The sequence below is a fragment of the Mercenaria mercenaria genome, chromosome 5, assembly GCF_021730395.1.
Source record: "Mercenaria mercenaria strain notata chromosome 5, MADL_Memer_1, whole genome shotgun sequence".
Lineage (NCBI taxonomy): Eukaryota > Metazoa > Mollusca > Bivalvia > Venerida > Veneridae > Mercenaria > Mercenaria mercenaria.
Window position 1 is genome coordinate 40,910,544 of NC_069365.1, and position 255,344 is coordinate 41,165,887.

Genomic DNA, 255,344 nt, shown 5'->3' on the forward strand with positions numbered 1-255,344 from the left:
GTGGTATAACATATGTCCGTGTCTGTTTTGGTTTTGCTGGTAACCCGGACAAACCGCAATGCTTCCACAGCAAGTGTATTTTCAAATAGTTTGAAAACCATTCCAAGCGGCTGTTCCTTGATGTACGACCAACTAGTTGTCACCGCTGCATTCTCTTTGATATCTAAGATCATTTTTGTAGGATTTTCGCTCAGAAAATGGCGTATTTCTTGACAGATCGCCGAACTCGAAAACTGTCCGTTCTAAAATCCAAAAGCTCTCACAGAAAGCACTATTTTAAATCGGGATTTTCTCGTTCCTTTTGTTGAATGCAATGCCGCAATTAACGCAGGTAATGTTTTTCCCTACCAACGCAATACTTTGTAAAGCTTACTGCACGTGGATAGTGACATTATCAAGCTCAAAAACATGCTCTCAAAGCCAGTTACTTTATACCAATGCTGTCACATCAAGCATAAATCTTTAGCTGACAGTTTAACCACTTTCTACTGTTAATTTTGCCAAGAAGATAAAGCAAAATGATTCTTATTTGACTTACAGTTCTTTCCCAATTGGATTTCACATGAATTTAGTTGTATCGAGACTGATTGCCCGATATTTACGCATATTTAAGTCGTGTTTTCATTCGTTTATGCTTAAAAATGTGTAGAAGATCTATATTGATCTAGTACAATTTCTACAGAAATACGTTTTTAGGAAAGACCTGTTGAGCCAACGGCATTATTTTAAAGTATACATGTATCATGTCCCGACGCCGACAAGGCTTGTCGTTTCATTGGACATGATTTATCAAAAATTAATCACGAGTTTTTGGAATAATGATATCACGAGGTGCATGTTTTAATAAACATGTTTTAGTACATTTTTATCAAATGGCTAAAACGCGAAATTAAGACATTGTGATCACGTTGGCCACATACTACTTAACGAATAACAGAAATTAATAAGATGGATATTGCTTCGGAAACGATATCAAATATTTCGCAAGTCACATTTTTTTTATTTTACTACATCGTAAAATAGCTGGCTTTGTCAATAATAGTTTAAAGCAAAAAGCAAAAAAAAAAAGTTGCAAGGCTACCTATCATTAGCTTTAATCAGGCGACGACCTAACAGAAAGTAAATTCACCTCGCAAATCAATCAAACATGGAAATATAATGTTTTCTTCACATAAATATTTGGGAGAAAAATGATATTCTCGAATTTAAGAGTTTAACATTGCGCTAATACATATCCTTATTAATCCTTATTGATTTTGGCAATCTAACCAAACAATTCGACAGAAAAAAAACAGACAAAACGCGTGCGCAACAGCTTTAATACATGTTGGGCTAGCAATTTCGTGTCACATCTTTGCACAGAAAAAAGAGTGTAAAAACTGCAGTCAGTAAATTAGCTGTTTTATAAACGAGGACTGTCGGGGATCATTATAATACCGGGTTTCCTAGCGACTTATAAAAACGTTTCGGAAGAGGCTAGTGCTTTCACAAATATATAGAAATTCCTGTCTATGGATGGCGATGATATTCATGTTACTGCAGTGGTATTCAATCATACAAAGGCACTACGTCGCCACCGGATAATAAAATGGGTACATGCGAATCACGACGATTCTGTGCAATTGTTTTACTACATTGTATTTGTATGAGCGAAGAAAAATTCGACTAGTTTTAGGAAAAAGGGATGTTTATACAAAGAATTTGTTCTCAATTCAAGCACGTTTTTGTTTCAGCTTCGTTTTCATTTCTGGAACTCTCGTTAGCTGCATTGCATTCTATTTCTTTTCCATGTTCAGTTTTGGTGCGTATGCGAAACAGTCATTATTTTAAAGTAAATGATAATCATGATAAGCGTGCCTGTTAAGTTAACATATAAATAAACAAAATGATATGATATGGTAACACAGAGGACTCGATCCTATAACAACGAGATGGATCAATACATGTGATATTAATTATGATGTTAATTGATAAATGTATTTTATTGGTTTTTCAATGATTATCGTTATTTAGGTTCACACACCGAAAATTAATAACGGAAATCTATGGAATATTCATGAGTTCTTGATCAATGCATTATAAACGCCATGTGCCAGTTGGATATATGGCGGGAAAATAGAAGAATCAATCGGTCTCCACGGATTTTATCGACATCTTACACAAGTGCAAGATACAGTAAATAATTGGTGGCACGATTCCATAAGAATCATTTTGCTTTATCTTCTTGGCAAAATTAACAGTAGAAAGTGGTGAAACTGTCAGCTAAAGATTTATGCTTGATGTTACAGCATTGGTATAAAGTAACTGGCTTTGAGAGCATGTTTTTGAGCTACCCACATTTGCTTGAAAATGTCACTATCCACGTGCAGTAAACTTAACAAAGTATTGCGTTGGTAGGGAAAAACGTTACCTGCGTTAATTGCGGCATTGCATTCAACGAGAGGAACCAGAAAATCGCGATTTGAAATAGTGCTTTCTGTGAAAGCTTTGGACTTTAGAACGGACATTTTCGAGTTCGGCGATCTATCCAGAAATACGCCATTTTCTGAGCGAAAATCCTACCAAAATGGTCTTAGATATCAAAGAGATCGCAGATGTGACAACTAGTTGGTCGTATATCAAGGAACAGCCGCTTGGGTTTGGTTTTCAAACCATTTGAAAATACACTTGCTGTGGAAGCATTGCGGTTTGTCCGGGTTATCAGCAAAATTAAAGCAGACACGGACATATGTTATATCACCGGAGGTACGCATTGATACAAGGACTTGCACCAGCTATGTGTCATTTCACAAAAATATATCTTTAAAAAATTTACCTGAAAAAAATTTACGAATTCTGCTTGGCGTAACACCCCAGTTGAAACGTCACAAGCCACGTGATTGTGCACCGTACAAGTTGACCGCCAGAGATGAGTGACGTTATTTTGATGTCATTTTACTCTGTGTTATCGCGATAAAACCCGTTATATGTACTTTACTTTAAGTAGTAACAACATTGCATAGAACAAATTATGTAACACAGGGCCCAGTTGTTCGAAACTTTAACAGACTGTTAAACTAACCTTCGGTTAAATTTTGATTGAAAACATTTGTCTTTGTGAGAAACACTGGTATGATGTTTTGATTTTACTGTAAAGACAAATTATGTGACCCATTTGTTCGAAACTTCAACAGGCGATTAAGCTAACTGTCGATTAACTTTTATATTTCAACATTTTAAAAGACTTAGAAAAACAAAGTTATTGTTAAGGATTATGAGCGCTTAAATGTCACATAACTTGAGGTGGGCATTAAGCGTGGATGAATGAAGTCATACTTGACGTCATTTTACTCTGCGTCGTCGCGATACAAAATTGTTTACGTCGATATTTTATGTTGTAATCGTTATTGTGTTGAGGTATATAATGAACAATGAATTTAACGGCAATGACGTTCCTTACGTGGTTTTAAGCACTCCTAAACCTATTGGTGTTGGCACTCGGGCTGTTTCCTCGAGCAATAAAGGTTTAGTCGCAATAATAGCCTCTTCAGGTCGGCCACTGCCGATTAATATATTAATATATATATATAATGTATATTAACTTCGTTATTTTATATGATTAACTGATTAAAACAGTCGAGTAATCACCAGTCGAGTGGTGTTTATTTATACAATAAAAAACTCATTGGTTTAGTCGTGCCAATAACATTTCAGGCCCGCCATTGTCGTTTTATAAGTGTATAGTAATAGGAAAGCAATATTGATTATTGTTCAATCTTTTATATGTATACTAGTATGTACTGAAATCAGTGAGACTGTCTTTAAGTTACAATTTTATCAGTTGCAGGTGCAAATGCTACAGGAATTTTCGATTTTCATTGCGGCGAAAAGGTGGACTTCGTTGCTCTAAATATAGCATCATATTTCTTGAAAGCCTCAGTGTATGAACAAGGCACGTACAGACCTAACAGCAGTTGTACAGTGGCTTTCAAGACAAGACCATCTGATGAATTAACAATACAAATAAAGGTAATTTATTTGTCAAATGATGGATGGATGACGGACGGACAAAAGAAACCACAGTAGCTAATCTGAACAATATTCAATTTATAAATGTAGAAAGAAAATGAATAACTTTCAGATGATTATTAAAGAAGAGTCAATACAGAATGTATAGGCCTACTTAAGTGAAAATAGATATGAATATTCATATTGAAATGAGAATAATATAAATTGCCTTTATTTCCGGTAAAGAAACATAGACAGTCTGGTTTAACAGATTTGAGGATAAGCTTAAAAGACAAAATAAGTCGAATAATGAGAAAATAGATGAATTACTTCAAAATATACAGGACGTACAGACAGTATTAGACTTTGTTTATGGTCAATTGTCCCAGCATGTCAAATCTAAATACTTGATATTAGCCTCATAACTATGTTATAACTGACCGGAATCATGTGCAAGATAAATTAATAGAAAAGTATATTTTAATCTTAAAAATGATATCATATACATGTATATTTCTCTATGGAGTATACCTTTCTTGTGGCACTGTCGAATATACAACGAGTGTAAAAACGGGTCCATAGATATTATTCGATAACCGTCCATTTTATATCGTTTAATTATGCACATCTTGTGTTAAAGAAGTACAACAACAGATAATCGTGCCAGTTTCGTGTAAGTGTATAAAACCGTGGCGGCATTTTGCCTTTCGGTGATATTCATTTTTAAGGTGGTATCACGTTTTGAATTTCCGATGAATGACAAAAAAAATATTCAGTTCATTCCAAAATTCGTCATGTTATGATTCAGCCAAATAGTTTCCTTTTCTCACCAGAAAATAACAATCCTTGTATCTTAATACCGAGGTTTGGTGCCTTTATTACAGATAAAAAACTAAAACAATAGAAATTCTTACGTGACTTCAGTGGGCTCAGCAATTTCAAGCACAAATATTGATGTGGAATGTAAAGTGAGTTACACACTACAATCATCATACCAATATATTTACGAAAAAAATGAATATGCAGAATGGAGAGATAAAAATAATTTTGACAGATCGTGAAAACTAATGACAAATTTTGACAGGTATATGATAACTCATGGACTAATTAAAATTTTGCTGTTATTTCTACCTTCCAGTTTGATTGCTCTTCTATATTGTAGCTTACAACTCATAAATTAAAACAATAAAAGAATTTATTACATACTCATTTGTAATATCCTTTAAGTTCAAATGAAACTTGAAACGTCAATATTTTTCCATATTAATGTTCAAATTTAATATCGGGTGTGTGACGTCATTTGTGACGTCAGTTTCATGTATGCCATCGCGTATAAAAGTTCTTAAACGACGATATTTTCAGTTTTACTCAGGCTAAAGAACAAATTTATATCATTTATATAATAGTTATAAGTATAAATGAGTATGTAATAAAAATGTTATTACATTTGCATCGAGAAATATGCACTCGTTCTTTCGCGGAATAATATTGCGCTCCAGTAAAGTCGCGCATTATTTCCGCTACAGAACTCGTGCATATGTCTCGATACAAATCTAATAACCTGTAAATAGTGTTACCTTACTGTCGTTTTGTCTATCCAGATCACGTAAGAATTCCTATTGTTTAAATCATTTGTCACTAATTAGAGCAACTCACAGTGTTGCAAAAATACAAAACACATCCCATATTTTTACATAGATATTAAGGATTTATCTAATGGAAACACAATTTTAATACCAATTGTGTATTGCAATACTGCTAAAATATCTTAGCCGTGACGTGTCCTCAAAAATCACAACTCACACAAGGGGCAGGACGTGAAGTGGTTGCACACTTGGGTCAAGCGAGCGAAATGGTTGCAAACTTACAAAATGGCGGATATTTTCTGAAATCATCGCGTGTTCGCTTGTTTTTTTTATCAGGTAAGTGGGTTTCTATGGTATTTTGAACTCTATGGATATGTGCATGCATCAGTTCTATGTCTACGTCACACTCGGTTTTGCGTTTCAGGGTTGTAGATTTCGAATTCTCGAAGTTATTGAATGGTCATGTTCATGTTTTGATATTTGAATTTCGTCGTTTCTTGCCGTTTTTTCTATTCTAATGATCAAACTAGCCTGTTTTGGGGCCCTTAAACGAGACAAAACAACTAATTGTGAAGAATTCTATAAACGTTTGGCTCTGCATGTTTTCGGGATAGTGCTATACCCAAATAAATCTTGTTCAAGCTCTTTTTTGTTGCAAACTGGTACTTCAAGCAGTTTCTGTTGCAAACGTTTTCTGAAAAATAGTGTCCAACTATCAGAGAATGTTAATTGTGCAACTCGTGTACATTTCTTTTCTGTTTAGGGTCGTACATTTTTATAGCATCAAATGGCTCTTTGATATTTTAATATAACTGTTGATAAAAAAAAACCTTATCATGTTTTCATGAAACCTGGTAGGATTAGGGTTAGTGTTCATACATAATTTTAACATCTTCCCTGTTTATAAATTCAGCTGTCTAGATTGCAAGCAGAAATAAAATTAAACTTTCGGAGACATTGTCTATAGGTAAATTTTGTCTTTTGGATCTTGTCCATATATACACGCTATACAGACAACGACTTTAACATGCAGTTGTTTTCTTTCAGATCTTTTCAGGTCTAGATGCTATGAACATCAGACGCTATTATGACCCGAGAGTATGAACATGAATCTTCATTAGTTGAACAAACTACGCTAACACGTATATCAGAAATAACCGTTAGGTAAGTGTTATTGTTATCAAAGACAATTTATAAATTTTGTAAGCCTATTCTTATTTTCTAATTCTATTCTGAACCAACAATTTTAGCAACCTGAAGTCAGATACATTTTTTGCGTACACACAAGCAATGTTGGTTACCAACCAGTAATGAAAAGTAAATTAATTGCAGTGCCATAATACAGAAGACATATAAATATTGCTACAGAAATGAATGGCAAGGACAAACATAAATGCCGTTTACTTGCAAAATTTTATTTTAACTGTTAGAAACAAAACAAAAGCGTCAAGTGCAACAGTGTATAATGTTGAATGTTCAGTTCTTTATATTATATATTGTTAATTTTGCATTACATTGCAATATATTACACAAATTACCAGTGTTACTTTTTATTGCAGAGACCACGAGTTTAACCGAAGGAAAGGAAGCATACCAAAGTATGGAACATTAAGAAAATTGAATGATATATCAAGAGGTGTTCGACCAGTTAAGTCACATTACAGAGTTGACGAGTCCACTAAGACTATATTTTGAGCAACCTCACAAATTAAAATACAGCGCAACAGTTCCGCTGTATACAGTTGATTGAAATTGATAAACTATAACAAGAAAATGTTCGGCTGCGATTAAATCCGTCTTCTCTGAAAATGAACAAACATAATTATGATGTTTTCTGTTGATTGCCACCACAAATTTAAATGCCAACTCTACTGTTTTCAATTCTGCCTTAATAAAGTTGCTTGTGTCCAAGATTACATCTTTTTGGATACCGTGCAAAATGATGGGAGCTACATTCATGTTTCAGCAGATGTTACACTGTAACATAGATGAGTTAAAAATTTTATCTCAGTTTTACTCATTGTACATCGTCCATGTGTTTTAGTGTTAGTATCGAATTATTTATTGTTTTGGTACATAGTAGTATAACTTATAAGATATTCAAAGACGACGATTTATGTTTCAGAAACAAAATATGAACTATGCCGCATGTCCGTAAAGGGGTATTTTACATGTATCTTATATCCAACACTCAATAGTCTTGTTTCGTATTATGATCATGTTATATCGACACAAGACTGCGCAGGTGGATAAACAACTACTATAACTTCTAACGAGCATCATAATCATATCTTAAGACTGGGATATATTTTTGTACATTTAATCTAGAAATGAAACATAACGTATGCATTTATGTCATTATATTATTACATCTTTGTTGTATATAAATGTGTTGTGTTTTTTTTTCTATCAAAACTACCTGTACTAATATTTTACGAAAAACAGTTTTTATGAACAAATCATGTATCCTGGTAGTTTCTTGTTTCATGTGACGACAAATGCGTTGAAGCACAGATCGTGAACGGGATTTCTTTTCGCAAATACCACATTCCAGAGGAGAATTCCCATCGCTATCTCAGTCTTGCGTTTTTGCCTGAAAAATTGAACAAGGAATTGTAGATTTCAGATCGATTGAAATTAGAACTTAAGTTTGCTATATATTAGTTCCATTATAATATTTCTTTTATGTAAAATATCTTTAAGAAATTTTCTGTCAATTATAAATACAGGTCAATGGAGATGGAAACTTAGAATTTGGACTAAGAATTGAGACGAGAACTTATCAGGTTACCCGGTTTGCATTAAGTAATTTCTTGGGCAAGATACACACAAGGCTAGTGCACACCATAGCAAAACATCGACCATATTATTTCACTGATCTTCCAAAATCACAAAAAGCTAAAAATAAGTCTCTGTTTTGTGCCCAAACGTCGTTATACGTGATTAGAAATGAAATTACGCGCTATCTGCAGCAACTTTGAAAGATTTATGATTTGCCTCTTCAATCAGTTGCACAATAAACATTCTCTGAGAGTTGGACACTATTTTAAAAAAAAATGTTTGCAACAGAAATTGCTTGAAGTACAAGTTTGCAACAAAAACTAGCTTGAACAAGATTTATTTGGTTATAGCACAATCCCGAAAACATGCAGAGCCAAACATTGATAGAATTCGTCACAGTTAGTTGTTTTGTTTAAGGGCCCCAAAACAGGCTAGTTGATCATTAGAATGTTAAAAAAGGCAGGAAACGACGCAATTCAAATTTCAAAACATGGATATGACCATTTTATAACTTCAATAACTTTGAGAATTCGAAATCTACAACCCTGAAACGCAAAACCGAGGGTGACGTAGACATAGAACTGATGCATGCATATATCCATAGAGTTCAAAATACCATAGAAACCCACCTACCTAATAAAAAAACAAACGAACACGCGATGATTTCAGAAAATATCCGCCATTTTGTAAGTTTGCAATCATTTCGCTCGCTTGAACCGAGTGTGCAACCACTTCACGTCCTGCCCCTTGATGTGTAACAGGATTCCGTTATCATTGTCTATACAATGTATGTGCCATTTTCACTGTCTTCAAAATGAATGATGATACTGTTCAAAATTAGGTCAAATCCACAGACCTTTCAACATCGGTTATATTGAACAATAGCGTAATAAACGGGCCGCTTACTAGCTTTTACAACCACATCGGTAGCCTAGTGGTAGAGCGCCAGCTTCGACTGCTGGAGGTCGTGGGTTCGTTGGCCGCGTCATACCAAAGACGTAAAAATGGTACTAGTGACTTCCCCGCTTGGCGCTCAGCATTAAGAAGATAATGATAGTTTGGGGAAAGAGGTAGAACTACCAGTCCAGGAGGTTTTAACTACAATTATCATAATGCAAACATCTATTTTTAGCATTTTATGACTTTAAGTTTTTAAAAACATAAAACCGCTTTCCAAAAAGTTTCAATAACAAAATTAGTAAATGGTGTAAACACTAATCAAGGCATAAGGAGTGTGGCACCTTGAATAACACCGTTTAACTTTTATCAGGAAATAGCTTTTAGCAGAAATTGCTACTCTCCTTTTATGAAGTAAGTGATTGCTTTTATCGCCTTAAGTGTTTTAGGCTTCTGTTTGCTGTTTAGTTATTAATTTTTAAGTCTTTCCTTTAAAAGGCTAACGCAGAAATAATTAAATATACTAATATATCTCAACGTATCTGCATAAACTAAATAACTTGACCAGATCTACCGTCTAACACTGATTTTAATATTTACATTTTAAGATTGGATTCATCCGTCATTACTTTTAAGTTCTGGACTAATTTTGTAGTTGTGAATTTAAACTTTAGTCATCTTACATTAGTAACAATAACTGTGTCTCACACTACTGGAATCACCAGTTTTATTTTATAACATTAGAAAAAAAAACATTTTGTTGGTATACTTGAATAAGCAGTCTTATTCATTGTCTATATTTTAAGGAAGAAAACTTCAGAAAAAAATGTTGCTGTCAATTTGTGTTCTTCAACTGGACTTACCTAACAAACACAGTTACGTTTTCTGTTATTTTCTGAATGCTGAGTGTTGAAAGTCGGTGCACTGACCATAGCGAATACTCCGACCAAAAATTCAGCAAACATTCGCTTTCATTTTCCATAAATCTTTGCTTTATTGAAGGACTTTAACAAATAAGTTTTAAAAGTTATGGTATTATCTATTGTCTAATTCTTTATCATCAGAGTACTTATTAATTCCGTGAGTTTTGGTTTTATGACTGAGAATGCTTTTCAATGATATATTTTTGGCCTTATATTGTGTAAAATATACAAATTTGAAGAGGTGGGACAATATTGTAGTCATTCCAATACAAAATTTGATTATACCAGGCATACATATATTTTGTTACTACGTTTCTGATAAAAGTTATTTTACTGCAGATATTGATGCAATATTCTAACATTGAAGACTGTGCAAAATGCGGCTGTGATTGGTTAGATGTCAAAGATGGTCAAGGAGCCCAGACAACATACGTAACGGGTAAGATATTATATTTCATCTTAAATGAAATAGGTTAATGCACTGGTTATGCTTCCAGTAAGATTCAAGTCTGTGAATGTCCGGAGAAAGATGTCCGGCGGAAAAAACAGCGGCGTAGTTTAAATACATGTACTAAAATTTCTTCAAATAGAAATACTAGTAATGCTGACGAAATACAGCTGAAAGTAACAGAGAAATCTTACATTACATCTGCATATACAAGTATTCTTATTTTGCGTATATATTGCACTGTATATTAAACAGAATTGTATGCTGATGAAGTGAATATCCATTTTCATGGACTTGACCAGAGGCCGATAGGCCGAGTAGTCTAGTACAATAATAGAGAAAAGATACTGAACCGTGCGATAGGGTATATACAAGAATTTATTACAGTTTGTCATTTAGGTTATATTGAGCAAAAAACGGGCGAATGACATCTTGTCAACATTGGGGAATTTTTTTATAAACAAACGTTCACCCCAATGTAACGGTGCTATTTTTATGCCCCCGAAGGGAGGCATATAGTTTTTGAACCGTCTGTCGGTCTGTCGGTCTGTCTGTCCGCAATTTTCGTGTCCGGTCCATATCTTTGTCATCGATGGATGGATTTTCAAATAACTTGGCATGAATGTGTACCACAGTAAGACGACGTGTCGCGCGCAAGACCCAGGCCCGTAGCTCAAAGGTCAAGGTCACACTTAGACATTAAAGGATAGTGCATTGATGGGCGTATCCGGTCCATATCTTTGTCATCGTTGGATGGATTTTCAAATAACTTGGCATGAATGTGTACCACAGTAAGACGACGTGTCGTGCGCAAGACCCAGGTCCGTAGCTCAAAGTTCAAGGTCACACTTAGACGTTAAAGGATAGTGCATTGATGGGCGTGTCCGGTCCATATCTTTGTCATCGATGGATGGATTTTCAAATAACTTGGCATGAATGTGTACCATAGTAAGACGACGTGTCGCGCGCAAGACCCAGGTCCGTAGCTCAAAGGTTAAGGTCACACTTAGACGTTAAAGGATAGTGCATTGATGGGCGTGTCCGGTCCATATCTTTGTCATCGATGGATGGATTTCCAAATAACTTGGCATGAATGTGTACCACAGTAAGACGACTTGTCTCGCGCAAGACCCAGGTCCGTAGCTCAAAGGTCAAGGTCACACTTAGACATTAAAGGTCATTTTTCATGATAGTGCATTGATGGGCGTGTCCGGTCCATATCATTGTCATTTATGCATGGATTTTCAAATGACTACGCATGAATGTGTGACACAGTAAGACGACGTGTTGCGCGCAAGACCCAGCTCCGTAGGTCAAAGGTCCTAAACTCTAACATCGGCCATAACTATTCATTCAAAGTGCCATCGGGGGCATGTGTCATCGTATGGAGACAGCTCTTGTTTATTGAATAATATCCTGTGTACATATGCTCTAAAAGCATTTAATAGAACTTGCGTCTTTTCGACGTTTCATGCATTTTTTTATCAATAATTTTGTTTCAGGTTGTCATCATTTCTACAAAATAAGTGATATTGCAAATAAAAACAACAACTTTATCAGCTATTAAGTAATCAGCTGAATTGAAATAGGAATAAAAACATCTTGTATTCTGATGGCAGCCATTCTGAAAACACACACACACACACACACACACATACATGTAAACGCAACCAATCGGGGATGTAAGCTATAAACCTACCAACTGGGAACTTCTTTATTACTGTAGCTACAGTTATCATGTTTTCAAATCAACTCTTATTCTTATGATCTTAAAATTATCCGAGGCTTTAGATTAAAGCTATCTTCAATTGTTAAGCAATGGGATTTTTCACATTCAGAGCGGGGAAATTTTGTGTTAAACCAACTGAGGTGAATGTGTAACAAACCGGGTGTTTGTGTATAGACGAAATGTGGAATTGTGTGTTTCAACAAAACGGGGAGTTAGTGTAAAGACTAAATGAGGTACAAGCGTATAACTAACCGGGTACGTGTGTAAAGTTGAAACGAGGAACTAGCTATTAAAATGGTGAATGTGGAAGCTCCTGTTACATATCATATATATGAGAAAAGACAACCGAGGGACTTAACTTGATTTGATGGGGTTTACGCCATTTTAAACACTATTTCAGTTATGTCAGGTGGGCAGTTTACCCAACAATCGTTCCTGGACAGATCAAGTACTAGTGCTCAAGCTGTTATATTTCTTACATAAAGAGACCCGGTCGGTAGCAAGGATTGAACCCATGCCCCTTAATCAGTGAGTACTTACGAGTGATTTTAAGTCAGCGATTCTAACCAACCGAAAACAGAGGCAGTCAGACAATAGAGAATGTTCTATATTCTGTATGTAGGTACATGTAGCACGTCAATCATTCGACATTCAATCAAAAATTGTCTATGTCAAAGGTTAACATTAAAAAATTACCTTTTATGACAAGGCATAGAACAATCGAAGAACAAACCAGACTCATGATGCAGAGACATGATAAAGCACAAAACAGTATCTGGTTTTATCAGTTGTGTGCTTAAATCACTTTCCATTGTCTACAGCAACTTTTGAACTTCGATATTTTAAGATTCTTTCACTGGTTGTAGGTGCAGATAGGAATATCCGGCCTCGAGGGTAACTGTTTAGGCGGTAACGAGGCTCTCTGCCGAGTTACCGCCTAAACAGTTACCCGAGAGCCGGATATTTCCATCTGCACCTATAACCAGTGGTAGAATCTTTTTCTTGCATACCGGTTTCAAGAAATAATAATAAAAATAAAATCAATTGAACAGCTTTCTTTTTTAGAACTATTTCTTATGGCAGTATATTTAAACAAAGCGCGGGAAACCACGTCCGTAAACAGGAAAGACGTCATGACGTTTCAAAACGAACAACAATGTTTAGTTCCGGTTTTGTTTTACCAGTTGCAGCGTAACGTTATGAATTTTTGATAAAATAACGTGATTTGAATCGAGAAATATACTATCAGGAACCAATAGGAACTGTCAAGGTATTGAATTTTCATTCCGTTTTTTAAATAGAATATAAATTACTACACAAATCTTTTACAAATATGTAGTTCTTATACGTCATTTACAACACGAGAGCCATTTTACACCACCCCGGGGTGTAAGATGGACTTTTCCAGTACCGGTAAAGATACCGGAAATCCCCGTCTGGTTTGCAAGAATAAGTAATATTGTATGTTTAGTTCCTTCTTTATGTTTTAACTAAAACAATTAATTAGGCATTCATAAATCTCAGGGCGGATACAGGATTTGGTGTAAGGGTTGCAAAATATTTGTAGTAGAACAACTATGAGGGTCCGTGGGCATGTCCCCATCTCCCCCTCCCCACCCCACCCCACCGGAACATTTTGAAAACAATAGATCCATCTGGTGCATTCTTGGCATTCTGAGGTGCATTTTTTTTGGTATTGAAAAAGGACAGGTTTTATGATAAAATCAACCCAAATAACATGCTACGTATAGTCCATGTTTTAATGACTCGTCAGACTTATTCTTGCTTAAGTATCCAGGAATGGAATTTCTAAGCCCGATTTCTGAGGATTTTTATGGGGAGGGGTTACTAAAGTTTATTAACGTAAAATAAAAAGCTCGTGAAAATATCAGTTTGTGATGCTCACTTATGACATAAAATTGATATTTCACTGAAACAAACAAATATCCTCTATTTATAGGAGCTCATGCAAACTTGTCGGACTTTTATTGTGCGAGCGTAGCGAGCAAGAAAAAAAATGCATTGTTTTACCCAAACAAAAGACAAATTGCCTATGCGAGCATAGCGAGCGAGAAAAAATGCATATTTATATTTTCACCCAGAACAAATGATGAATTACCTATGGAAGCGTAGCGAGCGAGAAAAAATTCCCCAATCCCTGGATCCACCCTTGAATCTGTGCTAAGCAGACAGTTTATTTTTCCTGCAATTCTACTCGTTCAAAAGACAGAATTAACAGTCAAACAAATAACACAGACAACTTATTTGGATAATCTCCCAATCGGCGTAATATTCAGTATATTTTTCAGTTGTTGTGTTCCTACATTTAAACTGTGTATTATTATATATACATTGTATACATTATCATGATTTAAACTATAGTACCGTTTGCTATTTAATTATGATAAGTTTCAAAAAGATAAGGCATTACAAAAATGACGTTCCCAGAGTAGGATATCAACGCATGACTCAGGCTTGAGACGAAAACAATTATAGTAGTAGGTAAATAATTTGAATAAGATAGAACTGAGGCAAACACATGACTCTAAATCAGGAAGAATGACAGAAACAAAGCATTTATTTTTATTTGCGCTTTTCTCTCCGATAACAGGTTAACGAAAACTTGATTTTCTTAGAAAAAAGAATTTTGCGCTTATTGAAATGCAAAGTAAAATTTTAGGTTCGATATGCGGAAACAGGAAATAAAAATCGGGGAATCTTAATTCAAACTCCGCAATGACTCGCAGTCCCTGACTTTTGCATGAAAATCGTTATTTCTTGCCCGGGAAAATAGCAATCAATATTAAAAAAAGACTTAAACAAAGTTTACAGCATTTCCAATCATATTTATTGTGTTTCCAAACTATTTTCCCGTATAAAGGTTTGGTTTTATCTTCTTTTCTTTTAGAAAACCAGACTTCAGTAAAACGTTGACTTTACATAGTTAATCTTTCAAAATTTGTGAAGGTCGTGTGTTCGAATCCCACACTCGGAAAGTCATTTTCCCAATTTTGTGACGATTTTTCCTTTAGAAACTGAACATGATTTAATTGCAAACAAAACTATCTTGAGTTTCGATCACGAAAATGTATATAAAGTAAAACGTTACAAAGGTAGGAGAATGAAAACTGAAGCAACAGCTGAATTTACCGCAAAGTTTATCAGTACTCTTTCAAAACAAAGTACATGCAGAAACGGAATGCTCGTGTAAAAATCGTTCTGATCAAGGAAGATTAAAATGAAATCAGTCATAGGAATTTTAAATTCATGATATTGTTGTTTTAATAAAAACATTTAAATCGTAAGTATTTTTATGATTATTTATTTGCGTTTCCCTCAATGCTATTAATACCAGTAAATCATACGTATGCCACTGTCAAAACTAAAGAAAAATATACTTGCACCCATAATAAATACTGCGTTAATGTGTCACCAAATAGGGAAATGTCTTATTTTGTGTCGGTCAGTTACATGAGTGAACTATGAAAAAACAATATATGTAACAACGAATAATATCGTTATGTATTTTAAAGCTTTATATTCAATAAAATCCTTCAATCGCAATAAAGTTTCTCTGTTTTCAAGTTTCAATCAAACGATTAGTACATGTATAATAAGTTGTGAATTCATACGATGCGTTACATATTGTATTTTCTAATACCTCGGGAACGCATCTGTAGAATACTGTGATTGTTTCTATTTCATCAGCACTGTCAGTTCAATCATCAATAATTTTCGTTCTTTATTTCCCCAAAATACCACATAAAATGCTACCGCAATAAACGCACGGTGTGATATATCGCTGAATGAACAAAACTGATAAGTAAGTGAGTGAGGTCGTTCCCACCCCGTCCAACAACAAAATTTCTTAAAACGTTGTTTTGATCAAAATGAACTTCTACGGACCTGAAATTGAAGAAAATATCATGCGCAGATATAATTGTATGTCATACTCATACTTATTGTAGAATGATAAGAATGTCAATGACAGAAAAAAACTCCTTTTAGTTAATGAGCATATGCATTGTAAAAATTACCCTTGGTATGTCAGTAATGCACTGAGACTTTGAGCTTTCAAACTTTACACGTCAATGGTTTTTGTGTAACAACTTAATAACTTTTATAATGCTAAAAGCGACAGTTTATAAAGATAAGACGCTTATTAAAATATAGCAAATTCATGATATAAGTTTTAAAATAGTGTGCTTCAGGTTGCAGAATATGGGGACAATTTTTCTGTAGGATATATCTGTTCGTTATGTGAACATCAAATTTTTTTTTTTTTTTTTTATTATTTTTTTTTTTTTTTTTTTTTTGCATGATAATTGTTTTGCTGTGATTCCCATGTGTTTAATTGATGTCTCACGGTTTCTATATTTTTTGCCAAATGATCCTAAACCCGTGCAGCCGCAGCATTATCATTTTATTTGAACCGTCGTAAACTACAATTATTTCGGACATGTACAACACACTTTATAGCCTATGCTTTGTTGAAACATTTTTCTATCATGAATTTCTAGACTTGGCGATCGCTAAACAAAAATCACACAAAAATAGCATGGAATTCCCGTGTTAAGGTAAATGCACGAGTTAGCTATGATCTAGGCTTTAGAATTTCCAAGTGTTTAAACAGTTTTAAGAATGTATTGGAGTCAGATCCTTGTGTCATTTTCTTCGATGTGTAGTAGATAAAATCAATCAGATAATGTACTAATGTTCAATCTGACTAAAGTACATCTCCTATTACGCTACGCATAGGATCTGAAAACGACCTATTCATTGCCTCGTTCTGACGGCCCTTTCACTAGCCAATCAGAGCCTAGTTTACAACATCTTGCAAATCTACCTGTAGCATTGACTTTTGATATTTACAATTCTTATGTTGTAATGTATCAGATAGCCGGTTAGCTCAGTCGGTAGGCCACTTGCTTTGTAAGCGAGGGGTCCCGGGTTCGAAATCCTGGAATAACTGTATATTTTCTTACTCTTTGACAATCGAACAAGTCGTCTGATTGGATAACATAAGAATGCAATAATGGAAATCAAAAATCAGAGACGATGTGATGTCGTTTAATCTTCGTTTAGAGATCAACACTTATCAGATTGTACTAATGTTATGATTAATGTGGTCTCTAAATTTGACAAATACTTAATAAAATAAAACTGTATTAAACTATTTCGGCTTTGTAGTATTCACTACTCTTCAACATACGTAGATAATTGCGTAACAAGTTGACAGCTGCATATACATGTATAAACATCGTAGGAGGTAACGACATAACAAATGCTGTTTCAAATGCAGGACAGGTTTTTGAGAGGTATTAGTATCGTTTTTACTTTTGGGACATTTTTACATCATAGATTTCAACACATTGCGATTGCTGAACAAAATCAGCGCGAAAATAGCATGAAAATCTTGTGTTAAGATAATTGCATGAGTTAGCTACTGTATGATATAGGTTTTATTATTTTCACGTGTTCTTAATCAGTATTTTAAACGTACTGGAGTCAGATCCTCATATGCATTTCTTTGATGTGTAGTAAATAATATCAATAAGTTAGTGTACAAATGTTGTTGTTCTTTTTTTTACAAATAACGAAACTGTATTAAAATTCTCTGGCTTTGCCGCTGTATTACTGTTAAATTTACATAGGTAATTGCATTATGAGCTGAATATATGAACATCTTTGGAGGCAATACTACATTTATTTTTTCAAATGCAGCACGGTAATTCAAAAGGAATTAGTATATTTCAGCACCGCGCCTGAAGTTGAAAGTGATTATATGAGCCGTGCCATGAGAAAACCAACATAGTGGGTTTGCGACCAGCATGGATCCAGACCAGCCTGCGCAGTCTGGTCAGGATTCATGCTGTTCGCTTTCAAAGCCTATTGCAAGTAGAGAAACCTTTAGCGAACAGCATGGATCCTCGGGATCCATGTTGGTCGCAAACCCACTATGTTGGTTTTCCCATGGCGCGGCTCATATTATATATAGAATTTATATTTTGAGTAGTGTTCCTGTGAATTATAATATTCTCAGTTTAACATAAGTATTGTCAAATCAAGTCATTAACATAGAAATAAAAGCGCATAACACAATAAGCCGGAAAAGATATGCGGTAACATAAATATATTATACTGTCTTTGTGAACGTAAAAAGATATTTAATTGGTAGTTGATGAATTAATCAACATAGTCTTTTCACTCATAAGCTTAGAATAATGAGTGAAATCCATAAGTTTAAATTAATGGTGCAAAATCAAATTTCAACCTTGCGATATTAATATTGTATCCCGCCAGAAAATACAGCTCAAATTTCGAGGTATGACTAATTTGAAGGTCAGGAATAACGTGGTATTGTTAAAATGAACTGGGGAATTCCCCGGTTCGAGGCGTATCCCCAGTACGTTGGTGTGTATTCATACGAAATTACCCAGTTGGCAGCGTTTACAAACTCAGACACACACGCACACACACACATGCACACACACGCACACGCACACGCACACGCACACACACACACACACACACACAAATGCCCAAGGGTCACGAAGCGAAAACCGTCGTACATTGTGTATGTTTCATCCAAATAACAACATCAAAGCAATAGAACCTTGAATTAACCCCACTACAAGGTTCCTCGCTATTCCTTTCAAAGAAAACAAAACTTAAATTTGACGATGGCGGTCATTTTGAATTTTCTTTAAAAATCACCGCAGATGGCAAGTTGTCGTTCGGAGGATTCCCATTAATTGAATCCTAAAGAACAGGAAACTTCAAAAATACCAAGTTCAGTTTAAGTTCTTCTGGACTAGAGGTGGGTATCACCTTGATCAAGTCCAGTTACATTGTTTATAAGAAATAATGTTTACATGTCTGACCAGCGTTCGACCAATGGTATAAGCGGAATTTACGAGTCATAAAATAATTACAAATACATCCAACCCGCCATTTGCTATTTTGGCAATATCGCAGTATTGAAATTCTGTTTTGAAATTAAGTATACATTTAGAACAACCTGATGTTAATATCATATCAAGATGTCAAAGATATGGAAAGACGAAAAGATATTGTGATGCTTGGCATTACCATGCTTGTTTTCCTTATTAATATTATGTGGCACGGTATTGCAGAACTCATTAGAAAATTAACTTTTCTATTTAATAGTCTAAATAAGTAATTTCTAATCCTTTCCATTTACAGTGTATAGGGTATTAACTTATTACACTTACAATAAATGGGAAATACAGTTTACACCTGCCTCTTGTTGAAATTGCATTGATTATTTGTGTAAATTTAACTCTTCCTACTTACAGTACATGTATTTATGCTTTCCAGGTTGAATATTCAGGTCACCGGAGTTATTAATTTCATAAGAGTACCTTCAGTAATTTTTCAGATATTGGCAGAACTACAAATTGGGAATTAACTGTTTTGATCTGTATACATTCATAATTGCCACAATTGTACATATAAAATATTGCAAACGCTGTACGCAGTTTGATTTTGTTGCAGGAATTGGTGATAGAATATGCGGTGTTTGGCAAAGGCCAGACTCAGTCTTTACTACAGCAGGCAATACTTTAACCCTGACGTTTATGAGCGACAACGGAGATCAGATGAGTGGTTTTGAACTTCTGATCAAAACAAAGCCAAATGGTATGTTGAACTTGACAAAGTCTGCATGTTTGGAAGGGGATCAACATTATTTTAATCGAGCACATTTATCAAATGTAGAAGGTCGTGCTCCATAAACAAAATGCATAATTTCTGGAGTTATTTTTAAAAACATGTATGATTGAAAACAAAACACAAGTTTTTTTCCTTTTCAGCGGTTTGAAATAATGGTTTATCAAACGTATAGTAAACAACTTGTTTTCCTGAAAACTAACTTTTGTGCAACGTGCATTAGATAAGTATGAAAAAAAATCACAATTCAATACCTATTTAAGATATTTTTTTTATTATTTTCATATAAAGAGGTCAGTTCTGATTCTTCCAAAGAAAGACATCTTTGTGTGTATCTATTGCTCGCCTAATGCATTAGAGAACGTTTCTAAACATTTAACAGACTGCATGCGTATTTTTAAGATTATTAGTGCCAACAAGCGGACCTCATTTAAATATATCACTTGATTGTTTTTACTTCTTTTTAGCTCATATGAGCGCAATAATCTGTGAGGGCCCGTTGCCTGTCGTCCGCCGTTGTGTGTCATGCTTCGTCGTCAACAATTGTACTGTTAACACTCTAGGGGTCACAGTATTAGTTCAATCGTAATAAAACTTGATCAGAATGTTTCATTCGACAAATCTCGCAAGAGTTTGAAACTAAACTAGGTTATCCGAGATAAAAAAAAAACTAGGTCATTAGATCAAATAATAAAAAATGCTAATACTCTAGAGACCACATTTTCTACCTGACCTTCTTAAAATAATGCCAGTCTGTTTTTCTGCGTAAGGTCGGAATCAAGTAAGTTGAGATAAAAAGATAGGTTATTAGGTTATAGCAAAGAAAAACTTTGTTAACACACGAGAGACCAAATGTTCTACCTGGTCTTCATCAGACGTGTAATGACTGTCATTATGAAATCTAAGTTTAGTTCAAAACCGGATCAATTGAAATCACAAACTAGATCATTAGGTCAATACATTTTAAAATTTGTTAACATTCTACAAAATTTACATAAACCATGGGCTGAATTTTTTAATAAAATCTAGGTCAAATTGGAAGATACTAGATTATCTGGGGTAAGAAATAGGCCAGGTGAGCGATGCAGGGTCTTTATGACCCTCTTGTTTATGACTACTAACTAATGAAAGTATTTTCTTCACTTCAAAACAATTTGCATGAATCATGTGCTGTGCCGCTAGCAAGATTATTATGTCAAATATACTCTATTTATAATGTGGCTTTCTATATGTTTTAAAGAACTGAAGGACTCAATCCTTGTGGGTTGCAATCAGGATAACTGGGATATCAAGATAAACATGACACTGCTGCATGATCTCTACCCTACTGTCAAAACAACTGACATCTATCTAGGTGAAAACAGATGCACTGGTTCTGAAACAACAGGTGTTCTGAGATTTCAACAGGGTTTGAGTGAATGCCTTACTAATCAGAAAGTGAGTTTAAGTTAGAAATATGTTTTATTTATCATTATTTGCATTTATCATAATATTATCCTTTATACATTTTTCCTTTAATTACTTTAATTATTCGTAATAACCATCTCTACACTTAGCATCGTCCAACATAAATGTACAGAGCTTACATAGCTATTAGTTTATTATCATGGCCTCTATTTTTGGGGGAAAGCCAAACTGTAATTACTTTTACCGTTCTGTATGTCCGTCTGCCTATCTGTCCTTGTTCGGACACCTTATTGATTATATTTGAACTTGGCACATGAGCTTATCACACCATTGCTGAGTGTAATGTACATAACTCGTCATCCTGTCCTTTAAGCAAAAGGTCAGGATGGCCAAAAGGTTCTTAGCAATTGTACTTTCTTTTCTAGGCCATACATGCGTCATCCTTATACCAATGTTTTAACTAAAGTCAGAATAATCATTTTAACACAAATTTGAGATGCGACGAATGTGTGACCTTCTTTATCTTCAAAGTTCCGAGGGACAAAGGGGCTCTAGAAACGTAACTTTCTTGTTCGGGCTATATTATCATCCATTCTTTCCCTAACCTGATTTTATTTAAATATGTGATAATATTGTGGTCTGCAAGTACAGTGTTATCTTCAAAGTCTTAAGAGTCAAATTGGTCAAAGTTAGTGTACTTGCTTGTCTGGTCTTTACTTTTGTAACCTATATCTTTGAAGAATAGACAATGCGGTATCAGTTGGGAGCTTTGACTTCCTCTTGAGACCTTATGGGGCGGGAGGTATGGGGTATCAAAAGGGCCTTAGTAAGAGCAATTATTGTTTGGGCTTAATTGTATTTCCATATTTATTCCGGACCATATCGACAAAACGGTATTAAGATAGGGTTTTTTTAAACACAACGAAAAAGACCGAAGCCATCAGTTTGTGCGAGCAATCATAATTTAATTGCAATTGCTTTGGCAAGCTGAAAACCAATATCGTTTTAAGCTACCGAAAGGAATTTCATCTCTGCGACTTTTGAATCCTTCGTCATGGACTTGTTTATAATGGACGACTTCTATGTTCTGATGAATACGGTACATCATGAATTTTGTACAATTTGTAACAGTAATACGAAGTTTTAAAGTAACTGAAAAAATCCTCTCCAATTTCTATATGATTTTAGTTAAACATCAAATATATTATTATTATTATTATTATACCAGATTTATATAGCGCCCTTTTCATGATCAATTTCACGTTCAAAGGCGCTTTACATAGTTCAAATGCAACCACACAGGGCGCATAATTCATTCTCTACTAGTACAGACACAGAGCGATCTGACCAGAGGGACAGAGTAAGACAAAGCCCCCACGACAGAGAGATCAGAAATCAGATACAGGCTTGTCCGGCTAACTTAGCCTAGCTCGTTGCGAATAGACAGCCTGGTTCTTTAACGTGCCCAGTGTATAGCACTGATACACGCAAGGATTGCCTGGGTTCCTGACCAGTACACCTCTAGTTGGGTGGGAAACACTGAAAAGCGTTTCTGAAAATCCCCGAGAAGCTGCCAAGGATCGAATCCCCCGACCTCAGGATTGGAAGGCCAGTGTGCAAACCACTGAGCTATCCGTCCACAAATATAGAATATAATTTGAACGAAAATTTTTCTTTATTTAGGTTACATGATAATTACTCAGCTCCTTTATTTCATATAAACAATTTAATCTGTGTATCTCATTTTTCAGTACTCTAGAGCATTTCAGTGAAACAAAAACATATATAGCCATATATATATTTAGCAATTACGCGTATGTAGACATTTTCTCAATGAATAGCACTTAAACCTGCAAAATCACAATGAAAACGGTCTAGATCCTTTCTAATTTGTACAATAAGCTTATTAATAAAGCAAAATCAAAAATAAAACTGCCGCTCATAATACCTTATTTCATCAACAACATGGATCTACGCTTTGGAAACACTGAGAAGTCACTTCCTACCTGATGTAAACAGTCCTGCAGAGGCGTGATCTGACCAAAGAAAAAATCTGACGACATTAAAATTGAATTACATAATAAAATCAAAAAATCCAATACACTAAGACCAACAGATTTAGTATAAATTAAAGCGTTGCCCTATCAGAGGAGGCGAAACCAAACCAGATCTATTTGATTTTAAAGGGAAAAAATGTTTATTTGATTTTGTTAGAAAAATAAAATCGCCTAAATTGCAATTTCATTAGTAAGCCGAGATCCAACTATTGCAATATATAAACCCAAAGAGACTCTTTCTAAATGAAATTTGTTTCTATTTTGCGTAACTACTCGATGGTATACCGATATTATGTATTACACAGATCTTTCAGTCTCAGTTATCTTGATCATAACAAACGGGCCGCTGATTAGCTTTTACAAAAAGCTAACCTTGTGATGCATTGAGGGGCCTCCGTGGCCGAGTGGTTAAGGTCGCTGACTTCAAATCACTTGCCCCTCATCGATGTGGGTTCGAGCCTCACTCGGGGCGTTGAATTCTTCATGTGAGGAAGCCATCCAGCTGGCTTACGGAAGGTCGGTGGTTCTACCCAGGTGCCTAGTCGTGATGAAATAGTGCACGGAGGGGCACCTTGGGTCTTCCTCCACCATCATAGCTGGACAGTCGCCATATGACCTATAAGTGTGTCGGTGCGACATTAAACCCAACAAAAATAAAAAATTGTGATGCATTGCATTGTTAACTATAGCTTGATCAGTACAATCTGAATTGGAGCATGTTCTTCATTCTTACAGGACATGAACGACTTGCAAGTTTATGCCAACGAACTTATTGCTGTTGAACGTAATCCTCAGTTTGCATTCATCATCAAACGTTATATTTGGAAATTGGAAGTAGAATGCGACTTAACAGCGAACGGTTCAGTTTCTGGTAAAATTGTTTTGAATCATATATTCTAGAAATAATAATTAAGAAATTGTCGTTGCCAAAATTCCATTCTAATTTTGTAAATTTAAGTTATATACTGCAAATGCGCGGCAGTGTACCTGGATTAGCTTGTACGTTTTGAGGTTCACGTTTCCTTCTAAGAATGTGGATTTTCTTTTAAGTTTAGCATAAAAAAGAATGAAGGCTTGATGCGATTTTCAATAGATAAAGTACGCGTCATACTTGTATCGAAATTTCAATTCCGTACCCGCAGTACATTGCTAGACCATAAATATGCACAACAATATTTCTATTTAGCCATTTTACAAGATCATTTATTTGAACTTCTGATGATTACATTTGTACTCAATCCTATTTACTGAGCAATAGTTTCACTGCATGTAAATTTTAAATAAATTCTTCTTTTAGACTAAACGATACAATAATAACAAAGAAACCTCAAAAATTGCATTTTTCTGATTTTTATAGAAATTGAAAAATATATCTTTGAGCTTATTAAAGTGACAATTAGCTTTTAATTGAAAGTGACCTAAGAAATTAAATTATTTGATAGCTAAAAAAATTCAGCTCAAAGCTGTTTATATCCTGACTAAAACGAATTCCGTATGGATCGTGCCAGGAGCCTGTCACGCTATAATTTCATCAAATGAAATGCCATGTTACATTTTACTTAAAAAGATTCTAATTCATTTTTCTTTTAATCTGACATAAAATAAACCATGTAACAAATTATGAGCACAAGTTATACACACATGTTTCAAATAGGTACCGCTGTCTGCAATATTTTGTCCGCCATTACAGTTGTGACCTGATCAGGGTACTCTTCAGTTTGAAAACAAATAGGCCGTATAGAATTGTTATTTATTGATCTTTTCTGTGAATTTAAACCTTTTAAGGTATGTTTTTCATGAACTTTGTTGAAAATGATTATATTTATAATTTATAATAATTAAATTCATAAATATACAAAATGTTGATCTTGATTTTTGTTATTAACTTTGCATGACGTCATCAGTTTCTCACGAGAGTCAGTGCGCAGATGTTGCGCTTCGTGACTGATTAGGAAACCAAATGGGGTAACGCCATAACTTAATGGACGCGACCATCAGAAAATAAAAATAGCATCTCATAAATATATTGTGTTCAACACGATGTTTTGTTTCCACAAGCGAACACTTGTAACCATTACGGCAAAATTCTGGGCAATGCTGATTGAAACCTACCATAACTTCACATAAAAGATTAAAAGTCAAAATAAAACCTAACTGAAACAAAATATTGCATTGCAGTGTCTTCATTTGTTTAAATTTTATCAAATTTTGGTGAAATAAATAGAAAAATAGTGAAAAACACTAGAAGATTTGTTCAGTGCATAATTATATAGGTTAATTAATGTATTTATATGTATGCATGATGTGTCCATTCAGCATATTCTACTTAGGCAACAAAGTTGTCAGTTCTTTTTCCGACCAGTAGATAACGTGTGATGAATAAATTGTATAGCTGCATACGATTCATAGTAATAATCCAAATATTGTTGCGTTTTAGAATTATCTTAAACGATTCTCTCTTGTTTTTTTTAACTTTAAATAATTGAAATTTGAAACTAAAGACGATCACTTACATAATTTCTTCGACTCTGTAAACACATCGGCCACCTGCATGTTTGTTTTATTTTTTCAGCTGGTGGATTCAAAGACGAGGTTGTCACTGGACATACATCATATGGTCAAGAACAAAAGTTGAATATCTCATTCTATCTGGATCCGAGCTTTAATAACAAAGTCCATGGGAATCCCCTTAATGCATCTGCTGGGGCTCATATCTACCTGAAGGTGTTTACAAGTATCAAAGACTGGACCATAACAATGAAACTTAAAACGTGCTATGTCATACCGTCTTTACATGCACCTGAGAATATGAAATACTACTTGATCAAGAATGGGTAACATGCTCTTTTTGAAATATATAATGTGTATAACAAAAATTCGTAAAAATCTAAAGTGCGAAAATAAGTATTTAAAACTCACATGCAGGTGCCGCAAACAAGTTAAACTTGGTTCATATTGAATGAAATGTGATGACTAGAAATGTATATAAGTACTAGAATAAGAAGCTTTACTAAGAATTGTAAACGACGTTGTATCAACTGTAGCAGTCTTAATCTTCCAGACAATGCGAAAATCATAAAATTAATGACATGTCACTCAGCTTTTCGCGGAACTTGTGTTTGCCTCACAGCCAACGCTGTGTCTTGGTTGGTTTGTTGACTGGCTGGCTCACTAACTGACGGACGGATGGTTGGATTGGTTGATGCATTGGTTTGTTGGTTTGTTTGACTGACTGATTGACTGATAGATAGATTGATTTATTTGTTTTACTTTTTTGTTTAAGATTTATAATAAAGTTCATTTCATGTCCATGTTCGGATAGGGAATGTCGTATATCATTTGTCCATTTCAGATGTGAGGCTGATACCAACACACACATTCTTTCCCAGACAGGACATGAGACACAATTGGTATTCGATTACTTTGAGTACACCGAAAATAAGAACGGCATCTACGTCATCTGTGAGGGCCTCATATGCTCACCAACGGACACATCAGTAGAATGTAAAATATCGTGTATTCCAAATACATAGGCCTCACGTGTGTTGAAACTGAAGTAGAATATTGTTTTTAACCTAGAAGAGCATATGGATACACGAAAAGTACTTTTTGTTTCCGCGTACATTATTCTGGTTACTTTCTTTTAAATAAATTGTATAGTCAGAGTATACATCAGATTTTATTCTTTTTATTTTAAAGTCATTATGATTTAGGCGTATTGCTATGTATACAGGTCGTGTGGATATGTGTTTGTTTAAACGTCTGAGTGGATATGTGTGTGTGTTTAAAAGTCTGAGTGGATATGTGTGTGGTTAAATGTTTGCGTGTATGTGAATGAACCTGTTCTCTCACCCGTGAGGTCAATATTATTCCGGTGGCAATGGCTAAACACATGTAGAGGGAAAAGAGATAAACCCCGGAATGGATTGAACCAAAGGAGAACACTCATTTTGTACTTCTGTATGGTAAACAGTTTTCATTCGGTATTAAGCTAGTAGCTAATAATGTTTCCATTATCAACATTATTTCAAAGACTGATCAGTTATTTAAAAAAGACATGCCGTATTTCATGACAAAATCAAAAATACTGTCGGCTTAAACCACTGAGGCAAGTCTTTCCGCTTGTTATCGAAAGAAATAGTTTATTTATATTTTTAAAAATGCCGACAGTTATTCGGTGTTCACATTAAATAATATTTTAACTGGGCAGAACGTGAATTGGATGCACACTTACTACAAGCGAGCGAAATGGTTGCAAACTTACAAAATGGCGGATATTTGCCAAAACTACCGCACATTCGCATTTTTTTATCAGGTAAGTGGGTTTGTATGGTATTTTGAACTCTACGGATATGTGCATGCATCATTTCTATGTCTACATCACAATCGGTTTTGCGTTTTAGCGTCGTAGATTTTGAATGGACAGAGTTATCGAAGGTATGAAATGGTGATGTCCGGGTTCTGATATTTGAACGACGTCGTTTCTTGCCGGTTTTTTTTTCTTCTTTAAATCTTTAGATCAAGCTTGCCTGTATTGGGACCCTTAAACGAGACAAAACAACTAATTGTGAATAATTTTATAAAAAGGTTGGTTTTGCATGTTTCATAGATGATTCTATACAGTACCCAAAAAATATTTTGTTCAAGCTCTTTTTCGTTACAAACTTGTTATCAACTTGAAAATTAGTGTCCAACTCTCGGAGAATGTTGTTGGTGCTTGTGGACATTGGACATGACCATTTTATACCTAATTCGAAATCTACGACGCTTAAACGCAAAACCGAGAGTGACATAGATATAGAACTGATGCATGCTTATCTGTTAAAAAAAAAACAAGCGAACGTAGAACAACAAGCGAACGTGTGATGATTTTAGCAAATATACGCCATTTTGTAAGTTTGCAACTGGTTCGCTCGCTTGATGTAAGTTTGCAACCACTTCACGTTCTGCCCTTTGTACGTACACAATTAGACCTTAATTAAGCCTTGTTTGTTATACTTAAAATACTTTGATATAGATTGTTTGTCACTCTTATTTAGACTTGATATATTATACAGTTTCAGTTTTACTCTTTTCTATCGTATGATTTACTTTTCTATGTTACAACTTCAATAAATAAGCAGGACTCATCTTTCAGTGTTGTCGTTTCTACGTTTGTTGTGGCGTCTTCTAAAACAATCTTAATTTAACACTCTTTTTGAATGCATCAGTATAGATTTTAACGTCAAGTCGCCATGTTATTTTTCATTTGCATACTAGTAAACATGTTACGTGACGTCATTTTTCAAAAACAAATATTGCACATTTTGTTAACTAACCGGTGCAAGAGTGTGTGTATTACCTCTCGTGAATAGCATCAATCAAACCAAGCCAACTACTACTTTGCTTGCTTGTATTCTATGCTTCAGGTAAAAGAGTGCTTTAACACGATGGGCGGTCAAACGTCGGGCGTAATAATTTCACGAGTGAAATTATTTGTACGACGGCTTTCAGCCCGAGTGAAATTATTTGTACGACGTATTACCGCCTGAGTGTATAAATAGTGTTAAAACACGGTTTTGCTATAGAATATCTTAAAAACCAGTTAACGTCCTAGTAGCATGCATTAAAACCATGACAGCAGCTATATTTTATTCATTTTGAATAATGCATGTATTGCACATGATTATATGTGTTTTGGATATCCGAAGGCTTTTTTTCCAAACAAAATATACAAGGTATGTTAATTTTCGGACACCTACATACTTTACACGCACGCCTAATAGCCTCCTAGACATTATCCGGGCATTTAACGAGAATGTGATCACCGGTTGCCGTTTCTTGTGATATGGACATACAGAGTTGATTTTCTCAGTATAGATTGTTTAAACTATCACAAGAACAGTCTTAAGTGCCATGCAGAGGGCGATATGCAGATTCGAACGCGGGTCCTCGTGTGTGAAAATCATTATTTTTATTGATGATCTTCCAATAGCTACAGCTGCCAGTTAGCCAAAAGCAACATAATTAACTATTCAATTTGTATCGGCAACTTAAGAGACATTTACAGAGAATGAATTTAAGGAGGTGAAGCGTGTGGGATGTTGAACAGGTTTAAAAGGCTGTGAAAATATAATTTGACTGCATTTCTCATTCCTGTAAAATCATAAAATTTCTGATTAAAGGGTTGTTAACTCTGTCAATTTTGGTTGTAAACCGCTTTACTTTTTATTTTGACATTTGAAAATCGAAAATGAAATGCTATCATTTTTTGCAGAAAATTGCCAGACTGTGATGCATTAAAATGAAAATATGTGCCATGCAAACTGCAAAAAAATCTTCTTCGAATATTTGCGATGCTCCGATTTCTGTGTGGTTATACGTCTTATGGAATTCAATATGATAACTTGAGTTTTATAGGACATGCATTTGCTTCGATTTTATTTTCAGTGTAGAAATAAAAGCCATCATATTTGTGAAAATATTCATCAACATATTTGTGAAAATATTCATGTCAGACAAAAAAAAAAACGCTCTGATCATGGTATAATATGACATTCTCTTTTGTTGTTATTAATCTTGTACTACATGGAAAACTCAAAGCGATTGACCTGCAGAGTGTTTGCCAAATTACATATTTGGTTTTAGCTGAAAAACGTTATACAACCAATGAACAAGCAACAGAAATCATTTTGAATTTTAACAGTGCTTAAATAACAAGATAAATAGAAACCAGAACACTGGAGGGGGAATTCTTCTTTGCGCATGGGCACCGGAAGGCGATAGTACGATGATGATAACGCGACAGTACGATGGTGATAACGCGACAGCACGATGATGATAACGCGACAATATGTTTTCATCATCGTGCTATCGAGTATCGCGTTTCAGATGAAGGCGATGGCCCTAACGGAATTCCATATGAGATATCATGCAGTACACAGTGCACAGTTCACAGTAACTGTTTTTAAATAAAATGATTGTGACAGGAAAGGCCGTACCGGCGACAGCAACCATCAAAACAAATCAACACCCTTTACAATATTTACAAATTTATTTACATAAGATGATTATTAACAATGAATAGATATGAAAAGAAAAAAAACTGATTATAAGAAAGAAAAAAAAAGAAAGTTCAGTATCTCTAGATACAAAAGTTCTTATAGTCCATTCTAATCTGACGTGACACAGGTCTTTTATGTAATTGTGAACTTTAAGTAGCACAAACAAAACATATCTCAAAATCCAGTCCCTTTAAACCGTGAATACGTTGATTCCGTATTGGCTCCCTATGGTGGTAGGTGATTGCATCCCTGAGCTGACTTCAGAGGATAACAAAAATCATCGTCTTTGCGGTTTACGGCACAACCATGGGACGAAAGCTCTGCGCTGGGAATATCACATCCAGGCGAGTGAAGACAAGTGAACCTCGGGCATTGTACTTCCGGGTTATGACATCACCAGGTAAAATCGTCTGGCGGAAGAAGCTAAAATATATAACATATGGTAAGCACCATAGCAAAACAAATAAGTCAGGGCATAAAACTGCTCCTTTGGGTACACCATACCTCCGTAGGCTCCCATAAATAATACGTGCTACTTATTCAAAACATATGTGCTACTAAGTTCAAACGTCACATGATTAAAATACGTCACTTATTACTTCCATATTACAAAGATTACTTACTTAAAAGACTAAAGTTAAAGTATGAAATGATATGAAAAGTATATGAGGAAACATTATAGATACGGACTTGATAAACTGCAGCTATTATTTACAACTACAAATTAACAAAATTCAATGTAAATCAAACGTTATATGATAGTTGGCATCCATATAATATCTAATGCCATACACTAAAACGGACATTGTATGTGTATGCAATAGACTGTCACACAATTACAAATTACAATAATATATTACATACACAGTACTAGACTTGCCATATAGATTTATACATAACAATACAATGCAGTAATGGCGTTCCATAATTAACAAAATGTTTGACATAAGTTTTTGAAACAGTGCTTTACAATTATCATGTTACAAATTTCAGTACAAATTTAACATCTTATATAAATGAAACATTTTAGATTCCTCTTTCGAAATAATTTACAAAAGTCTGAAAAATTTAATAAATCATCCTGACATACCGAAACTAGCTAAAATCATATGCCGAAAAGTAAATGTTACAGAATTCTGTAGAATGAACAAATATTTACCAAATAAAAATCGTAATGCAAAAATCATACAAAAATCTAACAAATAAATTTCTTACCTCGATCGAGCATAAATTTCTAGCAAGAAAATAATTCAGACATAGATTCGTCTATAAAGTCGTAAGGTGGTGTGCGCAAGGCATATCTAGTCCAGTCTATTTAAAGGATAATGTCCCGCCAAATACTAAATTTCATGGGATTCACGGCTAAGCCGTGAGCTCCGACTATTGTCATTTTCACGGGATTCACGATATAGCCGGGAAATCTAACTACTTTGGCGCGAATTTAAATAGACAATTTGAGGCCCATTATAGTGGTTTTGGGGATAAAAACATAAATTACTGAAGTTTATAAAATATCAACTTTCTTATTACTGAACAGAATTTAATGAAATTTACATGGAAATTTAAGTTATGAATACAGAAAAACATGAGAGGTATTTCATGCGTGAAATCTGACATTTACCTCAATAACTCAAAAATTTACAAAAAGATGATGCAATACCTGCATTTACAATACAGATAAAATAAGGCCCGTATGTCAATTTGTGACAATGATTTTATTCAAAAGTTTGGAAATGAATTACTATGGGTAAAAATTTTTGCATTTCAGGATGGTTTCATGGTTAGTTTCATGTTCTTATTAAAACTGATTAGTTCTAGCGGCTTGAAAAAGATTTCGAAACACATCTTGTTATTTTCGTACATTTATTCTTAAATTAATTTTGAATTCTTGATATAAGTCTTGATATAATAATAACAATGAAAATGTGTAGAGTCGGTATCAGTTAGGAATATGGATTTTTTGTGCACAAGAATGAATTATGGTATTATGAATACTGTATCATTATCATGTATGCGTCAACGGGCATTATAACAGGCACGGGCAGGCACGGGCAGACACGGGCAGACACGTGGTTATAAAACCACCAACCACCCGTAAGCAAGATAAATGAATCACTCATACAAAGAAAAAATCTACACCACAAACGAGATTTCGAACCCACAGCGGCAAGGGGGGAGTGATCCGACGCCAGTGCCGTTAACCACTCGCCGATTGAGGCGCCATGTATGAGAGGATATACAGATTAATCGCTGTATTCCAGTAATCATCTGCGCTCTACTTTCAAAATGCAGAACTAAAGTGCAATTTTCGAACAATTCAACCGTGCACGTTCAAAATGAATTTTTAAAATCTAAAAATGAAGTTTATGATTTGTTCAAATGCTTTTTCAGTAACAGTACATGCTCATTGTTATGTGGGGTTCGCACTTATGAGCACTTAAAACTCGCTTTAATAAGATATCTCACCAAGTTGGAATGTTACATGTGATCATTAAACAATACAAGAGCTGTCCGTAAGACAGCCAAGCTCGACTATTCAAAATATTACCCAAAAAGGTTAAAGGCCTAGATTTTGGCAGTGGGCCAAGGGATTTCTGTCTTCACCAGCACAGTTGCGGGCTAATGACCAACACAGTATGGTTCCAATAAACAAGGGTCAATGTTTATTGGAGAGTCAGTCTACCTTACAAGTGTATCAATTAGTGAGAAGGGGAAACAATGTAATTTATTTTAAATTGATATATAATTGATAATTTTTAAAGTTGTACTATTTGTTGATCAAACACAATAATAAGATAATCAGAAACTTATTTTCACAATAATGAAATAATGATAAACTTACTTAAAGAAATGTGCAAGTTTTTATTTTTTCAAAGTCTGTCTGGAGAATAGTGATATTTCAGAAAAATGTGACTTTCACTCATCTAAAGCTTGCAGAATACTGTAAATAACATTTGTCTAAAAACTGAAAACAGTATGTGCATTTCAAAATTACAAAGCAAAGCATGAAAAAAAAGTCACTTTTGGCAACATAATGAAAATGAAAATTCAGTATGGAACACAATAATTTGAAGTTCAAATAATGTTGATTACATGAATACAAGAAACCCAGTTTCCAATTAGAAAAATATTTTGTCAGCACAAAGAACTCATGAAGTTTTCACTATACTTGTGTTTTATTATCAATATTATTTTCAATATTATTACTGTATCTTTAATCATCCTTTATGTAATATAATAATAATAATAATAACAATGATAATAATTATTATTATTTATTTTTTATCTTTATTATTATTATTATCATTATTATAACATTAAAGTAATAGTTATTATCATCTATATAATATCAAAATAATAATTAATATTATTATCATTCCACATTCACTAAAGAAAAATTAATTTCTTTCAACTCCACTGCACACATCTTCATGGTCTGGAGGTCCCTGCTGTGTTAATTGCCCTCTAATCAGTTACGGTTACATAATCGCTGATAAGCAGCAGATAAGATGGGAGTTGTATATTGGATTTGCGGGGGGGGGGGGGGGGGGACACTTATATAGTAGTGAATCTAGGCCTTTAAATTTCAAAAGAGTTTTAAGTTCAAAAGGGGGAATTATTTGACCAAAATGCATATCAGTTATGGGACTTGCTGCTATCAACTAGTTTTATAACCCCGAAGGCACATGTGAAGTTCCAATTCAATATCTGCATTAGTTTTGGAGATAGAAACTTGCATGTAAAACTTTAACCAGAACTTTCAAAGCCCAAAAGGGGGCATAATTTGCCCAAAATACATGCCAGAGTTATGGGACTTGATCCAGTGAGGTTAGTAATTGATCTAGAAAAAGAAAAAATAAGTTTCAAATCTATATGCCTTTTAGTAATAGCTGTATGTACTTGCACGCAAAACTTTAACCAGAATTTGCTAAGTCCAAAAGGGGACATAATTTGGCCAAAATGAAGGTCAGAGTTATAGGACTTGCTGCTATCAACTAGTTTTATAACCCCGAAGACACATGTGAAGTTTCAAATCAATATCTGCATTAGTTTTAGAGATAATAACTTGCATGTAAAACTTTAACCAAAATTTTCTAAGTCTAAAAGGGGGCATAATTTGCTCAAAATACATGTCAGAGTTATGGGTCTTGACCCAGTGAGGTTGGTAATTGATCTAGAAAAAGAAAAAATAAGTTTCAAATCTATATGCCTTTTAGAAATAGCTGTATGTACTTGCACGCAAAACTTTAACCAGAATTTTCTAAGTCCAAAAGGGGGCATAATTTGGCCAAAATGAAAGTCAGAGTTATGGGACTTGCTGCTATCAACTAGTTTTATAACCCCGAAGACACACGTGAAGTTTCAAATCAATATCTGCATTAGTTTTGGAGATAGTAACTTGCATGTAAAACTTTAACCAAAATTTTCTAAGTCATAAGGGGGCATAATTTGCTCAAAATACATGTCAGAGTTATGGGACTTGACCCAGAGAGGTTGGTAATTGACCTAGAAAAAGAAAAAATAAGTTTCAAAGCTATATGCCTTTAATTGATGGCTGTATGTACTTGCATGCAAAAACTTAACCAAGGTGTGACGCCGACGCCGACGCCGACGCCAGGGTGAGAAGAATAGCTAGACTATTCTTCGAATAGTCGAGCTAATAATAAATTGTTAAGCCAGGGAAACTTATGACAAAATGACCAAAATATCCCTGAAAAAAAATCAATATAGACAGGTTTGTAAAGTTTCTGATCCAGATTTGCCAATTTTTACTAAGAAACGTTCGATTTTAGAATGTTTGTAAGTATTTGAACTTGTGAGCACTAAACTGCCAGAATCGAAAATGGTAATGCTGTCAGCTAAAACAAAGGTACACCTTGAATGTTTGCATAATTATGCTATTGGGTTAGTATTACTGATGTTCCGATTGTCGCCGATTTTCGATTAATCTTCGCCAAAGTTTCAAAGTCGGCGATATCGATTCTGACCAAAAAGAATCGATTCTAGTCGCTGATTTTGTTAAAAAAATAAAATCCCGCTTTCAGGACTTTTTCAGATACTTCTTGCTGTTTAGCTTAAATACTTTTGCTCTTTTATAATTTTTGGGTTAGTACTTCAAAATATCTGCTCTTTAAAATGGAGAACGCTGTCAGGCCAGCTGTCATGATAGTAACAATAATAAAAAATTTGTTGCCCTTGCAGTAAAAAATCAGACGCCTTGAAATATTTTGGGTTCTGCATGAAGCCTGAATGCCGGGGGTTTGCTCCTTTTAAGGAAATTCTTGATACTACTAGAGCTGTTTGCAAAATATGCGTTAAAGCGTACATTAACGAAGGTACCCCACTCACTTTTTTTTCTAGTTGGAAATAATTTTCAGATTTTATTTGGCATGTTTTTATTATTCCTTCAACACAAAATAGTGGATTTACTTAAAAAAAGATGATAACTAATTCCAGACCTGCCAGCAATGTCCCCAGCATATATTCTTTGTCAAATTTGGCAGTGCATCTAGCATGACTTGAATCCCAGGACTTGAGTCATAGAGAAAAGATGAATTCTAGTTACTTTTGCATTTGGTCCAATAGTTCCTCCCAGATCGCAGTTTGGACTTATTTGTTCGAACCTTTGAACAGCCGGTTAAGCTATTGGTTGGTTAACTTTTAAGGCTATATGTCGACATTTTAGAAGAATTTGAAAAACAAATCGTTGAGTTAAGGACTGCCTTTATAGTAAAATAAAAAAATCCTGTCAAGACAAATATTTTGAATCAAGATCTAACCAGCAGGTAGGTTAACAGCCGGTTAAAGATTCGAACAACTGGACCATAATTGCCCAACAGTTGCTTAAGGCTGTACAGTACAGCAGCTGTGTCATAGAATTCTTCATAAAAAGTAATAAAAGTAGTCATACAATAATCTGAAAGTCTTGAGAAAGGTTTGCTATTACTACAATATTTCAACATTACAAAAGTGTGTATTGATCTTTCGGTTCCGATTCTTTCGATTAATCAAATCGGAGAGAGATCAGAATCGGACCGATTAATCGATTCCGCTTCAGCTGTCCGATTGCCATCACTAGTTAGTATAAAATCTCGTGTCACCAGTAATATAGATGGGCAACCCCACCATAAGATTGATACATATGTTAGTGAGAGGCCAATATAGTGTAAGATACACAAGTTGCTCCAGTTCTAGAAGCATGTCGGCGTGAAGTTAGCAGCAGAGCAGTAAAAGCAGTAAAACTGTTATCTCTGCTATACCGTTATATAGCAGTAACAGCAGTAATACAGCTACCACTGCAGGAACGTTCATGATAACAATTACTGCTCTTATTGTTGTTAGTTTTCGCAGTAACAACAGTATTACTGGGACAACTATCAGAGGAAACAACAGTAGTTGGAAATTGTACGATATGCAATATAAAATGAATTTTAGCAAATGTTCAGATCTGTAAAACATAAATAGGTTTTTTTTGTTGTTTTTTTTTCCTGTTTCAGGAAATGGGACCGAACCCCTCTTTAATACTGTTGTAATTCACAACGTTCAGGAGGGTTTAAGGATGCATTGCACGATGCCGTTATATAGTTGGTATACTGATCTAAAAGAGACTACATATTACATTGCCGACTGGTTTTCAGGATACCGACGGCAAACGTCAAAGAAGGCCTCATTACGAAACTGGAACATGTTTTGGTGCTTAAACGCTGCTGTATTCAGCGCCAAAACCGTATGAACGTGAGCCCAGATTTGATCACCTTTGGAGATACAATATAGAATTAGTTTAAACCATGTTTTTGTCCGAAGCGACATATTTGAACCATGCATGATTTGGTCCGCTTAGGTCATCGTCGAGGACTTAAAGCAATTTGAGCCGCACCATGAGAAAACCAACATAGTACGTTTTCCACCAGCATGGATTCAGACCAGTCTGCGCATCCGCGCAGTCTGGTCAGGTTCTGTGTTGCTCGCTAACGGTTTCTCTAATTGCAATAGGCTTTGAAGCGAACAGCATGGATCCTGACCAGACTGCGCAGGCTGGTCTGGATCTATGCTGGTCGCAAATGCACTATGTTGGTTTTCTCATGGTGCTGCACATTTATGCAGTATGTATCAACGAAGGATCTTACCAGTAAAATATTTTTATGCGATGTTAGTTTGATAATTGCTTTTGATATTTGTACTTTCGTCCACTAGTTTAGCATCAATGCAAAAAAATGTTTGAGAAATAACTTAGAATATCCACAGAACTGTGCATGAAATTGACCAGAAACTGAACTACAGTGCACTTGAATTGTTGTTTAAAGTTTAAAGCATAAATGCTGTATCTTTCGCATTATCTAAAGACTTGAACATCTATCCACCTTGTAAATGTTGATGAACATTATTGTTTTTATGTTTACAAGCGTCCTGCCGTCAGTAGAGACATTTTAATTATGTTCTACACACGACTTGGTAACTCATACGTATGACTTTGTATCTCATATGTATGACAAAGTATTCCATGTGTATGACTTAATAACTCACACGTACAAGTTTTTTTTGACTAACAAATTATCAACTCATACGTGTGACTTAACATCTCATACGCAAGACTTACTAACTCATACGTATGAATTAGCATCTCATACATAATTATGAATTACTAACTCATAAATATGACTTAGTACCAATGCGAGTGAGCTAATATATTATATGTACGAGTTACTCACAAATATGTACAACTTCATAACTCATACGTATGTCTTAATAACTAATATGTATGACATTTCTTACTAACTCAAACATACGACTAAGTAACTCATATGTATGACTTTCTAACTTTCTAATACGTATGACTTATTATCTCACACATATGACATAGTATCTCATATGTAGGACTACGTATCTTATACATACGGCTTACTTGCTCATATGTATAACTTATTAACTCACATGACTTAGTATCATAAACGTATGACTTCCTAACTCACCCGTATAAGTATGTTTCTCATATGACTGATTTAAATCTCTTACATACAACTTAGTATCTAATACGTACGACTAAGTATCTGACACCTACGACATGCATAAATGTCTAAATTTTAATGTCTTATCAGATATCTTATGACTCATATTGAAAATAGTCAATTTCCCCCCACATTTGGCAAGATATGTTTTATTCATATTCATTTACTTTCAATTCATTTGACCTTGGCTCGAAACAAAATAAAGCAGTAAATAAGAACCAAAATGCGTCAAAACTTCTTTAAACGTCAGCATATTGAATAGAAGTTCCGTCGGCAACGTATAATTAGCTATTTATTGAACAAACATCCAAGCAATCTACGTGGTTCAATGCATCTGCAAATGGTGTGAATTATATCAGTAACCTAATAATTATATTCCATTTTCTGACACATAAAAATGCCCAAAATTACGAAGCCGGTTCTTCGTTGACTTTTGAATTCGCATATAGTTATAATGGAATAGGAAGCAAGAATTAAACATTAAACACATTGTATTGAACATTTATGCTTCAGATTTGGACATTTAAACATTACCTTGTTGGTTTTCTTTATCCGGTTTCGACTTACTTGCGTTGCTAAATACGAAATTCATGGCAAAATTATGTTAAATACATAAATGTAGATTTTAAATTGAATGTATACTATTTTTCAAATTGAAACTAAAGTTCTTATAATATGACATACAAACTATGATCATCTTAGTTTTTTATAAATTGATCTACCATATATGGTAAAACCCTATTCTTGAAAGAACAAAGACGTCGTTGTGCCCAAAATGGTTGCAGTTTCACTAACGAGTTAAATTAAAGTGACTACATACTTTTGTTTGTTTTCATATTTCAGTCAGTGCCAGTGTTAATGTATTATCAAAATTTCTGTAAATAGAAATGTTGCATGAAAAATATAGTCCGCGTTGCATTTTCTGTAAAGAAACGTCTAATCCAAAACAACCTTTGTCGCACAAGCATCTGTTCTGTTGGAGTATACTTAAGAACAAGAAAAACACGCATGTGAGATCTTTCTTTTTTAATATTCGTTCAAACAATTGGTGGGTTAGGTTGTGTAAGCGTTACATTGCACAAAACATACATAAAACGAGAGAAAGCAAAGTCTGACATGGTCCTTGTCGCAGATGGACCGCAGAAAACAATAGATATTCCAAGTATGATTCCTAAAACCAGCATAATTACATATAGGTGGCGCTCTACAAATGCGTTTAAACGGTCAAACACGGTTATTCTCCGTCCCCTCCTAGGAAATATTCTTCTACCATCATCTGAAAAAAAGTTCAAACGTTAGTTCTTCAAACGGACTTGTTCACACATATTTGGTAAACATAAAATAACACTAAAATCTTAACCAATAAAGGTCGTAGCATAAACTGCCATATTACGGAATTTGTTAATATAGCGAAAACTTTAATATGAAAATGAAAACGCTATGTGTAGCATATTTATTCACCATATAGTTCTTGGGTACTATTTAACGCATTATTACAAAGTTGAAATACGTTATGTGCTTTTAATGAGCTTTTGTATGTACTCGTTTGCAATTTTGTATACATTTTTATGAGAAGAAATTAAGGTTTTAACAGTCCTGTGTTTTTTAGGGGTTTTTTTTAATTTTTTTTTTTTGTTATTTTCTTTTTTAGCAAGTCTTCGGCCTCCACACAAATTAAACAGTCCGATGTATTGTATATCCAGTTGGTCAATTACATAGCCAAATTTAGTCTTTATATTTACATTTTCGTTTTGTTTTCTCTAACAATCGAAGCTAATTGAGCGTTTTGACCTGTAGAATGTTGCTTAAACGTACCTTGTCCTTCCTTTCCACTGAAATATTCCAGCAATCTTTTAAAATGTTTGTTTACGGTTGCCATGAAACCAGACGAACCAAGGTCGCTAGTTTTCTCATCAAACAATCTGTAAAATAAAGAAAATTGACTATTTATTGAATATTTGTTTTTCTTAGATATTTACACATCCACGTTTTTTGACCAGCAACGTACCTCCATGAAACTTTTCCAAGGAATTCAGTGCTTCCGAGTGGTTAAGGTCACTGGCTGTTTGAAACCCTGCTTAGGGTCCCTGCAAAGATCATAGGTGGGCCGGTGGTCTATTGATAACACGCTTGACTGCCAATCCAGAGGTCCGGGGTTCGAATCCCGGTCCAGGAACTGGAAATTTCTGAGATGCTCTTGAGTGTCTCCCACCTGACTTAGAGGCATGTACTGGTTCTTCCCAGGAAAGATGGCTTCGTGTGTATCGGTGCTATACACCGGGCACGTTAAAGAACCAGACTGTCTATTCGCAAAGAGCAAAGAGCTAGGCTAAGTTCGCCGGACAGGCCTGTATCTCTCTCTGTTCTCTCAGTCTGTTCTGGGGGCTTTATCTCACTCTGTCCCTCTGGTCAGATCGCTGTGTCTGTACTAGTAGAGGATGAATTTCGCGCCCTGTGTGGCTGCGTTTTCTATATGTAGAGCGCCTTTGAACGTGGTGTTTATTATGAAAAGGGCGCTATATAAATCTGGTATAATAATAATAATAATAATAATAATAATCATCATCATCTTTAATGTAGGAAGTCGTCCAGCTGGCTAACGGAACGTTTGTGGCATTTTCTAAATGCCACCTCGTGCTTGAAATAATACCCGAGTGACACATGAAAGTCGCCATATGACTTATAATTTTGAGGGTGTGACATTATCTACTCCACCCACTTCCATAAGAATGAATAAAATGAAGAATTCCTATTTCTGAGATAGTAAATATAATAAATGCGTAACACTGCATTCTGTATAATGCGCGTCAGTGGCATAGCAGAACACGGTGAGAGGCATAAGCTGCCGACAATTAGATCTTTAAAGAGAACAAATTTCAAAGGACCAGCATATATAAATATCGTAATGTTAACCAATGACTTATTAAGCAAACTATTTGCATAAATACAATCTCAAAAGATACCTTTCCCTGCAGAAGGCGAAATTTTCTTTCAGAATTGTTAGCCCATCCAGTACTGTTCTCATTTCGTCCATATAATCGCTATCACGTGACCGTGCTCCTTGTTCAAAGAAGGCGCCATGCAGACGACCGATGAGTTCCTCTATGTGGTCCCTAAACTCATTCCTGTCCAAATTGCTGCATAAGGACAACTGAAAAAAATGGATTGGCCTAATGACAACTTTTGAGAAAAGGGATGGAATAAATAGAATAAAACATATCTTCTGAATTTTTGTTTCGTATGAATTCCCATAGGCAGCATTCTTAGCCAAAACAGACGTTCAACCACAAAGAAAAAATGGCAGACCTATGCAAGAACGCACGGACATATACAGTCGGATTGTGGATTTTCAATACAACTGGAAGAGGAGCACCCTAAGCACCTACATGCGCATGATTTCAGGCATGGACGCTAACTCGGATATAGTCACTGAGCTTCTACAAGGCAAACTGTGCACCCCCTACAATTCAATATAGCCGAAAGTCAAATATTTCTTTTAGTACTGTATAAAAGCGTCAGATATCATTTCGAATGAAATATGTTCACAAGTTACCAAACTTTATATTATTAAAGTATGATTATGAATTCATGAATATGTAGAAAATATAATGTAAATATGCAACCATGAAAGAAACTGAGTTTGTTCTTCTGTGATCATTTGACTTTCTGTGCTTGCTATTTAAATAAATTTGAATAGAAATAAACAGAAAACATAAACCCATTAATCTGTTTATAAAATTATCTAAGTTATAACGCACTTTTACTAACCAGTGTTTCTATTCTGTTAAGAAACATATATTTCGCCTCGTTGATGATCGTTTCTGGAGGGATGTCATCTTTTGGTAACGCGTTAGTGGAAATAGTTCTCTCGATGTCTTCATACAGCCGATGAATATTGGCAGATAAAGCTGAAATGTATCAGAAGGTAGCCGAAACAATTTATATAACTTTGACTGTGATTCATTGCAGACCTGGAGCGCCAATGTAAAATACAGATTTATACCGAATTCAAGCGATTTGAATGATAAGTATCTTAAATGTATATATTTTGTAACCATGGTAATCTTAACCCTAACCTTTAGTCAGCATAGTATACATATTATACACTAAATGCGTGCAGACATGCACATTATTTGCGTATTTTACCGTGCGCTCCAATAGATAATCACTTCCGGACATGCGCAGAAGACCGCTCCAGCTCTGCAATGAGCAACATCAGACCCGTACGTTATGACAATCGTTAATTTTGTGCAATAATGTTTTCTCGTATATTCCGGCATCCTTCGACCAGAACGCGGAGAATACGAAATCTGACGGGAAATGCCGACGATTGTCATTAAGGGTCACATAACATAGAGGATAATTGTTGGTTTCGGTGTAATATCACGTTATAATTTCACCGAGTGGGCACCAAAAGTGATATTTTCACGAGTGGCGCAGCCACGAGTGAAAATAACAACTTTTGGTGTTCACGAGTGAAATTACCGTGATATTACATCCATACCAACAATTTTTCTGTTTATTTTATGTCTAAAACTCTACTGTTGTTGTGTTTGTTTCAATAAAATGTCGAAATTTGCGGGAAATTTTATCAGGAAGCATCGCAAAGATGACGTCATTTTAACGACGTCATCGTCATATTGTTTCCGGCTTTCAGTACGCTCGGTAAACTTTTTGACGTTAATCCGGGTATCAGATTTGATAATTTTCACTGAGTGGCCAGTGAGTTTATCAGGATATAATTCACCGTTATATTTCGATAAACCACCGAAAAACATAAAATAAATACAGTTAATTATGTAATTTACAAGTCGTAAATACCTCCTCAACACATGTATTTAAAATTTACCTGGGTCCACTCTTATTACAGGGATTTCTTTTGAAGAATACAATTAAGCAGTAAAATTAAATTCTGTGTAAGATTTTTCATAAATACAAAACATTCCTTTTACGTTTTTAAGTTGACATGGGTCTTTTAAAATTATGCGTATAATGATTATATATGGATATGCCAGATAAGAAGAAATTATTTATAGTCTCTGTCACAAGGCCGATCGTGTAAATAACAATAGTATAGCTGTTTCATTGAGATGAAACAGTACTTTGATGTATGAAAAACTAAAGCACTCACCTATCCATATTTCCCTTTGAAACTCGTCTTCTAAAGTTTGTACTGCACTATTCGTGTTATCTTCTTTCTCGTCTGCTTCGTTGTTTTGAACAGTTTCAGTTTTTATTTTGTCGGTGTCAATGTGAAATGAACGCTCGTCTGTGTTCCGTTTGTGCTCTATTGAACTTTCTAAGTGTACTTCTATCTGGCTTGACTGCTCATTTCTATTGATCCCTATGTGCTCCCTAAAAATCTCTGTTTGAATACCTGTGCTGGATCTTGTCTGAATTTCTGAACTATTGAAATCGGCTGTATTGTCTTCTTCGCGGTGTTTTATTTCTTTTCGTTTAAAGACATAATTGTGCTGGGTTTCAGCACTCTGTTTAGGTTTTTCTGCATGGATGGTGTCTTCGTCGTTATCTTTTTTAATGTCTACATCTACCTTGTGGATTTTCTTTGTGATTGTTTTAAACATTTCTTGTCCCTCTGAGTTCAGGTTAACCTGACTGCTGTTCTCGTATTCTCTAATTTCTTTTGTTTCTCGCGTGACCGTATCCTTTTGGTGGCCGTCAGCACGTTGAGTTTGATGTGTGATATGTTTTTCTGCCTGACTTTTTGCTTCATTTCCAATTACTAAAGGCGAATTCTCCTTTTCAGTCTGTGTCAGCATTTGTTTCTCTTGTGTGATGTCTGCCTGACAACATTTATTATCAACTGGAAAGATTCTCTGCCTGATCACTTTGAAAATTAGAAGTTCTTCTTCAGTGCGATTTGCCCGGTTGTCATCATCGTAATTCTTAATTTCTCTTATTTCATGTTGTTTAATTGTGTTTTTTGTGAATGTATTACTTTCAGAGCCACCAGGATGTGTTAACTGATGCATCTGATGATTAACAAGTTCTTCAAATCTTGATTGGTTTTCTTCTTTCGATTTAAAACCAATTACGTCTTGTTGGTGATCTTTATCTTTCATGGACCGCTCCTTTCCTTTATCTGATCCATTTGTATAGAGGCTTAGGGCGAATTCTTCCCGTGTATCTTCAGAAGAACTGGGACCGGCAGTGTCTATCCTATGGGGATTCCTTGATACCCACATTCTTTTGTCGGTGTCACTGTTCTGTACTTTATCAAGACAGTAACTTTCCTTGTTTCGATTTGATCTAGACCGATACCTTTTACCATGTTGAAACAAATCAAGTTGTTTGGTTTCTTTTTTGCGACAACTTGCACAATATTCTTCACTCTTGGCGATTTCGTTTAGACCGACTGGAGAAAAACGCTCAGTTTTGTCATTCGGTGTAGAATGAGCTAGCGGTTGCTGGTTCATATCACCTGACGAATCGAACAAGAATGTGGAACTTCCACTCGACAGTGTCGGGCTTCTAGAGGGAACACTATTATCAGAAAGTGCATATTGTGTGAAATTTCTGCGCTCTTCAGGAAAACCCTGCTTCTGAACGGGATCAGCTGACGTTTTAAATTCGATTTCTTTAGCAGGTATTCGATATTTGCCAAGGTCCTTTCTTGTGTTTGTCTCAATTTTGTCATTAAAGGCTGTTGGCGTCTTTTGTGTTATACTAACAGGGGGGTTCTCTACGTAGCATTCTATTGCTGGTGTAGCATATTTCCCACGTAACGGTTTTCTAGGGGATAGTGACTCTTTGAACTTTTCCATCTTCGGTGAAACAGGACTTTCTGAACCTCTTCTTATGGCTGTGTGATCGCTTAAATGACTTTTTTCCAGTATAGGACTTTCTGTTCCGCTTCTTCTTGACGATGTAGGACAGATTCCTCGCTGTCTTTCAACTTTAGGACCTCTTACTGCCATTGTTCGACTGACTGTCTGATTTCTTGCCAAATTAGGAATTTCCGCACTTATTCTTGTCGCTTTAGAAGTGACTGTACGATTTCTAGCCACTTCAGAACTTTCTGTGTCCCTTCCTGTCGACGTAGGACTGACTGCTTGATTTCTTGCCAAATCAGGACGTTTTGCATTTCGTTTTTCCAAATTAGGACTTTCTGCACCTATTCTTGTTGATTTAAGACTGATTGCACGATTTCCCGCCAATTCATGATTTTCTGTAGCTCGTCTGGCAAGTGTAGGACTGACTGTTTGATTTCTTGCCAAATCAGAACTTTTTGTATCAGTTTTTACCAATGCTGACGTTTCAAATTCGATTTCTTTAGCAGGTATTTGATATTTACTAAGGTCCTTTCTTGAATTATTTTGCAGATGACCTGATGTTTTGGATTCGCTTTCTTCAGCATGTATTCGATATAGGCCTATGTCTTTTCTGGATTTATTCTGCAGATAAGATGATATTTTGTTTCCACTTCCATCGGCAGATTTACAAAATAGACAGACTGCTCTCGCATTTTCTGCGGAAGATTCTTCTGGCGATTGTGTTGGGCTACTAAATACTGGTCTTTTAACAGTATCGCGAGTTTCAGAAGGTTGGTCATCAGAAACTGGGGAAACAAGAGACTGAAATTCTGTTTGAGGTTCAGGTTTTCGTGGCTCTTGATATGATTGGCTGAAATCAGTGTTTACATCGATAGGCTGATAATCTTTTTCTTTGCGATTATATTTTACTCTAGTTTGAGTATGATGAGACACAGTTGGATATTCCTTAACGGCTAAAGCCAGTTTGTTAGTTATGTTATCATTATACGGTTCTTTAAATCTGTCTGTCTCCATCATGACTATGTCTGTGGTAGGATTTGTATTGCTATGCTGTTTAGGTACTGACGTAAACCTGCTCTGTATCATTTGCTCTCTTGTGTTTGTCCCATGTTTGTCATTCAAGGCTGGTGGCGTCTTTTGTTTTATACTTCTAACTGATTTAAAAGAATCGGCTGTTTCAGTGGGGTCCTCTACATAGTATTCTATTGCTGGTGTAGCATATTTCTCACGTAATGGTTTTCTAGGGGATAATGACTCTTTGATCTTTTCCATCTTCGGTGAAACACTTCTGTTATAGACTTCCAATCTGTCTACCATCTTTTGCAGTCTTCTTTCTACAGGACTTTTAACCGAAGTTGGTCTTAAAGCAAAATCATCAGCTGCATCTGTATAACTTTGTCCCAAATATTCCTTCCATACTGGAGATCTGCTGCTTCTTTTAGGTGATATTCCATTTGAAGAGAAATTACCAGCTCCATTTATATGACCATGTCCCAAATGTTCCTTCCATACTGGAGATCTGCTGTTTCTTTTAGGTGGTATTCCATTTGAGGGAAAATTATTAACTCCATCTATCTGACCATGCCCCAAGTATTCCTTCCATACTGGAGATTTGGTATTTCTTTTAGGTGATATTCCATTTGAAGAATAGTCATAAGTCAGTTCTTCGTCTTTAAAGTTGTTTCTAAATGACATCGGACTTCTACCATCATGTACGCCTGATCTGTCTATTGCAATATCTTCCCTAGGCAGTAAAGGACTTTTAGGGATATTTCTTGTTGATGTTGGATTTTCAACGCTGTTTCGTCCCATCTTAAGATGTTCTACACCACTTCTTGCCAGCATGATACTTTCTGCCTTGCTTCCTGACAATGTAGAATTTTCTGCACGTTTTCTTTCAGATAAATGCCGTTTTGCACCTCCGCTTGTAAATCTGGACTTTGTCTCATCAATTCTTGCTGAAACAGGACTTTCTATACCTCCTGTTGCCGAAGTAAGGCTTTCTATAGCATTTGTTGCCAATTTAGGACTTTCTACAGCACCTTTTGCCAATGCAGGACTTTCTGCACCACCTCTTGCCAATGTAGGACTATCTACACAATTTCCTCTGGCTGTTGAACTTTCCGGACCTCGTCTTTCCAATGTAAGGTTATCTATATCACTTCTTGCCATTGAATAACTTTTTATAACATTCCTTGTCGGTGTTATACTTGCTGCATCACTTTTTGCGAATGCCGTACTTTCTACATAGGTTCTTGTCGATCTTGGACTTTCTGCACCCCTTTTTGCAGTTGCAGGACTGTTCGCACGATATCTTGCCAATTCTGAATTTTCTGCAATTTTTCTCTGCAATTTAGGACTTCCTGTATCTCTGCTTGATAATGTAGGACTTTCACTTCCACTTCTCGCCAAAATGGGACTATCTGTACCTCTTTCTGCGAAAATATAATTTTCTTCATATCTGCTTGCCAATGTAGGACTGACTGCATACTTTCTGTCTAACTCAGGACTTTCTGTACCTCTTCTTTTCGATGTAGGACTCTTTGAACGACTTCTTGACAATATGGGACTTTCTGTGTCTCTTCTTAACAGCATAGGACTATCTGAACTTTTTCTCTCAAAATTAGATCTTTCCATACTTCTTACTGCCAATGTAGGACTCATTGCATTGTTTCCTGCCAACTCACTTCTTCTTGCTGATGTAGGAGTGATTGCACGATATCTTGCCAGATCTTGGCTATTTACACCTCTGCTTGTCAACGTAGGACTTATTGATCGATTTCTTGCTAATTCAGGACTTCCTGAACCTCTTCTTAAGGCTGTGTGATTGTTTAAACGACTTTTTTCCAGTATAGGACTTTCTGTTCCGCTTCTTCTTGACGATGTAGGACTGATTCTTCGCTGTTTTTCAGCTTCAGGACTTTTCACACCTCTTCCTGCCGTTGTTTGACTGACTGCCTGACTTCTTGCCAAATTAGGACTTTCAGCATCTATTCTTGCCGCTTTAGAAGTGACTGTACGATTTCTAGCTACTTCATAACTTTCTGTGGCCCTTCCTGTCGACGTAGGACTGACTGCTTGATTTTTTGCCAAATCAGGACTTTTTGCATTTCGTTTTCCCAAATTAGGACTTTCTGCACCTATTCTTGTTGATTTAGGACTGGTTGCACGATTTTTCGCCAATTCAGGACTTTCTGTAGCTCGTCTGGCAAGTGTAGGGCTGACTGCTTGATTTCTTGCCAAATCAGGACTTTTTGCGTTTCGTCTTTCCAAATTAGGACTTTCTGCACCTAGTCTTGCTGGTGTAGGACTGATTGCACGATTTCTCGCCACTTTAGGACTTTCTGTAGCTCGTCTGGCAAGTGTAGGGCTGACTGCTTGATTTCTTACCAAATAATGACTTTTTGTATCTGTTTTTACCAATGTAGGACTTTCAACACCTCTTTTTGTCGATGTAGTACTGACTGCTTGATCGCTTAACATTTTAGAATTCTCTGTACTTATTCTTTCAACAATAAAATTTCGTGTAGTACTTTCTAGAACACGTCTTTCAGATAAAGGAGCTTTGGCACGATTGCTAGTTACAATAGGACTTTCTGCATGTTTTCTTTCCGATGTTGGACTTTTCGTATCACTTTTTGTTACTGCTGCTCTTTCTACACTGATTCTTCCAAGACTTGATGAAGTTGGATTTTCTGAAAGAATTCTTGCCAATGGTGGGCTTCTTACTTCAACATTTTGGGTCGATGATGAGCTTCTATTTGTTCCACTAAACGGCGGACTTTGAGCACCAGTTCTAATCGATAATGGGCTTCTAGTATTATATCTTTTGGGTGGTGAACTTACCCCACTACTTAGGCCCAGTGGCGGGCTTCTAGCATCGTATCTATTGGAAACTGGACTTGATCCACTTCTTCGGTCAAATGCCAGGCCTCTAGTTTCATACGTACTGGGTGATTGACTTGCTCTACTACTTCGGCCCAATGCTGGACTTCTGGCGTCATATCTGTTGACTGGACGTCCTCCATCACTTTGGGTTGATGGTGATCTTTTAGCACCGTTTCTAATGTGTAACGGACTCGATGTGCCATTTTCAGACGACGATGAAGCTGAAGCACTGTTTTGACTTCGGGGACTATCATTTTCTAAAACAGGACGTACAGTAATAGTAATAGCAGATGAAGGACTTCGTGCATACCTTTTTGTCAATATTGGACTCCTAGTATCGGTTGTATCGTTTGTAGTCAAAGTACGGTCTGAGGTACGCTTAATAGTGAGTAGAGGAATTCCAGCGGGATGTGCAGTGAACTCGGGTCGCCCGTTCATGTTTTCGGACGATTCAAGATTCTTGTCTACACCTGTACGGATTTCATCAGAGAGTGGTACGACAGCTTTTGATGCATTTACACTATTACTTGAATTGGAAAACTTATCATTTTCACCACTTAATCGATGTATCACCTTCTCCCCATTAGACATATTTTGATATCCTATCTTATTGATTTCATCGGCGTCTTGGTCTCTTGCTGACTTTGCCCATTCATTGTGTTCGATTTTTCTATATTGTCGTATTTTGATTCTAGTAATTTCAGGTGTTTTTATAACCTTTCTTTCACTTTCTAAGTCAGCTTGGTCGGAGATATCTACCTTTTCGCTGCCTATGGCAGGAATATCGATTTCGGTATTACCTATTCGTCTTATTTCTCTACTTGAGATATTAACAGATACATTTCTATTAGGGTCCCTTGTGCTGTCTATTAGACGATCTATTTGGGAGGAGACTAATTTTGAGTATCTATTTTGTAAAGAATATTTTAGTTTGTCCAAATTCCTCTCTACTGCATCTATGGTTTCTTCCATAAGCCTCCCTTCTACCAGCGCATTGTCTGGAAAACAACAATTTTGGATAACTTGTTAAAGGGAAAAAACAATAACACACTCTACTGTTTGGCCCACCTACGTCGAACAGGTTTTTTTTTTCGTGAACTTGCAATACTCGGATAACTGTACTTGTGATGGGATCTTCTTAATGTAAGATAATACCTTTAATTATTTTTATTTTATGGCCAAAAATATATTTTGCCATTATAAACATTAGGCGAAATCACAATGTCAAAACATTTTTACGAAATGTTTGCATAGAAATGTTGCTTCTATGCTAACAAAGATATAATAAATAAAGTCAAAATTTACAATGGAAAATGCCACATCCATTTAGTCTTTTGACAAAAAATTTAAATGAGATCAAGATACTTTGAAAATTAAAAAAGTTCTTATTACTACTCTCGCACAACTTTAGAATGACATATATAGTGTCAATAGTATTGTCTTATATCTAACCCTTATCATGCTGGACACGATTGATTCTGCCTTTGCGACCATTGTAGATCATGACCAGCCTGCACATCTGTGCAGTCTGATCATGATCTGCTCTGTTCGCCATTCAGTCAGTATCTTTTGGTAAGCACCCCTTTTAACAGTTAATGGTACTGTTCAAATTGAAAGATGGACAAATTCATTATAGAAATTTAGGAGGGTAAGGGTTAAAGAGAAATAAGGGAAAACCTTGTTACAGAAAAGGTGGACCAAGCAGTTATTAAATTCAATTTGAATCAATTAAATTAAACCCTTTATTACTTTATTAATGTTCACAAGCTCAAATATTTCAACATTCTAAATGTTTGAAGTGATATTTAGCCTTTCAGAAACACATGGTTCGTATAAACGTATCGCGTATAGTATCTTCCTGTAAAAGAAAAGGTACAACACAATACTGAAGAATCATTTAGTGCGTACGTACCCAAGAACTCGATGACTTTTAATAACATACAGAACGGTCATAGAGTTCTATTGCTAACGAAACAATTAAACAGAAGCAGTGTCTAACAAATAATTTAATACATTTAAGATACAATAAAATGAGCTAAACATGACGTCTTCAGAAAAAGACTACTTAACTTAAATGCGTCTGTAGGACACAGGGTGTGACCCCATTGGTACATCTGTCACAAATAAGGGCCAATAATTGAAATGTTTGCAGTCTTAAGGGGGTATAGCCTCAACAAACATTTTATATAAAGGATTTATTATTCTAGGCCATATATTTTTGAGCTATGAGCATCACAAACAAAAAATCCACTATTTTTGCTATTTCAAGGGTCGTAATTCTGTAATTAGCGCTAAAATCTCAAGAAGAATGCAAAGAGTGCAAGGTCACATCATGATAAAACTCGTGCAAGGTTTCATGAATTTACATCAAATACTTTTTGAGTTAGGCATGTCATCAGGTGGAAATGGGCATTTTATACTATCTAAGGGGCCTTAACTTTGGATATAGGGGGTGGCGCCAGAAGAAAAATAGGAGGTGCACAAGTTAATATCATGATCATGATAAAGATTCTTGCAAGTTTTCATCAATTTATATGAAATACTTTTTGAGCTTGGCGGGTCACAAGGTGAACTGTGCATTATTTTACCATTTCAGGGGCCATAACTCTGGAAACAGGGGGCGGAGCCAGACGAGAAATAGAAGGTGCGCAAGTTTATATCATGATAAAGACTCATGCAAGGTTTCATCAATTTATGTCAAATACTTTTTTGAGCTATGCGCGTCATAAACTTTTTTCGGACGGACGCACGGACAAGACCAAATCTGTATGCCCCACCACTCATAGTTTGGACACAAAAGTGAGTACTCTGAAAGTGACTAGTGGCACGAACTTATTGACGTGAGTTTTTTTGCCAGATATTCTTAGAAATACTCATGAGTTCTGCACATCGTCTTGATGAGGTGAGCATTTGACCCAAGTTTCATGAAAATCCTTCAAGGGGTTTAGGAGATACAGAGCGGACAAAAATGGATGGCTCAACCCTTTGACCTTGAGTTGTGACCTTGACATTGAGCCGACATGGCTGACTCATCAGTTCTGCACATTGTCTTGATAAGTTGATCATTTGGCCCAAGTTTCACGAAAATCCGTCTAGGGGTTTAAGTTATGTAGCGGACACAATTGTTACGAATGGACGGACGGACGGAAGGGCGAACGGGCGGAGACCATTCCTATAACCCCAACCACTCGTGGCGGGAGATTTATAATGCAGAAAATTTACATTCTTCTTGCATTTTCACCAATATCTAACTTTTGTTTTCAGCCACTTTATCATTTTTCAGTGTCGTATATACATTCCACAAACTTGGCGGAAATGAACATGTTGAAAGATTTCACCTAAACTGTGTGAGAGCAGCTTCAAATAAAGCAATTTTATTGATTTAGCTGGAACATTTGTACATTGACGAATCCTTGTCTTCTGATTTTGTATTCGTATGCGTATCAACGTGCAGTCAGCCCCGATTCAGGGCCGCCGGGCCCGTGCCCCCCTCCCCTCCCAGATTAGTGGAAGTACCTATACTCAATCAAGATGCACCTCTATTTTGGCAAAATAATATTTTCCAAAATTTAGACCAAGAAACGCACCAGAAGCCAACCATTTCATACCTGTATTGCATAATTACCCTCCCCCCCACCCCCACCCACTCAATTACCTAAATATTTAGACCTAAAATGCCTGTATTTCAAACATTTCTAGGATGAAACCCCCCCCCCCCCCCCTCCACCTCCCTCCTCAAATGAGGGAAGTACTCCCACCAGTAAATACACCAGAAGCCACCATTTCATACCTGTATTTTTTAAAAAAATCCAGTGGGGAGACCCCTCTAATCCCCCTAAAATGGGCAGAGGCCCCATCAAATAAGCGCTATGTTCACCGGCGGTGACGTCTTCGTCCTAGACTGGTGCATGCCCCCATCCCACTCCCCCCACCCCAGTCAAATATTTCTGGATTCGGGCCTGGCATTAATGTCTAATCAGAAGTAATATTCGATAACTTTTTTTATTTCACAACGAAACGCGTGTGAGAACTTATTTTCTAAGTTTTCTAACCATTTACTATACGACTATCATGGTTGACAAAAAGTTTTGTTTTTTTTTCTAAATATTTGGTGTTGAAAGAAAAGTCAAAACAAAAAGAAAAATGTTTACTTAAGAATACTTTCAATTCTTTGGTGTTCATGCCTAGTAAATCGTGCCTTCAAGTCAATATATGAACATTAATAACAGAAAATTATTTATTTGCCGAAGTAGTAAAATAGTCCGACTCTACTTTTTTGAAGTCTACTGTTGTTGTTTTTTTTCATTAACAATAAAAAAAAATGTTGAGAATTTTTTTATAAATGTGTTATTGTCAACATATTTCTGATTTCCAGCGTAATTCTACTTTCTTGTGAAGTTCATTTTAAGAATCTTAAGCAAATAAACAAACAAACATGATATATAAAAGGCTAACAGCATGGTAATATTAAAAAATATCAACAACAACAACAACAACAACATATTCAACAAACTGTACATAACATATGCCTTTGATTAAAGAACAGTGTACATTAGTATATAAACATAGATACTTCGAAGTCCATGCCAAGTTCTGTACTATTGGTGTTGTTGTAAGGATATGCAGATTCATAAAGCTTTAAGGAGTACTGAATAAAAGTATTTTATTTAAAAAATCATTGTCTGGATTCTAAGCTGTATGAAAGAGCCTATAAATCTATCAAAGATTTCGATGAAGTAATTTGTTAACCTAGTGCAATTTTGATTAAGTATCATTTAGAAAACTGAAAATAGTTTTTACTGGAAAACTAAAAGTTGTTATAGTATTTTAAATAAGGAAAAATATATCATAAAAAAAATAAGAATGAAGTTTTGTAAATTATAGTTTTAGTATGGGGATAAAAACGTAACAGATTAGCAGTAGGCCTAAGAAAACAATACATCATTGACAACACATTTGATCTAAAGAATTAAAATTTAAGCAAAATTAAAAACTATCCTAGTCGTTTCTTAACACCTGAACAATCAAACTTAATGCTTTAGCTAGCTATTATTATTAATTTCTGGTTTTAAGTGTACTAAATATATATTTGATAATAGGTCACTGACGTTTCCCTAAAAACACATTAATGGTCATATAAAATAAAGATATTTTATTAACATATTATAAAAATATTTATTAACGCATTTACCAGACATGACAAGGGTCTCTTTTTCTATGAATGGTGTCTTAGTGGATGCTAGAAGAAAGTTTTGATCACAAGAAATAATCAATCAAATAACACTACCATGCACTCCAAGGCGTCAAAAACTGCAGTTAATGGATGTTTTACAAAATGCTTACCTAGCCCATGGTGGTGATTTGCCTCCTGTGAAAATGGCATCACTCCATTGTAATCAATGCACTTTTCGTATTTTTGGTTTAATTCATTTTGAAATAACAAATTAGTTCGTGTGTTGAATGTGTTGCCCTTGGTCTAACAAAATGTCGTCTTGGTAACAACTGTTGACGACGTCATCAGACTGTGTGACGTCGCTCATTTAGACTGGACGTCGGGGTTTACTCGACGTCGGTGAATTAGTGCAGAATGCGACGAAATGCAATATTTAGAGTTGTTCTTTTTTAAGAGTTCTGCGATGAATAGATTCTAATATTTTTTTCCGAGGCATCTTGCCCACAAGGCGTTCAACGTCTGACTGGTACAGCCCATAACTTATAGTAAGTAATGCTTTCTTTTTGAAATACCCTGGTTTAGTGGGAAGTGTCTAGGAACTTGTACCTGATTCCGCCGGCGGTGTCTATCTTTCTGCCCCTGCTTGATATGATGTAGAAAAAAAATGTATCAATTGAAGCTGCCAGTTAAGGGGAAGCCAATGTCATTACGGTAATACTGTGGAAAAGAACCGTTTAAAGCAGTCAGTACGAAACACCCGGGCATCGATCCCTGACAACTTTATGATTTTAGGAAATCAGGCAAGTTTATCGTTCAGTGGACACGGTTAAAATTCTGATTTCTGAAAGACTTAATGATAGAATTCTTCTTCCGGTATCGATGCAGGGCCAAATGACCGACATTGTCGCATTTGAGAAATAAAAAAAAATATTTTGTATTCATACACTTAGTCATACGGTAAGAAAATGTGAAGCCAGACCGTGACTTGAACTTGAGGCTTGGAATACCGTTCCAATGCTCGGCTGACAGAGTCGACACGGGTCCCAATGGGCCACGAGTCTTATACACATTCCCCCTCCATCTACATCTACGGTGTAGTGCCCAACAATCAATTCTGATTATGAATGGGAGGCACTTAGGTGCAAGGACAAAGAACTACAATTACTAAGATTAAACACGTAGATGTAGATTAGATGGTTACAGTTGCAAGCCTCTCAGTGAATAGAATCAAACTGGGACTGAACTGTATTCATATGATATGTATGGGGAGACCATTCCAGGAACGAATTGTTCTTGGAAAAAAGAATTAGAATGGTATTGCGTATGAGATTGTGGGATCAAGTAATTCAGTTTCCTTGTATAGACGTGAGATGGTTATGGTGAACTGCAATAAGACTGTACTTTATTTTAAAAAATATAGTAAGGGAAGTTTTGATGCGGCATTGTTCAAGGGATTGACAGTTGAGATCTTTAAGCATTTAGGTGACACCGCTTGTTTGACCATAGTTACTTCATACGTATCGAGCTGCAGAATGTTGTACTCGTTCAATTTTGTATTTTTGCCAAGGGTGCCATATAGTAGAGCAGTATTCAAGCTGTGGGCGGACATAGGTGTTGTAAGCTGTTTCTTTTACTTTTCTGTTGTTTGTTTTGACATTTCTTTTGATGAATCTAAGTGGATTATTTGCTTTTCAAATTTGTGTAATGTTATCGATATGTTTTGACCAACTGAGATATTTACTTAGTGTGGCGCCCACTGGGTATTTAGCAGCTTCTGTAGTTTTTAGTGCTATATTATGGAGTGTATAATTGTAGATAATAGGTTTTTTTCTTTCGAGTAATCCTCAATACCTCAAACTTATTTGGATTGACATATAGTAGACTGAACTATAATAGACCTCTCCTTTACCCATGGTGATCATTCGAATATGTCATTGTAGAGTATCGAGCTTATGAATCAATTTATGCACGGGTACTAAACAGTGCCTGCGGTACTGCCTGTGTCGACGAGGAATGAAATGAAGGTACTTCGCTGTTTAAAAACTGGCTTGTGACAAACGTGATCGGTGCATGTCAAACTAAAGTCTTCTTTCATCAAGGGACAATACCCTGTATTTACCGTTGATAAGACAAATTAGATATGCGAGTTTCTCCCCTTATCTACCCGTAAGGAATACGTAAAGAATACTACGGAATACTTCAAGCAAGGCAGAGACTCTTATCAGCTAACAGAATATAACTCGGACATTTTGGGCAGAGTGGCTAAAATGCAATTTTAGCCGTTTTTAAATGCAAATGGAAGCAAGATGCTATTGAATTACTTTAAATATTTTTATATCATCATTCTCTTTGTTTGTTATACTTTCACGTCATAACAGTGATAAAATTTGTTTCAGAGGAGAAACAGTATTAAATGTCCTTTAAAATTAGCGAAAGACGTGGTTTGCTTGCATTTTATATAGGTTACATAGGGAAATACTATGGTTGATTTCAAATGAAATTGGAAGCAAGAAGAAATAGTGTTACAGTAATAAAAAATACACCAGTGGAAAGATAAGAAAATGAATTTTATGGTAGGAACAGTGATAAATTTAAATATCAAAGCAGGAAATAAGAATGATCAAAACAAAATTTAATCCTTCTATATTTCAATGTAAATCAGAGGTCTGTCTGATATCAGAAAATCTCTGCGGCGGCTGTTCTCGCACCCCGCTGTGGATAGCTTGATAAGACGCCTAAGAAGAAAAAAGTTTGGTATGGAGTGATTTTTTTTTTCATTTGTGTCATTTTCTTACTGTATGGAGCATTGTTTCAAAAATCGGTGAGTATATTTGAATTTTAGTTCTTGTTTTTATAAAGTGAAACTAAATTGATAGAAAATCTTGCTTCTGAAAAATAATGAAAGAAAAAAAAAAAAAAGATTTAGCAGAGCGAGGTTTCGATCCTCGGACCTCTGGGTTATGGGCCCAGCACGCTTCCACTGCGCCACTCTGCTCTTCTGCCGTACAGTGAAGTTTTCAAAATTTATAAACCAATCACAATGATTGGTCAAATTATGGTAGTGAATTGTAGAAATTATGGTAGTTATCTGGCCAAAGATTGGTCAAGATTACCACAATTCCTACCACAATTTATATGAACAAATCGGTGATGGGAGCGCCACTCTGCTCTTCTGGCGCTAGGGTGTTATTCAAAAGTTATAAACTAATCACATTTAAAATTCGCCCTCATTAAAACTCGCCCTGTGATTTGAACTTGTTTTTAGGGTAGCGATATACGTGTAGAATAAATGATATGATATGAAACAGGAACATTTGTGGCACATCTGGCATTATCTTTGAACTGTCCAATTTACATCAGTGTTTCAATAGTAAACTTTTGTTCAATAGAAAAGGTAACATACTTATTATTTGGTCCGAAACTATTTAGGTGCGATAAATATTGAAGAGTATATACTCCACGAAATTTTATTCATCATTTCGAAAAAAGTAAGTTATTGGTTATTTATACGACACTGGCAAACAACGGTAAATGAGATTATTAATAGCAAAATTCATATATTTATTTTCAAGTGGAAATGTTGTGTTTTATCTGTTTGTTCCGAGGTAACGAAACGAAATTTCTAGATCTTACTTTATGTCGGGTGGGTGGGATGGACTGACATGACTGATCAATACAAAAGAATCTAGCATAAAACTGTTGTTCTTGTCACCTTTCTGGGCCTGGAGTCTTTTTAACAAGACAGAAAACGTGTTCATAGAGAGATTTTCTTGCTCACGTTGTGTTAAAACACATTTAAGGAGCATCATTTTAAGGTTTTCACTATGGAAGTGTCTAGTCGTCCGGTAACCGGACGCCTAGCCTGCGTTCTAGTCGTCCGGTTACCGGATGGCTAGCAAATCCTCAGGGAATTTTCTAGTCGTCCGGTAATTGATTTCTTAATGAATAAGTAATGATTTTATATAGTTTTAAATGTTATTTACTTAAAATATCAATACTTATCTGATTTTTCAGTCGTTCAAACGCAAGAGATCGTGTTTGTTTTCAAATCCGTTGATATTCTATTTTTAGAAATGATAAAACACTGATCGCCGAATGTCCGTATGCTATTTTGTAAAAAGTGATGTTTTTTCTAACGGCCTAAACTTTAATTATTAAAACACAAATTTCTATATATTTTTTGAAGAATGGAAAACTTTAAAAAAAAATTAATTCGTTAATTTTGACTATAATTATTTAAAAAAAATGGATTAATTATGAACGCTTAACTACTGTTTTTCTTAAAGTTTTGAACATCACGCTGCCGCTTTTGAAATTAGATGTCATTTAAAACAGTTATTCATTAAAAATATTTGAATACTAAAATATGAAAATTTGAAAGTACTTCAAAACTGTTATAATTTTGAAAATCCAGTGAAAAAGTTGTTAAAATTTAAAAATTCTGATCCCATAAAAGCCTTCAGATAAACAGATTTTAATGACGTCACGTCGATCTCGCCATTATTGAGTTCGGCAAATTTCCATTTTATAGGCTGAACAATGCAGTGATTTATTGTAAATGTTTCTAGTATGTATTTACACAAAATTTTGTTTGCAGATAGTATCGATATCTTAAGTAAATGACATTAAAACTATATAAAAGTCATGTCTTATTCATTAGGAAATCAATTACCGGACGACTAGAAAATCCCCTGAGGATTTGCTAGGCGTCCGGTTACCGGACGACTAGAACGCAGGCTAGGCGTCCGGTTACCGGACGGCTAGACACTTCCTTTCTCTAAGGAAGTGTCGAGGGGTACGGATCCGTACCCCTAAACACTTCCTTTCTCTAAAACTGACTCGGTTATTTTAACTGTTGGAGTGTTACAGATTTGATTCAAACTTAAAATAGTTGTCCGGCATTATCATTCACGTCATAAAACACAAGGACCATAACTCTAGCACCAGTTGTGACAGGATGGTCGAACCGGGGACAGAAACTATACAAACAATTTAACACCCATTTACAGAATAGAAAAAAAAACTAAATAGAAGAAAAGAAAAAGCTGAGCTCAATGCCTTAAAGAAAAGATGTTTGATTCACAGATTACTACATGTAATACAATGTCATAGTGATGATTTTACAGATGTTTCAGTTTCACTTTAAACTTAGAGTAGCACTATTAATGTTGAACACTATTCAATATACTGTCCCATCAAATCACGAAGAAGTTGACCCCATTCTGGCTCCAATATAAATATCCAGTGTTTGTATCCCTGAGCTATATCAGTCGTTAACAAAGGTCAGCAGCTTGGGGGTTAAGGCACAACCATGGGACGTAGACTCTCAGCGCTGGGAATCACATCCAGGCAAGTTAAGTAAAGCACGGGTACCGGGTATATTACTTCCGGGTCATGACATCACTAGGAAAATGTCGTCTGGTGGAAGAAGTTAAAATATATAACATATGGTAAGCACAATAGCAAATACAAATAAAAGCACAAAACTGCTGTGTTGGGTACACCATACTTCTGCATGCTCCCATAAATAATACATGTTAGTTATACATTTAGTATACATGCTACTAAGTTCATAAGTCACTTATCATAATTGGACAATTTAAGGCCCGTTATTGTGGTTTTGGGGATAAAAACATAAATTACTGAAGTTTAAAAATATTAACTTCTTTATTACAGAACCAAATTTAATGAAAATTTACATGGAAATGTAAGTTATCGAATACAGAAAAACATGCGTAAAATCTGACGTTTACAAAAACATGATGCAATACCTGTCTTTATACTACAGATACTTTTGAGGCCCGTATGTCAGTTTCATGAATTATCTCCCCTTTTTACTTAGAATTTCAGGTTAAAGTTGTGGTGCACTTTCACTCTATCTCGGTCATTACTAAATGGATTTGATTCAAACTTAAAGTAGAGTGGTGGAACCTATGCTCGCGGTATTTTGCACATATATAATCTATTTAAGAAGCAAGAAAAACTTGCCATTTCAGGGCACTTGTTTGGCCATTTTTGGGGCCGAATATGGGTACCATTCCCCTCCTAAAATAATGTGTTTTTTTCCCCTTTCTCAGAAGAAAATTCCCCTGATGATAGGTTGTTTCACACAAATAGATTTTAACTCTTTCTTTTAATATTATATAGTGCCTCCAAGGAAGATTACTGTTGCAATATAGTCACATCAGTTAGAAATGATTGAAAACAGTATTAATAAGTGTGAAAAGTAGTTATAAATACATGGCTTAAACTTCCCCTTTTCATCTTAAAATGTCGGAAAATTCCCCTTCCTGAGGGTATGGGTACCTGTCCTCAAAAGTTGTCTAGTGCCCTGCATTTCGATTTGCCTATGCAAAAATATAAAGTTATCCTCATTTTATCGATACATATTGTTGATGTGCGTCATCACGTGACTTAGTCGTCTAGTGAGCTATCGACATGGCATTCGTGAAAAGGTGAAATTTCGCTCCGAAGGGAACCTATGCTGGCGGTATGTTATATTTATTAAACTAAAGCCGAGAAAAAAAACAAAAGGCTAAAAATGAACAAACAAGTATATGCGAGTATAAAATTTAGAACATTACACATTTATTATGTGAAAACAAAAGAAATGAGCATGACATTTTAATGGTATATGTATATATTTCTCTCACAAATGGAGTACTGGTAAACATTGTTTTGGCAGTAATCTGTTTTGTTTTATATGTTAAATATTACTCTTTAAACTTCATTTTAAAGAATAATAATTGTGTTTTTATCAGACTAATTCAAAATTAGAAATTTCCTGAAATATGTATATAATTCCGCCATTTTGTGCTATGTGTCAAATTTGAAAGTTGGGTGAGGGTGATTCATGAAAGTTCATTACAATTCGTCATTGGATTTTACACATTTTTGTTTTATAAATGTTGTTCTTGAATATATTTCAAATCTAAATTTGATGCATGATGTCTAACTTCCTAACTTTTACTAGGTGATTTTGGCGTATTTATTTGAGAATTGTGCTACGAAAACTGACTGCGTAAAATGTATCGACTCCGGTATATGTCACATAAGCCGCACAAGCGGCTATCGCTACGTTTGTTGTAAAGGCATATGATCACTGGTCGGTGTTGAACATAGCATGATAAAAATTTTCATCTGTGCTTCAGCAGACAGCGTATTTATCAAGATACCGCGAGCATAGGAATACCGCCAGCATAGGTTCCACCACTCTAGTTGTTACACATCACCACCCACATCATATGACACAAGATGCATCACTCTTGCAGGGCTCGACACTATCACTGAATTATGGTCCCCATGCTGAAATATACAATTTAATGTTTGAAATATTTGAGTCTTAATCTCTCTTTACAATTTTCAACACAACATTAGCTATTCCTTCATCGGACAGTTGGCCAAAACACTTATGACTGGCCAGCTTCTTAGCACCATTTTCATGAATTTTGCCCTTTTTGCTTAGAATTATACTAATTTAATGTTTTGATAACTTTATCTTTATCTCTCTTATTACTTAATTCTTCAGACACAAACATAAGCTATTACCTTCATCCACATTGGAGTCATTAAACACTCTATTGACTGCTCCAGCTTCCTTAGATATGTCCATTTTCGCTATCCAGTATCGAAATAGTCGAGCGCACTGTCTCATTTGACAGCTCTTGTTTATCATCAATTAAGATGAGTAAGAAGGCGGGTTTTTTTTTGTCTTTTATAGAGGAAGGAGTTTGTCTTTATTTCATGGAAGTCTATCGAGTATTTACAAAGTTACGACAAAAAAAACTGACATGTAGCAAGCCGTTTTGTTTAAGAATCAGGCTCCATGCCTTACCTTCTGGTCACGTAGGTTCCCCACAGTAATATTGGATGTTCATCAAAGTTTCTCAGGAGCAAGAGCTACATGTAAAGATAATGGTCCTCCTCAGGTGTGCCACTTAGGACCATTTAAGCCTGTTGTAGTAGGGGTCTGAATCACATTTAATGATAGCCCTACTTTATATCTGGCAAATTACTTAGAACATTTGGAGTGGAGGATGTAATTTTGCCAAGGAATTTTGATGTGTGATATTTTTGTTTTTTAACAGCAAATATGAAAGAGTAGACAGACAAGCTGTAAGTCTTTCTTCTTCATCTGTTTATTTAGACATAACTGACAGCTAACTACAGTACCTTGATCATTACATTATGTTTCATAAATTGTTATATGGCATAATTCATGGTGAGGTAGTGCTGTTTTTAATTCTTAGTTGTGTCCCTTGGTATGCTGAACTGTCATAAACTTAATAATCCTTCAAACTGGAGATAATGTGAGTTCAATCCCAGAGCACAGTGAATGGTATGTGAGTATTTAAATAGACAGAAGACAGTGTGTTTAATGTTATGACATCTAATCCATCCACCTCTGATCATGTATAAAAGTTGTAAGTTACTTAAGACAGAACAAGTCAGTACTGTTACAGAATTCAGGGACAACAGTAAGGTTACCAAACTGTTACTTGTAACTGAAATACAGTTGAAAAAGATCTTGTATAACCAACACACAGAAACCTGAACATGCTAGCAAATACACCAGTTAGCGTAAACATAATGTAAGATTGGGAACTGAAAAGGGGCCTCCACAACTGAATTGTTTTAACTGCTGTCTTAAGAACAGTTGCTCCTCAAGGTTGTGGGTTCAAGCTTCATGTTACAAGTATCAGAATCTGATATTTTAGCTTAAAAAATGACTTTTACTTCTGTGTGCTTCTTAAAGCTTCATACTGATTTGCAAAAAGAAATCGGTTATTAAATTATTATGGTATGCAAATATAAACGCAAAATGAAGACAAAAGAATATTACTTTTGTTACGGTCGCTTATGCATAGCCTGTACGTTTAAAGGCTATCTCTGAAAACTGCATCAGGGAGTCGACACTCTTTAGCTCAGTGCATATAGCATTTTACTAGCACCAGAGCAACAGGGGTTCAAGTCTTGCCAGAGGCAGTTGGGATTTTTCGTCATAAAAATGCTATGCTCTTTGAATGAGTTTAAAATCACACTTACTCAGTTATAGGTTATACGGGGAATTTCCAGCTTAAGTATTTTCATGGTGTAGGAAGACCCCAGGTGCCCCTGTAAGCAATTATTTAAGGCACAAGCAGGCATCTGGGTAGAATCACTTGTAATTCATTGACCAAAATAATGTATGACATCTTCCAATTAATAGTGCACCATAACATCCCATTATGTTTGATTTTTTAAAAGCAAATTTACTTAAAAAATACCATTGCAAACTGAAAGATTATGTCATAAACATGAGAAATATGAAGTTTAAAAAACACAATAATTCTTTTTTTTGAAGATTTTGGAGTTTTTATATTTGCGTTGCTAATGTCATTTTTTGACGGAAAATTTGACGGACTTTGGTGACATTAGCAACAAGTAAAATTTGAATAAACATCAAAGTACAAAGCATTGTACAAAAATGTCTTAACAGATATATGTAACAATATAAAGTGCACAAAGCTTTTGCTATTAAATACTGAAATAATTTTGGGAAGTAAGACTTTCGTATGTTCTATTTCATTGCTAATGTCATTTTTTGACGGACTCGTGTGTTGCTAATGTCATTATTTGACGGATCTTTTTTGTTGCTATTATGTCATTCTTGACAGACTCTTGTGTTGCTTATGATATTTTGGAAGTTTGTATCAAATAAAACCATAAATGAAGTCTCTATATGGCTGCAAAAGCCAAAATAGCCAATTTTGGACCTTTAAGGGGCCATAACTCTGGAACCCATGAAGGAATCTGGCAAAAATCTGGTTCAAGCAAGGAACCAAGATCTTGTGGTGATACACATCATCTTTATTGACCTGAATGGGGGGAGTGGTATTCCTGGTTATCATGTTAGGGACAAGTAGCCAATTAGCTTCTTTAATTAGTTAGAGCCGTATAAATGCACTTTATGTTTAGGTCACAGGGCTATGTACATACAACTGTTCAAATATACTAGATAAGTAAATATTTGAGGATCCAGTTATATTTGGACTCTTGACATGAATTTCGACTGAAGCTCGCCACTTTTGAACCCTATTTGATTTATTTCGAAATATTAAGTCAGCTATGTGATTAGTGCTTTTCAGAAAACCTAATTTTATCTTATCTGTCGTTTTACTGTACAAATGTAGGTGGGCCATTTGACATCTATCATTTATTGTCAGTTTTCAGCTGATTTAAAGGGAAGTCATGGGTCTAGGGTCACCCTCTCTCAGTGCTACTTTGCACAGTATGCCTAATTCGTTCTTACCTGCCCTGGCACCTGGTTGGCGAAGTAGATATAAACACAGTGAACTGCCACTTGCTGGAGTATTGACTGCTCAAGCACTAGAGTTGACCAGCTGTTCATGTGGTCCCTACCAGTTTTCCTTAAATATTCTGTTTATTTGGCTAGGTCGAAACCCTGGATAATTTGAGATTGCGACCAAGTGGTTGAAGTGACTGATGTTTTGTTGTAAGCAAAAGAAATTTATATTCAATAGTTATTGTATGTTGATGAGGGGAATACCCAAGTTTATTATATACCTATATAAATTCTGGAAAAAAATTGGCTTGTATTTCACAAGTAAATATGAACAGGCAGAAAAAAATTCCATATTGCACCTATTGTACTGTATGTTGCCGGACTACTTTCATTAATATGCATGACCTGACACAGTTCGATAAATAGCGCACATATGAAATTTGAAAACTAAGTTCCATTTTAACATAGATAAACATTGAAGATTTCATTCAATAACAGAACAGCAAACAAAAAGGTGGAGGTATATAATAAAAGGGTCAGTATAACAGTAGCTAGATCTTCGGCTCTCGTGGATTTTGCAAGGTCGGATCACACTCAGCACTTGCACGCCTTGTGAGATCCGATCTGGCAAAAATCCACTCTAGCCGAATAGATCGAGATGCTATTATAATTAATAACCCTGTGTTATGGACCTGACTAAGGTCATATTCACCTTGGTCGATCCTTAGACTTTGATAATGGCCAATTTTATCATGCAATAACTGTTTTATTTTATGTCTTCATTTACTGCGGTTAATATCTCACAAGAAAAAACCGTTTACAGATAATATACAATTTTATTGTAATGTAATGAGACTGCTGATTGGATTACGCCTTAGTTAATAGAAACCAGTAATGTCTGGCTGGTGTTCTATGTTATTGACCAATGAGATAAGCAGAATTTACAAGTCATAAAATAAAAGTATATAACTTTACTCTTATTATTACTAAGTCTTATACTATGCTATACTAATCTTGAAGTTAATGTAGAAGGAACTATTTCTTCATGCTAGATGATATATCGCTGTATTGTTGACATCTTTTCAGTGTTGTAAATCAGATTTGTTACATAATCTGGCAGACAGATTTTTTTAGCTGTTTTTATGCCCCCGAAGGGAGGCATATCAGTTTTCAACTGTCCGTCCGTTCGTTAGTTCCTTCATCACAACATTAACTTTTTGCATGAAGGCACTTTACTCGCAAACCACTGTACCCAGGACCTTCAAACTTCACATGCTGATAGTACTTATTGAGTACACGACCCCTTCTGACTTTGGGGTCACCAGGTCAAAGGTCAAGATCACCCACCAGGTCAAAGGTCAAGGCGATGTGGGGGCATTTGTCACCATTAGTGACAGCTCTTGTTAGTATCTAAAATTCAGCCTCTTTCCCATCTGGAGAAAGTGTGGTTCTTCCAACTCCCCACCCCCCATTTTTTGCTCTATATTTTCCAGCCGAAACTGTTAGTACACATATTTAAACATTTCACATTTAAACCATATTTTTTTAAAGCATATTAAGGCAATGAGCTTTTAAGTCCTTTTCTTCTAGAGGGAAATATATTTATGATAAATTGTTTCATGTATGATTTGACAGACCATGACACCATTCCACCAGAACTGAAAAAAAAGACACTAGCAAGAGAGGGTACTTTAATGATTGTTACGTTATAGACCAAAAAGGGGAAAATACTTTCCCAATCAAACATTTTGCATGTAACTTTTACCGAACCTGTGCTAAACATAGCATCCTGCACCAAACTTTCCTGACTGCCTTGGCTGGTTTTAATAGTGTCCTTCCTTACCTTATGTAGGGAAAAAATATTTAAAATTTGAAAAGTGATGATTTCATTTTGTCGTAGTTTTTGCCATTATTGCATTACAAATGCACTTCATGTCCCGGTGCTCGATATCGTTTGACTCATCTTGAAAAAAGAAAAAAATCTGTTTTTAGAACATGATAATATGATACAGTAGTCAGTTTATGTTGATTATGCATTGAAACTTCTTGATGATGGTGTTAATTTCAGAAAATGCTGTATTAGCTTGACCTAGATAATAGATGAAATTAAATACGACCATGAACATGCTCTAGATAATTGTCCTAGATATTATACAGTGACATACCCGTAGCTTTTCTATTTGAAATTTTTAGTCAGCTTTTTTTCAGCATCTTGTGATTGTCACAAAAGTTTTGCAAGAAAGCAGGTTTCTCAAGAACTACCTGACCTGATGCTTTACATAATTATGCCGTTAGCATCGTATCATGACCTTGTAGGACAAGTGACATATTTCTGCCAAATGTACCAAGTTAACTCAGACAAATTGGTGCAAGATTTATATGTGAGCAAACTTCTCAGAAACTACTAGACCAAATGCTTTAAAACTTCTCAAAATATTTTTTTTTGCATTATGAAATTACTTTAAAGGGCAAGCTACATAATACTAACATTTATTTTGAGAGAGTTATGTGCTTTTAAGCTCACCCAAACTATGTTCAGGGTGAACTATTAGTATTGGTGGCGTACATCATCCTGCGTCAACATTTTTACTTAAATATCCTTGCCTTTGAAACTAAAGGTCAGAATTACAATTAAAACTTAGCCAGTAGCATCCTGGCAGGGACCACTTTCAGATTTATTCAAATGGTTCAGCTTAGCCCCTTTTAAGGGCTGCCAGAGTTACAAATAGAAAAATAACTTCTCATGAACCACTTGATGGATCTCCACCAAACTTGGTCTGAAGCATCCTTGTAAGGTCGTTCAAAATGTTCCACTTGGCCCCTTTTCTTAGGATAAATGCTACACAAACTTTTAGTTCCTTTATGCATAGTTTTGACTGTGCCAAAGGTCACAACTTAGATCTTACTGAGTCACATCCAGAACAAATTCCTAGATGCATGACTTCACATGCTTTTTAGCTCGACTATTCGAAGACTAAGTAGAGCTATCCTACTCACCACGTCATCAGCTTCACACTTTGGTTAAGTTTTTAGTACCAGTCCACATTTTGACAAAACCTTTTGAGTTAAAGTTTTGAAACTTTCAACACTTGTGTACCATCACCATGTCCAGTTTTAGGCAAGAGTACATAACTCCATCTAGGATTTTGGCTGAATTATGGCCCCTTTTAACTTACAAATCTTGGTTAATTTTTTCGTACTAGTTCATATTTTGTGTAAACTGTTTGACATATGGCTTTGAAACTTTTATCACTTGTTTATTATAACAGTCTCTATCTGTAGGCTAAAGTACATAACTCCGTCGTCTGTTTTGGCTGAATTATGGCCCCTTTTGGATTGGAAATGGTACAATTTTCGTACAAGTGTCAAATTTGTCAAAACTATTTGGCTTGTGGCTTTGAAACTTTGAACACTTGTGTATCATCATAATTCCCATCTGTAGGCAAGAGAACTTAACTCTGTCAAGTATTTTGGCTGAATTAATGGCCCTTTTTGGACTTGGAAATCAGTTAAATTTTTCAGACCAATCCATATTTTGCCTAATCTGTTTGTCATATGGCTTTGAAACTTTGACCACTTGTTTACCATCAAAGTCTACATATGTAGGCAATACTACATAACTAGGAAAAGGACTTTAGCTCAGTTATGGCCCTTTTTTGACATAAAGTTTCGCATGCCATTCCATATTTTGTCTAAACTGTTTGATATATGGTTTTGAAACTTTGAACACTTGCTTACCATCATGGTCACACATTGCCATGTAGTGCAAGACTTATCCAAATCCACAAAATTAATACAGGTACAATGTTTGTCTCATCTATTTTTCTTCTTTTGTCTGAAAATATCTGGTTAGATTTTGACCCCATACTTCCATCAATTCTTCGAACAGTCGAGTGTGCTGTCAAGAGACAGCTCTTGTTGTTCTTCTTCTGAGTACAGGTCTGGAGTTTGGTAGACTCTAATGTTGACCTCATCCTATCTGAATGGACATGCTGAATGGTATTCCTACAATAATTGGTCACTCTGGGGCATATATTTTTAGCTCACCTGAGCAATGCTGCTCAGGTGAGTTTTTCTGATCGCTCAATGTCCGGCGTCAGTCGTCTGTCTGTCGTCCGTCTGTCGTCTGTCGTCCGTCAACATTTAGCTTGTGTATGCGATAAAGGCTGTATGTTTCAACTGATCTTCGTGAAATTTGGTCAGAATGACATCCTTGATGAAATCTAGGCCGAATTCGAAAATGGGTCATCTGAGGTCAAAAACTAGGTCACTAGGTCAAATCAAGGAAAAAACCTTGTGTATGCGATAGAGGCTGTATTTTTCAATTGATCTTCATGAATTTTGTCAGAATGATAAACTTGATGAAATCTAGGCTGAGTTCGAAAATTGGTCATCTTGGGTCAGAAACTAGGTCACTAGGTCAAATCAAAGGAAAACCTTGTGTATGCGATAGAAGCTGTATTTTTCAATTGAGCTTCATGAATTTTTAGCTCGACTATTCATAGAATAGTGAGCTATTGCACTCGCCCATGCGTCGGCGTCCGCGTCGGCGTTGGCGTCCGCGTCCGCGTCCCGATTTTGGTTAAGGTTTTGTATGTAAGCTGGTATCTCAGTAACCACTTGTGGGAATGGATTGAAACTTCACACACTTATTCACTGTGACAAACTGACTTACATTGCACAGGTTCCATAACTCTATTTTGCTTTTTTACAAAATTATGCCCCTTTTTCGACTTAGAAATTTTTGGTTAAGGTTTTGTATGTAAGCTGGTAACTCAGTAACCACTTGTGGGAATGGATTGAAACTTCACACACTTATTCACTGTGATGAACTGATCTACATTGCACAGGTTCCATAACTCTATTTTGCTTTTTTACAAAATTATGCCCCTTTTTCGACTTAGAAATTTTTGGTTAAGGTTTTGTATGTAAGCTGGTATCTCAGTTACTTACAATGGGAATGGATTGAAACTTAACATACTTGTTCACTATCATGATCTGACATGCACTAAGCAAGTCCATAACTCTACTCTCTTTTTTTTCAAAATTATGCCCCTTTTTCGACTTAGCAGTTTTTGGTTAAATTTTTGTATGTAATCTGATATCTCAGTATCCACTAATTAGAATGGATTGAAACTTCACACACTTGTTCACTGTCATGATCTAACATGCACTGTGAAGGTCCCATAACTCTACTTGGCATTTTTACAAAATTATGCCCCTTTGACTTAGCAGTTTTTTGTGAAGTTTTTGTATGTAAGCTGGTATCTCAGTATCCACAAATTGGAAAGGATTGAAACTTCACACACTTGTTCACTGTCATGATATGACATGCAGTACAGAGGTTCAATACCTCTACTTTGCATTTTACAAAATTATGCCCCTTTTTCAACTTTTGTATTCATTCAATTGACAAGGCTGTTGAATAGTCGAGCGTTGCTGTCCTCCGACAGCTCTTGTTGTCAGAACGATAACCCTGATGAAATCTAGGCCGAGTTCGAAAATGGGTCATCTGGGGTCAAAAACTAGGTCACTAGGTCAAATCAAAGAAAAACCTTGTGTATGCTGTAGAAGCTGTATTTTTCAATTGATCTTCCTGAAAATTGGTCAGAATGATTACCTTGATGAAATATAGGCCGAGTTCGAAAATGGGTCATCTTGGATCAAAAACTAGGTCACTAGGTCAAATCAAGGAAAAACCTTGTGTATGCAATAGAAGCTGTATTTTTCAATTGATCTTCATGAAAATTGGTCAGAATGATTACCTTGATGAAATCTAGGCTGAGTTCGAAAATGGATCATCTGGGATCAAAAACTAGGTCACTAGGTCAAATCAAGGAAAAACCTTGTGTATGTGATAGAGGCTGTATTTTTCAATTGATCTTCATGAATTATGTTCAGAATAATTGCCATGATGAAATCTAGGTCAAGTTTGAATATGGATCATCTGGGTTCAAAAACTAGGTCACTAGGTCAAATCAGAGAAAAGCCTTGTGTATGGATAGAGGCTGTATTTTTCTATTGATCTTCATGAAATTTGGTCAGAATGATTGCCGTGATAAAATCTAGGTCCAGTTTGAATGTGGATCATCTGGGGTCAAAAACTAGGTCACTAGGTCAAATCAAAGAAAAAACAATGTGTATGCGATAGAGGCTGTATTTTTCAGTTGATCATGAAATTTGGTCAGAATAATTGCCTTGATGAAATCTAGGCTGAGTTCGAAAATGGGTCATTTTGGGTCAAAAACTAGGTCACTAGGTCAAATCAAAGAAAAACATTGTGTATGCGATAGAGGCTGTAATTTTCAAATAAACTTCATGAAATTTGGTCAGAATGACTGCCTTGATGAAATTTAGGTGGAGTTCGAATATGGGTCATCTTGGGTCAAAATCTAGGTCACTAGGTCATATCAAAGAAAATACTTGTTTAGACTTAGAGACCACATTTTTGGTCCAATCCTAATGAAAATTGGCCAGAATATTTGTTTCCATGAAATCACGAGGTCAAACATGTTTACACTGTTATGGTGTGTTTCTCAGGTGAGCGACCTAGGGCCATCTTGGCCCTCTTGTTTGAAATGTTGACAACACAGATTCAGACATATGAACAGACAGGATACAAAAATCTGCAACAAAATGTGATAGGTCAATGACCTTTCTAACCAGGGTAGAACTATTGTCCTGATTATGTTACATTTTGCACGGTTCACTGCACATTATCGGACATTTGATTGTCACTGATGGTCAACAGATAGCGTTGATGTCAGTTTCATGGCTGACAGGCATATTTCTATCTTTTGTTATTTTTTGTAACATTTTGCTAAATTTTCAAGATTTTTGAATTACCCTCCACCAACTCTTCAGTCTCCAGGACTGATTTTGTATAATTATTGTTTAAGGTTTTATGAAATGTAATTGAACAAGCATTCCAATTGTTGTATGGAAAGTTAATGCCAACAAACAGAGTAGTGGTCCCAAGCCTGGAAAATAATGTCCAGTGTAACTATAATTTACCAGTAATAAGATATGTTAGAAAGTTAAACTTTGATGCAGGTAAAAAGATTTGAATTAAGAGATGACAAATTGTCAGTAAAATTATGAACAATTTTATTTTCAGAATCTAGACTTACAAAGGTTGTTTGGAAAATAAGTGGAGAATAGATGGCCACGGGGTGTTAGGATAAAAAGGTACAGTTAGTAGGTAAGCAATGCAAGTTTCATATGGCCAAGAGTGTTGCTGGTTTGACAACACACTGGTATGGGCTGCACTGTGCTACTGCACATTTTGGGCATATCTGAGCTACCTTATACGGGCATTAAAATAAACTGGAGTATGTCTTAAATGCAATCGTGCCATATATATATATTGTTATGCCACCCCCTTCGAAGAAGGTAGGGTATATTGTTTTGCAGATGTCAGTTGGTCAGTATGTCGGTCGGTCGGTCCATAGACCAATTGGTTTCCGGATGATAACAAAAGAACATTTGGGCCTAGGATCATGAAAGTTGATAGGGAGGTTAATCATGACCAGCAGATGACCCCTATTGATTTTGAGGTCAGTAGCTCAAAGGTCAAGGTCACAGTGAGCTTGAACAATTAAACGGTTTCCAGATGATAACTCAAGAACACTTGGGCCTAGGATTGATAGGGAGGTTGGCCAAAGATCACGAAACTTAATAGGGAGGATGGTCATGACCAGCAGATGACCCCTATTGATTTTGAGGTCAGTAGGTCAAAAGTCAATTTACTGAATGCATCAAGGGGGGCATTTCATGTTTGACGAGCTCTTGTTCTGATAAAGTATGATGCTAATTCAACATATGAATGAACCTCAGATTTAAAGGTTTGTTTTGATAATAATAATATAGACATTTAACTAATGCGTAGAGTACCAATAACATGTTTCCCCATTGCGTGGATACAAAAAAAACACAATTGTATTGAACATATTTTAAAACATTCCCATCTTGTTTTAAATGTTTAAAAATGTGATAAAATATGAATGACCTAATCAAGTTTAAAGGTTCATTTGGCACAAATTAATGTCATGGGGTCTTGAGAAACAAGATTATTCACACAAATGCTTTAATTTGAGAAAATTACTCCTTTCTTACCAAGTCGCGAATAAAAAAACCCACCCTAGGCAGTTTACATATTGACAGGTCTTTTGAGCATTATCTGTAATACAAATAAATGTAGATCTTTGTACCATAAAATCGTATTGTGTACAAGGTATACTGTGACTGTTTAGTGAATGAAAAACTTGTAATAGCCTATTTCGATGAATTATTTATAAATTGCTGTGATAAAGATACTCAGGAAGTCAGCGGAAGTCTCAGGTGCACTTCTATTCTAATTTAAAGAATACGTAATGAGCAGCTCTTTGAAGTAAGAAAAAATTATTAAGGAAAAATGAAATTTACATTTACTTCTCAAAGTCAACATTTTGCATTATAAGTAAAAAATTAATGAATATTTCAGTTGTATAAATTTCATTTATGTTCTAGTGCAGTACTGTATTGCTGTAAATGGGTCGGTGTCAACACCCCTCCTCCCACTCCTTGTCCAGCGCCACCCCTTTCAGCTGTTGGGTGGGGCCAATTAGTATACAGGTATTATTAATCATGGAAAATTAGTAAACAACATTTTTATCCAATCTAAGGATTGGTTTTGGTTGTAGCATTTTGAAATAAGTCATACACGTAGGCATTAGTTAGTGAGTGACTACACATTATATTTATCATATTCAAGGTCTGACAAAGGGAAAGACGGCAGTCAATGTCAGCTGATCGATTAGATATTAAATAACTGCTATAAATAATGCACTTTCATGAGCTAGCAGAATAAAAATTGATTATTTGCATGCTTGTGGTTGCAATAAATGTGAATTGAAATGATTCTAAGTTGTGAAAATAAAAAATAAAATAAAGTAATGGTAAAATTTTTAAAGTCCACAGGAATATTTACACATTTGCAGAATGAAAAAAATCAGTAACAGTTTAATAATAAAATTACAATTATTAAGCTTTTTTTAAACAGAAGTTAGTTTTTAAAAAAATTGAACTGACGGCAATAATAATGGGGTCATATTACATTCTGTACTACTTTGGAATGCGTGCCCTAGTTCGTAAATTAATCCTATTACCAGACTGTTATTTATTGTCTCATAATCGCATATAAATATTCAACACCCCTAAGAATGCTTACGAAATAATGTAACTTGTTATTATCGATATCAAATTCTATATTTAAACACATATAGCTACTTTATTCCTCAAAGTTGTTTGACAAATTTTGTACTTTTTACCTGTTTTAACTTACAATTTTACATAAAATTAATGTTTAAAAGTTTACATTTGTGATTTTGCATATTAAAATCTGTAAAAGTTTACATTTATTTAACTCTACTTAAGTGCTTGTTACTTCGCAGGTACAATAAACGCTATTTGTGATAAGTAGTAACTTGCATGGGAAAATTTTTTATTTACTTAATATAGGACGATTTAATTTATCGTTTATCTAGGAGAAAAAATGGGTGTTAAAAAGCCTGGTCAATTTTTGACGATGGTGGAATGTAAACCAAAGGAGTAGTGGTGCGTTGATGCGTTAATCGGTTGTGAAATTTACAATATAACAAGGTCTTGACGTTCACTGTCTACATATCTACCTGTATGGGAAAGATGGATTTTGTAGTTAGTTTAAAGTGATATTGAAAATTATAGATATTTAAATTTGTGATTTGTTTTGATATATTTTAAAGAGGAAGAAGAATGAGTTGGCTTAGATCAAAATCGTATTCTCTGAAGGTAAAAAGATTTATTTCACATTTTTTCTGCAAATTTTTTTTTGAAAATTAAAGATTTTTTTTGCTAGTGGCTGCATATACTATCAAATACATTCAAACTATACAGTACAAATATTGTTTTAGATTATAACTGTGTAACAATTTTGAAATTTTAACTACTTAAACTTACAGGCTGTTCTTACTTCAGTTTAATGAATTAGATGATGCACCAAATAATTATTTATTTCAAAATGAATGGGTGCAATTTAGTTTTTATATAGTTTATTTAGGTCTGCAAAGCAATGTGTAATTTCACAGACTCCCTGATAAAACCAGGTCTTAACAGATGAAATATTAGGTAATCAAACCCTGTGACTACCTATTTTTCATTCATGTAAAATGAATGTTAAGAAGTAATAAAGTGTTTTGTATGCTTTAATGATTTCTTTAGTACATTTTGGTTCTTCTGGATCTACGGTATATGAAGATCCTTTGGAAGCATAGAACACAACCAACCAAGCAGGTTCAGGAGGTTCCATGGCCAAGTGGTTGGTTGTCGACTTTGAAGTTCTTGCTCCTCACCTCTGTTGGTTTGTGTCCTTCCAGGGCCAATATTTATTTTAAGTAAGGCATTCAGTTGCTCTCAGAAAGTGGGTGGTTCGACTCGGATGCCAGTCTGTGTTTGAAGTCCAGAGGGGCTGGCACCTTGGATCTTCTTCCACCATTTGAGGTGGAACCTAAGTTTTAAACCCAACTAAACAATTTTATTGGATTGAAATTATGCAACAGATGCTTTTACTTAAAGGCGTGGTCACACTACACGTAGTTAATCGTAGTAAGGAATGATCGTAGTTGATCGTACTAAGCGTAGTTACACGTAGATAATCGTAGTCAAACGTAGTAATGATCGTAGTTCGAACTTACGATTTGTCCGTAGTAAGCAAATAATTTTTCGACATGTTCAAAATCTGAGTACGATTAACTACGATGTTTTGACCTACTGTGACCGTAGTTTGATCGTAGTTGATCTTAGTTAACGTACTTGATCGTACTTAAACAAAAAGTGTTAACGTTTTTGATCGATGTAAGTACAAACAAAGATATGGTAACGTAGATGCGTTACATCATAAACTTTACGTATATAAAATTAGTTCAATTCTATATTGATAAAATCGGTTATTGTATCAATACTATAAAAATTAAATAGAATTTTTTGGTTTTTATGCATATAACAAGTTTTGGATGGCAAAAATGTATGAATCGCGCTAGAATCAACTGTTCATTTACCTGAAGAACCGGGAATAATCCATTTTTTTCTGCATTTTTAAATTATAGTTTTTTTGCTAGTAGCAATCTATCGTAAAAATTGCGCTATATTAAATATTGTTTAATTTAAAAATTCATTTTTCGGCCATTCTGTTTAATATAATCGTTTTTTCCTTGGGCATTAATGAAGCTTAGAATGATGCGTCATCGTAACTTACTTTGCAAAATGATGGCATGTTAAGCTATTCCGTCTGCGCAGGGCAACCACACGCTCTTCCTGTAGCTCAAAAATAGTTGAATCGAATGTGTCCATTTGTTCGTACTTCATGTAAATAATGTTAGAAGTATAAACGTGTTGTAGCTTAATGTTACCTAGTACATTTGTTCTCTGATCTACGTATGAAACTTTGGGAGATAAATAACTTCACGAGTATGAAGTAGTTGTTGACTTCCCAACTACTTAGATTTCCTTATTTTTATTTTAAACTAGTTGAGCTACTCAACCTAGTGTTCCGTCGTATTACTCGTCATGATTTAACGTTTAAAATGGACTACGACCATTAGGTGCCGTTGAAGTTAATGAACCATTGCTTATATCAGTAGATGCTAGACAAGCTTACTGTCACTGAGTGGCTTTTTTTTTAATTTCTGACATTTGCAGCCTCACCAGTTTGACCGTCACAATATGAAACCAATTGTATGCGTTAGATTAGTTTGACCACATTAGAATTGCCAGCTGCTCTTTATTGTTATTAACAATATTATGTACTTGGTTTGTAACCATCAAAGTCATAGTGTTTGTCATTGTAGAAACCAGTGCTTAGAATTTTACTTGCATAAATTCCCAATTGTATCTATTAGCTCATCTATTTTGAAAAAATGATGATTATGTCATCCTGGCGGTTGTTGGCGTCGGCGCGGTGTCGGCGTCGGTTGCTGTTAAGTTTTATTAGTCAGCTTTCTCCTAACTTCAAGCTATGCTTTGAATTGGATACTTGTTCACCATCATAGCTGACTCGTATAGCAAAACAACTCCATCTGCTTTTGCAAGATTTATGGCCTTTGTACTTAGAATATCAGATTCTTGGTAAGTTTTATGTTAGGTCGTTTTCTCCTAACTTCAAGCTTGCTTTGAAACTTGAATCTTGTTCACCATCATAAGCGCCTGTACATCAAGAACTAACTCATCTTGCTTTTTGCAAGAATTATTGCCATTTGACTTAGAAATCAGTTTTCTTGTTAAGTTTCTGTTAGTCAGCTTTATCCTAACTATCAAGCATTCTTTAAAATTGCAACATGTTCACATCATAACTGACCTGTCAGCAAGAAACATAATCACGCTTTTTGCAGATTTATGCCCCTTTTGCTTAGAAATACAGATTTTGGTAGTTATGTGTAGGTCAATTTCTCTTAACTATCAAAGCTATGCTTTAACTTGCACTTTGTTCACCATATAAGCTGACCTGTACAGCAACAACATAACTCATCCGCTTTTTGCAATAATATTGCCTTTTGGATTAGCAATCATTTCTTGGTTGAATATTATGTTTAGTCACTTTTCTCATAACTATCAAAGCTGTTGCTTTAAAACTTGCAAGTTTTCACCATCTAAGTGACATGTACATCAGAACATAACTCTATCTGCTTTTGCAAGAGTGTGCTTTAGATAAGAATTGGTAGACAATATTTCTTTAAAAAATATCAGATGAGGTAGCACCCGCAAGGCGTGCTTTGTCATTTTAATTTGCACTTGTTTGTAATATTGTTTACAAGTGCAGTACAGTTTCCTGAGATAGAGCCTGTCTTAATTAAAATAAAATCTGCATCCACTCAGCATGTTCTTAGATTGATAACTTCGCACTATTAATTGTTGACTAAAGTCATTTGAATTGTCATTTTTCTACTTCATCAGTTTAATATAGATTTCGTTTTATACTTTACATATTTTGCTATTCATAGTTTTTTTTCTTTCAAAAATAGTGAAGAAGTAGGTGCTGTGAAATTAACCAGCGGTACAAACTTATTTACATAATGAATTCTTTGCAAGATATTCCAACAGATTACAAGAAATATTGTTCAAAAGGAATTGACTGGTTTGCTTTTTTTTTTACCAACATGTACCTTAACTCTTACCCTGCTAAATTTCTATAATGAACTTGTCCATCTACCATTTTGGACAGTACTATTAACTGTTAAAAGAGTGCTTACCAGAAAAATACTGACTGAATGGCGACCAGAGCAGATCTTGATCAGACTGCACGGGTCGCAAAGGCAGTATCAGGTAAGGGCCAATTTCACCCACTTTTATCGTTAATTGTTCATTGTCAAGTATACAAACCATGTCAAACTTGGTGGAAATAAACATGTTGAAAATTTTCACCAAAACAGCTTTAAAACTCAAATAGACTGATCTCTAGTTAATTCTGCTGAAACAATTCTTTGATCGGTAATATTTCACGGTATGTGTAATATGCGGTTCTGTGTTATCTGCAGAAAGTAAACATAATTAGTTTTCATTCTTAGAAGTATCGCACACATGCACCTGTCAAATGCATTTTCTGTTTACATGTTAATGAAAATATTTATCTTGTGGTTGAGAACATTTTTTGTTGGCAACTTGTTATGGTTACAATGTCAGGTTTTTTCATACTTATCTTTAGGACTGTCACACTGAAACGAAATGTCCTCTTATTAGTCTCAGTTTTGATATTTTAATATAGTAGTAGAAGAAAATTTTGACTTTGTATAGTACACCTGATGCATGTCTTTAAACTGTGCAATGTTGGTTTTATCCGCTTCAATATTTAATTCAATCATTTAATATATATCATCTGCACTTTAAAGAAGGCACTTGTGATTTCTTTAGATAACAGTTTTAAAATAGCACAGACATTTAATACGGTCATTTAGATTTATTGGTTTGTGTTTATTCACTGTCTTGACTGTAAACATCATCTTTAAAACGAGGAGACACCGTTGCCAATTCAGCTATTCATTTGGTCATATTATTCCATGATATACTACAAATCGATAGGTCGCAAGGTTGAGGTAAATATTCAATGTGGCAGTGGACAGCATGTATCTTCGCATCTGATCCATTTGCCACTTAATATGGTTATGTGGGAATGATAATGGTACAGAATCCTGGAACAGATTTTAACACTACATGCATCTTCTCCTACATATTGTAAAAATAAACCATTGGTCAATTTCAAAAGTGTTCATAGTAGCTGCCAGTCAGATGCTCTGTTTTGAATCTGGTTCCTTGTACTTAGGTGAATTGCAAACAAGCTTCAAGCAAGTTGATATAAGACTAAGCTACAACCAATTAGATGCTCTATTTTGAATCTGGTTCCCTGTACTTTGGTGAATTGCAAACAAGCTTCAGGCAAGTTGATATAGTACTAAGCTACAACCATTCAGATACTCTGTTTTGAATCTGGTTCCCGGTACTTGGGTGAATTGCAATTAAGCTTCAAGCAAGTTGATATAGGACTAAGCTACAACCATTCAGATGCTCTGTTTTGAATCTGGTTCCCTGTACTTTAGTGAATTGCAATTAAGCTTCAAGCAAGTTGATATAGGACTAAGCTACAACCATTCAGATGCTCTGTTTTGAATCTGGTTCCCTGTACTTTGGTGAATTGCAATTAAGTGATAAAGGACTAAGCTACAACCAATCAAGTGACTTATTTTCAGTCTGGTTCCCTGTATTTTGGTGAATTGCAAACAAGCTTCAAGCAAGTTGATTAAGGACTAAGCTACAACCATTCAGACGCTCTGTTTTGAATCTGGTTCCCTGTATTTTGGTGAATTGCAATTAAGCTTTAAGCAAGTTGATAAAGGACTAAGCTACAACCAATCAAGTGATTTATTGTACCCCCCGACAACAAAGTTGTAAGGTGGGGTATACTGGTTTCAGGTTGTCTGTCTGTCCGTCCGTTCGTCTGTCTGTCCGTCTGTCTGTAGACGCAATCTTGTGCGCACCATTTCTCCTTATCCCCTTGACAGAATTTAATGAAACTTCACACAAGTGATCAGTACCAACAGTAGTTGTGCATGGGGCATGTTAGGTTCTTTAAGAAAAAAAAATTGCAGAGTTATGGGACTTTGTTTTTTTGTTACTATACTATATACATAGACACAATCTTGTGCGCACCATCTCTCCTCATCCCCTAGACACAATTTAATGAAACTTCACACAAGTGATCAGTATCAACAGTAGTTGTGCATGGGGCATGTTAGGTTCTTTTAGAAAAAAAATTTGTAGAGTTATGGGACTTTGTTTTTTTGTTACTATACTATATACATAGACACAATCTTGTGCGCACCATCTCTCCTCATCCCCTTGACACAATTTAATGAAACTTCACACAAGTGATCAGTACCAACAGTAGTTGTGCATGGGGCATGTTAGGTTCTTTTAGAAAAAAAATTTGCAGAGTTATGGGACTTTGTTTTTTTGTTACTGTACTATATACATAGACACAATCTTGTGCGCACCATCTCTCCTCATCCCCTTGACACATTTTTAATGAAACTTTTCACAAGTGATCAGTAACAACAGTAGTTGTGCATGGGGCATGTTAGGTTCTTTTAGAAAAAAAAATTGCAGAGTTATGCGACTTTGTTTTTTTGTTACTATAGTATATAGTATCATTATATACATAGACACAATCTTGTGCGCACCATCTCTCCTCATCCCCTTGACACAATTTAATGAAACTTCACACAAGTGATCAGTATTAACAGTAGTTGTGCATGGGGCATGTTAGGTTCTTTCAGAAAAAAAATTTGCAGAGTTATGGGACTTTTTTTGTTACTATACTATATACATAGACACAATTTTGTGCGCACCATCTCTCCTCATCCCCTTGACACAATTTAATGAAACTTCACACAAGTGATCAGTAACAACAGTAGTTGTGCATGGGGCATGTTAGGTTCTTTCAGCGACAAAAATTGCAGAGTTATGGGACTTTGTTTCTTGTTAACATACTACGTACATACAGTCTGCATATGCAATCTTGTGCGTGCCTGATCTACCAAACCCTTGCACACAATTTAATGAAACTTCACACAAGTGATCAGTACCAACCCTAGTTGTGCATGGTGTATGTTGCATTCTTTTAGATAAATATTCTGCATAGTTATGGGACTTTGTTTTTTGTTACATTACTGTATACATACAGTCTATATACATACAGTCCACATAATTATGCAATCTTGTGTGCATCAAATTGCAATGTACTGTGTCAGTGCATGCAGGGGGTACATTCATCACCTTTAGTGATAGCTCTAGTTTTCAGTCTGGTTCTCTGTATTTTGGTGAATTGCAAACAAGCTTCAAGCAAGTTGATACAGGACTAAGCTACAATCAATCAAGTGATTTATTTTGAATCTGGTTCCCTGTACTTTGGTGAATTGCAAACAAGCTTCAAGCAAGTTGATACAGGACTAAGCTACAATCAGTCGGGTGATTTATTAGCTCATCTGATTTTTGGGAAAAAAAATGGTGAGTTATTGTCATCATTTGATTGGTGCCACATCGGCGCAGTTTGTCCTTCACAATATTAAAGAAACTGTATGCATTGGATTAGTTCAACTACAGTCGGCGTTGCCTGGTTAAGTTTTATGTTTGGGTCAGCTTTTCTCCTAAACTATCAAAGCTATTGCTTTGAAACTTTCAACACTTGTTTACCATCAATAGCCGACTCTGTACAGCAAGATACATAACTCCATTTTGCTTTTTGCAAGAATTATGGCTCCTTTTGGACTTAGAAAATATCAGATTTCTTGGTTAAGTTTTATGTTTAGTTCAACTTTTCTCCTAAACTATCAAAGCTATTGGTTTGAAACTTGCAACACATGTTCACCATCAAAAGCTGACCCTGTACAGCAAGAAACATAACTCCATCTTGCTTTTTGCAAGAATTATGGCCCCTTTTGGACTTAGGAAATCAGATTTCTTGGTTAAGTTTTGTGTTTAGGTCAGTTTTTCTCCTAGACTATCAAAGCTATTGCTTGAAAACTTGCAACACTTGTTCACCATCAAAAGCTGACTGTACAGCTAGAAACATAACTCCATCCAGCTTTTTTGCAAGAATTATGGCCCCTTTTGGACTTAGAAAATATCAGATATCTTGGTTAAGTTTTGTGTTTAGGTCAACTTTGCTCCTTTACAGTCAAAGCTATTGCTTTGAAACTTGGATCAGTTATTCACCATTAAAAGCTGACTCTGCACAGCAAGTTCCATAACTCTACATTGCTTTTTGCAAGAATTATGGCCCCTTTTGGACTTAGAAAATCATGAGCAGGACAGTAATTCTTTTATACAGAGACAAAAATATCAGATGAGCGTCTGCACCCGCAAGGCGGTGCTCTTGTTTTGAATCTGGTTCCCTTTACTTTGGTGAATTGCAAACAAGCTTTTAAGCAAGTTGATATAAGACTAAGCTACAACCAATCATATCTATGCTCTATTTTGAATCTGGTTCCCTGTACTTAGGTGAATTGCAAACAAGTTTCAAGACTAAGCTATATACACCCTGTTTGTTGAAAGCTGTATACTCAGGCTTTGAGATAGACAAGCGAGACTTTTATAACACATGAAAATAGCAATTTGTAAATTCTTGTCATGAGTATACCTGAATTTTAAAATTATTTAAATCATATCAATTTTTGTGTGGGCGGTGAATTTTAAGCAGATTTTAAATGTGTGGTAAGATTTATTTCATAAACTTTCAATTTTTATGTTGCTCTTTCAGTTTTAGATTTTCTCTGTCACATCTTATGCTCGAAATGAATAGATTGATAGTGTTAAAGGTTAAAATAATAGGATTGACAAATTATTTTCTTTACATCAAACTGGATTGAACAAGATTTACCAATTAAGGAAGTTTGTTTGCCTTTATTAATAATTAATCAGATAAAAAATGAGCAAGTAGGTACACAGCAGTATGGTAATTGTGTTTTAGTAGGACTCTTTATTGTTATACACTCATACTTACAAGTTCCCCTAAAAACCACAAATTGCTATATATGGTATTTGATCAATTAGATGTGTCTTTCAAATATTCATGTTATAATCCAGATAGTTAACCGTGGTCTGCACTGGTCGCAAAAGCAAAACCGATTGCTGCCAGCAGGCTATGAAAAGGTTAATAGCTACTGTAGACAAGAGATTCCTGAATTTGGAATTTTTATAAAAGCTGATCACAGTGGAAATGCAAAACTTTTTTTTTTTTTGTTATTTTGCTAAAGGGACGTACATCTAGAAATCTAGATGTACGTAGATTTTAAAACTGCAGAACTATATGTTTGTAAAGAATAAAAAGCATAAACGAAAGCAGGTAAAAATAGACTCTATGCTTATCAGTCACCCTACCCTGAAAGAGACAGAACCGAGTTTTGAAAACATGATCTCCATGATCAGTTCATTTGGTAAAAAACTGAGTGCGATTGCAAGCAAAGATTACATTGAAAAAAGTCTCAGTAAACTTGTTTCCGAAAAGTTTGTAAGTGTAAGTTTTATTATACTAATGTTTTACTGAAGAATTCTGTATATTTTTACTCATGATATGCACTTCTGATATATTTCTGCAGAATTTTCTGACTACTCCAGTGATTTGTAAAGAAATACAGCCTAGAAATGCTTTTTCTTTTCATGTCATTTGACATAAAATTAGTGACATTCCCCTTAAAATAATGGATGTAATGGTTTCTTCATCCTATATTTTTGTAGGACCACATAGTAAACATTTTTAATGAGAAAACATCCCCTTTTGTTAATGAGTCAGATTCACATTTTCATATATTTTTGCAGTGTGGGTTATCAAAGGAGATATAGTGGTCAATGGCAAATAGGATGTTGTCAAAATTATGCCCCTTTTTCAACTTAGAAATTTTTGCTTAAGCTTTTGTATATTAGGGGTTCAAATATTTGAGGGCGCTGTCATTATCTATTTACAATCGGAACCTTTATTATAATATCAAGAAAAATTGACATATAACTGGAAGCCTGTCTCTTTAAAGCTCACAAAACTGAAACTGCTTGCTTCATAATGTACTGGTACCAAGTGCAGAATGGAAAACTGTCTAATCTCAGAAAATTTTAAGAACAAGTTAGTAGTTTAGGTAGTTTTCTGTTTCAGCGCTATATGACAGTTGAGATATGTTCCCCTGCGAAATGAAACGTTACTGTTCATGAACAGTGCATGCATATTTCATGAATTGTTCATGAAGATAAAATGACACAAATTCTTGAAACATTCTTAAATATCGTGTTCATGAGCAGTGCATGAAAAGTGAAAGATGACTTCAAGAACTAATTTACATGAACAGTTCATGAACTATTCACTTCATGAATAGTTCTTGATATTTTGTTGAACATGAATAGTTCATGAACTTCTTGCTATATGTTTTTGTTGTACCATTTTATCTTCACAAACTAGCAGTGAATCGTTCATGAACATGATTCTTCATTAGTTCATGAACTACCTGTCATGAGTAGTGATTGAAAGATTCAAGAAAATAACATCATGATTGTTCCTTTAACCTTTTATCATGGACAATTCAAGAACTCTGTGTGATTCTTTAATAGTTCATGAACTGTTCATGAACACATTTTAAGGACTGTTCATGTCCAAAAATTCATGAACACAAATTAAGAACTGTTGAAGGTTAGTTCATGAACAGTTCTTTAATTGTTTGAAGTGTTCATGATTTCAAGAAATGCATTTCGCAGGGGTAGTTTCAATATACAGCCTGATAAGCTCAGAAGGTAGAGCACAAAATGTAGTTAGTTTGATCCCTGGGTGTAGCTTGTGTTCTCTGCAAAGGTTTATAAGAAGGCAATGTAGCAGACAGTGTGTTTTGAGTTATTTGTTCTCTGAGTTTTTCGAGTCGTAATAATGTAGGAGTTGCCATTTACATGCAGGAAACAGATAGGTACTGATAAAGAATCCAGAAGATGTTTGATTGACATTGACTGCCATGATTACGGTGTTTCGTTTGGACCATCAATATTTTTTATTTCTGAACCCTGTATCTCGAAAGACAAAGTCACGAAGCTACACTGATAAAAGTCGAAAACATGATGGTGAAAGTTGAAGTCATGATGGTGAAAACTCGAAACTAAGATGGTGAAGTCTACATCACAAAAACCACAATGATGAAATGCAATATTGTTTCGCGTTTTCACCATCATGGTTTCGCGTTTTCATCATCATGCTTTTGATTTTTATCATCATAGTTTCGACTATCATCATGTTGGTTTCAACTTTTGATGGTAGCACAATATTAAAGTAGAAAGCATCTTGATGAAAGTAGAAACCATGATGGTGAAAATCGAAACTACTATGATGAAAGTCGAAAGTTTGATGGTGAAAGTCGAAACCACAATGATGAAAACAGGAAACCATGATGATGAAAATACGAAATGATACTGTGTTTTCATCATCATGGTTTTGTGCCATTGTTATTTCGTGTTTTTGCCATCGTGATTTCAACTTTCACCATTGTGATTTTGACTTTAATCATCATAGTTTTATGATTTCGGCTTTCGAGATATGGGGTTCAGGAATAAGAATCTCGATGGTCCAAATGGAACACTGTACATAATGCATATCTGAAATTGTTTAACTGATGAAAATAAATGTTTAAAGCCAGTCCACAAACAATTGAAGGCATTGGACCAGAACATCTTATCTTTTCATTTATTTTTTGCCAAATGAGCAAAAGTTTTATACAATTACATCTGTTTCAACATAGACATACTTAAAAATGCTTGTTGACATCCCTGAAACATACATTTTATTTGTTTTTCAACTTGTTAAATATTGTTGTGGTTAAAGTTAGTGGTTTTCCTTTTTAAAATTACAAAAAGAAGAGAAAAAATGTGAAGTTTTATGGTCTAATTGTCAGTTTGGTGAGAACTAGGTAATGAAATGTCCAGTTTGATTGTAAAATAAATGAAAGAAGTGTTATCAATATAACCAGTGAAACTACCATTCCGAAGGTCACTTGGTCGGCTAAGATGCCTGAGGAATGCGGTTTGTGTGATATCGTCAAATCATGAGTGTCATCAGGTTATCAGGCTGAACTTCATTTTCCGAAATGGTGTTAAATAGAACAAATCCATTATGTTTCATTGTCATTTTCAAAAGGGTTTCAGGGATCAGGGTGTTCAGTGACATTAATTGATTTTAATGTTTTTTCTGTACTTTAACTGAACGCGTCGTTTAGATTTTCTGATAGTAGTTTTTGACCATCTTAAAAGGGGACATGCCTCCAGATACATGTATGCTGTGAGCAGCATCTTTGAAATATCAAAAATTACAACTTTATATTTCAATTGATATTTTTTTCGTATAGTGTGAAAAAAAACGTCTTTTTGTTTTATTCTCACTAGCAAAGAAAATACGTTTAAATTTAATTCACTTTTGATTTTTATTTATATATTTAAAAGATGGAGGCATTTCTCTCTTATCTTTCTTTACTTTAAGAAACATGTTTGAATTCTTAACAGTGGGTGTACAATGTACTTAAACAGTTTTTTCGCAATCATGAATATCGAATCTATATTGTCTTGTACCTATTATAGTTTTGAAAGATGTTGACTTTAAAGAAGTTTACTATACTAATACTTGATATCTATTTGTCATAATTTTCAGGACAGTTGAAAGCGTGCGTCCAATACTTGAAGTAAAATTAATATGTAATTGTTGAAACCATATCAGATAACAGTGCATATTTTCGATCTAAAATCTATACAATCATGCCTGTGAGGTATTTAAAAATATTTTACATGCCCCCTTGTTATCTCTTGAATGGCATGATATTATTAATTATAAGGAGAAATTTGTAACTGCAGAGATTTTTTAAACATTTAAATGCATGAGGTAATGACAGAGGAAAATGTCAAGGAAGAAATGCAAATTCTTAGAAAAGAAGGCTTGAAATTTATTGAAAAGGAGGGGTAAAATGGAACAACATTGGGCAAAATGGAAAAGAAAGAGCAAAATGGAACAAGAGGGGATAGGTAGAAGGCAAAATATTTTTTTTAAGCCAAAAGAAACAAGGGAAGTGAGAGATATGTCAGATAGTGTGAGATTTCATAGCAAGAGGAAATGGAAAAGAAGGGGACATTAAGCATGGAGAAGAATGGTAGAAGGCCAAAGAAATAAAGTGATAAATGATTGAGTGAATGTAGAAAGAATCTAGGGAAAATTGTAGATGGAGAATGTTTGAAAAGAGCCTGAGGTAAAAATTTAGTGAGAAAAAAGTTAACATTCAATGGTAGTCAAAGAAAGTCCCCTACTTCAATGGATGGAACAAGTTATTTCCAGTCCACAGCAGTTGTCATGTTTACCTTCCCATCATCCAGTCTAGGCAGATACTGCTGGAAGCAGTACTTATTTAAGTATGAAAACTAGTCAGGATATCAGCAGTGACTGGGTCATTGAATCTGGGTGATTAGAAGTGCTGATAGGGTAAAAAAATAATTGGAAGATACACAAATGAAGTATGTGAATGAAACTGTATTCTGTATATTCAGCAAAAAATGTCTGCATATATTTGTATACCTTGTCTACAAGAATTAATTGAGTATCATCAGGCCATGCCCCTAGTGAGAAGCTTTTTCTACATTTGACCTAGAAGAACTGTAATATTTGATGTCTTATTAAAAGTATGCATATATTATCTACCTCTAAAGTAGTTAATCTTAAAACAAAATGCAAACTCAGCATCTGTATACTTGAGAAAAATTGAAGTCATCATTGCAAAAGTTGATTAAAGATTCAACGCATGTCCTGGGCGTTCAATTAACCAAGCTGTTTATACATACTGGTATTATTACTGTCTGCTTAAAGTAATTTTAGGGTGTCGCTGTTTTGAAAGTGGTTTTTTTTTCTCACCCTTTTAAAGTTTGAAAACACTTCAATTAAAGATCTACTTATCCGGTATAATTATTTTAGGTGGTTATTAGAGTGTGGAAGCGAGACTGTCACTGGGAGTTATAAGATATGTAAAAACCTTGAACCGTTGATACCACGTATATAGAACGTGGATGGGTAGATTTAACAGATAAATGAAATGTAAATACTTTGTATGTTTTTGACAAAACTATTTAAATGTAGGCAAGAATTTAATTTTCATTTACAAATTTAGGTCAGTTTGAAAAAGCTAGTGCATTAAGGTAATAACTCCCTAAACTTGCATTGCATTAACCGCAATCAGCTGAAGTTATAATAGTCATGTTGAACATCATAGTGTTTTTAAGAGGTAAGAAAATAACTTTTCAGTTTATTTAATAAGTAGAAAATGTTTGTACAGTTCATTTTGTTTTTTCTTAGGTTACTAAGCCCATCCTTTTAGCTCAGTAGTAATTGTAAGAGACTAAGATCTCTGGACTGTGAGTTTGATATCTGTTCTCATTGACAATTTTGAAAAATGCATATCTGGTATCATTTGAACTCCACCTGATTCTTGTAGAGAAGCTCTTACTGTTGATGATGGAGAACAGGTTAAATACTGGTACAGCATCCAGGAACACTGGTTAGGTAAATGCCCCCTGTTACATAACTGATATACTGTTGAAAAATGGTGCTAAACCGCTAGCAGATAAACATTCCTTACTCTGGAATTATATGCAAAAATGTTCTAAGGTTTTAAAGAAATATGACATTAAGGCCAGTATTTTTGTTTCACTTAATGAATTCTCCAGTTGCTAAGTTTTGCCTATTCAGTCAGAATCGTTAAGAATGTCATCTTCAACTTTTGTACAAGAGAGGTCAAAGTGTTATTGCAAGTTATATTGTCAGTCTGATCTGTTATTGATGGTAATCTAGGTTATTTTAGGTGCAAAAGCTGTAAGAATGTGACCCTGAATTTTATTATCCCAGATAAGATCAATGAAAAATGTTTGCAGTGATTTAGGAAAGTTTTCTTGTTACAACAAGCTACTGAATTATCACTGGTTGCCTTGTTGTCCTGTGGGATCATTTAATTCTTGGTTTCAGAAAAAATGACCTTTTTTGTATGTACCTAAATTCATTGACATCAATTTTAAATAAATATATAGAAAATTATTTGCTGGGATTTGATTTTGTGTGTTAAAATAATATAACTAAAATGCCACATACAGTAACTGTTGTCCCCTGCATATTTTAGTGATTTCATAATATCTGTAACATCTTACTCGGTTATATGGCGGTGTTATAAGAGGGTTGCAGTCTGAGTGAGATACATTTTTCATGAATTGATCCCAAATATAGATAAACCTGTCAACAGAATTACTTGGTTTTTTTTATTTTCTATCTGTCAGAAAATGTTTTAATTGAAATGCATATTGCTTCTAAGTGATTTCACGAGGGGAATGAAGTATTATTGATAACATCAGTCCATCACCAAGGTGTACCTTACCGAGGAGATCTTGCAGTGCATCAGGTCAATGTCATTTCATTCTTTAGAACGTCTTTGATTACTGTGAGAAGGAAACCCCTTTTTGTTGATCCAAAATTTCAAATAGAATTACAGTCTGTTTTATCCTTAAATGTTTAAGTCAGTGAGTTCATGTTCCGGTGAGATAGCAGATTCAGCAAAAATCACGAAATTATATACCCACAATTTTAAATGAATTTCACAGTACTTCAGTATTTTAAGACTTTTCCAAACTCTTATTGAAAATCATACCCCCATCTTCATTCAATATAATTATAAACATCATTATCTTGATTATCGTTATTCAATATTATTGAGGCCTCCATGGCAGAGTGGTTAAGTTCACTGACTTCAAATCACTTGCCCCTCACGGATGTGTGTTCGAATCTCACTTGGGGCATAGAATTTTTCATGCAGGAAAGCCATCCAACTGGCTTACAGAAGGCTAGCGGTTCTACCCGGGTGCCCGCCTGGGATGAAATGATGCCTGGAGGTGCATCTGGGGTCTTCCTCCATGATCATAAGCTGGAAAGTCGCCATATTTGACCTTTAACTGTGTCAGTGTGACATTAAAATCAACAAAAACACACAAAAAGTTCATCTTTATCACTTTTGTTTTCATTTCAGGTTGGCAAGGGGAAGGTGAAAACCGAGAGGATGGATGTTATATTGAAGGGCATTCTCTCTTCAAACCACCCCTACAATATCAAGAGGGACTTGCTTATCAAGATAGCTGAGAAGGGATCAAGTTCCCAGTCATCGGGGACGGTTCAGTCGGTACTTGAACTCACAGTTAAATGGTTTCTGGAAGGAGACTCTGATCTGCAGTGTGACTATGGGTTAGAGATTTATAAATCATGGGCGCGGCATAATCTTGTTACTTTTGAAGAATTCTTTAATAAAGATTACTTGCTAACCATTTTGTCAAAGAAATATAGAAATAGTGGGAATGTTGGTATTCTGTTAACAGAAAGCATGAAACTTTTGCAGAGGACGTCGATGTTTAGACAACATTGTACTGTGATAGAGGCGAAAGCTGTGAGCTATGTGAAAGAACACCCGTACATTGAGTGCTTGACAAACTTTGCAGAATTCCTGCTAGAATTCAAGGAGTGTGTGCCAAAAGGGGACTTGACTTTGCATTTTTGTACAAACTTGATTCTCTCCCTTAGTTTATGTAGCCCTCCAGAAGTGGAGAGTGGTTTAGTAGTCTACATCAAAAGTGCCAACACAGTTGCTTCCCTATTGTCACAGATCTGGAGCTCCTCTGATTCACAGGTGGTTCTAGGCTGTTTAAAGGAGATATTCAGAATAATATCATCTCCCTGTGATGTGGAACCATCCGTATGTCTCGGTTCCCTGGTTCAGTACCTACCCGTGGAAATGATTGGCACAGTTGTAAAGAACGTTATATCAGACTCGAGTATCGACAACAATAGCATGGTTACGGCTATACAGCGGATTATTGACTGGTTACAGTGGCCGACAGCACGTTTCGTTGACCATTGGGTCATAGCCTTCCTCAAAGGTCTTGCTTCTGTTCAGAAGTACAGCATCCTGATCACAGTCACAGAGAACAAAGCAGATCAGGTATTTAAACTTCAGTAGTAATATGGTAATTTGTTTTGTTGCTACACTGATCATTGGGGAGTCAGATATTTATAAATAAGGGAGTTTTGAGTCGTATTTATTTTGGCTTCTGTATCAAAATCACGTTTTGAAACATAATTTAAGCTTCCAAGAGACCTTTGTTGAAGTTATGCCAGTATCATGGAAAGGTAGCATTCTTAAAGTGCTAATGAAAGTGTTGGTGCCTGCAATTAAAAGAAAGTGTTTGGGTGGTAGACTAATGGTAGTACAAGGCAAATATGTGTCGTAAGTCACAATAGGTGACCTGTTCCAAAGAGATTGGCACTTTTCCTTTACCTGTACAAAACATAATCTTGAAAGTTTACTATTTCATTAATCTTGATAAGTTTACTATTTTGTCTCAGTTATAAAAAATTACTGTTTTGTGTTACCCACAGGGTTACAGACAGAATTTTGGAGAGAAAAAAACATGGCAAATAGTTTAAATACTGACATAGAATATGGATAGTGTAAAAAGCATCAAATGGTAGTGAAAATTTAAATGACCTAATAGTACTGATACTTTAGTTATCTGTGGCATTGCTATGGTAATGCAGTAATGTTAATTGTTATAATACAAATATCAAGACGTTTACCAGAACGTGAGATGATTACGTAGAATATAAGTTAATAGGTTATCACTGGGACATACATGTAAATACAGGGGAATATTACTTTTAACAAGTTTCTTCTTCCATGAAGTGACTTTAAGATATTTAGCCCTCATAAATTCCTTTCAAATGTAAAATATGATTTATCATAATTATAATCATGCAAGTATGAGAAAATGAAAAAAGCCGACATTAAATTTCACCTACGTATATTTTTTATCACTTATATCGACTATTATACATCTGTTCGCCTTTTGATTAGGGTTAATAAAGTGTGGTTGCACGACTGGATGAACAGTTTCGACGTAGTCGTAAAAATAATTTTAAGCTGAAATAAACATTGTACTTCTTTGAATGGGAGTGACTGTTAGCGATGCAGATAAAATTGATATGAAAAATGTTATCACCGATAATGAACATGATACGAAAGTTAACCTTTTAGCCCTAATATGATATATGCAGTTTTCTTATAACCCCAATAAATGATTGACATTTTCATAAACATTGCTATTTTTACTATAACCAGTCATTGATCTTGCATATAATGTCCTTTGATTACAAAATTTATTAGTTTGCTGATAATAAAATGCACTTTTCTTATTACTTCTTAAAAAGAATGCACATTTTTTTTTGGTATTATTTTTAGTACATTATTTATTGCTGCAGTGTTTGCATTGGAGGTTTTTTTGATCTGATGATATTTATTTTTAAAGAGAAATTTCAGCTATCTCAATCTTTTAAATAATCTTAAAGCAGTGTCGCTTGTCTAGCACACTGGGAAGAGCTCTAGACCTCCTGTCAGATCAGTGGTTCAAATCTGGGGAAAGGGCAGTATGTTCTCTGTGATTATCAACCAAAGGCAGTACATGTAAGGTGTTTTGTCCTCCACCTCTGGTTCATGTGGGGAAGTTGTCACCTTTTTAAGGCAAACAAGTCAGTAGTTGTGAAGAATTAAAGATAATTAGTGGTGGGTTTATAAGAGTCAATTAGAAGTAAAGCAAAAATTTGCAGACAATTTTTAATTCTTCCACACTTTTGAAAAGTATTCCAATGAAACTTTATACACATGATCGGTACTCATAGTGAGGACATTTGTGACATATATCTGTAAGGATCAGATGAGGAATTGCTTTTAGCTCCTTTATTGCAAAAATAATGTCTTTATTTTGCCGTGCAAAGTGGTATTGTGGCGGTACTGATCACTTTTGATGATAACTCTAGTTAGGAAGAAAGTTGATTCAGTTTATGTCTTTATTCTGGTATTTTGATTGATTTACAAAATAATCTAATTTAGAAATGTATTTTCTGGTATTTTGATTGATTTACAAACTAATCTTATTAAGAAATGTAATTTTACAAGGAAAAAAAAACACTCAAAACCTTAATATTTTATATGCATGAGATGTTGAATTGCGCATATTTGTACCCCCGACATCAAAGTTGTAAGGGGGGGTATACTGGTTTCAGGTTGTCTGTCTGTCCGTCTGTCTGTCCGTAGATGCAATCTTGTGCACACCATCTCTCCTTATCCCCTTGACACAATTTAATGAAACTTCACACAAGTGATCAGTACCAACAGTAGTTGTGCATGGGGCATGTTAAGTTCTTTTAAAAAAAAAATTTGCAGAGTTATGGGACTTTGTTTTTTTGTTACTATACTATATACATAGACACAATCTTGTGCGCACCATCTCTCCTCATCCCCTTGACACAATTTAATGAAACTTCACACAAGTGATCAGTAACAACAGTAGTTGTGCATGGGGCATGTTAGGTTCTTTCAGTGACAAAAATTGCAGAGTTATGGGACTTTGTTTCTTGTTAACATACTATGTACAGTCTGCATATGCAATCTTGTGCGTGCCTAATCTACCAAACCCTTGCACACAATTTAATGAAACTTCACACAAGTGATCAGTAACAACCCTAGTTGTGCATGGTGCATGTTACATTCTTTTAGATAAATATTCTGCATAGTTATGGGACTTTGTTTTTTGTTACTATACTGTATACATACAGTCTATATATATACAGTCCACATAATTATGCAATCTTGTGTGCGTCAAATTGCAATGTACTGTGTCAGTGCATGCGGGGGGTACATTCATCACCTTTAGTGATAGCTCTAGTTTGATTTATCATGAAATCTTTTAGTTTGCACATGAAAGCAGTCAAATGATATTAGCTTTTAAGTATTTTTATTAAATTTGTTTGACAGACAGAAAAATATTGTCTTAGCAAGCAGAAAAAAATAAAAGATTTCAAAAGTGTTTGGTTAAATTTTGATAAAGTTTTGTCACTTTATCATCATTAGCCAGGGTATACTCCCTCCAGTGTGCAGAATGCATGCAAACATAAATGAAAACTGGGTCTGTGTGTCAAACATTAAAATGCAGTGATTGAAGACAAGTTTTTTGCCTCTACAAAAGGATTCAATATATTCAGTTTTACCTTGAGTTTTTATATTAGAATTTATCATTTAGTTGTTTCTTTTTTCTTGCTTTTATGAGCAAAATTTCTGTAACATTTGTGAAAATATGATTAGGTGTACCAGCATGCGATGTAGATACATTTTAAACATAAAAGCCTTCCCTGTATATTAAGATTATACTTTAACCCTTACCATGCTAAATATCGGGAGACAATCAAAATCCCCTTGATCAAAATCCCCTACACTGAAAAATGACAGGGTGTTACAAAATCCCCTTCATACTTTTGCTTGGGGTATCATAATCCCCTCTGTGATTTTTACTTATTTCATCAAGTTCAAATACAACTATATACAACTTAAAAGTCCATTGCATAAAGCAAGTAAATACAATGCCTTTAGCAAACATAATATAATTTGGAGCACTCATATCTATATATCTATAATGTTAATCACAGAGGGGATTATGATACCCCCTGCAAATGTGCGAAGGGGATTTTGTAACACCCAGTCATTTTTCAGTGGAGGGGATTTTGATCAAGGGGATTTTGATATACACTCTAAATATCTATAATGGACTGGTCCATCTTCCAATTTTGGCAGTACCATTTATCATTTGAAGGGGTGTTTACTGAAAATTTACTGACTGAATAGCGAACAGTGTGGACCATGATCAGACTGCATGGATGTGCAGGCTGATCTTGGTCTACACTGGTCGCAAAGGCAGAATCAATCGTGTCCAGCATGATAAGGGTTAAAACTAAATCATTTGAATATTTCAGATATTTGAGAAGTTACAGTTTGCCCCAGTTAGAGAACCTGGATTAAACATCATCTGTCACATGTTACTGAGCTTCCAGCATTCACCTGAGCCTTTCCACAAGGTAACTATTTTGTCCACAGTGTAACTATCAGGTAACTGTTGGATTTTGTCCACATTGTAACAATTTGTATTTGTCAACAAGTTAATTATAGGAGTCTGTCCACAGTGTAACTAATTGTATTTGTCAACATGCTGTTCGTTGAATTTTGTATTCGTTGTAACTATTTATATTCGTCAACAAGGTGAGTATTTGATTTTGTCCACATTGTAACTGTTTGTGTTTGTTAACAAGGTAATTGTTGAATTTTGTTCACATTGTAGCTGTTCTGTTTTTGTGTGCCCAAATAATGGTGCAAAAGGTACTTACGTTGCAATACATCAAGACAAATATTGGATTTGTCTGCAATTTGTTACAATTTCTGTTTTGTTTTTATTGGACAATGTTCACATGGTATTCGCTAGTCCAAAGTGTAACTATTTGGTTATATCCACTTGGTATTTTTTACATGATTTGTTTTGGTAGGATTATAGCCCATTGTCACATCATTGGTTTTGGATGGATTGTGGCCCTTTGTCACATAGGTCTTGGCAAGATTTTTGTCACTCGTAATATTATTTTTGCTAGCAGGATTGTGGTCATTGGTCTCATCATTGGTTTTGGCAGGTTTGTGGCCTTTTGTCACATCTTTTGTTTGGGCAGGATTGTGGCCCTTTGTCACATCTTTTGTTTTAGCAGGATTGTGGCCCTTTTTCACATCATTTGTTCAGGCAGGAGTGTGGCCCCTTGTCACTTCATTTGTTTTGGCAGGATTGTGACCCTTTGTCATATCAAAAGGGTCACTTCATTTGTTTTGACAGGAATGTGACTCTTTGTCATGTCATTTATTTTGGCAGGAGTGTGGCCCCTTGTCCTGTCTTGTTTTGGCAGGATTGTGATCCTTTGTCACTTCATTTGTTTAAGCAGGAGTCTGGCCCCTTGTCATGTCTTTTGTTTTGGCAGGATTATGACACTTCGTCACATTGGTTTTGTCAGGATTTTGGACCTGTAGTCACATTCTTTGTATTGACAGAGTTGTAGTGCATTTTATTCACCCTGTTCTGTTTTCCAAAATGGAAATCTAAAGAGACTTAAATAAAATTTTGTAGGAATGAGCATTGTCTCTTCCAGAAATGAGAATATTTCATCAGGTACTAAGAAATTATTTTGGCGCAATTTTTATGGCCCCTTGAAATATATATAATGAACAAGGCTTCTTTGCATGGATCTCAGAAATTTATGGTGAATTTCTAAGGAAAGGTTGATTAAGAAGGTTTATTTTCCACTTAATCTTGGTGCTATTCTAGTGGTAATTTTGATGGAAGAGATGTGTTGTTGCTGTTTACAGTTCATTATCATGGTCTAATAAATCTGTCTGCAAAAATATTTACACTGAATTTGCTTTCACAAACAGTAAATTCTCATCAAGGTTATATATGGCAGCTTGTGTGGCATGTTGCACTGAAGTTAATGTCTATCAATCATCATAAACAGTTATAATTTATTAATTTACACACAAGAATATCTAATTACTTTGGGATTGTACGACAGGAAGAGCCTCTGATTATCTTATCATTTGGTTGCCAGTGGTCACAGATTCATTCCGCTGGCTTGGCAAATGCTCAGCTGCACCTTGATGATTGACAAATGATGTAACAAACATTAAAATAGCTCGTTCGTAAACCCGGCTGAAAATGTCAGTAACTTACTGAGAACAAGCTAGTTATTAAAGTCTCTCTGTAAAACAGTTTAACTAATTTATGTTGTTTGACCAATCTTCAGTCTCGGTTCTGTAGGATATACTTAAATGCTAGTGATATGCTGATTTATCATGATGTTGACGAATCATGAATTTATGGTCCACCATAGGATTGTAAACGATACTTTTCATTGTTGATAAATTGTAACACCATAACAATTTGCCTAAAAAAAACTCAATTTAGAGTTAGCAAAGTTGCCACTGTTAGCTATGATAATTGTAAATGTAAAACTAATTCTTCTTGCACATTTTTGTGAAAAAAAATTACCATATATGGGCATTATGTTTAAAATTAGCAAAATATTGTAATTTTTTCCTCAAGATTGAAAAAGGTAGGTTTTTAGCTCACCTGTCACAAAGTGACAAGGTGAGCTTTTGTGATCGCGCTGTGTCCGTCCGTCCGTCCGTAAACTTTTGCTTGTGACCACTCTAGAGGTCACATTTTTCATGGGATCTTAATGAAAGTTGGTCAGAATGTTCATCTTGATGATATCTAGGTCAAGTTCGAAACTGGGTCACGTGCCCTCAAAAACTAGGTCAGTAGGTCTAAAAATAGAAAAACCTTGTGACCTCTCTAGAGGCCATATATTTCACAAGATCTTCATGAAAATTGGTCAGAATGTTCACCTTGATGATTTCTAGGTCAAGTTGGAAACTTGGTCACGTGCCTTCAAAAACTAGGTCAGTAGATCCTAGAAAAACCTTGTGACCTCTCTAGAGGCCATATATTTCACAAGATCTTCATGAAAATTGGTCAGAACGTTCACCTTGATGATATCTCGGTCAAGTTCGAAACTGGATCACGTGCCATCAAAAACTAGGTCAGTAGGTCAAATAATAGAAAAACCTTGTGACCTCTCTAAAGGCCATATTTTTCATGGGATCTGTATGAAAATTGGTCTGAATAATCATCTTGTTAAAAATCTAGGTCAGGTTCGAAAGTGGGTCACGTGCCATCAAAAACTAGGTCAGTAGGTCTAAAAATAGAAAAACCTTGTGACCTCTCTAGAGGCCATATATTTCATGAGGTCTTCATGAAAATTGGTCAGAATGTTCACCTTGATGATATCTAGGTCAAATTCAAAAGTGGGTCACGTGCCATCAAAAACTAGGTCAGTAGCTCAAATAATAGAAAAACCTTGTGACCTCTCTAGAGGCCATATTTTTCATGGGATCTGTATGAAAGTTGGTCTGAATGTTCATCTTGATGATATCTAGGTCAAGTTCGAAAGTGGGTTACATGCCTTCAAAAACTAGGTCAGTAGGTTAAATAATAGAAAAACCTTGTGACCTCTCTAAAGGCCATAATTTTCACAGGATCTGTATGAAAATTGGTCTGAATGTTCATCTTGATGATATCTAGGTCAAGTTCGAAACTGAGTCATGTGCGATCAAAAACTAGGTCAGTAGGTCTAAAAATAGAAAAACCTTGTGACCTCTCTAGAAGCCATACTTATAAATGGATCTCCATAAAAATTGGTCAGAATGTTCACCTTGATGATATCTAATTCAGGTTCGAAACTGGGTCACTTGCCTTAAAAAACTAGGTCAGTAGGTCAAATAATATAAAAACCTTGTGACCTCTCTAGAGGCCATACTTTTCATGGGATCTATATGAAAGTTGGTCTGAATGTTCATCTTGATGATATCTAGGTCAGATTTGAAACTGGGCCAACTGCGGTCAAAAACAAGGTCAGTAGGTCTAAAATTATTAAAATCTTTTTACCTCTCTAGAGGCCATGTGTTTCAATGGATCTTCATGAAAATTGATCTGAATGTTCATCTTGATGATATCTAGGTCAGTTTCGAAACTGGGTCACGTGCGGTCAAAAACTAGGTCAGTAGGTTTAAAAATAGCCAAACCTTGTGACCTCTCTAGAGGCCATATTTTTCATGAGATCTTCATGAAAATTAGTGAGAATGTTCACCTTGATGATATCTAGATAAAGTTCAAAACAGGGTCACGTACCTTCAAAAACTAGGTCATTAGGTCAAATAATAGAAAAACCTTGTGACCTCTCTAGAGACCATATTTTTCAATGGATCTTCATGAAAATTGGTTAGAATTTTTATCTTGATAATATCTAGGTCAGGTTCAAAACTGGGTCACATGAGCTCAAAAACTAGGTCACTATGTCAAATAATAGAAAAAACGACGTCATACTCAAAACTGGGTCATGTGGGAAGAGGTGAGCGATTCAGGACCATCATGGTCCTCTTGTTTCTAATACTGGACATAACTGTTTATCTAAAATTCGTCTTGACTAATAAGTGATCAAGTTGTTTTTAACTATTATTACTAATTCTCAAGATTATTAAGTGCACATGCATTTATTTCAAGTTCAGAAATCTCCTTCTGTACTTGAAAAGCCAGTTATGCTCATACAATGTCAGTTTACCTAAATAACATGAACAATGTTTTGCTTCAGATTTTACCAATGGTTCCAAAAATAGTTGGAGAATGGAAAGCAGACAGCTCGGAGTTTTCGCAACATCTTGTCACAAGACTCGCAGAATTACTTCACGTTCTGATGTATCTACATGGCGGCTTCCCTGAACTCTACGACCCTGTATATGAGGTTATAAAGGTAGATAAATCTTGTTGTCCTCAGATACTGAAGAAAATGTTCTTTTGTCTAAACAGAGCAGTTCAAAAGCTGACAAGTCCTGTAGGGGAGTATGTAGTCTTCCTATACTGTTAGAAGCTGGAAAATTCTCATATAACCATAACTGTGATGTTGCAAGTTGAAATAAACAAAAACTCAAGCTGAAATCACTTACGCTTCAGTAAAGTTGCTTTATAAATTCTGCATGAAAATAATTTGCAACTTTAATCTCTTTTTCCTGGTATAAGTAAAAGTGTAAATCAAAGAAATTTTGAAATCATGCCAAATTATATTGAATGAAAATATTTTGAGGGTACTTGACGCAGACATTCAAGTTTAAGCATAAATAGTAGTTGATTTTATATCTTCTGTATTTGAAGCATTCATTGGCTCTCAAGGGCTGCTGCATGGTTGATGTTGATATCTTAGAATCACTAGCTGTTTACCACTATGGGTTCAAGCCCTACTTTTGTCATTATGTGAAAAAGCCATCCAGTTGGCTTGCTGAAGTTTTGTGGTTCTAGCCAGGTGCCCATATGTGGCTGAAATAATACCCAGAGGTTGAGAGACACAGGGTGTCATCCACCTGCTGCTTTCACTCAGAAACTAAACATAAACCTAATATTTACATATTTTATGTAGGTATTCCCAAAACCGTCTCCCGATGTTATCAAATTCAAATTACTGGAGTCAAAGTGGACAGCACATCGTGATGGACAAGCATACGTTCCCAGATCATACCAGCCGAAGGCAGAAATGGGAAAAACAGGGCTGTTTAACCTTGGAAACACATGCTATATGAACAGTATAATACAGGCACTATATATGTGTGATAGGTGAGATATTCAAGTGTTACATGTATACTAAATAAATGTAATGAAAAAAGTCCCTTGTATGATCCACCCACGCCACCTGCTCCATGTTAATGATATACTTTTAAGATGTGTAATCTTTGAAAATATTGTTGTATTCCTTTGAATGAAATGAATGTTGTTTCAGTCTATGGAATTGGTTCTAAATCACAGGAAAGTTTCCAGTATACAAACATTTAACACAGCGTGCAAAATAAAAAGTGCCACTCAGACTGGTAGTAACAAGATTTGACTTCAGTTTGGATTAGAATATGGACATTTTCCGAGCATTCACTTATTTAAAGTAAATGTAGCTCAACATGCACATAGATTTTCCTAGAAACCAGACAATCCAAAACTTGTATACAGAGACTACTTATTTGGACAATTATCATTACTGGTCCAATACCTTATTAAAATACTATTGAAACAGACTTGAGGCTGTTATCGTACATTCTTGTTTTTTTAGCTCACCTGTCACAAAGTGACAAGGTGAGCTTTTGTGATCGCGCGGTGTCCGTCGTCCGTCCGTGCGTCCGTAAACTTTTGCTTGTGACCACTCTAGAGGTCACATTTTTCATGGGATCTTTATGAAAGTTCGTCAGAATGTTCATCTTGATGATATCTAGGTCAAGTTCGAAACTGGGTCACGTGCCATCAAAAACTAGGTCAGTAGGTCTAAAAATAGAAAAACCTTGTGACCTCTCTAGAGGCCATATATTTCACAAGATCTTAATGAAAATTGGTCAGAATGTTCACCTTGATGATATCTAGGTCAAGTTTGAAACTGGGTCACGTGGGGTCAAAAACTAGGTCAGTAGGTCTAAAAATAGAAAAACCTTGTGACCTCTCTAGAGGCCATATTTTTCATGAGATCTTCATGAATATTGGTCAGAATGTTTATCTTGATGATATCTAGGTCAAGTTCGAAACTGGGTCACGTAGGGTCAAAAACTAGGTCATTAGGTCTAAAAATAGAAAAACCTTGTGACCTCTCTAGAGGCCATATTTCTCAATGCATCTTCATGAAAATTGGTCAGAATGTTCATCTTGATGATATCTAGGTCAAGTTCGAAACTGGGTCACGTGGGGTTAAAAGCTAGGTCAGTAGATCTAAAAATAGAAAAACCTTGTGACCTCTCTAGAGGCCATATTTTTCATGAGATCTTCATGAATATTGGTCAGAATGTTCACCTTGATGATATCTAGGTCAAGTTCGAAACTGGGTCATGTGGGGTCAAAAACTAGGTCAGTAGATCTAAAAATAGAAAAACCTTGTGACCTCTCTAGTGGCCATATTTCTCATTGGATCTTCATGAAAATTGGTCAGAATGTTCACCTTGATGATATCTAGGTCAAGTTCGAAACTGGGTCATGTGCGGTCAAAAACTAGGTCAGTAGGTCTAAAAATAGGAAAACCTTGTGACCTCTCTAAAGGCGATATTTTTCAATGGATCTTCATGAAAATTGGTCAGAATGTTTACCTTGAAGATATCTAGGTCAAGTGCGAAACTGGGTCAAGTGGGGTTAAAAACTAGGTCAGTAGATCTAAAAATAGAAAAACCTTGTGACCTCTCTAGAGGCCATATTTTTCATGAGATCTTCATGAATATTGGTCAGAATGTTCATCTTGATGATATCTAAGTCAGATTCGAAACTGGGTCACGTGGGTTCAAAAACTAGGTCAGTAGGTCTTAAAATAGAAAAAACCTTGTGACCTCTCTAGAGGCCATATTTCTCAATGGATCTTCATGAAAATTGTTGAGAATGTTCAGCTTGATGATATCTAGGTCAGGTTCGTAACTCGGTCATGTGCGGTCAAAAACTAGGTCAGTAGGTCGAAAAATAGAAAAACCTTGTGACCTCTCTAGAGGCCATATTTTTCACGAGATCTTCATGAAAATTGGTGAGAATGTTCACCTTGATGATATCTAGGTCAAGTTTAAAAGTGGGTCACGTGCCTTCAAAAACTAGGTCATTAGGTCAAATAATATAAAAACCTTGTGACCTCTCTAGAGGCCATATTTTTCAATGGATCTTCATGAAAATTGGTCAGAATTTTTTATCTTGATGATATCTAGGTCACATGTGCTCAAAAACTAGGTCACTATGTCAAATAATAGAAATAACGATGTCATACTCAGTTGAACACTGGGTCATGTGGAGATAGGTGAGCGATTCAGGACCATCATGGTCCTCTTGTTAGCTCACCTGTCACAAAGTGACAAGGTGAGCTTTTGTGATCGCGCGGTGTCCGTCGTCCGTCCGTCCGTGCGTCCGTCCGTAAACTTTTTCTTGTGACCACTCTAGAGGTCACATTTTTCATGGGATCTTTATGAAAATTGGTCACAATGTTCATCTTGATAATATCTAGGTCAGGTTCGAAACTGGGTCACGTGCCATCAAAAACTAGGTCAGTAGGTCTAAAAATAGAAAAACCTTGTGACCTCTCTAGAGGCCATATATTTCACAAGATCTTCATGAAAATTGCTCAGAATGTTCACCTTGATGATATCTAGGTCAAGTTTGAAACTGGGTCACATGCCTTAAAAAACTAGGTCAGTAGGTCTAAAAATAGAAAAACCTTGTGACCTCTCTAGAGGCCATATATTTCACAAGATCTTCATGAAAATTGGTCAGAACATTCACCTTGATGATATCTAGGTCAAGTTCGAAACTGGATCACGTGCCATCAAAAACTAGGTCAGTAGGTCTAAAAATAGAAAAACCTTGTGACCTCTCTAGAGGCCATATTTTTCATGGGATCTTCATGAAAATTGATCAGAACATTCACCATGATGATATCTAGATCAAGTTCGAAACTGGGTCACGTGCCATCAAAAACTAGGTCAGTAGGTCAATAATAGAAAAACCTTGTGACCTCTCTAAAGGCCATATTTTTCATGGGATCTGTATGAAAGTTGGTCTGAATGTTCATCTTGATGATATCTAGGTCAAGTTTGAAACTGGGTCACGTCCGGTCAAAAACTAGGTCAGTAGGTCTAAAAATAGAAAAAGTTTGTGACCTCTCTAGAGGCCATATATTTCATGAGATCTTCATGAAAATTGGTCAGAATGTTCACCTTGATGATATCTAGGTCAAGTTCGAAAGTGGGTCACGTTCCTTCAAAAACTAGGTCAGTAGGTCAAATAATAGAAAAACCTTGTGACCTCTCTAGAGGCCATATTTTTCATGGGATCTGTATGAAAGTTGGTCTGAATGTTCGTCTTGATAATATCTAGGTCAAGTTCGAAAGTGGGTCACGTGCCATCAAAAACAAGGTCAGTAGGTCAGATAATGGAAAAACTTTGTGACCTCTCTAAAGGCCATATTTTTCATGGGATCTGTATGAAAATTGGTCTGAATGTTCATCTTGATGATATCTAGGTCAAGTTCGAAACAGGGTCATGTGCGGTCAAAAACTAGGTCAGTAGGTCTAAAAATATAAAAACCTTGTGACCCCTCTAGAGGCCATACTTGTGAATGGATCTCCATAAAAATTGGTCAGAATGTTCACCTTGATGATATCTAGATCAAGTTTGAAACTGGGTCACGTGCCTTAAAAAACTAGGTCAGTAGGTCTAAAATTATTAAAATCTTTCGACCTCTCTAGAGGCCATATTTTTCAATGGATCTTCATGAAAATTGATCTGAATGTTCACCTTGATGATATCTAGGTCAGTTTCGAAACTGGGTCATGTGCGGTCAAAAACTAGGCCAGTAGGTATAAAGATAGAAAAACATTGTGACCTCTCTAGAGGCCATGTTTTTCATGAGATCTTCATGAAAATAGTGAGAATGTTCATCTTGATGATATCTAGATAAAGGTCAAAACAGGGTCACGTACCTTCGAAAACTAGGTCAATAGGTCAAATAATAGAAAAACCTTGTGACCTCTCTAGAGACCATATTTTTCAGTGGATCTTCATGAAAATTGGTCAGAATTTTTATCTTGATAATATCTAGGTCAAGTTCAAAACTGGGTCACATGAGCTGAAAAACTAGGTCACTATGTCAAATAATAGAAAAAACGACGTCATACTCAAAACTGGGTCATGTGGGAAGAGGTGAGCGATTCAGGACCATCATGGTCCTCTTGTTTTATACAACCTGTTACGATGCCAGTGTCTATCTGTCCATCCGTCTGCCTGTTAGCAATTTCGTATCTGCTCTGTAACTCTTGAACCCCTTGAAGGAATTCAAAGAAACTTGACACAAATGTTCACCACATCGAGACAACGTGCAGAACATGTGTTTTGGATGGCTTGCTTCAAGGTCAAGGTCACACTTGGGGGTCAAAGGTCATGATTTTGTTTCGTGTCCGCTCTGTAACTCTTGAATGTTTGAATGATTTTAAAGAAACTTGTCACGAATGTTCACTACATCTAGACGACGTGCAGAGCACATGTTTCGGATGGCTAGCTTCAAGTTCAGGGTTACACTTAGGGGTCAAAGGTGATACCTTTGGGTGTATATTGCTCCGCATTGCGGTGCTCTTCTTATCAGTTGTGACATACATTTTTAGTAATGATCAAATAGAGAAGTACATTATAGTATAAAAATCAAGCAAAAAACTGGCAGTAGAAATATATTCCTTTTTATCGTTTCAGTTTCCGCAATGGTTTACTACAGCACCAGCCGTCACTTGAACAATCGTTGGTTGTGAAGTTACAGTATGTGTTTGCTTTCCTCAGTCTCTCACAGGTAAAACTGACACAGTTTTATATTATACTGACATTTGAAACTCTTTAAAGTTTTTATGATTTATTACTTTGAGGTAACAATGACTAGACTTCACTTCATTTAAAGTAAAATTAAATGTTGGACTAACTCAGCAGAAGTGTAATTCAGTAAGCTGGACTGGACTTTTGAATTTATAGGTGTATTTCATAAGATTAGTTTATACATAAAATATTACTGGTTTTGACTAATTTTTGGCAGGAAATCGTCACATAAGAAGTCATTTTTTGTCTGATATTTGTTGTTGTTCACTACATAGCCAGTCAAATGAATTTTTGAAAACAAAATAGCTGATTTAAGTGTTTTAAGTTTGTTTATTTCATTGTTTCACAGAGACCAGCTTATGCCCCAGTTAATTTCCTGGCTGCTTCCAGGCCTGTATGGTTCACAGCTGGTTTCCAGCAGGACTGTTCAGAGTTTCTCAAGTACCTGCTAGATCAGCTTCATGAGCAGGAAACTAAATACCTTACAGCTAGTAGAAGTCCTAAGTCTCCGAGTAAGGAGAAAAGGAAATCAGAATCTACAAAACCGACATTGATTGAAGAAAATTTTGGAGGTACTATGAGCACAACTCTAACGTGTTTGAACTGTAAAGCTGAATCGAAAAAGGAAGAAATGTTCATGGATTTACCCCTTGCATTCCCAGACTACAATTCAACCAGTCAAAAATCCCTTGCCGGTGGCGATAGTAAGATGTCCACACGTTCACATACTACTACAAGCACGGCTCCAAGGCCAACAACGAGTGTTCCGCCTGAGGAGATGAACTGTTTACATTTAAATGATCTGTTAAAACATTATTTGAAACCTGAAAAACTGGTCGATGATAACAAATATTTCTGTGATAATTGTGGCGGGCTTCAGGAAGGGGAGAGAAAAATTAAAATTGTGAAGACGCCAGAATATCTCATCCTTACTTTGCTCAGATTTTCTTATGATACAAAACTTCAGTCCCGTTCAAAAATTTTCAGAGAAGTAAAGTATCCAAAGACATTACTTATTCCAGTAGAGGATGAAGCACGAGGTGCAACCTCAGAACGAAGGAAAAGATGCAATTCGTTACGTTCCTCGGTCGCAAACCAGTTAGAAAAATGTGGTTTAGATATGGATGTAGACTGTGCAGACGTTTACTCTCTGTGTTCAGTAGTGGTGCATTCTGGGACATCATCAGACTGCGGACATTACTATTGTTATGCAAGACATTCTGTTATTACGAATTCAGAAAATGTGCAGGCAAATATGCAGGACTTTTCACACGAAGATGAGATTGACTTTCTGCAAGATAAATGGTATCTGTTTAACGATAGCCGTGTGTCGTATGCCAGTTATAACTCGTTCTGCAATGTGAGTCAGCGTTTTACCAAGGATACAGCATACGTATTGATGTACAGAAAAATAGATGCAGAGAAAATTGGAGTTGACTACAAGATTGGGTTGGATCAGTGGATACAGCCGACTAAAATAGATGCTCCGCTGAGGTCTGATTTGAGAGCAGCTGTTGTAAAAGACAACAAAATTTACCTACAAGTATGTGCTTAATCATTGTTACTTAATAACTTTACATTTTCTAAGTATATAGATATCAAGTAGTGGAAGATGATACCTTAGAAAGGAAATTCCCCATTAATATTATGCACAGTAGCAATTCCCAATTTAATGCTTTACCTGTGTAATAATAGATGAATTTTGATGCCTGCAAGTGTGTCATTTAAAACTAGCACCTTATATATATACACAAAGCATTTTATTTTCACTGAAATCTGAAGTGTTGAAAAATGCAAATACTGTACATGAAAAAAATGTGTAACTAAGTTTTTGTTAATCAGTTTCCCTTTGGTTTCCTGTCTGTTTTGATATCAGTTTTACACATAAATGTATTTTTGATATTAGCAGGCAACATTTGCATGTTATATAATAGTCAAATAATTATTTCTGGGGGATTTACTTTTGTAAATTTCAAAACTTTGACAATCGGCTTAAGTTTATCCCAACCAGAAAATGCAGTTTCCGTTTATTTTATGTTTTTAAAACTGAATTCCAAAAATTCATATGACCAGGAACCAAAATATTGTTAAATTACTAATATTCATGGCAGACTATTTTTTTTGTGGAGTTTCTGTCCACATCAGTCAGCAGAATCAAATTCCAATGGGAAAAAAATGATATTAAACCCTTGGCATAATAATAAATCCATCAATCCATTAAAAAGATGGCTAAAACCACAAAATTTCATGACAGCAAAATCTGATGATTTCTTAGAATTAAAATTTTATGACAGCAAAATTTGATGATTTCTTAGAATTAAAATTTCATGACAGCAAAATTAGATGATTTCTTAGAATTAAAATTTCACGACAGCAAAATTAGATGATTTCTTAGAATTAAAATTTCATGACAGCAAAATTTGATGATTTCTTAGAATTATTTTTTTGTTTTTCGAGTAGCATGATGAAGTATATTCTTCATATTGCTTCAATAATTCTCAGGTATTATGTCTGAAATTAGAGCTCTTTTGTGATTGTTATATCACTTTAAGGTAGTTCTGCACGTTTGATAAAAAAAATTCAGATCAGTCTAGCAAAAAATCAAGCACACGACCCTATCTTTTTTATTTGCTGAATTTTCTTAGTATATTCTGATGTTTTGAAAAATCAGAGTTTAATCAAATTCTACATTGTAGAAAAAATCTTGATCCAAACGTGCAGAACTACCTTAATAGAGAACTTCTCTCAAAGAAAGTAAGGTTTGCATTTGCTTGAGATCTTATTTCCTTACATCATCTTCAAGATGTGGCAATGAATCAGCGATTCTTGAACCAAACTAGAGTTTTATTTCATCATATCTCACACCTGGTGTGGAGAAATATATTGTTTTAGCTTAGTTTTGCATATCATTGTCGTATTCCAGTTCAGTGATTTTCAGTGGAGTTGCGGTCCTGTATTTGTAAAATTTTATGATGTTTTTGAAACTTCTCTTACACTGTTTGCCAGATTTCTTTCCACCAATCCTTTCAAGAGTAATCAGTGCCACACCTAGTTAAGCATATCGTTGGCATGTACCGGTTCAGTGATTTTCAGCAGAGTTATGGCCCTTAATTTGTGGTATTTTCCAGTGTTTACACTACTTTCTATATATACCATTGGACTGAATTTCAGCAAACCTCTCGAGGGATCAGCGGGAGTTGTAGTTGTGCGTATTATCAATGTGTTCCAGTTTAATGATTATCAGAACTGTGACCCTTGATTTGTCAAATTCTATGTCTGTACTATTTCTCCTGTACCAGTGGTTGGAATTCCACCAAACTTCAAACTTGAAAAATTTCATTCAAACTTCCTCAGAGTTATTCTTCAAAACAAGTTTTTAAAGTTAATGTAATTTTACTTTGAAATTATTTCAGGAACAGGAAAATGCTGCAGCCAAAAATTCGAGTCGGAAACGTCCCAATGATTCCACATGGTATAACTGGAAAGACGACGATGATAAAGGGGGCACAGGACCATGTGGAGGTGGGGGAGGCAGTCTTGGAGACCTTGATACATCTGGGGCAAGATTTGTCTTCTAAACACGTCAGAATTTGAGGATTTCAAAAGCAGAGAAGGGCCTCATAGAACAATTAGAGAAAGAATAGGAGCATCTGTTTATAAACACTTTATTGTGGAAAAATGATGAGGTGCCACTGTCATCAACAGCTGTAGGATATTAAAGAAATGTGTGGACACCTCTGTGTATCAGAAACTACAGATAACAGTGGGTCATGGGGTAAAGATAAAAATTTATGTACCGGTACAGCGGCATTTGTATAAAAATTTCGACCATCTCAATTGAAGAGGAAACTAAAAACCTATTAAAAAGTTTACGTGCTTCATTTGTTCTCCTTATGGAGATCTCAGATTAGATGGAGAGTATCTACTTTATATAGGGCAAATGTGTTTAAACTTTGTAGTGATACACAAGATGTATAATTATCTGTAACAATGTATGGAAATTGATGTCTTAAATTTCTATTGAAATAATGGGAAAATATTTTAAACATTGAAAAACAGTTTGTGTATGACATTTTACTGAATTATTTAAAGTGTGATAGAAATTTTATAAACATTCTGTTTATGAATTATGCATGAATACATCCAAGGATTTCCTTTGAATTTCAAATTGTAAGCATAATTTACCAAAAACAGCAATTTTCATAAAATTGACATGAATTCAAAATTTGTATAATGGTGTTCTCTTTCCTGTTACAATGTGTGTAATCTATTCACATTATCATATACATTTCCAGTTTTTGTTTCTTTTCTTTTTTAGCTCACCTGTCACATAGTGACAAGGTGAGCTTTTGTGATCACGCAGCGTCCGTCGTCCGTCCGTCCGTCCGTAAACTTTTGCTTGTGACCACTCTAGAGGGCACATTTTTGTGGGATCTTTATGAAAGTTGGGCAATGTTTATCTTGATGATATCTAGGTCAAGTTCGAAACGGGTCAAGTGGGTGTCAAAAACAGGGCAGTAGGTCTAAAATAGAAAAACCTTGTGACCTCTCTAGGGGGCCATTATTTCACAAGATCTTCATGAAAATTGGTCAGAATGTTCACCTTGATGATATCTAGGTCAAGTTCGAAACTGGGTCACGTGCCATCAAAAACTAGGTCAGTAGGGCTAAAAATAGAAAAACCTTGTGACCTCTCTAGAGGCCATATATTTCACAAGATCTTCATGAAAATTGGTCAGAACGTTCACCTTGATGATATCTAGGTCAAGTTCGAAACTGGGTCACGTGCCGTCAAAAACTAGGTCAGTAGGTCAAATAATAGAAAAACCTTATGACCTCTCTAAAGGCCATATTTTTCATGGGATCTGTATGAAAGTTGGTCTGAATGTTCATCTTGATGATATCTAGGTCAAGTTCGAAACTGGGTCACGTGCGGTTAAAAACTAGGTCAGTAGGTCTAAAAATAGAAAAACCTTGTGACCTCTCTAGAGGCCATATATTTCATGAGATCTTCATAAAAATTGGTCAGAATGTTCACCTTGATGATATCTAGGTCAAGTTCGAAAGTGGGTCACATGCCATCAAAAACTAGGTCAGTAGGTCAAATAATAGAAAAACCTTGTGACCTCTCTAAAGGCCATATTTTTCATGGGATCTGTATGAAAGTTGGTCTGAATGTTCATCTTGATGATATCTAGGTCAAGTTCGAAACAGGGTCATGTGCGGTCAAAAACTAGGTCAGTAGGTCTAAAAATAGAAAAACCTTGTGACATCTCTAGAGGCCATATTTATGAATGGATCTTCATGAAAATTGGTCAGAATGTTCATCTTGATGATATCTAGGTCAAGTTTGAAAGTGGGTCACGTGCCTTCAAAAAGTAGGTCAGTAGGTCAAATAATGAAAAAACGTTGTGACCTCTCTGGAGGCCATATTTTTCATGGGATCTGTATGAAAGTTGGTCTGAATGTTTATCAACTGGGTCATGTGGGAAGAGGTGAGCGATTCAGGACCATCATGGTCCTCTTGTTTCCGCAAATGTAATGGGCAATAAATTCAAACATTATTTTGAATGAAATAGAGTGCCATGAGTTCAATTTGACATGAATGAAAACATTTTATTATTTACAAGTAAAATCTGTGACTCATAATTTGTGTATCTTAAATCGTAATTTTGTATTTGTTTACGAAAAATATTTTCTTGGATCTTGGTGATAATCACGTCATACCCAAGCACTGAATGTTCCCAACAGGAAGTTAAAAAAGTTATCTAGAGTATTTTGTTTACTTCATAAATTGGTCAAATAAAAAAATCTTTCATTGATATTTAAAGTGAATGGTAGTTTGAAATTATGTGTATCATTACATGTAATAAAGGCCTTTGTAAAGCAAATTATTTAATCTTATAGGAATGTTTAAAAAGAAAATGTATTAAGTTTAACCAGTACTTTGTAACATTTGTTTAAACATTCAATAAAATTACTATAGACCGATTTACAGCACAATTTTAGTAAATCATTGAAATATAACTGAGAAATATATTCAATATTTTTCACTGGTCGGGAACTGCAAAATGGATATTTGATTAAAGCTTGAAAGAAAAAGATATATTGAAAAAAATAGTCTTGTTAAATGCAAAACCAAAATACCTTCAGAGTGAACACCAGGTACAATATTTTCACAAATGGCATAAAAATAAGTGATCTAGTATTTGTACTGATCTATATACCGCAAAATCAGGCATTTTTATGGAGGTTTTCTCTTTGCAATATTGCCTCATTGCCCGTATTTTTGTAAAACATACTCAAGAAAATGTTATTGTTGATATAAATACACGAGTTTGCCACATTTCAGAATTATTCTATCATGGAAACCGGTTTCGGTTTTAAATATAGCTTTTAAGCTTGCAGAAATATCTGATATTACAGTACTTATGCTTGAGACAGATACCATATATTTTACGTAAATACTTTATTCTATTATTGCATTCATTTGCTAGTTTCAGGCATCTGTTTGCCATATCTTTCTAGTAGTAGGACCACACCTTAAAAAGTCCCTTCAGCAGGCTCTTAAAATGACATATCTGTGAGTCAGTCAGTTGTTGGTTTTATCGCTTACTTTATATAGTTAGGGTAAAAATTTTGAACTTGTTTATTCAATTTTTTCATATTAATTGAATTTAGCATAACTTATACAGCCTACATTGATAAATACCTGAATAGTAAAGTAATAAGTAATGCACAAAATGTATTGCTAAATAGTGAGAATGCTGGTTTCAAAATTTGACAAATAGCTTACCGAATTCAACATACAGTTGAACCTTGTTCACTCTAACTTGGATAATTCGAACACCACTTTTGACTTGAACTGATCATTAGGTCCCGGTAAAATTACTGTACTATGTACATTGTTCCAATGCACGGACAGCTGATAATAACTATAATTCTGCCTGTCCTGTAGAGTTCGAGCAAAAATATTGATTGTATTGTTTTTGTACATCAACTAGGATATCTTGCACAAATCATTAGTGGACCATTTGTACAAAAAACCATTTTCACAATATTCCATTTTTAATGATTTTGGAGAGAACTTTACAACAGTAAGTAGGTATATTATCTACTTGAGGTTAGGCATGTTTTACATTTTCTTATGATTGAAAAAATGAACCTACATTTGTTAATTAATTACGTACAAGTCTGTTAGAGAATGCACTCATTCACACTTATTTTCAACGAGAGCTGTCTCGTCATTTGGTCATCATCTCTCTGCTTTTGAACCACGTTTGGGTTGCCATGTGAGGAAGTCATCCAGCCTGCCGAAATATTGTTGGTTCTGCTGTTTAGCCGATACCGTATGTGCTTACAGTAATGTAAAGAAAGATATTTAAAATCTTCCTTGGAAAGTTGCCATACAGTTTAATCTAAATGTCTATGTGGCTTAAATCTGAACCAAAACAAAGCTTTTTTACTTAACACAGAATTGTTAAAATACTATTAACCGTTGATTGTTACTGTAGAATTTATTATCTTGTTTGACTCAAAAATATTGGAAATTATTCGCCTTTTTTCTTATAAAGATTTACCAATACCTGTGTTGATGTTTCATATTTGGTTGTTGATGTTAAAAAGTCTATGATTGTTGTTTTCATATGTTAGTCAGGTAAGGTGACCTAGTCACAGTCTGTACATGTAGGTGTGTATATATAAATTTCTTGCAGAACGTACTTTATATGCAATCTTACATTAAAAATTAAAATCCAAGTGCTATTGCCAAGTTATACACTTTTTCTTTTGTCATTATAAACCCTGAATCCACTTAGTTGTTTCAAACCATTTTTGGTGCCTCAGTTGTTTAAAATTCTATCATTTTATCAGCGTTTAAGAGGTGATGTGTGGAATATTTTTTGAAGTTACATAGTGACATTCTGTTTTGAGAGTATGACTTCATTATCTTAAAGAGTGTTGAAAATCAAACACGTGCTAAAGATGGTTAGAATGATAATCTTGGGTAACATCCTGTACCCGAGGCAGAATGTCATGGACACGGAAGTGTCATATTCGCAAGTTTGTTTTGGGCACAAGGTAGTAAGTCCTGTGTACCATAGAGTATTTAGTGTGCACAAGTTTAGTATGTCATGGGCACAAGGTAATTTGTCATGTACACAAGCTAGAATGTCACGGGCACAATATAAAAAAAATATTTTCACATCGCCTCCAATCTTCTGTGCTTGTCTGAATATGTTATATCTGTGATTTCTGCCTAATTTTTTTTTGAAGTCGTGAAACAATAGAAAGCCTGAGATTAATGTTTTAGACTATGAGTAGGAAGTAGCAAGTATATGTTGAGAATTTTTGGAACTGCTAGCTTGACTCACAATTTTACATGTTTAAAGTTTAAGATTTAGGATGTACAAGTACGTTATTAATGTGCATGGCTAAATTGAACGAAAATTGCTTTTCTGAATATTAAAAACATAAACAACTCTTGTAATAAAAAATAAAATCTTGCTTTATTGATACCCTTACAAATATGAAAGTTTTTTCTCCCTAATACAGAGAATGGCATTAAAAAAGGTTTTTTTTACCGATGTACTATATATGTAATCATGTGAGGAAGCCATCCAGCTGACTTAATGAAGGTCGGTGGTTCTACCCAGGTGCCCTCGTGATGAAATAATGCACAGAGGGGCACCTGGGGTCTTCCTCCACCATCAAAGCTGGAAAGTTGCCATATGACCTAGAATTGTGTTGGTGTGATGTTAAACCCAACAAAACAAACATATATGTAAATCTTGCTTGATGTAATAACAGCTATAGTTACATTAATGGATTCAGATAGTTATAGTTTGTTGCCAATAATAGATTATTCTTTGTTATTTAAAGTACCAGTACATATATATTCACTTGTTACGTTACACAGATTATAATAAAAGAAAAACCAAGAACATGCTGTCTGTTTTGTATTTATTGCAAACTTAATACAAGCAAACAAAAATTATGACCAAGCACATTCCACTACTACTTTCTAAGATGACTCTTTTAGAAGAGCTTTTATGACCTTGTCTGTGACCTTGACCTTGGAGACACAGACCTATTTCCCACCAACCACTTCTTAACTTGTGTGTAGAGGAACTATGTGCTAACTGATGTTTAGAGAAACAGTGTGCTAATTAAATGTCTCTCTTTTGGACATTGCAATGATTCAACAATGTTTAGTATCTGCTTATCAGTGTTTTCCTTAACCACAAAGTTCATAGCATTAATTGCATAATATTGTTCATTTGGTTTCATGCACATCTAAAAACAAGCTTCTATATGTTTACAAAAAAAAGAAAAAGTTAGTTGTGATTTCTTAAAGACAGGTTTATGATAACATATATAACAACATTATTCAAGGTCTTGCATATAGAATAGGCTTTTCATTTGGTTTAAGCAGTCAGTTAACCAAACACAATGTTGCGTGATTTGTTTCCGTACTGATTTGTTGCCTGCAAGTAAATGGCAACTTCTCCATATAACTTAAAGGTTGGAGGGGAAATGATTTCCCCACCATTGTCTTCCATCAAACTGTACAGGAGGATATATGCTTTGACTAGGTTCAAACTTGCGACCTATTGATTCATTCTTGTGCTCTATCTACTGAGCTAACTGGACAGGCTCGACTGAAGCAGCAATTATTTCTTTCAAGTTAAAAACAAAAGCACTCTATGGCAATCGTGGTTGCTTTTCCTCAATGAAATTTGTTCACAATATTTGCTAACTAAATGTTTGTTTAACAAGCAGAAAGAGTTAATAAAAATCCCACTTAAAAGAAACATAAATAATTGCCTTTGCTCCTTAAAATGAAGAAAGTACAATTTGCAATGTACAAATACTTGCCAAAAAAAATTTGACAAATATGAAACAGAGTACTCATTTCATGGATCCATCAAAACAACTCCCAGCTGTATATGCTAGAAATGCTAAATTTCACTAAAATCAATCTATCAGCATTAACCAATGTGTAAACTTAAGATTCAGGCGTGAATGGGTTATCTTTCTTGGATAGGTCAATATCTATAAATGAATCACGGAATGTTCCTTTCTTCACTAGCTGTAGTTTAATAGGTGTGATGGTCTCCTTCCTTCTGGCATCATCATCATCAGTTTTTGACGATCCACTGACGGCTCTAGTCTCGGCGACTGTCAGTTTAACACAACTTCCAGGTTCAATCAGCTGTCGCTCATGTGCCATAGCTAACTGACTTACAACTCGTCTCTCAACCTGTCATAAAATACAAATGAGCCATGCCATGAGAAAACCAACATAGTGGGTTTGCGACCAGCATGAATCCATACCAGCCTACGCATCCGCGCAGTCTGGTCAGGATCCATGCTGTTCGCTTTCAGATCCTATTGCAATTAGAGAAACTGTTAGCGAACAGCATGGATCCTGACCAGACTGCGCAATGCACAGGCTAGTCTGGATCCATGCTGGTCGCAAACCCACTATGTTGGTTTTCTCATGGCGCGGCTCATGAGCAGCTAAGAACTTAGTTGATTTTTCAAAATTAGTTTTAAATTCTTTCAAATATAATTGATGTTTACTTTGTTAATCAAACTCATCATTCTTTACATGTTCAAAAAGTATCTACCAACTTACTTAAAATGCGAGTCATGATGCTCCACTTTAAGGATAACATGGTGTAATAGCCATATTTCATATCTTGTAACTGGATGGTAATATTTAAATGAAATTTGGTCACTTTGAAGACATTCAAAATTAAAAACGTTTCACCGAGAGATTTTTCAAATTCTGTCATTTTTTGGGGGAGATAATTGGTATTGAAGTTAACATTGAAGCCTAATATGGGAAATACATTTTGTATATAATTTCTTTGATTATGAGAATCTGAACTTCGAGTTTCGAGAAAATTTTGTGGTAGAAAGCTGCATTATATGATTCTGATACAAATATCAAAACGAAATCTAAAATTCCCCATACGGAAAAGGAGAATTTTTTTTCTTCTAGTTTTCAGGGGAGATAACTCATGAAAAACCAAAATTATCAGAGGAGGTAATCTAAAGGAAATTTTTGAGAACTTCTGTCACTATATAACTTGTTAATATGCACCTTATTTCCATTGTGACATTTTCAAATCTTACATTATCAAGTTGTATGTATACGCTTTTGGTGAAATTGGGGCCTATTACAGGTAGTCATCCTTAAAAAATGACAGGTATACAAGTGAATTTTGGTGAGTTCTTCTGCAGAATAATTCCTTTCCTAACAATTACTTGGGAGTACAGGAGCCTATGGATGCAAAATTTCATAGGATGCTCGCCTCTGGGCGCCAGATGACTCTTTATATCTGTGGGGCTAGCAGGTTAAGGGTACTGGTTTCCCAGTAGTTTCCGGACCCAAGTAGTTTTCTGGACCTTTTACATTTCGTGCTGTATAGACTTTACGCCGTCGTAAAGCATCTGGGTAACAATATCATATCATCTAGACCTTTGTTGCCTTTACATAGCAGCGAAAACCTAGCATTATCGAACTGATTTATTATTTGAATATCCCGGTTGTTTTAACTTACTTCGATGTAATGAGTTTGTCACTTGCAGGGGAATTCCAGTTATAGTGTGCATGCACAGAAATTGAGGCCCATTGAAGGTAAACATCAGTCAATTGATGCTCCCATTTACAGACGATACAGTAAAACATTCCGATAATAATAAAATAAAACAATGAAAGTCAGAAAAAATCGACCTATTCACTATACTACGGCATTAAATTAATGATTAAAAATAGGAACCAAAATAGTCAGAGATTTACCTACGATACCGTCCATCAATCAAATGTTTAGCAGCACTGTCCATGCCCGAGTGGTCAGGGCATTAGACTACATATTTTGAGATCGGTCTTGTTCCTTTTTTTAAAAAAGTTGTTAATTATATTAAAAGTTCTTAATTTCTTTTTTGTAATACAGTGAAACACTGCTCGCTCGAGCATCGATGACTCGAGCACCCGGGCTCGCTCGAGCAATTCATGTGGTCCCGGCCGATTTCCTTCTATTTTCTATGTGATATTACCATGGCTGGGTCGAGCATCGATAAATCGATCGCTCGAGCATGACACCTGGTCCCTGTGTATTAATTTACTCTTTGTTGCTTCTGGCTAACTCGAGGAGAGGTGTCAAAATTTTTCACACCTTCGGCGGTCAGAATGTATCGGTTAATTAAACATTTTCACACACTGTGAGAATTGCGTAGTCAATTTTTAGACTATCTGAAATGTTTGTTTGTCGGTATATTTGATCTTATGATGAGATGAATTATTGATAAAAGCTTAAAGAAAAGTTTTATTGATCAATTACTGATAACTTAAAGCATCTTTTCTGCGGGATCGAGAAGATAGTTATGAGATCTTAGTAATTTAATCAGCAGTTGTTTGCATACAAATGAAGGAAATAATGTAGCCGTTCCATAAAATTGAGACAATAATTATGATATGCACTTGTTGGAATAAAATTTTTAAAAAATCTTAGTTGTTTCTTCGCATGTGCCATTTACAAATCACATATTGAAACATCTATCAATAGATAACGTTTGTAATACGCTTGTTTTTGAAAATGTCAAAAGTATGTTATTATTTAGCATCACCGTTTACTCAGCAAACGGTCCTGATGACAATTAGTAAAACAAACTTTAGTTTTCTTCGTATGTTGGTCAATGTTTGGGTTGCTCGAAACCATGGATAACTCGAGCATTTTGCTCACCCCCTTGCGACCTCGAGCGAGCGGTGTTTTAGCGTGACGTTGCAAACGTTATTCAAACGTAATTAGACGTAACTGTAATGAGCGTATTATAAATCTAGTATTTGTTAAATTCTTGAAAAAATACTTTTCAACTTTAACAATAAAAGGTCCGGAAAACTACTCTGACTAACTGAGATATTAATGGAATAAATGCCCCTTTTGAGGCCTCATCTACATTTGTGTTATGAATGCAAGTGTAATACAAATTTAGCATGGTGTTTACAAAGAACCTAGCTTCTTTCTGTGAAAATTTTATGTTTCTACTACGCTTTGTTTGAAAGGTCCTGGCAAAAATTAGTGATTTCGGTCCGGAAACTACTAGGAAACCAGTATAGTTGCCAGAAGGGGAGAGGGAACATTAGCTTTAGAAATCTGATACCCAAACAGACCCTCAAACTGAAAATGATGATTGCCCTTGGTCAGCAGATGACTCATATTTATTTGGCTGGCAGGTCATGGTCACAGAGGACTTTAGGTTCCCAATCATGTAGGATCATTAAGTGATAAAGCTTAGTCTACAGCTGTCACATTAATAGTAAGGGTTGGTTAAAATGTGAATGGTCAGTAGAATACAGCTACTGAATTTCAGCCTGCAGGTCAAGGTCATATTCAAGCAAAAGTTAGGGTGTATAAACAAAAGAAAAATATCCTTCATTACCTCATATTTTAGAGATCTGGCCCCATAATGAACATCATAACCATCTGCGAGAGCATCAACAACCTGGTGGTCCCAGATCAACTCCATCTTGTGTTTCTTCTGTGCCTACAATGACATTTTAACATATTATTTTATATACTAAAGCCTGCCACCCTTAGAGAAAAATTCCTTATCATAAGGTTTGGAGTATAAATCAGGGTAGGCAAAGCTGACTGACAGTATGACATATTACATAAAATATTAAGCCATTCATCCGCTAACACAGTTTTATGTTTGGAGTTGAACAAGACAAAATTACACACAAACAACCTTTGAATGACTTACCATAACAATTTTGGCACTTTCAGACTTCCATACTAAACATTTTTATTGCCCAGTCAACATTTGCCTTGATTTTTATTCAAGAGAAAATCACACATTAAAATATCTTATTAAACAATACTGGTATTTTCTATATTTAATAGCACTGCAATCTGTTTTAATTGTTATCTTTATTTGAAATTTTGATGCTGACCCTTTAACTTCTTAGCTGTACACTCAATTACTTGTAATATACAAAATGTACATGAAATATCACTGTTGAAACTTATAAGCATGTAGATCAAACTTGCAAAATGTAAATAGCTAAAACTAATGAAAGAACAAGAAACCGAGTACTGCAGTGAGTCCCCTATTGGTGGAACACTTTCAATAGTGACCGACAAGCGGAGGTCATATGTTGACACACTGTCTCATTTCTGTCTTGCACTAAGATAATCCAGCTATGCATATAAAAGTTATGGAACGTAAACAATTTTTACTTGATCTTCAATAGTGATCTTGACCTTTGACCTATAAACGTAAGTCATGTAGTGCATAATCAACATATTGCCCTGTATTCACATACTAAGTTGCCCTGTATTCACATACTAAGTTTTATGAAACTAACTTGAACACTTTATAATTGCAGAATTCAGATTTGCTGACAGATGGATGGACAGAGGGCATTCAGTCCTCCCTGGTGTTCCACTGGTTGGGGACTAATAACCCTTAATAATAGTTTTAGTTTTTTTGTCCAACAAATGAAATGGCATGTATATAAAACTTCAGATGGATAGTATTAATAGTAAGAAAGTTAAAACCTCCTGTCAAAAATTCCTGAACCTCTCTTGTATCTAATATAATATCTGACTAAAAATATTATGCATCCTTCAGTCTTTTGAGAGGAAACTTTTACTTATTTGTGAAGGTGGTATGGAATACAGAATCTGGCATACTGAAATTCACTTACCATGGTATATAACTTATACAGAGCACCAGTAAACATACAAAATAAACAAAATACATGTAAAGAAAATAATAAGTTTACCCTGTCAGCCCAGAACTTGAGTTCTTTAATGACCAGCTTGCTCAGTTCTGATCTTGAGAAAGGCAAGAAATACACAAACTCATTGATTCTTCCAAGGAACTCATCTCTTCTAAAATGTCTCTGAAAATAAACAAATCATAAACTATAACTTACTTAATCTTTAGCCTGCTGGCAGCAAGCGGTTCCACCTTTGCAACCAGTGCAGACTAAGATCAACCTGCACATCCCGAACAGTCTGATCACGTCCTGCATTGTTTGCCACTCAATTACCGGTAGTATTTTTTTTTGGAAACCCCTTTTAACAGTTAATGGTACTGTCCAAACTGAAAGACGGACAAATTCATTATAGAAATTTGGTATGGTAAGGGTTAATCGTAATTTCAAGTATTATTTCAAGACAGAGACAACCCCTTGGTAGAACCACTGACCTTCAACAAACCCCCTTCATCTCATGACAATCTGTCAGTCTTTAGGGCTTGATCCAAGCTTACTGGTTAAGGATATGTTTGTTTTTGTTTTTGTTAGGTTTAACATCGCACTGACACAGTTATAGGTTATATGGTGACTTTCCAGCTTTGATGGTGGAGGAAGACCCCAGGTGCCCCTCTGTGCATTATTCCATCATGAGCAGGCACCTGAGCAAAACCACCGACATTCCATAAGCCAGCTGGATGGCTTCCTAATATGAAGAATTTAATCCCCGCCCCCACCTGAGTGAGGGTTAAGGATATGACATTAAGCAATTACATGTATTGACAGACAGAAAACAGTCTAGCCAAAGGCTTTATGTGGTCTAACAATGAAAATAACCTGAAGAATACCTTTAAAATTGGTCGTACAACAAAATCCTTGAAACCTCGAGAAACAGTGATAGTTTCCTCACTATTCAAGTCATCTGAAAGTAGACCGTGTTCAGGTGGAAATCAATACAGAAAAGAAACCCCACAATCAACACAATGTGTTAAGTAACAGATCAAAAACACCATTCAAACTAATACTATGCAATCATTATTATTCGTGAGGACCTACTTTTTCTGGATTTTATTGTCGCTACAATCCAAGAACGTAAATACCAACAAACTGGTATAATTTTCATTTATCTTTAAAATACATGTACACCAATTCATGTTTGATGAAACAGCCAATTTGCTAAAGTTTTAAAGTGCTTTGCAACTGTAATTACATGTATATAATTTCACGTAGTGTATCCATTATAGGACCAACTATCACATGTATCCAGGAAATTCAGCATATTATTTTTCATGCATAGGCTATATAAAAAAGGATCAACAAATTAATTTAAGAAATTCTTACAAAATTTGAATGCTGTTGGCAGTTACTTTAAATAGGCTCTAGTATTCTGTTTCATCTTTACGCACAAATAAATAATGTGCAAATACTTCTATTTCTTTTATTATTGTTGACTCTTGATTTTTTTGTAAATAAAATTAAGAACCTTCGCATCATTTGTTATGTAGAGGTTAACTTGCTTAATAGTCGAAAGTTACAAATTTTAAATTTGCATGTTCACGAAAATTAGCCAAAATTAAACAACTGTGAAAATTACCCTATCAACTTTTAGACTGTGTAAATGTTTTCAGGTCAGTCTGAATACTTACCAAGTTTGCCTGCTTTTCTCTGTTTAGAAACCAGTTCAGCTTCTTTCCTCAGTTCAAGTCCATGTGCCGCAATCTCATCTGATGCCAGGTTTGATGTCATAATGAAGATGGCATCTTTACATTCTATAGTCTTTCCTTTACCATCTGTCAGCCGACCCTGTATATAATAGTAAGTTTATAATTTTTCAATACCATGTACATAAGAGAGTCTTTCAATAAATACATAGACTGGTACATAAGAGGGTCATTCAATAAATACATAGACTGGTACATAAGAGGGTTGTTCAATAAATACATAGACTGGTACATAAGAGGGTTGTTCAATAAATACATAGACTGGTACATAAGAGGGTTGTTCAATAAATACAAAGACTGATTCCATTTTTTTTCAATATTAGCCAATAAAGACATTGGGTATGCTGTGCGGCACAGGTGAACAACATTTTCATAACATCAACTTTGATCCACTTAAACTCATGTTTTATATAAATGTATAGTAATTCAAACACTTCTATTGGTGTTTTCTCAAGTTCTTGTACTATTTAATGTTTCTACTCAGATTTCAAGATCTTTTGGTGACATCATTTTATGTAAGAGCACGTATGACTGCCCTAGATTAAAAAGTAGTTTATTCTAACCTTAAATGACAGACTGACTTGAAATTTTACAGAGACATCATTTTGATGTTATTTCTTTTGCAAAAAGTTACACAATTTTATTTGCATTTATTGATGTTGTCAAAACATCGAATTGGCTGCTTACATGTTGCTATGGTTATTAAATAACCTCTAGTTGTGTACTGTATGATGTCATTCTATTTGGATAATTTCAGTAGCAAGTGGGCATGTTACTGTGTTATACTGTGTATTTTGGAGGCTAAGTTGTAGTGCCAGTCTACGAATTTACTGAACAACCCTCATATACAGGATTCTGATATACCGGTATTTCAATAGCTGTTTATTAAACTAGGATTTGAACATTTTAACACCCTGATAATAAAATAAGATTTTAATATTTCAATACAATTAATAGTCCCCAAGAGAGATTGGGATATTATATATTTCTGACCTATATTTCTGTTTGATTTATTCACCTTGTGGAACAATTATATTCAAGCTGTACTAATTTACGTTACACACCATTTACTTATAATCATTTTAGGGTCATAATGCCTTTGGTTAGAATGTGGCTGCTACATTTTCTTATTAGGAACATAAAATGAACTGCACCATGAAAAAAACAACCAAAGTGCATTTGCGACCAGCATGGATCCAGACCAGCCTGCGCACCTGCGCAATCTGGTCAGGATCCATGCTGTTCGCTACAGTAAGTTTCTCTAATTGCAATAGGCTTTGAAAGTGGACAGCATTGATCCTGACCAGACTGCGCGGATCCATGCTGGTCGCAAATGTACTATGTTGATTTTCTCATGGTGCTGCTCAAATATATCATTTTCTTGTTAATTCCAATTTTTGATAATTGTTTTCTCAAGTATTTGTCATAGGTTTGACAATATGATTAACATAATAGAATGTACAATAAAATGCACTGTTTTGATTATCTCCCTTTAAGACCCTGACATTATAATTTCATGTGTAATATTAAACAAAGTGTTTTTCTTACTATTCAATTATGTGTAGTCTGCATTATCTGCTTTTAACATAAAACTAAAAGCCTTATGAAACTTTAAGCAGGTAGCCTTGAACTTTGTGAAATAAAAATCTAAACCAACTACAAGAACTAACGTGACAAGAGGGCCATAATGGCCCTATATCGCTCACCTGTTATCATTGCACTTAAAGACAAGAAGTTGAAGAAATTTTACCAAAAAGAAAAATAAAATCAAGTGACCCCTGGGGCAAGGTCAATTTTGACCCCGGGGGTCATGATTTGAACAAATTTTGTAGAGGTCCACTAGGCAATGCTACATGTGAAATATCTGAGCTCTAGGTCTTCTGGTTTATTTTTAGAAAAATTTTGAAGATTTTCCTATGTAAAATCAAGTGACCCCTAAGGCGGGGTCAATTTTGACCCCGGGGTCATGATTTGAAAAACTTTAGTAGAGGTCCATTAGGCAATGCTACATGTCAAATATCTAAGCTCTAGGGCTTCTGGTTTTTGAGAAGAAGATTTTTTAAGATTTTCCTATGTAAAATCAAGTGACCCATGGAGCGGGGTCAATTTTGACCCCGGGGTCATGATTTGAACAAACTTGGTAGAGGTCAACTAGGCAATGCTTCACACCAAATATCTAAGGTCTAGGGCTTCTGGTTTTTGAGAAGAAGACTTTTAAAGTTTTTCCTTTCGGTTGCCATGGCAACCAGAGTTCTGCACGGAATTCAATTCTTTGAATAATTTTGAAAGGGGGTCACCCAAGGATCATTCCTGTGAAGTTTGGTGTAATTCTGCCAGGGGGTTTTCAAGAAGATTTTTTTAGAAATTGTTGACGGACGACGGACATCAAGCAGTCACAATAAAAATATTATTTACCCAAGATAGCCACCATTACCAAATTTGTTAAAGTTATATTTCATTCAATATCGCAATCACGTATAGATCAACTTCAAAATTTATCTTTGTTGCAGGCAATCCAGATAAAATGTGCACGTAAACATGTTACACGTATATCAAGGTCACGCAACAAGGACATTATATTATCGGGGTAATTGCAGTTTTTGGGATTTTACAATTCAGATAAGACCTTTTGGTAAGTTATTTAGTATATTTATACTATTATTCTTTATATCAAAAGATAAATTTGTTTGAAATTGTAAAATATTACTTTTAAGGTCATCCTTTATCTATTTATAAATCTCTATCATGGCAGTGAAATAATTTTAAAAGTGCATTTAAAACACTCAGGATGAGTTTCCACAACAAAAAAGGATGTACAAGGGAGGCATATTTGCACTAAGTCATTCATTTAACCAACAAACTTGAGAAAAATCTATGTAAGAATAAAACTTCTGACATGTAGTCTTGTAAATATCAATCAAGGAGCTCATGAAAAGTCATTTACTAGGCGTGGGGGCGAGGGTGAGGGGAGGGACTGCATATCTACAATAACCTAAGTGACCCATTATACGAAGGTTGTCCAAGAAAATGGGCAACTTTTTTTGTTATTTCGAAAATAAGCAACACATCAAACAATTATTTTAATTAACTGATGATATCTTATTGTATACACGGCAGGACTATATAATAGAGTTTATCTGTATTCTTTGAGTATTTTTTAAATAATGGATGGCAGTCTGTGCTAGTCTGTGCTTGCAAGTGACCATTGATAAAAAACTAGGAGAAAAGTTGGAAAGTAGGAATCTGATGATAAATAGTAGGAACTTATGAAAACAAACTCAGGCCCAAAACTAGAAATATTGGGGGGAGAGTGCTGGGCACCAGTTTTGGAACAAAAGTGCCACTGCTGTATCACTGAAATATATCTATTCATTGAAAAAAGCTTAACAACTATTTTTACAAATGCATGGAAATCTGAGTATGTAACTGAACTATTTAAAATGTTTAAAAGTGCATGCTAGTAACATAAAGTTATATTGAATTTTGATGACAATATATTATAGCATGCATACGCACACCAGCCTCCAAATTTTCCTGAGATCTATAGGTTTTGTCTGCTTCAGCAACTGACAAAGCGCAATTACATACACAGTCAGCAATGGTCCTACAGCTATGAAATATCAGATAAATACTGGTAAAAAATGTAGAATTTAGTCAGGGAAAAAAATTAAATTTGCATCAATCAATATTATTTTATTCTTCAGTTCAGACATGGCTTTCTTCACAAACAAGAAGGAAACAAAACTATTTCCATCAGCAACAGCTTCCATGAGCTATGAGAAGGATCTTAAAGTATACTGCCAACCCTGTGCCCAGGATGGACCACGCATTCCTGCCCATGGCTACTGCAAGGACTGCCAAGAACACCTGTGTGAGGCTTGTTTCGCAGCTCACAAGAGGCATAAACTTTCCAAGCATCATACTATTCTAGATAAAAACAACATGCCTAAAACATTACAACTACCTTCAACATCTAATCATCCCAGCCAGCCGGACGACCTCACAAAACCTTGCCCTAAACACACCAAAGAAATGATCAAGTTCTACTGCCATGACCATAAAGTACTTCTCTGTAGTGTATGTGTTACCCTAGAGCACACTGTTGCATCTTGCAATATCAAATATATACCTGATATTTCTAGCCAGATCATCAACAGCAAAGAATACCAAGACATCCTAAAAACCATGGACACCATCACAGACCAGTGTCAGAAGATGTCAGAAGATGTGAAGAACATGACATCAAAATCCAACAGTTCTTTGGTACATGTATTGGCAGATATCAAGAAATTCCGAAAAGAAATTAACCAAAGACTGGATGAACTGGAGAAACAAGCTGAAGATGCAGCAAAGAAAATCCAACAAGATAATGAAAAGAATCTGAAGACAGTAAAAACAAAATGTGACGATGTTACCAAATCCGTGAAGACATTATCTGACTCTATCAAACATCTCAATACATCAAAACAAGCAGACAGACTCTTCATTGAACTTCAATCTGCTAAGAAAATGATCGAGGACTATGAGCAAAATAACACTACAGTTACGGCATATCATGTTAAACGTCACATCTTTAAACAAAATGAAGCAATAGCAACACTCATTGAAAAAGAGAAGTCATTTGGCACACTAATAAAGAAAGCATTACAACAAACAAAGCCTACGCAAGACAAAGATGTAAAGCCAACACTAACTTCACATCAGGGTAACATCCTTTTACAGACATCAAGAGATGAAAGTGGGTGCTCAATAACAGGGATGGCTCTCCTTACACCTGATCTTCTCGTCATCACTGACTGGAACAACAAGGCTATCAAACTGGTTGACACCAGCAGTCAATCTGTTGCTGATCAATTGCAACTAGATACTTCACCATTTGATGTCACGTCTGTTACCTCTACAGACTTTGTTGTCACACTTCCAGACCAAAAAACAATTCAGTTTATATCAGTCTCCTTCAAAAAACTCAAAAAGAAAGATGTTCTGAAGACTGATGGAAACTGTTATGGCATAAGTTGTTATCAGGAGAAATTTGTTGTGTCATTTGTGGCACCCGCAAAATTTCAAGTCTTTGATATGAATGGAGACATACTGACAATAGTCAACATAGATAACACGCTCAGTTATCCATTACATGTCACAACTAACAGCCACTCAATCTATGTATCCGACTGTAATATGAAAGCTGTAACAAGGTTTGACTGGCAGGGTGAGGGGATGGGGAGCTATTGCGATATGGATGAGCCTCATGGTATATCTCTGTCAGGTGATGGAAGTGTCTTTGTGTGTGACTATACAAGAAATGCTATAGTGAAGATAACAGGTGGTGACTGTTCTAACGGAAAGGTTGTGTCGAAGGATCTGAAAGGTCCCTATGCTGTCTGTTGGTGTGCTGTCGGAGCGAAACTGTACTACAGCTGTGATACTGCAGATCAGAAATATGACAATTTCCTTCAAGTCCTCAAGCTGTCATAATATCATAACTACCACAACAAAAGTCGTATCAACCAACATACTGGTATACTGCTCATATCACCACAAAATCTTCATGTAGAACTGTACTTGAAACAGATTTTTTCAGACATATTGATACATGCTTAACATACAAAATGTTGTTAGACAACATGAGAAGAATAGACCTGCAAACCAGCTTTCACAAAAAAAATACATTATTCCATCTCCAGTTTGTGAAGTGTAAGGCAGCAGCATATCAACAATGTAGTGAATACATAGAATACATTGATACACTTTATACTTTATGCAAAAGATAATATGTGCAAGGGAAAATATAAGTTCACCTTAATATTAATACAAACTGCTAAGAATTCTATAACGAAGGAAATGAGTTGAATTTTGTACCAGATAAATCACAGAGAGCATATACCAGATAAAACAAGGAATGACCGGATGACAAAAGAAGTATCAGTTTGAATGTCTCTGTTGTAAATTTTGTGATACTGTATTATTCCTAAACAGCTAAAATGGTTTATTTTGTTTAAAAATGTTCTATTTTCTTTATTTCTGAGATTTTATCCCTTCTTTTTTTCTTGTTTTGTTCAGAAATGGTCTTTAGTGGCATTTTAAAATTGCCAGATTCCATATTACTGTGCATTTGAAATATTACATGTACAAGAATTCAATTGAGTTACATTTCTTTATATAATAACCTTTAAAGCATTATTTAACAATCTTTTAAAATATATCTATATATGAGCCGTGCCATGAGAAAACCAACATAGTGGGTTTGCGACCAGCATGGATCCAGACCAGCCTGCGCATCCGCGCAGTCTGGTCAGGCTCCATGCTGTTCGCTTTTAAAGCCTATTGGAATTGGAGAAACTGTTAGCGAACAGCATGGATCCTGACCAGACTGCGAGGATGCGCAGGCTGGTCTGGATCCATGCTGGTCGCACACCCACTATGTTGGTTTTCTCATGGCACGGCTCATATATTTTAAATAAGCATATTCAAAAATGTTGAAGTGTCACAGTTTTGTAATTAATTTGTCACAGTTTTGATGTTGATTTTAGTTTTTGGCAAATTTTGTGTCACAATTTGGCCACTATTCTTTCCATCAATTTGTCTTGGTGCTAGCCAACTAACACAAAATCCTTGTGAAAAGAATTTTCAAATATCATTTCATGACATAAAAATCCTGTTTGTTTTGGGTTAAGAGCAGGTTTTCAAGAGTATTTCAGTCAAATAACAATGAGCAGGTAACCTAACCAGTGTTCCTGGATCCTGTACCAGCCCAAACACTAGTCCCCACAAGTAACTTCCAACTTGAGAGGTGGTTGGGATGGGGGAACAGGCTCAGGACACTAACAAATATGATCAGGAAACTCAAGATTGAAGAAATACATTGTACATAAATATATACTTTGATTACTTCATTTCTCTTTCATGTAAACATGTTCAGCATGTTCAATGTTAGATAAACATTTGAAACTCAATATCTCAAAATCACTTATCTCAAAATTCTGGCCATTTCGAAGACATTTTCAAGTCGTGTCTTGTAAACATAGGCACAAAATATCATGTTACATCGAATTTTGGATATCTTGACATAAAATGCTCCACCCCTTGGGATTCGAGATACCAAGTTTCATCTGTATTTACTTTGGTTCCTTCATTTCTCTTTCATGAAAAGATGTGTCAATCATGTTCAGCATGTTGAATATTGATTTATTTTTTTGGTTACTTCATTTCTCTTTCATGAAAAGATGTGTCAATCATGTTCAGCATGTTGAATATTGATATGTTTTTTTTGGTTACTTCATTTCTCTTTCATGAAAAGATGTGTCAATCATGTTCAGCAAGTTCAATGTTATATATACATATACTTTGGTTTCTTCATTTGTCTTTCATGTAAAGATGTGTCACTAATGTTCAATGTTAGATATATATACCTTGGTTCCTTCTTCTCTTTCATGTAAAGATGTGTCACTAATGTTCAATGTTAGATATATATACCTTGGTTCCTTCTTCTCTTTCATGTAAAGATGTGTCACTAATGTTCAGCATGTTCAATGTTAGATATATTATATACTTTGATTTCTTCATTTCTATTTCATATAAAGTTGTTTCAATCATTTTCAGCATGTTCAATGTTAGATATATTTTTTTGGTTACTTCATTTCTCTTTCTTGAAAAGATGTGTCAATCATTTTCGGCAAGTTCACTGTTAGATACATGTATATATTTTTTTGGTATTTTATTTCTCTTTCATGAAAAGATATGTCAATTATGTTCAGCAAGTTCAATGCTAGATATATGTATATACTTTGGTTTCTTCATTTGTCTTTCATGTAAAGATGTGTCAATCATTTTTCAGCAAGTTCAATGTTAGATATACAGTTGAAGCTCAACAACTCAAACCTGCATATATCAAAATTCCATCTATCTCGAAGATATTTTCAAGTCACGTCTCGTATAACATGCACAAAATATCATCTTAAATCGAATTTCAGAGATCTCAAAATAAAACGCTCAATCTGTTGGAATTCGAGATACCGAGTTTCAACTGTATATACTTTGGTCTCTTCCTTTCTCTTTTTTGTAAAGATGTGTCAATCAAATTCAGCAAGTTCAATGTTGGCTGTTACTGCTTTTTTCATTAGTTAAGTAAGAGTTGAATGAAAATGGTCGTCAATATGCCGACTCTGGTATATGTATGTTGTCATTATCCTCAAATAATAAAGTATATATTTTGTAATGTATTATCTTGCTTAAATACACTGTGATGTAAATGAAACACATAATAGGGGCAATCAACAAACCACAGGGAATCACCCTATGAAGTTTGTAGAATGTAGGTAAATTCTTTAGTAACAGAGCGGTTATTGTTTTCAGTCTTAAGGTCATTGTGACCTTGAAGTTTGATCTAATGACCTCTAAAACAATAGAGGACATCCACTAACTGCAGGCAATCATTCAATGAAGTTTTACGACTGTATGTCAATGTGTTCTTCGAGATCACCATGACCTTGACCTTTCGCCTACTGACCCCTTAAACAGTATCAGTCAATCCTATGAAATTTGACAACTGTAGGCCAAAGCATTCTTTAGTTATTAAGCACAAACTGTTTTCAGCCCAGAGGTCACTGTACCTTGACTTTTGACCTAGAAACCTTTAAACCAATCAGGGGTCATTTGCTGACCACAGGCAATCATCCTATGAAGTCTGACCACAAGCCAGATCATTCTTTAGTTATTGAGTGGAAACTGTTTTCAGACTAGAGGTCACTGTGATTTTGCCCTCTGACCTTCAAAACTAAAGGGGTCATCTACTGACCACTGGTAATCATCCTTTGAAGTTTGATGACTGCTTATTTATTGAGCAGAAAGTTTCCAGTCTCAACCTCGTTTTGACCTTGACCTTTGACCTACTGACCCCCAAAACAATAGGGTTTATCTATTGACAACAGGCAGTCATCCTATGAAGTTTGACCATTATGAGATCAAATTTTCTATAGTTATTGATAGGAAACCAAATGGTGTACTAACATACCGACAGACCGAAAAGGGGCAAAACAATATACTCCTTCTGCTTCAAAGGGAAGCATAAAGGACAAAGTTCGTTTTTAGTGAAAAACGGCCCATCATTATTTTTTTCTAATTTTTTTTTAGTTGACAATCCGGTATCTCCCTAGACCGAAAATAAAGTTTTTTATTGTTTTAAAATGACAATTAAGTAAAAATATTACATTTTGCACGACTATGTAATAACAAAAAAACCCGGTTTTCTTGCGACGTCGTGACGTTGCCACAACGTATATCGCGTTGATTTTATTTTCGCTCCGTCATGAATGATGTGTAACCATATAAATACAAGTATGCGATATGATAATATTTCATTTAAATAAGGTTAAGATAGGATGCCGTTTCATCAAATTATACTGAGAACAAAATGTAAATTATATTCACCTTTGTCTATAAATGCCGACAGAGACATGTATTTGCATTGTTTTGCTTCTAAAAGTAATCTTGTATATGGTTTTAATACTTCTTTGCATTCATTATTTCACTAAACGAATGTAGAAACATACGTGAAAAAAATTCAACATTCATCTTCATATTTTATTTCGCCAAAATACTATTTCAAAGTTTGATCAACCAGTTTAACTTACATTTTGATATTCCGGCGGTTATACACATTGTACATGTACGATGCATTTGAATCAACTTTCCGACTGCTACCTTTGATATTACTTTGATGTTTATATCAAAGGAGGTGCCGACTAGTGTATTTATCGACCATTAGATACACGTGTTTCTTCACTAAATGACTCGAGCATAATTTAGTAACAGATAAACAATAACTTACATTTTGGTAAGGTAATAACCATCGTTTTTGTGTGTGTGTTTTGTTTTTGATTTCTTAATTGGATTTTATGTCAACATATTTTAGTCAGCAATAGTTTGCATGTTTTAGACAGAAACCAAGTGTAGCCTTACAGCGCGATACTCTTTACCCCGCATGGGGTGGGGGAGAGGGGGAAATTAGACTATGACCATCACAATCCCTCGCTTAAGCGAGTTTGTAACTCAAGAAACGGTCGTGGAGAGCAGTACACAAAACTAAGAAGTAAAGAAGAACTGTGGGTGCAGAAATTTTAATCTCGCACAAATATGAAAATATAATGATCGTATTTTCACTATAATATATTAAAAATAATTACACCGTCATAGTAATTTATATATTACATTCGTATCATCTATGACCATATGACCTATTCCTTAAATACAAAGTCATTTTAATTGTGGCTGTGCACATCTTTCAATTCTTATCTGTAGACAGATGGATACAAATGTCAAATTATGAAAAAACAATATTAAACTTATAACTATCGTATTTCAGTATGTTATTAGAAATTAATATTTTTGACTTGTAACATTTTATTCGCTTGAAGAACTGCAAAATAAATAATAAATAACATCAGATATTAATCTACTGATTTTTTTTTCTTCTTTTCAAATATCAAACTCGGGTTTTTATGAAGTATAATCATGAATAATTGATAAATTATTATGATATTATGAATTCAGCAAATCGGCATAATAACTATAGATTTATAACATCAGAATAGCTCTAAACATGTTTTTACAAAATATGTTTTACTATCAAATGTAAAAATACTCTTCAAGATACTTTTTCAGAGGCCAACTACAGAATACTGCTTTAAAAACTATGTTAATGTAACGATTCAGCTGCTACATTTTCACTCACTCTCTGTATCCGAACTGTCAACAGTTTGGGGTATGTTTCCTGCGTCTAAAACATAATCACCCCAGTTGCGCGTGCCATACGTTTCTTTCCCTGTGTGTCTTGCATAGCCAAGAAACCATAAAATGGCAGCCACGTGAGCACACACCCCGACAACTCGACTACCAGCGCGACACTTGCAATACCATGAAACAACTTCAGTCGCGTTATGACGAATCCAAAGTGTGTAAACCTTAGATGACACGTGTCTGCTTTGAATTTTGACCCTTAAAAGAGTATTGTCTTCTCTATGTACATAAATGTCTGAGTTTCCGTCAATATGCTCTTGCATATAACCAGCTGACATTTTAAGTTGGTAAGTACCACATGTTAATTCTCTCAATTGAATTTCGTCTAAGCGCGGAAATTCAACATCTAATTCAGCGGACTTCCAACAGGCTGATTTTCGTTCTAAACAGTGATTTTCAATGTAAGTTTTAAGGTCGTTATTACACTTTGACAAATCTAACATTTTCCTTCCAAGTGCGGTGTCGTCGTCGTTGTTTTTCGTCGCGCTCAATGGAGGAAAGTATTTGTTGGATATCGCGCATACTATTCTTACGAAATCCCCAATGAATGGAACCTGCGTTGTTGGTAAAACATGACCTAAGTACTTCCAACGCTTGATCCTGGCGTTAGCAGATTCTACTACCCATCTGACCTAAAGAGATAAAAAAGAATGGACGTAAAGTAATACTTAAGATAGGAGAAAACGTTGAGATTGATTTATCTTTTTACAGTGTAAGTGGACATACATGCATTAAGCGGCCAATATCTTAGTATTTTCTTATTGACATAATAATTCATACGACCAAACCAAAGTTAGCAATCACACATGTTGCAAACATGTATTAGTTTATGCTGGTACTAAATCACTGTCCGCATTATGGAAAACCAGTACTTGTGTTATATGAGAAGGCATTACCGTCAGTACAATAGGGTTCGAACATACGACTTTCAGGTCGAGTGGCCGACACATTAACCATTAGGCCCAAAACTCCAGAAACCCGTATTAAGCAACCACTGTTCTTCTGTTAAACATCAAAACTAATGTATGCGGTCTAAGCAGTAAACCATATTTTTTTAAACATTACACGGTTAATAATTAACCGTTCGGAAGTCCAATATCTGTAACAGGTTTATCGCATTTAAAAAAAGTTAATTGATGACTCATTTGACTGTCTCTCAGTTTTTACCTAGCCCGCTATCTACGGACAGCCCTAACCGTGTTCGTGATTAAAACAATTAACGGTACGCTTCAAAGATAAAAAACAGTATAAATACTGCACGACAACTAAAACGATAACTTGTTTGATAATTATGATTTTTCTTCGTTAAAAGATTTTTTTGTATAGCATTACAGTATGAACTTAACTTCTATCATTTACAACCTTTCTGAGTTCACCGATGCATGAGAACAATAATATTAACATGCTGTCGTTTAAATTATCAGGCGGGGGTAGAATACCGAAATATTGACCTGGTACTCGTAAATATTTCGCATGTTTCCGTAAATTAATTTTCGGTGTCCGAACCTAAACAACGATTTAAAGCCCTGCTCCGCCGCTATTCAAATTCTGTTGCGTGTATGCAACCATGATTACAATAGCTAACAGTTAACGGCCTCGTGCCACACTTTGGCACGCAAAACCACAGGTATTTTATATGAATTTTATATAAAATAGACTCTATTTTGACAGGCGTCACTGTTCATAGTCAGGATTTTCATGCTTTTTCAGTGACAATTTAAGGTTAAAAGGTAGGACTGGAGCAGGTCTTTAACTATTGAAAAGCCAGTTATATACAATCATGTATCACGTGCAGATAAAACTGTGCGGACAAAGCGTTTGGCACAAATCTCAGGGTTGTGTGTTAGAGTCCTCCGTCGTACCAAACTGTTTTTTGGTGTGTGTTTTTTTTCTCAATTTTATCTGTATTAACAGACGGAAAAAATGTCACACTTATCACGATTTATCAACGAAATACTCTACTATCCATCAACATTCTTCTACGTACATGTCAGTTAACCGTTCTAAAAATGTTTAAAATCTTCAGGACCGGGCAAGTATTCATTCATTTAGCAGACAATTCAAGGAACTGTTGTTAACGATAAAAAATAAAATGTATCATAAAATAACGTAATATCAATACAATTACAAATAAAACGGAATTACAAAAAATGGTTTGATCAGAATTCAAACCTATGGTAACGTGCTTACAAGCCGCTGAGCTTACCACTGCGCTACTGTTCCATTAGTTAACTAAAATAGTTATTTTTTATTAATGTAGATATTTTCAGGACACAAATATCGCGTACAATAACGAAAACGCCCGAAAATATTAGAAAAGATTGTCAGGTGTCAGGGACAATAAATACAGCAGTCTACGTGCATATAAATAAAATGCATTAGAATTTAGCAATAGTCATTTTACGGCACCGTATTATCAAAGCACTATATACATTCGTTCTCGCGCCTGATATTTTGCATTTAATTCTATTACTTTAGGTTTTGGTCTCCTTTTTTATAGAAAATAACACATATATTATCAATTTACCTTCGTGACTAGTCTGCTAGTGTTAGCATCTTCTGTTGTCATTTGTTTCTGTCCTTTTTGCATGAATGCAGGCATTTCGGCATGTATTCCCATATCTTCCAGCATAGCTAAGGAATCCCGAAAACCTCTGTCAACAATAAAAACGTCATTTTCAGCTACAAAGCTTTTTATTTCTTCGACATTTGTCTGCATCATGTGAGTTAATATACGTGCGTCACTGTTTCTTCCATCTGCCAGGTAGGGTCCGATTATGGTGACAAAGTACCCACTGGTTGTTACAACTACCATTGGTTTTACTAAGGGTCTGCCCTTGTGCATGCTAAATGACCGTCTTTGAAATTGAAAGTTTGTACTTTTTTGTATGTAAACATACGTTCCATCTAAAACAAGCATCATCTTTGGCTGACTGTCACCCGACTCATCTGTACCAAACAGTGACTGAGCAAGAGGTCTTGTGTGTTTGTCAATAATTTCTTGCCTAGATATATGTGCAAGACCCAAGTTCGCCGGAACAAAATGCTGCATTAATGCACGTCTTACACTTGAAATTGCTCTTCGGACACTTGACGGCGTTATACCTAAAATTGTTGAAAGAAGTTTGTTTGATATGCCAGACTTTAATTTCAACAGGAACAGTCCAACTGTAGTTCTCGGACTACGTACGGGTGAGCTCCGAATATGCTCTTCTATACTAAGGAAGAGGTCTTCAAAGTCTGTCTGCTTAAGTCCAGTCAGTTCTTTATAATCTGCTTCTCTCAAGTTGTCAAAATTAAGCCTTTCATTTGTTCTGATGCATTCCTTTCTTATAGCCCCGATCAACTCTAAGATATTTGTTCTGCTCATAAAGACTGTGTCTGTGGTTAGAACGTTTATAAGGGACTCCTCTGAAATCTGCTCATTATATATATGTACAGGACAGCAGCGTGATCCGGATGGTATCAGTATATTGAATTTTATAAATACCGTCACTCTTGTCTCGGAGGGTACAACGATGAGTTTAGGTCCCGGTCTCTTACACAAGAAACATTTAGCATGAGTCTTTGTAGTGCACGGTATTTTCAGTGAAACAGACGGAGGGCTGAGATATGAAGAATTCCTTTTAGAGGCTGGCGGATGAAAGTCCGGATCACTTGCTTCTGTTGAACTGTATGTTGAACTACGCTGCGTCTCAGCTATATAATAGTTATGTCTGCATTTATTACATATAATTGACCTCTCATCAGCGTTAATGAAAAACTTTTCAACAGATACTTCTTTATGGATTTGTTCACCGGTCTTCTGTTTTTTGGTTTCGTACGTGTGTTGCACACAACACAGTTGTGGAACTTCATACTGAAAAATACAAACATATTGTAATTGAAAAAATATTTAAAATAAATCAAGAAATTACTTAAACAGCATGAAATTAGACTTAAAAATGTAAGAAAAAGCAATTCAAAAAATGTATATGACGCAGGTGGGATTCGAACCCCAACCGCCAAAATGGAAAGCGGGCGCTCAACCACTGTGCCATTGAATTGTTAGATATTAACGGTGCAAACTTATATAAATACTTAAGCGACGGTTTAGGTTAATTGAAATATATTACACTGATCTCTTCGTTTTTTGTTTGTTTTCATTTGTGAATAGAAACAGAGAACCTATTGTTAAAATGTTAAATATCGGCAAACGTATTTATACGTTTCTTCACATTCATCCACATAATATTTCGTAATTTAGGCCATGTTACGGCATGTAGAACTACGATACTGGCAATTTATCTTTAAAAATCTACATATTATTTTTTCTTACCTTTCACGATCACTCTTGATTATATTTTTACATTTCGTAAGACGCTTGCTATTATACGACAGATATATGTCATGATGGAAACGTGTTAGTAAGTATAATCACTACACTGGGGGGCGAACGTCACGGATCGCTTCAGCGTTCCAAATAAATACCCTTTTTATCATCAAAATTGTCATTACATCACTCGTACCTGTCTTGAAACATATTATATAAGAAATGAACTTACCTTTTTCCTTGTACAATAACAGTAACTCTGATTTTCCTTCGAGTTGGACGATACGATCTTGTACGTTTCTATGGACGCTGAGTACGAAAGTTTCGAACCCAAATATAAAAAATACGATAAAAGCCTAACAGCGCTGCACTTCGCATTCGTTTATTTATGGAAGAGAATCATAAAACAGTTCAAAAACAGAAAAACGATTTGTAATCAATACTTTCGCTTTTTTAATTCTATGGTTGTACTATATATTAATCCAGTAAGGAAAAATAGACCTACTAAGGACTCCGTAATTTATTTATTTTTAGTATGAGCACAGCCGTCGACCACAAAAATATTTTGCATACAAGTAGCAATACTGAATTCCAACTAAAGTTCAAATTATCTTCGTGGTCGAGGGCTGTGCTCTATACTAAATTCCAGATAGACAGGACGAAATGCATGAAAAAAACCAATTTTTAGCCTTTTCAGGGGTTTTCAAGCTCTTGTTTCTCTATCTGAGAAGTTATCGAAATTACTATACATTGTACAATACATAAAGACAAAAAACACGCCATAAGTAAAATATTATTTAATTCATAATTTTGTAATATTGTAGGCCGATTTCATATAATCGTGAACCTTGTCCTTTCACTAAATTCTAAAGAGTCCAAAATGGAGAGTGACACACTTTAACCCTTATCATGCTGGACACAACTGATTCTGACTGATTCTGCACTGCAGATCATGATCAGCCTGCACATCAATGCAGTCTGATCATTATCTGCACTGTTTGCTATTCAGTCAGTATCTTTTTAGTATACACCCCTTTTAACAGTTAATGGTATTGTCCAAATTGAAAGATGGACAAGTTCATTATAGAAATTTAGCAGGATAAGGGTTAAATATACTAAAATTTGACGTGCCTTACCTCATCAAAGAGTTGTAACATGATGGTAAGTACGTCAGTATGTGCCTTGTCCACTTCATCAAACAGGACAACAGCTTTTGGGTTTTCCTTTAACAGTTTTGTAAGTTGTCCTCCTTCCTCATGTCCCACATAACCTGGTGGTGATCCAATAAATTTTGAAACCTGAATTTCAGTAAGACATGATTTTATTTCCAAGTAAAAGCACTCTTCATATAATTATATTCAAAAATACAAGCAAAGAAAAATGAATTTAATTTCTTCCTACCTGAAAATTAATTAACCTTATTGTGTTTAGTATGATTTGGCTGAGTGTGAGCCATGGAGGACATGCTCTGTTGTTGATTTGACATCTTCCATTAACCTTACTGGTTTCACAATGCCTCAATAGCAAGTTTTGAAACTTTTTGTCCCTTACCTTTGAAGCCTATACTTGCATTTTTCAGAGTCACTAGCACATATGATGTGCTGATTAATAAAGACTAAATAGTTCATGTGATCATTGCCAATAGTAACAATGACCCAACCCCACCCCCTTTGAGCGAAATCATATGTTTTCGAATTGTCTAGTAGACAAACTTGCCTTTTTCACTCAGTTGCATATGGAACTATTTCTAAACAGTTCATATTGTGGAAAAATTACTAGTCCTGGGTATCTTGTATAAAATAAATGGAATTATTCCATATTAAATTTATCTGATTTTAGTCAAGATAACTTGCGATCGGGCACCTTTTTCCTTGATTAACAGATGCTGAAAAAAGAAAATGTGTAATATACAAGGAATTATATTCACATGCAAGTTTTAAAGCTGCTCGCCCTCAGTTTGGTCGAAAAAATTAAATTTCTAAAAAGCAACATTTTTTGTAACAAGAATATAAAATGAAAAGGTATAATCAACAAAATAAGCGAAAATCTACGTAGCGTTTTGAGAAAATGGCTGATGAAAACAAGTTTACGGATACACAGCACTATATGGCTATATTGAAAAATAATGAACCGTTTGCAACGCTTTACTTTTTCCTACATAACCATATAGTGCGGTGAATCTGTAAACCTTTGTGCGGGCGAGCAGCTTTAAACCACCATTATGCTTATTAATAGGTATAAGACTCTCTTCTATTATTGCAATTCAAAATCTGACACTTTTGGTGCTAATGCTTTTGATGAACTTGATATAAAATGACATGTCTGGCATCAAAATAACAATGTACAGTTGAAACTCCAACTTGTATTAAAATTTGAGCTATCTCAAAATATACAAGTCCCATCAAAATGCCATTTTTGTGCATGTATTTTGACTTTACTTAACCTTTAGCCTGCTAAATTTCTAAAATGGACTGGTCTATCATTCAATCTGGGCAATACCATATATTATTCAAAGAGGAGTTCACTGAAAACTTTTACTGACTGAACAGCAAAAAGTGCAGACTATGATCAGGCTGCATGGATGTGCAGGCTGGTCTCGGTCTGCACTGGTTGCAAAAGGAAAATCACTTGCCCCCAGCAGGCTAAACAATAAAATTTCACAGCATTAAACTCAGTGAAGAAAAAGTTGCCTTACCACAGGGGCAGCAATTTTCCCGCACGATAATGTGAAATTTCAAATTTACATCTGTCATTATCATCTATTTTAAGCCAGATATATTGAACAAAAACTATTTTCCAAAGTTTCAATTCATTTTTAAATCAAGTTCCAATTATCTTGATGTAAAATGTACTTTGGAATTTGCGATACAGAGATTCAACTGTACATGTAATTAAAGCTTTGTCACACAGAACTAAGAATATTCTAAGGCATACAAAACATTATCATGTGATTTTTTATTATATTTTAGTTTACCTCATGTTTTTCTTGGTATTCTGACATATCAAGTCGAATAAATCCCTGAAAATAACAAAAAAATACTAGAGATGTTATGCAGCTGACTTCACTCATATTTAACATCAAAGTGACATACAAGTCACCAGCTTTCGTTTTATTCACATCAACTCATTACCAATAATCTGGCTGTTGACACATTATAAGTGTGTCAACATAATATGAATATTGGTCAATGACATAATTCAAGCTCCACCTACATGTGAGATTTTCAAGACACAAGTGAAAGCTAATCAAATTATATATTACATCAGTGGTAATTGAATTTCAAATTAACAGTGACTCCATTGCTTTGTAGGCATTTTATGTATACATTGCTGTAAATGTTCAAGTGTAAAAACAATATGTTTTGTAAACAAAGTGTTAGTTAACCTATCCATTATACTTAACACTGCTACACAAACATTTGGTCTCTAAGGAAAGACTTGTTGAACCCATCGGAAATGCAAATAAATTCGAGATAAGATAAAAGTAGCAGACTTCAAATCCAAACACCTGGAGGGCATAAGAATTTAAATACTAGTTCATTCTTGCAAAAAGAATGCAAGGAAACTATTTAAGGTTTTAGGGTAGTTACATTTACACACATAATTACAAGTTTTACTGAAACAATAAAGCAATATGAGGAACTGACTAACCTTTTTTAAATCTTTGTGTAAGTACCTAGCAACTTGTTTAGCCAGCTCTGTCTTTCCTATTTAGAAAGCAAAATAGCTACAATAAACACTTCTATGATAAACACTGCCTGCATACACACAAGTTTTATTTAGCCTTTGTACAACTGCTTCTATATGCATGTACCCTTCAAAACTGTATGCCTTGAGGAACAAAGGTATCATTACAAGTTAAGCTTCATACAAATTTACACTTGAGAGTCAAAAGAAAAAGAAACTATCATACATACATACATACATACCTATACCAGAAGATCCAAGGAACAAGAAGACAAGTGGGTGGTCCTCGTCATACCAACCATTCTCTTTACGACGTATAGCTGAAAGTAATATTAACAGAGTACAGATACTTGAAAAAAAATTAGAATATTCATCATATTTACATATTCAAATTTCTCACAGTTGTATCTGGAAATGCAGAAAATACAAGCAAAGAAAATTTACCCAAGGAGATCCCTTGTTTCCTTCTCAGCTGCTAGTTTCTCCTGATCAATCTTATACTGAGATGTCCTAACACTCAATTTGATAACCACTGCACCTAATCTGCTTTATAACTAAAGTATCCTTAACCATAAAATACTTACCTGAGGCGACCATATTTATTGCTCCCTCCTGACCAATTATGTGCTCCTTTAACCTCTGTTCTAATGGATATCTTCTTCTCTCCTCAGCTGCTAGTTTCTCCTGCTCAGCCTTATACTGAAATATAAACACATCCAAATATAACATATATATCCCATAACTTAACAGGGGTTAACTACAAAATACAATGTCAGAAGGCAAAAATGGAACAAATGTTCCAAGAGACAGTATGACTAAGAACACCAACTAAACTTGTTTGTTTTTATTTATAGTCCCCACCACATGTCAATAAGGGTGATTCCCCTTCGAGAATGTTATCAATTTTAGGCTTTCTGAAGACAGAGCAAGACCTTCCAATTCTGGAGCATTCCTTAGTTCTTTAATGTGTAAGGTACACTGTGCCAGAAATAAAAAATCTGTTTAAAGACGCATACAAAATACTATTAGTAATTTATATGGAGAGCCCAACTTCCTGTGAAGTTTAAACTCATGACCATTCACTTGTGAAGCAAGCACATCAACAACTCAGTCATACAGGACTGTCACTGACTAAAACCATTAAGCTTAAACCACGTCAAGTCAGTCATTACTTTTTTAAGAAAAAGTCTGATGTGAAAGTCCCCACAAGTTTTTTTCTTATTTTGGTATAGATTTTAGCTCAACAACACAATTCAGGTCATATGGTGACTTTTCTAACTTTTGATTGATCATCACTGTGGAGGCAGACCCCCAGATGCCCCTCCAGGCATTGTTTCAGGCACTAGCAGGCACCTGGGTTGAACCACAGACCTTTCGTAAGACAAACAGATGGCTCCCGAACATGAAATTCTACACCCCAAATGAGGTTTCAAACCTTCATCAGTAAGAGGAAAGTGATCCGGTCAGCTACTTTAACCACTTGGCCATGATGTTTGAAACAAGATGGTCATGATGACCCTGAATCGCTCACATGAGTAATAAGAGCCACATGTTTAAAATGGCAAACTGATGCTAAAGAAAATTAGAAAGTAGGTCAGTAGGTCACATTCATGGTCACTGAAAGTCAGTTTTAAAATCAGTGTGCAAAACTGTACATGTCATCCAAATTTCAAGGCTGTAACTTAAAAAACAAGAAAGTAGGTCAGTAGGTCAAGGTCACAGTCAAGTGACCCCTTATAGCTCAATCATCAGGTAATTATAATTAAACAGTCTAGGAAATATGATCTGATAATTTTTGGAAGTATTTATTCCTATATAACTCATATAACAAGTGACCCCAGGGCGGGGCCTCTTTCACACCAGGGGCATAATTTGAACAATCTTGTTAGAGATCCACTAGGCAATGCTACAAACTAAACATCAAAGGCCTAGGCCTTGAACTTTCAGAAAAAAAGATTTTTTCCCCTATATAAGTCTATGTTAAATTTGGGACCCCCAGGGCAGGGCCTCTTTTCAACCCAGGGGCATAATTTGAAAAATTTTGGTAGAGGACCACAAGGCAATGCAACATAACAAATATCAAAAGCCTAAGCCTTGCAGTTTCAGGCAAGAAGATTTTTTAAGTTTTTCCTATATAAGTCTATGTAAAACTTGAGACCCCCCAGGGCAGGGCCTCTTTTCACCCCACGGTTACAATTTGAACAATTTTGGTAGAGGACTACAAGGCGATGCTTCATACCAAATATCAAAGGCCTAGGTCCTGTGGTTTTAGATAAGAAGATTTTTTAATTTTTTTCCTATATAAGTCTATGTAAAACATGTGACCCCCGGGGTGGGGCCTCTTTTCACCCCAGGGGCATAATTTGAACAATTTAAATAGAGGACCATTAGATTATGTCACAATCTAAATAGTAAGGCTATATGCCATGCGGTTTTGGACAAGAAGATTTGTAAAAATTTCCTTTTGGTTGCCATGGCAACCAGAGTTCTGCATGGAATTCAATTCTTTGAATAATTTTGAAAGGGGGCCATCAAAGGATCATTCCTGTGAAGTTTGGTGAAATTCTGCCAAGAGGTTTTCAAGAAGAAGATTTTTTTTAGAAAATGTTGACGGCCGGACGCCGGACATTGAGCAGTCACAAAAGCTCACCATGAGCCTTTGGCTCAGGTGAGCTAAAAATCAACCAGAGCAAATCTTCTCTTAATGGTAGAAAACTCAGAAATAGTATCAAATTTATCCAAAATACAACAAGAGCATCGCAATGCAGCGCAATATACACATGAAAGTATGCCAAGAAGTCAAGAGTTACAGAGCAGACAAGAAATTGCTAAGGCATGGACAGACAGACATTGGAGTCATAACATAATACACCCACTTAGGGCATATAATAAACCAAAGGTAACAGAAAATAATTTTTAAAATTCTTAGCCCTATCCATCCCTAGCACTATTCGTAACCAATGTTATTTTCACTGGTAAAAAATAGAAAAGGTATTCTGGCTATTTCATATCCAGATAATGGTACACTATAACTGCATACTGCTGCACAAAATAAGTAATGATGGCCACCCATCTCATCTTTTTTCAAAAATCTCAATGAGAATCTAAATATGAGCCGTGCCATGAGAAAACCAACAGTGGGTTTGCGACCAGCATGGATCCAGACCAGCCTGCGCATCCGCGCAGTCTGGTCAGGATCCATTCTGTTTGCTAACAGTTTCTCCAATTCCAATAGGCTTTAAAAGCGAACAGTATGGATCCTGACCAGACTGCGCGGATGCGCAGGCTGGTCTGGATCCATGCTGGTAGCAAACCCACTATGTTGGTTTTCTCATGGCACGGCTCATATTTACTTTTTATGCCGCAATGGCCTTACTGCAAAATCATTTTATTTTTTACAGATATTTTTGTGCAATTATCGATTGGCTACTTCTATATGGTTACAATTTAATGTGTATTATATAAAAACTCTCAATTTGAATCTTTTACAAAAATTACATTTTTCTCACTGTTGACTAGTAACTGTTTAATCTCTGGATTCTTTGCATACATTTCTGGTTTATGTCCATTCACATTCTCGATTGTTGGGTCTGCTCCTACAAACGAAACAAATTTCAAGACAGCACATTGTAAAATCATACAATTTGCAGGGCTTAAGCATTCACAGTTTAAGCCAAAATGCTTTTTTGTAAGGTCATGAACTCATGAATTTTATACATGTGTAGATGTAGTAAATGGAAATTTGACTGGTCTGTTTGGATTTAATTTTGTTGACTAGTTATAAGGAACTATGCAGTCCAATAAAAATAGTCCATCTCATGTAATAATGTTTTCACAACATATATATTGTTACTGGTACTGAGCATATACAAGTATGCCCATGGGCAGAATGTCGAGCCTGCCAACTGTCAAGTGTGACCTTGCCCTTAGACCTAGGGACCTGGTTCTTGCGCTGACACTCAATCCCATAATGGTGAACATTCATGCCAAGTTACATCAAAATCCCACCATGCATGAAGAAGAAATGCTCCGGACAAACTTTAATATGACCTTTGACCTCCAACTGTGACCTTGACCTTTGAGATAGGAATACGGGGTTTGCGCATGACATGCCTTCTCAATGAGGTAAACAATCATGCCAAATATAAACAAGATTGGTCCATGCATGTCAAAGTTATGGTCCAGACAAAATCGGACGGACGCACGCACGCACATACACTGACCCGCCAGAAGTGACGTCTATATCGAGCTCACCGCAAGCAGGCTCGACAAAAATAACTACATGATGTCAGTCAATATCATGTAACATCATGTTCACTTCAGAGCACTTACATTCTATGGCAATGGTTTCCAAGTCCACTAAACTGAAATACTAGGACCTAGCCACTAAACAATTACTAGAACTGTGTCCATGAGACATAACACATGAGCCCACACAAAAGATTATAAAATACAACCTAAAATAGTATCATACAGACAAATGTCCATTAATTAATGCATTGTAGAAACAGGGGTTACAAAGGCAAAAATATTTTTTGAGTCTCTTTCAGTGCAAAAGTAACATAATTAGAAATTCACATAAGACAAAAGCTTAATTTTAGGAGCCACATGGAAAAATCTGAACCACTATCATAAAATTCTAACACATTGCTCAGACTGAGTGGTTGAGTGCTCCCTGGGTCATACAGTATCACTTATTTACACACAGCAAACATCCATATCTCAACATATCTTAAGGGAAACTTCAAATTCCAAAATTTCCTTTAAAACTAGACCAGCTTCTCATTAATGGACATTAAAATATGTTAAAGCATTTATCATATAGTCTAATTACATATATACCTGCATCAAGCAAGAGTTTGATAATTTCTCCATTATCAATGAGAGCAGCATAATGTAGTGCTGTACAGCCCTTGCAGTTAGCATTGGCTCGTAATCTTGAACTAAACTGTTCTTCTCTTGATCTGTGCACTGAAAAATAACTTTAGAATATATACCAAGTCCCTTGTGTACTTTTACAAGAATCATTAACTTGCGGCACCGAATTTCATGTACAGAACAAACATTTACAAGAATCATTAACTTGCAGCACTGAATATTGTGTAAGGAACAAACATTTACAAGAATCATTAACTTGCGGCACCGAATTTCGTGTACAGAACAAACATTTACAAGAATCAATAACTTGCAGCACTGAATTTCGTGTACGGAACAAACATTTACAACAATCATTAACTTGCGGCACTTAATTCTGTGTATGGAACATACATTTACAAGAATCATTAACTTGCTGCACCGAATTTCGTGTGTGGAACATCATTTACATTAAATTTTACAAGAATCACTAACTTGTGGCACTGAATTTCATGTACGGAACAAACATTTACAAGAATCATTAACTTGCAGCACTGAATATTGTGTAAGGAACAAACATTTACAAGAATCATTAACTTGCGGCACCGAATTTCGTGTACAGAACAAACATTTACAAGAATCAATAACTTGCAGCACTGAATTTCGTGTACGGAACAAACATTTACAACAATCATTACCTTGCGGCACTTAATTCTGTGTATGGAACATACATTTACAAGAATCATTAACTTGCTGCACCGAATTTCGTGTGTGGAACAACATTTACATTAAATTTTACAAGAATCACTAACTTGTGGCACTGAATTTCGTGTACGGAACAAACATTTACAAGAATCATTAACTTGCGGCACTGAATTTCATGTACGAAACAGATATTTACAAGAATCATAAACTTACCACAATGAATTCCGAGTATGGAACAAACATTTACAAGAATCATTAACTTGCCACACTGAATTCCGAGTACGGAACAAACATTTACAAGAATCATAAACTTGCGGCAACGAATTTTGTGTACGGAACAAACATTTACAAGAATCAATAACTTGCAGCACTGAATTTCGTGTATGGAACAAACATTTACAAGAATCAATAACTTGCAGCACTAAATTCCGTGTATGGAACAAACATTTACAAGAATCATTAACTTGCGGCACTGAATTCTGTGTATGGAACATACATTTACAAGAATCATTAACTTGCTGCACCGAATTTCGTGTGTGGAACAACATTTACATTAAATTTTACAAGAATCACTAACTTGTGGCACTGAATTTCGTGTACGGAACAAACATTTACAAGAATCATTAACTTGCGGCACTGAATTTCGTGTACGAAACAGATATTTACAAGAATCTTAAACTTGCCACACTGAATTCCGAGTACGGAACAAACATTTACAAGAATCATTAACTTGCCACACTGAATTCCGAGTACGGAACAAACGTTTACAAGAATCATAAACTTGCCACACTGAATTCCGAGTACGGAACAAACATTTACAAGAATCATTAACTTGCGGCACTGAATTTCATTTACAGAAAAAATAAACCTTCATATAAATCACAGCATTCCATGTACAGAATTAAAATTTCCATGAATCATAACTTTTTTATGAAGAGGTTACATAATTATAAGTGGGCTTTCCTAGAATAATTAATGATGGTTAAAAATTCCATACTTGATTGGGATATTAATTTTACTGTAACTGAACCTATTTTGAAGCAATAAGGTTTTCATTATACAGCGTTTTAGTATTATATAAGTTCAGTGAACAGGTACAAGCAATTTCCTAGTACAAATGTTTACACAAGTTACTTCATTTACTATACAGCACAACCTCTGTTAATGACATCTCTGCAGAGCAAGCACCTGTTTGTTGGGTTTAATGTTGACCAACACAATTATAGGTCATATGGCGACTTTCCAGCTTTAATGGTGGAGGAAGACCCCAGGTACCCCTCTGTAAACCAGCTGGATGGGAGCAAACACCTCTCTATAACGACTGAGAGTCTTTCTTTCCAATTTAATGAAAATGGTAGTATGTTAACATCCCTGTAACAACAACTTATGTACAACAAACTCATTTTAGACTTCCTAGTGGTGATCACTCTTGAGCAGTTACACTGTATTATATTACATGTACAAAGCTAACCATGAATCGGGTGTATCTCTTTTTCTCTGGACACTTGGTTGATAGTGCTGAATTCATCTCCAATATTAGGATCTGCACCAGCCTCTAATAATTGTTTTATAGCACTGAAATATAATTAATCCAAATTTTATTCAAAGATATACAGAAACATGTATTCACAAAATGAAAAAAGTGATATTACACATATCGAACAAGAGGACCATGATGGTCCTGAATCGCTCACCTCTTCCCACATGACCCAGTTTTGAGTATGACGTCGTTTTTTTTATTATTTGACATAGTGACCTAGTTTTTGAGCTCATGTGACCCAGTTTTGAACTTGACCTAGATATTATCAAGATAAAAATTCTGACCAATTTTCATGAAGATCCATTGAAAAATATGGTCTCTAGAGAGGTCACAAGGTTTTTCTATTATTTGACCTATTGACCTAGTTTTCGAAGGTACGTGACCCTGTTTTGAACTTTACATAGATATCATCAAGGTGAACATTCTCACTAATTTTCATGAAGATCTCATGAAAAATATGGCCTCTAGAGAGGTTACAAGGTTTTTCTATTTTTATACCTACTGGCCTAGTTTTTGACCGCACGTGACCCAGTTTCAAAACTGACCTAGATATCATCAAGGTGAATATTCAGATCAATTTTCATGAAGATCCATTGAAAAATATGGCCTCTAGAGAGGTCAAAAGATTTTAATAATTTTAGACCTACTGACCTAGTTTTTGATAGCAGTTGACCCAGTTTCAAACTTGACCTAGATATCATCAAGATGAACATTCAGACCAACTTTCATACATATCCCATGAAAAGTATGGCCTCTAGAGAGGTCACAAGGTTTTTTTATTATTTGACCTACTGACCTAGTTTTTTACGGCACATGACCCAGTTTCAAACTTGACCTAGATATCATCAAGGTGAACATTCTGACCAATTTTTATGGAGATCCATTCACAAGTATGGCCTCTAGAGAGGTCACAAGGTTTTTCTATTTTTAGACCTACTGACCCAGTTTTTGACCGCACATGACCCTGTTTCGAACTTGACCTAGATATCATCAAGATGAACATTCAGACCAATTTTCATACAGATCCCATGAAAAATATGGCCTTTAGAGAGGTCACAAGGTTTTTCTATTATTTGACCTACTGACCTAGTTTTTGATGGCACGTGACCCACTTTCGAACTTGACCTAGATATCATCAAAATGAACATTCTGACCAACTTTCATACAGATCCCATGAAAAATATGGCCTCTAGAGAGGTCACAAGGATTTTCTATTATTTGACCTACTGACCTAGTTTTTGATGGCACGTGACCCACTTTCGAACTTGACCTAGATATCATCAAGATGAACATTCTGACCAATTTTCATGAAGATCTCATGAAATATATGGCCTCTAGAGAGGTCACAAGGTTTTTCTATTTTTAGCCCTACTGACCTAGTTTTTGACCGCACGTGACCCAGTTTCGAACTTGATCTAGATATCATCAAGATAAACATTCAGACCAATTTTCATACAGATCCCATGAAAAATATGGCCTCTAGAGAGGTCACAAGGTTTTTCTATTATTTGACCTACTGACCTAGTTTTTGACGGCACGTGACCCAGTTTCGACCTTGACCTAGATATCATCAAGGTGAACATTCTGACCAACTTTCATGAAGATCTTGTGAAATATATGGCCTCTAGAGAGGTCACAAGGTTTTTCTATTTTTAGACCTACTGACCTAGTTTTTGACGGAACGTGACCCAGTTTAAAACTTGACCTAGATATCATCAAGGTGAACATTCTGACCAATTTTCATGAAGATCTTGTGAAATATATGGCCTCTAGAGAGGTCACAAGGTTTTTCTATTTTTAGACCTACTGACCTAGTTTTTGATGGCACGTGACCCAGTTTCGAACTTGACCTAGATATCACCAAGATGAACATTCTGACCAACTTTCATAAAGATCCCATGAAAAATGTGACCTCTAGAGTGGTCACAAGCAAAAGTTTACGGACGGACGCACGGACGGACGACGGACGACAGACACCGCACAATCACAAAAGCTCACCTTGTCGCTTTGTGACAGGTGAGCTAAAAACATTTTGCAGTATAATGTATAAAATGAGTTATCATTCCAAAGGGAAACTGGCATCACTTTAACCCATTCTCAAGTTTCTTAAGAATAAGTAGCCTGCATTATATCACTGTCAGACAAAAAAGAAAGCTGAACTGAAAAAGCATTGTTGTTTTTCATTCATATTTCTAGTATATATCAAGAAATGTATTTGGAAAAGCAAACTTGCTTCTAAACAGGTTTAGGGTCAGTGACCTTGCCTTTGACCTTAACATGGGATGTAAAGACCATCTTGCATAATACTTTCTTGTCATGCTCCATATTTGAGTAAAGTTTGATTTGAATCCCTTGAAGTGTTTGAGTTCTACATATAGCTGAGGTACAAAGTGATTTCAATTAACATGCAAACAAACTAACTGACAGTGCTATTAATTTCAGGGTACTTACTTGACATTTCCGTTTATAGCCGCCACATGGAGAGCTGTCCAGCCAAGTAAATGCCGCTTGTTAATATCAACTCCACTGTTAATGATACTGTAATAAAAATGTCTCAATAAATCATGAAATAAATCCAAAGTTAAAATAGATATCTAATAAGAATCATGATTATTCTGGCAAGTGCAAGTAGGGGTTTAATCTACACCAACAAGACTTTAGTGTGATACACGTACTGTGCATCCGCAAATTGAACTAGAGCTATCAGTATCACTGAAGGTTTTTCATACCAAAGGCCTGTATAAAATTCTCTATAGCAGAGCCAAATATAGCCCCCAGTCCATAAGTAGGTCTGTCAGGGGATAATAGAATAGAGATAATGGTTTACTTTTTTCATAAAACACATATATTTAATGTCTATATAATAAAATTATGTTTACTCAAAACAGGTAAATGTCAACTTAGCATCATTACTTATTAAATTCCAGGTACTAAAAGGGTGTAATTTACCTTCTTATAGAGTAGTTGTCACCATTTTTCACTGCTATCAGAAGTCTATCAGCTGAAGAACAATAAAATGTACAACTAATTAATTAATTAGACATTTTCTTGTAAAACACAAATTCAATTAAGCTGACTTTTATGTGTATCACATTACCCTTTGCCAGTAATATAAATCTATGTGAACACTGTTTCAACTATGAAGTTAACATTTTCTTCCTTAAGACAGTTTAAACCAGGAAAAAAGCATAATCTTTTTGCCTATCAAAGAATTATAAATCATATTTATACTCTTTGTCTTAATATAACTGGGACAAGATTCTGAACTGAAACTCCAGGAATTCTGTCTTACGTAAGAATACAGTACTCAATACATGTATCCTTCCTGCGAAATTCAAACAGTTTTGCAGTGCATGTGATATCTAAAGTCAACTTTGAGACAATAATATCAAAGTGAGAATGAGAGTTAATTAAGTGAATATCACATTTTCAATAAAATGCAGCTAATAATTTGTTTAAAAAGTTGAGAATTTTAACACAATACCAGTCTCTCTGTAACCATTGCAATACTAAGATTCCAAAACTTTCTCTAATTTTGATGTTCAGACGTTTTAAGATAAATCAAACTGCATGCAGGAGTTGCTCCTCAACTTCAGAATTCTCTAGGTAAATGGAGATCACTGCAAGAAAATTGAAAAAAAACTATTATTATTAGTTGTTTCTCTATTTAAAACATCAACTTCAATACTAAGCGGTATTATCGTTAACTAACACATTAAACACAGAACTGAAAATACTTTATAAATTCACCAATAACACACTATGTAGCAGTAGAGTAGCGCATAATGCACTTAATTAAGCAGTACGAGAACACGCGAATAGAAATACTTCACAAAACAAACATTCCGTAAATTTGCAAAGTGATGTATATTGCTGTAACAGGTATTTATGACACTAAATGTAAACTTCCGTTTCAGTGAATAGGTTCTGAATTTCACTATTTCTGAGAATGAAAGTTGTTGTTAAATAATTTTTACAAAACCTATTACTGAGCTACTTGAGGCTTTGCCTTATTGTCATTGTTACCCAGTTGTTATTGTAATTATAAAAAAGCAAAATCTTTTCAAGACTAGAGAAACAAAATTACAAACATTCATCAGCTTTCAAACCTTTTTCACGTGACTTCTAAACATTATTCACAGATAAAGCTGTCGAAAATGATAGGTTAATTGACAGCTCTAACATCCTTCCATGTAGTCCAATAATAGGACGTTTGGAACCAGGGAAAAATTGACTGTCGCTGTCCTGCCCGTCCAACCTTATCTGCGATAAGTTAGAAATACCAATGAAATCCATTGAACATTTTCTGTACATTACAATGAAATTTGTAATGATTACACTCCAAGAATTCAGTTGACATTAACATAAAAATGCCTCCTGACATTTTTTAATGTATATTTTGGTTTGTTTCTTCATTTAGTGCATAGGCATCCGCTGGTATTGAAACATGTCGGGGAGATACTCCTGCACCTGTCACATAAAATTCCAAAGATTTAGTTTTTATTTAAATTATGAGTATCTTCAATCCATTAAGTTCACATGAAATTATGAATTGAGTTTAATTAGGAGGCAAGGGAAGTCTGACCAATATTTACGACTTTTGGACTTTTTGTCTTCGCTTCCTAACAGTAAAATGCAGATACAGGTAAGGCTTAGAGAGATGACAACTATAAAATAGCAGATCATAAAATAAGTCATCCCAATAAGCCAAACGTGTAAGGCTACCATTATGATACTATTCTTTCTAAGACTAATATGATTTTCATACATGTCCAATGCGCTGCATAATTTATGGTTTCTCTGGCTCATGGATATATGTAAGAACAGCTTTGTCTTGTACATGCTTACATGTCAGACCACTTTGACTTGGGTTCAAAACTTTGTCTGATGCAATCACTGAATAGTTGTACAGAAAAATTCAACAAATTACAATAGGGAGAACTGTAAGACTTGGTTTTATGACCAAAATTATACTTACAATTGTCACTGCCACGACCATCATCTGAACTAAATGCGAAAAGTACACTATTGCGTAATAAATAGCAGCCTAATCCCAAAGTCGTGCCGGTCAAAAGGGCTTTTGGGGCCGAAAATTTTGTTCCAGTTAGTTTTGTAATGTTGTAAAATGGTTCTTTTAATTTCACATTGCTTTTGAATCGTGGGATATGAGTTTTGGATGATATACAACGTCTAATTATAAAAATACTGCAAAATTTGTAAGTTCGCGAAATCAGTTTCGTTCCGGCTGTCGCCATGATTACCAGAGGTGGGTCGTTTACACAAATTTACGACTTTGATAATTAAACCGCTATCAGTTGAATCTTAGTATTACCTTAATAGTATGTGATCATCATATCAATAATTGAATTGAATTCTTTTTCAAAGAAAAAGATCCTTAACAAAATTATTGATTGACGTTCCCAACTTTACGACATTTATCAGCTGTTGGGAAGGACAAAGTCAAGACAGAAAATAAATTTCCCAACAAAAAATAGAAGCAGGCACAAAATTGCAAAAAAGTAATAACTGATTCATGTTACACACAACTTCACAACATATGGCACTTGATATTTTTCGTAAAATGTGCGCTTGACATCAACCTGTTCTCTGCAAATACCAAAGTTACTTTGCCTTTTTGTTGGAATGTGTAGAGAAAGGGGGGCACAGTCAGCAGGGACTAGTTTAGTGTAAATCTCTTTTTTTCCACAGTCAGATAAAAGAAAGTCAATGCCAAAAATGCAGTCGCAGTATCCTATGCATTGACAAGGTGAACTACGTGGGAAGTTACTCTGTGTCTGTGAAGAAATTGCCAAAAGCCCGTTTATACACTTGCAGCCCCTACTGGTACTGATGATAAACACGGACAGATGATAAAGTCGAACACCTTGGAAATATTAGATTGCAATCGGTTATTTATAAAATTGAACACACTATCTAATAGTTTCCACTTACAACACCAACTGGTGTAAACAAAAACAAAATTGGTAAATATTCTGTATAAATAAATGACTTACATAAATTTGTATAAAAAAAAATCATCCAAAATTACTGGGGAAGAGGGTGTTTTTTGCGCATGCTCACTGTCAAAACATGAAGGCCTGGCATTTGTTAACTTTTCATTACTTGATCAGGAATGACTGTTGCACCTTTTTGGGAAAGTTTCAATATAACAATACCAAGAAAATTTTGTAAATGACAAAATTTTCGAATTTATCATCAGTCAACGTTCATAAAGTCCCCTTTTTACATACCCCTTTCAGGCCCTCACTTCGTGCAGTTTGCTTACTTAATATAAATTTGAATTATGTAAAGTTTTCAGCAAAGGTTAAGCTTTATTTTGATACTAACCATTGATTTCAATTTGCAGAAATAAAAAAGTTACAGGTAAAAAACCTCATTTTCTGTTCGGGATTATCATCAGTACCAGTACATGCATGATCGCACTTTTAAAACATTTAAAGGCTTTTGACACCATAAATTACTTCGAAATGCACAGAATAAGTCTCTATGGAGGAAATGTTACAATTATCTATTACGGTCTGGTTTTATCACTTTGTTTAAGCAAGCAGAAATCACTGGGGATAACTGAAACATTTCTTCCGTAGAAACTTGTGCTGTAAATTTTGAGGCAATTTATGTTGTGCAAAAATCCTGAGTAACTTCACATAGCATTACTAAAGTTCTGATTACGACTGTGTTGCTCTACAGAGGCTGCACTGTATAAGTTTAAGACTTCAGTGAGATATTTACGAAAAATGTAAACCATGATGCATTATTCCTAAGGAACTATCACTTTTAGTTAAAATTACAGATGCGGTTGGTTATACTTGACACAACTAGTGAAGTAAGTGAATGGGCAGCAAAATATATCAGACGTAAAATTCATGACTTCAAACCAGGTCCAGATAGATACTTCACTCTTGGTCTTCCAACAGGTAAATGCAATGCAAACCTTTATTTCAACTGTATATTTTTCAAACTTTAAAATTGCACAATATCATTAATATGTATGTGAATAGTTCAAATTAAGGAAATTACAAAAGATTCTTTGTGCTTGGACTTCCAACAAATAAGTAAAATAAAATCTGGTCATGAACTGATTAAATTTTCACCAGTGTCTCAATCATATCTTTTGACATGCCCGTTTTGGAAAAACGGGAGGTATCATGTGATGGCGCATCTATTGGTCATAATTAGTGTCTGGAGCACTACTTTATAACCATTAAAGATATTGACTGTAAACTTGGCATATAGGTACATTTCAATGAGATAATGTCCAAAGCACTTGAACCAGCTCTGTAGGCCAAAGGTCAAGGTCACAAATTGAGCTCAAAGGTCAAAATTTTCCATCATATTTCGTGTCCAGAGCATAACTAAATAACCATGCAAGTATTAATGTAGGTAGGTGGCGATGAGACAGTGTGCAGAGCACATGAATTGGGTCTGTAGGTCAAAGGTCAAGGCCACAAATTGAGCTTGGAGATCAAATTTGTCCGTTTTATTTCACGTCTAGGGCATAACTTACTAACCATTCTAGGTATTGACTTCGAATTTTGGATGTAGGTAGGTGGTGATGAAATGATGTGCATGAATCAGAGTGGTAGGTCAAAGGTCAAGGTCCCAGCAAGGTGAAATCTGCTATCTTATTTCATGTCCAGAGCATAACTTAAAAACTATAATTAAGGTGTAAACTTGAAACTTGGAATATAGGCAGGTGTTGGTGCAGACTGAAACAATTTACATTGCAAGCTACCCCCAGCACCCTCCCCCCCCACACACCAAAAAAAAAAGAAAGAAAAAAAAAACACATAATATATTGCTCCTGGGAAAATATAAATAAAGCAAGTTTTGGGACATCCAGAAACTTTAAAAACAGATTGAGCAAGATTTATTTCCTTGAAAGATTAAAGGTGATATTTACTGAGGCCATCCATGTAACCAGAAACTGACCTATGAAATAAGTGGAATTTACATGTCGTAAAATAAATGTGTACAGTATTTACTAAGAAATGACTTACTGGAAATAAAATACCTGTTTTCCAAGTGAGATATTTGCTATGCAGAGATATTGTTAATAGACATTAGACTGTATATAACAGATTACTACATTCTCTGCAGATATCTGTATTTCCATCATATTGTTTATGTTGCTGCCTTTCAGATGATACATAGTATCTATGTGATTGTCACCATGCATAGTTGATACTCTGTATCTTCAGTTCTAAGGGATTGAGCATTTTACTTAAAGATAACCAAAGTTTGACTTAAAATGATATTTTGTGCACATGTTTTCAGGACGGGACTTGAAAATGTCTTCCAGATGGCTGGAATTTTGAGATAAGCAAGTTCAAGATATCAGGTTTCAGGTGTATTTCCTGTAAGGGTGGATTTTCTCAAGTCAAACTTTGAGGCTGTATATACTGTGTCTTGTGAAAAAGTTTGTTTGAAATGAAAGTTTATTGGCAGGGTCAGCTTGATAAAAAAGATCTGTGTTCATTTCAGGCAGTACACCACTTGGCACGTACAAGAAGTTGATAGAATTTTACAAGGAGGGTAGTGTGTCCTTCAAGTATGTGAAAACATTCAACATGGATGAATACTGCAGTTGGTATTCCTAATACTAGTATTATACTATAATAACCTTTTAAAAATTTCATGGTTGCAACAATCAGAAAAATCAGATTTTAAGGAAACAAACAAATTTCACATTACCAGTAATTTTATCTTCAAAAACTGTACTCTATGAATTCATATCTACAGGAAATAGCCAATTTGGCCCAATCCATGAAATTTAATGGTCAAGAAATTAAATGATTTCATAGTACTAAAGTTCTTATGCTTTAAAAGCAATATACATGTATGCACTAATGCTAAAGTATCAAATCTCTGCTACTTGTAATACATACATGAAATGATATGTAAGGCTTCTTACAACAATATAGGTTTGATTTTTGTACTACCTAGAGAGTAAGAAGTAACATAATGTAGGTAATATAACATCCTAAAAGAATTTCTGAAATATTCGTTTTGATATTTATCAAAGTTAAACAGCAGCTTTTAATATTCTCTTCAATAATCTTTTTGATATTTATCAAAGTTAAACAGAAGCTTTTAATATTCTCTTCAGTAATCTTTTCTTTTTTTTTTTTTTTTTTTTTTTTTTTTTTTCTTAGTTTGGGGTGGGGTGGGGGGGGTGGGGGGGATAGAGTGTGTACTAGTCATTATTACATACTCGTTTCTATTCCCCGTTAAGTTACACTGGTACCGGAAACGTCAATATTTTTCCATATACTGACGCCTGAATTTCATATCGGGTGCGTGACGTAATTCAGTGTGTGCTGTTGCACTATTTTTTCCATTTAGTTCAGTATTGTCAATCCTATTCAGGCTATTAAACAAATTTATGATATTTACATTATATTTATACGTGTAGATGAGTATGTAATAAAAAGGTTATTATCTTTGCATCGGAAAATATGCACTCGTTCTTCAACGGAAGAATATTGCGCTCCTAAAGTTGCGCAATATTTACGCTGAAGAACTCGTGCATATTTCCCGATACAAAGCTAATAACCTATAATTGTACCCCCCTACAACAAAGTTGTAAGGGGGGGTATACTGGTTTCAGGTTGTCTGTCTGTCCGTAGACACAATCTTGTGCGCACCATCTCTCCTCATCCCCTTGACACAATTAAATGAAACTTCAAACAAGTGATCAGTAACAGCAGTAGTTGTGCATGGGGCATGTTAGGTTCTTTCAGAAAAAAAATTGCAGAGTTATGGGACTTTGTTTTTTGTTACTATACTATATACATAGACACAATCTTGTGTGCACCATCTCTCCTTATCCCCTTGACACAATTTAATGAAACTTCACACAAGTGATCAGTAACAACAGTAGTTGTGCATGGGACATGTTAGGTTCTTTCAGAAAAAAAAATGGCAGAGTTACGGGACTTTGTTTTTTGTTACTATACTATATACATAGACACAATCTTGTGCGCACCATCTCTCCCCATCCCCTTGACACAATTTAACTTCACACAAGTGATCAGTAACAACAGTAGTTGTGCATGGGGTATGATAGGTTCTTTCAGCAACATAAATTTCAGAGTTATGGGACTTTGTTTCTTGTTAACATACTATGTACATACAGTCTGCATATGCAATCTTGTGCGCGCCTAATCCTCCAAACCCTTGCACACAATTTAATGAAACTTCACACAAGTGATCAGTACCAACCCTAGTTTTGCATGGTGCATGTTACCTTCTTTTAGATAAATATTCTGCATAGTTATGGGACTTTGTTTTTTGTTACTATACTGTATACATAAGTCTATATACATACAGTCCACAGAATTATGCAGTCTTGTGTGCGTCAAATTGCAATGTACTGTGTCAGTGCATGCGGGGGGTACATTCATCACCTTTAGTGATAGCTCTAGTTATGTCTATTAAGGTTAGGAAATCTTGTATTTAAGTGTGGTACTCCCTTTATAAAAAGATTCCAAAATGTATATACAAAAAAGGTAAAAGCCTAAATTTTTTTATGACAATGTATGCAAGAGACATAATTCTGTTTCATTTTGATATTTTCTGTTTCATATATTCGTATCAGACCTTGCCAGGGACCATCCAGAGAGTTACCATTCATTCATGTGGAATAATCTGTTCAAGCATATAGACATTCTACCAGAGAATGCACATTTGTTGGATGGAAATGCTCCAGATCTAGAGAAAGAATGTGAGGAGTATGAAAGAATGATCACCGAGGCCGGGGGAATAGAGCTCTTCCTTGGAGGTATTGGTTTTATATGCTGTGTCAGCTTTTCTTTTTATGCCATTTATTCTAGACACAGCTTTTGAGAACCAGTCGAAATTTACTTCCTGAGCACAGCAGCTGTGCCAAACCCCAAGCAGCAATTATCTCCCCTAGCCCTACATTAACTACAGCTATCACAAATACCACAGGACCTTGAAATTAACATGATCATTGAAAAGGATTGAAATCGTTTTCTTTTTTTTTCATTTGCAGCTTTTTATGCCCCCAGAGGGAGGCATATTAATTTTCAACTGTCCGTCCGTTCATTCGTCACAACGTTAACTTTTTGCATGAAGGCCAACGTTAACTCTTGCATGAAGGCACTTTACTCACGAACCACTGCACCCAGGATCTTCAAACTTAAGATGCTGATAGTACTTATTGAGTACACGACCCCTACTGACTTTGGGGTCACCAGGTCAAAGGTCAAGGTCACAGGGGCCAATGTTAACTTCATGCATGAAGGCACTCTACCTGCGAACCACTGCACCCAGGGCCTTTAAACTTCACATGCTGATAGTACTTATTGCGTACACAACCCCAACTGACTTTGGGGTCACCAGGTCAAAGGTCAAGGTCACAGTGGCCAATGTTAACATTTTGCATGAAGGCACTTTACTCGCGAACCACTGCACCCAGGACATTCAAACTTCACATGCTGATAGTACTTATTGAGTACACGACCCCTACTGACTTTGGGGTCACCAGGTCAAAGGTCAAGGTCACAGTGGCCAATGTTAACATTTTGCATGAAGGCACTTTACTCGCGAACCACTGCACCCAGGACCTTCAAACTTCACATGCTGATAGTACTTATTGAGTACACAACCCCTACTGACTTTGGGGTCACCAGGTCAAAGGTCAAGGTCACCAAGTCAAAGGTCAAGGTGCTGCGGGGGCATTTGTCACCATTAGTGACAGCTCTTGTTCTAATTTGTCACCTACATTAGCCTTAAAATTCTGAAAAAAATCTTAAAACAATTTCAAAAACTAAAATCTTATATTGAATGATGAAAAACATCTTGATAAATATGTTTGTGGTGGCAGAGTTCGCTTCATTGTGAGGAGGGACCACTGCATCTGCAGAATTTGACCAGGATAAATTTTCCCGAAATAATCCTTGCTAACCTTCAGTTTCTTAAACCTGTTCTCTTATCATTTGAACCAGGCACGTAGAATGAAGTTACAAATTTGCATTATTCTAGTACCATGTTGTTTATTTTCAAGGTATTGGTCCAGATGGTCATATAGCCTTCAACGAGCCAGGTTCAAGTCTAGTCTCACGTACTCGAATCAAGACGTTAGCTCAGGAAACCATTATTGCCAATGCTAGATTTTTTGATGGTGATATATCCCAGGTGCCAACTAAAGCATTAACTGTTGGTGTCGGAACTGTGATGGATGCTAAAGAGGTAATAAGTTTGATGTTAACAATACTGATCATAAAAAATCATGATCAGTACTGCTTCTGTGGTGAGCATTCAGGTTGAAAATGAAGAAATATTTTTTATACCAAAATCATTTGTTGCTTTGAAATCAGAACAATATTTTCTGAATGTCTTGGTATTGGCCTTTCATATATATATATATATTAAAATAGAAAAGATGAAGACCAGCTTCATATGACATTGCATATGTTCAGCTGACAACATGATCTCCAAAACTCTTTTGTCACAAACATGATGTCCAGATACTTACCTGGGCGTATTTTACCTCCTGGTACAACCCTTTAAATACTGAGTGCTAAGCAGTAGAGCTACCAGTAACATATCACGTCTTTGGTATGACGCGGCTGGGAATCAAATCCTCGACCTCCCACACTCAAAGCAGATGCTTTACCATGGAGCTATTAATGCAGTTAAAAACGTGAACTAGCTGACTTGCTAACATAGTTTACAGGACATTGTAATAGTATTCCACTGCCCTAGATTCTTATTTGGGTCTGTGTGTATGTTTTTCTCATCCCGTCACAGCTTCTTAGTGTGCTTAAGTGTGAAATTATTAATATTCGTTAGAGACTACTTTCGGTGGTTTTGTCAAATTGTGAAATGAACTCCAAACAAGCAAATAATATTCCTATATATTTTATCTTCCATGAGTCCATGACATTTTTACTAAAATCACAAAATATTGTGCTAATGAAATTCTAAATATTCTTACAGTATTTTATTTTGTCTGTTCTTGTAGGTAATGATACTGATAACTGGTGCTCATAAAGCATACGCCCTTCACAAGGCAATAGAGGGCGGAGTCAGTCACATGTTCACAGTGTCCGCCTTCCAGATGCACAAGAATACCATCTTTGTGTGTGATGAGGATGCCACCATGGAACTAAAAGTAAAGACGGTCAAATATTTTAAGGGTCTCAACAGCGTACATATGAAATTGATTGAAGATTCATAGATACTGTATACCCTCAAATATACTCCCCATGGAGTATACAAAAAAGGGGGCATTTATTAACGGTCCCAATTAAAAAAAAACACTCCTTTTTTTTTAAGTGAATATACATGTAGCTGAAGATATGTTGGTATATTGGACTTCTGTAGTATGTATGTCTTGCCTATTTGGTATACTGTAAAAGCACATATTTTCGCTGGGTCAAAACTTTGGGAATTTGAAATTTTGAGTATGTTCGCGAGGTTTAAAATTTGCAAAATTGTAAAAATGGTATCATACTTGAGTTTGAATTATACTAATGGCGAATATTTATACAAGGATTAATTTCCTCGAGTTTTAGGGCCTCGTGAATGTAATGAAAATTAAACCCTCGCAAAAATTTCTGCTTTTACAGTAGTGGTCACTGTGATTCTGTTTGATTTGTTTAGAAAGCTTTAGTAAATGTTTCATATATTAATGAGGAAAATTAATGATTAAAAAATCTGTTTAGAAATACTTTGCATTTATATATATATTGTTACATGATTATAACTATCACATTTGTTAGAAATGTACACATACCATGTCAGAGGATGTTTTCAATACTCCTCTTCAATTTGAAATAGTACAGATTGGGGAAATGTATAATTCAACTACTATCAAAGTCTACTGTGTATTGAAGAACACCTTAGTGGTCAATATTCTAAATTTAAAATTCACAGCTGATGTTTAACCCACTAATTAAACTAGTGATCTCTTTTTCATGCTTGGTCATTAGAATAGGCTTTACTTTATTGTCAAACTTGTGATTGCTTTTATACTTGTGCCATATTGTTGAACAGGAAGTGCTGCTTGTAGAATTTTGTTTTTTTTTTTACTTTTTTACATGCTTTTCAGAGAAAGTTGGTTTGGGGCATTTCTAATTGCAAACTGCAAATGCATTAGTGTTGTTCAAGGTTGAAATCTTTATACCATTAGTTCACTGAATTTGCATGTTTACTTTTAAAATGTGTTCATTTATAATAATATCAAGTGAACTTGATGCATTATTTACTGAAAAACTTGCCAGATATTTGTCTCGCAGCATATTACTGTTTGTCTGTGTAAGATAAAATCATTTGCAAATGATAATCATTCCAGTTTACATGTAGCTGTATATGTAACATTGTTCTTTAACACAAATATGGAACATCTTTACCTTACTTTACCTTAATTTAGCTCAGGATATAAAAATACATTTTTTTTTCATTGTGCTTTTTGTGAAATCATTTAATTTGTTTGTTGAAAATTGTTTGGATTTTGGCATATATGGATAATTTGTGGGTATGTGAATTTACTTACTGGTATTTCAAGTTTTATACGTCATATTAGTGGTATTTTGATTAAATTTCAAGAATTGGAGCAACCATGAAATCCGTGGACATTTTACCATTACAAATGTTAATGGTTTCAAAGTACATGTATGTACACTTGTATTAAACTTGATATACAAATGGTAATAATGGAATTCCCATTTGATACATTCCATTTTAGCTCACCTGAACTTTGATTAGGATGAGCTATTTAGTGTAGGTGTATGGTCTGTCTGACTATTTTGTCCATGCTCCTATGTCAAAATTTTTATGTAAACACCTCCTCTGTAATAACTGGTCAGAGTTACACCAAACTTGGTCTGTAACATCCTATTATGGACCTCTCTCAAACTTTTTCAAGTTCTTCAGTTTGATCCCTTTGAGGGGTTGCTAGAGATAAAAGGCGTTAAATATTTGTACGGCTTCTTCTCATGAACCTCAACCAGTTGATGTATCTTCACTGGAACTTTGTCTGTAGCACCCTTAGATGGTTTACAAATATTAATGGTTCAGCTTGACCCATGTTAGAGGGGAAGAGCTTAGACTAGAAAAAACCTTTTTAAACAACTCCATCGCATGAACAAGTTAATGGATATTCACTAAACCTGATTGACTGTATTGTTTGACCATCTGCCAGACATATCCAATTGGTTCCACTTATCCCTGGAACAGAAAGAAACCTTTAAAGGACTTCTTCTCATAAAACACATAATAGATTTTCACCAAACTTAGTTTGAAGCAACCTGGTATGGACCTTTAGTGAATGCCAGAGCTAAAAGTAGAAAAAAGCTTAAGACAACTTCCCATGAAGCAGTGATCCAGTCTTAGTCATCTAGTAAACTCCATAAATTGTGCAAAATGAATTATATTCTCAATTCGACAGTAGCAAAACAAACAAATTGTATTGTACTGGAGGTTATTTCATGTGGTTCCAAACATAATACCATGTCTAGGAGTTTAATTTCACCTTGAATAAATTAAAAGCGGCAATTTTGGTCATAAGTGCCATATTTAGTTACTTTTATGTGAGTCTTTTTATATTGGCATTGAAACTTACAGGTCGTCCTTGTGAGTTGCAATGAAAAATTCAGGTAATAACTGCAATAATATATTTAATCTTTGTTTGTATTTTAATTGATATATTATACTTTTTTGTACTGATTTACCATAGCCACATTAACACTGGCTAAAATATTACTGTAATTTGTTTAAACAGTTTACAATTTATGGGTAGGACCTCTCCATTTGTGATGAGTTTATTAAATAAGAATCACTGATTAAAAATCACATTTCAATTACTTATTTTCATTTTTCTTTGCATTTTTATCGCTTTGTAAATAGGTTTGTCAGTGTGACAATTTTTTACAGTTTTTTCTTTATAGAAAAGGTGCTTACATTTTATATTCCGGAGAGTTGCGAGTGGTTAGGGGATAAATGCTTTCAAAAGAGCTTTCAAAGAAATGTCTTCTTTAGATTAGTAATTCTTGCATCGTTTTTAATTACCAGTTTAATAAACAACAAAGATAGCATTGTTAAGAATTCAGACTTCATAGTTCTTTAGTATTTTTTATGGAACAGTTATAATATGCTTTTACTGTGCTAATTAATTTAGAAAGTTAGAAATAGAAATATTGCTTAATTACAGGAAACATCGCAGTTAGGAGAATGACATTAAAATAGCTACAAAAAAAAAATATGCCAATTTTCTGTAACTTACTGATTTGTCTACGTAGGATATAAGAATTATTTTTGACAAAAGATAGATTTTTTTTATATAATATATATCTCACATTTTGTCTTCAGATCTGATCTGAAATTGGATATTTATTGAAATTACCTCATGTAATTTTAGCAAATGGTGCTAGAAATGGTGCTGTAAAGTTGTATTGACTAGTTGATTATGTATATAAATTTACAAAATTTAATAGTACATGGCATTTATTTATGGACTTAGCAGTGAGACTGAAAATATAATATGAACTGAACAGAAGCTGCAAATAATGCAGAACATTAGTGTATAAAGATTGAATAATATGCAGCAGAAGACATTTACTGTCCTTTTGTCATTTATAGTAGAGATACTGAGATAACAAAACACTTAATATTATGGAAAATCTGGTCATTTTTCTGATACATTTCTTTCACTGGTACAGAACAACAAAATGGCTAATGTTATGTTAAAAGTACTAAAAAGACATGTAATAAAAAGATTTATCTCAACTTCTCTATTGCTTATATGTTACCTTCAAATTTTTTTAATTTTGAAGTCACTCGAAGCCCAAATTTTCTGGCTTTATATTATGAGCTATCACACTATCTTCTTTATATAGTGAAACACTGCTCACCCCAGCATGGATGGCTCAAGCGCCAGGGCTGACTGGAACAATTCAGCTGGTACCTATCTGTTTTCTGTACATTTTCTACACTTGGATTCCCCGAAATTTTGGATAATTTGAGCATATTGCCCATCCCCTTTGTGACTGGAAGTGATCAGTGTTTTACTATATAACAGTCATTTACATTGCACATACATAAATGATCTTTGCCTCAAAGTTACCTCACAATGTCTTGCTTTTGCTATTGTTATTATTTAACTGCAGACTTAGAAGTGAAATTATGATTTTAACGAATGATTTTCTGTGATTGTTTGAATTGTATGTTATGAAAATAAGAAGGCTTTGGGTGCTTTCACTTGGGACTCTAGTGTAATACATGTATAATGACATAGCCTTTTAAACAAATGATATGGTCAATGACGTCCACTGACTTATATTTACTGGAGCCATCGGTTCTACGCTACACTGAATTTCTGGTTCTTGTGACCATTGTTCAATCAATGAAAGCAGTGGTTTAACCCTTACCCTGCTAAATTTCTATAATGAACTTGTCCATCTTTGAATTTGGACAGTACCATTAACTATTAAAAGGGGTGCTTACCGAAAAGATACTGACTGAATAGTGAACAGTGCAGATTTTGATCAGACTGCATGGATGTGCAGGCTGATCAATATCTACACTGGTCGCAAAGGCAGAAACCAATTGTGTCCAGCTTGCTAAGGGTTAAACTACAGTTTACCTGTAGCCTGCTGATGGCAAGTGATTTTGCCTTTGCGACCAGTGTGGACCATGATCAGCATGAACATCCATGCAGGCTGATCATGGTCTGCACTGTTCTGTCAGTAGATTTTCAGTGAACACCCCTATGAATAAGAAGTGGTACTGCCCAAATTGAATGATGTACCAGTCCATTTTAGAAATTTAACAAGGTTAAGGTGAAAACAAGTGGTATTTAGTGCCATATATCACACTAACATCCCAAGTGAAAGTGTAAACTGTTTTTGCTGTGATTAAAATATGTATTTTGTGACATACAAATAATTTGGATGAATAAAGATAATATTTAGCAACTGGTGTTTTGTATGACTGAACAAGATGTCATGTCCCAGGTGATGACTGTCTCTATATTTGTCAAGTATTTATTGTTCCTTAAATGGAAAGAATGCCTTACCATGAGTTCATTTCAATTGTAAAACATCATCAAGCCTTTCATTAAGTTGAAATAATTTTTAAAATCATTGCTGTTGTAAAAGATATGAACTTTAAAGAAATGGCTAATTTCAGATGCATCCATTATAGTTAGTGCATGACATCATTTATACACTGCTGAATTATTTAATTAGCATATACCCTTAAAATAAATAAATTCCTTTAAAGTTTAGTTTCTCGAGTTTAAAAGGTCGTAATGCTGTTATGTTTAAAATGTGACTGCCACATTTTTTTTTGTTATACATAATTCATTATTTTCTTGTTACTTGCTATTTTTGGGAATAGTTTTCTCCTAAATTATGTCACAGGATTGAATATGTGATTAACAGTAGAAAGTTTTTATTGAATCCATTGATTTGATTGCCTCCCTTTATTCCTCTAACTATAAATTCATGTGCACTATTGATAAATACTGAATTGTGCATATTCTCAAATCAGATTGCTGCTTTATCTGTTTTTAACATAAATCTTAAAGCCTTCTGGAACTTTGAAGTGCAAAGCATGATCATTCTTGTGTTCCCAAATATCATGTTTCCATGGAAACAAAATGGCTGCCATACTCTTGGCTTCCATAGTTTTAAGCCAGTTTTGATAAATCTTTTGCAACCTTAAATGATAAAAGATGACACAAACAGACAGAATTACATTTAAATAACATTGTTTAAATGGTTTTAGATTTCAGTCATTTGCATCTGTATCATACAGAAATGAAAAGTTAGATGTTCAAATTATGTTGAATAATCATATAATTTATGAAGTAACTAAACAAAAGACTGCACTGGTAATGCATGTTTTAGCTACAAATGTGTGGATAGGACATGACTGACCATGCTATGTGATGTAAAGACACAGAAGTGTGTCCTGTATCTTTGAAACCCTATAGAGTAACCTTGCCCTTTGAGGCAGAGGGGTCTGCATCTTGCAAGGGACATAATCACGTTGTTGTGGTATTTATGCCAACTTATTTCTATTCATGTACAGAAAAGTTATATACCAAACAAGAAAAATAAGTTTTTAGCTCACCTGTCACATAGTGACAAGGTGAGCTTTTGTGATCACCCTTCGTCCGTCGTCTGTCCGTCCGTCTGTGCGTCAACAATTTCGTGTCTGCACGATAGTGGTTTCATTTATGATTTTATTTTAACCAAACTTGCACACAACTTGTATCACCATAAGATCTCGGTTCCTTTCTTGAACTGGCCAGATCCCATTATGGGTTCCAGAGTTATGGCCCCTGAAAGGGCCAAAATCAGCTATTTTGACCTTATCTGCACAATAGCAGCTTCATTTGTGATTTGAATTTAATCAAACTTACACAAAACTTGTGTCACCATAAGATCTTGGTTCCTTTCTTGAACTGGCCAGATTCCTTTATGGGTTCCAGAGTTATGGCCCCTGAAAGGGCCAGAATTAGCTATTTTGACCTTGTCTGCACAATAGCAGCTTTATTTATGATTTTATTTTAACCATACTTGCACACAACTTGTATCACCATAAGATCTTGGTTCCTTTCTTGAACTAGAAAGATTCCATTATGGGTTCCAGAGTGATGGCCCCTGAAAGGGCCAGAATTAGCTATTTTGACCTTGTCTGCACAATAGCAGCTTCATTTGTGATTTGAATTTAATCAAACTTGCACAAAACTTGTGTCACCATAAGATCTCGGTTCCTTTCTTGAACCGGCCAAATCCCATAATGGGCTACAGAGTTATTGCCTCTGAAAGGGCCAAAATGAGCTATTTTGACCTTGTCTGCACAAAAGCAGCTTCATTTATGATTTGATTTTAACCAAACTTGCACACAACTTGTATCACCACAAGATCTTGCTTCCTTTATTCAACTGGCCAGATTCCATCATGGGTTCCAGAGTTATGGCCCCTTAAAGGTCCAAAATTGGCTATTTTGGCTTTTGCAGCCATATAGAGACTTCATTTATGGTTTTATTTGATACAAACTTCCAAAATATCTTCAACAACAATAAATCCTGGATTCCATGACAAATCAGATCCAACCGTAGGTTCCAGAGTTATTTTATATCTGATTACCTCCCCTGATTGTAATCAAAATGGATTTATATCAGTAAGAACTTATAGGACTTATTTGAAACTTCATTATTGTTATTAGTTGGACTGAGACAATCAGGGTAGATAACTATGGACTGATTTTATGTCAAATTACCTCCCTTTATTTCAAATTAAAATGGGTATATCTCCATAACTAATGAAGATACTGATCTGAAATTTCATTTATGTCAACAGATTTATTTGGCAGATCCTTCTTTTGTTCACTTTCAATATTTATTTTTTTAATTACTTCCCTTTTACATTACTATAAATAGCTTATTTTTAGTAACTTTTTTATTATTGGCCGTAGGGAAAAACCGAGACCACTTTTCTATGGTGCAACATGGATGGTATCTCCAATTTTTAGTTGTATTTTGACATATCTATACCTTTTAATAATTTATTTTCTTTTTTTGGTTAAATTTCTTCCCTTTGTTGTTCCTGTCCTTTGGACTTAGATATTTTTTCCGAGGACCTTCTTGTCCTCAAGTGCAATGATAACAGGTGAGCGATATAGGGCCATCATGGCCCTCTTGTTTACATTTGTGTGACCGTGACCTTTGAATCTGGATCCTGCATGCGACAAGGCATCATTTTTTTTCTGTGGAAGTCCTTTATGCAAACTTGTGCATGCACACTGACTGATGTTACTTTGCTACAATTATAATTTGTCAATGTGGCCTTTGGTATATATTTCCTGAAATACAAAGTTTTGAAAGTTATTGCTGAACAGTTCAAACACAGAATTTCATAAGAAGTAATGCATCCATGACTCTTTTGATGTAATTTGCAAAATTACCATTCTATATTCAAATTTACAAATATTTAGTTTTATAACAAGCAAAATGTGAAATTTATGAAGATATCGGACTTTTCCCACTGAATTGTGAGTTAATAGTTTTAAAATCATCTTGTCAAAACAATGTCATGTACTACATGATTCCTTAGCATGTGTATGTAGCGCATCTTTTAAAGTTTTGCAGTCATCTAATGACAGTGTCTGCTTACAGCAGTGAGCTCAAGACTAAATTTATTTTTGTTGCTTTTTTAGCTCACCTGTCACAAAGTGACAAGGTGAGCTTTTGTGATCGCGCTGCGTCCGTCGTCCGTCGTCCGTGCGTGCGTGCGTCCGTGCGTCCGTGCGTGCGTCCGTAAACTTTTGCTTGTGACCACTCTAGAGGTCACATTTTTCATGGGATCTTTATGAAAGTTGGTCAGAATGTTCACCTTGATGATATCTAGGTCAAGTTCGAAACTGGGTCACGTGCCATCAAAAACTAGGTCAGTAGGTCTAAAAATAGAAAAACCTTGTGACCTCTCTAGAGGCCATATATTTCACAAGATCTTCATTAAAATTGGTCAGAATGTTCACCTTGATGATATCTAGGTCAAGTTCGAAACTGGGTCATGTGGGATCAAAAACTAGGTCAGTAGGTCTAAAAATAGAAAAACCTTGTGACCTCTGTAGAGGCCATATTTTTCATGAGATCTTCATGAATATTGGTCAGAATGTTCACCTTGATGATATCTAGGTCAAGTTCGAAACTGGGTCACGTGGGGTCAAAAACTAGGTCATTAGGTCTTAAAATAGAAAAACCTTTTGACCTCTCTAGAGGCCATATTTCTCAATGGATCTTCATGAAAATTGGTCAGAATGTTCACCTTGATGATATCTAGGTCAAGTTGGAAACTGGGTCACATGGGGTTAAAAACTAGGTCAGTAGATCTAAAAATAGAAAAACCTTGTGACCTCTCTAGAGGCCATATTTTTCATGAGATCTTCATGAATTATGGTCAGAATGTTCACCTTGATGATATCTAGGTCAAGTTTGAAACTGGGTCATGTTTGATCAAAAACTAGGTCAGTAGGTCTAAAAATAGAAAAACCTTGTGACCTCTCTAGAGGCCATATATCTCAATGGATCTTCATGAAAATTGGTCAGAATGTTCACCTTGATGATATCTAGGTCAAGTTCGAAACTGGGTCACGTGCAGTCAAAAACTAGGTCAGTAGGTCTAAAAATAGAAAAACCTTGTGACCTCTCTAGAGGCCATATTTTTCAATGGATCTTCAGCAAAATTGGTCAGAATGTTTACCTTGATGATATCTAGATCAAGTTCGAAACTGGGTCACGTGGGGTTAAAAACTAGGTCAGTAGATCTAAAAATAGAAAAACCTTGTGACCTCTCTAGAGGCCATATTTTTCATGAGATCTTCATGAATATTGGTCAGAATGTTCACCTTGATGATATCTAGGTCAGGTTCGAAACTGGGTCACGTGGGGTCAAAAACTAGGTCAGTAGGTCTAAAAATAGAAAAACCTGTGACCTCCCTAGAGGCCATATTTCTCAATGGATCTTCATGAAAACCGGTGAGAATGTTCAGCTTGATGATATCTAGGTCAGGTTCGTAACTGGGTCATGTGCGGTCAAAAACTAGGTCAGTAGGTCGAAAAATACAAAAACCTTGTGACCTCTCTAGAGGCCATATTTTTCACGAGATCTTCATGAAAATTGGTGAGAATGTTCACCTTGATGATATCTAGGTCAAGTTTAAAAGTGGGTCACGTGCCTTCAAAAACTAGGTCATTAGGTCAAATAATAGAAAAAGCTTGTGACCTCTCTAGAGGCCATATTTTTCAATGGATCTTCATGAAAATTGGTCAGAATTTTTTATCTTGATGATATCTAGGTCACATGTGCTCAAAAACTAGGTCACTATGTTAAATAATAGAAATAACGACGTCATACTCAGTTCAACACTTGGTCATGTGGGGATAGGTGAGCGATTCAGGACCATCATGGTCCTCTTGTTTTAACGTTACACCAACACAACTACAGGTCACAAGGCGACTTTCCAGCTTTTCATGGTGAAAGAATACCCCAGGTGACCCTCTTGGCATTATTTCATAACGGGCAGGCACCTGGGGTAGAACCACCCACCTTCCATATGTCAGCGGGATGGCTTTCTCGCATGAAGCGTAATACGCCTAAAGTGAGGCTCGAACCCACATTGGCCACTACCAAATTAATAGTGGTATCACTGCATCTGCATGGCATGATATCCCCGACCATTATTATACCAACACTGGAATTACCAGTTACCAGTCCTAGAACTATCCTCTCAATGCCAAGTGCCAAGAAAGAAAGCTACTAGTACCATTTTTACAAAGTCTTTGGTATGGTCAAGCAAGACATCGTACCCGATCTGCTGCATGTAAGCCAGATACTCTACAACTGAGCCACCACAGGATTTAAGCATTAAGACAACAAAAAAAAGATTTCAAGACATTGTGATTTATTTTATTTGCATATGAAGCTTAACGATGGTATACATTATTTACAATGTCAATAATACAATAAGTGGTTTATGTATTTCCCAAGGAAAAACCGAATACATTAAAAAAAGATTTATAATTTGAATATTAAACAAAATATAAATGGCAAAAATTAAATCTTAACAGATATTGGTAAACAAAACAGAGACATAAAACGAAGGTATTTTTTTGTGTCAAAACAAAATTGGCAGAACAGACTTAAACTAGAGCTATCACTAAAGGTGATGAATGTACCCCCCGCATGCACTGACACAGTACATTGCAATTTGACGCACACAAGATTGCATAATTACGTGGACTGTATGTATATAGACTGTATGTATACAGTAAAGTAACAAAAAACAAAGTCCCATAACTATGCAGAATATTTATCTAAAAGAATGTAACATGCACCATGCACAACTAGGGTTGGTACTGATCACTTGTGTAAAGTTTCATTAAATTGTGTGTAAGGGTTTGGTAGATTAGGCATGCACAAGATTGCATATGCAGACTGTATGTACATAGTATGTTAACAAGAAACAAAGTCCCATAACTCTGCAATTTTTGTCGCTGAAAGAACTTAACATGCCCCATGCACAACTACTGTTGATACTGATCACTTGTGTGAAGTTTCATTAAATTGTGTCAAGAGGATGAGGAGAGATGGTGCGCACAAAATTGTGTCTATGTATATAGTATAGTAACAAAAAAACAAAGTCCCATAACTCTGCAAATTTTTTTTCTGAAAGAACCTAACATGCCCCATGCACAACTACTGTTGTTACTGATCACTTGTGTGAAGTTTCATTAAATTGTGTCAAGGGGATCAGGAGAGATGGTGCGCACAAGATTGTGTCTATGTATATAGTATAGTAACAAAAAAACAAAGTCCCATAACTCTGCAATTTTTTTTTCTAAAAGAACCTAACATGCCCCATGCACAACTACTGTTGGTACTGATCACTTGTGTGAAGTTTCATTAAATTGTGTCAAGGGGATGAGGAGAGATGGTGCACACAAGATTGTGTCTATGTAATATAGTATAGTAACAAAAAAACAAAGTCCCATAACTCTGCAAATTTTTTTTCTAAAAGAACCTAACATGCTCCATGCACAACTACTGTTGGTACTGATCACTTGTGTGAAGTTTCATTAAATTCTGTCAAGGGGATAAGGAGAGATGGAGCGCACAAGATTGCGTCTACGGACAGACAGACAACCTGAAACCAGTATACCCCCCCTTACAACTTTGTTGTCGGGGGGTACAATAAATATAGCCACATTTCAATAAATAATGCAACAGAATTGAACAGACTACATAAAATGTTTACCTGGAGATATCTGGTGAGATGAAGAAAACAAGTCCTGTCCAAAATAATTTCTACATTTATATGCAGACAAACTGTTTTGGCTTTAGCTACCACATAATGCAGTGACAGAAATCTGCGTTTTCCTTGTAAAATGACAGGACGGAAATGGATTTTTTAAAAGGCTTGACAAGCTGTCACAACCAAAACATAGAGAATTGAGTTTATGCAAAGGATCTGAACATGAAATAATTGAAATTAAACATGACAAATCTGCGGACGATATTTTACTAAAGCTATGGTTTATGACTGGCGCCAGAAAATGAAAAACAAGCTTGAATTATGTACAATGTCAAAAAAAAAAAAAAATCAAGTTCCTATTTATTCATATAACTTAGGAAAAGATTACTGAAACAAGGGACTTCAAAAATGATATAAAAAGAAAATATGAGTTAAACTTCATACAAAATAACTGCAACTTAATATAAGGTAAGTAAACAAAACGTAATGGAACTGACTAAACTTATTCATTTTATAAATTGTAAAATTTGTTACAATCAAAGGGACTTTGACTACAAATACATAATCCATCTTAGTGCAAAAAGTTGGGGACTGGATCAACAATGTACATCAGATTTCTGATCTGAAAATGGTATTGTACGAGATTCACTAATGACCAAATGATATCATTAAACATAATGTTTGTGTTACTTGAAATACTTTTTGCATCAAGATAAAGTATGAATTTATAAACTACCACTTAATGCCCATCAAAAATCAAATCTCTGTAATTATTTTCTGTGTAAAAACAATGCTGACTTTAAGCAAACTATATATAGTTGTAAAATAATCTATATTGTTTGAATATTCTATTTACAATGGAATGCAATTTTATGTGGTCCATAGAAAGAATCATTTCATTTGTCATATACAGCATATTAATACTTCTTTCATACTTGAAATTAACTTTTTTATCAAAAATATCTACTGCATGTAGGTCAAAATAAAATCAGTATTATTCATAGGGGACCAGTCACGGTTGTGTCAATTCCAACAAACAGGATTATCCATATACATTGTTTGTAATCTTACACTTCTGAAATCAATTCATCTGGTTTTGTTGAGTTTAACATCACATAAACACAACTATAGGTCATATGGCAATTTTCTACCTTCTCATGATCCCAGATGCATCTCAAGGTATCATTTCAGGTGTAGCGGGCACCTGGGCAGAACTACAGACATCCCACAAGCCAGCTGAATGGTTTCATGGCATTAAAAAGAATTCTAAACCAAAGGCAAGGTTTTGAACCTACAAAGGTGACGGACAAGTGTTTCGAACTCAACTGGCCACAGAGGCCCTAAATTTTGTATCAGAAGAAGCATTCTTTATTTAGTTAGGCACATCAAATAAGTTACAGCTAAACTAACAACACTTCAATTTGTGAACACAGATATTTATTAATATCGTCACTGTTCTCTTAAAACCTTGTAAGTCAGTTTGAACACACAAAGAACAGCAACGGTATAAGAATTTTGTCATTTTATGTCAAAATTTGCTGTATGGTGAAAGCCAAAAATATCTGAAAGTCAACCAATGTTTCTGTAACCAATTTAAATGTTGTTACAGCTTTTCACTCACAAAAATGGTGTGCTCTAGATGACTATCCTATAACATTTTTATACTACTGTACTTTGGGACCTTTTGAAAATGGTTAATAACTGACTGTGCCACACATACTTGACAAGGAAAACTGAACATATCAAAATTAGCGTTCTCACATTTGTGTGCCAATTTAACAATTGAGGGTTTTATATTCTGATATTAACCACAGCCAGCTTTGATGCACAATGGTAAGAGACCATTATGAAGTCAAATTTGCCTCATGATATCCGCAACGCATGTAGATCAGCATATGTTTGATTATGATATTTCTATAAGCATGTTGGAATGAAACTAATCAAGGCATTCCCATTATTTATAATCCAATATAACACATTTGTTCCAATATACAGATATTTAATGCTCAAGGTTAAATTCTCGGGCATCTCTGAACGATGGCTAATTTTATGATAAACAATCTGAATGCCTTTTTCCTTTAACCCTTACCATGCTAAATTTCTATAATTAACTTGTCCATCTTTCAATTTGGATGGTACCATTAAATGTTAAAAGGGGTACTTACCAAAAGATACTGACTGAATGGCAAACAGTGCAGATCATGATCAGGGTGCACGGATGTGAAGGCTGATCATGATCTACACTGGTTGCACTGCCAGAAATCAGTCGTATCCAGCATGCTAATGGTTAATAAATATATAATAGGCTGTATAATAAATTTAACAATCAATATTACACTTTTCAGTACCAAAATAAAACCACATGTTTTTTTAGGTACAATTGTCCAGAATTCGACCGTATCAAATTATCCAGAAGTACAGTGCATGCTTTTGAAAGGAAAGCAATTCTTTAACAGTTCAAAATAGCATCTCTCTTGTAATACTAACTGTTACACAATATGGTTCACAATTCAGACCACCAAGCAGGTGTTACCAACATTTTGGTGTCTTTATTAGTAATGTACCACAACCCAGAGAAAAGTATGAAAAACACAAGCACACAAAGCAATGATTTGATCACATAACAAGTGTACATACAGACTTAAGAAACAGTTCAGTTAAATAAAACACAATCAAGTCATACAAACATACATGTATTTACAAATTTTATTCAGATTCCTTTAAAAAATCAAAAAAATTTCTGAGTTTATAAATTAAACAAGTGGACCATGATGGTCCTGAATCGCTCACCTCTTCCCACATGACCCAGTTTTGAGTACGACGTCGTTTTTTTCTATTATTTGACATAGTGATCTAGTTTTTGAGCTCATGTGACCCAGTTTTGAACTTGACCTAGATATTATCAAGATAAAAATTCTGACCAATTTTCATGAAGATCCATTGAAAAATATGGTCTCTAGAGAGGTCACAGGGTTTTTCTATTATTTGACCTATTGACCTAGTTTTCGAAGGTACGTGACCCTGTTTTGAAATTTACCTAGATATCATCAAGGTGAACATTCGCACTAATTTTCATGAAGATCTCATGAAAAATATGGCCTCTAGAGAGGTCACAAGGTTTCTCTATTTTTATATCTCCTGGCCAAGTTTTTGACCGCACATGACCCAGTTTCGAAACTGACCTAGATATCATCAAGGTGAACATTCAGATCAATTTTCATGAAGATCCATTGAAAAATATGGCCTCTAGAGAGGTCAAAAGATTTTTCTAATTTTAAGACCTACTGACCTAGTTTTTGACCGCAGTTGACCCAGTTTCAAACCTGACTTAGATATCATCAAGATGAACATTCAGACCAACTTTCATACAGATCCCATGAAAAGTATGGCCTCTAGAGAGGTCACAAGGTTTTTCTATTATTTGACCTACTGACCTTGTTTTTTATGGCACGTGACCCAGTTTCAAACTTGACCTAGATATCATCAAGGTGAACATTCTGACCAATTTTCATGAAGATCCATTCAAGGGTATGGCCTCTAGAGAGGTCACAAGGTTTTTCTATTTCAAGACCTACTGACCTAGTTTCTGAACGCAGTTGACCGAGTTTCAACCTGACCTAGATATCATCAAGATGAACATTCAGACCAACTTTCATACAGATCCCATGAAAAGTATGGCCTCTAGAGAGGTCACAAGGTTTTTTTATTATTTGACCTACTGACCTAGTTTTTTATGGCACGTGACCCAGTTTCAAACTTGACCTAGATATCATCAAGGTGAACATTCTGACCAATTTTCATGAAGATCCATTCAAGGGTATGGCCTCTAGAGAGGTCACAAGGTTTTTCTATTTCAAGACCTACTGACCTAGTTTTTGAACGCAGTTGACCCAGTTTCAAACTTGACCTATATATCATCAAGATAAACATTCAGACCAACTTTCATACAGATCCCATGAAAAATATGGCCTCTAGAGAGATCACGTTTTTTCATTATTTGACCTACTGACCTACTTGGCACGTGACCCACTTCGAACTTGACCTAGATATCATCAAGATGAACACTCTGACCAATTTTTATGGAGATCCATTCACTAGTATGGCCTCTAGTGAGGCTACAAGGTTTTTCTATTTTTAGACCTACTAACCTAGTTTTTGACCGCACATGACCCTGTTTCGAACTTGACCTAGATATCATCAAGATGAACATTCAGACCAACTTTCATACAGATCCCATGAAAAATATTGCCTTTAGAGAGGTCACAAGGTTTTTCAATTATTTGACCTAATGACCTAGTTTTTGACGGCACGTGACCCACTTTCGAACTTGACCTAGATATCATCAAGATGAACATTCAGACCAACTTTCATACAGATCCCATGAAAAATATGGCCTCTAGAGAGGTCACTTGGTTTTTCTATTATTTGACCTACTGACCTAGTTTTTGAAGGCACTTGACCCACTTTCGAACTCGACCTAGATATCATCAAGGTGAACATTCTGACCAATTTTCATGAAGATCTTGTGAAATATATGGCCTCTAGAGAGGTCACACGGTTTTTCTATTTTAAGACCTACTGACCTAGTTTTTGACCGCACGTGACACAGTTTCGAACTTCAACTAGATATCATCAAGATGAACATTCAGACCAACTTTCATACAGATCCCATGAAAAATATGGCCTTTAGAGAGGTCACAAGGTTTTTCTATTATTTGACCTACTGACCTAGTTTTTGATGGCACGTGACCCAGTTTCGAACTTGACCTAGATATCATCAAGGTGAACATTCTGACCAATTTTCATGAAGATCTTGTGAAATATATGGCCTCTAGAGAGGTCACAAGGTTTTTCTATTCTAAGACCTACTGACCTAGTTTTTGACGGCACGTGACCCAGTTTTGAACTTGACCTAGATATCATCAAGATGAACATTCTGACCAATTTTCATAAAGTTTCCACGAAAAATGTGACCTCTAGAGTGGTCACAAGCAAAAGTTTACGGACGGACGCACGGACGGACGGACGACGGACGCTGCGTGATCACAAAAGCTTACCTTGTCACTATGTGACAGGTGAGCTAAAAACAGGTCATACTTCTGGGAACCACACACAAAAGGCTGCGGCTATTTTCAGTATTGACCCTACACAGTAACAGCAACGACTGTTCCTGAAACAAGATCCAACAATGAGGTCTCATCTCTGACTAGCTGACTATAATTTCAAAGGTATTTACTTCAGACTGACAGCAGTCTGCAGTATCAACAATAAAAAAACTTCAAAAAAGAAAGGTATTTCATCCAAAAACTGTAAATACCTCAGGTTATAAAATTATTGTTTTAAAGGTAGTTAAAGGTATTTAAAGATAATTATTAGACCCACATGTGAACAAGTACTTCACAGTATCTGAGTAAATATAAAATTATTATGTTTCTGTGTATAAACTGGACATGTATGTTAGGTATAAAATAGTACACTATTAATACATGTATAGCTAAGCACAATATAAATGTGTACTTCCAATAAAAAATCAAAGGCCTGAATGGCCTGAGTCGGCTAATGATTGATGTACTGACAGTATAGTCTACCAGTTTCAGTTTGTTTTTAGTTTTTTTTCTTAAAATTTCATAACACAGCTCGATATTTACCCAAAATATTATATCCGGATACGATTACACTTTTCTCCAGTTTGAACAATATATTTTACAAATTGTGATGATACGAAGACATTTAGCAGCAATTGGCAGTATCTGACATTGAAGTTTACGGTTAAAATACCTCTTATTTAAATCTTTTCATAAAAAGTTGTTTCATTTCGCAAAACATAGACGATCTACTTTCGATTTCAAAAACTACAAGAAAATACAATTTAATGTTTCGCCGATTTGTTTATTTCTCGAAAAATAAGAATTAAAATCATTTTTAATATCTGTAGTAACTAAACAAACCAGTAAGAGCTTCTTCTTCCGATAATTTATCCGTTTACTGACTGCAAAATTCATGTGTGTGTGTAGAAACCCACGCAAAGTTTATAGAGATCATAGGATGCGTGTATACGTTCAATGTGGGAGAATTAAGGCTGATCGGGATCGGCTATGTTACCTAACGCATCCAGATGATTCAGATTTTGTTTTTAAAAAAGCATTGTGTGCATTTCTGTAATTTTATATACGTTTAGAAATTATTACACATGCGTATTTGCATTATTTCTATACGTAATTTACGCTAATACGCATCTTATCTGGAGCCCTGTGGAACTATTTTTTGTCTTTCGCTGGATGTTACGCAAGCTTTGTAAGCCTGCGCAATTCATAAAATGCACAGTTATGCTTAATGAGTTACATTCGAGTATTGCACAATTACAAGTCATAAATATGACAGATTACATCGTATATTGGTCAAAGGGAATTCACGCAACTTAATTTCATTCTTGCAGTGAACTGTTTGAAGTTTGAGAAATCTAATGGAACTACATCGCTTCACTGTGTTATTTGGTCCATTTAGACTTAGAGAATCGCTGGATAGCAAGGACTCGTCAAAACGATTACATCGTTTAGCCGACTCAAAAAAACAAAGATTTTTAGCAAAAGTCTGTTATACATGACACTGAACTGGAATGTAGCCCTAGAAACAATTAGTTTATATATTTAGTAAAGTTAAATTCTTTTGTTGATGATTTTTTTAGTTAAAAGTTAGAATCCAAAAAAAGTAAATGAAAGATGTGCACTGGATTTGTATTTCCTGTTTGAAATACATGCTCTTTTCTTTTATGAAAGTTTGTTATTACCTCCCTTAAAGATATAATTGCCTACTTCTTGTCTAAAGACAATTTTAAAATTTGTGAAAAATGCACATTCTTATCTCACCTTTTTTACTTCAATCCTAGAACAATGAAACATTTTAAGGTAGTGGATCTGTAATAACAATCGTAAATTTCTGTTCGATTATGTGAGCAGCGCCATGAGAAAACCAACTTAGTGAATTTGCATCCGCACAGTCTGGTCTGGATCAATGCTGGTCGCAAATGTTGGTTTTCTAATGGCGCGGCTCATGTTTTCTCAAGTTTGTGATACAAATGGAAAGCCGGGACTCTGACTGGCTACATTTCCATCAGAAGAATACTGAAAAGTAAACAAGAATATGAAATCACACAGACACTGACTGCCATTATGGTGCCACCACCTTAAAACTACAAAAAGTAATAATTTGATATCTTAAACAAATCACTGCTACAGCCTACTGTTACAAGAAGCACTGAGAAATTAAGCCCATAGTTTGTTGGTACATACTCTTTGTTACTGCTTTTACTGAACACTACTGTCAGACAAAGAAAAGCTTATATATAATATCTAAATATGCTGTTACCTGGAAAATAACAATGTTCATGTATGTAACAATAATACCAGTTAGATACCATCAGCCTATAAATTATTCTTGGTCCTTCAAACATAAAATGCCACAAAGAAATAAACTCTAAAGGCATTCTGAATGTCCCTTAACTTTTCTCTGCTGCATCGTTGTATGATGATAAACTCAATAGTCGCATGAAAAAGGAACATATGGCTTAATAACCAATACTTTTTGACGCAAGTACTGAAAAAATGTATATTCCCTGACGGAGGGATGTGGGTGAAATTTGGACCCCATGAAACAAGGTCCTTTTAAATTAAACAGCAATATAACAAGAGTTAAAATACCACATTAAAACAATACTCTGCCATATGATTCTTTTAAACTTAATAAAATGTTCAAGTGCAAACAACTTTACAACATGCATTGTGCCTGTGTACACATTTTGAAGTTAAAACATACTGTGACAGAATACATTTCTTAAATAAATTCGTAAGTTTTTTTCCTGCAAATTATTACATTTTCACTCTTTGAGGAAAATAAACACCATAATTCTCAATTTAGTGTTTGTCGTATTAAAAGACCAAGTATGTTTTAAGTTTCAGATCTCAATGGGACCAGGCAGACACACTTTCTTTATTTAACTGCAAAATCATTAATATCAATGGGTAACGTTCTTTTCATCATGGTTAAGTCAACCTATAAAATCCCAATGAACAAGCAAAACTCCAATTAATTTCATCTTTAAAAGTTGAAATCCATGAATTCATATCCTAATGAAATGCCCATGTCAACCCAAACCCATCAAATTAAATGTTTTCAAAGTGATCTGGAAAAAAAGGGGCCATTTGAATTTTAAGTACAAACAGTACTGTTTTCCTGCCATTTCCTCCACATCTATAGTACATTTTTACAAATAAATTAATCTAGACTAATAATTTCATTTAAACTGACTGTATGTTTTGTAAATTGTCATTTCAGCAGTTTCTTCAATTTCTGTGAAGATCTTTCTCTGTTCCTGTATTCAGCACTGAAACAATCCATTAACACACTGACAACTTCTGTAAAGATTAAACTTAAAATATGTCTGTTTGGCATGTTAGCCGATATAGAAGTTACTGATATACAGATGGGTGTACAGATGGCCTTGTAACTCACACTGTGTTCATAATTTAATTCACAGAGTATAGTTCACATTTATAATGTGTAGACCACAATGTGTAGTTCATAATGGATAATTCACAATCTGCAATCCACCTTGTGTACACCACATTTAGATGTGTTCATTACGTGCAGTTTACAATGTCGGACGATAAATGAATGAGATTAAGTTAGCGATATGGTGACATGTTATCACTGTTCGAGCCAGGACGGTGATTCTGCATTTGGTGCCTTCAGTTTGATGTTGAACTGTTTCAATGTTGCCTCGAGTGCTGACTGGTTGCCGCTGAAGTACGCTGAGATCGCATTGTGAAACAACAGTAACTGCTTATGCATCACTTTGATCTGAAAATATACAAGCAAAAAATTTATGTAATAGAAAATCAGGAAGTGCAATATATACAGTGCAATAGGTCTGACCAAGTGTTTTCTGAGAAGAGTATCTTCAATGTGGAAGAAGTTAACAAATACAAAGAAAGTGATCCAATGACACGATTTTATGACTATCCAACAGACAGACAGCCAGACAGAAAGACAAGACAAGAACATTATATCTCCCCTTGTAGAAAAAGACATAATTGCGACCCAAAATCTCATGAGACTGAAATCACCCAGGAAGATGCTAAGATAAGCAAAAGCATACACATAAATTTTGTACATCTGACATTTTCACTAGTTAAAGCCACAGATATTGCAGAATGGATAAACATTCTCAAATAAAGCATATAATAGTAAAATGAAGTTCCCACAATCAGTTTTTAGTGTAGCATAAGCAAAATGGTCAATTTTCACACTGCTTTAAAAGCTGTCTGATTAAATGACGTTTCTTGGGTTTAAAGTTGTACAAACAAAATTTTTGTCAAATGGTGATTTTACAGCTTTTGATGGTAAAGGAAGACCCCAGATGTACCTCCTGACATTATTTTCGATACAGGTGAGTACATGAGCAGAACAATCAACTTTTCTGTTAGCCAGACTGATGGCTCTCGCACAAATTCAACAAATCTTCAGTAGTTTCAAACCCACAGATGTTGGGGGCTTGTAAGTTGCTGTCAGTAACCACAACCATTTGTCTAGAGAGGTCCCTAGATTGAATGTACACTCTTTACATAATACTTTGATCTGTGTAAAACTGTCTTCTCTATATTCAGAAGCAACAACTTTAAATCTATAAACTCCTGCATGGCAATCAATCTGTCACTAGGTAACAAAATGACTGAATAATCAAGACAGTTCTGTTTCTTCTATGAATACAAAGTACTTTAATCAATGAAAATTTCTAGATTTATTTCTGTTCTCTTACAAGCACAGAAATTCTATACAACTGCAGGGAAAATATTGTTTCAGATGTTTTATACAGTAATATATGCAAAAGCAATTTAATTCTTCCTGATGATAGATTATTATCTTATTAACATTCCTTGGTTATAAAAGACTTTTATCTAGGTTTGGAATGTTCTCTCTACACTTATTCTCATTTGCGAGATAAAATTATGAGTCCTTATTTAACATTAGATGTTCAAAGCTAAGAACTAGAAGATGCTTTTGTAAAAAAGCGCATGTCTCCCCCAATGCAAAGTCTTATAGGCAAGAAGCCAATAGGGGTCAGGAGCGAAAGTCAAAGAGACACTGATGGCTGACTGCAATAGAGATCATCTACTTGGCATGTCCAGTCATCCCGCTAAGTTTCAACACTCTTGGCCAAGTGGTTCTCAAGTCACTGTTCAGGCTCCTGTGACCTTGACCTTTGATCAAGTGACCCCCAAAATAAATAGGGGTCATCTACTCTGCATGTCCAATCATCTTATTAAGTTTCAACATTCTAGGTCAAGTGGTTCTCAAGTTATTTTCCGGAAATGATTTTACATGACCAGGCCCCTGTGACCTTGACCTTTAATAGACTGACCCAAAAATCAATAGGGGTCATCTACTCTGCATGTTCAGTCATCCTATGAAGTTTCAACATTCTTGGTCAAGTGGTTCTCAAGTTATTGATCGGAAATTGTTTTCCATGTTCAGGCTCCTGTGACCTTGACCTTTAACAGAGTGACCCCAAAATCATAAGGGGTCATCTACTTTGCATGTACAATCATCCTATGAAGTTTCAAAATTCTGGGTCAAGTGGTACTCAAGTTATTGATCGGAAATGGTTTTCAATGTTCCGGCCCCTGTGACCTTGACCTTTAATGGAGTGACCCCAGAAACAATAGGGGTCATCTACTCTACATGACCAATCATCCTATGAAGTTTCAACATTCTGGGTCAAGTGGTTCTCTAGTTATTGATCGGAAATGGTTTTCAATGTTCAGGCCCCTGTGACCTTGACCTTTGATGGAGTGACCCCAAAAATATTAGGGGTCGTCTACTCCAGCAGCCCTACAACCCTATGAAGTTTTAAGGTTCTAGATCAAATGGTTCTCCAGTAATTGATCGGAAATGAAGTGTGACGTACGGACGGATGGACAGGGCAAAAACAATATGTCTCCCCCAGAGGCAGGGAGACATAATAAGCTGTAAAAATCTTTGGACAGCTTTTATATAATAAAATAAAGTTATTTTTTAGTATCAACAAGAAGTATGCTTGACCTTTGACCTTATGACCTTACAACTTATCCTACGCAGTATTGCTATAGATCAGAGCATTCTTCAGCAACTGAGTGGAACTGCTCGTTTTCAGCCCACAGACCGGCACTCAGACCTTGACCTTTGACTTAATGACCCAAAAAAATGAGTACACTAATACTGTGAAATTTTTAATACTTGCAGGGTACAAATGTTTGTGGATTTTCAGTCTATATAAATCTGACATTTATAATGTAATTTTTCATGGCTGTTTAAATCCATGAAATTTAAACCCCAACAACCAAGGAGAACCATTAATTCATATCTCAATGAAATTGGCATCTAAAGCAGAACCACAAAATTTTATGACTACAAAATTAACTAATTTTACAGTATACCATCTGTTCTTCAAAAGGGCCCTGATATCAATATGCTGCCTGCAACCAGTCAATGTTATACTTACCCTATTTTCATCTAAAAATTTGAGTTTTATTGCAACATCTGCCCGAAGTTTATCATATTTTTCTTTCTGTCCCTCAAACTTCCGTTTCAACTCCTCTGATTTAGCAATGTTGGCCGAGTCTCGTGGTGCAAGGTTCTGGTGCTCCATGTCTGCTCTGTATGCATCAAACTCCAACCTGAAAAGCAACATAAATGTTCAAGCAATTTTGAAAAGATAAAAAAATATAACAAAAATAAACCAGAAGATGCATTTGATTTGTAGCCTGCCTTAAAATATATTTCCTCTGATGGCAAAGTCAACTTAGTTACATCCTTTGCTGTAATATGAAACAACAAGAACACCGCAATGTGGAGCAATATAGGCCTGAAGGTATGCCCTTTGACCCCCTAAGTGTGACCTTGACCTTGAAGCACATCTGCACATCGACTCTATATGGTGAACATTTGTGTCAAGTTTCTTCGAAATCCTTCAAGGGGTTTGAGTTACAGAGTGGACATGAAATTGTTAACGGACAGATGGATGGACGTACAGACAGGTGGACACTGGCGTCATAACATAATACACTCCCTTCGGGCGTATAATAAATATGCAAGAATTTTGTATTTACTGTGAAATCAATGATATCTCTGGTGGATTAATTTTCATGGATTTTAAGGTTGTATCAATTGTTAAAATTAAATCCCAACAAAAAAATACCTATTCATTTTATATTCAAAATCTGAAATCAACAAATTCAAATCAAAGTAAAATAACTGTCCAAAACCTTGGACTTTCATTCCTCAAAAATCAAATAATTTCATAATTCCTACTGATACATTCTTAATACATATATGGAAAAACTCCGATGCTTTTCAGAGTTAAACAAGAGCTGTCACTAATGGTGACAAATGCCCCCGCAGCGCCATGACCTTTGACCTGGTGACCTTGACCTTTGACCCCAAAGTCAATAGGGGTCGTGTACTCAATAAGTACTATCAGCATGTGAAGTTTGAAGGTCCTGCGTGCAGTGGTTCGCGAGTAAAGTGCCTTCATGCAAAAAGTTAACATTGGCCCCTGTGACCTTGACCTTTGACCTAGTGACCCCCCAAGTCAGTAGGGGTCGTGTACTCAATAAGAACTATCAGCACATGAAGTTTGAAGGGCCTGCATGCAGTGGTTCGCGAGTAAAGTGTCTTCATGCAAAAAGTTAACATTAGCCCCTGTGACCTTGAACTTTGACCTGGTGACCCCAAAGTCAGTAGGGGCCGTGTACTCAATAAGTACTATCAGCATGTGAACTTTAAAGGTCCTGGGTGCAGTGGTTCGCAGGTAAAGTGCCTTCATGCAAAAAGTTAACATTGGCCCCTGTGACCTTGACCTTTGACCTGGTGACCCCAAAGTCAGTAGGGGTCGTGAACTCAATAAGTACTATCAGCAGGTGAAGTTTGAAGGTCCTGCATGCAGTGGTTTGCGAGTAAAAGGCCTTCATGCAAAAAGTTAACATTGGCCACTGTGACCTTGACCTTTGACCTGGTGACCCCAATGGCAGTATGGGTCATGAACACAATAAGTACTATCAGCATGTGAAGTGAAGTTAGACGGTCCTGGGTGCAGTGGTACGCGAGTGAAGTGCCTTCATGCAAAAAGTTAACATTGGCCCCTGTGACCTTGACCTTTGACCTGGTGACCCCAAAGTCAGTAGGGGTCGTGTACTCAATAAGTACTATCAGCAAGTGAAGTTTGAAGGTGCTGGGTGCAGTGGTTCGCGAGTAAAGTGCCTTCATGCAGAAAGTTAACATTGGCCCCTGTGACCTTGACCTTTGACCTGGTGACCCCTAAAGTCAGTAGGGGTCATGTACTCAATAAGCACTATCAGCAAGTGAAGTTTGAAGGCCCTGGGTGCAGTGGTTCGCAAGTAAAGTGCCTTCATGCAGAAGTTAACGTTGGCCTTCATGCAAAAAGTTAACGTGTGACGAATGAACGAACGGACGGACAGTTGAAAACTAATATGCCTCCCTTTGGGGGCATAAAAAAGTTAAATATTTTCATGCTATAAAAGGAAGAAGGACCAAAACAAACAAGAACTGTCGGAGGACAGCAACGCTTGACTATTCAATAGCCTTTTTAATTGAATGAATATCGAAGTCAAATTTGTAACAAGAGCACCGCCTTGCGGGTGCTGACGCTCATCTGATTTTTTTTGTATAATAGAAATATTGTCCTACCCATGATTTTCTAAGTCTAAAAAGGGCCATCATTCTTGCAAAAAGCAGGATAGAGTTATGTTTCTTGATGTACAGTGTCCACTTATGATGGTGAAAAACTGTTGCAAGTTTTAAAGCAATAGCTTTGATAGTTTATGAGAAAAGTTGACTTAAACATAATACTCAACCAAGAAAATGATTTTCTAAGTCCAAAAGGGACAATAATTATTGCAAAAAGCAGGATGGAGTTATGTTGCTTGCTGTACAGGGTCAGCTTATGATGGTGAACAAGTGTTGCAAGTTTCAAAGCAATAGCTTTGATAGTTTAAGAGAAAAAGTTGACCTAAACATAAAACTTAACCAAGAAATCTGATATTTTCTAAGTCCAAAAGGGGCCATAAATCTTGCAAAAAGCAGGATGGAGTTATGTTTCTTGCTGTACAGGGTCAGCTTATGATGGTGAACAAGTGTTGCAAGTTCTAAAGCAATAGCTTTGATAGTTTAGGATAAAAGCTGACCTAAACATAAAACTTAACCAAGAAATCTGATTTTCTAAGTCCAAAAGGGGCAATAATTCTTGCAAAAAGCAAGATGGAGTTATGTTTCTTCATGTACAGGGTCTGCTTATGATGGTGAACAAGTATTCCAAGTTTCAAAGCAATAGCTTTGACAGTTTAGGAGAAAAGCTGACCTAAACATAAAACTTAACCAAGAAATCTGATATTTTCTAAGTACAAAAGGGGCCATAAATCTTGCAAAAAGCAAGATGGAGTTATGTTTCTTGCTATACAGGGTCAGCTTATGACGGTGAACAAGTATTCCAAGTTTCAAAGCAATAGCTTTGATAGTTTAGGAGAAAAGCTGACCTAAACATAAAACTTAACCAGGCAACGCCGACGCCGACGCCGACGCCGACAACCGCTCAAGTGATGACAATAACTCATCATTTTTTTTCAAAAAATCAGATGAGCTAAAAATGCAAAGCAGAGTTGCGGTATGTAATCTTTCAATGTAAGTCAGTTCATCACAGTGAATAAGTGTGGAAAGTTTCAATCCATTGCCACATGTGGTTACTGAAATACCAGCTTACAGACAAGAACTTAACCAAATCGGGATGCCAACACCAATGCATGGGTGAGTCCAATAGCTCTACCTATTCTTCAAATAGTTGAGCTAAAAATCTTAACAAACACATTCATCAATGATCATGTGAAAATAGTTTCTTGTAGAATATATATATAATCAGACAAGCTAAAATGGCTGAATAAAGAGATTGCTTTTCTTTTGTACTTCAAATATACATGTCAAATGTGTATGTCTTCAAAGGACACCCCACAAACAAAAATATCTGGAAAAGTTCACAGAATCAGTCAAAGCAAGTATGAGAGAATCATTTATAAAACATCTTATCTTCTGCTATACCTCTGCCGTTTTTCTGCAGTGTTTCCATAAAAATTATTCACAGTGATAATTCAAAATGCCACCATGTTCAGTCTCAACTAAGCTGTAACCTTGACTTTTTTTCTGTTGGGATTAACATCGCACAGACACAATTATAGGTCATATGGGAGACTTTCCAGCTTTGATGGTAAAGGGTGACCCCAAAGTGCCCTTCCATGCATTATTTCATCATGGGCAGGCACCTGGGTGGAATCACTAGCTTTCTGTAAGCCAGCTGGATGACTTCCTCACATAAAGAATTCAATGCCCGGAGCAAGACTCAAATCCACATATGTGAGAGGCAAGTGGTTTGAAGTCAGAGACCTTAACCACTCCTCAAATAATAAGGGTTATCAAATGAAAAAAGGCAACCACCACAAAGTTTGACCACAGCCGGCCTAAGCTTTCCCCACTTATTGACTTTAGACTTTTTTTAAGTCTCAGTATCACCAAGGCTTTTACCCTTGACCTCAATAGGTGTCATCTAGAATAGGCAATCGTCCTATGTAGGCCGAAGTGTTCTCTGGTTATTGATTCAAAACCCATTAATCTACCAACAGATCGGCAGACCAACCCACATGAGCAAAGAACACCTCTACCTCAAAGGGCAGGCATAAATATATAAAACATATAGACAGAATAGAAACAAAATAAAACCCATTCTAAACTGCTGCAGAAATATGTACCTTAAAATCCGACTTCAATGTAAAGCAGCATGAAATATGGCATTATGGAAATCAACTGATAATCAACAAAAACATTACAACACATATAAATATACATAAACACAAATTATCACATCAATTCAAAGCACACTTCAGTATTAAAGTACATAATACATATCCGCTACTTTCAGTATTAAAGTTTAAAGTACATAATACATATCTGCTACACATTAGTACAAAAAAGTAAACAAGAGCTGTCTATTCGAAGAATTGATGGAAGTATGGGGTCAAAATATTACCAGAGATTTTCAGACAAAAGAAAAAGAAAAGATAAGACAAACAATGTACCTGCATTTGTGGGTTTGGATAAGTCTTGGACTATATGGCAATGTGTGACCATGATGGTAAGCAAGTGTTCTAAGTTTCAAAGCCATATCTAATTTCTATGTCAAAAAAGGGCAATAACTGAGCTAAAGTCCTTGTCCTAGTTATGTAGTCTTGCCTGCATATGTAGACTATGATGGCAAACTAGTGGTCCATGTTTCAAAGCCATATGACAAACAGGTTAAGCAAAATATGGACTGGTATGAAAAACTAACTGATTTCCAAGTCAAAAGGGGCCATAATTCAGCCAAAATAGTTGACAGAGTAATGTACTCTTGCCTACAGATGGAAATCATGACGATAAACAAGAGTTCAAAGTTTCAAGGCGACATATCGAATAGTCTTGACAAAACTTGGACTTGCACGAAAACTGAACCAATTTCCAAGTCCAAAAAGGGCCATAATGCAGCCAAAATAGTTGACAGAGTTGTGTACTCTTGCCTATAGACAGAGACTGTGATAATAAACAAGTGATAAAAGTTTCAAAGCCATATGTCAAACATTTTACACAAAATGTGAACTGGTACAAAAAACTTAACCAAGATTTGTAAGTTAAAAGGGGCCATAAAAGGGGCCATAGTTGTGTACTCTTGCCTTAAACTGGATATGGTGATGGTACACAAGTGTTGAAAGTTTCAAAGCTTTATCCCAAAAGACTTTGTCAAAATGTGGACTGGTACGAAAAACTTAACCAAGGTGCGATGCCGATGCCGTTGTGAGCAGGATAGCTTTACTTATTTTTCGAATAGTCGAGCTAAATAATTAAGGATTCAAATGAAGACGGCAGGAGAAACATCTGATTATCTTTTGTAAACATTCTCACTCTTAAACAGAGTAGTACTAGCACTAGTAAGAAATCAACATTGATAGATAAAACACAACAAATTAACTTTAGCCTAATATATGTTATATTCCAACAATTGTGATAAAATCAGTCTCCAGTATTTTAGATAAGTACTGTATATAAACATAACGTTAAGACCACTTTCACCTGTTTGACCTTTTTCACTGTTAAGATATCGGCGGCTATTGTTTGTCAACAAAGTCAAATTTCACTTTAATTTGATCAAAGAAATACATATATTTTTTGTATACTTTTAACAATTTGAAAGTTTACTTGTAATTAAGCTTTGATCTTTATGACAGAGGCACCTACCCCATTCCCAAAGTAATGGAAAGATAGTCAAGCCTCCATACATTTACCCGCTCCGCCTGTGATTCTGTATCATTGAGCAAACCTACAGATCAATTAATTGTTGTTTTTTGCTCAGGCTTGACTGTATACAGCAAGCACAATATAAATATATACAAAAATATACAATCAACAAACATACCTTGCTGTTTCATAATTTTTCACTGTAATGAGGGTGTCATCCATTGTTTTACTGATCAAAGTATTCACTGATGATGTGAAGAAATTCATAGCTCCTGTAGAAAATATGATTTATGATAATACACTGCAACTTCTATAAATAAAATGTCAAGATCCTAATACACTTGAAATAAGCTACTAATTAATAAAATGAGCCGTGCCATGAGAAAACCAACATAGTGGCTTTGCGACCAGCATGGATCCAGACCAGCCTGCGCATCCGCGCAGTCTGGTCAGGATCCATGCTGTTCGCTAACAGTTTCTCCAATTCCAATAGGCTTTAAAAGCGAACAGCATGGAGCCTGACCAGACTGCGCGGATGCGCAGGCCGGTCTGGATCCATGCTGGTCGCATACCCACTATGTTGGTTTTCTCATGGCGCGGCTCAAATATGTAATTGCTGATATTTCAATGTTTGTCTCCATCCTGGAATCTTAAATAATATGAAATAAGGAACTGCCTCAGTCGGAAATTGATCTGACTTCAACTCATCCCATAACATTTGAAAGGAACTGTCTAATTACAACACAGAATGACACATTTACTTTTTTAATTCAACAGTAAATATCTCATTCGATACATCGTATGTTACCATAGAGGGATCAATGCCATATCATTTTAAAGGTAGATTTTGGAATAAAAACAACACTGCCCATATTTGTACTGATGTGCAAGACATTGTGGTTCAGGCAAGTTATGTGGACGCTTATTAAGCACAAGGAAAAAGCGTATTCTTCCAAAAAATCTGAAGTCAGACGCTCTGTGCATGTGCCGGAAGGACACATTTTTTAATTCGACAGTATATATCTCATTCTGTATATCGCATGTTACTGTCACATACTTGGAATTTCTGATGTTTGAACATAAAATGGAAAACTGCTTAGTTTCTGTTTTCTACTATTTTTCAATCATTACACTGTTGCTTTTTTTTTTCAAAATACTGTTGCCTGATTTCTTTCAGGTATAGTAGTCGCAACTTGACCGCGATGGTTGACCTTAGGCTGATTATTCATATCGATTATTTCATTGTAAAACAAGAGTGCAAGAATGTCACAATATACGCCCGTCACAGCAAATTTCTTTACTCTAGCACCTGTATTTGCAAATGGAATTTTAATTTTGTGGTTGTTTAGTAATCATTGTAAGTCATTTGTTTTTCTAAGTCCACAAAAAAACTCCTTACCAGGTAGAGATACATTAAAATACACCTAAAATTTGAAAGTAACATCTATGTTGTACCACTGAAAAGTGGTCTTGTTTTTTCCCTACGGTCAATTATAAAAAAGTTACAATATAAGTTATTTATAGTAACAACTAAGGGAAGATAATAAAAAAAAAAAAAAAATCCAAAAAAAAATTGCAAGTCCACACAAAAATCTCTACCAGGTAGAGATTGGTCAAAATACACCTCATAATTGGATGTAGCAAGCATGTTGTACTACAGAAAAGTGGTCTCGATTTTTCCCTACGACTAGTAATGAAAAAGTTACAATATAAGCTATTTATAGTAACAACAAAGGGAAGTAATTCTAAAGAAGGGAACTGCGCATGACACTTCCTCTCATGATGGTGTATAATTGTGCCAAGTTACATCAAAATCCCTCCATGCATGAAGAAGAAATGCTTCGGACAAAGTCATTCTTGTATCTGACCTTTGGCCTCTAAGTGTGACCTTGACCTTTGACCTAGGGACCTGGTTCTTGCGCATGACACTCCGCCTCGTGGTGGTGAACATTTGTGCAAAGTTATATCAAAATCCCTCTAAGCATGAAGAAGAAATGCTCCGGACAAGGTTTTCATTCTTGTATCCGTTGACCTCTAAGTGTGACCTTGACCTTAGACCTAGGGACATAGTTCTTGCGCATGACACTCCGCCTCGTGGTGGTGAACATTTATGCCAAGTTATATCAAAATCCCTCCATGCATGAAGAAGATATGCTCCGGACAAAGTTTTCTTTCTTGTAACCTTTGACCTCTAAGTGTGACCTTGACCTTAGACCTAGGGACCTGGTTCTTGCGCATGACACTCCGTCTCATGATATGAACAATTGTGCCAACTTTCATCAAAATCCCTCTATGCATGAAGAAGATATGCTCCGGACAAAGTCATTCTTGAATTTGACCATTGACCTCTAAGTGTGACCTTGACCTTAGACCTAGGGACCTGGTTTTTGCGCATGACACTCCGTCTCATGATGGTGAACAACTGTGCCAAGTTTCATCAAAATCCCTTCATGCATGTAGAAGATATGCTCCGGACAAAGTCTGTGGACGCCTCCCGCCCACCCGCCCGCCCGCCCACCCGCCAGGGGCGTTCCCATAATACGTCCCGTTTTTTCAAACGGGCGTATAAAAATGGGGTGCCTAGGATTGCCGTCAATTTTAAATTTATGAATGCAAAGAGCTGAAGAGTTTTACGTACACTCCTTTTCAATAATAGGTTGTATCTAATTATATATTATAATATAAAGGTCAACCATCGGGGTCAAGTTGCGTCCACTATATATTTGTTTCTCAGCAAATACGCTACAGTTAATTACAGCTTCAAATGAAAAATACACCAAAGACCATTTCAAAACAATCTACCTGTACCATCCTAAAAATTGTCTCAATCACCCACTAACTTCCCACATTTATACCTACCTAACAGAGTTTCTCCATTTCTCACAAGCGCCCTCTGTGTCTCACAGTTGTACGTAAACTCATCCTGCAACTCTGCTGACCTCTGAGCCTGTTCCGAGAACGCTTCACCAAGCGCCCTCTGTGTTTGAACAACTTGGGAAAAATGATTTGCTAATGTCCTCGACAACCGCAATATATTCTCGTATTTACGTTTCGTGTCTCTCAAAACTTCAATTTGAGCTTCAAGCTCCAGATCAACAGTCCGTGAACCTTTACCTAATTTCTCCGATAACAACTGTTTTGTACATTTGTACGTATTGATACTCCAATTCTTCACTTGTTCGAGTTTGTTGTGTGCAGTCTGTGTCATTGTCTGCTGCCTAGGAACAAAATCACCATTTAAACTCCGCGACTTGATCACTGGTGTTGGTTTTGAAGCTGAAGCATTTAAGATACAGAAAATGATTCATTACACTCAGTTACAAAAGGTTATATATATACAGAATTTCAACAGGGAGATTATAACAATCTTTCACTGGTTGTAGGTGTGGATGGAAATATCTGGCTCAAGGGTAACTGTTTAGGCAGTAACAAGGCTCTGCCGAGTTACAGCAAAACAGACTTTTCTTGCATGCCTTATTCTTTAATTAACAGAAGAAATGAAGTAAAGCAAATGCTTTTGTTTTGAGCACTATTCTATTATAGTAGCGTATTAATTTACTAATTCATTCATGAAATGCAGCCCCTGAGTTATTTTACACCCCGGGGTGTAAGACAAGTTTTTCTAGCATTGGCCAAAACTCCTGTCTGGCATGCAAGATGTGTCATAATTCAGACCACTGAAAATTTATTGAAATATATTTACATGGTTATTTCTTCTTTTGAAGTTCACCACAGTTACGTTTGTTGATTTTTTTTCTCCACAATTTTCGGCAGATGCTGTTAAAATGTTTATGGAGATCCCTATTGTACCCATACTACTAAATGTACTGAAACCTTAATTTTGCCAATGACATTACAGCTTATGCTGGGGAAGGTTTACTTATTTATAAAAGATCAACTTAAGTGGAAGCTTGTAGATACTTCATCAACTTTTAGCTTGTTTCTTGAGAAATGGAAACAATTTTCTAATCAAGGGCTCAGCCACATCGTCTGATTCAGGCTGCAAACTTACAATCTCTAGATACATGTACTCTGGAAAAAAATTAAATTTAGGAACATAAAAGAACAGTTTAACATTTAATTCATTTGTACAGATTGTAAAACAACTTTTGATGGCAATTCTGGACAACTGTGTTTAAGTCCCCGATTGAAGGTACTGTGATACCATTTTTTAGATCATGAAATTTTGTAATTTCACTAAATCAGGTATTTTAAGGTGACAAGAATTTCTGAATATAAAATAATTCAGTATTTCATAAAATTTGTTAAGTAACATTCATTTTTGAGATTAACACATTTAGGTTAATTGTCATGAAAACCACAAAGTCTATGAAATTTTAGCCTGCATTACCAATACAGCTAGAGTATTCATAGTTAAAATTACAAAGATGCAGGAACCCACTGTGCAGAATATAAGCATTTGTCACTAACCTGGTGGTAGATTAAGGGACTGAGACATCGACAACTGTTGTGAACCTCCTCCGTCTGACAGCTGATCTGACTGTGTCACTTGTGGTTTCTGTGGTGAGCCACTCTGTACAGTATTACTGCTATCACTGAGCGTTGGGCCATCATCCATAATCTCCTGTAAGTTACGTTCAAACTCATCGTCGTCCATCGGCATCCCGTTCATACTGGCTGGTATACTACTATCAGCCATCCTGTAAAACAATAAAATAAACATATAAAAATTATGCATTTCCATTTAAATCTTCTAACACATGAATTACAGACATCTTCAAAACTAGAATCACTCTTGAGACAGAAATCTACATAGCTGTGAAAAAAAAAAAAGTCTGGCCCAAGTTCGTCCTATTTTATTACTTCACCTTTTGTCAGGTACCACCTCTATTAACAACACCTTAAAAGAGCAAGCAACTCTCTACAGACTTCCTACAATATAAACTTCTTAGCAAATCAATTTCTACACATCTACACTGCAACTTTCTCAGTACAATTTCTAGCAGCTGCTGTTTGTGCTTTTGAGAGTTTTCACTGTACTTAAAGGCTCTCTCCACCATGAAATCATTTCATTTCATTGGCATAAAATTGTATGGTTTTGCTAACTAAAGACTATTTTGTGGGGACTTGAGACATAGATTACTAATTTCAATGAAATGACAGCACAAATTTTATTTGTCCATTTGGATGTAATTTCTGCACACTGTCAACAAAACATTAGTTCCCAAGCGAAAATTTATGATTTCACAGTATGAAAATCCTTCCAGACAGAACAATTGCTCTTAAGAGGTTCCACTGTATCTCTAAAGTTATCTTTTTGCAATTAAATCCGACACTATTTCAAAGGATTTAAACATAATGAAACAGACACCAAAGTTTCTATTTCCAGCTTTACCTTTTGAAGAACATCAAATCAGACATAATTAAAGTATGTCTCCCAAGATGTATATCTCTACAAGTAATATAATATCCTTTTCTACATGCAAATTTCTCATGAAAGATTTTCTTTGCAACAGTGAAAACAACATTAATATCTGATGTTCTGACAAGCCTATTTGCAAGCTTTTAATACTTGTATTGATCATTCTGACATGCGTTCTTCTTGTATATTTTATCTATCAGTTCAATACCTTTACCTCGGCTGTTACACCAATGACATTTAAAAGCAGCCCATTCATTTTCTTACAAAGAAAATTGATTTTTGTTCATTTGAAACTAATAAAATGTCTCAAAAGGTCAGTGGTTAATTTTTTAGCTTTAATGTGTTTAGTAACCACAAATGCATTTATTCTGTTTAAAAGTCTTTTGTTTTGTAGAGTTTAATGTCACACCGACATAATTATAGGTCAAATGGCAAATTTCTAGCTTTTGATGGTGGAGGAAGACCACAAGTGCCCCTCCCTGCATTATTTCATCATGTGCAGGGGCACCTGGGTAGAACCAACAACCTTCAATAAGCCAGCTAGATAGCTTCCTCACATGAAGAATTCAACACCCCGAGCAAGGCTCAAATCCACATTGGTGAGGGGCAAGTGGTTTGAAGTCAGCGACCTTAACCACTCAGCCACGGAGGCCCCACCCTGTATCACAGTCATTTCCTGTTCTAAACAAGAGCAAAACACAAGCAAGGCAAGCAGTGTGGTATTATTGAACATCGGGAGCAACACCTGTTTTTTTACCATATACATTCTAGTCAATTACTGTAAACCATCTATTCAATTAAGACTGCAAAATCAACTGATACAGATTTGGAATGAAAGGGTGATTTTAATCAATACTGTCTGTACAGTGTTTGGCTTTCTGCTGAAAACTGTTCCAAATCCCAAAACGTATAATTTTTTCCCTACAAATTGCGTAATTTGAAAATTCTCAATACATCAGACAAAAATCCTTACTTTATTACTGACAATTTGTTTCAGGAATAACAAAACATAAAAAAAGGCTCTTAAGATTTATATGCATTATAAAAATTTACTTACTTGGGCCAAAAACAAGACAAGTTTTCGAAAATTGACCCTCAACATTCCCAAAGTGACAAAGAAAATCTTGGGACACCACAATGATAATTATGTTGATTTTTCTGTGCTTTTTACAAAATAATGTACCTGATCTATATACAGTTCATTTGTTAAACTCAAAAGCTAGCTGGACCAAGCATTTATTGGGTTTATCAAGCACTGAAAATATCTGATCTGTAACATATGTTGCCATGTAATCATGACCATGACTAACAAACTCATGAGTATCACAAAGCTGGGCAACATATGACCAAAGTTTTAGATCAGAGGAGGAGGTAAAATAAATAATTCTGGTGTTCACTCTGCACATCATCCCACTGCCACCTAATACATGCAAAGTTTAAAGTAAATAACTTGAACGGGGATACAAGAAATATGACTGTCAGACAGGCTGACGCACCATCATATAATATGTCTGTTTTAGCACTATTTTTTTTCCAACAAAATTTCACCTAAGTAATGAAGGACACCTAACCTTACAAGAGTTCCTGGATTCTATACCAGTGCTAACCTCTTTTCCACAAATAACAGCAAACTTACCCATATGATTCAGAAGTGGAGAAAGAATGATTTCTGACACAATGTCAATTATCAAATTGTCACAGAGAACATATGCCTCGCCCAGGGATCAAACTCACTGCCTCTCGATCTGTAAATCTGAGGTCTGAATCTTGACCTACTTGCTCAAAAATGATGAAAAACAAGTTTCTAGACTTTTAAGTTTTTACACCTACCCTGGTACAAAGATCAATAAAAGACAAAACCTTGTTAATTCTTTTTAAGCTTAAAAGTTTTACCATGACATATCAATCAAAACTAGAGCTGCTTTTGAGAAAAGTGCATGTCTCCCACAACTGCCTAATCATCTGAATAGTAAGTCTGTCTTTATATATATATTTAGTGAGTCTAGATGGACTTGTATGAATGGTTCAGTAATTTTTGGTCAAGGGCCATAATTTCAAAGTGCCTGGGCCGATTTGGCTAGTTATCAAACCTGGCCAAGGAGTTATCGGCAAGCACATTTTGTTCAAGTTTGGTGAAGATCAAATGAGAAATGTCCGACTTAGAGTGCGGACAAGCTTTGTGACAGACACACACACACACACACACACAGACTGGAGTAAATCAATATGTCTCCAACACCACTGTGTGGTGGGAGACATAATAACTAAGACAACATATTTTTACTAGTTTTAGTTCTCTTTGTCAGAAATGAACAACTTACTACGACAAATCAAAATCCTGCAGAATGAAAACTTCAGAATATATAGCACATTTTAGCAAACCAGCCTGATTTTGCAATTAAAACCTCAATGTAAATCTCCAACCAATTCAGCCAGAAAACCATTTTGTTTAACATCTTTGCAATGTGTAAAATAACTTTCACACTTCATCCTATTAATTTCCAGTCAACAGCTTTCGTTTAGACTATAATAATTTCATGCATTACTACATAATTCATTATTACAAGAATATGACATAACATTAATATTACAAATGAGCAGAAATGAACAATTAGGGGAGACAAATCACTGCTTTTATCACAAATGTAAATACAATAAATATTTAAATAGATTCTGAGGCTATTCATTGTAATTAGGGAAAGTTAATTACTGGAAAATAAAATCTCTCCAGTAGCAAAACCACAGAAACACCTGATCTGCTCTGTTCGTGAATAGAGTACATGACAATGGATCAACATGTCCATTCCTGAGCAAGGGAAATATTTTCCCCCACCCCCACCAGCCATGACAATTTGACAAAACAGAGGATGTCTGAAGTCGGTCATCCTCCACCTCTAGTTCATGAGGGGAAGTTGAAATTCAGCTGTATGCTGTACCATAAAACATTAAAGCACAATGTATCTATCAACTTTTTCAATACGTAATATCAATTGCTATTTGTTTTCAACTTTGGATACTAGGTGGATGCATGTCTTTTTAAACCACTATCAAAGAAAAATGATTTATACTTCTTTAGATCAGATTGACAGCAAAGAAAAGTTTGACTCTCCATTACTGAATAATCTTTTACAGTGCGGAGCTCTCACTTCAATTTTAGGGTAAAATTGGGTAAGGGGTTATTTGTCAGCATTTTCAAGAGGAGGTGCAACTGATATTCTTAACAAAGTCAAAGAGGAACTGAAATCAAACACTGGTGAACAATTATTTGGGAATTTTGGGTGTTCAGCATTAGACAATAGAAATTATAATTTTATGATTTTACGATATAGAATTTGTACTGATATTCTATGAAAAGTGCATTCCCTAGTAGGGAGAAGCCCCATTTTGGCCCCAGAAAAAAATGAAACGAAGGTCCTGTGTTGCCACTGAAAAAAGGACCAGTGTCTTTTTTTTTTTTTGACAAAGTGCAATCATGACCACAAAGGGGTTCAATCTGTTGACCTGATTTATCTACAAGACTTAGTGTTCCAATCCTTACCAGCCACATGTATCTGCACACACATATCTGTCTAACCTGCTACTCAAACTCCAAATTCTTGACATACCTGTTTCTTAATTTAATCAAGCAAAAAATATGTTAATTCCGTGTAAAAAAAGTAGATCTGATAATTACCTAACAGAAGAGAGATGTATGGTAGATTATAAACACTGCTGCAGTCCTGTCTTGAAGCTTAGTTATTGTCTCAGTGCACACAACAACATCACTAAATTTATTCAATTTTTGGAAAGAAAGAATGTGTATTCAGTAGAAATTTACAATGAAATGTCTTAAAAAAACTTTAGTCTAGTCAAAATTTAATTAATGACTATCGACTATGTTTATTCAATCAATGTCTTAAATTGTTTGGTTTTAATGGATCTCTTAGCCCTTACTAGAGTCAAATGATCATAATATGGTAGAGTTAGCAACTGCCAGCCAACAACTTTATACATGACGGGAGGCAATACATCTTTCTCCAGGATTATAAACTAGGACGTTGTAAATGCTGAAGCATTCTGGTCATGCAGCGTTCATCGAATGATCTGTACAATGTAGTTGTCTGCTACGAATCTAGCTGCTTGTCTTTGTACCTTTAAAGTTTTCCTGGCATCTGGTGTCTTTAACATAGGACAGGGCACTAGACAACTTTTGGGGACAGGTATCCATACCCTCAGGAAGGGGAATTTTTCGTCGTTTTAAGACAAAAAGGGGAATTCTTTAGCCATATAATATATGTTACTACTTTTCACACTTATTAATACTATTTTCAATCATTTCTATCAAATGTACACTTATGAATACTGTTTTCAATCATTTCTAACAAATGTAACTATATTTTCTGACAAATACAACAAAATTAATGATTATGCAAGTTGTTCCACTATATATATATATATATTTTTTTTTTACAATTATCTGCTGTTTTTGACGTTATTTTTCACCGGTAATGTGTAGAATGTCCTTTGTTAAAACATAGAGCTGGTGAGACCCTGGGCTCCAGATAATTTTGTTGGCCTATGAGTATTTACTCATCATAATTTTTGTGAATGAGTAATATGGTAAAATCTGAAATTTACTAGGAGTAATTTTACTCCTGAAAATTTGTAAATGTAAAAAAAAAAGAAAACGGTTTTATAACATATTTATTAATTTGGTGTAACACCCATGAATTTGTTTGCAGTTCAGTTTCAATTCAGCATTCAAGTTTTTGCTTTTTGTTCTCCCTTGGTTTACTCTGGCTTACAATACCGCTACTGAATCCAATAGAATACTCAATATAGCTTTAAATATGTTTTAATGATCGTTCTTGTTGGTTTAAAGATGCGTAGTGTTTGTTCACTTTTTACAATCTCAGATCAACACCGCTTTAGAATACACTATCGTACCATCAATATTGTTTCCCAACTATTTGACTTACGAATGCATTGGGTATATAATATAGTTTAACTTATAAAGTACCATTCAATGCGTATGTATGTTTTGTGTGGGAGAATTAATGCTGACCGTGCTTTGTTACGTAAAGACTTTAGATGATTCAGAGTTTGTTTACGCTAGTAAAAAGTCATTGCAGGAGTTTCTGTAATTTCTTATACGTTTTTATACGCTTAAAAATGATCACACATGCGTATATGCATTATTTCAAAGCGTAATTTACGCTAATACGCATCTTATCTGGAGCCCTGGAGACCAAATATCTCATATATAGAATTTTCCTCTGGCTACCTTGCCTAAATGATTCGTGTACCAATGATTCGTAAATGATTTCTATTATGAGCTAGACAATTTCAGGGATCAGGCAAATTACTAAATGTTTCAAACTAACAGTCTTCAATTAAAAATAATTAGCTCAAATTCCTATAGGCTGGAGACCCTATACTTGACTGGTCTTTTTGCTGAAGTTCCCGTCAGACAATGTCTTTGAATCAACAACATACGAGTCCTATCACATAGATACTCGGCCTCTGTCAGCTCAACTCTATATGATTGCCCTGACTCCTGGATGTTCAGCGCCTATATGCTGTCATATGTAGCATTCAACTACCATATAGGTATATCACCGATGCCTTGGCTGTACTTCATCAATAACGCTGAACAATCTATAAGCTGGAACTCTGCTACTATCTCAGTAGATTACCAAACTCTGGGTCTCTGTCTCCGCTTTCCGATGCTCAGCCTATATCTGCTATCGTCTATAGCATTAAACTACCCTTAAGGCAAAACTCCTATGCGCTGGCCCTATAGCTCGAAACCTTGTTGAAATTCTGCAACTCTTCTTTAGTCTATGAACCTACAAAGTCTTCTTTTTAATAATTTATCAGGCCTTTTTTTCATCAATTTGGGAATGCCACCGACACCGGTGGAATTGGGAAAATGCTCTCGGAAATTGTCTTAATTGGGACAATTTGCAAATTACCAAAATCTACATAAATGTGTTTTTGTGTGAAATATTAATGAATTGCATTTCAGTAATTGTTCAACAGTATCATAATTTACCTAAATATACATACAAATTAGCAAAACTATCTTAAAACAGCAAAAACTCTTAACAGATATAATCATTTGGGAATTTTAAATTAAATTTTGGGAAAAAAACATACTTTTTTGCATTGGGATTACCTCCTTTTACCGGAGGTAGATTTATAGGGGAAAAAAGCCCTGTTTATCCGCCCTGATAGGGTAACTGCAATAGTCTCCCTATCAAGGTACTTGGATAAATTATTAGTTGAATCCTCGATGTGTCTTCTTCAACCGCTGGATACCGAATGCCCTCTCTGTCATCCATCTACCTATTTATACCTCAGCAGACGTGCTATTTTCAGAACTTGTTTCTGATTGGTCCAAATTTAAACATAGGGTTTTACGAGTACTTGCTCTAAAAAATATCTGGTTCCCTTTAACTTTTGTATAGGACATAATGTGTGATGCTGGGATCCAGCTATCCACATAATGAACACAAATAAGCCACAAATGACCCAAATTATATTATTTACAGCAATTCAACAATAATTATAGCAATGACAACCTGAAAAGGGAGTCAAGCACTAACTGTGCTTATGTGTAACGTTATCAATATATTAAATATACAAATTATTCTGACTGTGTGATATTTTCTTCGGCACAGGGCGATATCTGAAAAATCTGAATGTATCCATACCAGACTTGTTACGAAAAAATTCATTGGACAGTCAATTATGGGGAGAAGACTCGTTAATGTTTTACTGGATTTCGTACTCAAAAATATTCGTTCTTATGTCCTGCCAACGAGTAATTTCGAACATTTTCGGGATTTTCCTTTCGATTTTTTTTGTTTTCGAGGGGAATTTTCTTCTGAGAAAGGGGAAAAAACATACTATAATATTTTATGAGGGGAATGGGGCTGATATTCGGCCCCAAAAATGTCCAAATGAGTGCCCTGTAGGAGGAATCTCATACTATAGAATTATATTCCAAGTGGACTATTTCAATAGATATTAAAATATTTAATTGACAAAGACAGCATTCCCCTTTTTGTATTCGCTAATGTCTTTATCTGTCCTTTACATATCTGTCGGCTATATTCATTGGTTTTATTTAAGACAGGAAATCCTATTGGACTGAGTACCGGTAGTTTATTTAATGATGCCCAAAAGTTTTCGTGCCACTTCTTGAAAATTCTTGAGATCGTGTCACTATCTTGTGCAAAATTAAATTTAAAGTTAAGCTTCATAATGAGGTAGAAGTATTTTTAACTAAATGGTTACTGGATGGCTAGAAAACCCTAGAGAATAGGCTAGGTATTCCGTTACTGTACAGTTCAAGTTCAACTGTACAGTTACTGTTCGACTTCGACGATATACTCCCCAGTGCCTCTGTGGACACCGATTGGAGAGGCCAGAGGGTTAAAAAAGGGAAGTGGCTATTCGTACGGCTCTCCCGTACCAATAGTGAAATAGCCCGCAGGTGGCTTTTCGTACGGCAGTTTTGTATTCATTGTACTGAAGTCATTCAACCATTGTCCAATATATTTTTCCAAAAGTGTTTTAGAAGTATTTAAAACTCCTTAATTCCAGGAAAAACATGATCGCAAATTTGATAAGTTTATAACAACTGCCCATGAATTAAAATAAACTATTTTCTTTAGTATTTAAGACATGGGTTGTGCTCGTGAAAAAAATTGCCATTATAGTAGGTGTTTTTTGTAAATATTTTATATATAAATAGCTCTCACTAGGGTTGGACGCTTGTTGAATATGAAATTTTAAGTGGTTTTCGCCATTTTAGATACATTGTAAATGACAGAAAACAGGAAACAGAATTATTTAATCCTGAGAAAAACACAATCACAAATTTGTTAAATTATTGGTAGTAATTAGGAGATTATCAGTTTTGTGTTTTTCTCAAGACTGAAGAATTTAGTTATTTTAACATGGATTGTGCTCATAAATTGTTGAATTCCTTTTACCACTTCAAGTACTTGAATAACGAGCTAATTATAAATAAATTTTAACATTTCAGGGATTAAAGAGTTATAAATACTTGAAACTGAAATGTAATCAGTTGAATGACTTCAATACAATGTAATACAAAACTGCTGTCCGCATATCCACCTGCGGGCTATTTCACTATTCGTATGGGAGAGCCCTACGAATATTCCGGCGTGACCGTACGAATAGCCACTTCCTAAAAAAAGATTGACAATGAATAAAGACTGAAATAATATAAATTTGCAGGGCTTTTCATCAGGAAATTGGAAAGAGGCCCTGGTCTTTCAAATTGGGAAAATTATACGCGATAATTGTCAATTTTGGGGAAAATAATCAACCAGAAATAAAAATAGAAAGACAGATAATTTGAAATTTATCTCTCCTGATACGGGTCCTGCAATATACCACTAAGGACCACTAAGGACCGCTAAGGACCACTAAGGAGGTACAAAGGACCACTAAGGACCTCTAAGTGAGCACTAAGGACCACTAAGGGGTGACTTAGTGTACAATAAGGGCCCTTAAGAGAAATCTAAGAAATAAATGTTAAAATAAACAAGAGGACCATGATGGTCCTGAATCGCTCACCTCTTCCCACATGACCCAGTTTTGAGTATGACGTCGTTTTTTCTATTATTTGACATAGTGACCTAGTTTTTCAGCTCATGTGACCCAGTTTTGAACTTGACCTAGATATTATCAAGATAAAAATTCTGACCAATTTTCATGAAGATCCATTGAAAAATATGGTCTCTAGAGAGGTCACAAGGTTTTTCTATTATTTGACCTATTGACCTAGTTTTCGAAGGTACGTGACCCTGTTTTGACCTTTATCTAGATATCATCAAGGTGAACATTCTCACTATTTTCATGAAGATCTCATGAAAAACATGGCCTCTAGAGAGGTCACAATGTTTTTCTATCTTTATACCTACTGGCCTAGTTTTTGACCGCACATGACCCAGTTTCGAAACTGACCTAGATATCATCAAGGTGAACATTCAGATCAATTTTCATGAAGATCCATTGAAAAATATGGCCTCTAGAGAGGTCAAAAGATTTTAATAATTTTAGACCTACTGACCTAGTTTTTGACCGCAGTTGACCCAGTTTCAAACTTGACCTAGATATCATCAAGATGAACATTCAGACCAACTTTCATACAGATCCCATGAAAAGTATGGCCTCTAGAGAGGTCACAAGGTTTTTTTATTATTTGACCTACTGACCTAGTTTTTTAAGGCACGTGACCCAGTTTCAAACTTGATCTAGATATCATCAAGGTGAACATTCTGACCAATTTTATGGAGATCCATTCACAAATATGGCCTCTAGAGGGGTCACAAGGTTTTTCTATTTTTAGACCTACTGACCTAGTTTTTGACCGCACATGACCCTGTTTCGAACTTGACCTAGATATCATCAAGATGAACATTCAGTCCAATTTTCATACAGATCCCATGAAAAATATGGCCTTTAGAGAGGTCACAAAGTTTTTCCATTATCTGACCTACTGACCTAGTTTTTGACGGCACGTGACCCACTTTCGAATCTGACCTAGATATCATCAAGACGAACATTCATACCAACTTTCATACAGATCCCATGAAAAATATGGCCTCTAGAGAGGTCACAAGGTTTTTCTATTATTTGACCTACTGACCTAGTTTTTGAAGGCACGTGACCCACTTTCGAACTTGACATAGATATCATCAAGGTGAACATTCTGACCAATTTTCATGAAGATCTCATGAAAAATATGGCCTCTAGAGAGGTCACAAACTTTTTCTATTTTTAGACCTACTGACCTACTTTTTGACCGGACGTGACCCAGTTTCAAACCTGACCTAGATATCATCAAGATGAACATTCAGACCAACTTTCATACAGATCCCATGAAAAATATGGCCTTTAGAGAGGTCACAAGGTTTTTCTATTATTTGACCTACTGACCTAGTTTTTGACGGCACGTGACCCAGTTTCGAACTTGATCTAGATATCATCATGGTGAATGTTCTGATCAATTTTCATGAAGATCCCATGAAAAAAATGGCCTCTAGAGAGGTCACAAGGTTTTTCTATTTTTAGACCTACTGACCTAGTTTTTGATGGCACGTGATCCAGTTTCAAACTTGACCTAGATATCATCATGGTGAACATTCTGAGCAATTTTCATGAAGATCTTGTGAAATATATGGCCTCTAGAGAGGTCACAAGGTTTTTCTATTTTTAGACCTACTGACCTAGTTTTTTACGGCACGTGACCCAGTTTCAAACTTGACCTAGATATCATCATGGTGAACATTCTGAGCAATTTTCATGAAGATCTTGTGAAATATATGGCCTCTAGAGAGGTCACAAGGTTTTTCTATTTTTAGACCTACTGACGTAGTTTTTGATGGCACGTGACCCAGTTTCGAACTTGACCTAGATATCATCAAGATGAACATTCTGACCGATTTTCATACAGATCCCATGAAAAATGTGACCTCTAGAGTGGTCACAAGCAAAAGTTTACGGACGGACGCACGCACGGACGCACGGACGGACTGACGACGGACACCGCGCGATCACAAAAGCTCACCTTGTCACTTTGTGACAGGTGAGCTAAAAAGATATGAGTAAGTTATTTCAGGCAGTTTTCCTAGCAAAGACCGCTAAGGAGGCACTATGGGCCACTAAAGACTATAAAAGATGCACTATGGACAAATTAGGGGCAATTACGATAATAATTATTGAAAGCAGTGCCAATAGATTGAATTACTTTAATTTTCAAGTTTAAATTTTAATTATAAGATAGCATGGCTAGCTAACAGAGTGCTTAAGTTATAAATGTCTCATGAATAAATATGCATTTTGTCTATATCACATAACAACACAATCAAAAATTAGTAACTTTATTGTCATCAATCTAAAATCATGAAATCTTATTTAACCTTATTTATCGATATAATAATTATAATATATTGATATAATGTACCATAACAAATTCATATACTATATGTCATATCAAGAAATCAGATAAATATTTACAGAATAATAAAACACACAATTATAATGCTTATCAAAAGTTCTATATACATAAATACTAATCAATTAAGTCAACAGAAATTTTAATTAACCTTATTTATTGATTTTTTAAGAAATCCATACCATATCATAATATTATGTCATATCAATAAATCATATATTATATATATTTTTACGGAACAATAAAACACACAGTTGCATTACTTATCAAAAGTTCTATGTACAAACATACTAATCACTAAAAGTCATTGAAAATTTTGATTTTAAAACCTTATTTTAATTTTGTACCTTAGTTTAACAAATTCATATACTATATTATATGTCATTTCAAGAAATCAGATATATATTTAAGATATTAAACACACAATTGCATTGCTTATCAAAAGTTCTACAAACATACTAATCACTAAAGTCATTGAAAATTTTGATTAACCTTATTTAATTTTGTACCTTAACAAATTCATATACTGTATTATATGTCATTTCAAGAAATCAGATATATATTTACAGAAAAGTAAAACCATTATATAATATGCCCTCTTATTTAGCCTGATTAATGTATAATAAACAAGATTATCATTATCATACAAATCTGTATAATCAAAAAGTGTGCCCACTTAATCAGCCTGATTAATGTGTGATAAACAAGATATTAAAGGGCAGTGCTATACTGCTACTTGATTATACAGTAGCAAAGTTTAAACATGCATCTAACCTAATCAAAGTTGACATGTGGGGAAAAACTTTTGTGTTCAAATAATTCATAATTAATATTTTATACAAATAAGGGAGAAGCTTTTCAAATTGTCAATATTATTTCGAGATTATTTTAAAATATCATATGTTAACTATAATGGGTTTAAATTAAATAAACTAAATTTCAATTTCATGTCAAGGAAATATGTGACAGATTCAATAATCCTTTACTGCTTATCAAGCAGATTGTTAAATTTACATAGACTTTAACATTTAATTTGTAATTCTTTAAACAACGGACATACTAGAATATTCTGTTATATATATTTTTTGCATCGTTAATAAACATAACATTTTCAGTAAAATCAAATAAGATCAAATTAGTAATTATTCATACAATGGACATCCTAGAATATTCTGTTATATTATTTTTTTGTGTCATTAAGCAGCATAACATTATTCTAGTAAAATCAGATAATATTTTATAGAACGGTCATACTAGAATATTCTGTTATGTTATATTATATATATATATTTTTTATTTTCTGTTATATTATATTATTTTTGCATCTTTAAGCAGCATAACATACATCTCTGAGTCTGTACACAGGGTTTTTTTACGTGGTCTTGCAGGCATAATGACAGATTTTAAACAGTAGTAACGCTCGAACATGTATATCATAAAAGATGATAAATTTAGGTGGAAATTTTAATATTATATACAAAATACAAAATCTTTCCAAATGAGTAAAGTCACCTACATGTATAACTGCAAATATCTTGTACAGACAATTTAAACATCCAAGGTGTGATTAACACTTAATCACCTAGATGAAATAATTTATTAGTCTAATAATTGCAATTGCAATTACTTACTTTGAGAAGGAGAAAAAAGGTGCAAAAACCATAAGTGTACCTACAAAGGACTAATTAAATATCATTTTCCACTGAATAGTTGTTTGTAACAATTTTTACAATACAACAGAGCAATAATTTAATATAACTGAAAGATTTTATCAAACAGACAGCTTGAATGGATGCAATCAAGAAATCTGCAAAATATATTCATTTCTTAGAAAGGGAATTATTTATGACAAATTAATTATTGATATTTATTTCTGTACAAATTTATCATATATGCTTCTATATTCGAAGACATATATTTTAGAATGAATATATTTAGATATTTCTTTTCACTTGATGGTATAAAGAAAACTGCCTGAAATAATTTACTCATATCTTTTTTAAAAATTTAACCATGCTATCTTATAAAATTTAAACTTGAAAATTAAAGTAATACAATCTGTTGGCACTGCTTTCAATAATTATTATCGTAATTGCACCTAATTTGTCCATAGTGCATCTTTAATAGTCCTTAGTGGCCCATAGTGCCTCCTTAGCGGTCTTTGCTAGGAAAACTGCCTGAAATAATTTACTCATACCTTTTTTATTTTAACATTTATTTCTTAGATTTTTCTTAAGGGTCCTTATTGTACCCTAAGTCACCCCTTAGTGGTCCTTAGTGCTCACTTAGAGGTCCTTAGTGGTCCTTTGTGCCTCCTTAGTGGTCCTTAGTGGTCCTTAGTGGTTTATTGCAGGACCGCCTGATACACAGACTAAAATAACGGATTAGACTTGTAATGCGTCACATGTGGTTCTGTGTGCTGTTAGGCTATAGTATAGTGTGGCAAAAAATTGATACCAGACAAAACACTTCCTTTGGAAATATTAAAATATAAACAAAATCTTAACCATCTGATGGAATGATTTTGGGAAATCCTACATTGCATTTTGGGAAATAAGGATGAAAAGCCCCGATTTGTGATGACAGGTTTAACAGTTTATGCTGTACTGACTAGCAAGCATTTATTGGCTAAATGAACAATAGTTTTTCAATCAAAAAGGGTGCTTTAGCAAATAACATGTACAAACAGGATCGATACACATGTAAATGGTGGGTGGGGTAACACTATGGCAACATAATTGTCTTACAGTGAAAAGAACCTCTCATAACATGCAATTAACACATACAAACAGAATGAAACGTTCACTTACACTTTCGATATATGCACCTCAAAAGTAAAACAACGAATGAATAAATAAATACAGAAGACTTTTTAGAAATTTATGCAGGAATCACAAAATTGACAGGTTGGCGATGACGTCATCGCAGACTGCTACACTCTAATTTGGAATATCCGGAAAGGTTAATTCGCGGAAAGATCATTAGTTATAAAAATATATGATGAACAATGGTCTAGTTAAAGCTTTTGTTTTTAAAGTTTAAACTTATATTTGCTGATATTTTATGGGCATGTTAAAATCGCACTGTCCGCCCATGCGTCCGTGCATGCGTCCGTGTAAATTATTGGCCGGGCTGTAACTCTGCCATAGATAAAGGGATTTTGAAATAACTTGGCATAAATGTTCTCCATAATGAGACGACGTGTCATGTGCAAGACCCCGACCACTAGCTCCAACGTCAAGGTCACACTTAGAGGTCAAAGGTTAACACAGTCTGTTTTGTGCCCGGTCCATACCTCTGCCATCCATGAAGGTTAACACGGTCTGTTTCTTGTCCGGTCCATAACTCTGCCGTCGGTGAAGGGATTTTAAAATTACTTGGCATAAATGATCCTATGTTGAGCAGATGTGTTATGCGCAAGACCCAAACCCCTAGCTCTAAGGTCAAGGTCACACTTAAAAGTCAAAGGTTAACATGGTCTGTTTCTTGTCCAGTCAATAACTCTGCCATTCATCAAGGGATTTTAAATTCAATTGACACAATAGTTCCTTATAATGAGTTGATGTGTCATGCGCAAGACCCAGACCTCTAGCTTTAAGGTCAAGCTTACCTTTTGAGAACTTTTTTGTATGGTCACAAAATGATTCATATCAAACCTATTCTGGCATATTTTGCGCAGACAACTGTAGCATTCTTGGGTACGCTTCGGGGGGCATTTGTCACTTACAGTGACAGCTCTTGTTCATTTAGAAACGAAGGTGCTTATTAGAGCAAGTTTTGTTTGACCGGGTGTTGTTTTTATTACTCTAAGTTGCATCATGTGTTCATTTCTATTAATTCTTTTCTTTTAAAAGATTGTTTGTTTTCCCTTCGCAGTTTTTATGTTATATTTTAGTCTGCTTATTTATCATTGTGCTCATTTAACCATCTCATATGTAAGTAAATCTACATTTGTTAACTTTATAATGATTTTAATTATTCAGATATGCTTAGGTAAGAGTGAGGTTGGGTGCGCACCATAAACCGGTTTAAGCTCCCCAGTGGTGTTTTTGCCACTGACCGTTCCAAGGCGGTGCCCCACTCTGTTCCTTTATTTGTTATTTTTGTCCCCGTGTGTTTGCTTTGTATGTGATTGTGTGTGTTGGCATTGTGTACAGCTGCGTGCTGTGAGTTTCGTTTTAGAAAGGCTGCGTTTTTGGAACGTGACATTCCCTGTTTGATCCTTGTTTTTTTTTCTTTTGTTGTTTTCTTTTTAACATGGTGGGGTAAGAGTGAGATTGAGTGCACACCATAAACCGGTTTAAGCTCCCAAGTGGTGTTTTTGCCACTGACCGTTTCAAGGCGGTGCCCAACTGTATTCATGTATCTGTTCGTTTTGTTCTCATATGTTTGCTTTGTATGTGAATGTGTGTGTTGGCACTGTGCACATCTGCGTGCTGTGAGTTTCGTTTTGGAGAGCCTACGTTTTTGGAACGTGGTATTCCCTGTTTGATATTTATCCTTGTTTTGTTTTTTTAGGTTAATAGTCTATACAATTCCTTTATGTGATCTTTTTGTTTGTCGGAAAATCGCTCATGTTGACTTGCTATATTGTATTCGACTCAATATAAAGTTTCTTGTATCTTGTAGCAGACTGCGGAAGGATAATGGAAGTCTATGGGAAAATCAAATTTTGATAACATTTTGCCGAATATAATTTTTCTACAACGTAGATTTTAATGAAATTTCTCACAGTCGTAAATAAACATATGGGCTAAAGTATAAAGAAATGAAATGTATAGGCCTGTGTGCTTGTTTTTGGTTTAAACAATATTTGTTTTCGAAAACTGCCTCTATAACAATATTAATGAACTTTGTCCGTAAATGAAAACTTATATAAATTCTTCTCCATAAGGAATATGTTTATACAAATAAAAAGATACGTTAGCAACATGGCCATATAACATATGCAGAAGAAGTATTAATGTGAAATTGTAAATGATGGTAAGATTTCGAAGAGATAAAATTTTACGACAATAAATGCCTAATATTAGATGGCCTGTTCAAAATGTAAATTAATTGGCAAGTGATGAAAATAATCTTTACAGATACATTTAAGTTTCACAACGTTGCGCTTTATCAAATATTCCACAGCTATAATGATCTAAAACTTATTTGACATATAAAACAATAACACCATCACAAACAAGTAACTAAACATATATATAAACAAATAAAATTTACAGTTTCATGTAAATGGTATTACTAAGACAAAAAGGTTGTATTATTTTAAAGGAGAATGATTATTTGACATTAGATACAAATGTGAACGGTAATAACACAGAGTAATTAGAATAATATACGAAAGCGCTTTCTTGATAAGGTGAATTTTTGTATTTTCCTCTGGTGATAGATGTTCATTACCAAACAAGAGATCATTGAGAGTTCACGGGCATGAAATTTCAGAGAGCAAATGCTGGCGTATTCCTCGACAGTTAATACAAGTTAGTAAGAACACAAGATTACAATGGCGACTCAATAATTGACCTTCTATACAAATTGTGATATAAAGAACTACACCCTAGCCGCATGAAGCGAGCGTGAAGGATTTTACCAAGGCGTGTCCCAGACTTGTAGTATTTTGGGGTTCGCCGTGAGGTACGATAAAGAGCGAAATTTAAAGCATCTATTGTCGTACATGTACGGACGTCCTCGGACAATAAATTCCATTGTTGGATAATGCTTAGAAGAAATGAACTAGAGTTTAGAGTTGTGCGAGGGTATAAAAGTGTCATGTCATTTGGTATGCCTAAGGTTGTATTGGGGCTGTTGGCATAGTGACAAGAGGTTACAGAGATAATCAGGACAAACACTATTTTTCATTTTGAAAAGGAGGATGAGTCTATGTTTTTCCTTCTAGATTCAAGAGTTTCCCAACCAAGATCATGGATAAGTTTCTGAAGGTTCAATAATTTAGTTGCCCCGGAGACGATCCTGGCTACCTAATTTTGGACGGACCCTACATCTATGTTTAAAACGTTGGATCAATTATCACAGACAACGTCAGCATACTATAATTGAGGATTTGTTTGTTTGTTTGTTTGTTTTGGGTTTAACGCCGTTTTTTCAACAGTATTTCAGTCATGTAACGGTGGGCAGTTAACCTAACAAGTTTTCCTGGATTCTATACCAGTACAAACCTGTTCTCCGCAAGTAACTGCCAACTTCCCCACAAGAATTATCAGAGGTGGAGGACGAATGATTTCAGACACAATGTCTTTTATCAAATAGTCACGGAGAACACACGCCCCGCCCGAGGATCGAACTCGCGACCCCGCGATCCGTAGACCAACGCTCTACCTACTGAGCTAAGTGGGCGGGCTACTATAAATGAGGAAGGATAAAAGAAACGTACATGCACTCTACACAGTATCGGATCAGAAGGAATTTCAGCGATCGAAGCATACTAATTTGAAAGGGTCGCTGAGATTTGGGCGTTTCAACGTGTGTCGTGAGACACAGTACCGCGAGATGTTTATGTGTTTGCGTTGATGAAAAGCAAGTCTGGATAATTGGGGTTTGCCGTCTTCTTTGTAAAGGTCATGGATTCAGTTTCGTCAGGATTATAAAGGACACTAGCAAGGTTTTTTTTAAAAACAAGATAAGATAATGTCGAAGTCTTTGTTTCGTTTTTGCTGCCGCAGATGCTATAATATTAAACTTGTGTCATCAGCGAAAAGCTTGTTTTTGAGATATTTGTCAGAGATAAGAGGTCCGCACATTTCAAGCTGATTTTAAGATATCTGATTTGGGATAATTTACCAGTCAAATATTTTAATATCATATTTTATCATGTAAAATATAGTAACATTTTGATACATGTATTCATGGAATACCATTAATTTATTATAAAATGTCTTTCATTTGAAAAAGTTCTATACGTGGTAGGCTGTGGTAAAAAAGTAAGGAACAGTGTTTTGATAGACATTATATAGACTCTAGAGGCCATATTGCAGGAAACCTTGTCAGAGTCCAAAACAAGTTATTTTGTTTAAAAAAGAAAAACTTCCACATTTTCTACCAGATACACATGAAGTAAAGTCAGAATATTTGTCTTTGTTTTTATTAAATCTACGTCAAGTTTAATTTGGATCATTGGGGTCAAAAGCTAGGTCTTTTAGGTCAGATTATAGGAAAAAGATTTCATATACCACATTTTCTACGTTATGTGCATTGTCAGAATGATTGTCTTTATATAATGTTGGTCAAAGTCAAATCTAGGTCATTTTTGTAAAACTTGTGAACACTAAAGTTACTACAGCTGTTTGCATTATTTGATTTGTAAACAATAAATATTGTCATTAATGGGTGGTGTAGTCTCAATGTGTGTTTTATATCTTTTATAGCTACACGGCCCTCTTGTTTACCTTTGATGTTTACTGTAAAATTTCAAATTAAAACCCAGCGCAATTATCATCCACCATATAAGTTATTCATAGATAATATTTCACTCTTTGTAAAAATATGCTATAAATATAAGTTTATATCCTGATCATAACGTCTTACCTCATGATATTCGTATAGCCGCGCTGGTACCATGCTTTTCCAAAACAATAATTGTATACGGATCGATACGAAAACTGATCATCATCGTCAACATCAACAACATTATAATCATCAATATCATCATCAGGTCAGAGACCACCAGTTAAAAAAAACTACAGGGAACGTACTGGGAATGAGGTAAGTGTATACCTGGGAATAAGGTAAAGTCTGTACGTTCTGATTGGCCAGCCATGCAAACAAACCCAAGAAGTGATTTTTTTCAACATTGAGATTTTTCACTGCATTTACAGTATCTTATTATTTTGACAAAATTTGCTACATTTTATGTGTATTGAAAAAAAATAAAACGAATTTCTCCCATCTCATTCACACGAAAATTACTTAAATAAAGTGACACTGTTTATATGTTTTTCGTCCAACACTTTGGTAGAACTAAGATAGTTCTCGAAAAACATGTAATTAGATATAAATGTTTCTATGTATGGAAGGCCGTACACGCCAAAATGTTATAACGTAAGTCTATGGGAAAACAACCATCAGTACCATCATCATCGTCGTCATCATCATCGTTACCACCAACATTAACACCACCATCAATATCATATAGTCAATTACTTTATATTGCACAGTTAAAAATATATATTTTATTGGACATTGCCTGTAGTCATTTTAGCAATAGTGCAATATCAATATTTTCGTGCATGCTGTGCAGTATTGACTATAAAACTATTCACTATCATCTCGATCGATTGTTGAATAGAATTGACATTGATAAAACTGTTTTTCAATATATGCTGCAATAGTTGCCTCGGCTATATAGACTTCTTCTACTTCATTGCTTGTATCCGTAAAAAAATAATTATGAAAAGTATCCATTTTCTATTCCCTATACATGCAAACACAATGAAATATTGGTGTTTCACATATTGTAATATGATGTATTTATAAATGGAAGAGAGGGAAAATAAAATTGAACAGTGCCATATTTGTCAAATGGTCCTTCAAGACAGCAATGATATATTAACATTTGTTCCCTAACAGTATGATGTTTAATAACCATCATCATCGTCTCGATCAATTCCCTCATTTCATCAAACTGTGTTCGCATTTTGATAAAACTATTGAACACGATTTGACTTGCTTCCAAATAAAAGTTCCTCTCTATATTTAATACAGGATTTAAAAACTGATAAAAACACCACGGAATCCAGTAGGTGACCTGGTGAGTCAGGAAAGATTGGACATTTTAAATCCGTATCAGTACCTCTGATCTTTTCTAAATTTATAATACATATTCTTGCTAAAGTCAGGGTATGTATAAAAATCTAAGTTCAAAGTAAGCTCTTTCCGTGGAAATAAGCACTTTTCGGTATTTAGTAAATCTTCTAACCATAAACATTTGCACGTGTTTTTGAGCTGTCAAAGTCAGTAAAACAAAATTGTTGTTGAGTCATGAATAATTTAACAAGTGCCGAGGAACAGAATGCAAGAAATGTATGGAAAGGTTTTGTTCTTATTTATAATTACATGTCCGGTGTGAATTTTCTCATGTCATTTATTTCGGCCGGTGCTATTCGTATACAGCTTATTCGCGCAATAGACGTTTCGTACTTAGCGAAAATATGTTTGATTTGATCATTGAACCGTAGTGTTTGGAAAAATAACGGATTTTGTATAATCTAAGAACCGATTTCTTACAATTATTCTTATAACTGTATTACAATAAGCCTGGGGCATTCGTGGCTGTGTGGATACGGATGTTTGTTCAAAACCTTGCTTGGGTTAGGATCTCTTCATGTGAGGATGCCATTCAGCAGGCTTACAGAAGGTCTTGGGTTCTATTCATGTGCCCACCCATGCCTGTAATATCAGGAGTCTTCCTGCACTGTCAAAAGCTGGAAAAGTCGGTGCATGTCATATGACCTAAATTTTGTTGGTGTTACTCAAAACCGAATAACAAAAAAAGTGTCACAATAAATCAGTCAAGCTATAATGATGTAGTGGTTGTAGGTATATATGGCCACATGCAACAGCCTTGCTGTGGGGTTAACCCTTTAGCGATGCGGTTAGAGTGTCCGTCTTCAGATCACGAGGTCCGGGGTTCAATCCCCGGTAGAGTCTGTGGTATTTTACTACAATGGCAACGAGGATGTTTGACAGATTCATGCATTTGGATGAGGCTAGAAATTGATAGTAGGTTCAGTTGATGCCTCGGGCTAGAAACTGATAGGAGGTTCAGTTGATGCCTCAGGCTAGAAACTGATAGGAGGTTCAGTTGATGCCTGGTCCATCAATGTTAGAGAGGAGAGGAGTGTAGTGGTTGTAGGTATATAAGGCCACTTTCAACAGCCTTGCTGTTTGGTTAACCCTTTAGCGACGTGGTTAGAGTGTCCGCCTTCAGATCACGAGGTCTGGGGTTCGATCCTCGGTAGAGTCTGTGGTATTTTACTACAATGATTAATGGTAATAAATTATTTCTTGCCAAGGAAACATAAAAAATCATTTCATAGTGATACCCAGTTTTGTTAATTGAATTGTCTGAGAAATTTTGTGTACATTTTGAAGTGAATTACTCCTGAATTTTAATTATAGATGTTTTTATTTTCCAGATGAAAGATTTTCTTGAGCTATATAACAAGCTGACAGAAATGTGTTTTCAGAGGTGTATCAGTAACTTCAATAATAGGGGACTTTCAAGTGATGAGGTGACTATCATAAAATTTTACTCTAATATTTTACACTTAATTGAATATCAGGGCCATTTAATGATCCTTTGATTATCAAAATTTGATATAAGGTTTTGTTACAAATATTGGTTTTAAATAGTGACCTATTCCATCAAGAGTTAGCTTGTCACATTTGCTCATTCATAATGTACAACTTACCTTAAAGTTCCATAAGGCTTTTAATTGTATGTTTAAAACAAACAATTAAAGCAGCTGTCCAAATAGATATTATGCATAAATACATGGTTAAAGATCATTACTTTCAATATAACACATGAACTTATATGTAGTTAGTAATCATAAGCAATGAATTTGATAATATTTTCTACTATGTTAATCAATATTCAAACCTTTTTATGAAAACATGGGGGGGGGGGGAGAGAATTATCAAAAATATGATTTAATAAGCCATAGACATGTTTTATGTTCATAACATAAAATTTGGCAGCCACATACTATATTTAACCTTTTAATTTAGCCTTTAAAGCTTAAAAAAGTGGGGGCAAAAATGTCAAACACTCAGCTACAGATGGTAATGATTTTTAAAACACATCGCCACTAGTGTTTTCTTTTAAAAAATGAAACTTTTTTGTTTTCAGTTATTTCCCTTTATGTGTTTTTAGGATACATGTGTAGGAAGATGTGTTGACAGATACGTCAAGTTTAACCAGCGGCTCATGCTGACATTTATGGAATTTCAAAACGCCAAGCAAGAGGCTACAATCAAAGAAATGGAAAAGGCTGCTGCTGAAGGTAGAGCTCCAAATATACCTGGTATAGCACAGGAAATGGCTACCCAGGCTGGTGGCAATGTGACAGTGCCAGCAGGTCAAACACCAGCAATACCAAGCACCCAAGATATAAAATCATGATAAAAGTTCTTTGTGCTTGTTGAAGCATAGGTTTTGAACATAGACTGTTGATGCTAGTTGTGCAGGAGATGCAAGCTAGTACAGGGAATATACTGGAAGGTGCTGAACTTCAGTCAGCTTTTTCAATAATAATTTATTAGTTACCTCCCTTGGTATACAAAATGACAAACATTCAGAGAGAGATGACAGGAAATACTGAGGCAGGACCATTAAATGGTGATTGGGACAAGTAAAAAAATGTCCATGTAAACAGCATTTTTTTCACAGTTGAGTTGATCTTCATATCATGTGTTATATATAAATCTGGGCAGTTAATGTTAAAAGAATGATAGAAAAACATTTCACAACAGGGATGTCTTTATTCTATCAATATTACTGGAAATGATCTAATTTACATAAATGCTCACCCTTTACATCATCTGTATTGTCCTTTTACTCATTTTATGATAATGAGTGAAGAGAAAAAAAGTATTTTTGCAAAAAAGTAGATTACGGTAGGATCCCTGTTCTTTTCGACATCACTGTTTTGTATTCAGTTTATAAAGTGAAGCATTCACTTCTATTTAAGCATAAAAAAAGTCTTAAAGGAAGTAGGACGACTGCCCATGTTTTATTTATTGATAAAATTATTGGAACATATTTATTATTTCGATTCTAACAACGCAAATAATTCACATTTTACAGTACTACATTTTCAGCGTAATACGTTATTCAGGTCATATGCTGTTACAAGTTACCCCCTACGGTTAGAAAATGTTGCATAGCCAATGGAACATTATATATTTGTTTTTTTTTTATCAGAATTTTGAGAAGTATATATAATTTAGTAATCTAACAGCTCGCAAACTTATTATGAACAGAATCATCAAAATAAGCGAGTTGACTCTGTATTACGAGTGACTAGATTAACTTTTATATGACGTCACATCATTATGACGTCATACTTTATGTCATACATTTATGACGTCACCGCTGAATTAAATTAAGCTAATTGAATTCGCTCGTAGAGATCAGAGCGTGTTTTACGGACCTACACATAAGTCAGTATAACTTTTTATTATATTTATGTTTTTGAAATGCTGTTTTCAACCGTTTGGCCCTGAAATAATTCGTATGTAATGGAACTGAAGTAGAATCTCTTATGTTACAATCATAGGGGGTGAAATGTAACAGCCAACCATATTTTATCGTAGATTCATGTATAGGCGATTTTGCTATATGTTTATATAGCAATTGCTGCGGATCGTGTTAGAATTTAGAATAAGTTCAGGTTTCAGGTAATAAAAATAAATTTGAGGGCCAGTCTCTGAAATGTCTAGGTTTATGGACTGTTAAAAATGTTAGACAACAATGACTTTGAAATTCTGGATTATTCATATTTTTGAAATTAGGTTTGTTATATATTGCCATGATTTGTCAAAATCATATAATTTAGGTTATAATAGATTTTCTGCAGTTTTCATTATATTTTGAATTATGAAATAATTAATTAATTTAATGCCCTTTTTTCTGTATGTACATAACATTGCGTGGTACTGAAAAAAGAAGAGGTATTTTTGTATTGATATACATTGCCATAGAAATACATACTTAAAAGTGTTTCGATCTATCTGTTCTTATTATACACTTAACGAAATGTTGTATCTTGTCAATAGGTTTCTTATTACTAACAGTACAGTTTTGAAATTTCTCGCACAAAGTAATCAAAGTACACATAAGTGTCTAGAATTTATATATAACCCTATCTTAGAACAAGGAAGGAAAACCATGACAAAAAAAAACAACAACAAAATAAATTCTGACCTGTTACATCTTGGAAACAATTTTTAGCTCGACTTTTCGAATAAAAAGTAGAGCTACTGTACTCGCCCCGGCGTCTGCGTCGCCGTTGGTTAAAGTTCTTGATCAAGTCAAATATCTCTGTTACTATCAAAGCTATTGACTTGAAACTTAAAGAAGTTCTTCTCTATCAAAGTCTACACCAGGAGAAACAATCCCCATAACTCTGATTTGATTTTTGACAGAATTATGCCCCTTTTTAATTTAGAATTTGGTTAAAGTTTTTGATAAAGTCAAATATCTCTGTTACTATGAAAGCTATTCACTTGAAACTTAAAATACTTATTTACCATCGAAGTCTACTCCAGGACAAACAATCCCCATAACTCTCATTTGAATTTTGACAGAATTATGCCCCTTTTTAACTTAGAATTTTTTGTTAAAGTTTTTGATAATGTCAAATATCTCTGTTACTATCAAAGCTTTTGACTTGAAACTTAACATACTTGTTTAGCATCAAAGTCTACACCAGGAGAAACAGTCCCCATAAGTCTGATTTGAATTTTGACAGAATTATGTCCCTTTTTAACTGAGAATTATTTGTTAAAATTTTTGATAAAGTCAAATATCTCTGTTACTATTAAAGCTTTTGACTTGAAACACTAAATAGTTATTTACTATCAAAGTCTTCACCAGGAGACACAATTCCTATAACTCTGATTTGAAATATGTCCCTTTTTAACTTGGATTTTTTTTTTACTGGCAAAGCTCTAATTCAGAGTCAAGCACTGAGAAAAGTCGAGCGCGCTGTCTTACGGACAGCTCTTGTTAATATCTATTCCTGGAATATAATTTCCTCCCCCTGCAATTTTTTTTGACCAAGGGGACACGATCCGCCTTTAATATATTTTAACATATCCTAATTATCTACAAATGGATAATTTTATCCTCATAATAAAAGCTGTCCGTAAAACAGTGCACTTGACTATTCCATAACTTCTGAGATGAACAAGGGCAATAACTTTGCAAAACTATTGTAAATGACTTATTTTATTACAATTTAATATGCAAGATTTCAACTAAATTTTCCAAACAAGGGCCATAGTTTGAATTATTTTTAACCAAGCGTTTTCTATCTAAGTAATTTGATAGAAAGATGTCTTGTGTGAAGTTTCAATCATTACACAATTTACTGCGATATAACATGATAACTAGTTTCACACAAAAAATGGACATGAACTTCAAAAAAGTGCCATATTTTACATTAAATCTAACAAAAAATATCTTAAATTACTTGGTTATTTCATTAAATCTGATGTCTGGAAAGCATTGTGTGAAGTTCAGTCAGATACAAACTGTTGATCATGAGATACAGCTTTTTAGTTGCATGCATAATTTACCAAAGACCAACCGGGGCCATTATTAGTAGTAAATTTAACCAAGAGTTGTCTAACCTGATTGTTTCAATGAGTTTGATGACTTGGGAGGTGTTTTGTGAAGCTTCAATTCAAGACATGTTCTTTCTGACACACAGTTGATAGTTGCACTCAGAGCTAGTCGAAAAAGGGCCATTATTAAGTTAAATAAAAAGTTACCAAAGTTGTTATTTCAGTAGGGTTGATGTCAGTTACATGCAATGGTTACTGAGATATGAGTTTAATTAAGCAAGGTTTGAAGCTGTCCTGGTTGAGTAGAATAGCTCTCACTATTCCAAGATTAGTGTAGCTAAATTACGCCCTTGATTATCTTCTCTACGGCTTCTTATTCATATTATAAATTGTATTTTCTTCTTGGATGAAAACAACACATACGTCTGTTAAAACAGAAAATGATGCCTTTGTACTATTCGATTTTTTGAAATTTAGTATGAAAATGTGAGAGAAATTTTATAAATGTACTAATAGGAATAATGAAAGATATTCCCAGAAATATAGAGAGGTTTTAGAAGTTGGAGTAGAGTTTCCTCCTTTAATGCAGCGGTAGCACGTGGGAAATATGTACACTGCCAAAGATTTATTACACGTGAAACATGGGCCTTCGGTATCCCCATGCTGTAACGTAAAATATAAGTAATTTCAATGAAAAGTGTATCAGGGGTGGTATAGTACGTCATCAACAGGTGCACGCAACACTTCCCGATGCGGCTTTTTTGTGTCAAAACATCTCGATTCGGTGAGTAAACTTGCGATTATTACATTGATAACTAATAGATTTGGAAATGACATATAGTCGAAAGTACCCGCACATGCGTCTAGTTTATCATTTACGTTTGCATTTTTCAAGAAAGCCTTCCGTTTAAGAGAACATTCGTGCACAATGCACTTCATGGAAACACTTCCCTATTCACCACATCATATTATGTCGCATAACAAGAGTTTACATGCATTTCTGATAAATCCAAGCATTGACGGGTTTTCTTTTATGGTAAACCGATGTCAGTGATACCTTGATTAGTCATTAGAATCTAAACTTTCCGAAAAATCAGTAAACTAAAATTTCGCCTTCCCGGTTCACCAACTGAATTGATGTCCTTCCCGGCTCACCAGTTTCCAGCATGACTAACATCGGGCTGGTGCTCATGTAAATGTGATCACGCTTGCCTGGAAGTTTTATTAATTGGAATAATTAATTGTTAGAGTGCTTGCACTAGATGGTCCGTAAACTTCATTTAAGCATTTGAAAATAATATTGAAAGAACGAGGCATATCTTGAACATATGTTGTATACTATAAACGTGCATATGTATGATATAATTATGTTCTATCATGTCCTTATATTTGTTATTTTAGGTACATGAAAGATGAAAAAGGAAACAAAACTTCTAGTCTGCATCAATGGAATTGTCATTATATGTTATAAAGGATTGCTGAGTGATCGGCATGCAAGACATAATTGACGTATTATATTTTCCGAAAGCTGTACGACATAATATTTGAGAAGTGGAGAACACCCTCTAACGGAATTACCCCAGACAAGGATTTCAACGCTCAACTAGGTCTCCGTACCAAACTTTGTCACGACTATGTCAGTTGCTGTTTGAAGGTATGGATATTAATAACTGATTTAATTTCAACAATGTTACAGTAGATAAACCTTAATAAGGGGTATAGTTAGATAGGCACTTCGACACATGATAATATAAATAAAAAGTATTTTGGAAACCATTAGTTAACTTGTTACTCTAATTATTTTTTCATGATAACTATATATGGCGTGTCAAAATAGTCGAGTATGATGGCTTTGATTCCGAACTTGAGTTCAAGGCAAGACTCGATGAGACAAATAAGAATATGCATTGATAATTATGCTAAGTAAAGCAAAATTATATAGTTAAATTATTATCATGTGCTATTTTTTAAAGGAGCAACCTTTTGATATATTTTTAAAGGTATAAAGTCGCACTAATGCAGTTTAGTTTTTAATTACATGCTACTATTTAATTTTGTTTAACGTTTCAGGGCCAAGTGATCATCACCATTGCTTGGGAAAAATGAGAAATTACTGTATCGCGCCAACGAAATGTTCTTATTAAGGAGTTTTAGATGTGCGCAGGGAAAGACCAAGAGTGATTGCAACCGAATTATAATTACCACGTAGTAGAATGGGACATCGACTGAATCTACACTAGAAAGCAGTTCAGGATTTAACATTTGACTAATGTTCAGATTTTGCTTGCAAATCTTAGTGCATCCAATTACATGTTAAAACTCGAAGTGAGCTTGAACAGTGGTAGAACAATTTTACATGCAATGCAAATTATTTTGCTTTTCTTAAACTGTTTAGTTGTTAAAAATGTTGTTGTGTAAAAGATTATTTAAAATAGGAAATTTTACTGATTTTTGATTTATACCCTTACACAGTGGAATCCGTTGTGACATAAACATACGCACATGCACTCTCAAGACAGCAACATCTTCCTTTTAAGCAGCTGATGTTATATATTTACACAAATCAACGAAAGTAGATTTATTACTTGATTGTAGCAATTATAAATTTTATACACACTTATAAATACGAGTATAATGATAACGTTTCATTAACTTTGGACGTAATTCTTTATAACTCAACATTTAAAAAAATGAAATTCACCTTTCATTAAGATCGAATATCTGACACATTCTTTCCACATTGTATGCTTTAATTTTCTTCGATCAAGAAGAAGTGTACATCTCTATGTCACATATTCTCAACAACTGGAAATATTCAGACACCACAGAGAGACATGAAGTGGAGATCAACAAAAATCAGAATATAATAAGTCTTGAAACCATTAAACTGGAAAATGTTGAGGTTTTGCGCAAATACTCTAATTATAACTCAGAAATTTCGTTAAAAACACACAAAATTGATAAAGTGGCAATGTAGTATAATCTGTGAACGTTTATTGACCGAAACATAGAGATAACAAGAATATTTACATTGTTGCGTTTTACCCGTTATGAGCATTAGTGTCAACTACATTTCGTACGAAGTTTAATACTGCTGTTGCCTTTCATCAAAATCTGTCAAATGTTATTTAGAAGAAAGGAGAGGCACTGACAAGACTTTGTGACTTCAACACAGACAGACAAAACAAAACATGTTTCATTAAAAATTCACAATTGTTTGGTTCACGCAAAATCACATTAAATTCCGTCTACAAAAGCTGGCCAAGGCTAAATATTGTACGGTAGTGGTCACACGTAACAGTGAGCTGTTTTTAAACGGTGTCTGCACATATATCCAGTGAGTGAGCCTCAAACAACGACTACTTTTGTGGTCTTCATTTCTGACTTTTTCACAAACATCCACAACAAGCGGGTATTGTTCTTTCTACAATTCTGTTGTTTTTTTTTGTTTTTTTTTTTGACGTGTCATTTTATTCCCAAAAACTGCATGAATTACTATATGCAGTTTATGTTCATCTGTCTACGGATATCAAACTGCTGAACCCCAAGTGTTTAGCTTCATAATTTAATTCTGATAAACAGAATATCTCGGGTGTTTCTGATGTGATCTGAAAAAGAAAGAGTAAATCTGTCATAATATAGCACTTGAAGGTAAATTAAACACTGTTTTTACTGACATAATCGTTCATTGCTAAATACTAGTTTTGCTGGTATGGCAACCGAAGTACCATGCGTCAAAATAAATTGAAGGGCTACATATAACACGATGCCACACGGGCGGTGAGCCGGGAAGTGCATCGTTTTACCTGGTGAACCGGGAAGGCGAAATTTTATATTACCGATTTCTTTGAAACTATAGATTGCAATAATTAATTAAGGTATCACTGACCTCTGTTTGCCATAAAAGAACACCCGTCAAGGCATTTAGTCATTAGAAATGCATGAAAACTCTTTTTATGCGATGTAATATGGTGTGGTGAATAGGGAAGTGTTTCCATGAAGTGCATTGTGCTCGAATGTTCTCTTAAACGTAAGAATTTCTTGAAAAATGCAAACGTCTGTGATAAACTAGAGACACATGCGGGTACTTTAGACTATATGTCATTTCCAAATCTATTCGTTACCAATGAAATAATCGCAAGTTTACTCACCGAATCGAGGTGTTTTGACATAAAAAGCCGCATCGGGAAGTGTTGCGCGCACCTGTTGATGACGTACTATACCACCCCTGTGTATTCACTGATGCCAAAATATACCTTTTCATTTTACGTTCTGGAGCTTTTGTGTTTTCACCAAAAAAAATGTAAATAAAACACAGAATTTTATTTATTTTTATTATATTTTGTTTTTGCTAACAGATTGTATGTAGATTTCTTCGATTGGTATTGTTAATTTATGCAGAAATATATATATAGAAAAATACTTATCTGGTGGCGGGGCATACTTTTATGTTGAATATAACAGTCCATTTAATGTGGCCGCCCCCAGAATGCCTGTTCCTTGTGGCAAGACATTAATGTGTATTAGATGTGATTTTACATGAGATAAAGATGTATAGTTTGATGATACAACTTACATAGAAAGTGCCGCTACACCCCAGAGGGGACACTGGTAGAAGTCAGTAAGATGGTATAACTTTCAACACCGACCAAAATAGATCAAAAGATACACAGTACCTTTAGGATTTCAAAGGTTATATGCAAATTAAGACGCACTTTCATAGTTACACGAAAACACACATAACTCGAATGGACAGTTTTTGTACATTTTTTTGTAGACCAGAAACTTTCATTTTGAAAAAAAAAAAAATATCTACGTGAAGGTTGGTCAGCAACATTTAATGACATTTTTCACTTTTCGTAATTTTGTTAATGATTAATTAACGGACCAAGAATATAGAACAATACATTAGAAATGATTTTTAAATAGTTTTTGGAATTAGTGTATTTCCAACCTATCTTGGTTGTCTTGCATATCTAATAAATTTTCGTTAAATGTATCATTGCCATTGCAAATCTTCGCGAGGTATAGTACAATAGGTCTTATATTCATAACAAAAAATATGTTTATGAAATGTATACCTATGCTTAAATAAATCTATCGTGGCTGGGCAACCAAGATAGGAAAATCAAATTTCAAAGATACCTCTAAAGGAAATGTAACATGCAGTAAGCACTCGGTGAACATAAATATGTATATGTAAATGACTTGACTAAAATCTAAGCAGCCTTAAAATGTTTTGTCAGTGCTGATTTCTTTAACCATTACTTTTATAATACTTTTTCAAAATTATTTGTTTGTAACTTTATTAATATTCGCCTACGATTACCACTAGACAACTCCGTCCGCTCTTTACAAATATTTAATATTGTTTAATTATTTCATTATGTCAAGTAATAACTGTTAACTATGGGCTAATTTGATCACATTTGTATAGGTAGTGAAAGGGTGTTTTATACGAATTTGAAGTTTTATAGACCCCCTCCCCCCCCTCAAAAAAAAAAAAAGAAGTCGATCAGTACATTTTTTTTCACAGGAATTCCACGTGTCGTATATGATACACAACTTGACACTTGATTAAGAAGTACAGTAGCTAGGTTTAGTGTGTACGTTCTGCAGTATACAACGTGACATTGCATTGATTAGATTACATGAAGTTCCGGTAGCTGCTAATTACACGTGGCGCATGACCATTACAGTACACAACGTGACACTGATAAACGATGAAAATAAGTTGCAGTTTTGTATTATATTCGATTTGGGCAAAAAATAATAGCTACGAATTATATTGATTCACTTGTAAACGAGGTTTGCAGCCCTGTGTTTTGGTGGTTTGAAAATATTGTCTTGCACATTTTAATATATTCTCATCCATTAGTGGTTCATCATAGTTCAATCATGGTTGACCGCTAATATGAGAAAATTATTTTAGTAATATTTCAAATAAACTTGCCAACGCACTGGTGCCCAAATTATCTTTACAAACCAAATATTCATTAAAGGCATAAGGAACTCAAACTTCACATAAGAAATTTTGTATTTTGTCCGAGTATCCATGATCAAATCGCCCTGGGTATTTAAACCTTTGTCGGCATTTTATGTGTATTCGATACCGCTATAATTGTTAAAGTCATTGTTTTTCTTGTCAAAGTTTTTGTAAAAGCCTAGGGTTAACCACTTTGTGGGAATTAATTTCGACAATAAAACCGGCCATTAATTTCTCGGCTAGTTTTAAGGAAAAAAAATTTAAATACGACAGTATATCTCATTTGATATATATCGCATGAAGCCGTAGAGGGATCGATACCGATTTTTGTCGCTTCGCACTCAGTGAAACATAAATATGTATATGTAAATGATCGAGTGTTACGAGCAAATCCATTACTTGACTAAAGAATAATAAAGCATCCTTAAAATGTTTCGTCAGTGCTGATTTCTTTAACTATGCTTCAAAATCATTTGTTTATAAAGTTTATTTATAGTCGTCACCGATTACCACTAGACCACTGCGTCCACTCGTTACAGATATTTGATTGATAACTGATAACTACGGGCTAATGCGATCACATTTGTATGGGCAATGAGGGGGTATTTTATACGAGTTTTAAGTTTTATTCACCGCCAAAAAAAATAAGAAAGTCAAAACACATTTCTCCATTGTATGATCCACGTGCCATGTGATACACAATTTGACAGAGTTCAGTAGCTAGGATTGGTGTAAGTTCTGCAATATACAACGTGACATTAATAATTAGATTACACGGAGTTGCGGTAGCTGCTAATTATTACAAAACACGTGGCGCGTGACCATCACAATATACAACGTGGCACTTCAGCGTGGTTCAGTAGCAAGGTTTGATTTGTAAGTTCTGCAATATACAACGTGATATTCCAGTGATATGACATGCAGTTCCGGTAGCTGCTAATTACTACAAAACACGTGGCGCGTGACCATTACAGTACACAACGTGACATAGACAAAAGATGAAAATATTAAGTTGCAGTATTGTAGTATTGTAGTATGTTTGAATTGCGCAAGCCCCATGTGGTTCTGGGACAATCTGTGTATGAAAAGAATTGGAACCACTGCCTTACCCTTGCATGATTGTAAGAGGCGACTAATAGGATCTTAACACTTGGTTTTGCTGTAACTCTGTGATTCCAGCAGGTATGCAAATTTTGATTCCATACCTCATGTTTTATTTCGATGTAAATGAGATGTGAAACCAAAATTTGTAGTCCTGTTTGACGCCATATAACCTGTGTTGGTACGCCGTAAAACCCAAATAAATAAATAAATTGAATTGCGCAAACTACGAATTATATTAATTATTTTGTTAACAGGGCATGCAGCCCTGTGTTTTAGTGGTTTGCACATTTTAGTATATTCTGATCCATCAGTTCAGCAAACAGACAGACAGACAGATATTTTATTGAAGACTTGTACATTGTCTATAACACATATATAATATCTACGTGAAATTACACATAGATTTCATAAATAGTATCAACCTGCAATTATAAACGGTTGGAATAAGACATTATATAAATATAAATGGAAGATAAATAAGTAATTGTATAAACCCTTTTAAACATTGTATATGGATATTCGATGGAGATGAACAAATTTCAGTTTCAACATTTAGAATATTAGAACGTGCACACAATGCTTCTATAACAACCAAGGTTGACCGCTAATATGCGAACTCCCAATGCACTGGTGTCCATGTTACCCAACTCATCTTTACAAACTGAATATTCATTGAAGGCGCTCACATAATGTTCGAGTATCCATGATCAAATCGCCCTGGGTATTTATACCTTTGTCGGCATTTTATGTGTATTCGATACCGCTATAATGATGTTAAAGTCATTGTTTTTCTTATCAAAGTTTTTTAAACGCCTAGGGTTAACCACTTTGCGGGAATTAATTTCGACAATAAAACCTGCCATTAATTTCTCGGCTTTTTTAAAAAGAAACTGTACTTTAAAAATAAAAAAAATCTAAAATAAGTGGACAGTAATTCCTACCTGAAGTATCATTTACTCTCACATTAGAGAGTTTGAGATTTCAAACTTCGCCTTCCCCTTCAACGTCTCTCATATATATTTTGGGTAAAACGTCACCGACATGCGTGTATTTTATTTAAATCACACGTTGCTACTAAAGTTTTCCATGTAATATCACGTAAGCCTAAGACTTCGCTTTATTACTATGCGAAATAAAAAGCTTAGTTTCAGGATTTCTGCTTATTAAGTTATTTGATTATCCATATATATAATTAGACTAAATTTGATGTGAAACATTATCAATAGGTATAAGAATAATTAAGTTTTGTATGGCTAATGATTTTAACTAAATACATTGAATTGAACCTGGAAGTATAAAGTTATCAACTGATTTTGAGAAACTTTGAGATTTTGTTCAAACTTTAACTTCTACGGCATATTTGTGTCCCCAGGCGGTACCGATTATACCAGATGGGCCTTTTTGTCGTATGAAGTGAAGTTTTGAACGTCCGAAGATGTGAAACTTCATTCTTTTTACATCTACTCTGTCCACATACTCGGCATCAAAGACTGAAATCTGGATGGAGGCACATAGCATGACAGTTATTTTACTTGAAAAATAAATAATTACGCGCGATTATCATTTGGTGGAACATTTTATTTTCACATCCAAATAAAACCAATCTGTTTCTGTCGGACACTTAATACGACAATTGCGTTTTAATTATAAACATAAAATGGTACTAGTTAGACGGAAAATTCTTTTGAAGTATCAGACAATTTCAGATTTATGATATCATGATGAGAGACTTTTCCTGTTAGCCGTATGGGATAACTCCATTTTTTAAATGCACGGAACCAGAGCCTGGCAGAGAGACATTGTGGGTTAATTCCCCCTTTGATTCTTACATTTTACAAAGAAAGTCAGTCTTGAAATTCGGTGTGACCCTACCCTACCCCTACCTACTCCCCCCTCCCCCCCCGCCCTCCCCCCCCCCCCCACTGAAATGGGTGACCCCCACTTAAATGTTGGTGTCCCTCTAACAAAAAGTCCTGGATCCGCAGATGCTTTAGTATATTAAAACCATATTGTGCTGTCTGAGAGTTTGGCCTTATACAGAGTGTCATTATCACTTTGATATGATCATAATAGGCTATTAATTTTGTATGTGGATATATGCACGAGTTCTGCAGCGGTAATATTGCGCGACTTTAGGAGCGCAATATTGTCCGCGAAAGAACGAGAGCATATATCCACATACAAAGTTGATAACATTTTTATTACATATCCACTATCAAATGATTAATTTATATCTAAATTATCGTTCTGTCACGAAAGACAGGAAAAAATACGGAAAAAAATTCTCCGAAAATGCAATAAACAAATCAAACTGACGCGCATTAATATTTTCCGCGAAAATGACATCAACTTGTTCTCGCATCGTGCGCGTGGACGCCATGGACGTCACGCGATTCTTTCCATTACAACGTTAAGAAAACATTCCACGTCCTATATTAGTCCAACTCATGACGTAATTATAACTTTCATTTCATTTCAGTCTGATAAATTACTACGTGCCAGTATCTAATAGGTCAGATTAATCAAAGTGTAAAAGTAAACAAAATGTTGCATAAATTACAAATTAAACAAATACACAATAGCAACAAAAATCTAAAGAAACGAGATTCGCAATGGACGGACCGTCAGGGGAGGTAACTAGAGTCACGGATTGGGACTAGTCCGATATGAAAGCGTTCAACGTCATGATATGGAAAAATATTGCACGATCGCAGTCCATTAAAACCCTATGTAAAATGACTTTAGGTATGTAATAATCATTTTTATTTCCTCTCGTGTATGATTTACAATCGTGCATTGTATACTGACAAAATTTTGTACAAAACCTAAATGTTTGGAGCAACACTAACGAGTTTTTACATTGTTCACTTTGTTTTATCGTGATTTCTGTTTTTGTTTTTTGTTGTTGTTGTTTTTTTAGGTAATCGCTCTAATATCCATGCGATGATTATATTAATTGAAATGTTTTTTTTTTTCATTTAATTTTCATTCTTTTCATTTTTAAAACCTCTTGTAAAATTCCTGCCCTTTCCGACAATTGGTATCAAAATGCACGAAAAAAACGATCATAATTACGGATAAATTGAATGGGCGGATTAAAAGAAGTAAGGTTCATTCTAATGTTTGAAATCTCAAGGAATTTTAATCGAACTTCAACTTCATACGTTAACTTCGCAAGAGACGTTGAAGGGGAAGGCGAAGGTTGAAATCTCAAACTCTCTACTGTTAGTGCACGTGTCCACGTGTCTTGTAAATACGTCGTTAGGCTCAAGCAACAATATGACATTTGGTTGAAGTACTATCAGTTAGAGAGCGTAATAACACGTGCTCTATTATTATATAATACACAGCAATAGTCTGTATTTCGGGCAAATAATTGGATAATATGTTGAAAACAAGTCGCACGAAGTTTAGAAATATTTTTATATTCACTTACTTTTCATGTTGACTCGCACACGTACAAAACGATTAGCATATTGAAGTTTATTCCATTACTAATTCACTGAATATGACACATGTTTCGTAGAATTGTTAGATATTAGACCACGATAATCCGTAAATAGCCAATCGCAAAGCGGACTTGTATCCGTCTATATTTCATATACAACAGTAGCGTTGTATATATATTGGGGGAAACTTGGGCAAAAAACGCGTGAATTTCGTGTCAATTTACCATCTAACAATACAGGCTAACGCCGGAGTTAAATGACATTGCAATATTCTCACCAATTATCAATGGGATAAAAAATAAGATTGACTTGGAGGTAAATTCAGTTGACAACGTTTAAATACTAATATCGTAAAAATGAACCCATGTTATTGGATATCAGTAAAAGGGTTCACATGACTGAAATACAAGACTGGAATAACTATACATATAAAAATCAAATTGAATTACAAAAAACTCCACATTTGTAGTGTAGAACCAACTGGGTAAATACGTAATTTACACATTCACTGAAACGTTTCCAACAGTTGTAACTTTTTATGTTCACTTATTATAAAATAGACATGTCAGCACGATCCTTACATTTGCAACAACTGGATCCAGTTGTTCGAAACTTTAACATTCGACTGAGCTAACGGTCGATTAACTTTATTAGTATATTTCGACAGTTTAGAAAACTTAGAAAAACAAATATACTTGTTAAGTATTATAAACACTAAATCATCTTTACAGTAAAATTAAAACATCATACTAGTGTTTCCCACCCACCAAGACTAGTATCTTGAATAGAAATTTAACAGGCAGTTAGTTTAACAGCTTACTGCAGGGGTCGTGGCTTCGAGCACCATTGGGGTCACGACCATGACCTCATATGGCACGAGTAGTGGTTTTCCAGGAAACGGACTCGAGTGTGGTTACAATAAGCTTGAAGCTTTCATCACAATCGAGCTAAAACAAATTAGTATAAACTAAACTAAACTAACAGCCCGTTAAAGTTTCGAACAACTGGGCCCTGTTAGAAAGTCGAACAACTACATCATTCTTACAAGAAAGGCACGATATAGTTAAAAGTGTTCGTAGTCCTAAAAGCATCTACGCACTAACTATATCCTGATAAACAAAATAAATAAATAAATAAACACCGACACTGGTTCCTGTTTTTATAAGAACAAAAATGAATATAACCATAATTATTTTGTCACTTTATACCGATTGTTGAAAAGTGATTTCTAATAGTCTGATAATTTGTATGTGATTATGTATATTACCAGTAAGCACTAGTCCATACTTAAAATACCAGATTACTTCAAACAACAGTATTTTTTTTATCCAACATGTTTACCTCCGATTTGCTGTCAGCCTCTTTTTTTGTAGTTTCGGAACCTGGCTATCTTCTTGGATCAACGTATCTGTCATCGTGTTTCGCCAACATGCAAACTCCTCACAAAAACTAATTGTTCAGTAGTTCAATTTTGAGTATTTTTGAGAAATCCATATTTAACTGTTTAGCGATTGCAAATGACTCAAAGTGTTAATGAACGTCAAATTTTAGTAAATCCGGTATTCGAGTAAAACTGAATTTATACAAAGTAACCTGCATTCTTTCACATGCCCAACTGACAAAAAGCGCTAACGGTACAAAGATAATATCACTCTTATAAAAATACGTTAATCCTAATTTCTATAGAACGCGTGGGACAGTTTTCAATAATTGCAGTTTTTATGTCACGTGGTCTAAGTCGGATAGACAACTCGTGCCGTTGTCTACGGGATATATACAACTCGCTTTGCTCGTTGTATATATCCCGTAGACAACGGCACTCGTTGTCTATCCTATACTTATTAAAACACGGTGTGGTTTAAACAACAATTCCATGGAATAGGCTTGTAATAAATCTTGAACACTGATTAACTGTCGCAATATGTAACACATTTATCAAAAGTTCGCACATTTGTACAATAGAAATAATATAGAACCTGATATGAGTTTTACCAATGAAGTCTTTTAAGATTCGGTGCTTTGTCGGTATATTTGTGGGCACTATAAATTGTTGATGAACTAATTTTTTCGCTTGAATTTACCCAATGTTTATAACCCAGTTTAAAATGGTATAGTTGACTCGGAAATAAGTAAACTGATATGCATATCTTGTGACTGCCTTCAGGATTGTTCTGAGACTATTCGAACAAGCGTCCTATAACACAGAACATTTTCTTCTATCGAGGAACTTCTGTATTTTCATTATATGAGCCGTGCCATGGGAAAACCAACATAGTGGGTATGCGACCAGCATGGATCCAGACCAGCCTGCGCATCCGCGCAGTCTGGTCAGGATCCATGCTGTTCGCTAATAGTTTCTCCAATTCCAATAGGCTTTAAAAGCGAACAGCATGGAGCCTGACCAGACTGCGCGGATGCGCAGGCTGGTCTGGATCCATGCTGGTCGCATACCCACTATGTTGGTTTTCTCATGGCACGGCTCATATATATTATTTTGACGTTATGACTGAATTACACGGAGTTCGGTACCAAATCTGGAGATTGTAATAAAATAATCTTTGCACTAACATGCGTTCCATTCACTTACCTACACAATGTGACACACAGTAGATATTGTATTCCATATAGTAATTCGAAGTATGTGTTAATTTAATTTGCATTTCATTTTAACATTACAGATAACACGAGCATATTTTATTATGTTTTTTTTACTCGTGCACTAATATTGACACGCGTATTCCACGTTCTTTGGAAACCTCTGGATTGTTTTAGTAGCCTAACTGATGAAAATTATATTTAGACTTTGGTATAAACGAAGTGTAGAGCTGCAAATTTGGCCTTTGGGCTTTGGAAATTTCTGTTATTGTTTCGATAATAAATATAAGATATCAAAACTGGACGGAACTAAACACAAAGTTGGCTGTGTCATAGCTCGTGCACGTTTATTACGACCAACTGTCATGGTACACTCAGATTTCTGGCAACATACAAACAAAATGTTTTAGAAATATATGTGACCACTGGTTAGGTAACAAAATAAGCCTACAACAAAAAGAGACTGTATTGGAAATGTATTGCAGACGGGTTGCTTCAAAAATCCAACAACAAAGTATATTTTTATTATATGCAAAATACAAAAATGGGCAAGAATGGGTAAGTGGTAAAGATGGGATGGGGTGTTAGGGGGGAGTAGGAAAAAGGAAGGATGAATGTCAAGTCATTATCTTACACATCAGTTTAACGTTTATTATCTTCTTGCACGAAATTTGAAAATCAATTATCCGGTTGTGCGAGATTTATTTGAACAACTATCCTGTAACTCACAACATGACACTTCGGGAAATTTCCTGTAAGCGGGAGCTTTTTTTGCATTTATGACATTTTGATTAAATTACCTGCACATCTCGTGATTAACGGGAAAAATTTCCAGTTAATCAGAGATCATCCCAACATGTGTCTTGTAATACAGAACATGACACTTCTGGAAATTTTATGTAGCAAGGGCTTTTTGCATTTTGTGACACTTTTATTAAATTACATGTACACGTTATAAGCTGAAATTTTAACGTGTACTCCATTTAGTTACCTATACAACATGACACAGAAAAATGATATAAATATTTCCTATGAAAAAATGAAGCATTTTGTATGTTGTAATGTTAATTTAACTTACGTGTCAATTTAACTTGCACACGTGGAAAATACACCTACTTTATCATATAATATGACACGTGTATTCTATGTATTTCGGAATTCTCTGAAAGAATACTGGTTATCATACTTCAAATTGCTAAAAATGGTAATACACAACATGACACTTCGGGAAATTTCTTTTGGCGAGGACTTTTTGCATCTTGTGACATTTTGATGAAATTACATGCACATCTCGTGATTATGAGAGAAAATCTCCAGTTAATTGGAGGAAAATACCCAGTTAATCGAAGATTAACACGTGTCTTGTAATACACAACATGACACTTTGGGAACTTTTCTGTAGCGAGTTTTTTTTTTTTGCATTTTGTGACATTTTGATTGAATTATATGTACACTGTATCAAAGATTGCGTTTTTCATAGTACTACGTCCACACCATTCAGTTACCTGCAAAACGCGACACGGGAAAATGATGTAAATTTGAAGTATTTTACATGTTGTAATGTCAGTTTAACTTGCATGTTATTTTGACTTGCATGCTCAAGTTTTTTTTGTCACATAAACTGACACGTGTATTCCACGTACTTGGGAATTCTCTGTAAGAATCGTGGTTATATTGCTGATGAAATATTATTACATTTTGTTGTACATTATGTGTTGAATTGTACGCTTGGGCTTTGGGGTATTGCAATAGTATGTATTTGATAGAATATTCTTAACACAGAGCGGACACATGGTCCAGTGGTAACACTGACTACGAAACCAGTGGTCATCAGTTCGAGTCCCTCTCTCCTCCCACTAATTCATACTGATATTGGGATAAGAGGCACTTGTATGGGGGCCTCACACCTGGTGCGCTAAAGAACCAAGGAAGCTTCATGAATCGAAGTGTCTTCTATAACTTTCACTTCATTCCCAATAACATTACCAATAACATTACTAACAGTCGCCCCATGTGGTTCTGTGTATGAAAAGAATTGGAACCACTGCCTTACCCTTGCGTGATCGTAAGAGGCGACTAATAGGGTCTTAACACTTGGTTTTAAAGTAACTCTGTGATTCCAGCAGGTATGCAACTTTTGATTCCATACCTCATGTTTTATTTTCGATGTAAATGAGATGTGGAACCAAAATGTGTAGTCCTGTTTGGCGCCATATAACCTATACTGTGTTGGTGCGCCGTAAACAGTCTTCTAGAGGCATCTTCCATATGATTTACCGGTGGCGACTATAAATAACTTTTCAAAATATTTTTATTTTTAATTGACTTAAAGTTTATCAGCTACTTTCAATTAATTTTGTAAACAGTAAAGTAATAAATAAACTGTTATGCACAACTCGTGATTGATTGGAAAAAGTCTCCATGACACTTCGGGAAATTTCTTCAAGCCGTGTCAGGAAATTATGTATTTTGTGGCACGCTGATTAAATTACACGGAGTTGCACTACCTTCTATTAGGGATTGTAATAAATCGTATGAAAATTTGAATTATTTTTTTATGTTGTAATATTAATATAACTTAAGTGTTATTTTAACTGGCAGACTGATAACTTATATAAGCATTTTATTATTTAACATGACAACATCTTTGAATAATTTAAATTGTTATTTAAATATTTTGTGTAAATGTTCAGTAGTAAATTGTACATATTATCATAGTACGAAACTAAACACGAAGACGACCGGCCTATGACTCGTCCGTACTACGACCAACAACTTTGAATAACGTTTCGGACGACGTACGAGCAAAACGTTCAGAAATATCTCGGACCGATTTTTATCAATTTAACTGTGAGTACTCCTCTAAGATGCGGCGCCCTCGGGTACATTGATCTTTGTCGGTGTTTAATGTGTATTCGATACCGCTATAATGTTGTTAAAGTCATTGTTTTTCTTATCAAAGTATTTAAAAATCCCCTAGGGTAAACCGTTTTGTGAGAATGTCTTATTTACTACTATCAAATGATTGTATTTCTAACAATGTACCCCTGCCCCAAAAAACGAGAATAGAAAGGACGCGTTTCTACAACCGTGGGGACTGCAGGAAGAACCATTTGTTGTCACAATAACGTTCTAATACAACCCTGTAATTATTACATATTTTGAATCTGTAGGATTTGGTGATTTATAATTCAGAGAAAATTAATAAAAAGTAATTTCATCAGTCTCGAATTAGTAGAGTCCCTGGTTTGGTTTCAGTCTCGGAAGACATTTGCCTAGCGTAGGGGCGTGCTTTTCACTTTTGAACGAATCGTTGAAATATGCACATTAATAACGAAAAGATCATATATAAAGCATGATAAATGTATTGTGTCTGCTTTCTTGAACAATTATGAATACAAAAAGGCGGATAAAAATGCACTGATTAAAAAGTGCTGGCAATATGAACAGTAATGCTATACAAAGAGCTATAAAATAAGTATTTTATACTTCTTTGTGCTATAGTAGAAACGACTTGATTTTAGTGTTACTTTTTGTATAGCTGAAATACTAGAGGTAATGTCTTATATTTAAAGTTTGTACATGACTGACAAGAATTCGGAAATAATTTGAAAAGCTGGACAGAGAAAAAGAAGGAAAAATCTAAAACTGCAAACTACATGTTTTCTTTTTTGGGGGCCATGTAAGTTTACTGTATTATTAACCAAGATAACCTACAACATTTCTGGGCCTAAAAAATAAGTTATAAACATTTGGAATCAGTAAGAAAGTTGAACATTTTTTACAGTTTTTGGAAATATTTGTATGACTTTTTCATAAAAAAATGGGTATACATATTGTACAATGAAAACAGGACGTGGAATTGAATCTGGAATTTTAGTTAAATGAGATTCCGAATTAAAATCACAGTTTATTTTTTCATGAAATTCCATTAACAATTTTAGTTTACAAATGCAATGGGAAATATCATGTGTGTTATTTGTAGAAAGGCATATTCTGTTTCACAACAAAATTTCATTCATAGTTTACCCAGAAAAGTTTATCACTCACGAAACGCTTCTGGCATATGGCAAATTACGCAAGGAGGCGGAGCTTAGTTTTACCGGAGGCTGTCTAAGTATTGTATTGGCTAAACCGTATACCGATGACGCGCCTTGATTGGCTACTGTGATTTATTGTTCTTTGCCTGTTTTGCATATAAGAATCTGCATAATGTCACAATTCCATATTCCGTCTTTGCAACAATCTTTATCATATATTGTCTCCATAATTATTGTTTCTCGTATCTGGCGTTCAGGGTGGAAAATAATCAGTTTTAAATCACTTCGATCGGATCTGTGTTTCCGAGAGTGGAGGACAGTTATTGGGAACTGCAAAACACGAGGAAGGCATATTTTCTAGCATAATTCGCACCAGACAGTGAGTGGTTTATTTCAAAGTGACAAACAGACATTGTAAGAACAAGATAAGAGCAGGGTTTCGGAGAGGCCTTCCAATATGAGTCTCAGTGTTGGTGGATACGAGTGCGGGTACGCATATCCCGGTACAATGGGACTGTCGTCGGCGTCGGCACAGGGATATTACGGTGTACATTACCCATCTGAGATTCAAGCTTACCAGGACTACAGTGAAAGAGACTTGTACAATAGTTGGGTTCTTAGCGCCGCCGGGAACCCTGAGATGTCACCAGATTCATACGGAAACGTGTCGGGAACGCCATCCCCGACGGCGACAAGTCAGTATGGATATTCCGTTGCAGAGACGATGCAACATATGTCACAGTGGCGGGATTTTCAGATGACCGACGGAGAGCTAGCGTTAGCACATAACATTCCTGTATCAGAGCTCGGACAGTATGAGGCTTACACAAATGTTTACGGGGACCGATGCCTGAGACGAAGAACTTCTGCAAACAGAAAAGAACGTCGGCGTACTTTAAGTATTAACAATGCGTTTTCAAATCTTCGTGGTTCCATTCCAAATGTGCCGTCGGATACGAAACTTTCAAAAATCAAGACTTTAAGATTAGCCATCAGTTATATATCTTACCTGAACGAAATTCTAGAGAAGGGTGACTCAGAACTGGCTCAAACTGGGTTCAAGGCAGACATCTCGCGGAAGAGGGAACGTCGTGTTTTGCCGACGGAAAAGGTCAAGAAACCAACCGACTCTTGTGTAAGTGGTAAAATTTCAGTTTTAATTATTATTATAAAATTCAGTTTTGATAGTATCTCTTTTAAAATGAAGTTGATAGGAAGGAATATGTACCTTTGTCATAGTGATACATTTTTAGGCTTTGAAATGCTCTAGAGAATTTTGAAACGAATAACACCGACGAACACTTAATTTTAGGCGCATAATGTACACATTTTTTATATATATATAGAAAATAAGTTGTTTCATCTCTTTTTATTTTTTAAACAAGTAAGGAATGATTTAAATTCACAAAATTTGACCAACTGGTTATTAGAAATGGTAGAACAAGTTTTTTTTTATTAGCATTTACACGCCAGTTCTTTTTTATTCTGACCTTAACTCATAATTAGTATGTAAACTTTTAAAGCTAGATTTTTCATTTTGATAAACCATTTGCGATGACATTTATTTAGTGTTTACATGTAAACAACTTCGCTTTATTACGGGCTGCCCCTGGGCCTCGGAGATTACTATCCACCCTATGTTACTCGCTTATCGTGAGTTATCAAATATGTCATGTAATTTGCTCTGTTTGTTTTTATTGCATTTTCACATTAAATACATTTTCGTGTAGTTATAAATAACAAAACTGTCATAGTAAAAAGAGGCTGAGCATTTACAACATTATTTCAAAACTTCTTTTACTTTGATGTTTTACATTAGACAATTAAATTATAAATTTATCAAATGTGTTTCGTTAGTAATAAATTTCAAATGTAATATTAATTGATAGTAACGAAATGTACATTTAAAATGAGTCTTTTATAGCATGTAATACTTTTGTTCTGCGTTGCTTTCCCCAATTTGCATACCGGGCTCAAGTTTCAGGGGAAGGTAAAAAAGCTTTATCAAAAAGGTACAGAAAAAAATGTTTTGCCAAATTGCTAGTTAGGTTATATCCTTCAGAAGTCTTTGAATTGTTGTAAGACTGACCTTCTTTATTACATAATAAGAATAAATTCAAGAGTCTTTGTATTTTTCGATGTCATTTGCCAACTCAAACTACTATGTCTGAAACCTTACTTATATAATATATAACAGAACAGAAAAGAGTAAATATTTAATTAGCGTATACAATACATGTATCTTTTTAATACAACACGAGATTATATATATATAATACAATATAGTACACGTGATAGACAAAAGCTCTTTTAAGCATAAGCAGAGAATGAACAAATATTCTGATTTTAACCATTATGATGTTGCAAGAATATTACAACGACGTCACTGTATAAACGATGTCAATCTTGTTATATACAGAAAATCAAGAAATATAGGTTGCATTCTACATGCACGGTGATCAACTGAATAGCATTATATGTTATATAATTAATGTAATCTCAAACAGTAGCACATACATTTCCAGGACATGACTTTAAATTCCTTGCAATAACTCCTTTGTATTCCATTTGTAGTTGTTTTCTCCCATCTACCAAGCAAAGTTGTCATTTAATGATAAATTATTGTAAAACTTTAAACGTATAATTAAATACATGTAAATGTACCTAGTTACAACTATGAGCTAAAAATGGGGTCTCTGAAAGATAGAACCTTTGACAAGCACATAACCGCAATCAAATTATAAAAAATAAAATGTTAAAGAAAAAAAATGGCATTACATGCATTAAAATGTGTTCACTAATGAAACTTGTCAGCATTAACTGATGTGCGAAGTATTTCCATCAATATTTAATTGATTCGACCGATAAGACAAAAAAAATTATGTTGCAAAAATCAAATATAATCAATTTTGCCTCTGTTTTTTTCCCTCAGATTGATTGTTCATGTTACTATATTACAATAATTATTAGCCTTGTATTTCGAGTAATACGGTTGTTTTTATCTACAAACGCACAAATGGATACCTAAAAGGATTTTGTTAGATTTATCGGACAAGATAATCCAGGAAAAAATTCTGTGTATCGGAGATTATACATCTGATATTATTTTGATTGATAACTCCGCAAAATATACGAGACCGTCTCAAAGATAAATGTGTTTGTTGATATAAATTTTATCTAGATTTCCCGTGTTTCTTAGAATTTAATTTTGGTTTTAATTCAGAAAAATGACATGTCAAAAACAAATCGATGATTTTGCTTTGATTTGCCACCAGGGGGCGTTCACTAAACCGTCAAGGGGTCGCTACGCATGTAACTGATACAGAGGGCATTTAGGTGCCTAGTCCCTAATCGGCGAACGTCGATTATTAGGACCGATATTAATTTGATTATTTAGCGGCAAACGACCGCATTTCCATCTGGATGAGTGATGGCGAAATTAAAAAGACACAGCAATGTCATATCATGTTTTAATACCGATCTGTTCTCGTTTTCATTTGATATTTTCTCCAGAGATCGTGACAGTTCTGCAAGGAGGCATCATGATTTTTCAAAAAAGAAAATGTTTCGTGTGTGTTTCTCCTTCTTTTTAGGTCTGCTCCTTTTTTAAAAATATGAACAAAATCGCATACTTTACTCGTTTTTAGATAATGTTCTTATGGAATAGTTTTTACAATTCTTACGTGCTGCAATGCTATTCATTTTCATCTCAATATAGGCCTAGATTTTTTTACATGCAAATAGTAAATTAAGTTTTTTTTCTTACAATAAATGCCAGAAACGCAGAGATTCAAAAAACTTAGACAATATTTGAAATTTTGAAATATATCACCATTCTTTCGGATTATGTTTGATCCATATGTTTTGTAAACTCGTTAACAATAATAACAACAACAACAATGCAATTTATTGCATAAAACATTATTATAAGAAATCTAGTGTGATTCAGATTTTTACAGTCGAACCTGTATTAACCAGCCAGCCAAGGGAGCGACACAACATGGCTTCTTTAAACAAGTTTGAATTAAAACAAAAAAGTCAGTTTGGGGAGGTAGCTGACTGGCTGTAAATGGCTGGTTAATACAGGTGCCTGCTTGTGCAGGTTCAACAGTATGTCGGCATAATTATATTTTGGCCATTTACATATATGAAAAGGACGGCTAAGATATTACAAAAATATACATTGATAATAAATATGTGTACTAATGGGGCTTTAACAAGCAGGAACATAAGTTTTTCCCTTCTAACTGTATAGCAGACATAATTGACTGTATTTCTAATAATTTTGTTCTTGCTTTATTAAAATGTTTAAATTGATTTATTGTTACATGAAAATGACTAGTCAGTATGATGACTTTGACGAAGATTTCTGTAATTACTGATAAGTTAAAGGTGGCCAGTAACCAAAGCAGTCGGTAGCCCAATCTCATTAATATGTTGTGCTCAAAATTTCAAAATAAGTTTAGGTGAATTTCAAAAAAGAGTTTGTATACATCATTAACACAATTTACTGGCATTCTTTCTTCTGATAACTGTATTTGTATCCAATATTTTGTTTCTACTTTTTGCATTTTTCTAACGTGGATAAAAAATCAAGGCATTAGGAAGGGGACAATGAAAATATTATGTCTTAATCAATTCGACATTAGCCTTTGTTAAATTCTGTGAAATTAGGTTTATTTTTATTAATTTCGTATTTATTAGGCTTAATATGAAAATAGCACCAAACGCAATTGAACGCGACACGCGCATCTTCCTTGTAAACAAATTGATGACTTTGTAAATTTATTTTATGCGAAATTCGCGCTTAATTGACGGTGTCCTACGCCCATCATTTAGACAATTTAGAGGGAGCGAATGACAACAACTTTATGAATAACTCCTTTAACGACAATTAACATCATTTTTCGGACCATGCGCATAAATAGGTCACGTGTTTCCGGCACGCGCAACATCTGCGTGTAAACATGGCGGCGATCTGAGACTTTCTTCAGTTAAATGGTATCCCTGTATCGTAATTTGATTATCGATAATTATCGTAATGAATATTGGTGATAATAATCGGCCAGCCAACGTAAACAAAAGCAGGTTTCATAAACTAACATTGGGTCATGATACTGATCCCTATCTAACAGACATTCTTGCTAACAAGATTTTGAAAAGTAATACAGACATTAAAGATATTCGATATTTCATGTTGCCGCAAAGTAAAGTGCTGATATGTCTACGCCTATTTAGTATACACCGGAGGAAAGCCATAAATCCATTAATATGTACATACAGCTTTTAAGTAAATTTGGAACCCCAATGCATTTAGGTAACTTAGAAAGCGCCAACAATTTTTTGTTTTGCCTTGGGTAATAACGAGGAAAAGAAAGGCATGAATGAAAGTGAATAAGTACAACAAAATGTCCACAACGTTTTACATAAGAATAAAACAAAAATGCCTTTTTAAGAGAAGACAACCATGACAACTGTAGCTCGATAAGTGTCGGTTTTTTCTATAAAAATGCACACGCTTATAACAAGTCAGCTACTGACTTCCCTTGATACTCATATAAAATTTTTGAATTTTATTTTTTTATGATAGTATTCTTTGTATGTTTTCAGGATTCGGAAGATTCCAGAGATAGCACAGGAAGTTACACAAGTTCTAGAGACGCTACCGGAAGTGACTGCAAAGCTAACATCAGCGAGGACGACAAATCAAACAGCCCAAGTGACTCTAAAATGAAAGGACGAACAGGATGGCCGCAGGAAGTTTGGGCTTCAGAGCTGAAGTTGTCTCCCGCTCACTTACCAACAGATTTACCTTCCGCCGCCGGACCTTCATGACGGAACCATCCCTCCCCTCAAGCCCATCGTTGTGGATAACACACTCTTACAGAACTTTGTGATACTGGTGTAATATCGTGTGAATAGTGCCATTATATTGTCGTAATAAATATGAGCAACACCAGAAATGACAAAGACTTGCTAAGTTGGCGTTGATTCAAAAATCGTGCACTGTGCATTTCCACGTGCCAGTGTTAGTCTAAAAGTGCAATAAGACTTTGAAACAACCGTCACCACAGATAGGAAAATATTATTGCATATTTTCTAACAATTAATCACCAGTTTTTATACAATTAATCACAAGTTTTTATATATTTATTGTGGTAATATTGATTATATATATCTTTTGCAGCTGATATGCACTGGAATGCAATTCCTTCTAATGTTTTTTACTAGTCCATGCCTTTGCTTTCATAATTCATATGTGCCAAAATGTTGCTAATTGGCTGATTTGTATTGTCAGATAGTGTGGCATTTTCATATTTCGCATTTCATTCGCATTCTGCAAATAATTTCATTATGATATTGAACAATAATTATATTATTCTACGTGGTCGCTATTCCCAGATTTCATATCAAAAATCGTGCCGAAATTTCCCAGGCTATAACGTACAAACAATACGAAGTTTCTTACAGGTTTCAGACACAGTGACAACCAGTTCTTTGATAAATTCCAACTTTTGTTTATAACAACTTTGTAATTATACGAGGATCTGTCAAAATTGGCGTCTGACTGAAAACGCACGGGATCCCGTGCCATATATTTAGAAACATTGTTTTTTTATCAGAAAATGTAAAGATATGATCCCGTCAAAATTTATCTATAACATAGGACATAGACCTCACACAATTCCACAGAAGTTTTCATGTTTTGAAATGTTAAATGTTATTAATACTGAAAATGATAGTTTTATCTGTACAAATATTACGGGTACAATGTAGCGCTGTTTGATGATGTTTTTTTAGGAATAGATTTTTTTAAATGTTGTTCAGATTCCTTTCGTCTGACAGTTTTAGATGTATTTTCCATCAACGTTTGTCAAATGTTTATCATGAGAATATAAAATCAACCTTAAAATATTAATATCATTATCATTAAAAACATCTTTTCACCATAAATATTATCACCGTCATCATCATCGTCATCATCAGCAGCAGCATCCGTCATCATCAGTTATCGTCATTATGAGTACCATCTGTCAACGTCATCATCATCATCATCATCTACACAAGCGCCACAAAGTCATCATTACCATTGTCATCATTATTTTAGCCGTAATCATTATCATTCATCATCAGTCATAATTGTTTTAGTACATGTTTTTGCATTTGTTGGTGCATTAAGGTTTCGATGGAGGCCTTGAGAAACAAAAATCAAACAACACCAAATCATAGAAAGAAAGAGTTGTTTGACATGAAAATTGAACAGCATGTAAAACATGTATATTACTTTACGAAACAAGTGTCAGTATACTGATATAAACATTGAATTCCGGAAAAGGGCTGCCTAAAGGGGCTCCACTTCCGGACAGTTAAACGCCTTTAAAAACTTACCATTTTCAAAGAACTGTTACACATGTTTGTTTTGATGCATTTGCAATAGCGTGCGAGTGGTGAAATTTCACGTAACAAGGTGGAACATAGTTTTCAGCAATTGTTTATCTTTTTTTCTTTACAAATGGCATTCATTTTCAAAGGGAGACAACTTTTTCTCAAAGATTACTTAAAATAATCGGAAAAAGTTGTTTCCCTTTGAAAATGAATGCCATTTGTACCTAAAATAATCGGGAACAGTTGTCTCCCTTTGAAAATGAATGCCATTTGTAAAGAAATAAGGATAAACAATTGCTGAAAACTGTGTTCCACCTTGTTATGCGAAATTTCACCACTCGCACGCTATTGCAAATGCATCAAAACGAACATGTGTAACAGTTCTTTGAAAATGGTAAGTTTTTAAAGGCGTTTAACTGTCCGGAAGTGGAGCCCCTTTTGGCAGCCCTTTTCCGGAATTCAATGTTTATATCAGTATACTGACACTTGTTTCGTAAAGTAATATACATGTTTTACATGCTGTTCAATTTTCATGTCAAACAACTCTTTCTTTCTATGATTTGGTGTTGTTTGATTTTTGTTTCTCAAGGCCTCCATCGAAACCTTAATTTGGTGTTTCGAATATAGTCATCAGAGCTAACATTCACACTACGTTATGTATATATAGAGGGAAATATGGTGGTTACATGTAAATCTGGAATACAACTTACTTTTTGTACAGAGCGGGACATTTAGCGGTAAAATGTAAATCTGGGATATAACTTACTTTATGTACAGAGCGGGAAATATGGTCTGGGATACAACTTACCTTTTGCACAGAGCGGACATTTGGCGGTAAAATGTAAATCTTGGATACAACTTACTTTATGTACAGAGCGGGAAATATGGTGGTAAAATGTAAAATCTGGGATATAACTTACATTTTGTACAGAGCGGGAAATACGGTGGTAAAATATAAAATCTGGGATACAACTTACTTTATGTACAGAGCGGGAAATATGGTCTGGGATACAACTTACTTTATGCACAGAGCGGGACATTTGGCGGTAAAATGTGAATCTGGGATATAACTTACTTTATGTACAGAGCGGGAAATATGGTCTGGGATACAACTTACTTTATGCACAGAGCGGGACATTTGGCGGTAAATGTAAATCTGGGATATAACTTACTTTATGTACAGAGCGGGAAATATGGTGGTAAAATGTAAAATCTGGGATATAACTTACATTTTGTACAGAGCGGGAAATACGGTGGTAAAATGTAAAATCTGGGATACAATTTACTTTATGTACAGAGCGGGACATTTGGCGGTAAAATGTAAATCTGGGATACAACTTACTTTTTGAACAGAGCGGGAAATATGGTGGTAAAATGTAAAATCTGGGATATAACTTACATTTTGTACAGAGCGGGAAATACGGTGGTAAAATACAAAGCTCGGATACAACTTACTTTTTGTACAGAGCGGGAAATATGGTCTGGGATACAACTTACTTTCTATGCAGGGCGGGAAATTTGGCGGTTACATGTAAATCTGGGATACAACTTACTTTTTGTACAGAGCGGGAAATATGGTGGTAAAATGTAAAATCTGGGATGCAACTTATTTTGAACAAGAGCAGGAAATACGGTAGTAAAATGTAAAGCTGGGATACAACATACTTTTTGTACAGAGCGTGAAATTTTGCGGTTACATGTAAATCTGGGATACAACTTCCTTTTTGTACAAAGTGGGTAATACGGTGGTAAAATGTTAATCTGGGATACAACTTATTTTTTGTACAGAGCGGGAAATTTGACGGTTAAATGTGATGCTGGGATACAACTTTAATTTTATACAGAGCGGGAAATATGGTATTAAAAATGTAAATCTGGGATACAACTCACTTTTTGTACAGAGCGGGAAATATGGTGGTAAATTGTAAAGCTGGGATACAACTATCTTTTGTACAGAGCGGGAAATATGGTGGAAAATATAAATCTTGGATACAACATACTTTCTGTACAGAGCGAGAAATTTGGCGGTAAAATGTAAATCTGGGATACAACTTCCATTTTGTACAGAGCGGGACATTTGGCGGTAAAATGTTAATCTGGGATACAACTTAGAGGAAAATCCAATGATAAAAAGTAAATCAAAGATACAACTTACTTTTTGTACAGAGCGGGAAATAAGGTGGTATTTTGTAAAAATCTGAGATAAACAGACTTCTCGTGCAGAGCGTGTAAAATTATTTCTGGTATTTTTGTAATGCTTGGGCATATCTGAGATTTTGTACAAAGTGGTTATATTGCGGCAAAACTTGAAAGCTTGTGTTACACGTTCAAATGACACTAATGCGCACACCGTTTATTCTTTTTACTGCAAAATTACATTTTTTGAATAATACCACAACTGACTGTTCTTTTTGCCGCAAGTTAAGGTTGATTTTTGTTTGAATATGGTCATTTTTGTAGTGTTTGGAAACACAATTTCTGTTTGTTTGTGTCCATTTGTAAATGTACTACTAATCATTAAAGGAAGCAAAGCTATTTCTCATTTTTTAAGATGAAATCATTTATTTAATAATATATTATATTCATTGTAAATATGCGCTATGTACATTTTTATGTAAAATATGTTAAATATTTGTTACGGTTGCTCGTAAATAGTTTATTTTTGATTTATAATTGAACTGAATTAAATTCTATTGAATAAAATTATTTGATTTAAACATGAAACATTCTCTGTTATTCCTTTGTTGTTGTCTCTAATTTGAATAGAATCAGGTCTAATGCCCAGTATGATTCAAAAGAATCTGAGAAAATATTTTTTTTTTCAAAAAACCCGTAAAATTCATTCAATTATTTAAAACGCATGTTCATTTATGACCAAATGTTACAAACATTCAAATTTTGACAATAACCGCAATAAAATGCGATTTCTCTAAAATTTAGACAGCTATAATCCAAGATGCAATCCTTAAAAGAATGTTTTAAATAATGCATCATATTTCATAGCGACAATAAAAAGATTTTCAAATTTGACCAGAAAAAAATCTCTGAAACAACACTAAAGAAACTTTGCAATTCTGAAATGGTATTGAATGTTTACATTGAAATAAAAAAGTTGGGGAAATACTAATTTTCAAATACCGTTAACAAAAAAAAAGTTCAGATGAAACATGAGACTTTTTCGGGCGGCATGAAACCAGTGTTAAATCACAAGGCCTGAAGAAATTGGTTGACCAATGGGACATTTTTTTGTCTAGGACTTGTCTCCAAAAGCTGGCTTTTATAACCTTATGATTTGAGAGAGAAAAAAGATAAAAGTGTATCTAGCTGCGAGCAGTGTTGATTAAAGTTCTGAAATACGTTCGAAGACTGATTCTTAAAAGTTTTAAAAACTAAACAAAAGACACAAAAAGCACGAGTATAAAAAAGGCATGCAATTTTTATACTTCTTCAGGTTAAAAGTTCGCAATCAAAAATGTTGAACACCTGTATGCCAAGTTAAGAGAAATACAATTTGAAATGTATACATTATACATTGTATATGCAATGCATGTAAGTAATGACTGTCGGGCGATAAACACAGATGTTTTCCATGTCATACCCTACAAACTATCTCATCAGGGTATTTGATTTTTGCATCATTGCTATGGTGGCAGCGGTGATAGCGTAATCTTGTATCATTGAAGAAACGAGTTTGTTGAGTTTTGCTAAATTAACCTTATCTTTAAACCGGGATTACGTCGCTTTATATACATGCAATGCGAGATTAAGACTTGAGATTATACGAAAAATACATGTATATGCAATTAGAGATGCAGGTCAACTTATCGCTAGATGTGTGTCGGACATTTTTAGAAAGTTTCGTCAGTCACAAAACGTCAATGGCATTTTTAACATTTCTTTAAACACTGCAAATACAAATATATACCTCTCCCGCTTAGCCCTGTGATAAGTTAACCAGCAAGTATAGTGAAATACAGTTCAACTCCATTAAAAATCTATAATTCAGCAAATAATTTAGAAACTTTCAAATCATTTTACTTTTTGATTTTTAGCAACAACAACAACAACAACAAAACCCATAAGACACTTAGGACAGAAACGCTCAGTGGATTGAAAGTATTCAGAATCTACGTTCAATGTCAACACGAATTCATCGATAGTTTGATACTAGGGGCGTCCTTGGGCGCTTCGTTCTTCTTGTTCTTCTGTGTCCGACCCGAGATAGAATCGCCCTAATGACACGAACAAGGCCCAAGAACATTGTTCTCGGGTCAAAATTTCACACCACCTCCTAATCGGGAGGACCGAGAACAATATGGCGGAATGAGAAGGTACAACTTCAATGTCAAAGAAACATCGTAGCGAAAAAAAAACATATGATAAATTTATGACCAAATAAAATATTATTTGAATGAAAAAATAACACTACTTTTGTAGAAATGTTGGTTTACCGCCGTCGATAATGTAAACAAGCGCCGTAAACTCTTGGTAGACTAACAAAGCTGTAAAACTCCACTTCCGGTTCCCGGTGTTAAAGCGTTTTACTCGAGCTACGTGATCCGATTCGACTCAATTCCATCCGGGAAATAAACGTCCAAGGACACTCTCGTAGTTGTACTTTTTAGCACGTTAAGCTCGTGTTTTCAATGTTTGATAGCTTCATGAATTACCTTCTTGAAATTCAGTGCCTACTCCCGCTTGATCAAAGAGCGTTGAGTTGATAATCGTGAAAGTACAAATTTGATACTAGATAAGTAAACGTTTTTGCATGGCGATTTCATTATACAAATTCATCGAAACGGTCTTAATTCATTTTTCCTCAGCCCCCTTACTCATGTAGGAAAGTTGTCTGTCGTTAACGGCATATATTTTTGAAGAATATTCACTAGTTTATACTTTTTAGAACCTGATACGACAACGAAAGGCGATTCAAAATAAAAACAGAATGTTTTTCACGTGCTGAATGAACCTGTTTAGATAGAGGAGCCGAGAACAATGTTCTGACACCCAAATGCCACACATAATGTGTCTGTTTCACAACTCATACTTCATGCAAAACATACACCAAGAGAATGAGCCATTGTCTTACTGAAAAGATACCCACGCCATTTTATGAATAAAAACCACGAAATTCTTGCGTAACTAAACACTTTCCCTATCTACAGGCGGCCATTAACGAGCTACGGTTCTGCGAGTGTGGCACCGTTTTAAATCGACACAATTCTTAATTTATCTCAATTGAAATGATCCTTTTCAATTTACAGGAACAATTTGGATACGCAATGGATGCAAACAGAACACGTTTCGCCGGTAGCGGTCTCAGTGACCGTGAAAGATTTAAGCGTTGCCTCAGTCTTCTAGTCTCCAAAATGATCATGATTGTACCGCGCGTGTTTCAGAAAAATGTTACATTTTTTTATATAATTCAATTTTCATGATTTTAAGCCTTGTGGAAGCTAGTTAACGTGAGTTTTAAAGCTTGAGGTATTACATCATAACCAGTCTGCGTTCATGCGCCGAATAAAAGCATTGTGGGGCCAGCCTATGGGCCAATGCCACTGTACAGTTCTGCTTTAGACGTGTTTCGATCGAGCAAAAGTCGACATAACGACCAAACCACTTCACACATAAGTAATTTGATCATTTTTTCGTAATTGGTTTTAATTTAAACGAAATGATAATTCAGTGAATGCATTGCACTTTCTAGTACGACTACAAAGGACTGTTTTAGTCATTTTTGGTCTTTACATACATCTTTGACTCTTTTTACATTAAGAGTGGCATATATACATAAAGGATTATTAAGAAGTCGAGATTAACTGAAACCTTTACATTTAATAAAAAAGTAACACAGACTCGTTAACACAAAATTTGGTTCCTTCAGGGAACCTTTTTGAAAATAATTTGGCAAGACTTTATATACAGATTAATCATTCTAAGACTCTACATCAAAGTGTAAACTATCGATCCTCTGTCTTCAGAATCCATCGTAAATTAGCATAAAATGATAACAAATTAACTTTCCAAAGGACCCACGAGATATGCTAATATAAACATTTCCAAGTATTAGAGAATTATCAAACCTATTTCTAATGCCAAACTTACAGCTGAACTGTGTATTTCGACGTTTGACTGATACGATTTTGATGATTAACAATATGTAAAATTGTCGTCTGCTGAATACTGGATGTCCCTTTTTGTGTGTGTGTTTTTTAAAGTCAACGCCGCCATGAAGGCCAATAACAAAACTTATATTTGCATACAATTCAGCAAAATGCCCTGTAGATTATTAATATTTGAAGACAATTTGTTTTCAATAAATTATACTGTCTATCACTCAACAGTAGTTATCTCCGGGGCTCACAGCTTTGACGGGGACAGTTCTTTAATCGGTCACACTTCAAAGCCTGCTGATGAGCCCTGACGACGGGCATAACGATTCTAAGCCATTTAGGGCGATAACCGCGCCCCCTGGTGGACAGTTCAACTGATATGATCACGTCCGATTATTGGATACACGCGTCCTAAATAGCCGTACAGTAAATGAATTCATTATTCCGTTGATTAACGTTACGCAACGTCTGCGGGGATCCGTTTCTTTTACAAAGATAAGGACCAATGATATTATCCGCTTCGTTAGCGAATTTAGGTAATTGATGGGAACTTTCCCAGCGTGATCTCGGGCATATTAAAGGGTCCGAAACTGCAGGTAGTTTACCTAGGGAGCCTAAGGGAAGCTCTGGTGGAAATATAAAATGCAAATTCAGCCATGTGTTTCAACACGGCGGTAATGCATTAAACAAGCTATATTAGATAATTAGTTGAAGGGCCCTCTAATTAATTCAAGTAGATCGTAAAACGGAACAACTTTATTACAAAGATGATAGAATGATATTACGTCATTGTATTTTATTAATTAACTATGAATATAGTAAGCCTTCTAAAATCTACAGATGCTGTTTATAACATAATGTTTAATAGAATGGCCTCAATGGGACTGCATTTATTAAATGTTGGCAATCCAGACTTATTTTTGCGTTATTTCTCTCAGTTGAGCGTATGTGAAAGAAATCATATATTATTAAACTAATCGCGTTTTAAACATTTTTTTGTTTGTTAGCGGTTATTGTTTTCGTACTAGATTAAATACACAAAATAAATATAACTACATCTAAACAATAATTAAAAACAGGGTGTTCCAATCATTTTTTCCCGGCAAAGGCACATTGATTCGAAAGAAAAAGCCTTCTAAATAGAAAATGATGACACGGAATTAATAGAAAAGGGGAAAAGAATGTTTTTATTAATTTTATGATTCGCAAGTGGACTGGTAATTTTGTTTTCTGGTTCATTTGAAGAGAAAAAAGCCTGAAACCAGTATCAAGTTACTATCGACATTACGTCACGTTTAACTGGTAACGTGACAACGCTCTGGTACGCGGCCGTTGAGATGTTATCCCCACGTTATCATATCAAATTTGTGTCCAATCTCTCGTAATAAAAAGTGTCAAGCTATATAGTGCGTGTAATATTGGGGGAGGCACTTGTTGTATGATAATGATTTAATGATTTTATCTGCAAAACGAACGCAAGGGCTTCGCAAGAGGAAATCGGGCGTTTCGGATTTAATAAGTTCTAATAATTAGTTAATCAGTTTTACCGGTAGCGACTTCCGGTAACTCTCCAATGTCATAATGTGACATATGAATGGACAAGAAAATGGTTAATGCCAAGTTAAGGTCGACAAAAATCAACTTAACCATCTGGGTGTTTTGGTTTTTTTCCAGCACAATAATGAAGTAATTAGGGGCATATAATTGAGTCCGCTTCCAAAATACAAACACTGACTGATCGTGTTGTGCGCCATAGACCACCGCATTCTGTTCCATTCATCATTGTCTTCGGCGGGTTTGTGACCTAAAATGATAAAATGAGCCGTGCCATGAGAAAACCAACATAGTGGCTTTGCGACCAGCATGGATCCAGACCAGCCTGCGCATCCGCGCAGTCTGGTCAGGCTCCATGCTGTTCGCTTTTAAAGCCTATTGGAATTGGAGAAACTGTTAGCGAACAGCATTGATCCTGACCAGACTGCGCGGATGCGCAGGCTGGTCTGGATCCATGCTGGTCGCAAAGCCACCATGTTGGTTTTCTCATGGCGCGGCTCAAATGATAAAATAGTAAATCTGATATATTTTGAAATGTGATTTTCTGGCGGCTAATGCAGTCTCTTCTATGCAAATGTGAAAACAAGGCAAGAAACATTCACAAGATTGATTAAAAAAAGAGATGGACATTATTCATTATTAATTGTAATGCATACTTTTACGACAGATGCGAGCTTAGACCTACGCCAACGTGTTAACAAGCAACTGCTTCAATAAAAAAGGCTGCAACCTACATTATTAGATTTTGTTTCTATATTATCATTTTTACCGAAGATTTTGACTATATTTCAAAGAATTGTTTTCCATTTTATTTTCTCGCCTTAATTACGGTATTGGAGAAACTGTTAGCGAACAGCATGGATCCTGACCAGACTGCGCGGATGCGCAGGCTGGTCTGGATCCCTGCTGGTCGCATACCCACTATGTTGGTTTTCTCGTGGCACGGCTCAAATAGTAAATATGATACAATTTGAAATGTGATTTTCTGGCGGCTAAAACAGACTCTTCTATGCAAATGTGAAAACAAGGCATGAAACATTCACAAGATTGATGTAAAAAAGGAGATGGACATTATTCATTATTTATTGTAATGCACACTTTTAGGACAGATGCGAGCTTAGACCTACGCCAACGTGTTAACAAGTAACTGCTTCAATAAAAAAGGCTGCAACCTACATTATTACATTTTGTTTCTATATTATCATTTTTACCGAAGATTTTGACTATATTTCAAAGAATTGTTTTCCATTTTATTTTCTCGCCTTAATTACGGTATCTGTTAAAAACCTTACCTTTACCCCTATAAAGGAATTGGGTCGGACGCAAGTTTTTCCGATACCCTTTTACTACATGAATAGGTGAAACAACATGCTTTATTCACAGAAGAGATGATTTCTCAAGGCAAAAACACATGTTCTTGTTATCTCCGTATCTCCGTATCTCTCCATCTTTGATCTAGATCACAAAACTTGAGAAGAATAAGGACCGCCAAACACTTTAAATAAACGGTAAAGATTTTGTATCTGTTACCCTAGGGTCCGTCAGGTAATGTAGCGATATTGCTTTCTTATGCCCTGTGACAGAAATTGGGCAATATTTACATAATATTTAGATAATTAGCGGTTTTATCAAAACGTATCGGTAAATATAAGTTACTTTCTGATGCATTAGCATAAAAGGTAACTTTAGAATGTCCTTTTAGCATTTTTTGAAAAAGAGAAGGGACTCTCCATTGCGGCTAATATTTATAGTTAGTCATAAGTAATAACTTGTCCCTAGAAGTTAGAATAGTAGAAAATATCTTTATCTAAGACTGCAATTGAGTCGTTTGCTTTATGTACTCATGATATTAACTCAACCACTTTCCCATGCAAAGAAGGAAAAAAGGGTTCTTTTTAGCAGTTTTAGATTTATTTGTTGGAGAAGAGGGACTTCTCGAAGTAAGAATATCCATTTTTGCAATTTTAGATATAGTTACTTGTTACTGTTAATGTTCTTGTTATCGCATAAAAAGAATTCATTACATTTTTTTTTATAATTGTCTTTAAAATAAGCTTACTACATTTTTATATGGCGTTTGTCAGCAATTTAAGGGAACCAGGGGATTACCTGGAAAGGACACTTGAAAAAGCATTTTAATTATAATTATTATAAATTACTATAGTATACTAGAAGTAAGATTTTGATGTCTTATCTTTCACATAGAAATAAAACACATTTTAACAAAAATAAAATAGTTATATTAGCAAGAACTGCCTTGCTACCAGACGTTATGGTCGTTGTGTTGTACTGTGTTCAACTTGTTATTGTTAATTTATCCCCGCTGTTTTCATAATAAACAAGCGTCTGGTGCGTCTTTCCCGGGGGACCAACCGGAAGGTGGCGCTAGAGGTCTTGGATAAGCAGACGCGTGTCACGCGCCGTGTAAGAATCGTCTGCTTCATGAGCATTTAATGATGGCAGCAATTTCTTCGTCGGTAATGATCATCGGAAGAAATTAAATCCACATTGAAATTTCAAGAAATGATATGAGTTTAATGAACGTTTGTTTTTGCAGAAGGCCCCGGTCAGTTATGTTTGCTTGTATAACAGAATATTGGCCCTCTATGATAGCAGTGTCATATCAATGTTTAGAGAAAAGTAATTACACTCACACCAACAAGTTTCAGGTTTGATTTCGGGGAACTTTGCCGCCAGACTTTCAACATCGAACTTTATTTACGTTCTGTTTTGGCAAACGAGGTGTGCTTTGGCTTCCTATTTACTTTTAAAAACAAATATAAAATTTTCGAGTGTAGAATTCAACATCGCCTGAATGAGTAAGATGTTGAAATATTTGTAAAATCTTGTACTTGTTAAACTTTGAAGTAACCACAAAATTTGAAGACTTTTTCATGCGATGCGTAAAAAATAAGATAAATATCTAGAAATGACGTACTTGCGGACAAGTTTCCGTTCTTTTGGAATGAAGGGAGGGAAAGAAAATATAAATCATGGAACTCATCCTCAATGTGAATAGAATAACAAAGGGAACAAATAATATTTTGTATAAACAACAACAACAACATCCGCATGATGAATATTTACATTAGTAAACATTTCCAAATAGATTGCATTCTTTTGATTTTCATTTGTTGAAGTACACCTGGAACACACTCCTTTACATAAATGCAAAAACTGTAACATGCATTAATCAATTTACTGGTATCATTTTGAAAATTGCGAGATACTTT

General features: G+C 35.1%; 9 protein-coding genes, 1 long non-coding RNA gene and 1 other non-coding gene across 15 annotated transcripts; 7 read left to right on the forward strand and 4 right to left on the reverse strand.

Moving 5' to 3' along the window:
• Nucleotides 1-5,791: 5,791 nt before the first annotated feature.
• LOC128557473 (uncharacterized) lies at nucleotides 5,792-7,446 on the forward strand. Its single transcript, XR_008371177.1, has 3 exons — nucleotides 5,792-5,909; nucleotides 6,621-6,737; nucleotides 7,133-7,446. It is a non-coding gene; the product is annotated as an uncharacterized LOC128557473 (long non-coding RNA).
• Nucleotides 7,447-10,519: 3,073 nt separating this feature from the next.
• LOC128557305 (zona pellucida sperm-binding protein 2-like) lies at nucleotides 10,520-28,638 on the forward strand. Its single transcript, XM_053544561.1, has 6 exons — nucleotides 10,520-10,613; nucleotides 19,870-20,013; nucleotides 21,284-21,480; nucleotides 24,243-24,378; nucleotides 26,080-26,341; nucleotides 26,860-28,638. Exons 1-6 carry the CDS (start codon nucleotides 10,520-10,522, stop codon nucleotides 27,038-27,040), a joined length of 1,014 nt encoding a protein of 337 aa, XP_053400536.1. The 3' UTR covers nucleotides 27,041-28,638.
• Nucleotides 28,639-39,567: 10,929 nt separating this feature from the next.
• LOC123556986 (serine/arginine repetitive matrix protein 2-like) lies at nucleotides 39,568-54,741 on the reverse strand. Its single transcript, XM_045348141.2, has 6 exons — nucleotides 54,582-54,741; nucleotides 43,688-50,236; nucleotides 42,325-42,464; nucleotides 41,520-41,707; nucleotides 40,372-40,478; nucleotides 39,568-39,832 (listed from the first exon to the last, which is right to left on the reverse strand). Exons 1-6 carry the CDS (start codon nucleotides 54,619-54,621, stop codon nucleotides 39,594-39,596), a joined length of 7,263 nt encoding a protein of 2,420 aa, XP_045204076.2. The 5' UTR covers nucleotides 54,622-54,741; the 3' UTR covers nucleotides 39,568-39,593.
• Nucleotides 54,742-57,334: 2,593 nt separating this feature from the next.
• Nucleotides 57,335-57,406, reverse strand: Trnam-cau (transfer RNA methionine (anticodon CAU)). Its single transcript has one exon. It is a non-coding gene; the product is annotated as a tRNA-Met (tRNA).
• A 440-nt stretch (nucleotides 57,407-57,846) lies between these two features.
• On the forward strand, nucleotides 57,847-108,949 carry LOC123558337 (ubiquitin carboxyl-terminal hydrolase 38-like). 4 transcript variants are annotated; one of them, XM_053543293.1, is made up of 9 exons: nucleotides 57,847-57,899; nucleotides 71,814-71,897; nucleotides 89,818-90,780; nucleotides 94,641-94,742; nucleotides 98,907-99,065; nucleotides 99,726-99,919; nucleotides 104,546-104,639; nucleotides 105,009-106,202; nucleotides 108,073-108,949. In XM_053543293.1, the coding sequence occupies exons 3-9, from the start codon at nucleotides 89,848-89,850 to the stop codon at nucleotides 108,235-108,237; spliced, it is 2,841 nt and encodes a 946-aa protein (XP_053399268.1). In that variant the 5' UTR covers nucleotides 57,847-57,899; nucleotides 71,814-71,897; nucleotides 89,818-89,847; the 3' UTR covers nucleotides 108,238-108,949. The 4 variants fall into 4 exon arrangements, with proteins under 4 accessions (XP_053399268.1, XP_053399270.1, XP_053399269.1 ...); XM_053543294.1 differs by lacking the exons at nucleotides 57,847-57,899; nucleotides 71,814-71,897 and adding exons at nucleotides 73,511-74,503; nucleotides 87,919-88,032; XM_053543292.1 differs by lacking the exons at nucleotides 57,847-57,899; nucleotides 71,814-71,897 and adding exons at nucleotides 73,547-73,626; nucleotides 74,221-74,503.
• Nucleotides 108,950-113,608: 4,659 nt separating this feature from the next.
• Nucleotides 113,609-152,311, reverse strand: LOC123556988 (caseinolytic peptidase B protein homolog). The gene is made up of 16 exons (XM_053543296.1): nucleotides 152,021-152,311; nucleotides 149,992-150,043; nucleotides 149,494-149,580; nucleotides 146,974-147,077; nucleotides 144,786-144,914; nucleotides 143,442-143,539; nucleotides 140,528-140,642; nucleotides 140,186-140,263; nucleotides 139,908-139,963; nucleotides 139,231-139,275; nucleotides 137,393-137,554; nucleotides 121,076-121,232; nucleotides 120,278-120,351; nucleotides 119,457-119,576; nucleotides 118,109-118,213; nucleotides 113,609-114,920 (listed from the first exon to the last, which is right to left on the reverse strand). The coding sequence occupies exons 1-16, from the start codon at nucleotides 152,295-152,297 to the stop codon at nucleotides 114,666-114,668; spliced, it is 1,914 nt and encodes a 637-aa protein (XP_053399271.1). The 5' UTR covers nucleotides 152,298-152,311; the 3' UTR covers nucleotides 113,609-114,665.
• Nucleotides 122,507-129,302, forward strand: LOC123556989 (E3 ubiquitin-protein ligase TRIM71-like). Its single transcript, XM_045348146.2, has 2 exons — nucleotides 122,507-123,782; nucleotides 124,855-129,302. Exon 2 carries the CDS (start codon nucleotides 124,862-124,864, stop codon nucleotides 126,623-126,625), a length of 1,764 nt encoding a protein of 587 aa, XP_045204081.2. The 5' UTR covers nucleotides 122,507-123,782; nucleotides 124,855-124,861; the 3' UTR covers nucleotides 126,626-129,302.
• Nucleotides 152,312-152,474: 163 nt separating the features above from the next.
• On the forward strand, nucleotides 152,475-162,404 carry LOC123556990 (glucosamine-6-phosphate isomerase 1-like). Its single transcript, XM_045348147.2, has 6 exons — nucleotides 152,475-152,561; nucleotides 153,854-153,977; nucleotides 155,545-155,646; nucleotides 157,661-157,843; nucleotides 159,092-159,276; nucleotides 160,052-162,404. Exons 2-6 carry the CDS (start codon nucleotides 153,854-153,856, stop codon nucleotides 160,265-160,267), a joined length of 810 nt encoding a protein of 269 aa, XP_045204082.1. The 5' UTR covers nucleotides 152,475-152,561; the 3' UTR covers nucleotides 160,268-162,404.
• A 12,046-nt stretch (nucleotides 162,405-174,450) lies between these two features.
• Nucleotides 174,451-208,509, reverse strand: LOC123556991 (arfaptin-2-like). 2 transcript variants are annotated; one of them, XM_045348149.2, is made up of 6 exons: nucleotides 208,385-208,509; nucleotides 193,648-193,877; nucleotides 192,076-192,492; nucleotides 189,395-189,488; nucleotides 183,389-183,563; nucleotides 174,451-180,708 (listed from the first exon to the last, which is right to left on the reverse strand). In XM_045348149.2, the coding sequence occupies exons 2-6, from the start codon at nucleotides 193,874-193,876 to the stop codon at nucleotides 180,556-180,558; spliced, it is 1,068 nt and encodes a 355-aa protein (XP_045204084.2). In that variant the 5' UTR covers nucleotide 193,877; nucleotides 208,385-208,509; the 3' UTR covers nucleotides 174,451-180,555. The 2 variants fall into 2 exon arrangements, with proteins under 2 accessions (XP_045204084.2, XP_045204085.2); XM_045348150.2 differs by lacking the exon at nucleotides 208,385-208,509 and adding an exon at nucleotides 194,573-194,702.
• Nucleotides 208,510-214,480: 5,971 nt separating this feature from the next.
• On the forward strand, nucleotides 214,481-216,794 carry LOC123556992 (mitochondrial import inner membrane translocase subunit Tim10 B-like). Its single transcript, XM_045348152.2, has 3 exons — nucleotides 214,481-214,613; nucleotides 215,729-215,824; nucleotides 216,469-216,794. Exons 1-3 carry the CDS (start codon nucleotides 214,572-214,574, stop codon nucleotides 216,715-216,717), a joined length of 387 nt encoding a protein of 128 aa, XP_045204087.2. The 5' UTR covers nucleotides 214,481-214,571; the 3' UTR covers nucleotides 216,718-216,794.
• A 20,448-nt stretch (nucleotides 216,795-237,242) lies between these two features.
• Nucleotides 237,243-244,231, forward strand: LOC123556993 (heart- and neural crest derivatives-expressed protein 2-like). The gene is made up of 2 exons (XM_045348155.2): nucleotides 237,243-238,193; nucleotides 242,669-244,231. Exons 1-2 carry the CDS (start codon nucleotides 237,516-237,518, stop codon nucleotides 242,891-242,893), a joined length of 903 nt encoding a protein of 300 aa, XP_045204090.1. The 5' UTR covers nucleotides 237,243-237,515; the 3' UTR covers nucleotides 242,894-244,231.
• Nucleotides 244,232-255,344: the final 11,113 nt, after the last annotated feature.

Excerpts from the sequence above, each read along its gene's own strand:
- LOC128557305 (XM_053544561.1), top strand. The coding sequence starts at position 10,520 with ATGCAATATTCTAACATTGAAGACTGTGCAAAATGCGGCTGTGATTGG. Across the intron at positions 24,379-26,079 it reads AGCGAACGGTTCAGTTTCTG|CTGGTGGATTCAAAGACGAG; the intron begins GTAAAATTGTTT and ends TTATTTTTTCAG. Across the intron at positions 26,342-26,859 it reads TACTACTTGATCAAGAATGG|ATGTGAGGCTGATACCAACA; the intron begins GTAACATGCTCT and ends TGTCCATTTCAG.
- LOC123556986 (XM_045348141.2), bottom strand. The coding sequence starts at position 54,621 with ATGCCATTTTCACAGGAGGCAAATCACCACCATGGGCTAG. Across the intron at positions 50,237-54,581 it reads AAATCACCACCATGGGCTAG|ACAATGCGCTGGTAGAAGGG; the intron begins GTAAGCATTTTG and ends GTTGTTTTCCAG. Across the intron at positions 42,465-43,687 it reads TCAAAGGGAAATATGGATAG|CTTTATCTGCCAATATTCAT; the intron begins GTGAGTGCTTTA and ends GATACATTTCAG.
- LOC123558337 (XM_053543292.1), top strand. The coding sequence starts at position 74,468 with ATGAGTTGGCTTAGATCAAAATCGTATTCTCTGAAG. Across the intron at positions 99,066-99,725 it reads CTGTATATGAGGTTATAAAG|GTATTCCCAAAACCGTCTCC; the intron begins GTAGATAAATCT and ends TATTTTATGTAG. Across the intron at positions 104,640-105,008 it reads CTTTCCTCAGTCTCTCACAG|AGACCAGCTTATGCCCCAGT; the intron begins GTAAAACTGACA and ends ATTGTTTCACAG.
- LOC123556989 (XM_045348146.2), top strand. The coding sequence starts at position 124,862 with ATGGCTTTCTTCACAAACAAGAAGGAAACAAAACTATTTCCATCAGCA.
- LOC123556988 (XM_053543296.1), bottom strand. The coding sequence starts at position 152,297 with ATGGCGACAGCCGGAACGAAACTGATTTCGCGAACTTACAAATTTTGC. Across the intron at positions 149,581-149,991 it reads GACAACTACTCTATAAGAAG|TATCATTAACAGTGGAGTTG; the intron begins GTAAATTACACC and ends TTTTTATTACAG. Across the intron at positions 137,555-139,230 it reads AATACCAAGAAAAACATGAG|GTTTCAAAATTTATTGGATC; the intron begins GTAAACTAAAAT and ends ACTGAAATTCAG.
- LOC123556990 (XM_045348147.2), top strand. The coding sequence starts at position 153,854 with ATGCGGTTGGTTATACTTGACACAACTAGTGAAGTAAGTGAATGGGCA. Across the intron at positions 155,647-157,660 it reads CAACATGGATGAATACTGCA|ACCTTGCCAGGGACCATCCA; the intron begins GTTGGTATTCCT and ends TATTCGTATCAG. Across the intron at positions 157,844-159,091 it reads AATAGAGCTCTTCCTTGGAG|GTATTGGTCCAGATGGTCAT; the intron begins GTATTGGTTTTA and ends TTTATTTTCAAG.
- LOC123556991 (XM_045348150.2), bottom strand. The coding sequence starts at position 194,598 with ATGTCTGATTTGATGTTCTTCAAAAG. Across the intron at positions 193,878-194,572 it reads GATTTGATGTTCTTCAAAAG|GATGGCTGATAGTAGTATAC; the intron begins GTAAAGCTGGAA and ends ATTGTTTTACAG. Across the intron at positions 189,489-192,075 it reads AAATGGAGAAACTCTGTTAG|GAGCTATGAATTTCTTCACA; the intron begins GTAGGTATAAAT and ends TATTTTCTACAG.
- LOC123556992 (XM_045348152.2), top strand. The coding sequence starts at position 214,572 with ATGAATAATTTAACAAGTGCCGAGGAACAGAATGCAAGAAAT. Across the intron at positions 214,614-215,728 it reads AGGAACAGAATGCAAGAAAT|ATGAAAGATTTTCTTGAGCT; the intron begins GTATGGAAAGGT and ends TTTATTTTCCAG. Across the intron at positions 215,825-216,468 it reads GGGGACTTTCAAGTGATGAG|GATACATGTGTAGGAAGATG; the intron begins GTGACTATCATA and ends ATGTGTTTTTAG.
- LOC123556993 (XM_045348155.2), top strand. The coding sequence starts at position 237,516 with ATGAGTCTCAGTGTTGGTGGATACGAGTGCGGGTACGCATATCCCGGT. Across the intron at positions 238,194-242,668 it reads AGAAACCAACCGACTCTTGT|GATTCGGAAGATTCCAGAGA; the intron begins GTAAGTGGTAAA and ends GTATGTTTTCAG.